This window comes from Misgurnus anguillicaudatus, chromosome 1 (genome assembly GCF_027580225.2).
Source record: "Misgurnus anguillicaudatus chromosome 1, ASM2758022v2, whole genome shotgun sequence".
NCBI classification, from domain to species: Eukaryota; Metazoa; Chordata; class Actinopteri; order Cypriniformes; family Cobitidae; genus Misgurnus; species Misgurnus anguillicaudatus.
In genome coordinates this window covers 18528725-18817082 of record NC_073337.2, presented here as the reverse complement: position 1 = coordinate 18817082, position 288358 = coordinate 18528725, and the positions used below count along the sequence as shown (strand labels likewise).

The 288358-nt window shown below is 38.7% G+C and overlaps 7 protein-coding genes, 2 long non-coding RNA genes and 1 pseudogene across 10 annotated transcripts; 9 read left to right on the top strand and 1 right to left on the bottom strand.

Annotated features, from left to right (window-relative positions):
- Positions 1–30220: 30220 nt before the first annotated feature.
- LOC129432814 (uncharacterized) lies at positions 30221–106898 on the top strand. The gene is made up of 8 exons (XM_073874546.1): positions 30221–30530; positions 30630–31213; positions 31928–32393; positions 32587–32925; positions 33005–33271; positions 36880–36976; positions 106275–106293; positions 106369–106898. Exons 1-8 carry the CDS (start codon positions 30221–30223, stop codon positions 106453–106455), a joined length of 2169 nt encoding a protein of 722 aa, XP_073730647.1. The 3' UTR covers positions 106456–106898.
- On the top strand, positions 57345–88661 carry LOC129432809 (sialic acid-binding Ig-like lectin 14). Its single transcript, XM_073867510.1, has 7 exons — positions 57345–57513; positions 58126–58491; positions 58681–59019; positions 83354–83644; positions 86318–86420; positions 88038–88104; positions 88246–88661. Exons 1-7 carry the CDS (start codon positions 57468–57470, stop codon positions 88633–88635), a joined length of 1602 nt encoding a protein of 533 aa, XP_073723611.1. The 5' UTR covers positions 57345–57467; the 3' UTR covers positions 88636–88661.
- On the bottom strand, positions 64872–67521 carry LOC141363917 (uncharacterized). The gene is made up of 5 exons (XR_012369575.1): positions 66804–67521; positions 66397–66489; positions 66136–66256; positions 65941–66055; positions 64872–65801 (listed from the first exon to the last, which is right to left on the bottom strand). It is a non-coding gene; the product is annotated as an uncharacterized lncRNA (long non-coding RNA).
- Positions 93809–103530, top strand: LOC129432101 (uncharacterized). The gene is made up of 3 exons (XR_012369574.1): positions 93809–93962; positions 102738–102825; positions 103177–103530. It is a non-coding gene; the product is annotated as an uncharacterized lncRNA (long non-coding RNA).
- A 32103-nt stretch (positions 106899–139001) lies between the features above and the next one.
- Positions 139002–168680, top strand: LOC129432400 (myelin-associated glycoprotein-like). Its single transcript, XM_073874089.1, has 8 exons — positions 139002–139041; positions 139344–139700; positions 139887–140225; positions 149917–150183; positions 166362–166652; positions 166870–166972; positions 167472–167538; positions 167635–168680. The coding sequence occupies exons 1-8, from the start codon at positions 139002–139004 to the stop codon at positions 168016–168018; spliced, it is 1848 nt and encodes a 615-aa protein (XP_073730190.1). The 3' UTR covers positions 168019–168680.
- Positions 168681–174656: 5976 nt separating this feature from the next.
- LOC129432401 (sialic acid-binding Ig-like lectin 14) lies at positions 174657–267030 on the top strand. Its single transcript, XM_073873606.1, has 8 exons — positions 174657–174663; positions 174788–175150; positions 175348–175686; positions 190264–190530; positions 190673–190960; positions 261983–262073; positions 265509–265560; positions 265717–267030. The coding sequence occupies exons 1-8, from the start codon at positions 174657–174659 to the stop codon at positions 266092–266094; spliced, it is 1785 nt and encodes a 594-aa protein (XP_073729707.1). The 3' UTR covers positions 266095–267030.
- On the top strand, positions 206312–223349 carry LOC129432100 (sialic acid-binding Ig-like lectin 10). Its single transcript, XM_073867519.1, has 6 exons — positions 206312–207186; positions 220294–220564; positions 220718–220977; positions 221223–221310; positions 222591–222657; positions 222811–223349. Exons 1-6 carry the CDS (start codon positions 206874–206876, stop codon positions 223162–223164), a joined length of 1353 nt encoding a protein of 450 aa, XP_073723620.1. The 5' UTR covers positions 206312–206873; the 3' UTR covers positions 223165–223349.
- LOC129432099 (sialic acid-binding Ig-like lectin 13) lies at positions 235792–246074 on the top strand (annotated as a pseudogene).
- On the top strand, positions 251550–256647 carry LOC129432098 (sialoadhesin-like). 2 transcript variants are annotated; one of them, XM_073867530.1, is made up of 4 exons: positions 251550–251778; positions 254818–254890; positions 255304–255660; positions 256274–256647. In XM_073867530.1, the coding sequence occupies exons 2-4, from the start codon at positions 254845–254847 to the stop codon at positions 256630–256632; spliced, it is 762 nt and encodes a 253-aa protein (XP_073723631.1). In that variant the 5' UTR covers positions 251550–251778; positions 254818–254844; the 3' UTR covers positions 256633–256647. The 2 variants fall into 2 exon arrangements, with proteins under 2 accessions (XP_073723631.1, XP_073723635.1); XM_073867534.1 differs by having other exon boundaries at positions 254802–254890.
- On the top strand, positions 256777–261966 carry LOC129432097 (B-cell receptor CD22). The gene is made up of 6 exons (XM_073870063.1): positions 256777–256807; positions 259383–259649; positions 260005–260271; positions 260523–260789; positions 261044–261310; positions 261422–261966. The coding sequence occupies exons 1-6, from the start codon at positions 256777–256779 to the stop codon at positions 261742–261744; spliced, it is 1422 nt and encodes a 473-aa protein (XP_073726164.1). The 3' UTR covers positions 261745–261966.
- Positions 267031–288358: the final 21328 nt, after the last annotated feature.

Below are 288358 nucleotides of genomic sequence, written 5' to 3'. Positions count from 1 at the left end.
GTATGGTAACCCATACTTGGAATGTGACCTCTGCATTTAACCCATCCAATGAATACTGAACACACACACTGCAAGTCATGAACACACAAACACCCAGAGCAGTGGTCAGCTATCCCTGCAGCATCCGGGGAGCAATTGGGGTCAAGGTGCCTTGCTTAAAAGAGGATACTGCATATACGTTCCAAGTCTTTAATAAGAAATTACATTAATTGCCTTTTTCCTGGGTGCATTCTGCAGCACTCTATCTTCCAAAAGAAGAAGGGGGACAAGACCTGCTGGTGTTTGTAGCACACTAAATCTATGCCAAAGTATACACTGTAAAAAATAAATTGTTGGCTCAATTAATTATTTTTTAGTAACTAGTTCCACAGAAATTTTACGTTCACTCAATTTCTGACTCCAAAGTGTTACCTGGATTGATGTTTTTTAGTTGGCCCAATCTTGACTCAAATATAAAAAAGTATGTTTGCTCAACTAGCTTTATAGTTCATTCAACTAAAATGTTTTAATCAGTTGAATCTTTAAAAACTTACAGCAAAGACTCTGTCAATTAAAATGTAAGTATTTACTCAATGTTTTATGTGTTACTTCAATTAATATTTATTATTTGGGAATTTTAAATAAACTTTTTAAAATTATTTATCAAATAATTTGTGCTGGTGTTGTTAATGTGACGGATGCAAAACTGAACACACTCACACGTGGGGGTTGGTTTTTCTTGTTTTTATCCTTTGATAGAAAAATGAAATATAAATCAAAACCGGCTGGTGACCTGAGTACTGCAGACATTATAAAAGCTACCCGCAGCAAAGATTCTCAAATCTGCTACATGTAATAAAACTTGTCTTTTTCACATAAAATACATGGTAACATCGTATAACATGAAATTGTAACTCAATATTACTTTTGCACATAACACAATATGTGATCAATCATAACCAGTAACAAGGAAAATGTCAAGGATTGCTAAATATCACTATTTAACATTCATATTGAAATAAACATGAAGGTAACATACCTTTGATAGAAAAATGAAATATAAATCAAAACCGGCTGGTGACCTGAGTACTGCAGACATTATAAAAACTAGAAGATAGAGAGTTCACATTCACTCAACTCATATTATAATTGTTCAATATATCTTTAAACACAGATGAGGCCTACACATGTGACACACAATGAGGTTCAATACATTTCCACCCTAATAACTATTTTAACTAAATAAATCTATTAAGTATATGTTCATATACATGTGTATGATCAATCACATCGAGGATGTTCACAAAAACCACATTATTTCCACAATTATTTCATTATGAGATGGAGCCCTGAAAATCATACCTACCCGCAGCAAAGATTCTCAAATCTGCTACGGTAAGGGAAGCAAAGAGGGACAAAATACAATATATGCAGTACCGTCACTGGCCACAGGAGGGGAGCCTCTGAGCACACAAACCATTATAATGCCTTATTTTATGGAATTCACACATCTAAAGTCTTTAACTTAAATGTTCTTTTTCACCATGTTACATCCACCCCCACTGAATTACATAAAATAATGGTATGGCAGGTGGGGTATCACCAACAGATCATAAACTTGCGGGGGGGGGGGGGGAATTCAAAATGGGAACAATATCCTGTTAAAGGAGCGTCAAAAATACTATTATCCCATAAGGATGAAGTGATGAGAGAGTAGCGCTAAGCTCTCCCAACAGCTACTGACAGTAGAACATCTACATACATTCCACAATATTTCCCATACACATTTGTTCATTACCTTACTCAAACAAAAAGACAAAGGCATATAATTCCATCAGAGTTTGTAAGGCCACCTATTCATCAGGTATGTTCCTTCAGTACTATTGTTTAACACCAACAAGTAAAAACATTTCAACATACCATTGCACATTACAAATGGCGTCTTAACCAGAGAAAACTTTACGTACTGATTTACAAACAGCTTGAACATTGTGTTTTGTATCTTGAGCCATAACCTGTACTGACATAATATGTATTAATCTGTCAACAGGTCTAATGATACGGCCAAAACGTGATCTGACCTGCGTGATCGAACTAGAATGCTGTGGTTCATTCTCAGTGTTATTCACAATTGTGTCGGTAAAAGTCTGTGAACGAGGTAGGGTAGACAGGACTGTCTCACTGTTCATTGTATGTGAATCTGAACTGCTGCTTGCATTGTCACCAGAAACAAGCTCCCTTGTAGCACTTGACCCTTCAGGTGTGTGACATTCTGGTACAGCAGGAGTGACATTAGCTGGAGGGTCTACCTGAACTTCAGCTGGGATTTGGTCAGACTCATCTGGGACAGATCTTACAGGTAACTCAGAGACCCAACTTATGGTCCTGGTCCTACAATCAGATTCCTGAACTGATACAAAGTCATCCACATTGCCAATATTAGCACTCTCACATGTGGGTAATGACTTGCCCCTCGTCCTCATAGAACCGTCAACTGCAACACTACTGCAACTGTCCTCTTTGTGTTTAGACACGTCCGTATCTCCTTTTAAGGGCTCAACCTCTACTTCACTCAGTGACTGAATGGAATGCGATCTCGAACAAGAGTTGGATATGTCTGAAAACTGATCAGACAGGGAAGTCTCCATGTTCACTGGTAAGAAGTTTACTAACATCAACAGGTTCCGATGAACAACTTTTTCCTGACCTGTGGCTGGGTTACAGATCTTGTAAGTGTGAGTATCTGGCTTACAATCAACCACAGTGTAGACTGTCGACTCCCATCTGTCAGCGACTTTCTTTTTACCTCTTTCAGTTTTATTTGCAAGGAGCACCTGATCACCTATCTCAATGACCAGTCCTTTCACTCTTCGGTTATACAACTCTGCATGTCTTTTCTGCTCCTTTGTTGCATGTTCTTGTGCGATCTGCAATGCTTCCTTCAGATCTTTGGTCAAATTAGACACAAACCTGTCACAGCAGGTTATGTCTGAATCGCTCAGAACGGAGCGAAAAAGAACGTCAATGGGCAGGCGGGGCACGCGCCCAAACATCAAGTAAAATGGGGCATAACCTGTCGTCTCATGGGTTGTGCAATTGTACAGAAAAGTAAGTGTCTGTAACCGTCTAGGCCAGTCCCTCTTTATATCTGGAGACAGAGCTCGTATCATATTTCCGAGAGTTCTGTTAAAGCGTTCCACACTTCCATTACCCATCGGGTGATACGGCGTTGTGCGTGACTTTTTCACTCCAGAGACCCTTAGAAGCTCCCGTATTAGTCTGCTTTCAAAGCTCGGACCCTGATCACTATGAATTCGTTCTGGGAGACCATAAATGCAGAAATACTTGTCCCACAGAACTCTGGCGACCTGTTTAGCAGACTGATCCCTACACACGAAGGCTTGTGCTAACCTCGTAAAATGATCAGTCATCACCAAGACGTCAACAGACTTATTTGTGGAGTCCTCTGCAGACCAAAAGTCTATGCACACAAGCCCCAGTGGTCTACTTGTTGAAATACTCTCTAGGGGAGCTCTACCAGAAGGATCTGTTGTCTTGCTTACGGTGCAGCGATGACATTTGCGCACATAATCTCTCACATCATGATCCATGTTCAGCCAAAAGAAGCGGTTTCTTGTAAGATTAACACTCCGTGACTGACCCTGATGACCACAACTGTCATGAATTCCTCTCAAGATCTCAGTCACCAAGGACTCTGGGACTATGAACTGATGTTGTTTTATTCTTGATAGCTTGTCACGAGACACTCTGTACAAGATGCCATTTCTGATGACAAGTTTCTCCCAGTGTTTTAGATACCGCATGACAACTGCTGATTCTTGTGCTCTTTCTCTCCTCGAAGGTCTACGTCGACGTTCAACATAATACATGACTCGAGACAGAATCCTATCATTGAACTGTTTCTCTCGTAGGTCCTGTTCTGAGTAAGCTGGTAATGTATCCTGTCCTACAGACATCATCTGAGGTAAGTGGTCAATGACGGACATAGCTCGCATCCTGGCACCGACGTTCCACTCAACATGTGAGTTCAATACAGCAGAGACGTCTACTTCTGGGATAGTCAGAAGATTTTGCTGACTTTTGTACTCGCATGGCAAGTCCGAAATAAGGACTCTCTGTCTCCTATCCGAATCACATGAACGTTTAAAGGCCTCCTGCACTGACCCAGTAGACATCCCTTTTGAATCGGTCAGAAGAGCTCCGTATGGCTCCATGAGTAATCTCTGTGTGACATCTGTTTTGACAAAAGGAACCCGGCTTAAGGCATCAGCGACTGTGTTTTGGGGACCAGCCACATACTTTATACTGAAGTTGTAGCTAGCCAATTTTGCCACCCAACGTTGTTCACAGCAATCCAGCTTGGGTTTGGTAAGTATGTGGGCCAAAGGATTATTGTCGGTCAAGACAGTGAATTCATGTCCTTTGAGCCAATGACTAAATTTATCACATATTGACCATTTCAAGGCCAAGAACTCCAATCGATGTGCTGGGTAACTTAGCTGTGAACGGCTAAGGGACTTACTGGCGAAGGCTACAGGCCTGGCTTTTGTTTCCCCTTCCGGGACTTGTGAGAACACAGCCCCAATACCATCTAGAGACGCATCCGTTGCCAGTATGAATGGACGGTTAAAATCTGGGTGGGCAAGGACAGCACTCTCGACCAATGATGTTTTTAACCTCTCAACCGCCTGATCTTGGATTTGTGTCCAATCACTGGGCTTCAACTTCCGGTTTTGACAAATTTGATTCGGCTTCTTCAGGCGCTTTGTCTTAGTTTTCTGACCCTTCAGAAGACTGAAAAGTGGCTTGGCTGTTGCAGAATAGTTTGGAATGAAGTGCTGGTAGTAATTCACCATTCCCAAGAACGATCTTATTTTTTTCTGAGAAGGGGTTAAGCCATCTGGCTCCATTAAGTCCACACTGCTCAGTTTAGTAATACTTTCGACTTTACTTGGATCTGTGGAGATCCCTGTTTGGTCGATAACATGCCCAAGGAACTTCACTGACTTCCTCAGCAGGTAACATTTTTTTGGAGCCAGCTTGAGATTGTATTTGCGGAGTCTGCCGAACACCATTTCCAAGCGATCTAGTGCGGTTTTCTCATCAGGCCCAAAGACGATCAGGTCATCCAGATAACACAGGAGACTGAGAAAATTTTCATCCCCGAAAATGCTGGTCATCATCCGCATGAAGCTACCCGGGCTGTTGCAAAGGCCTTGTGGTAACCTGTTATACTCAAAGAGGCCCATAGGTGTCGTAAAGGCAGTGAATTTGCGGTCCTCCTCGTGCAGTGTCATGTTATAGAACCCGGACGTCAAGTCCATTGTACTAAACAAGGTGTTCCCGCCAAGTGCTGCCAGACAATCAGCCTGGTGTGGTAGGGGGTGCGCATCTTTCAGTGTTCGCCTGTTCAACCAGCGAAAATCAGTGCATACGCGCAGGTCTCCGTTTTTTTTCCAGACCAAAACGAGAGGAGATGCATACTCGCTAGCAGATCGCCTAATTATCTCCTTCTCCTCCATTTCAGTCAGCACCTGCCGTAGTTTCTGATATTGACTGGGTGCCACTCTTCTGTATGGCAGCCTGAATGGCCAGGTGTCTGAGAGATGTATCCTGTGTATGAAGCCTTTAGCTTGACCACAATCAAGATGGTTATGCGAAAAGATGTCTTCGTAGCTCACAATCAGGTTTAACAATCTTTTTCTACAAGCACCTGAGACATCACAAGAGTCAACATCAAGACTGTCCAGACCGACCGATTTGAGTTGCTCGCTTGCGGATGGCACTTGGCCCACATCTTCAGACAATCTTGTGTGGTAGGTTGCTAGGTAAGAACTGTCAGAATTAGTCTGCTTGAAATCTTCAAGCGCTACACATGGATAGAGGTCTGCGATTTTTGCATTCCGTTTTAGTACCACTGGTCTACCTGAAGTATTGATAAGCTTCAATGGGACCCATCCATCTCCCCACAGAGATGTGATAAGTCTAGCAACCATGACGCCTCTGGGAGCAGAGTGAGAAGATGTAGGCTCGGTCATAACTGCGCTTCCTGGGGACACAACAGCAGATTTGGGTAGCTTACCCCATACTAAGTATTCACGGCCCGACTCGAGATAGACAGCTGAGTTGCATCTTACTGTCCCGATTTTCTCTGGTATCTCTTGCCCTCTCCAGCGGTTCAATCCAGCTAGCATTGATAAGAAGCTTTCACATTCAGGGTCTATTGAAGTTGGACTAGACACAGCTTGCCAAAATCCATTGCACATTTTGAGGTATCTGAGAATGTGTTTTATAACATTAGTCCCAAGTATCAGCTCATCATGTTGTCCTGAAACTACTAAAGTAGGTACAATCATCTTAACACCATACACTTCCATGGTAAGATTGAATGATGATTTGGGTTTTACGCGCAACCCTCCACAGCCTACAAGGACAACATTTGTGTCAAACTCTCCGCATTCATTCAATACACCAGCTGACTTCAGTTTCATCTCAGCAGACTCATTCATAGTGCACGCCATCGAGCCACTGTCCAGCATTGCACTCAATGTCACTGACTCCCCAATCTTTACTGGTGTGTAGAAGAGACTATCTTGTCCACCAACAACGTTTGTGTTCTGATAAATGACCTCCGTTTGATCACATTGTCCTTTGGCTGAGAGGTAAGCGTTTTGAGACTCACAATCATCAATAGCTTGGGAGTTACAATAATGATGACCCGCACTGCCTCCCGCCGAATACGGGTCCACTAGTTTCCCTCATGTTGCAACTGGGCGGAAGACTGCTTGGGGCATTCCTTTTTAGTGTGTCCTGGTAAGTAGCATGCAAAACACAGTTTATTTGTCATGCAGTGTGTCACTGTAGTGTGTTTGTTGTCATTACAGACTCGGCAGACACTTCTGATGAAACCACGCTGCTGTCTAGGTCCGCGCCTTGAATGTGAATCATCACGGGATTGCACCCTGTCCATGAGCTGCTCCATCATTTCCATCATACGAGTCAGCAACTGACTCTCAGCCTGTTGCGCATGTTGAGACGATACTGTCGGAGGGGAAGTGCAGGGGCGAGATTGTTGTACCAGACTCTGTGTCAGTGTAGGTTCTAGCTGGTGGCATACTTCAGCATCTGGCAAAGCACGGAAAGGCTGAATCTGGGGAGCAGGTGACACTGCCACGGGGCAATCATACATATTATGTTCACCTGTGAATACTGTACTTGTGTGGCTCCGTAAATTCACACTAACATTCTCACGGCTCCTGAATTCCCTTTGGTAATCGTCAATCCTACCCTGTATTTCTTTTGCACTCCATTCACGAATAGGCTTGCAACGGAATATGTTAGCTAAACTGGGGTCAGGACAGAATTTAATGAACATCCGTGTTACTTCTTCTCCCATATCATTCAGATGTTTACCTTGTCTGTGCAACTCTTTATCTGCCAGATCAGCCGCTTTGTTAAGACGAATCCAGTAGTCCACAGGATTTTCTTTAGCCCTAGGAACAGTGGCATAAAAGTCTGCAAGAGGCAGGGCCGTGCACAGACATTTTTAGGGGCAGTGGCCCAAACCAAAAAGGGGGCAAGGGGGGCACAATTTATATGGTTTTAACAATATAATGTGTTAAAGATTAGTATCAAATAATATAAGTGATTATAATGGAAAATAGACTTTATAACAAGATTTAGAGTGTGACAAAACTTCTTAATATTCTATATGATTTACATGCTGCAGCTTTGAATCCATGTTTGCAATTTTGAACAGCTTTTGCAGCCTCCCTTCCAACTCTGTCTTTTTATTAAAAACATTGTTTTTTATTTTTTGTCGACAAAGTGTGCCAACAACAGCAAATTTGGTGTTATTTATATTAGATCTCATCGGATACTCATTAGACAATCACTGTAATTCTAAAAATGTTTGCTAAGTTGTTAGCACTTTAAGAAGACAGAGAGCAAATCATCCACAAAAAATACAAAAATATAGGAAAGCCGAGAGAGGTCATCCATATTTTTATTTTTGCTGCTTGTTTTTTCATGATCTAGAGATAACAAAAGTTGTTTTCTAGCTATCCAGACATAATAATCCAAATGCCATAATGTAATTTCCTGTCCATAATATTTCATTTATTTTGAAGTGGACTGCTGATGCATGGAGTCTTCCCCGTTACCACACGTAGCTAATTGTCGAAAGACTTAATAAATAAATAAAGTTTGATGTTCGTGAATTTAGGGACCATCTCTAAAGTGCACTGTACACGTTTCTATCTTCTATAGTATTTAGCAGTTTACTTCAATAAATATAAAACATCTAAAAAAAGTGTGCATTATAGTTGACAACCACGAACACTTTACAGTTGGTTTTGTGACTGTTTGTTGACTTTAAGTTATTCCATTTTAATGCTGTTTAAAGTAGAAACGTAAGTGGAGTACTTTGAAGACGGTCCCTAAATTCACCGCGCTATCAAATGGTCAATTATTGGTAAATCTGTTTCATCTTGAGCGAATCCCTGAAGTAAAATCTAATTTGTTCATCCATGCTAATTTGCTAAATATGCTTTTGCTGTCTAAAAATTATGTTCTATTGAGTACACGTAAGCTTTGGTCACATCACAAGAATACAACTTTTGTTGTGTCGAGATCACGAGAAAACAGCAGCTTGTTTTCTCGTGATCTCGACATAACAGGGGTTGTGTTCTTGTGATGTGATTAAAGCTAAAAATTAACGAGAAAATTAAGTAGTGAACACAAGCAAGCAAAAATAAATATAGAACACGACCTCTCTCGGCTTCAAACTACCAAATTACTAATTGAGCAGCTCAACAACTGAGGTAATGTAATGAATCTACCTGTTAATACAACAAACTGTCGTCTTCGCCCTTCAAAGAGTGGACACAGAATGTGAAAGATGCTGCGGAGCGGGCGGGAAATCACGAAGTGGATTACCAGAAACAGTGGATCTTTAGACGAGCGGTAACAGAACACTTTGACTGGGGTTGGTAAGAGGGGCACCTCAGCCGATTAGGGCAGAAGGGCAGTTGCTCTAGCCACCGGGCCACCCCCCTGTGCACGGCCCTGGCAAGAGGTAAGCAGGAGGGTGCATCACTGAAGTACTGCATAAGAATGCCATAGATTATCTCAGGGTTCTGCCTGATGTTAAGCGCACCATCACCTCAGCTTGATCTTGAATAGGGCACATCTGCTTCCTTAAGCAAGCTTTTGTCCTGTCTACCCATTCCTCAATGCCGTATTTATCAGAGCTATCGCCCCTAAAGGTATCATGCTCTGACTTCATGTGCACTGTTACTTGTGGAGTCATTACTGGAGTATGTGAGCACTGTTCTGTGTGTGTCGGCATTTGAGCATAACTGGGTGTATTGGTTTGGCAATCAGCACTTACATTAACTAGGCCGGCTGACATTAGCTTTGCGACTATTGATTCGCCGATTTGTGTACCCAGCTGACCTACCATGTCTGTGAGATGCTCAAAAGCGGCTCTATCTGCGGCTGGTGTTGAAGTGTACGGGCCTCCGGAATTAACTCTTCCAACTGGAGTAGCCCCTAAAGACTGACTTAACCCTATACCTCTGCCATTGCTAGCATATGAGTGTGATCTTTCAACACCATGGTTGAAATTGCCGCTAAGAGTACCACCCTCAGGGCTACTGTATAGCCATGTACCTCTACCTCTAGAAAAACCTGTGTTACCATAACATGTTGCATCCAAATCATTATCATACTCATATTTTTCAGCCATATTACTGTTGAGATATGTCCATGAGAAGAGCAAAATAAATGTAAAGTGTGTGTATATACTATATAAACAATATTAATCAAAGTCAAAAAGGCAGTTCACTATATGCAATCAAATCTTGATCACGACGATTGTCAAGGCCAAAAAACTATGTTCCTTGCATTCATGCATTGTGTATGTATACTGAACTAAAGTACTGTCCCCATCATGACGTGTGAGCATGAGTATACTGTCCTTATCCGTAGTATTAAAGAGTTGATTCAATGGCAAACCGAATCTGTCCACAGAATAGAAGATTCGTTCCTCCAATAAGCTTAACAGTGAGCAGCAACCACGGCCGATCTGCGTTGAGCTGATCGAATGATCCAAAAGGTCGGTCACGGCACCAGTGTGACGGATGCAAAACTGAACACACTCACACGTGGGGGTTGGTTTTTCTTGTTTTTATCCTTTGATAGAAAAATGAAATATAAATCAAAACCGGCTGGTGACCTGAGTACTGCAGACATTATAAAAGCTACCCGCAGCAAAGATTCTCAAATCTGCTATATGTAATAAAACTTGTCTTTTTCACATAAAATACATGGTAACATCGTATAACATGAAACTATAACTCAATATTACTTTTGCACATAACACAATATGTGATCAATCATAACCAGTAACAAGGAAAATGTCAAGGATTGCTAAATATCACTATTTAACATTCATATTGAAATAAACATGAAGGTAACATACCTTTGATAGAAAAATGAAATATAAATCAAAACCGGCTGGTGACCTAGAGAGTTCACATTCACTCAACTCATATTATAATTGTTCAATATATCTTTAAACACAGATGAGGCCTACACATGTGACACACAATGAGGTTCAATACATTTCCACCCTAATAACTATTTTAACTAAATAAATCTATTAAGTATATGTTCATATACATGTGTATGATCAATCACATCGAGGATGTTCACAAAAACCACATTATTTCCACAATTATTTCATTATGAGATGGAGCCCTGAAAATCATACCTACCCGCAGCAAAGATTTTCAAATCTGCTACGGTAAGGGAAGCAAAGAGGGACAAAATACAATATATGCAGTACCGTCACTGGCCACAGGAGGGGAGCCTCTGAGCACACAAACCATTATAATGCCTTATTTTATGGAATTCACACATCTAAACTCTTTAACTTAAATGTTCTTTTTCACCATGTTACATCAACAAATAATTAAACTTCAGTCACATAAAAACAAAAGCTTTATTCACTTATCATACAGACTGAACATACAGAATTAAGTCTTTTCTAAATAGAAGGCATAAAACAGTCCAAAAAGCATTCCAAAGTCAGTCAGAACATCTCCAGGGCCATTTAGAAGAACTTCTTTCACCATGTATCCCTCTGGTCTGCCTTTCCATCATCACTGCTCTGGTTTGATAAACAGAGGAATATAAATACACACACACATACATAAATAACATGTTTAATATAATAAAGCTTGACGGTGAAAGACTTTATTCCCTAAAACTGCCAAATTTCCCTCAGACATCACACCTAATTGAATTAAACACTATTGGGCAGTTTTCTCGGACAGGGCTTATCACTGACTAAAATACTGAAATCTCTTAACATATGAGTGCTATTGTTTTTTCTCAAAATGCACGCCAGTATTGTATTTTATAAGGTTTGTTTGTAAAAATGTCCCAATTATAATTAAGACGGAGTCCTAAACCCTGTCCGGTAATCTTAACTATTCGGACACATAACATAACACACCTTTATATAACTAATATCTTTACAAAAATGTCGAGTATTTGCGTCTTTGCCAATTAATATAGTCTAAAATGAACATTTATTTACAAACACTTACCTGACGTGAACTTGAGGAAACGGCTATGACTTGTGTCGTTGTGGGAAACAGTGAGTGATGCCGGCTGTTTGCGTGCGGATTGATCTCAGATGAAATGACCTGTGATCCAGATCCTTCCGAGTTAAGACATTTTAAATTAAAAACTCACGCACATACTACACACGTGCACGAGCGGGTCGCGCGCACACGGGTACACACCTTTGGTACACACATGGGTATATTTAGAAGTTTTATTTAAGATTGTTATGACATTGGGTACTATTTCTCCACCCGCTCCTTCAGCTCTGAAGTTCAAATTCGCATGCAGTCCGGTTATAACAAATGTAAAAGTAGGTATGATGACAAAATTTTCAAAAAACCCAAAACTCTAAATTTATCACATGACCAGACAGAGCAGACATTCCCATTTGCAAAGAAACAAGGATTGTAAAAATCTGTTGAGTATTGAGAAAGTTATGATATTTTTAATATTAGAAATCAGGGGAAAAAGTTATATATGGATGTCTATGGAACACTCTAAAAAAACAAACGGTGCTATATAGCACCAAAACTGTTGATTTGAATCGTAACCATAGAAGAACCGTTTTTAGTGCCATATAGCACCGGTGAAGCACCGGTGAAGAACCAGTGAAGCACCTGTGTAGAACCATACAGGTGCCACATAGCACCACTATAGCACCACATGGTTCTACATAGCACTACATGGTTCCACACAGGTGCTTCACCGGTGCTTCACTGGTGCTATATGGCACTAAAAACGGTTCTTCTATGATTACGAGCAAAGAACCACTTTTGGTGCTATATAGCACCATTTGTTTTTAGAGTGAATGTGTGTGACCGAAATGCTGTTTATTCACAAGTTTTTGCTTGTAACTTTCTCATTTTATCAGATATTTGCATGAAATTTTAACAGAATGTAGAATTTTGTTAGTACTTTCAAAATAAATTATAAACATTTACTGTTTTAGTTGGAATGGGCATCAAACTTTAGTTGGAATGTGCATCAGACCCATGGTAACCATGGTTTTTAGAACGATTCCTGCAGTGGACGTTCTGACAGAGCGTTCACTGTAGTCTATTAATAGATACGTGACTACCAAATTTTCGCGGTTTATTTAAATACCTTCTCCACCATAGACTCACATTAGAGACCAGGGCTGCGTTTCCCGACAACGTTCTCTCTTAGCGCGCTACAAAGACTCTTAAGTTAAACCTTAACTACAGGTTTACCTTTTCTAGGCGTGTTTCCCGAACTGTACCTTAGCGGGTTTCTTAAGGTATACTTTCTTACGTACGACGTTACCAGGTGCTGTCCATGGCGATGGTGCTGAATAGGTTGATATCGATTGCTCGACAATCAATTGTTCACTTTATGTAATAGGTACTTCGCTGCATTATCAGAATCGGTGTTATTTATTAAAGAAACATTTCAGAAATAGTTCAAGTTACATTTATTAGGAATATCTGGTAAAAATATTTCAAATTGCAAACAACTAAATATAAACCTTGTATATTTTATTTTATATCAAACCCGTGCAAAACTCGCAACTTCATGTCCAAAAGTATAATGCATAAACTGCTCCAATGCATCCATTATTCCTTCACTTTGAAGGATAATTTATATTAGGGGTTCCCAATAAATGCATTGCACAGGGAAATAAGGTGGGTCGTGCAAGTCACCTGGCTTGGCATTACACTTAAAATATAAAAAAACAAATTGTTGTTCATTAGTTCACGCGTTTATGTGTTTGGACACTGCGCAAGCAGCGCGTTTACAATGCGGATAACGCTTAATGGACGCATTTCTGGAGCCGCGCCTGTCTGTTTACCTTAAATATAACATAAAATATATATTATATGATATATAAATATATAGTATGATTGTTTTAGGTTTAAGCTTTGATTAGTTTTAATGTGGAAAATTTGTTGACCATATACAAGCAATTATCAAGTGGAGCATTTTCTTTTTAATGTTTATAAAGAATATGGCATGCAGTTGCCTCAAAGTTATAAAACATTAAAAAAACTTCGATGCAAAGTCGAATTAACATCAATAATAATATTTAGGAAAATCAACAATTATGATTTCGTGATGAATGTGCTCCCGTGGCATGCAATTTTTTAACTTGATTTGTTTTATTTGCAGCTAAAATAGCCGGTAAACTAAAGATTTAACGGATATGAAATGCACAAATAAAATAGTAAGTTTCGCTGTATAGCTGCCTGCCATAGTTTCACCAACTCCTCCACCCAAAATCTTTTTTTAATAGTTTCTTTAGCCTGTAATAATAGTTCACAGCCGATGTTCCTTTGGAAAAAAAATATAAAAAATCTAACAACCATCAGTGTAATAATGTCTAATTGTGTGAATGTTTTATTCTTTAAATAAATAAAAAATGCCTAATTTAACACGGAGTGTACTTCAACTTTTTTTAAAACAGATATTTAGTTATATAGACTGCAATCTACACAAGCTTTTATCACAGTCATGGCCCCTAGCGGAGTCAAGTGGGATAAGGTATAGCTAAGATTGCTCCAGACCAACCTTCCGAACGAACGACTTACAGAAGTGATACGTAACTAAGAACGTTTCGGGAAACACGCATTAACGATAAGGTACAGCTTAAGGTACAACTCAAGAACGACGTAGAGCTAAGAAGGTTTCGGGGAACGCAGCCCTGAGCTTAGTGGAAGCACACCGCCCGGTTGAAACTGACACAAATGTTTAAACAGTTGCTGTGAATTAAAAACACCTCCGAGTTGAAAGTTAAAAATATCAAACGCTTCCGGTGGTCGGACTTGACCTATTTATTGTCGTATTTAGTAAAAACATACTACAACCTTGCGGCGAAAAGTGGATATTGCATGACACACATTTAAAAGTACTGCGTGGGCTGAAACAGATTCTTCGACCCAGAAATTCGACGCGCGTGCCCGCGATGTCAGCATTGCTAGTAAAAGATATGAAACATCACTCAACATCGATATCAATTAAGTGCAATTCTAAAATATGATTTAAAACATAACCCTTTCATTATTTAGTATGAGAAATTAAAATGAATTAAATCACGTTTAAACGCCACAGAGATATCAGAGCCAGCAGTCGATTTCTGATGGGCTTGGCGAGGAGAGGCTGCGCTGGGCGGGGTGTGAGTGCTTGAGTGAAGGTGATTTTCTGGAGCTCATCTGGAGCTCATCTCCGTTCGAAAGTGTCCGAGCACATTTTTAAATAGACGCTATCTTTATTAACCGACCGCATTTAAACTTAAAGCACATACATTCACGCCTGCACAACTCTTACAATTACATTTTGTGACCAAATAACAGTAATATTATGAGCATTTTGTTGTCAGGAAACATAGCTGTCATAAGTCCACATATTTACCTGATTTGTCTTAATTAGTTCAGTCAACATAGCCATTCTGAATGTTGACTGGATTTGAAAATAACCATTCATTTAATATTTTAAACACAGATTTATCTAGACTTAAAATAATGTCTTCTCAACTAGCTCAAACAAAAAAATTGGTTAAACTTATATATTTTTGCCCGTCCAACATTTCATTAATTAGATTTTTTACAGTGTAGATGCCACCAGATTATTTGTAACCAAGACCTTTCCCCTGTAGGATATCTTGGGTAGCAAACAATTCCACTTAGACAATTAGGTGCAAACTTTCTCCTCTAAGCCCTCCCAATTTAGTTTTTGAAAATCCTTAGTATCCAAACAGATCCCTAAAATTTTAGACCCTCTGAACCCCAGCTTAGGTTACTAGCAGAGGTTAGTAGAGTACCCAAAATCTGTACTCAAGTAAAACTACAAGTTCTTATACACAAAATGTACTCAATTAAAAGTAACAATCTAACTATTTACTTGAGTAAGAGTATTAGATGAAAAAACTACTCGAGTAGTTAGTTACTCGTTACTTCCGATCTGATTAAAAAAATGCGTAAAAACACTGAATTTCAGACTACTTCGAGGGCTTTCACAAACCTCTCCTTAAAAGTCTCATTGTTCTGCTTATATACTGCTTATAAACCTAGGTTAAAGTAAAGCAGCCTATCTCAGTCCTGCAACATCACATAACGTGTCATTAAAAAAATCTTAAACACACACTGACTGGTGAAATGTTACTTTTTTAACACAACAAAAAAGGGTAGATTTTTGTGTTACACTTGTTTTTACAACCAACAGTGCAAACTTAAATTTAACAGTTTAAAGAATATGAAAATGAAATTAAATAAAATTAGAATAATTTCTCCTCACATTTATACCCGATTTACTTTTATTTTGAAAAACTCTGAGAGGTCAAAATTCAGGATGTGTTAGAGCACTAAATAACCTGAAGATTCATGAAACGAGAAACACAATGCGAAATATAAGAAAACAATGACCGCTTTAGGAATTTACTTATGATTTCTGGATCTACACGGAAAACGGTGAGTAAATAAAGCGATATTTGTCAGCTCGTTCATGGGTTGTAAAGATGCTGTCATAGTTTGGGATACAAGTGTTATCAGTCCTCCAGGAGAGAATGAGATATTTAGAAAACTTAATTCACCAAATTGCATTTTATTTGTGATTTCATTAAAACTAATAAATACACTCTAAAAAATGCTGGGTTGTTTTTAACCCAGGGCTGGGTCACTATTGGATAGGAACACATTACTGGGTTAAAATGACCTAACTGTTGGGTTGTTTTAACCCAACTGCTGGGTTATTGTCAATCAACCATGTTGAAACAACCCAGCATTTTTTAGAGTCTACATATTATTAATAGAATGGGGTCCAGTATTTTATAACTTCTGGATTTTGTGGGGCCCTCTGGGCAGTGGAGGACCCTATAATTGTCATCACCTTTCACCCCATCAGCAACAGCCCTGATAATAAATGTTATTGTGCAGTTGTACTGTAGTTTAACCCTCTGGGGTCGGACCCTTTTTGGACACAGTCAGAGGTTCTGACATGCTCTCACATTTGGTCTTTTTTCAGTTGCTTTAAAACACATTAATGGCTAATATCACATAACACTGTATTCAGCACAAACTGTGCTATAATAATATGTAAGATAAATGTATGTACATGTTTGTATTTTTAAGTACATGATGTTTATGCGTGGTTAGTAAAAAAAGAAAACATCAAGTTGCTGAAATAAGGCCAAGAAACACATCCTAAACATTTGTTAACAAGCACAAAAGTTATCTACTCTTGTAGAGTAGAGAATTTGCTACAAAAAGATGTAAAAACCATTTAACCCAATCATTCACATGAAAAAATACATTGATTTAACTTTTGTAAGACACTTTTTGTTGTGTAAAGGCAATATGCAAGGGAGGGTCAATGGTCATGAATATTGATGTGTTTCACACCTGAGGAGACCCAACCCCCTAATGGCTCAGTGAGGAATGTTGGGACAAAAGAACTGTGACTGTGGGGAGACTTAAAGAGAAAATCTTTTGCTTGTAGTTTAAAAAAAAGGTTAAAATAAAGTACAAAATACTTTTTTAGTAAAATAAAAGTCTTATAGGGTTGCAAAAAATGCTAAAAACATGAACAATACAATAGATTTAAGAAGCTTTATTGTAATTATAAATGAAGAAGCTTCATTGTAATTATAAATAATAAAGTAACAATATGTATACATGTAACAATATTCTATATGACCTGGGCTGCGTTCCCCGAAACCTTCTTAGCTCTACATCGTTCTTAAGTTGTACCTTAAGCTGTACCTTATTGTTAATACGTGTTTCCCGAAACGTTCTTAGTTGCGTATCACTTCTGTAAGTCGTTTGTTCGGAAGGTTGGTCTGGAGCACTCTACCTTATCCCACTTGACTCCGCTAGGGGCCATGACTGTGATAAAAGCTTGTGTAGATTGCAATTTATAAATATCTGTAAAAAAAAAGTTGAAGTACACTCCGTGTTAAATTAGGCATTTTTTATTTAAAGAATAAAATATTCACATAATTAGACATTATTACACTGATGGTTGTTAGATTTTTAATTTTTTTTTCCAAAGGAACATCAGCTTCGAACTATTATTACAGGCTTAAGAAACTATTAAAAAAGAGTTTGGAGGAGTTGGTGAAACTATGGCAGGCAGCTACACATCGAATCTTACTAGTTCATTTGTGCATTTCATATCCGTTAAATCTTTAGTTTACCGGCTATTTTAGCTGCAATAAAACAAATCAAGTAAAATCGCAGACCACGGGAGCACATTCATCACGAAATCATAATTGTTGATTTTCCTAAATATTATTATTGATGTTAAGTCGACTTTGCATCGAAGTTTTTTAATGTTTTCTAACTTTGAGGCAGCTGCATGCCATATTCGTTATAAACACTCAAAAGAAAATTGATTATTGCTTGTATAAGGTCAACAAATTTTTCCACATTAAAATTAATCAAAGCTAAAATCTAAAACAATCATAATATATATTTATATATCATATAATATATATTTTTATTTTATATTTAAGGTAAGACTCCAGAAATGCGTCCATTAAGCGTTATCCGCATTGTAAACGCGCTGCTTGCGCAGTGTTCAAGCACATAAACGCGTGAACTAATGAACAACAATTTGTTTTTCTATATTTTAAGTGTAATGCCAAGCCAGGTGACTTGCAAGACCCACCTTATTCCCCCGTGCAATGCATTTATTTGGAACCCCTAATATGAATTATCCTTTAAAGTGAATGAATAATGGATGCATTGGAGCAGTTTATGCATTATACTTTTGGACATGAAGTTGCGAGTTTTTCATTGGTTTGATATAAAATAAAATATACAAGGTTTATATTTAGTTGTTTGCAATTTGAAATATTTTTTACCAGATATTCCTAATAAATGTAACTTGAACTATTTCTGAAATGTTTCTTTAATAAATAAAACCGCTATCTCATAACGCAGCGAAGTACCTATTACATAAAGTGAACAATTGATTGTCGAGCAATCGATATCAACTTATTCAGCACCATCGCCATGGACAGCACCCGGTAACGTCGTACGTAAGAAAGTATACCTTAAGAAACCCGCTAAGGTACAGTTCGGGAAACACGCCTAGAAAAGGTAAACCTGTTGTTAAGGTTTAACTTAAGAGTCTTCGTAGCGCGCTAAGAGAGAACGTTATCGGGAAACGCAGCCCAGTACAATATGGCTCTATTTAAAAGAAAAGGATTCTAAATGTCAGCTGTGAAAGTTTGGTGTGCATCTAAAAATACTTCCAAATATAAAAAAATAAGGTATACATTTGTAAACCATCACACACTGTAACTCTTTGGGAACGGAGTTAAATGTTGTCGTCCCATTGTTCAAAACGTGCGAGTACCAGACGAAGTTGGTGTTGTAGTCACATTCCTGAAAACATATCTTAATTAATATCATGTATTTTCAAAGTACAAAGCAACACATCAGTAATACTAATATTGAGAACTTTTTTTAATAATTAATAGGGGTGACCCCGAATAGTTGAAGATTCGATGCATCGGAGAAGCCGGATTCGACTACCAATCTCACAGTCGAATCGTTGCAGATGTGTTATGAAATGAGGATCATTCAATTTTGGCCGTATATGGGTGCACACATTATCTGATTCCACATATAGCAGCTTTCTCCCAATATATTAATATACAGTATATTATTATAATGCTGCAAATAATGTGTGATGTAGCAGCTTTCAATAAATATTTTTAAAATGCGTTAAATCCAACTAACAAAGCCTGTGATGGGGCTACACGTCCATAAGAGGTTTCTATGTTAATAAACCATTGCATCTTTGTTTTCTACATTTAAAAGACAAAGCTGGCAATTCTGGCAATACTTTCGTTTTTTATTAATTTCTTTATTTTATTTATAAATCACTCTGGGTTATCTGATTTAAGGGGTGGGAAAAAATAAGCTTTTGCTTCATCCCGCTCCTTTTCGAACACATGAAAGTAAAATAATATTTTGTTTTTTTATGTGGTAATGCAATTACTGTATGTTCAATTATTGTATTTTCATTTTTTATTTTATTTTTGTTATTTTTATTTTATATATTTTTTTTTGTTGTTCGAAATAAAAATAAATAAATAAAGAAAGAAAGATTTATCTATTTGGCTTGTGTTTTGTTTCCTTGAACTTGAGGCATTTTGCACATTTGTTCTGCACTTTGTTACTTCTGAACTTATTTTATTAAAAAAAGTATTTATTATAAACGTAAATTCTGATATAATTTAAGTCTGTACATTTTGGATTGTTTTTTGTTCTATCGACGTTGCGCTATTGCGTTCTGGCAATGTTTGCGCATGCAATTTAGCCGAAAGTGCTAGGTGCTCTGCGTCTCATATTTAGAAGTTCATCGAACTAAACATTACAAAACGGATGTTTTTCGACGGGTATAAGTTTTAAAATGTATTTAAAACCGAGTGGTTATCTATTATGGTCGGTGTTCACTTTCAAATGATAGCAAAGAGATTCCTGAAATAAATAATATCATCAGGTCTTTCTGTATCTAAAGTGAATACAGAGATGATCAAAGTCAAAGCAAGCAAGCATTTCTGTGCTAAACAATAACGCGTAGTGTCTATAAAATCATTAATTTCAGTGTTTTTCTTGTTATAAATTAACGTTTAATGAATTGTATACAAAGCTTAGTTTTTATCATTTACAGTAACAATCACAAATTATTTGTCATTTGTCTTTTTTTTGGTCATGGCTTTGACGCGCTTAATCTCAAAATTAAATAAAAATACTAAATTGTAGCTGGGGTTTCCAAGGCCGGATCACCTTTGTTATTTTTTAGGTTTAGTTCTCAAAATGTTTTTGTGTGATGTTCTGTAGATCGTGGCATTAAAATGTTATGAGGAATAATTAAAGAAATGTTGCCTTACATTTTACCTTAAAAAAAAAAAAAATATATATATATATATAAATGCATCCACAGTCAAATATATACTGTTATATAAATCAGGCAGTAAAGCAGAAAATAATTGGGTACAGAGATGCGCTGTATATGTTTGTTCACGGGCCATTACCGGACATATTTATAGCTAAAAATTAACACATGACATATCTCCGGGCACATTTACAGCACATCAATAATAGGCTACATCGAAACATTTACACCCGAACAGATACATGCATATTTGCGCATTATGACAATCTCCGGGCACATTTTACTGTTATCATGTAAGCAACATGTCAGTAATACAAATATTGTGAATGCATAAGTTCTATGTTTATGCATAGTTTTATGCAACTTAAATGTAACTTACACTTTATGAATTTCGGGTTCGTTTCTGCATGCCCCCGTGCGAGTAAATGACGATGAAGCCACGTTACTAAAAAAAAAAAAAAACATTATTTGTATCATGTATTTTCGGAAAATACATATATGTTTATTTATATACATTTTGTATTTTCCAAATTACTACGCAAAACATCAGTAAAAGTCTACTAATAAAACAGAAAAGCCCGCAAATGTGACTTACCCTGTATGAATGTCCGTCGCATTTCTGCAAATGCCCGCTGAAGAGGAGAGTAATGCTGCCACATTCCTACAAAAGTTTTTAATAATTAACTTCTTCCACCCTGAAGCTATTTTGGGGATTTTCGCCTGGATTTGGCCTACCCAATTTCAAAAGCTTCCCATACCCACATGCAGAGGTTTACATACAAGTGTTTGGTATCATTTTACAGGAAACCCTTTGAAATTACATAAAACACTGTTGAACGTGCTAAACATGGTTGTATGTGATGTCAGTCCTCTAATAAACACAAAAATAAATAGGCGCTTTTTGATGTTTTTTTTCTAAAGTTTTTATTTAAAAGTGTATAACTCTGGCCCTGAGTGCCTCAGCTCCCTGCAGACAGTTTTGTTTGATTCCAGCAATTGCCAGCTCACAGAGGAAAAAAGATTTTTTTCTCTATCATAATCTGTGCAAAAGTTATTTTACTCCAACTGATGGGAGGAATAATACCCTTTTTGTATACAATTTCTGCCTAAAAACATTTGAAGTGCTCCCATAACCACATACAGTGGAATAAATGCAATTTCTTTATATCATTTTAAAGAAAACCCTTTGAAGTTACATAAAAAGCTGCTGTTTGTGACAAATAGTGTTATTTATGTTGTTTTTCATATGATGAAACACCAAATTTTCTTTTTTTATGGTGTAAATACTGTCTTTGATAGTGTATAACTCTGGATCTAGGTGCTCTAGCAGACTGCAAACAGTTCTGGTTGTTACCAGCAGCAGACAGTAAACACCCAAAAAAAGAATGATCTCTTTAGCATGTCGCATTCAAAAGTTATTTTCATTTTACTGAAGTGTCCGAAAATACATTTTTCATATAAATATTAATTTTTTGTTTAGCACATATAATAAATAGCAAGGGATTATTCATGCACCCAACCTAAGAAAATGCTGTGAATGGACTCATTTTTTAGAGTAGGACCTAAGAGAAAAGATGGTGTATTATTTGTGGCTATCTGTGCTATCTGAGGCAGTCCACACTCAGTTTTCCCATATGTTTACAAAAGACGATTTTTTACATCATTATTCATTCAACTATTGTTGGATATGTGTTAATAATAGAACAAAAATAACGCTGTAGCCTTATTCCTGAGAATGAGAGCTTTCATTTGATATAAGACTTGCCCATGTTTGTCATACTTGAAAAATATGAAATATGTGAATATTAAATCATATACAAAATTATGGGGGGGGTGATAGTGTAAATTAAGTGTAAATAACTTTCTTACAGTAAAAGATTTCTAAAAGTGATGCATATCTGGAGAAAGTAGAGAGTCTAAGCTTTCAAACAGTATCTCATATGTGTTACTGGGGTCCATGATGGACCATTAAAGATTAAAAGAATATTTTATTTGAGTCAAAATACGAAATTTTGTCCCCGGGACTGGGTCCTCAGGGTTTAAGAGGTTCTCCACAGTAACAAACTTATAAAGCAATACTAAGGCGGTAAAGCATAGTTGAGATAAGATAATTGGGTACATAGATGCGGTATATCTTTGTTAACGGGCCATTACCGGACATATTTATGGCTAATGTATCATGTTCGTGTGACAAGTATTGGCGGAGTTATCAGTTCATGTTTGAAACGTGTTTGAGGAAAATGGTCAAGGAGACAGAGATGTCGAAATGCACTCCCTGTTTATTTTCTTTATTTGCCAAAAGCACACAGTTTTGTTGTTATTATGAAGGCACTCACATTAAAGTAGAGACTTCACAGTTTCGAATGATGTATTACATGTATGTGTATGATTATGAATGACGGAGTATTTTAAGTGGATGTCACACGAAACAGGAAAAAATGCGTCAAAACGCGGCCCCGCGTTTTTGGACCCCAGGGGGTTAAAGTCATAAGATAAAATTGTGTAGTGTGTGGTGTCTATAGATTCCAGTATTAGAATTTAAGAGCCAGTTGTTTGCCAGTCATTTATACATTTATTTGTTATTTCATTATTATTTAAATGTATTATTTTATTTGATAGTTATTTAATAGTTTATAGTAATAGTTATTAGGGTGCACATAATATATAAATCTATTTTACCACCTGTGTCATACACCACATGTATGTTATTAAGCACAAAGCAGATTTATATAACAGACAGAATTTTAATTAAATACACAGTTAAGAATTGTGATTTTTCCAAAAGTGTCATAAAAATACAGTTAAGAATTGTGAAATATACAAAACTTTGCCACCAAACATTTTTTAATTTACATGTTTCCTGTATTTTTATGAAGGTTTTCTGGCAACCACAGCTTCCATTTTTATCATAGAAAATAGTTTTCTTTGCAGTGCAGGACTGTTTTGATATTGTCATTTTTAACTGCTTCAGATGTATTTTCATTGAATATTGAAGGGTTTCTTAATTACAGAGTTTATTCTTAAACAGTTCTTAAAAGACTTAACTTCTCTCTTTGAACAGAATGTTTGATGATGTTGATACAGGAAGTAATTGAATAGTCCATCTGATATCAGTCAGTATATTGTCTTCCTACAGCACAGTTTCACTTAAGTCTCAAATCATCAGCAGTTGCTTCAGTACAGAATCTACAGGATCCATGAATGAGACATTTTAACAAATCTGCTTTCAGCACAATTACACTGGTTACACCATTATCTCATTTCTGGTAACATAATCTTAAACTCTTCTCTTTCTTAAAAAGAAGAAAATGTAAAAGTGCTGTTGATCTTTAACATTCTTGACCTGTTTGATGAGATGAAGACCGAAATGCAAATGATTATTTTCATTTGTTTTTTACAAGGTTAGTTTTTCTTAATTTTTCTTTAGCAAAAGAAAAAATGTGTTTGGTTTTAGTAACAAAGGTATGAAGTTTAGTGTTGTGTGCCAACTGTAAAAACATGGTTGTCAAGAATGAAAGCGTGAATTAAGGTGTTAAATGTATGTTTGGTGTTTAAATAAAACTGTATTGCAATTTTATTGTAACTGTGATATCGTTCAGAAAAAAAAACAATGTTACAAAAATATTTATTACAACACTTCAAATCAAAATGCACTTTAAAATGCTATTTTATGTGATGTAGACTTTTTGTTGCTGCTGTGTTTAATGTAAAAATTATCCTGTACTGCAGTTAAATGTTCAGTAAATTTAGTAACCAATAATATGGGGTGGTTTCCTGGACAGGGATTAGCTTAAACTAGGACTAGGTCTTAGTTTAATTGGAAAATTAAACTAGTTTTAACAAACATGCCTTACTAAAAACATTACGTGTGTGCATTTGCAAAACAAAGGACACTGATGTATTTAAAGATATGTCGTTGTTTTCAGCTCTTACATTTATTTTAGTTTAGGACTAATCTAAGCCCTGTCTGGGAAACCACTCCATTGTGTTGTAACATTGTGTTTGTGTTTATAAATAAATCCTTAAAAATAAACATAATCATCATGTTTGTATTTTAGGTGTTTGGTGTGGTGATTGGCCCATCAGTCTCCCAGAGAAGATTGAAGCTCTGAGTGGATCCTGTGTGACCATAAACTGCACATTTACTATTAATAACATATATGACAACTATCTCACTGACAGTGCTGCAGGAGTGTGGCTTAAAGATGGGACTGAATTTCAAACAAATATAGTGTTTTACTCCAATAAGCCTGAAAACCTATTTAAGGGGAAAATAACTGGACAATTAAAAGACAGGAACTGTACTACCATTTTTAATGACATTACTTCAAATCACAAAGGCACATTTTACTTCAAGATTGAGGGTAATGGTCCACTGAAATGGACCTATACACAAAAATCTGTTTCAATAGATGTGATCGGTGAGTGAGTGATCATGAGTACAGTGCAATAAAATCTGTTGTTGCCTGTGAAATAAAACACAAAATGATTTGCTCGAGTAATAAATGAAAATCTATGAACAACAAAAACAAAAATAAATAAATAAATCTTTGTGACCTTCTGGTGACACTTCAAATATATCTGTGTGCATTTCAGACTCTCCCTCCAAACCCACAGTGCAGATGTTTAAGGATCAGATGAAGGTTGAGGTTCATGAGGAGGTGTTAGAGGGGAGCTCTATGTGTCTGCGCTGCTCTGCTAAGACTCTCTGCTCCTCTTCTCCACCAACTCTCACATGGAGCTCCACTGACAGACTCCACCTCAATGAGAACAGCAGACTACAGCTGGATCAACAGAAACAAACTGAGATCATCTCTGATCTGAACTTCACTGCTACTCACCTTCAACATGGAGTCACTTTCATCTGCACTATAACCTACAAGCTACAGCAGAGAAACACAACAGCACAGAACAACATCACATTACGTGTTCAGTGTAAGAATAAATTACTTTAAACTTGTTACACATATCATTGTGGATTACATAGTGATGCCCTGATTCTTTTCTCCTCAGATTCTCCTAAAAACACATCAGTGTCTGTGTTTCCATCTAACTCTGTACTGGAGGGCAGTTCAGTGACTTTGATCTGCAGCAGTGATGGAAATCCAGCAGTGTTCAACTACACCTGGTACAGAGAGAATGGAGGACAGCTGGAGGAGCTGCAGACTGGATCTAATCTCACATTTTATGTGTCTAATCGTGGACACACAGGACGCTACTACTGTCAAGCCAAAAACCAACATGGCACCCAAGACACTTCAGTATTGCTGGACATTCAGTGTAAGTATTAACTGTCTATTTAACTTCTATTACCCAGCATGACTAAATTATGCATCTACATTACTTGCTGGTTTACATTTGGTGTTGGGGAGACATAGCAAAAAAATATTGCAGGTTGTATATGATAATGTTGTGATTTCTTTAAAACAAATTGTTATGATGCCCTTTATTAAGACCTCAATTTTGTTTATGTTTACATATATGGAAAAGAAGGATATATTTAACCAGTAATATTGTATATATATCAATACACTTTCCAATGAAACACAACATCAGTCCCAAATCAGTTCAGACAATTTAAATATGCATTTTAGTCTGGTACTACCTTTAAGCTTTGTCAAAGAAACAGCTGAAGTTTTGCTGTCTTTTTTACAAGATGGTTTGGTTAGACATATTCACACATCTAACATCGATAATCTTGCAGATCTATCACACATTTCAATGTGTGAGAATGACTGATCTAGCTGTGCAGTGTATTACAAGTGTTGACTAAAGCAGTCATTTTAAATGCATATGATGCTATTTGCTCTGTGAAACACAAAAGTAAATTAATTGGAAATATTCGAAGAATTGTAACATAGCTTCATTCACACATAAAGATATATCATTGTGAACATGGCCATAAAATCCAAACTCTTGCTGTATGTCAAAATATAAATATATAATATATAACATAAATATGTAATATAATTCTATGCTAAGACAACAATTCTATAAAGTAAAACAATTATTTCAATTTGCCTACATTTTACAGTAGTTTTACAGATAAAGTTACAGTAAACCGATTTTGAATGACATGAGAGTGAATAAAATCTGAATATTAATTTGTGATCAGAACTGATCCTTTAAATCTGACTGCTTTCTAAAGTCTGTAGTATTTTTTTATTTCTACAAATCATTTTGTACGTGCCCATGTCACTGTCATTCTTGAGTTCATGTAAAACACAATAAATAAAAGTAAACACATTTTGCTCGCTGGGGTTGAGGGGATTGTCAAACCAAAAACCAACATGGTACCCAAAACACATCAGTGTTGCTGGACATTCACTATGAGTATTAACTCTCTATTTTACTTGTTTCCCAGCATGCACTGTGGCATGAATAAATTATGCAGTTGCATTTCTTGCTGGTTTACATTTGGGTTTGGGGAGGTGCAGTTCAGATGCAGGTTCGATTGTTGAAGCTTCTCATGGTCATATCATTACCAAGGGGCAATTTTCTGGTCATTGTTGTGAAGCCAACGTGAAAGTGACTTAAACTGCAATTCATCGACTGGCAGCTAGAGGCTGGCTCCAAAAGGGAGTCAATCCCACAGACCTCCATGTTAAAATGCCCAATTTTACAGGAGAAATAAATATGGTTACAGCCTGGTGGAAAAAGTGTTTTTGGTCTGTATATCTAGTTTTGTCCTTCATGGCAACTGAGAGGGGGATAACTTTTGTAACTTATATGTTTAAATTATATTAAGCCCTAAAGTTCTGCAAATGTATGACCATGGTCACTTTAGTTATATGAGAACTGCAACTATTGTCACTACCGTCAAGCTAGACATGCATGGTTTTAGAAACCAGGCACCTCACCTCCACCCACATCCCACCTTTACGGTTATCCATGAGTGTTGCACGGCAACACGTTGCCAAGATGGCAGGCACAACCTACTTTCATCTTCAAAAAAGCTCTTCACAAACCTACAGGTGACGTCAGGCACTACGTCCATACATTTTACAGTCTATGATCATTATCTATGTCAAATCCTGCCTATAGGATGCCAGAAAAGACCCAGTGGTTGTGTTGTTTTTAAATAAAAGAAGTCTGTAGTTTAAGTCACTTTCACATTGATTTCTCAACAGAGACCAGAAATATGCCCTGTGGTAATGATTTGACAATGAAAAGCTTCAGCAATCGAGTTTTTCCCCAAAATGTAATTTTTTGGTTAAAATTTGTGGATTAAGTGGCGAACGCAGTGAAAACTGTAACCTCTGTCCCCAGCCCAGTCTCCTGAAAATGCGTATAAATAGCACGAAGTGTAAAACTCGTGCAATACATACGCCAAATTCCACTTTGGCGTGCATATGATACGCAAGTCCTTCCCATTCACTTAAACGGGGCATCTTTTTTTGTCGTTTTTTTTTATTGGTTTCCCAATTTTTTTGCTATTTTTTACCATTTTCGCTTGGGTTTAGGGTTAGAACAACTTTTTGTTATATAAAAATGACATCCTAACCCAAACCCCAACTCTAACCCCAAGCGACCATGGCTTAAATATGGACAAAAACATGGAGAAACCTGTATATTAAATAACCTCATTAAGCAAATCTAAAATCTAACCCTAAACCCAAGTGAAAATGGTTTAAAAAACAGAAAAAAATTGAGAAACCAATAAATAAAACGACAAAAAAAGATGCCCGTTTAAGTGAATGGGAAGGACTTGCGTATCATATGCACGCCAAAGTGGAATTTGGCGTATGTATTGCACGAGTTTTACACTTCGTGCTATTTATACGCAACCTCAGGAGACTGGGTAGCTGTCCCACATGCTTTAAAGTGCATGCAGTGCATTGAGCCATTTTTATAGCTGATCCACTTAAAGTCTCTCTGAAAACTTTAAGCCTTCTTTTACGTTAATGGATGGACATTCACCATCTCCAACTCCAAGAGTCATATTAGCTGTTATTTTTCATCTTCTCCCATCAGCTCTTTACATTTTGTGCATACAGACTAAATTTCAGGAGCATATCTGACCAGAATAGTTGCAATGTTAAGCTTTATAAATGTTTTAGATTCTTACAGACTCTTTCAGCAATGCTTCATAAATATTTGTGTAAAATAATTAAAGCTGAATCTAATCGTGTTTGCTGGATGCATTCAAATGGATGACAGCTGGAGCAAATGACTCAACCACTGTTAAGCTTTTAACCAACATGATACTGTATCTAAAAACACATAGAGTAAGTGTTGCTATACATTAAGTGTGAGAATTCACAGTTTATTTTACTTAGTTCCTCTTGCATTGTGGCATGAATTCGTTTTGTTCAGTTCCCTTTCAGTCGGTCACTACGACTTCACGTCGTGACCGACGAACTGGAAACTCGCTTAGAGAGACCAATCTACTTCGAGTAACTACTAAAACGCCAATGAACTTGGCATGCAGGTATTTGCATAATGCTGGTGCCGCCCCGCCATGTGCGTATATAAGCAGGGGCAGAATACCAAATTGGCTTTTTTGCTTCGAAAGCCGGCTGTATCTGCTACTGAGAAGCTACTTACTCTGCTCTTCTGGGAACGGTTGCTGAAGTTGGTTGGACAAGCAGTACCACAGCAGACGCTTGCAGTTTCCACTGCTCTTCTTTATTATTTTGAGTTCCAGTGTTTGTGGTGCCTTTCCCTGTGTGCATCATCAACTGAGCACCTATAAGAGTGATTTTCCCTGAAAGAGTGATACAGAGAGCTTTGTGTCTTGTTAAAGACAGCCACTCTCTCGTATATCCAGAGATCAGCGTCCTTTTCAGGATGGCTTTTCGTCCGTGTAGACTTGGATGTGGGAAGTACATGGGTCCTAAGGACGGTCACGAGCACTGTCTTTCATGTTTGGGCATCGAGCACGCGTAGGCAGTGTTCGTGGGGGGTTCTTGTTCTCACTGCGAGAGCATGACCCTCTTGGATTTGCGGAGATGGTTGTCGTTTCTACGAGAACGACGCCCGCGCCCTGACAGTGCTGAACGGCACCACAGTGCGGTTGAGAAGCTCTCTATGTCAGGATCCTGTCAAGGTCTTGTCTTGTATTCCATCTAATTCATTGTGACCGGGTTCTGACAGTACCATGTTTTGTGTGGGAACACGTGGCTAGGGATTATTTATTGTCAGGCCACGTGTTTTCCTTGTCTCGTCACTTTTTACCCGCTCCCTTACTTGTTATTATTTTCACCTGTTCCCCTCATTAGTTCTCCTATTTAATGTCAGTGTGTTTGGTGTTCGTTGCTCGTCCATTGTCAATTTTCCTGTGAGTACGTTGTCCCTTGAAATACCTAGTCTTGTTTTTTACGTAGTGTTTTTGAGTCTAGTCTAGTTTAATCAGTGTATTGTTTATCTTGCTTGTGTTTCATTTTGCCCCCTTGTGGGTTTTGTTTTTCTGTTTTGTTAAATAAAGTCTAGTATTTTTCTATCATTGTCTGCATTTGGGTTTGTGTTCTGCAAAACCTGACAGATGGACAAGCCAAAGCAGAACCCAGCAGACAGAGCCCGTCGAGTTCAATTATTGCACAGTTGTCATCAGTGGGGAAGAAGGAGCAGCGTCTTTGTGGATGAGTTTTTGCAGGCTATGGAGAATACCGGGTTAGACTGGGTGGAACTCAAGACAATTTTTAATAGTGGCCTCAATTAACCCCTCAGACCCAACGAGCTTTGCATGCTGAGACCCCATGGCTTAATTGAAATGATCAACTATGTCATGAATCGACCTCAGCCCAGGGTCTCAGCCGAGGCCGCTCCCCCAATCCCTTTGCCATCTATCCCGGAGGGTCAAGTCGTTGGAGTGATGACGCGGGAGAGCTCGGTGCTCCCTGTTTCAGCCCCCGAAGACTCGTCTCCAGTCGTTAGCCTGCGGGGAAAACGCGACCGGAAGGTCTCGTGGGATTCGGCGTCTGAGAGGTCCTCCACTGAGCATGTCACGCCCACCGCAGTGCCCACCTCTCTTGCCACAGTTTTGTCACTCTCTGCCCCGCGACCTAGGAGAAAGAAGAGGAAGAAGGGAGCTTCCTGTCCTTTGTCTTCTCCTGGGTCTGTGTTGAAACCCCCAGCTAGCTTCTGAGATCCCTACCTCTGCACCACAGTCACAGCCCTTGTTGCCTTTGCCACAGCCCTTGTTGCCTCCGCCACAGCCGGAGCACCCTCCGCCACAGCCGGCGCAGCCACAGTCGGCGCAGCCAGCGCAGCCACAGTCGGCGCAGCCAGCACAGCCAGCGCAGCCACAGCCGCCACAGTTGTCAGTGCAGTCAGCTGCAGCCTCCCCTGTCTCGGCTCTCCAGCCAGTCACCTTTGGCCTCCCACCATTGTTCCTGTCTCACTGACTCAATCAGCTGCTTCCTCCCCTGCACCATCGTCTTGTTCGTCTGTCTGGTCCCCTGCCACTGTCTCCATGTCGTCCCTGAACTTTCTTCCCTTACCTACCAGCCCTGGTTCGCCTCATCCTGCTTCTTTGCCTGCCCCATGGAACTCTGCCCCGACCCTGTCTGTTTCCCCTATCACTTCTGTTGCTGCCCTGTCTCAGTTTGTCCTCCCTGGAACTGTCCCTTGTGTGTCTACACCCAAGCCTGTTCTAAAGACCCCTACCAAGGCTACCCGTTCTCCTCGTCCACAGCCCTCGCCAATACCACCTGGACCTAGGACTCCTTCCCCGCCCAGTCCCACCCCATCCCATTTATTGTTATTCATTTTTGCCATTGTTGTTATTTGTCTTGTTTCATTGGGTTTTGTCTTGTATGCAATCTGTTATGTCCCTTGTCTAGTGTTCCCCTGAGGAACGTCTGGTAGCCGCTCCTAAGGGGAGGGGTACTGTCAGGATCCTGTCAAGATCTTGTCTTGTATAACATCTAGTTCATTGTGACAGGGTTCTGACAGTACCATGTTTTGTGTGGGAACACGTGGCTAGGGATTATTCATTATCAGGCCACGTGTTTCTTTGTCCCGTCACTTTTTACCCGCTCCCTTACCTGTTATTATTTTCACCTGTTCCCCTCATTAGTTCTCCTATTTAATGTCAGTGTGTTTGGTGTTCGTTGGTTGTCCATTGTCAATTTTCCTGTGAGTACGTTGTCCCTCAAAATACCTAGTCTAGTCTTGTACATTTGTAGTTAGTGTTCTGTGTAGTGTTTTTAAGTCTAGTCTAGTTTATTCAGTGTATTGTTTATCTTGCTAGTGTTTCATTTTGCCCCCTTGTGGGTTTTGTTTTTCTGTTTTGTTAAATAAAGTCTAATATTTTTCTATCATTGTCTGCATTTGGGTTTGTGTTCTGCAAAACCTGACACTCTAAGGACGATCTTCGCATCACTGTGCTGAACCGGTCGGGGGATTCTTCCTTCAGCTCTCAGCCTCCTCGTCCTTTGATGTATTTAAAGATATGTCGTTGTTTTCAGCTCTTACATTTATTTTAGTTTAGGACTTATCTAAGCCCTGTCTGGGAAACCACCCCATTGTGTTGAAACATTGTGTTTGTGTTTATAAATACATCCTTAATAATAAACATAATCATCATGTTTGTATTGTAGGTGTTCGGTGTGGAGATTGGAGCATTAGTCTGCCAGAGAAGATTGAAGCTCTGAGAGGATCCTGTGTGACCATAAACTGCACATTTACTATTAATAACACATATAACAAATATCTCACTGACAGTGCTGCAGGAGTGTGGTTTAAAGATGGTTGTGAACCAAACAGAGTGCTTGACTCCAATAGGCCTGAAAACCTATATAAGGGGAACATAACTGGAAAATTAAAAGACAAGGACTGCACTACCATTTTTTATGACGTTACTTTAAATCACAAGGGCAGATTTAACTTTAGGATTGAGGGAAATGGACCACTGATATATACCTATAGACAAAAAACTGTTTCAATAGATGTGATCGGTGAGTGACATGACTGAAAATTAGTGTTCATTACAACTGCAAACACGTACAGTGCAACAAAATCTGTTTTTGCCAATGAAATAAAAATACAGAATGATTAATTTGAGTAATAAATAAAAATCTATGAACACAACAAAAAAAAAATCTTTGTGACCTTCTGTTGACACTGCAAATATATCTATGTGCATTTCAGACTCTCCCCCCAAACCAACAGTTCAGATGTTTAAGGATCAGATGGAGGTTGAGGTTCATGAGGAGGTGTTAGAGGGGAGCTCTATGTGTTTGCGCTGCTCTGCTAAGACTCTCTGCTCCTCTTCTCCACCAACTCTCACATGGAGCTCCACTAACAGACTCCATCTCAATGAGAACAGCAGACTACAGCTGGATCAACAGAATCAAACTGAGATCATCTCTGATCTGAACTTCACTGCTACTCACCTTCGACATGGAGTCACTTTCATCTGCACTATAACCTACCAGCTACAGCAGAGGAACACAACAGCAAAGAGCAAAATCACATTACGTGTTCAGTGTAAGAGTAAATCACTTTGAAGTTGTTGATCATATCATTGTATATTACATAGTGATGCTCTGACTTTTTTTCTCCTCAGATGCTCCTAAAGACACATCAGTGTCTGTGTTTCCATCTAACTCTGTACTGGAGAGTAGTTCAGTAACTTTGAGATGCAGCAGTAATGGAAATCCAGCAGTGCTCAACTACACCTGGTACAGAGAGAATGAAGGACAGCTGGAGGAGCTGCAGACTGGATATAATCTAACCTTCAATGTGACTGATCGTACATACACAGGACGCTACTACTGTCAAACCAAAAACCAACATGGTACCCAAAACACATCAGTGTTGTTGGACATTCAGTGTGAGTATTAACTGTCTATTTTCTTTGTGTTATACCAGCTAGAGCACAAGAACACAACAGCACATTACATGTTTATATTGATAACTTATTAAAACTTTATTTTTTTAAAAGCTCTATTTTGTGTATGTTTACACTAGGTGGTTGTTAGAGAAACTAAGGGCTTATCTAAACAACTTGCTGCTGTTGTAACAGTTTTCAGACATTATACTTATACATACATATACGGTATGTATTTAAATTTATAAGGACTCTGAATAAGCAAAGTGAAAGTTGCTCTGATAAGTGAACAGACAAATGTGCTGAAACAGAGACAGTAAACATTCTTTAAAAGTGTCTCGCCCACATTTGGGGCGGCAGTGGTTGAGTGGTTCATGTAGGTTGTCTACAAATCGAAAGGTTGGTGGTTCAATCCCCGGCTCCACCTGACCAAGTGTCGTGGTGTCCTTGAGCAAGACACCTAACCCCAGCTGCTCCCGACGAGCTGGATGGCACCTTGCATGGCTGACACCGCCGTTGGTGTATGAATGTGTGAGTGAATGGGTGAATGTGAGGCAAAAATTGTAAAGCGCTTTGGATGGCCATTGGTCTATGCAAGCGCTATATAAATGCAGTCCATTTACCAGTCCATAAAATGGTTCCCTTTCAGTCGGTCACTGCTCAGTGACTACTCAGTCGGTGTACATCCTCCTACTCAGCATTGAACTGCAATAAGCAGCAGTTCCGATGGAGATGGTTGGCTTGTGTTCTACGACACCTCTGGTATCTGTTGGTCCCCCCATGCCTGCCGCTGCATCAGAGGCCCTTCGGGCCAGGTAGCGCAGCCCGAGTTAGACCCTGAGATGACCGCCATGCTCCCTCGGGCGGACTCAACCTCCCCCACCCGAACCGCCCTGCCCTTACGATTGGTACTCGGAGCTGCTTGTGCATCTTAACACTTACCTCCAGTACCTTTCTTCCCCAAGGTCATGGATAACTCTGTTCTCTTCTCAGACCTTTTCCAGCCCCATCCCTTACCTCTCTCGATTCGCAGGGCTGCTGAAGGTGTGGTGATGTCCGACACTGGAGGGGTTGGTTGAGATGCAGCTGCATCCAGCCACCCCAGCCACCTGGACAGATAAAACTTCCCTTGCCTCGCTGACCAGTAACAGTCTTCTGAACTAACAACGTATGTGTATTAGGTTCACGGGGAGGCGGCCTCTGCACTGCATGCCATGGCGTTGCTGCAGGTACGTCAGGTTAAGGATCTGATGGATTTGCACAAGGAAGGTCACAACTCTTTTCAGACCTACATGCAGCTACTGACCTGACCCTCCAAGCATCCAAGGTCACCCCCAGGCTGTTGGTCGTGCTATGTCCACACTACTGGTCAAGGACCGCATTTGAGGGCTGTGTCTCGCGGACATGAAGGAGGTTGATAAGAATCACCTCCTGAATGTGCAGACTGTCCTTTTCAGTGACGCGGTCGAGTGCTTTTCAGTTCTCGACCACCAAGCAGACCAAGCACCAGGCTGTCATGCCGCCTAGGTCCATCTACGCTGCCGCCTCAGCCTGCCCCCACTGATGGCTTCCTTTTACGGCTACTATAGTTCCTCCAGGTGGCGCTGAGGAACCTGCCGTAGCAAGCTTGCCCTGCCCACCACCTGTGTAGGTGAACAAATATCCAAGCGGCCCTGAGAGGGGCAACCTGGAGATGCAGGGGATCACTCTCAAAAGGTCAGTTTGTTTCTGTTATGGCGCTTTTCAAGAAAACTGGTAAGTTACGTCCAATCTTGGATTTGCGTGTACTGAATCGTGCACTTCTAAAAATGCCATTCTAGGTTATAATGCAAAAGAGTATTTTCCAATCCATTCGCCCCAAGATTGGTTTGCAGCCGTAGACCTATAAGATGCATACTTTCTTGTGTCCATTCTCCCTCGATACAGGCCGTTTCTCCCCTTTGGGTTTGAGGGGATGGCATATCAGTTCAAGTTTTACCATTCGGGCTGTCTCTCTCCCCTTGTCTTCATGAAAGTAGTGGAGACAGTGTTCGCATTCTGGCTTATCTTGACGATTGGCTTGTAACAGCTTATTCTCGGCAGACGCTGTGCGAACACAGAGACTTAATGCTTCAGCATCTCGCTTGTTTGCGTCTTTGGGTCAAAGGGAGGAGAGCAAACTTTGCACTGTGCAGAGGATTTCTTTTCATGGTATGGAACTAAATTTGATTGAACTAACAGCTGGCAACAGAAGCGTGTGTACAATTAACTCTGATGTGTTTCAAGTCTCTCAAAGGCAAACAATTTCAGAGGCTCCTGGGACATATGGCAGCAGCAGCAGCGGCTGTGACACCACTCCGGCTGCTCCATATGAGACCGCTGCAGGGTTGGCTTCACGACCGAGTCCCAAGGAGAGCGTGGCACACCGGCATGCACTGTGTAACCATTACACCTGCGTAATGGATTTGCGCAAATATGCGTTTTTCCTCCAGTGAGCCTTCTCGCACAGACTCTGTGCAAAGTCAGGGAGGACGAGGAGAACATCTTAATGGTTGCTCCTATTGGCCCACCAGGAACTGGTTTCCTGAACTCATGCTCCTAGCGACAGCCCCTCCCTGGTGGATTCCCCTGAGGAAGGATCTTTTTTTCTTAAGGAGGGGGCACGTTTATGGCACCCACGCCCCGACCTCCACATATGGTCCCTTTCGACGTGGTGGTTCTGAGAGATTAACCACAAGCAGTATCTAACGCCATTGCTGCAGTGCGAGCGTCATCCATGAGACACGCTTACTCGCTAAAATGGAACCTGTTTGTTGTTAGGTGTTCTCAGCGAGAAGTCCCCCGAGAATTTCCCATCAGTGTTGTGCTTTTATATCTCCAGCATCGCTTAGACGGTAGCCTGTCACCCTCCACTATTAAGGTAGATGTTGCCACGACATCCACTCACCATACCCCGATAAATGGCAGGTCAGTAGGCCAGCACAACCTTGTTAGGCTACACCCTTTGTGCCCTCCCTCTATCCCTTGGGACCTGTCCATGGTGCTGGAAGGCCCCCCATTCGATCCTCTGCGGTCAGCGAGTCTGAAGTTTCTCTCTATGAAAACTTTGACGCTACTCACATTGGCCTCCATTAAGAGGGTAGGAGACCTCAATGCATTTTCAGTCAATGATCCGTGCCTTCAGTTTGGATCTGCTGTCTCTAGTGTAATGCAAAGACCCAGGCCAGGCTACGTGCCCAAAGTTCCCAACACTCATTTCAGAGACCAGGTGGTGAACTTGCAAGTGTTGTCGCCGGAGGAGGCAGACCCAACCATGGCTTTGTTATGTTCCGTATGCCCACTGCACCTCTATGTGGACCAGACGCAAAGCTTTAGGACCTCAGACCAGCTCTTTGTCTGTTACGGTGGTCAGCAGAGAGAGAAAGCTGTCACCAAGCAGTGGATGTCCCATTGGATAGTAGACACTATCACCCTTGCTTATAATATGCAGGGCACCCCTTTGAACCCAGGGAATTCGTTCCTGTTAATAGAGTCACTTGTCAATGGCATCCATATTCTATATTATTACTTTTTGAATATGCTGCCATATGAACCAATAGGTGTGTTTGACTTTATATGTTGTTTGATTTTAGATTGTCAACAGACATTGACTCCACTTCTGATCATCTTAACACTGATTCTTATCCTGTATGCTCTGACTGTTGGATTTGCACTTTACAGAATTAGACAGTAAGTTATTGACTTATCAATCCATTTATATAGATAAAGATTAACAGGAGTTAGTGATACTGTGTTCTGCAGGATATTAATAACTTGATTTACTTTCTTCCAGATTGAGCAGAATGCTGAAGGTGAGTTTGTGATGTTTTACTATAGTAGATGATAACGAAAGTGATGATGATGTTTGAGATTGTTTTTGTTTTCAGGTTTACAATGATGCAGGCACATATGCTTCTCTTCAGCTCTCTGCTCCAGTGTCTGAATATGAGACTTTGAATATTAAGAAAGATGACACACAATAAACAACATCTAAGCATTGGGTAATTACATCAGATGTGTCCCTCTGTATATAAATTAATTTATTTAAATTAGTAATGAATACAACTTACTATCAATTCCACTTTCATGCAACAATGCAGCTTTGACGTTAGTATTTGTCTACATCGCAGAAGTGAAAAACTGTGACGTTCACATCTTTGGAAATACCAGCACTCTCAACATGCAAGACCACATCTATGATCTCATAAGAATATGTGTGGTGTTTTACGTAAATTGTGATTGTACCACACATGCATTTACTTATGTTTTCATACACACTGAAACGTATAATATCGACGTGTTGACAGGACTAATATGTATATTACTTACAGTGGTGTCAAAAGTATTCATATTCATTACTCAGGTAGAAGTATAGATACTAGGATTTAAAAATACTCTGTAGAACTTGAAGTATCAACTCAAGCTTGTTTAAAGTTTAAAAGTACTGGTTTCAAAACTACTTAAAGTATAAAAGTAAAAATTTATGTATGGGAAAATCCCATTTAGGAAAAAAGCCTAGGCCGAGCCACAGGTGCCTATTGTGCACTACCCTATCTCATAAAAAAAAGTTTCTAAAGGCCATAATAACTATAGTGTTATATTAAAATGTTAATATTAAAATATTTGGGATGCACTAGGCCAGGGGTAGGCAACGTCAGTCCTGGAGTATCGATGTCCTGCAGATTTTGACACAAACCCTGATCATTTTTTTTTTAGTTGTTCAGGTCTGCTTGATTAGAGCTGGAGCTAAACTTTGAACTAGGCTATCTGTTTCAGCATCATTTATGCCCATTAAAAATTAACGCATATTACAATGCAAATACATTAAAGCAGTGGTTATCAAACTAGGGGCCGCAACCCTGCTGAAAAAAAACAGCATACTAGCAAGACCAGCATATGTTGTGTTTTGGTGCTGGTTTGCTAGTGAACACCAGCTAAACCAGCATCAAACCAGCAACAGCACCAGCATTAGCACCAGCTAAACCAGCACCAAACCAGCATTAGCACCAGCATCCCATGCTGGTCATACCAGCATATGTTGTGTTTTGGTGCTGGGATGCTGGTGACCACCAGCTAAACCAGCATAGACCAGCGTAATTCCCATGCTGGTCCATGCTGGTGTGATGCTGTTTTTTTCAGCAGGGAAGATGGTGCATGGGGCCCGATTTTATAATATTTTATAAAATACACTACCTTATCATAAATTCTGTGTAATTAAAACTCAGAAAAATAAGTCTACTAAACAACATCAATGTATTGTATAATTTAATATGTTTTGTCTAATTCAAATTTTAAGTTTTAGAATGTTTTATGTCACACATTTTCTAAAAAACACCAAAATCACACAACTATAGTATGTGTGAGAATGGAAATATGCTATTTTTATCATTTATAATTGTATTTTGACAGCAGCACAAACTAGAATTTTACAAATATGCAATTATATATTATTGCCTATATTTCTGCATCTGTACTTGTGTAGCTAATAGACTTTAGCTTAATCTAATATGACAACGCTGATCTTACATCTCAGTATAAATCCAAGCAATTTTGGAGAATTACTAATGTCTTTCTTGTAAGTAAATTAAAAGTCAGCTTTAAGAAAACAGCGGATGTCTATTAACAAAAGCAGATGTTGGTATGTATGGTTATGTTGTCAGTAATACAGGTGTTTGATTGATTTAACACTGATTAAACAGAACAGGTTTTGTTAATTCAAATAATAAATACAGTAAGAGTAGTCATTAGCATATACAAAAAAAAAACGAATGTCTTTAGCATATATATCTTTACCATGCTTCAAAAAGCAACGCAGCACAATATCATTTAAACAACTAAAGTTACATGGGTAACACTTATAAGGTTCATTAGTTAACATTAGTTAACTACATTAATTAACATGAACTAATAATGAACTGCACTTATACAGCATTCATTCATCTTTGTTAATGTTAATTTCAACAATTACTAATACTTTTATTAAAATTTTGTTATTTAAATTAACTAACGTTAACAAAGATTAATACATACTGTAACAAATGTATTGCTCATAGTTTGTTCATGTTAGTTAATACATTAACTAATATTAACTAATGAACCTTATTGTAAAGTGTTACCGTTACATGATATAAATTGGCACATCTAAAAAAGTTAAATATATACTACAAATTAATACAAAATAAAAATATTTAGTTGTACTATTTCACTGTTAGTGTCAGTGTTGTTTTCGTCAACGATGACGATAACGAAATTATTTCGTTGACGCACATATTTTTTATGACGCTAACGCGACGATGACTAGCTAAAAATGTCTCTAAGGTGACGAAACATGACGAGACGCTTTCGAGTTTTCGTTGACGAAATGAGACGGAACGAAAATGATTATAAGTCTGACGTTCATAATGCATGTCATTTCTGCCTATTTTGCGTGAAATATGTCTGTTTTTAGCTCAAAAGTATCAGCAATGCTGCCACTTTCTATCCTTGTTTTGGGTCAACAAAGTCTCACTCACGCTCACGCCCACCACCCGGCTGCCGCCATGCCGCGCACGCGCACCCGATTTCAAACAACACCACACCTGCGGCTGTGGGGCGTTCGAAGGACCGTAGTGGTGACGCCAATAAACGGAAACGACGAGATGATTTATGGACATACTTTCAGTATAATCCATCAGACAGAAAAACGGAATGCATATTGGGAGACAACGGTAAATGTGGCCACAAACTAGGTGGGAAGAATACCACCAATCTCAGGCGGCACCTAAAGGCTCATCACGCTAATATTTTTTTAAGGTAACTAACAAGTCACGCTGTTAACATATCATATAAATTCAATTTTACTCGACAATCGTTTTGTGACACATTTCATGGTAAGCTTAAGGTTTTACATGTTCACTTGTCAAACCTAAGCCCTTTTCCAATACTTTTTGTGGTGTATTTAAATAAGGCAAGGCACGCGTTTCTCAACTTTAGAGGCGAAGTCTCAGCGTAACACACAAACTCAACATGAGGGTATATTAGGCTCAACTTTTTTATTCATAACTTTTTCTTATGACATGTGCAGAAGGCACACCGACTAAAACAACGGCAAGCCCTCAGGAACAACCTTAATGCACATTTTAATTGTATTAAATACACCACACTTTTTAACCTAAATTCATTGGTTAAAAAATACTTTTTTTACTAAAATTGACTTAAACTTGACTAAAACCTTTTTGCGTTTTCGTCGACTAAAACTTGACTAAAACCTTTTTGCGTTTTCGTCGACTAAAACTTGACTAAAACTATAAATTTTACAAGTGACTAAAATGTGACTAAAACTAAAAGCATTTTCGTCCAAAAGACTAAGACTAAAACGAAAACTAAAAGGGCTGCCAAAAACAACACGGGTTAGTGTGTTGTCATTTATTTTTGTAGCTGTAAAAACTTAAAAATGCCATGATTAAATGTTGCAAATGTCTACATTCAGGCTGAAAAATGTTATGTACTGTACTATGCCCTACAGCTGTTATCACACTGGGATCTGGCATCAACAAATAGATGTTAGTAAACTGTAAATGTCAGTGACAATGCATTCATGCACATAATTATTAGTATTTGTGATACATACAGTTCTTTATGTTCAATGTAAAAAAAATCAATACTCTTGTTTAAATGCTTTCTGATTTTGAATGTTGTAGGCTACTTACAAGTTGTACTTAAAAAAAATGTAATGTGACATTTTTATATGAACAATATTTTTATTGTTTTGTCATTAAAGAGTCCACCTTCTGATTTCTTTATTGATCTTAGCCAATACTTGAATAAAGAGACTTCTGTGAACTTCTGTGAATTTTGTTGTTGTTGTTTATATAAACTGCATTAGCATTATGTCAAAGTGATCAGTCACATGACAGTTATGATTGTTATTTGTATGTCAGAAAAACATCTGTTTTGAGTTTTTTTTTCAAATGACACGTTATGTGATGTTAATGTTCCCATTGCAGGACTGAGATAGGCTGCTTTACTTTAGTTCTAGGTTACACAAAACACGCAGGAGACAGGGTTGTTTCTCACTATACGTTCTTCAGCGATCTTGCATCCTTGTGTTCTCGCTCTATGTCATCATTAACCGTCAAAGTTCAATTCCAATTCTCAAGAACGCAAGTACAGAGGACGCATGAAAATACCCGGATGTGTTCTTGATATCGAGGATGCATCGAGTGCAGACTTGCATGCTGAAGTCGCTTACACCACAAAAGTCATTGCGGCAAAACAATGGCAGAGGTCAGGTGACCAACAGGAAGATCGTACACATCTCAATTCTCACAAGTGCATTCTGTGTTCTCGGGACCTTCTGAGTTCATTCTTCCAAGGTCGCCTGGCAAGTCCGTCCTTTGCGTTCTTGAATTGAGAAACAGCCAGTGAGTGACTGCAGTCTCTGGTTGATCCAAGCAACTGTAAATGGCCCGCCTCTCCCCTCATTCAATTGGACAATGGAAAAACACGAATGACGGCAGGCATATTTCTGCTCTGAGCACTCCTTCAAAAACGCGTGGTGCGTTAGGTGGCAAAAAACGACATGCATGCATAAACAGCATAACGCTCACTGCCCATAAAAAAATACTTCAAAAAGGCAACTGCCATAAACGCGTTTGGTGTGATCGGCCCCTTAATTTACACCTAAATCTTATGGCTTCAGTGCACAAGGTTTGCAACACAGGTTGTTTGTAATACTGTTGTTTTTCCTCAATCTAAGCAAACAAATACGCATGACTTTTCTTTTTACTTGTGTTGTGTTTTATATGGTTGTGGTACTAGGTTTAGAGTAGGGGTGTTACATACATAATAAAGTATAAAAAAAATTATGTTTATGAAACTATCTTCTCTTACATGCAGACAATTAAATGCATCTTCATCTGACATACTGCAAAGCAAACAAACTTAAAAGCTAACCACAGATCATGCTGCTGGCAGCCATAGAGGGCACTTTTCTAGAAAAGTAAGTTAAGCTGTTGGCACAAACGACTTCTGAGATTGTTTTTTTGGAGGGCAGCCGCTGTGGAGAAATTAAACTTCACTAATTATTCATTTGAAAATCTTTAGTAATCTAGTTTATTTGGATTTCTTGTAGGTAAGAGAAAGAAATGATCAATGCACGTGAATAAGCTTTGAATATAAACGCTTTCTTGTTCCTCACTTCACACATTTTGGTGTTATCTTCTCTCTTTAAAGTGTGAAGCTGTCAGACGTTGCATTTTAGCTTTTAGCACAAACCAACATATAGTACCCTGGAAAAAGATGTGTCTGCAAAACACAGAAAGTAGTAGCAACGAGGAAGTATCATCACTAGCTTTGCTAAAAAACAATTTTCTGTTTATAATAACAGAAAGTGTTCTCTTTATATTTATATTAATGTAATAACACACAAAAAAACATTACTCGCATTAAACGGTAAGCAGATGACAATCTGGCTGTAACACCTCACTATTCGTCCTCAAATATAGCGAAACATTGATTTTGTTTTGTTACTAATATTCTGTTAATACATTTTTTGGCTGTGCTACAGAATTCCCTTAAGGCGGGGTGCACAATTTCTGAAAACGCTTTGAAAAAGGGAGTTGGGCCGACTACCAAAACACACTTGTATCCAATCAGCAGTAAAATGTGTGAAGTCTTCTAACCGACATTGTTGCGTGTGGGGTGGGTCTATCAAAAGGTGGTCCAGATTCTATTGGGGTAGGGGCGTGTTTGGTTAGGTAATTTCAAATATCAACATTGGCTTTCAAACGTTGTGCACTCCGCCTTTAACTCTACAGTGAATTTATATTTTGACCTGTAGAGGGAAGCATTTTGAATTTACTTAGAACTACTGCTGTTGTTGCAGTAAATACACAGCACCAGTGGTTCACAATTTGTTTTAAGTTACCCCACGACCAATCAATTGATCATATGCATACAATTCAAAGCATGCGCAGGATAAGACAAATGGATGAATGCAGGGCCGGCCCTGGCCAATTTGCTGCCCTAGGCAAGATTTCACCTGGTGCCCTTTAGAATCACAGAATCACAGAATCACAATTCCAATCATTTTGTTCATAAACTTACGCAGAAACAAACTGCACAGCTTTGTCTTGTTTTTCTTTGTTTTGAAAATATTTTGGAAACACAGGCACGCATGCATACTGTGGCTATACTGCACTGAAGCGGCAGTTTAAAATATAAACCCAGAATTTAGCGGACGTCAAGAACAAGAAAACGGAAACAACAATCAGACCGAGACGCGGGATTTAAATTATGTTACACGGACCATGTTTAAATTTCAATGTTTCTGGACAGAAATAGTAACTTGTTCACTTTGTCTGGTATTAATAAGCTGCACATTGGAGGGCTGGCTGCTCCCCGCGGTGCTGAAGACGCGCTCAGACAGAGTACTGGGGGCACATATGAACAGATGCTGCTGTAAAGGGGAGGAGTCATTAGTTGGGTTAGTAAAATATCAAAACTATAGCTTTTAAATAGAAGAAAAAAAAATTTTGTAAAGAGATTTTTTTTTTTAAAGTTTAAAAGTGCACAACTCTTCTCAAGTGGAAGAAAGCTATACTTTTCCCCTTACGTGCAACCTATCGGAAATGAGTTCGTTGGGTTAGTAAAATAACGAAATAATAAATTTAAGTACAAAATAATATTTATATAAAGAGAAATATTGAAATAAAAAGTGCAGAACTCTTCTGTCACGGTGTGTATACACCGAAAAAGGAAAACTAAAGGAGAATCCAAACGCAGACACGATATACAACAATAAACTATGATTTTATTAATACAAAACAGAAACACCCACGTGGGGGTAAAACAGATGATGAAACTAAAGACTGTGGTAAAACACAAACCAAAACACGGGAACAACAGGAACAGCTCTTCAACACGAAATACATGAACACAGAGCTAAACAACTTTGACAACGCACGCGCACACGACAGAGAACGAGAGGGCATAATAAAGACACCACATCAATGGGGAACAGGTGAACATAATTAATTACGTAAGACACGAGTACATAAGGGAGTAGGGTAAAAGTGACGAGACACTGGGAACACGTGACACAAAAACATAATGTGAAAACACGTGTTCCCACACAGACCACAATGCTGCCATGACCTTGCCCTCAGAACATAGACCTGAACCTATACTAAGGTCTGGCAAGATCCCGACAGGGTCAAGACACTGGGAACATGTGGAAGCCACACACACAATATGACTCCACATGTTCCCCACACAGAACATAATACTGTCATGGTCCTGTCAGATGCACTCAGACCTTACTCTAGCACAGATGTCTGACAAGACCATGACATCTTCTTAAGTGGAAGTAATAAAGTAAAATAACGAATAATAATTATATAATAACGAATAATAGTTTCCAATAGGTTGCACGTAAATATCTGTGCTGCCACCAGTACTCCGTCCGAGCGCGTCTTCAGCACATTGAAATTTAAACATGGTCTGTGTAACATTATGTAAATTCTGTGTCTCGGTCTGATTGTTTTTTCCGTTTTCTTGTTCTTGACGTTCGCTGAATTCTGGGTTTATATTTTAAACTGCCGCTTCAGTGGAGTATAGCCACAGACCTATTTAACAAGCATGATCTTCCGAGATACTATGCTACTAATAATTCATTAATAACTGATGTTTTCTTGTGCAAAATGTAATATTTATAGTTAAATGTTTATACATATATTTAAAAAAATTATTTGGGCGCACGGACACCCCAAGGGGTCGGTGGCGCCCTTAGCATTTGCCTATTCCGCCTATGCCCAGGGCCGGCCATGGATGAATGTCTGGTGAACTGTCACTCAATGGTGTGTCGGTATATTAAATATACTGATGTAGCTTTATATTATTCTTAACTTTACTCAAAATTACTTGTTGTGTTGTTCATTAATTTAAGTAAACATAAAATGTAATATATTTTGTAATAAGCATAGCAATAAATTAAGTAAACTGTACTCACTTTACTCATAAATTTATGAGTAAAATCTGTAATTTTTTTAGCTACATTTGCTGAGGACAGGAATATGTTTTTACAGTGCACTCTAAGAAATGCTTCTCAGCCTCACCAAATACAGCTTAATACAGCTGATACACCCTCTAGTGTCAAAAAAAAACTGTTAAAGTTTTTCTGAATTGCTTAAACACTAAATTCTCTGAACCAGATTCTTAATAGCCTAAGCTAATTTATCAAATAAATGACTATTTCTGCAAAACCTTAAACAAGTTAAGGCAGTTATACACTGTGCGCAAATCTGAAACACTCTTTTTGCGAAACTCTGAACACATTCTCACTTATTAAAACACAATTTGGACTGTGATTACTTGTAGATTCTACGTTGCCACCATAATCAAAACATCCTGAGAAAATAATTTATAGTATTTCTTTTTACCTTGTATTTTGGATTGGTAAAATACAGTAAAGTAAAACTTTCCTAAAAATAAGTATAGAAGTAACTTCTATTACTATTTTTACTACATGTATACGCTTTATTTTTGTAGAATAGCAAGACTACCCGTCTGGGTAGAACTACTATAAAGATAATGTACATTTTGATGAAATCAACAATCTTAGCCTTTCTACCAATGTGTCCCCCAACGCAACCATATTAGGATAAAACAAGTATACAGATCACCTTTGAGGGCAATTATTAGCATTATTGGCCAACGTGCAATAGCGGAAGTCTCTTGTCAGCGTGCTGGCAATGTTACCATTTGTGTAGCCAGTGGCACTTATTGGGTTCTCCATGCACATGCATGCCCAGAGGCATGTTGGGGATGTTTTCGTCCACTATGGGGTGCTGTTGAGTCTTAATTTGGCCACAACTTTGTCTGGGTTTCAGAAAATGAAATGATTTTTTGTGAAAAATCTTATTTTGAGACATATTTTGGGAAAATGCTTTGAAATTATTTTAAAAACTCAACAATACGCTGTGGGCAAATTCACAACCCTTTCGTTATGTTCGTGAAGAAAACATCCACTAAATTAAACTGCTGTAAAAATCAGATAAATATTTGGTTTCAAATGTTTTTGCATAATCTGTTAATCAACCTCAGTCCTGATTAAAACTTCTTAATGTTTAATAAAAAGTCCAGGATATTTACTCTTTAATTGTCAATGATTTTTTCAAAAACTGATTTGGGGAAACACACCTACAATTACTTATTTTCAATATTAAAAGTGATAGTAGACTGGATTTTTTTCTTGGGCATGTGAAATATTAGTAGTAACATTGGCTTTGATGCATTGCTCTTTTTCTTTTAAATGACATTTTTATATCAATATCAATGTCAACTTTGTCATCAAAACAACTTTGACAGCTTACATCCCAATGAGAATGTGTTTTGTATATTTTTCAGAACATACTGCACCTTGTCCAGATTCTGCTGGTCCTCCATGTTTCATCTGCAGTTTGTGAGAGAGGATTCTCTTCACAGAAGCTAGAGCATCGCTTCACACAGGCACAGTGAAAGATCTGATAAGAACTAGTGTTGAGGGGCCCAGTTTGGAGGATTTTGATGCTAGGGAGAGTGTGGCAAGCTGGTCAGCCAAGGCCAAAGTGCAAGAAGGCCAAATTACAGGTGTTGGCCATCTGAGGGGTATGAAACAGCAAGGGGAGACCTGCTATGAGAGTTTGGGACATGATGTTAGGTCTCAGTTCAGTGAAGCTCTTTAAAAATTAAAACTTTTTATTTTTAAAATGTTTTATTTTACTTGAAATGTTCAATTTCAGTGGATTGAAGCAATTTAAGCACAAGCATTTTTATTTGGAAGTGTTTTATTTTGCTTAGTGTTTTAGTTTAAAATGTTCAATTTCAGTTCTGTGAATCACTTTAACCACTTTATTTTTCTGTTTTATGTATAATTGTGCTTCAAATACCTTATTCTTGTTTAAAAATCATAAGTTATGGACCGCGATAAAAAAGTGACCATATGGCGTTATTGCAATGAAAAACTTAGGTGCGCCTAAATTTTGCGCTGGTGCACCTAAAAAAAGTTAGGCGCACCAGTGCAACCAATGCAACATGTAAGTCTCCAGCCCTGAAAGAGAATCTAAACATGACGTTAGTGTAGAACTATAAAGTGTTAGTTGCAGCGTCAGTATCTAAGACAGAAAGTGAGATGGAAGAGAGAATGCCACCTCACTGAAAAGGGTACAGGGGGATAGAGAGCGAAGGTTAAGCCTGAAATGTACTAAAGACGGTATGGGTGTGTAGGATGCAGACAGGTTCATGTCAGAGGTAATGAAAAAATGGTCAGAACCTTAAAATTGTCCATAAAACAGCTGCAGGTGAAGATGAGATCAAGCTGGTTACCTGACCTGTGAGTGGCAGTGGTGGAGAGGCGATTAAGATCAAATTGGGAGGTGAGTGTGTGGAAGTCCACAGCGTAGGGCTTCTCCAGGTACAGTAGATGTTAAAGTCACTGAGTACTACGAGAGGGCTGCCATCCTCAGGTAAAGCATATTAAGTTCCTCTACAAAGTCCTGGGGGACGGTAAACCCCAACAACATGAATCGGAGTAGGATAGGTGATGTTAACAGCATGATATTCAAAAGTGCTATTTGTGCATAGTGAAGTAAGTGGAGTGTACTTCCAGCTATTGTTAACAAGCAATCCTGTGCCTCCAGAGTGAGAGAATGAGTAGTTTGAGGAGAGAGCAGCAGGGGCTGTGTCCTCTGGGCGAATCCATGTCTCTGTAAGAGCTATGATGTTGAGGGCGACTGTGTTACAAAGGGATGGATGAAGTCGGATTTGTTGACAGCTGACTGGCAGTTCCAGAGCCCCACAGAGAAACACAGAGGTGTAGAAGGTGAGGTGTGGATGGAGCGCAAAGTGGAATGACAGGAATCTACTGGAAACACATAGTTATTTGAAAGGAAAAATGTAAACAGAATTAGAAACAAATAGATTGAGTTGAGTTGAGTTGATGGTCTTTACACTTGAAGGTCTTGAGTCACACAGGTTGAGTTAATTTGTCTTTACACTTGAAGGTCTTGAGTCACACAGGTTGAGTTAATTTATTTTTACAATTGAAGGTCTTGAGTCACAGGTTGAGTCGATGGTCTTTACACTTGAAGGTCTTGAGTCGCACAGGTTGAGTCGATGGTCTTTACACTTGAAGGTCTTGAGTCACACAGGTTGAGTCGATGGTCTTTACACTTGAAGGTCTTGAGTCGCACAGGTTGAGTCAGTGGTCTTTACACTTAAAGGTCTTGAGTCGCATTGGTTGACTTGATGGTCCTTACACTTGAAGGTCTTCACACGAGGAGGGCTGCACACGAGGGCTGATGCTACCGCTGATGTGCCAGCGCTGGGGCCCTGCTTAAATGTGTGTGTTAACAACAGCTGATTGAAAACAGCTGGGCAAGGCTTTACAATTGGCACAACAAAAGGCTAAATGATGTCACAGACACCCGTAATGAAACATCGCTTTAAGTGAAACACAAATGAGCAGTCAAAGCAAGCTGTTAGCCTACAGCAGCTAGCAAACACGCTTACATATGCTAATAAACACTACACAAGCAAATGCAACTACTTAGCAGTAAGTCAACCATATTAAAAAACAAGTAAAAGTTTAAATAATTAAACACCAGGTAAAGAGTCAAGAAAGCAGAAAAACAAAGTAACTTGAATAGAGAGCACACTTACTAGTACTGCACTGGATGACTAATCGTTTGTCCCAATTTGTATTACCATAGTTTTACTACAAATGCATGGTTATTGTATTAAGACTGTAGTAAATTTGTGTTACTGTTGTTTTACTACAAATAAAAGCTCTAGTAAAGACTAGTACAATGAAACAATGGTTAAATTAAAAGAATTGTTAAAAGTTGACTTAATCTGTCTAATCCCAGGTTTAAAGAAACAAAATGAAAGTAAAATGTGTAGTACATTTTTTATATGCATTTTCTGGTAAAGTTGCTGAATTTTTTGTCAATCTGTGAAATTTTTACCACTAAACATGCGCTATCACTTTATTTCAGTTTGTGCATGCGTGCATCACAGCAAAAATAGACCCTGGCATGTAAAGGATTGCTGCACGGCTGCAGAAGCACTGATGGAAAATTGTAAACCACAGGGTCACAGTCTTAATTTAAATATATAGCTTGTACAATTTAAAATACAGGCTACTTCTTGGGCACGTTGCCACATCTGTCCCCAATACCTCAATACACATGGGTGATTGTGGCATATGTATGTACACAATGAACACAATGTAAAAATTGCTTTCCTGTTGTTACGGTATAACAATTCTCTGTCATCTCCGTCATTATATAAATAATAAAAAAAATTAAATACAGGCTACTTAAATAACCAAAATGTCCTATACACTATGCAACTCGGATACTTTTTGCACATTTGCACGCTTTAAGCTTTATTTTATTTTTTTTAAAATAAAGCTTTAAGTTGTTTCAAAAGTGTTTTATATTTCCCATTTTTCCAGTTATTTATTTATGCATCCAAATCTTGATCAATATTTTAGACTTTTACATGATGATCTCACAGTGAACATGGCCATAAAATTAATCTGAACTCTTGTTGCATGGCAAAATATTGATTCTTTGGTAAGATAATGATTCTATAACGATTCATGGACGTCCTGTCAGTAAGTCTACAAACATATTCATCATTGAGGAGCGATTGAGCAGCACAGACTTGAGGAGCTTCATTTCTCTTCATCAGTCACTTACACACACAGACACTCTGCAGTGTGTCACCAACAACACTCACGGCAATGCCAGTCAACAGATTCAAATGGTTTTCAGTCCTCAGAAGACAAGTAAGTCATCTGTATAAACATGTAGAAATATTAAACTTCTCTAATGATTTATTTTAAAAACTTTAGTAGTCAGTAATTTGAATTTAGTTTTTGAAGTTTAGAAAAAGAACTGGTCAGAGGCGCATGAATGTCCTTAAAATATAAACCCTACCACAAACTTCTCTCTTTAAAGCATGATGACCTATTTTTGCTTACAGCACAAAACTATGTGCTAACCACAGAAATGCTCGGAAAACATTTATATGCAAAACTAAGTTTCACACAGGACAGATGAGTCATCATTAGCTTTGTCGAAAGCTGGCAGCACCCTCAGCAACGTCAACATTGTTCACAGTCAGTCAGGGACTATTTTATTTCAGTGTAATATTTTTACATAATTATTTGCTTTAATATTTGTATTGTGTAGTTAAAGCTTTAAGGTAATACATGTTATCATATTACTCAGCAGGTATCAGTGTTTTCTCTGTGCTGATTGGAGCTGCTATTGGAGCTTCAATAATGATAATCTTGTTTGTCATTACCCATCTATGTAAACAGTGAGTACATGACAATATCACAGCAAAATCCGTCTATAGGGCTCCACCCTACTGAGTCTTAAAAAGTTAAACCTATAAGCAGAGTTGAAAGCTGCAATCTAACATTTGCATTTCTATCACCATCTCTGTTTAAAACATACAATTGCAACTTGCTTGCAGTTATTTTTTTAACATGGATGACAAGTTTTTTGTATGATAATTTTTTTTTTTGCACACAATAGGGTAGCATAAAAAAATTCCAAAGTGTTGTTTACTGTAAAATTATAAAATTAATTTACAGTCACCATTATGGTTTCCTTTCCTGTTTCATTTTTCAACTTCATTGCTTGAAGTAAAAGGAAACACAAGCAGACTATCTGAGGTTGTCTATTTATATGTGATGATTACTTCTGTATTGGATATATCTGCTTTTTGAACTCTTAAAGTGGTGGAAACATTTGACTAGTATTCTATAAATCAGAGAGGACAAAATATCTTCTTTATTGTTCTTCTGAAGAAAAAATGTCACCTACATATCATATGGCCTGAGGGTGAGTAAATAAACAGTGTGTATGGATGTTTAAAAATATTGTTTGATCTCACTGGAGCATCACACAGTTGGTAGAACATGAATTCAGTGATTAGACTTTGTGTTGAGATTATTGAAAACATTTATGATTTTGTCACCAATAACAAGCAACCCTTGTTATCTCATTTTGTTCCAACCGAAGTGCTTTAAAACCACACTGCAATCTTAAAATGGATATCTTAAAAACAACACAATCAGTGTTAGTTTTTGGACATCACACTAAATGCATTGTCCCAAACTAAACACATCTTTGTGTTATTTCTTACTTTTAACACAACTTGTGTTGTTGCTTATATGCACAAAATCAACACAAATTACACTTTTTGTAACAATAGAAACAATATAGCTTTTAACGGAAAGCTTTACCCATTGGAAATTAATCTTTTTTGAAAGTGGGTCATATTTGTAGTCAAAATGAAACATAAATATAGAATTTGGTGCCTAATTGACAGAGAAAAGGCAGAACGTGCCATTAGGGTGCATTTGTATGGAAAACTACAACTCTCACAATGCACAGCCCTGCAAGCCACTTCCACTAATCTAGAACACTGCTCAGCTGTATTGTGAAACCACCCCTTATACTCCAGAGAGGACCACAGCTGCAGCAGATCCTCGTTTTAACTTGAATTAACAAATTTTCCTTATTATAAAATTAAATAATTTTGAATAATTATTTAATTTTATAATAATAAAAAATATAATTTAATTAAATTAAATTATTGTGATTACACTTGTCTGTAATGCTTTTTATTTATAACAGTACATAATTTGTGTAGGACTGTATTAGCGCCTTCAAATATCTTTTAAATTTAAATATATTTTAAAGGGACACTATGAGTCGGACCCACTCACGCTACAGACCTATTACAGATTAGTGGGTGGGACTTTTTTAAGTTACCAGCCAAGCAGAATTTCCACTAGCCAATTTTTTTCTGGTGAAAATGGGAGAAATTATGAGTGCCACTGAATGCATAATTTTATTAACATTGTTGGCATGAACAACAAACATGAAGTGAGGCTTCTCCCAGCAAGGCTCTCTTCAATACGACCTGTCTTGGCAGTTTTAATTAACATTAGGCTCTCTAAATTGTTTTGTTAGTTTTTTCTTTTGTGTAGCCTAAATGCGACAATCCTGACAAAACATGATGACATTTTCATGATCATACACAAGCTTTTTGATATCCTCATCCCTTGCCTCATTCCTCTTCTTGACCTCAGATGTCTGTCCCAACCACAGCCGCATTTAGTTTAGTCCTCTTTCAGCAGGGGCGTTGCTAGACATAAAGCTCTACTGGGGCACACGCCCCCCATTTTTTTGCCTTTTTTAGAAAGCCTGCTGTGTGCAAGAAATGTGCAACACTTCTACACAATATCCTTTGCTTAACCCACTATTCTACAGTGTAACAGGTAATGCGAAAGATAAATATGTATTTAAAAATATTCTAACATCATACCTAACATTATTAACAAGTTTAGAGGCAAAAATGGCATAAAATGTTTGGAAATAATGACAGCAGAGAAATATTTTCTACATTGTGCAATGATAGCAATGATTAATAACTTATTTTTACAAGAATATTTTTACAATATTTTAAGAAATCAGCCATTTTATGACTGCTATACTAAAATGGTCTCAGTCACTGCTAACTGTTTATGTAGTGTCCTAGTAAACTAAATATTAATTTCATATCTGAAAATACAGAACAGTGTCACACATACATCTGTTGATTTTCTCAGCAACAATGCAATCCTATAGACTTGACAAGATGTTTTCCTGAGATTTTTCATCTAATGTTTGAGACCTAACAGGGTGAGGATGTAATTTGTCCTCCCTTAAACTCATCATCTCTCCTTTCTGCTTCCCTTTCCCTGCTTTGCACAAAACATTTCTGATGTCCATCACATAAGCCAATATGATCGAGTCAAAATAAGATTATCATTTTTATTTAGAAACTTACTTTAGTTTCGTCATCTTTTTTCATAAGCTAACTCAATCGCGTGGCGTCACCTGGACTTTTGAATGCGGTTTTGCATGAATGAACCCAAAGACGCGCATGGACATGGATTTGTGCGATAAACACGTCAGTTCGACTGCTCCGTCTCTTTAACAAATGTAAATTGGATAACTACATTGCATAGATCTGTTTTTGCCGCTATTATCTTTGTAAAGGATTTCACAAGTTAACTGCTAAAACTGCTCCGTTCGTTCTCCTTCTTCCTTGTGTTTCTGGTGGACGCACTCCGTTTGTACCATGATTTCTTGCGCTGGTTTCACTGCAAACTGGGTGCAGCCAATGGGTAAATAAAACATCATGACGTAGCATTATGGCACAGTGTTCATGATGGGAAATGTAGGAAGTACTGCCAATGACCGAGAACAGAGCTTTATGTATCATGCATGCAATGCCTCATGCATCACCGGCCAAACTGGCTCGTAAGTTCTTATTAACACCCGCCAAAATAAATTTTAAACCGCATTTGGGTTGATGGGTGACCACGGTGACTTTGAAATATCAATATGGACGTTGGCGTACGGCACGCTCAAATCCTACACCAGCTCAGGAGGTGGTGTACGCACGTTTTGAGTTAGGAAATGCACAGAAAATGAAAATTCCTAACACAACCAAACGCACTGACAAACTAAAATAGTATATGTATAGACCCCTTCAAGGTTTGTAAACATTGAATGACTATCGGGTGCGTGCGCAGCATGGGGTCAAACTGTTCATACCATCCAGGCTTTATAATTTAATCTAACAGGGCTGAAAAAGGATGACTAACCTCAAATGAAGTGAGCACTACAAACACAAGCCTCTTTGATATTTGCATTGTTCCAGTCTGCACATTAATTGCTTGCAGCCGCAGATGTTGTATTTTTTTGTTTTTGAGATTCTGCATGAATCACGAAAACTTAACGGAAGACCTGGTGCGATTTCCACAGCCCACGACGTAAGTAGGCATTTTTGACAATACCGAATAATACGCGACTCAATCTGTAATGACTTTTCTGACCCCGACATGCGCAGTGGGAACCGCCTGTGATGGGAACCGTGAAGGGGTCTATATGATATATTATGACCAGGGGCGGAGTGGGACCAAAATATCTACCGGGACATTTCGTAGACCACCAGCCCTTCATGGTAGAAAAAAAAGAAGGAAATGACTGCACAACATGAAATACCAAATGTTATAATAATTATTATTTTTAAAAGATCTTTAAGTCAACAACAGTCCCTAGTTTTACGTAAGCTAAAGTTTAATTTGGTTGCCAAGCAGTTGCTTATAAAATGATTAAGCCTATTAGGAGAGAGGGATGTTTAATGTAACAAAATGTCAGTCATCGTGTGATAACGAAAATATAACGAGGCCTAGACTACTTGTTCTGAGCATGTTGTCAGTGAACAGGCTGTATGTTGGCTAAGTTGCAGACACTCTGTAACAAAAACGTTTTCACGAAAACCTAGGTTATGGCAAAAATTCTTCGTACAAGAAGGCCATTCTCAAATAACAAATCTATGAAACCACATTATATGTGTACTCCATCAACCTGTACAAAATCATACTGACTGCACGGATGTACACTTACTGACAACAATACGGAAGCAATACAAATGAAAAACAAAAATAGAAATCATGGTTGTTTAAAATGCTTTTCAAATGTTGTAATTCTTAACTAAGTGCAACTCCAGCTACAGATAAACTAAAACAAGATAATATCAAAACAAAACATACTGTGACATCTCTTCACAAATCTTGTCATTGCAACCGCCAATAAACACTTATAAACACACAATAAAGACTTTAAAATGATGTGATAAAGCACACGTAGTTAACCAACTAAGACTATAACACTAGTAAGTAAAACAGGGCTAAATGCAAAAACAAGTCTTACCTTTTGTAGTCGTGCAGTTTTCATTCCACAAGTGGCCATATTCAAAAATGCGCGCAAATAATACAATTCACTTCGACTTCGCTACAATTTCCCGGTGAAAGAGAACATGTATATTTATTCACAGAGAACAAATCATATTACTTCTGGAATAATGTATGCAATATGCATGGCGCGAGTGTGGGGGAGAACCGAGTCTGTTTGAATTTTAAAACAAAAAAGGAATTTACTTGCGAAAATAAAGATTACAACAGCAGCGGTCATCATGAGACCTCCTGCAGGGAAAGGTTTGGGAACCCCACTGTTCAACTTCAAGCTGCGCTGCAGGAACAACAGGCTGATGACATCAAAGTACCGCGAGGGTGAGTCGAGAGATCATCGGAAGAGTTTGCTTTCGAACCGCTCTCGCGGCACGTTGATGTCATCTGCTTGTTGGTTCCTATGTTATAGCATAAAGTCGAACACACGTGTAAATTATCCCTATTAGTGATGTACCAATGTTCAGATATGTTCTACTAAAAATATTTAAAATTATATTTAATGAGCATCATTATAGCCTGTTGATTTCTGGAGTTTTGTCTTCTCTGTGGGTGAACGAGGATAAGCTTTTTTATTGGTTGTTGCGTTAAAATGTACCCAGATACAACAGTGCTATTTTCTGATTGGCTATCGTGTAGCCTCTTTCTTTCTTTTTGATTGGCTGTTAAGCTGCACTCTCGACTGGAACTCCGCTCAGGGGAGACGGCTTCTTGATAGAGCGATGCGGCCAGATAAATTTTGGGCGCTGCGGCATATTAAATATGATTAATAGTTTTTCTGCGTGAGACCGGCCCTCAAAACACTACCGGCCCACCGGGAAAAGTCCCGACTCTCCCGATTGCCACTCCGCTACTGATTATGACCCACTGTAAAAAAAACAACAACAACATAATTCTAAACTTAAGTGTTTTTTTGCAACATGAACTTCAATGTTTAATTTGTGTGACTTTACCAAAGCATTTGATTTGTATGCATATGTATTCCTTAAGTTGCAAGCCGTTTCAGGGCAATGTGTCTTTAATCCCACTCTTTAAACTCCCAAATAAAACAATTTTGTTTCTTTTCACTTCCCCGGTTTTTCTTCTTTGCCGTCTTCTGTGTGTCAATGGCGTAAAATGAGGGCGTGGGGGAGGTGGAGACTTGAATTTATATGCTTGTTATTCTAATGACGATCGTTTTCAACCGCAGCATTTATAAAGGGCAGGTATTGCGTACACCCGAATATCAAAGGTACGCACAGTTTCATAAATCAGGCGGTGAGAGGAGTGTAAGCAGCATAATCTTACGCCAATATATACGGCTGTTTCTACGCAAGAATGATAAATGAGGGCCATTATGTTTGTCAATACCCTTGACTTATTTAAAGATCAGATCACTTTTTTGCCGAATTTATTGAGAAAACCATGAAATTCCAAAAGGTTTACATACTTTTTCTTGTCACTGTACCTAAATGGTGCATATCGTTACCTTAAAGGTACACATTGATACCTTGGTACTGAAATATAAATATCTGTACCAAAAATTATAAATCAATGATTAAACAATTAGACTAATCTGGATGAATGTAATTTTGCTGTAATGACTGCTCATGCCCAGTCTATTCCAGTTGTGCAGTTGTACTGTAGTTTACAGTTGTAAGATAAAGTTTTATGTGTGGTGTCTATAGATTATTAGAATTAATGAGCTAGTTGTTTGCCAGTCAATTATATACCTCTTACATTTATTTGTTATTTCATTGTTATTTAAATGTATCATTTTATTTGATAGTTACATACATTAGGGTGTTTCTTTGCAACACAGTCTCACACCCTATTCGTCACATACTGCCGTTTGGTCATGACCCCCTCACGTTCATAGCCGACGTTGAGGGTACCCCCTATTCGTCGCTTGAAAACGTAGAGGGTTCTTTGCAGTGCAGCAATGTTTTGATGTTGTAATTTTTAACTGCTTCATAGTTTCTTAGTTTATTCTTAAAAAGTTGCTTACAAACTCAACTTTGCTCTTTCAACAGAAAGTGTGATGATGTTGATACAGGAAGTACTTGAATAGTCCATCTGATATCATTCAGTATATTGTCTTCATACAGCACAGTTTCACTTAAGTCTCAAATCATCAGCAGTTGTTTCAGTACAGAATCCACGGGATCCATGAATGAGACATTTTAACAAATCTGCTTTCAGCAAAGATTTTACACTGGTTACACCATTATCTCATTTCTGGTAAGATACTCTCTAACTCTTCTATTTCTTAAAAAGAAGAAAATTAAAAAGTGCTGTTGATCTTTAACATTCTAGACCTGTTTGATGCTTGCAGATGACTGATCTTATTTGAATGAAGAAATGAAGACCAAAAAGCAAATCATTCTTTTAATTTGTTTGTTACAAGGTTTGTTTTTCTTAATTTTCCTTAAGCAAAAAAGTATGACAGTTTTGTGTTGTGTGCCAACTGTAATAATGAAAGTTTGAATTCAAGTGCTAAATGTGTGTTTGGTGTTTACATAAAACTGTATTAAAATGTTATTGTAACTGGAATATCAGTCTGAATAAACAATATTACAAAAGTATTTTTAAAACAGTTCAAATAAAAATGCACTTTAAAATGCTATTTTTGTGATGTAGACTTTTTGTTGCTGCTGTGTTTAATGTAAAAATGATCCTGTACTGCAGTTGAATGTTCAGTAAATTTAACAACAAATGATAAGGGGTGGTTTCCCGGACAAGGAGCATCTTAAGCCAGGACGGCCTTAGTTTAATTGGGAAATATAACTAGTTTAAATAAACATGCCTTACTAAAAACATCATGTGTGTGCATTTACAAACGGCACTTGTGTATTTAAAGATATGTCACTGCAAGTTGCTTTCAATTTGGAAAGTTCTTATATTTAACTTAGTTTAGGACTAATCTAATCCCTGTCTTTATTTATAACTCACATTGTGTGTGTCTGTGTTTATAAAGAAATCCTTAATAATAAACATAATCATCATGTTTGTATTGTAGGTGTTTGGTGTGAAGATTGGCCCATCAGTCTGCCAGAGAAGATTGAAGCTCTGAGTGGATCCTGTGTGACCATAAACTGCACATTTACTATTGATAACAAATATAACACATATCTCACTAACACTCCTGTAGTAGGAGTGTGGCTTAAACACGGGACTGAATTTCCAAAAAATGCAGTGTTTTACTCCAATAAGCAAGAAAACCAATTTAAGGGGAACATAACTGGACAATTAAAAGACAGGAACTGTACTACCATTTTTCACAACGTTACTTCAAATCACACAGGCATATATAAGTTCAGGATTGAGGGTGATGGTGGACTGAAATATACCTATACACAAAAATCTGTTTCAATAAATGTGATCGGTGAGTGACATGACTGAAAATTATTGTTAATAACAAATTGCAAACACATACAATGCAACAAAATCTGTTTTGTTTATGAAATAAAAAATACAGAATGCTTATCTCAAGTAATAAATGAAAATCTATGAACAGAACAAAAAGGTTTCTGACCTTCTGGTGACACTGCAAATATATCTGTGTGCATTTCAGACTCTCCCTCCAAACCCACAGTGCAGATGTTTAAGGATCAGATGGAGGTTGAGGTTCATGAGGAGGTGTTAGAGGGGAGCTCTGTGTGTCTGCGCTGCTCTGCTAAGACTCTCTGCTCCTCTTCTCCACCAACTCTCACATGGAGCTTCACTGACAGACTCCACCTCAATGAAAACAGCAGACTACAGCTGAATCAACAGAATCAAACTGAGATCATCTCTGATCTGAACTTCACTGCTACTCACCTTCAACATGGAGTCACTTTCATCTGCACTATAACCTACAAGCTACAGCAGAGAAACACAACAGCACAGAGAAACATCACATTACGTGTTCAGTGTAAGAGTAAATAACTTTGAACTTGATCATATCATTATAGATTACATAGTGATGCCTGGAATTTGTTTTCCCCTCAGATGCTCCTAAAAACACCTCAGTGTCTGTGTTTCCATCTAACTCTGTACTGGAGGGCAGTTCAGTGACTTTGATCTGCAGCAGTGATGGAAATCCAGCAGTCAACTACACCTGGTACAGAGAGAATGGAGGACAGCTGAAGGAACTGCAGACTGGATCTAATCTCACATTCAATGTGACTGATCGTACACACACAGGACGCTACTACTGTAAGGCCAGAAACCATCATGGCACCCAAGACACATCAGTGTTGCTGGACATTCAGTGTGAGTATTAACTGTTTATTTGACTTCTATTTCCCAGCATGAATACGTTTCAGCTGCATTTCTTGCTGGTTTACATTTAAGGTTGGGAGACATGGCACAATAATTATTCCAGGTTGAATATGCTAATGTTGTGATTGGCCAAAATAAATGGCCATCAATTTTGTTTAGATTAACATATAGGGTGAAAAAAGAAATATTTAATCAGTAAAAATTTTAATATATCAATACACTTACCAATCAAATCTAACATCAGTCCCAATTCAGTTCAGACAATTTAAACATGCATTTTAGTCTGGCACTAGCTTTAAGCACTGTCAAAGAAACCGCCCCTGAAGTAAGTCTCTTTTTACAAGATAGTTTGGTTAGACAATATTCACACATTTTACAACAATAATCTTGCAGATCTATCACACAACCCATGTGAGAATGAATTAACTAGTTGTGCAGTGTTGGAGCCAGAGTTGGGCTGCCCATGACCCTGTCACAGATTAATTGCTTTTTCTTCCTTGACCACTGCAGACCAGGAACAACCCACAAGAGCTGCAGTTTTGGAGATGCTCTGACCAAGTCGTCTAGCCATCACAAATTGCCCATGTCAAAGTCACTTAGATCCTTATGCTTGCCCAGTTTTCCTGCTTCAAACACATGAACTTTGGGAATAAACACTTTGGGCAAGCAGGAAATATAGGTAAGCATAAAGGTCTAAGCCAGTGTTTCTTAAAATTTTTCAGAATGTGTACGGCGCATGCCTTTGTGGCCCACCCCCTAAGAAAATTTATGATAAAAGACAGTTAACTACACTTAACATTTTACTTAAAAACACAAAGTAGTGCTTTTGTTTAGTAGCCTTATTTTTTTATGTTTAATAACACAGAATTCATGATAAATGAATGTATTTTTAAAAATGTCATAATGTGCCCCCCTGGCACCATCTCGTGGGCCCCCAGTTTGAGAACCACTGGTCTAAGCAACTTTGACAAGAGCCAAATTGTGATGGCTTGACGACCGGGTCAGAGCATCTCCAAAACTTCAGCTCTTATGGGGTGGTCCAATTCAACAGATGAGTGTAAATAAAAGTATTCTGTAGTCCAAAGCATGAGAAGGCGGTGCAGAGTCTATATGCAGAAACATTATGTCATTATAAAGAAAAAAAAATAATATAAACAAGAATCTGTAGCATGAAATGACAAGAAACTAGACATGGCAACTACATGACTATCCAGATGCATTCAAAAACGACAAGAGACAATGGAGGCAAGAGGGCTTTTAAAGGGGCATGGGAACATGACACATACAAGGGAACCAATGGAAATCTAACACACGAAAACAAGAGACAAACATGGCTGTGAGTGATATCAAAATAAAAGGCATTAAACTGAAAACGTCTAAATTAAAAGACATGAACATAACAATACAAGAACACACGACAAAAACCCGATAATGAGCTACTGTAGCTGAAATTGATGAAAATAAATTTTCCTGATTCTGGTAGAAAGGTCTAGTGCCTCGATGGATCAGGACTATCAGTGACGGCCTAAGGGGGACCTACACAATATTAGGGAGATGGTCATAATGTTATGCCTGATTGTTGGATATCCAATGTTGTGATTGGTCAGATTAAAGAAATGGGCTGCTTTTAAAACTTTATTTATAAGTCATTTTGTGTAAATTAACATATAGACGGGGCTGGAAATGGGATGGGGGAAACGTGGGGAGAGTCCGGAGTACGGAGAGTCAATTTTAAAGGGAGAACTGAGTTACACCTGAAACTGGTTAGAATTTTTTGAATTATGGAATTGAAAAGGAATTAATAGCATTTTTAAATGCTACCCATTATGAGTTTTTAATTGCAACTATTATTTAATAATGCATCATCAAGCTTGTCACAACACGTCACAGTCACAGTGCACTCTATGACTGAGGTTTGCTTTGATTTCAGAATTGTCCTCTTATTTAAAATATCCATTAACTCCATATCCAAATTTTCGCTATCTACAAAATTTTTCTTTAACCTGGTGACAAATTTGTTGTTAATTTTTAAAGATTGTGTGACTTAAATACTCAAGAAAACATATTTAGGAGGAAAAATAGTAATGTTGTAAGGGATAATGTAGAGGCAGCCGGTAGTTATCGGGAAATAAGCCCCGACAGTGAGATCAGGACCCGACGCAAAGCGGAGGGTCTTGTATCACACTGAAGGGGCTTATTTTGCGATAACTACAGGCTGCCTGTACATTATCCCGCTTATTACACAGCTACTTGCCACATAAGAAAAAAACTGGACATGAATATGAATTTGAAACATTTTATTGGCATATTTGTTTTAAATTAACATTTTTATCCTTCCGCAAAACTTTGCACAGATGAAAATGATCGTAATACCTTATTAAGATCCTCTGCTTCATACTTGTCTGTCTCCATTTTTTTCTCTTTTAGCCAGTCTTTGAGAAGTTTTAATGCCCATTCTGTATTTTTTGTGTGTTGGCTTCGTAGCTGTCATGCTCTATTTTGTCAAGTTCAGTCTCAGTAAGCTCTCTGTGTCTTGTCGTTGTTCGTTCTTCTATCCACTGTTTAAATGTTTTGTTTTTTCCGTACATGTTAAAATTAATGTCAAAATTTTCCATTCTTAATTGTGGTTGTCCAGTGTTTGTCACAAGATGGCGCCAAACAGTAATCTTTATTGGCGCGGAGCGATTTTACTTGTACAAGTACCGGCTATGCGTTATTACTTTGTAGCGGTTATTATTTGAAAAGAACAAACCTGCAAATGTCTCAACTGACCAATCAGAATCAAGCATTCCAGAGAGCCGTGTAATAAGTTATTTTAAACCCATCTATTAAGTCCCCCCTTCTAAACTAGAATCCCCCAGGTGAATTTCTGCAATTTCCAGCCTTGCATATAGAATAGATGGGAAGTCACACTGTAAGTCATTCAGGTAAACTTATAAGAGTATTACACTGGATTGGATTTAATCAGGAGTAAAAAAAAGGTTAAGTTCCAACCAAATGTACCATTAGGCCAAAAATTTTGTATTTTCATTGAGCAGAAAAGATTAAGCCCAAGGTCCGATCCGACTCATTTGCTTATATTTTTGACCCGACCCGTCGAGACCTCTACAAAGCACACCTAGAGCAGCTTGCTACACCATACCAGCTAAAACTAAACTGGGAGACCAGCTAAAACCAGCTCACCAGCTTATGCTGGTCTTAGCTGGATTTTTCAGTAGGGAAGAGTCACATAAGCTGTTGTTTTTCATCTTCCCCCATCAGATCTTTACATTTTGTGCATACAGACTAAATTGGATCAAATCAAGGAGCATATGCGACCAGAATAGTTGCAATGCTGAGCTTTATAAATGTTTTAGATTCTTCAAGACTGTTTCAGCAATACTTCAGGAATATTCATGTAAAATTATTACAGCTGCATCTAATCATATTTGCTGGATGCATTCATGACAGCTGGAGAAAATGACTCAACTACTGTCAAGCTGTTAACTAACATGATACTGTATCTAAAAACACATATAGTAAGTGTTGCTGTACATTAAGTGTGAGAATTCACAGTTTATTTTACTTAGTTCCTCATGCATTGTGACATGAATAAGACAGTTTTGCTGCATTTTTTATTTTGGTGATGCTTTTGTTGAACTAAATTATTTTTAATTGCTAACCTCATTTAGTATTATGCATCAGACTTCTGAAATTGTTTATGAAAAACCTGTCATTCTTGTGTTCATGTAAACCTTTAATAAAAGTGAAAGCAAACAGATTTGGCTGGCTGGGGTTGGGGAGAGTATATTTAAAAGAGAATTGCACTGGCTTGGATTTTATGAAAAGTAAAATAGGTTTCCGTCCAAGTTTCGTTTTTACATTTCAGCTTACGTCAACTAGCATTAAATACATTTTCTTAATTTATTTCCCCCCAGATGCTCCTAAAAACACATCAGTGTCTGTGTTTCCATCTAACTCTGTACTGGAGGGCAGTTCAGTGACTTTGATCTGCAGCAGTGATGGAAATCCAGCAGTGTTCAACTACACCTGGTACAGAGAGAATGGAGGACAGCTGAAGGAGCTGCAGACTGGATCGAATCTCACCTTTAATGTGACTGATCATACACACAAAGCACGCTACTATTGTAAAGCCAGAAACCAACATGGCACCCAAAATACATCAGTGTTGCTGGACATTCAGTGTGAGTATTAACTGTTTATTTGACTTCTATTTCCCAGCATGAATACGTTTCAGCTGCATTTCTTGCTCGTTTACATTTTAGGTTGGGAGACATGGCACAATAATTATTCCAGGTTGAATATGCTAATGTTGTGATTGGCCAAAATAAATGGCCATCAATTTTGTTTAGATTAACATATAGGGTGAAGAAGGAAATATTATATATATATAATTATTATATAATAATATATCAATACACTTACCAATCAAATCTAACATCAGTCCCAATTCAGTTCAGACAATTCAAACATGCATTTTAGTCTGGCGCTAGTGTCACAGGGTGACTATGGTAGGGCGGAACCAAAAGCGGCGGAGATTGGTTCCGCCTGAAGATGGTTTCCGCCCAGGCCGCATTTTACAAACACTCTCTTTACTTCCTGGTTGTCTGGGGCAACACAATCAGGGCTTACAAGAAACAGGTGTGCGGATTTAAAAGTGGCAGTTGTGATTGGAGAAAGAATGAAGAGGAGACAGATAAATAGGCCCATAGAAACACAGTATGAGGGCGGTTGTCTGGAGAGTTGATTTCGGGGTAAGCTCCGCTCGCCAAGGGCGGATTAAACACCCCCTCCTTAGAAGGCACCGTTGATCCGGGGATCGCTAAAGTGAGCGGAAAGAAGACGGCTGAAGGAGCCGAAAGAAAGGAGTGGAGGTCGTTTTATTAAAGGAGCACCACAGAAGAGGACACGAGAACCGGTGTGTACACTGAATGTGTACACTTGATGTCGTGCAGTGTTGTGCTGTGTATTTGTTGTCAGGAGCCATTATAGCGAGTCGGCCGCGAGAGAAGACGTCGTGCGGTGGGCGAAGTGCTATTAAAGCATCTTCTGCGCAGTGATTCAATGTGGAGACGGGCGTGGCATCCAGAGCCCCCGTTGTGGAGTTAGTGCAGTTGGTGGTGGATTACACTGGAGACCCAGACCCTTGCGTGAGTAGAGATTCGAGTGCTGATGCATATGTGAAGAAAAGCAAAGTGTGCGTGTAGAAGTGTAGCGTGTAGTAACCTGTCTGTCCCGGAGCCTCTTCAAAGGTGCGCCCCTGTCCAGATCTCTGGAGCTACACGTACAGAGAGGAGAGGGCAGCGTTCGGCTCGTCGGTGACAGTACTCTATCCCCCCTCGTTTGTGATAGAGGCCTTGGAGGTAAAGGCCATAAGTGACCATCTCACCACGGAGGGTCTGTGAGTAAATCCATCCACTGCACACCCACCGTAGGCTACTAAAAGTCCCATACAAGTACGAGTTAGATGCCTAGGAAAATACATACCGTATCCATTGCTACTACACAGCAAAATCACTGGTGTTAAAATAACACCCACGGTGTCAAATTTAACACCGGCAAAGTGTGTATATGTGTCCACACTACACTGTGTTAATTTAGTCAAAAGTGTAGTGTTAATTTAACAACACTCATTATATGTTAATTCAACACTCAATATTGTTAAATTTTACACTTTGTTCAACACTTTTCATTGTTGTTTCCACACTACACTGGTGTTGGCACACAAATACAGTGTTAAAAATTAACACTCCTAATTTAAGGTCAACACCAGTGTAATGTGAATTCAACATTGTTAAGTGTTAAAATACTGATTAATAGCCACTTTTGTTGCTAATGGGTTGTTTCTATAAAAGACAAATGACAAGAAATATTGCAAAACCTCTTTTTATTAAAGTACATCACATTTAATATTTACATTGATACACACAACACTTTGCATTTAACACTGCTTATTTAAATACCTCAGCTACAATTAGAAACAGAATACAATATGGAATAATGAAAGTTATCTTATACCACAGTGCAGTGACATGAAAACCACTTATTATAAAGTCTTTAATAAATCAAATGAGAGTTTTAAAAAATTAGCCGCCCTACTCAAAACTTGAATATTAAAATACATGCAATTACCTTATCGGCAAGCAGAAATGCTTATCCTTCACAATACTAAAGATTTTTCCATAACAAAACAGACATTTCAATTCAAAAGACGTTTCATTTTTCTTAAATACGTTCCAACCTGGTATTAAGTTCTGTAGTTGTTTTACTCATGATGTAGTGGAAGGCTGCATCAGTGGTCTTCATCATGCAGGGAATGGCTTTTTGGTCCAGAATGATGCAAAAACTCTGGAAGCAACTTCTGTTCCCAACGCAGAGCAGGCAGGGCTGTGCTGATTCATCCCCTTTAAAGCATGGATTGATGCTCATCACCTAAAAGTGTTTTAAAAGAGTGTATTTGATGAATGTATTTGATGTGTATTTATGAACTTGTATGCATTTACATGGGGTGAACAATGCAAGCAAACTAACTGCTGAATAAACAACTAGAACAAAATACCAAAAAACTTACACAGCACAATCAGAAGCTTCAGTTGCACATTGACCCTCTCCAGTCTTTCCTCCTTTCACAAATGAAGGCAAGAGGTGAATGAGTCAGGGAAGAGCTGCCACATCACTGTCCTATCCTAGCAAAACAGAATTTAAACACCATGAGTATACAGTTAAACTTTAAAACCGTAAAAGTAGCAAACCCATGTACACTTACCATATTTAAACTATTGTTGACCAGACAGAGGGTCATCCATATCTTCATCAGGACGTAGTCTGCAATTATCCTTTAATTGTTGTATGTTGGCTATTTTGCAATACATCACCTCAGCATATTTCTGCAGATTTTCAAAGACAAAAAGAGTCAAGAAAATACCAAAAAGGGTGCAGTTTTAACCGTTATTTGAATCAAAATCATCTCAGTATAACAAATCATGTTAGAGACAGTGTACAGTACTAATGTACTCTGTGTACTCACATAGTTGGTAAGCTCTTATCCTCCAAACTGGGTTAAGGAATAACAGTTCAGAATTCACGGGTATGCCGTATTCAAATATAGTCTGGTAGGGTCCTATCACAAAAAAATGACAATAAAGACTCTGAAAACTCAACATTCTTTTTATGTTAAAAACAGCACTCAAGACAATATGAATCTTCATTTATAAATTTCCAAATTATTAATCAATTTGATTGCTATTTAATATGATATCAATAGCAAAACGATGTATGAGAAGATAATATATTTTTATTAAAGTTGGCAGCAGGTCATGTGACTTTCTTGCCAGATTAATAACCATAATATGTACAAAACTACACTAAAAAGATTGGTTAACTGTTCAGTTATGTCAAATAAAATGATTTACATGTATAAATATATAAACTTACCTTCTGTAATGAATTTATATAAGTATTAGCAGTCGTTTCTCATTGGAAGTCATCCATGTCAGGTCTTCTTTATAAACTGCCCTAAAAACAGCATCTCTTCTGAATGATTTGAAGCACTCAGTGTGTACTTTTACCAAACTAGCATCTATAATGACAGAAAAACAAATGTTCGCCATACACGTTTTACACTTTCGTATGTATTTGCCATTTGCATCTGTCTGACATCTAGTGCCACGAAAAGCTTACAACACACAATGCATCCAATCCAGCAATCTGTGCATACAAATGATGATATAGTGAGTTTTTGGTAAAATTAATTGTTGGTTTGGTGATATTTCCCCTGTTTGCAAACATCTTGGAAAAACACATGGCAATGCGGTTGCGGTTTTCGCCGTGTTTCTCAGTAATTTGAATAATTAACCGATATCCGTGCACTCGCGTGCATGTAAACGACCTCGTTAACTCACGGTATCTAGCCTAACTTATATGATTACCTCATAACGAGCATCATATGGTGAATAAACAAGCTTTCATTTAACTTAATTTCATACCTTCAATTTGTAGTGCATGTCGCGTTTTATCATGGTTCAATTCTTTCATTCATATCTCCTATTAATATTATCCTTCTTGGTTCAAACTTTTAGCTAGCAGTTTAACTTTATACTAAACTAACAAGGGAACAACGTAACACAAGGTAGCTCTGATTAAACTGAACCAAATAACGAACAAACGGGAAATAAAATGGGAAAAATATCTTATATTATTGGCATATGGCTGCGTAGAGTCAGACAGAGAAATAACAGATTAATTTAGCTAAACCAAGTGAATATGAGATTTACCTGCTCTCTTCAGTCCTCCTTTGAAAGAAAATGGCGGTAAAATCCCTGACAGGAAATGTTTAGTGGAGGCGTGGCTTGATTTACACCGCTCAGTGTGAAATCTGGTAACACCCTTGTTTTACACCGACACTGTCGTGGATATAACACTGGCCTAGCAATGGCAGTGTTATTTCATTACCAGATAGTGTTAAAACAGCATCAACACTGTGTATTTAACACCATCCCTGAAAATTTAACACTGGTGATTTTGCTGTGTAGCCACCTGCAAGTAAGAGAGAAAGTCACAGTTAAAGGTGCCGTGTGATCTTGTGTTACAGCCCCGAGCCCTCCAAAGGAGGAAGACTATGAACCAGTTACCCGAAGAGTACTTACCGTATCCACTGTTACCAGTTACTTGCAATTCTGCCTCCAGGATAACGGAGGGCGCCACTGATAGGAGAAAACCTCAAAAGGCCCATCCCCTCCCCTTTCTTTTAAACTTGCCTGGAGGCCAAAAGAGGCCTTTATTTTAAGTCCCCTTTCCCCCTTCCCTGACGATTTCATTTTAAATAAGTTAATAAAGTTTCATTTTAATTTCACTCGTACCTTGTGTGTCTGGTCATTGGGGTGGCTTTGGGAACCTCCTCGAGGTGGAAATTAGAAAGGGGCGTGACTTCATAGTATCTGGGTCCGCCCCGACCTGTGACACTAGCTTTAAGCCCTGTTAAGGAAACAGACCCTGAAGTAAGTTTCTTTTTACAAGATAGTTTGGTTAGACAATATTCACACATTTAACAACAATAATCTTGCAGATCTATCACACAACCCATTTGAGAATGAATGATCTAGTTGTGCAGTGTTGGAGCCAGAGTTGGGCTGCCCATGACCCTGTCACAGATTAATTGCTTTTTCTTCCTTGTACCACTCTTGATATTGTAGGTACTGACCACTGCAGACCAGGAACAACCCACAAGAGCTGCAGTTTTGGAGATGCTCTGACCAAGTCGTCTAGCCATCACGATTTGCCCATGTCAAAGTCACTTAGATCTTTACACTTGCCCAGTTTTCCTGCTTCTAACACATGAACTTTGGGGACAAACACTTTGGGCAAGCAGGAAATATAGGCAAGCATAAAGGTCTAAGCCAGTGTTTCTCAAAATTTTTCAGCGTGCGGCCCCACTTGTGTACGGCGCATGCCTTCGCGGCCCACCCCCTAAGAAAATGTATGATAAAAGACAGTTAACTACACTTAACATTTTACTTAAAAACACAAAGTAGTGCTTTTGTTTAGTAGCCTTATTTTTTTAGGTTTAATAACACAGAATTCATGATAAATGAATGTATTTTTTAAAATGTCATAATGTGCCCCCCTGGCACCATCTCGTGGGCCCCCAGTTTGAGAACCACTGGTCTAAGCAACTTTGACAAGAGCCAAATTGTGATGACTAGACGACCGGGTCAGAGCATCTCCAAAACTTCAGCTCTTATGGGGTGTTCCCGGCCCGTGTGGTCCAATTCAACAGACGAGTGTAAATAAAAGTATTCTGTAGTCCAAAGCATGAGAAGGCGGTGCAGGGTCTACATGCAGAAAGATTATGTCATTATATAAAGAAAAAAATAATATAAACAAGAATCTGTAGCATGAAATGACAGGACAAGAAACTAGACATGGCAACAACATGACTATCCAGATGCATTCAAAAACGACAAGAGACAATGGAGGCAAGAGGGCTTTTAAAGGGGCATGGGACATGACGCATACAAGGGAACCAATGGAAATCTAACACACGAAAACAAGAGACAAACATGGCTGTGAGTGATATCAAAATAAAAGGCATTAAACTGAAAACTTCTAAATTAAAAGACATGAACATAACAATACAAGAACACATGACAAAAACCCTGATAATGAGCTACTGTAGCTGAAATTGATGAAAATAAATTTTCCTGATTTTGGTAGAAAGGTCTAGTGCCTCGATGGATCAGGACTATCAGTGACGGCCTAAGGGGGACCTACACAATATTAGGGAGATGGTCATAATGTTATGCCTGATTGTTGGATATCCAATGTTGTGATTGGTCAGATTAAAGAATGGGCTGCTTTTAAAACTTTATTTATAACTCATTTTGTGTAAATTAACATATAGACGGGGCTGGAAATGGGATGGGGGAAACGTGGGGAGAGTCCGGAGTACGGAGAGTCAATTTTAAAGGGAGAACTGAGTTACACCTGAAACTGGTTAGAATTTTTTAAATTATGGAATTGAAAAGGAATTAAAAGCATTTTAAATGCTACCCATTATTAGTTTTTTATTGCAACTATTATTTAATAATGCATCATCAAGCTTGTCACGACACGTCACAGTCACAGTGCACTCTATGACTGAGGTTTGCTTTGATTTCAGAATTGTCCTCTTATTTAAAATATCCATTAACTCCATATCCAAATTTTCGCAATCTGCAAAATTTTTCTTTAACCTGGTGACAAATTTGTTGTTAATTTTTAAAGAATGTGTGACTTAAATACTCAAGAAAACATATTTAGGAGGAAAAACAGTAATGTTATGTTATTTTAAACCCATCTATTAAGTCCCCCCTTCTAAACTAGAATCCCCCAGGTGAATTTCTGCAATTTCCAGCCTTGCATATAGAATAGATGGGAAGTCACACTGTAAGTCATTCAGGTAAACTTATAAGAGTATTACACTGGATTGGATTTAATCAGGAGTAAAAAAAAGGTTAAGTTCCAACCAAATGTACCATTAGGCCAAAAATTTTGTATTTTCATTGAGCAGAAAAGATTAAGCCCAAGGTCCGATCCGACTCATTTGCTTATATTTTTGACCTGACCCGTTGAGAACTCAACAAAGCACACATAGAGCAGCTTGCTACACCAGCATACCAGCTAAAACTAAACTGGGAGACCAGCTAAAACCAGCTCACCAGCTTATGCTAGTCTTAGCTGGATTTTTCAGGGAAGAGTCACATAAGCTGTTGTTTTTCATCTTCCCCCATCAGATCTTTACATTTTGTGCATAAAGACTAAATTGGATCAAATCAAGGAGCATATGTTACCAGAATAGTTGCAATGCTGAGCTTTATAAATGTTTTAGATTCTTCAAGACTGTTTCAGCAATACTTCAGGAATATTCATGTAAAATTATTACAGCTGCATCTAATCATATTTGCTGGATGCATTCATGACATGAAGCTGGAGAAAATGACTCAACTACTGTCAAGCTGTTAACTAACATGATACTGTATCTAAAAACACATACAGTAAGTGTTGCTGTACATTAAGTGTGAGAATTCACAGTTTATTTTACTTAGTTCCTCATGCATTGTGACATGAATAAGACAGTTTTGCTGCATTTTTTTGTGATGCTTTTGTTGAACTAAAGTATTTTTAATTGCTAACCTCATTTAGTATTATGCATCAGAATTCTGAAATTGTTTATGAAAAACCTATCGTTCTTAAGTTATGTAAAACTCGAATAAAAGTAAACAGATTTGGCTGGCTGGGGTTGGGGAGAGTAGCCTATACTTAAAAGATTATTGTACTAGCTTGGATTTTATGAAAAGTAAAATAGGTTTCCGTCCCATATTCGTTTTTACATTTTTGTTTTACTAGCATTAGATACATTTTCCTAATTTTTTCCCCCCAGATGCTCCTAAAAACACATCAGTGTCTGTGTTTCCATCTAACTCTGTACTGGAGGGCAGTTCAGTGACTTTGATCTGCAGCAGTGATGGAAATCCAGCAGTGTTCAACTACACCTGGTACAGAGAGAATGAAGGACAACTGCAGACTGGATCTAATCTCAACTTCAATGTGACTGATCGTACACACACAGGACACTACTACTGTCAAACCAAAAACCAACATGGTACCCAAAACACATCTGTAATGCTGAACCTTCAGTGTGAGTATTAACTGTCTATTTTACTTTTATTCCACGCATGGTTTAAATTCGGAAGTGAAGTAAACTGTAGGTTGTTTCATGAGATACGAGTTTGCCTGCCCATTTAGTCTTAAAGGTGCCATAGACTAAAAAACTTTATTTAACTAGGCAGGGGCAGAGTGGGACCAATAGAATCTACCGGGAAATTTTGTAGACTGCCAGCCCTTGGTGGTAAAAAAACAAAAACATCCAAAAAACCTGCCAATCAGCTATTACATCCATTCACTTGCATAGTAGTGAAAATTAATGGATGGGTACTTAGTATACTTAAAAATTAGTAGAAATTACAATGTTATTGCAGCTGGGTTGCCGGTAATTTACAGTAGATTTAAATTTATGTTATTTACTGGCAAGAGTTTGTTCAAAGTTAAATAAATTAAAAATATTAACAAGTCTTTATCTTTACAGAATAAAACTATACAATAACAGCCTCATGCAAAGCATTCTGCAAACCAGAAATCATTATCAACCTTTTTCTATTTTTTGCTTCAGATTTTGTTTCCCAGAATGTTTTGCTTGATGCTGTTTTTTTAGTTTTACTCTGTAAAGACAAAGACTTGTAAATGTTTAATATTCATTTAACTTTGAACAAAATGTTGCCAGTAAATAACATAAATTTAGGTTACCGGCAACCCAGATGCAATTTCTACGGATTTTTTTTACAGAGCACTGCAAAAAAATGTAAGTGAATTTGTGCTTAAAACAAGCACAAACAAAAATCTTAAAATAAGATTACTTATTTTCTTCTTGTTTTAAGCACAAATTTGCTTACATTTGATATTTTTGGTCTAAAACTAGACTTGTTTTCTTTTCATTTTGGTCATCAAGAAAATGCATCTTGATTTAAGAATTTATAAATATTCGTACGGAAAACAAGACAAAAATACTTAGTAAGAAAGTCATTTTCTACTTTGTATCATTGTTTGTATGGCTCTCTTGCATCTGCAAGTGACTTATACACATAGGTCGCAGACGTTGCATTCCTTAACACCTTCTGAGTTAAGCTGTAAAGCAAAAAAACGTCTCGGTTACATATGAAGGAAGGGAACGGAGACGTCACGTCGTGACCGACGAATTGGGAACCGCTTCGCTGGTGACCTATCTGCTTCGAGAAACCTTTAAAACGCCAATGAACTTGGCATGCAGATAATTGCATCTGCCGGCGCCGCCCCGCCGCACAGGTATTTAATAAACGGCAGGTGCAGTTATCAAATCAGCTATTTTTTGCTGAGAAAGCTGGACAGAACGAAAAATGTCCGGCCGATATCAGCAGTGGAACAACAAACTGTGGCGACGGGACGTGACGTCTCCGTTCCCTTCCTTCAGGGAACGAGGGTTACATATGTAACCGAGACGTTCCCTTTCAGTCGGTCACTACGACGTGACCGACGAATTGGGAATCCCTACCAAAGCGCCACTGAAGCTGACCCTTCCAGTGCCTGCGTAGACCCTCCGACTCTCCTCTTTTAGGGAGACGGAAAAAGGGGTGGAAGCAGAGGCCGGTCACTACTTGTTCCTTAACCCACGATAGTGACTAGGCGAATTGGGAAGCGAACTCGTCAGGCGGGACTAAGATCGCTGCGGAAAGAAAACCCTCTAGGGGTCTACCACTAAGGTGATGGATAAAAAGACACGAGGTCTATAAAAAATACACTCTCTTAGCAACACCAGAGAGGCGCGGAACGAACTTTGCTAAGGAAAAAGTGGTAAATCAGAAACTTTCCACGGAAATACTCAAAAAGAAACCACTAGGGGGCGCAATGTGGGTGTTAGCCTCACCCAGATTGTCAAGGATACATCTAGTGAGAGGCTGGCAGCCGATGCTCCACAACATCTGCCACCAAGCGGTGGAGGAGACAAAAAACAGTTTTTTGTATCGTTTTTGCCTTAACTGCCTTCCATACTGGTGCGGTTGTGCAGCACCGAAAAGAGAGGCTCCAAGCCGACACAGGAGCCGTTCCTCGATGTTCTCACTGATCTGACGAGAAAACTCGAGAGGATACCGGCTCAACACGAACACTGTAGAATCTAATGAATGTATTAGGTGTTGCCCAGCCAGCAGCTCTGTAGATGTCTGTTAGTGAGGAACCACGAGCCAAATGCCCAAGATGATGCTACACTTCCCGTAGAATGTGCACGCAGATTAAACGGGCAGAAAATACCCTGCTTTTCATACGCAAGGGTAATAGTGTCCACAATCCAATGGGACATCCTCTGCTTGGTGACAGCATTCCCCTTCTGCTGATCACCGTAACAAACAAAGAGCTGTTCTGAGGTTCTAAAGCTTTGCGTCCGAGTTACATACACATGTAGCGCACGCACCGGACATAATAAAGCCACGGCTGGGTCTGCCTCCTCCAGGGGCAGCGCTTGCAAGTTCACCACTTGGTCTCTGAATGGAGTAGTGGGAATTTTGGGCATGCAGCCGGGCCAGGGTCTCAATATTAAAATGGAGAAAAACAATGTCCAGGGTGCTCGGGGAGTTCAAAAAACAAATATTTAAAGGTGCTCTTTGGGATAGGGAATTCCAAATAAATATATCAAAAAGATGAATCCAAGGAACTCTTCTTCAATGAAAAATTTAAAAAGCCTTTATTAAACTGGCTACTTCATATTAGAAAGTTAAAAATACATGGGGTATGGAAAACAACCCATGCGTAGCGGCACAAAACAGCCTTCTTCAGGGTTAAAATGAAATTAAAATGGAGACAGCGGGCCCGAACTGTAGGCACGAATCGTTGACCGAAAATGCATGAAGATCCCCTAACCTTTTTATCGAAGCCAAAGCAAGGAGTGTTAAAGTTTTGAAAGTTAGAAACTTTACACTCACAGAATGCAGAGGCTCAAAGTGGATGTCCTGTATAAGCTTTCAGCACCACGGACAGGTCCCAAGGAGAAATAGTGGACGAGAAGGATGCAGCCTTTGTGCGCCTCTCAAAAACTTAAAGGAACAGTATGTAGGATTGTGGCCAAAACTGGTATTGCAATCACAAAACTTGTGGCTAAAACTGGTACTGCAATCACACAACTGGTGGCCAATACACAAAATGACCACATAAACATCAGTTGAGAGCTGCAACTCCACTTTTTAAATGACAATATTCTGGTCAAACCACTATTGTCAGTGATATAAGTATTTGAAATGAACATGATTTCTTAATGGCTACTGACATAACAGGGCCATTTTATGATTAATAGATATAAATTTCTTACATACTGTTCCTTTAACAACCAGGTCGTGCTGACCCACTGTCCTACTGTTTATCGGAGCGTGGTGCGCGGATATCGCAGTGATATCTATTTTAATGATATAGGGAGACAGCCTTCTGTCCAAGCAAAGGAGATAAATAAGCACAAGTCTGATCGAGCATTCTCGGATGTCTTCTCGTAAGAAGCACACCAATCAACGAACAGATTCCATTTTAGCGAGTACGCCTGTCTCATAGACGGCGCTCGCGCTGCAGAGATGGTGTTAGATACAGAGTGTGGTAAATCACCTAAAACCTCCGCGCCCCGTCCAGAGACCACACATGGGGTTCCACAGATCGGGGCGCGAGTGCCATAATGTGCCAGGGAATTAGCCAGGGAGGGACTGACGTGAGGAGAGTGAACTCTGTAAAACCAATTTCTAGTTGTCCGATACGGCGCAACTAATAGAATGCGCTCCTCGTTCTCCTTGACTTGCACAGTGTCTGCGCAATAAAGCTTACTGGGGGGGAAACCCCGCGGCCAGCTGTGTGCCAGTGCATTCACGCCGAGTGTTCCCTCGGATAATGAATAAAACAGGCGACAATGGGTTGTCTCTGAAACAGCAAACAGATCTAACTGCGCTCTGCCGAAACATTTCCAAATCAGCTGAACCGCTGGGGGGGAGTCGCCAGTGCGCAAGATATACAGTGCACAGCTCGAGGCAATTTATGCTAATGTCGCTGGAATGTCGACCAGACCCCCGAAGCGACGAGCCCGCCGTACGTGGCTCCCCACCCCGTGGTAGAGGCATCTTTGCCAACAATAGCATGCCTGGAGACCTATCTCAGTGGCATCCGCACCCTGAGAAACGCTGGGTCTGACAACGGGGTGAAAGTGTGACGGCATCTCGATGTAATTATAATACTGTGAAAGCCGGTGAGCCACGCTCTCCTTGGGACTCGGTCATAAAGCCAACACTGAAGCGGTCTCATATGGAGCAGCTCGAGCGGTGTCACGGCCGCAGCTGCTGCCATATGCCCCAGAAGTTTCTAAAATTATTTCAGTGAACCGCAACCCTGCCTTTAAATATTGAGGCAAGCCAGAATTGACTGAACACGGGCTTCTATGAGACGTGTTGTTAAATCGACCAAATCCCGTTACATTCCGAGAAAAGAGATCCTCTGCACGGGGCAAAGTTTACTCTTTCCCCAGTTGACCTGAAGACTGAGACGAGCGAGGTGTTTAAGTACATGATCTATGTGTGTGCACAGCATCTGACGAAACTGAGCTATTATGAGCCAATACGCCAAAACGCAAACACCGCTCTCTCTCTCAGGGGCTGCAGTGGGCCATCCGCAACTTTCATGAAGACACAGGGAGAGAGAGAGAAAGCCCAAACGGTGAGACTTTGTACTGATATGCCCTCCCCTCGAACACAAAGCGGAGAAACTGCCTGTGTCGGGGGAATATGGAGACATGAAAGTATGCGTCCTTCAGGTTGAATGCTGCGAACCAATCCTATGGGTGGATGCATTAAAATATGCTCCTCTGCGTAAACATTTTGAACAGCATTCTGTGAATGTGAATTCTGTGAATTCTCGATTCAGTATGCGCAGATCTAGGATCGGACGCAACCCGCCACTCTTCTTGGGTACAATGAAGTAAGGGCTGTGAAGCCCCGACTTTATCTCGGCTGGAGGGACCGGCTCGATCGCGTCCTTCGCCAATAGGACAGCAATCTCTGCACGCAGTACGTGCGCATCGACAGCCTTCACCGTGGTGAAGCGAATGCCTGAATATTTGGAAGGTAGCCGGGCAAATTGAATGCGTAACCGAGACGGATCGTGCGTAAAAGCCAACGCGACGGGCTGGGAAGCTCTTCCCAGGCCCCCAGATACCGAGCGAGAGGAAATTAACGGGACGATATGCGTACCCGTGGTGAGCAGAGACGGGGAACTCAACGACGCGTGCTCTTCGGCCACATTGTGAGATGATGTGTGTAATGAAACACTCACCCGAAACCGCTGATGGATGCTGAGCAAAGGCTCCTTTGTAGATGTCCCGCTCGATACATCCGCTGGCGAATAAGGAAGAGTAGAACGTAGGGTTTTGAGCCCGTACAAAACTCCTATATGCCTCCGGGGATCTGGAGAAAGAAGAGGAATTCGCTCTTGAGGTTAGTGGGTGCCGATTGAAGTCGATGGAACGCAAAACAAAACCAAGGATTCCCCACCCGGCCCTCCTCCGGGGTGGGGGGTAGAATGATGTTTTCACCATCTCCTGAAGAGCGATCCTCTCCATCTTCAGATCGCCTGACTCAGAGCCGCTAAGTTTCGTTTTCCACCTCTGTAGCGGGCTGAGTGGGCGGGTGTACTGCTTACGACAGGTTCCTCAGAGCTGCCGGGATGAAGGAACAAAAAAGCCGTAGCAGGATGCCCTCGGCGAAAAGCAGACCAATATACTGACGTAACGGAAGGGGCAGCTAGGCTCCGACGTGGCATGATGCCTCAGTCTGCTCTAAAGCGGCCGATCATTGTTGGACACTCTCAGCCGCGTCGCCGAAATGGCTGGTCTAAAATGGAACATTAGAACGATTACTAACGACCTACTTAATGCCCGCAAGACGCAACCAGCAGTGCCGGTCTTTCCTATACGCAAACTACGCAATTTGCATAGGGCCCCGCACCACTAGAGGGCCCCCTTGATTTCAGAATTATTTAAAACCATTATATCAAAGAAAAATTATTATTATGTTTAATGAAAACAAGATGCTATATTTTAAATAATTTGCAAACTTTCGAATTTATGCGGGTTTTTAAAAATACTTGATGATTTCTTAAATCAGTGATATACTCGGACAACATGCAGGCAGTTTCTCAATCCCAAGGCTGCAGCCTTTAGAGGTCACATCTGTAGGCTGCATATGCGTCATAAAAACGTATTTCAGAATATTAACAATTATAATGTTGACTATTATTCTTAGTTAATGGTTAATTGTTATATTATGATTATGACTTGCAAATGAAATGCTTATTTAACTTAAATAAATCAGGCTTGATGACGTATGCAGCGCGCATATGCGACATCCGGAGGCTGCAGCCTTGAAATTTAGAAACGGCTGCGTGCATGACGCAGAAGGGTGATTTGGTAACGATGCGCATATTATATGCCCAAATTGATTTAAAACAAAGCTATCCGTCTGGGGCAGAATAAACGGGAAAAAACGTGAAGCAAGGGAACAAGATAAAGGATTTGCGCGAGCAGATTACATACAAAGTCAATGCAAAGACGCATCCATACGCGTCCTAGCATGGGGCAATGCAAATGACGCGAATTGGGTGACGCAATTGCCGCGAAAACACGCGCTTTTCCCTTTGAACTTCAAGAACGCGCTCTCGCGCAGGATAATTTGACATCATGAGAGAGAGGGAGAGGGGGAGGGAGAGAGAGAGAGAGAGAGAGAGAGAGAGAGAGAGAGAGAGAGAGAGAGGTAAGAATGTTGCCCACGTTGAGAAAAATTATTAGAAGACTGGAAATTTGTAAAGGATTAAAGACATATCTCACTCTTTTAATTAAAGTATGTTAACTGTATAACACTCTATATAACTCATTGTATAGTTTAATAAAATAATGTATTTTGATTACACAAATCAAACCTAACTATATGATTGTTTTAGCTGCTGACCAGCATAGGGAATCTCTATAAGACATGTTGCTGATACAGTACTGTGTGTTGTACCTTATCTTGTTAATTGAGTCTTTTTGGGCATCTTATGCCTAGAATTATTTAAGGAGATTGATTCTTTTAACTTCCTTTAAAGTTTGATCAACTGTGCATAACGACATGTGCAACAAATGGATATAGAGTGTCAAACTCATAGATTTGCAATATTTAAAATCAGACACTATTTTAAAAATATTTGGAGTCAACCTCTGTGACAGCTTTAAAGGGACACTTCACCCATTTGTATTAAGCTGTGTATAGTTAGAACTCCAGTCATGTTTTTGAATGGTCATGCATCATTTCCTCAGTTGCCGCTGATACAGGAGAAATACAGATTTCAGTGTTGCACTTCCTTCTTTCAATGATGCAAAAAATCATCATTTTGCATCATTGTAAGCAGGAAGTGCAATGTCTTTGTTGAGGGAGTGAGACTACACACACTCATTTTCTCTGTAAAATAGGCACCAAACTCTAAATGTATGTTACATTTCGACTACAAACATGACACACTTTCAATAAAGATTAATGTTTCTACGGGTGAAATGCTCTAAAGCTGAAACTTATCAAATCCTATCAGAGGTCCAGAATGTCATTGAAACACACCAGTGGCTTTGCTGTCATCAGTATTGAACATGTTACCCCTCGAAGTACCCCTCCCCACAGAGCCCCCCCCCCACATAACAAATCCCAATTTAACCCCTGTGTATTAACAGTATGTATTTATATTTAATTTAATTTGATTCATTACATTCATTTAGATCAGGTTAATTTTTTAGTGCTTCTCACAACACATTTTAAATCAAAACAACTTATCAGCAAATACATGTTTCATGTTATAATCAGCAAGTTTATCAGTCAGGGTTTCAAAGTAATGTGCATATGGGAATAATATACAGCTATAAGATAATACACTATGTGGTTAGTTAACAACTAACTAACAGCAACATTGACTGGGTTTTACCTAGATAGCACAGGTACGTCTGTAAGATGTCTGGTAAAGATCTGGAGATCTGGAATACATCTTGTGTGTAAAAACATCTTATAAAGGAAAAGAGCTGCTTTACATACATTCTAAATCAAAAACGTCTTGCAGACATCTTCAATATGTCTATATGACATCTTTTAGGAGACGTCTCACAGACGTATTGCAGATGAGAAAACAATCTAAATAAGACATCTTGCAGATGTAAACGCAGACATCAAATAGACGTCTCCGAGATGTATGTGTGCTATCAGGGTCTGAATGCACTGACAGAGGGCCCCTCACAAAGCTTTGCTTAGGGCCCCCCAGCATCTAGGACCGGCACTGGCAACCAGAGATGGCGTTCCTGGACCACCGGGGGTGGGCATAGCACGTCCGGCGGCCTTTGGGGTGAACCCAGTCGCTCGTAGCGCCAGGTCAGAGCCACACAGGATTCTTTAGTTGCCGGACCGTGACCTCGCCTGTGCACATCCTTCAGTGCCTTAGATTGGCGGACCTGCATCACGCCATGGCGCGCACGGCAGAGGCCACCTCTCACAAGCCCATGGGTCTGTGAGGGGAGGCTGGTCTCTTGGAGCAGCATAACCCTTAGCGGCCACGCCGTCAGGAGAGGTGAGAGCTGATGGCTGAACGGTCGGTTCCTGGAGGAAAACGAGTTTTCCACGACCGTGTCAACCAACATGCACCCCGGGAACAAAGGCACAGAAGGTTGGGGCTGTCTTTGCAGTCCTGAAGTGCCAATCATCTAGGCGGGACGGTGCGGTGGGGGAGGAGCTCTCCGCTCCACACAGACCATCTCCGCGCTCACGAGCGTACATGGCCGCCACTCGGGGTCGAGCACGGGAGCCCCTACCCAACCTGAAGGCGGGAGTGGGTCCGAGTCGGCGACCGAATAGACGACCCCCTCTCCGATGCTGTGACAGACATAGAATCCTCGTGAGGACTGAAAGAGGACGAGAGCGCGTAGAACACCCGTCTCTTACGGCACCTCTGGCTGTGGATGGGGGTGCTGAGAGTCACTGGACAAACCAGCTAACCGATTCAGCACCGTTTATACGGAGATAAGATTTCCGGAGTTTTGCCACCGCACCTTTAACGAGGCTCCGCAACGGAAAAAAGGGGGTGACGTTCCCGGAGGTACGAAACCCGTCTCCGCCATCCAAGAGGTTCATGCTCTCTTAGGAGTATGAACCCTCCACGAACACAGCCTCAGCATGCACTCTTGCGCACGAGAGAAAACGATCGTGGCCACCCGGGGACCCATACATTTGAGAGCAGAGAGTAGCTTCTCGTGAGCAGTCAGTCTGCCAGCTTTCGAAGCTAAAAAGCTGATTTGATAACTGCACCTGCCGCTCATTAAATACCTGTGCGGCGGGGCGGCGCCGGCAGATGCAATTATCTGCATGCCAAGTTCATTGGCGTTTTAAAGGTTTCTCGAAGCAGATAGGTCACCCGCGAAGCGGTTCCCAATTCATCGGTCACGACGTGACGTCGTAGTGACCGACTGAAAGGGAACAGCAGTTACAAAAAAAGGCCCATCGAAATGTGCAAGTTTGTGTATGCCGGCGAGCAGACGCTAATGGCATGACGGTTGTAACTTTGCACACAGCTCGTCATCCTCCACCCATCCACAGGAAGCTTTTCTTCTTCTTGTTTCATTGGCGGGTGTCGTTTGAGTGACGTTACAGATATACATACCGGAAGTTAGGGCTGTGCAAAAAAATATTGATACAGCTAACTATCATGATACATTTCCCCTCGATAGTGTATCTATATTTTAATCTCTACTATCAATATTTTTTTAAAAACATCAAATTCCTCTGTGTGCTTCAAACGACCTCTTCCACCCCTGCTGTAGCTGTCACTGTCCAGTTGTTTGTCATATAAGGCCATTCGGCCAATGAAGTTAGGGGGAGTGCAAACATGGCAGAAAATGTTAAAACACCTGCAGCTTTCAAAGCCGATGCGTGGAAGCACTTTGGCTTTAAAAAAAGTTTTTTTTAAATTCAGCTCTTTTTTTACATTTTGATTAAAAAGAAAAAGTATTGCAATGTACCGCAACATGCAATTTATTGTATCGTGAGACCCTTGCCAAAACCCAGCCCTACCGAAGGTGAATGTAGCAAAGATCAAATACGATCTTGGCTAGGCTAAGTCAAAATATTAAAATCATTCAAATATTCTTATTCTTCCGAAATGCATATACATTTTTTTCTACTTATAGTGAGGTGAGATACATTGCTTGTAAATGGTTTTAAATTTTATAAATATTTTTAAAACATAGTTATGTAATTCATTGCAATAGATTTGTGAACTAGCTTCTGTTCAGCACTTTGATGCATTATAATTGTAAATAGTATGCAGAAAGTATGTAGTGTTATGGGTTTAAATATATTTGTAAAGAATGTTTACATCATCTTTAACCAGAATATAAAAATATTACATTTTATAGTTCTCGTAATTCACATGAGATTCATAAAAACTAATTAAGAAATGTTATCAAATTTTGGGCAAATAGACAATTTGCTTTATTAAACATATGTAAGATACAAATTGGGAGGGTGCGGTGTCATGGAGCTTTTGCTATATTTTGGGTGGCGTGACCACTCTGAAGTTTGGGAAGCTTTGATCTAGACTCTTTCAGCAATGGTTCATGAATATTCATGTAAAATTATTACAGCTGCATCCAATCATGTTTGCTGGATGCATTTAAATGTACGACAGAAGCAAATGACTCAACTACCGTCAAGCTGTTAACCAACATGATACTGTATCTAAAAACACATACAGTAAGTGTTGCTGTACATTAAGTGTGAAAATTCACAGGTTATTTTACTTAGTTCCTCGTGCATTGTGACATGACTAAGTTGCGGCATTTTTTTCTGTTTTATTTTGCTGATGCTTTTGTTGAATTGAATTACATTTCTATTACTAACCTCATTTATAATTATGCATCAGACCTATGAAATTGTTTATAAAAAACCTGTCATTCATGAGTTGATGTAAAACTCGAAAGTTTAAAATAAAAAGATTTGGCTTGCTGGGTTAAGGAGAGTATATTTAAAAGAGTATTGCACTGGCTTCGATTAGATCCAATTTCTTAATTAGCTTTTTCTCAGATGCTCCTAAAAACACACCAGTGTATGTGTTTTCATCTATAGTACTGGAAGGCAGTTCAGTGTCTTTGATCTGCAGCAGTGATGGAAATCCAGCAGTGTTAAACTACACCTGGTACAGAGAGAATGAAGGACAGCTGGAGGAGCTGCAGACTGGATCTAATCTCACCTTCAATGTGACTGATCGTACACACACAGGACGCTACTACTGTCAAACCAAAAACCAACATGGTACCCAAAACACATCAGTGTTGCTGGACATTCAGTGTGAGTATTAACTCTCTATTTTACTTGTGTTTTACCAGCTAGAGCACAAGAACATAACAGCACAACACGTGTTTAGTGAGTACATCACTTTGAACTTGTAGATTACTGTACATAGTGATGCCCTGAGCTTTTTCACTCAGATGCTCCTAAAAACACATCAGTGTCTGTGTTTCCATCAAACTCTGTACTGGAGGGCAGTTCAGTGACTTTGATCTGCAGCAGTGATGGAAATCCAGTAGTGTTCACCTGGTACAGAGAGAATGGAGGACAGCTGGAGGACCAGACTGGATATAATCTCACCTTCAATGTGACTGATCGTACACACACAGGACGCTACTACTGTCAAGCCAAAAACCAACATGGTGCCCAAAACACATCAGTGTTGCTGGACATTCAGTGTGAGTGTTAACTGTGTTTTACTTGTGTTTTAACAGCTAAAGCACAAGAACACAACATAATTTATATTTATTTATATTTCTTCTTTACTTTCAGATGCAGCCAAAATCTCTCTCTTCAGCTGTAACAGAACTGATGTAACTGTGTGTTTGTGTGAGGCTCATGGGAATCCCTCTCCTAAAGTGGAGTGGCATCTATCTGGACGTCCTGTCAGTAACTCTACAAACACATCCATCAGTGAGGAGCAATTGAGCAGCACAGACTTGAGGAGCTTCATTTTTCTCCATCAGTCACTTACACACACAGACACTCTGCAGTGTGTCTCCATCAACACTCAAGGCACTGCCAGTCATCGGATTCAACAGCTTCACTGTTCTCATGAGACAAGTAAGTTCTCTGTTTCAACCTCTAGATAAATTAAACTTCTTTGGTTCGTTATAAAAACTTTTTTAATGTATCTTTTATTTTTTTGTAGAGAGTGAAATATCCCAGGCACATGAATGATCTTAAAATATACAGGTGCTGGTCATTGACCAGTGGTCACATAAATAGAACATCATCAAAAAGTTGATTCATTTCACCAATTCCATTCAAAAAGTGAAATGTGTATATTATATTTATTCATTACACACAGACTGATATATTTCAAATGTATATTTATTTTAATTTTGATGATTACAACTGACGACAAAAAAAATCAAATACAAATATATTGTGAAAAGGTTCAATATTGAAGACACCTGGTGCCACAATCTAATCAGCTAATTAACTCTAAACACCTGCAAAGGCATTTAAATGGTCTCTCAGTCTAGTTCTGTAGTAGTGATGCAAAGTCCGATTCATTTCTGCGAACCGGCTCTTTTCGGACAGTTCGGCTCATTGAACCAGTTCAAAAAGAAGATTCACCGGTTCCTGACATCATCAAGAAATGACATCACTACGCATTTACTGTATCAATGAAACATTCAAATAAAGTCGTTTGTGTCAACACATTAAAATTTTTTTTAAAAAGTTGTTTTTGTGAAGGCATAGCTGATTTATTGCCTTTCATTCACACGAAGTTAGTAATGTTTGTTGTCACAGTTTCGATCGCGGATAATAAATAATAAATGCCAGATACAACTGACCAGTTTTGACAAGCCTACAACTTGAATAAGATTCCTAAAAGACACTGATGCACAATTGCGGATGTGTAAGTAAATATATATACACTTGTGTGTTAAACTCATTGGTCTTCCTTAAACAACTACAATATGATTTGCATGCACAATAAATCGTAACAAAACTAAAGCTTTTTAATAAAACAAGCATATCAAGAAACTAATAAAAAAAGAAACTTCGCGCATCAGGCTTATTCAAATCCTCGGTGATTCACACGCAGTGTCAGCAACTCATTCGTCAGAATCGTCGGCAATCCTCACCTCGGCAATCATCGACAAACTTCGTTCGGTTCTTTTCGAGTCCGACGTGCTATTTCGGCTGTGCGTCTGCCGTCATCAACCCGGAACCTATGCCCAAAACTAAAGTTTGATTCAGTTCAATTTGTGATCCGGATCGACCGGTTACTTCCTGAGAACCGGCTCAAAAGAACAATTTGTTCAAGAACCTAACATCACTATTCTGTAGGCTACACAATCAGACTGCTGACTTGACAGTTGTCCAAAAGACGACCATTGACACCTTGCACAAGGAGGGCATGACACAAAAGGTCATTGCAAAAGAGGCTGGCTGTTCACAGAGCTCTGTGTAAGCACATTAATAGAGAGGCGAAGGGAAGGAAAAGATGTGGTAGAAAAAAGTGTACAAGCAATAGGGATAACTGCACCCTGGAGAGAATTGTGTAGCAAAAAACATAAAAAAATGTGGGGGAGGTTCACAAAGAGTGGGTTGCAGCTGGAGTCAGTGCATCAAGAACCACTACGGACAGACATATGCAAGACCTGGGTTTCAGCTGCTGCATTCCTTGTGTCAAGCCACTCTTGAACATCAGACAGTGTCAGAAGCATTTTGCCTTAAAAAAGGACTGAACTGCTGCAAAGTTATGATCTCTGATGAAAGTACATTTTGCATTTCCTTTGGAAATCAGGGTCCCAGCGTCTAGAGAAAGAGAGGAGAAGCACACAATCCACGTTGCTTGAGGTCCAGTGTAAAGTTTCCACAGTCAGTGATGGTTTGGGGTGCCATGTCATCTGCTGGGGTTGGTCCACTGTGTTTTCTGAGGTCCAAGGTCACAAAGCCGAATACCAGGAAGTTTAACAGCACTTCATGCTTCCTGCTGCTGACCAACTTCATTGAGATGCAGATTTCATTTTCCAACAGGACTTGGCACCTGCACACCGTGCCAAAGCTACCAGTAGCTGGTTTAAGGATCATGGTATGCCTTAATTGGCCAGAAAACTCGCCTGACCTTAACCCCAAAGAAAATCTATGGGTTATTGTGAAGAGAAAATTTGATATGTCAGACCCAACAATGTAGAAGAGCTGGATGCCACTATCAGAGCAACCTGAGCTCTTATAACACCCAAGCAGTACCAAAGACTGATCGAATCCATGCCACGCCACATTGCTGCAGTAATTCAGGCAAAAGGAACCCCAACTAAGTAATGAGTGCCGTACATGCTCATACTTTTCATGTTCATACTTTTCAGTCGGCCCAGATTTCTAAAAATCCTCTCTTTTTGTAGGTCTTAATTAATATACTAACTTTCTGAGATACTGAATTTGGGATTTTCCTTAAATGTCATTTATAAACATCAAAAAAAAAAAAAAACTTTGAAATATATCAGTCTGTGTGTAATGAATGAATATAATATACAAGTTTCACTGTTTGAATGGATTTAGTGAAATACATTTTTGATGATATTCTAATTATATGACCAGCACCTGTAAAAGTTTTCTTGTTCCTCACTTCACACACTTTTTTGTGATATTAATAACTACAGGAACCTTGGGAAAAATGTGAATCTGCTAAACTATATCATTTAAAAAGATTGTGGAAACAGCATCACTAGCTTTGCTAAATGAAATGCCTTCAGTTTAAAATAACTTCTTTTATTTTAGTTGATTCCTCATCAGGTTTCAGTGTTTTCTCTGTGCTGATTGGAGCTGCTATTGGAGCTTCAGTTGTGATGATCTTGTGTGTCATTCAACATCTCTGTAAACGGTGAGCACATGACACACGGGGTATAACAATACAGACACTTTATTAAAAAACAAAACATCGCAAGTGACCAGACGTCTGTTTTAGATAAAATTTATTTAAGTTTAACTATTAAGTTTTATCATAACAAATGTATTTTCACTTTTTCAAGTGCTGCTATTAAAATGTAGCTCCAAATTTCCTCTCTCCAAACTATTCTGATTCTGTCAATGGTATTCAAACAGAAATCTGTATAATGTTCACAATATTAGTATAAATATTAAAAGATTTTGTGTCCTAAAATGTAGTTTTAAGAGCTGTTTAAACAATAATGTACTGTAGATAGTAACTTCAAAACTTTGGTCAGTTATATTAAATATTTACACCATTTCTACACATTGATAAACAGACCTTTTACTGAAGCCAAGTTTTAAAAATAGCTTGTTCTGAAATTGCTGGATTTCTAATGTCAGTAACCCAAAACATATCCAAACTGACGAGACTGTCTTCCAAAAAATAAGTCATTTGTGCAAGCACCTTATTACGACGTAAAGTGACATATTAAGGCATCAGTGTCCTCTAGCGGCAGTAGCTTGTAAATACAACCTGTTGTTACATTTTAATTTTTTTGCCTAAATACATCAGATTAGATATTTCATTTTACGAATTTGTAAATGTAGAAACGGTTTCATAAACATTTATGTTTTAAATATATTTTGGAGCATCTAACCCCACCCTAAACCCACACACAACACACAAGTAAAAGTACAGTCACAGGTATTTATTGCATAAAACAGTATAAAAGTATTACAAACCATTCGCGTTGCAAACCTTGCGAACTGAAGCCATACGATAACTTTAAATGAAGAACTCTGTGATCAAAACGCAGTCAGATCTCATTCAAACATAAACCAGCATGATGTAGCAAAGATGTAGTCAGTCACAAGAGCCAATAGCGCTTCACTTTCTTAGCTGACGTACAGTAATGTTGCGATTGGTCACAAGACACACAATGCCTTTTCACAATCATAGATGACCTAGCATCGCAGCAGTTTTTGAATCAGTGTACGTCCGGATCTGATATTTACAGCAAATTGTCATCACTTTTGCATCTTTTCTTCAAATAAATCGATCGTTTGATCTTGTTGCACTTGGTATATATTTTTTAAAAAGTTGTAACTGTTTTGTGTGCTATGTTTATATCATATAATAAATAAATGGGTACGTCATTTGCCCTAAATGCCTGAATAGTGTAATGTGTAATAAAATACAATTAGTCCTGGTGGTTTAAATTGAAAATCTTATCCCAGTACATGTCATCATAGCAAAATTATATCCCAAAATATAATTTTATACCCTAATATTAAGTTTTACCTGCTGCCGGTAGAGGCACTAATTTAGTAAATGCATCTATTGGTCGTATTTAGTGAAATGGACAAATTACCATATCAATCGTATGGGCTGGAGGATATGTTGAACTGACAACTATTACATATTATTTCTTGTTCATTGTTCAGTAACTTTGCTTATCCATTTATTGTGATGTAATGATGAGAAAATAAGAAAGATATTATTTTTTATTGAAGTTAATTGTAAAATATTTTTCTTTATTTTTTATAATGCGGACATAAATAATTCTAGAAATAAAAACAGCAGATCCTCAAATACAAGACGAGAAGATACCACTGGACTTATTCTGACTGACAGGGTGAGTTTAACATCTGCGTTGGAAAACAAATGTGCAACTTTTTAACACACACTTAATCCAACATTTAGTACAGAATAGTGTCTGTATCTGTTATATATCATTAATTCTGCATTGTTGTTCATCCATTATGTTGTTTCAAAGGAGAATGAAGAACCTGTTTATGCCAATAAAGAAGAAACTTCACTGAGCTACCCACAATCTCTTCATTATTCCTCCATTGACTTCACAAACACCCAAATAGAGTCAGAAGAGATCAGGGGCGTCTCCTCACTTACTGCTGTCTATGCTGATGTCCGACATTATTCAGGACAAGAGGAAGCACAGAGCTTTGTGAGAAACGTTGAACCAATGACCAATAGCAACATCTCAACAGTTGAGATAGCAGACAGGAAAGCAAGAGATCCAGAATTTGACATCAGTACAGACACTAAGCAAACTCAGTCAAAGAAAACTTACCCAGATTTGTTTACACAGCCAGAGGAAATTTCTGAACTTTATGCTCAAGTAAAATATTGCCATCCAAAGAACTAAAAAATAGGCCACTTTCTAAAATGTTACATTTTTCTCCCGCCGGGTAAATAGCAACAGCGCCCAAGATCCGCCCACAAAGTCACTTGCGCTTTGCGCTTCGGACTTGCGTTTCAGATCGTTAAAATAGGGCCCATAATGTCTTTTTGAACAGTCAATATTTTTTTAAATATTCCTACAGAGACTTTTAAATATAAAATAAGGCATCAGAGCCAATGTAATGTTTGATGCTTGAGTGCAGCAATTGTAAACAATGTGTAACAAAACAAACATCAATTGTTTATTGTTGTGGTATTAACATATAGTATTAATCATAGATTTTTTCTGCTTTAAATGTATTTGTGTGTGTACAATATTTTTCGTAATTGAATTTTATTCTTTAATCTATAATTGTAGAGATTCTCAAGCATGTTAACATTAAAATAATGTAAATCACAAACATTTGTAAAAATATATTACCACAGGAATATGCTGATGTATCTATTTTTAAAGTGTACATTAGTAGATATAGGGAAAACAACAATAGCAAGATTCAAAGAAACTGCAATGTTTATTTATTGTTAACCGTAACCTCTAACACCTTGCTTGTTTTGAGTTATTTAATTTTTTTATTGTTTTTTTGTGTGCTCTATGATAGAGACCTGAAAACCACGCCCACCGGGGGGAAAACAATCCAACCGTCTCCATTGACTTTGTATTGCGAGAGGCCGCCTTCTTGTCATTTCTTGCTTATAACAAAAACAGAATAATGTCTAAAAGCTGCTGTGTGATAATATGTACAGCTAACAAGCCAAAAAACCCAGAAATAAGTTTTTATAAGCTGCCGAGTCGTAAAACCCAGCCTCCAAGGAGAAAAAAGTGGATCGCCGACTACGTTTCTCCCTAGTGGACGCAGTTCTACTAATAGAAGTACTATGAAAAGTTGCCTGTTTCCACTTTTGTGTCTTTATACGCTCGTTTTTTGGGGTTGACAGCCTATAGAAACTTATTTCTGGGTTATTTATTTTTTTTTGCTTGTTTGGCTGTGCACCTGGTCGCCCAGCGGCTTTTGGGCATTATTATGTTTTTAAGTTTTATCTGCAAATACGTTTTTATAAGCTGTCGACCCCAAAAGACGAGCGTTTAAAGACACAAAATTGGAAACAGGTAATTTTTCATAGTACTCCTATTAGTAGAACTGCGTCCACTAGGGGAAAACGTAGTCGGCAATCCACTTTATTCTCCTTGAAGGCTGGGTTTTACATCTCGACAGCTTATAAAAACTTTTTTTTTTTTGCCTGTTAGCTGTACATATTGTCACACAGCAGCTTTTAGGCATTATTCTGTTTTTTTGTTATGAGCCAGAGATGACAAGGAGGCGGCCTCTCACAATACAAAGTCAATGGAGACGGTTGGATTGTTCCCCCCCGGTGGGCGTGGTTTTAAAATTTGCATAACTGCACTCTGTCTCTATTATGTGTGTTCATAATATGCATCAAAAATAAAAGTTAAGAAGTTTATTTCCTCATACTGTACCTTTAATAATGACGTTTGACCAGTAGAGGGCAGCTTTATGCATTTAGTGACGAGTCACTTGCTTTCTCAGTCAACTAAAGTAAACAGTCACTGGGGAAAAGTCTAATAAATGTTTTCAAAATGAACCTTACAACTAAACTGATCAAAGTTATTATTGTGTCGTGTTATTCCATATAGTTAAGAATGCAGGTAACTTGACTTGCATGCAATGTAAAATGATTCGTTTTGGATTTGTTTTATTGTATTATTTAGTTTATTTTATGTGCATATGCCAGAGGAGGCTAAAACTCATTTTAGTAAAAATTAATATAAATCAATAATTATTTAGATAAATTATTATTAAGGTGAATTGAAACAATGTCTGTTTTTCACATTTAAATATTTCTGGACGACTCTGAATGTAATTTTGTTGTAATGACTCATGCCCAGTCTCAGTTTGCTTCAATTTAAGAGCCATTTGTTGCAAGTCATCATCACAATGATTTTACTGAAAGTGTTTAATATTTGTGACCCTGAAATCCAGACTAAAGATTCATAATCTAATTTTGAGATTAAGAGCATCAGCGTTTCATTCAAATCATTGATTTCACATTAATTTTAATTTATGACATGCCCTAAGGTCAATATTAAAGATGTCAAGGTTACATTGTATGTTTTCTACAGAAAAGTATAACAGTAAAAAGACATTCCCACAATTCCGTTTGACTTTGTACGAAGCTCATTGTTCTGAAAAGCGCAGTGTCCTCTGATTGGCCAGCTAACCAGAACTTTGTGATTGGCCTGAATACCTCTAACGTCACCTGGAAATGTGACGCTCCTTACCATGTTTGAAAGATTCGCCCACAATGCAATACTGACAGGAGTTAATTAATATTATAGGCTGTGAGTCAGAAGTGGGCGGGATTATGATAATGATCGCCATCTCCACACCAACTGGCCAAGGAAATAAACTGTTGTCTACAATCCTTGTGTTCATTATAGTTAGGGTGACCATAAGTGCCATTTTTCAGATTTCGGGTGCGTTTTTCGGAAGTCGTAATTTATTGAACGCATACATAATTGAGGTTTATTTCTTCAGTTTCTATTTCAAAATAAAAGCAACCATGACATATGACTTCTGGAAGACACACCCGAAATCCTGGCCAGGATGCATCCCAGAAAAATGCCACCTGTGGTTCACAATAGTTGTAGTCCAATAAAAGAGATTTAAGTTGGAAACGATATTCCACTTTATAGTTTAATTTGGGATTTGTATTTTTTTGCATATCATTAACGTTTGCTAACACACACTTACCAAAGGCAACGTAAAATGATGAATCGGATAATAGGTGCTCTTTAAGTAATTATGTTTCCTCATTTATTTTTATACTATTTACATAAATTATGGTGTTTTACTTTATACTTGGTGTTGTTAAATTAATGTTTATAGCATTTTTTTTCATGTCACAAGGCCACTTAAACACTTAAAATAAACTTTGAAACTGTGATTATATGAGCAATTCCATGCAAAAGTGAAAAGTAAAGTTTTTACCCAAAGTTTTTAACCCTAATGATAACACAGAATATTTGGTGGTTAAAATACCCTTGCAAATTCTCTTTTAAAGTTTTTAAAAGCCTTTTTTATAAGTTCCATAGTTACGTAAGTGCAAATGTCACATTCATAACGTTGTTTCTTCTTCATAAATGTGTATACATTTTTTTAAAATATTAAATGTTCTTTAACTCTTTTCCAGGGACGTGCACAGGAATTTTTAGGGGCAGTTGCTCTGTCCTAAAAAAGGGCACCCCCCTGAAAAAAAACTTATGGCCTATATGAAGGAGAGTAACAGGGTCTTTATTAAAATCAGCAAACATGTTTGCCTAATGCCTACAAAAAAATAGTAGCCTAGGCTGCTTGTCTGCAAGCTATGATAGCTAGCTGCTATCTGTCTGATTATTTAGGCTAACGTGGCAAACTCAGCCTGGATTTATGAAAATTTTAACAGAGGTAGAAAGAGTAGCCAAAAACTTTACTTAAGTAAAAGTACAAGTAAGTAAAGAAATAATTATTCAAGTAGAAGTAAAAAGTATGCAAAGAAAATAATACTCAAGTAGCGAGTTACTAGTTACTCATGAAAAAATAAATCTAGGTATACATACATGCACCAGCACACACACCCACAATACAGTGCCCTCCACAAGTATCAGAACAGTAAAGACAACATTTTTCTTTTTGCTGTGGAGACCTGATATTGGTAAGATAAATATCAGTATGTCAGAAGTTTAGAATGTCACATTTTATTAATCTTTGAGTTTCAACACATACATGCTTTAAAAACAAAGAACAACAGCATTAAATGCTGATTTATGTGTGTTGTACCCAAATGCACATACGTGAATCAAACTGATCCTACACATTTTATGCTTTTCATGTGTAAACAATCAGGACACAGCTCAGTGCCCATTAAAAAAAATAATGTGACAGATTCTGTACTTTTGTATAATGTTCATCTTTTAATGTTTAGACATTTCTTGACTCCACAGCAAAGAGAGCAATATGAAGGGCACTTATACAGTAGGCCTATGTGTAAAACTGCAACATACACAAACAGTACAGAAAAAAAGAATACAAACACAGAATAGACAAGCATTACAAATTAACTCTAGTCTCAATGATGATGTAGCTTATAGCTGAAATATCAGACAAGTAAACTGACAAAGAGTTTTGCATTCATTATGTATAAAGTTAGAATCTCCTAAGATGGTCTGAGGACATTGACAGTTTACACTTACACAAACTGATTTTAGACAAAACTCATGTTTTATGTTGACATGTCACGTGTGTTTTGTGAGAATCACTTACATCATACAGTACAGTATACAGCGAATCAGACGTCAATCATCGATGGATTTTCTTCAGTCTGTGCTACAATGCTTCTGGAGGCTGCGCGCGTTTACTGTGTTTGACGACAAACAGGTCGCGGGTATGTAATGGCGGGTACATGTGTGAAGTTTTGCTTTTAGTTAAAAGATTGGTAAATTCATATCCACGTAACCCAAAACTGTTTATATTCTGCGTGTTTCTACATAGGCTACGAGTAAAACAGCATCAAACGATTCCGTTTTAGCAGCGATCTGAACAATTCATTCAGACTGATTCGTGAACCAATTCAAAACTTTTGCCCATTTGCTTTGTAAAGAATCGATTCAAAAGACTCATTTATTTGCAACACTTTGTAAGGAATCGACTCAAACAAGTCATCAATTTGCGAATGCCTCAGAAACACGAGACAGCAATTTAAAAATAAAATATAAATTTCGTAATTAATTAAAATACAGTAACAAAGGAACGCTGCGCAATGTAAACTAAGTAAAAGTAAAAAAATTTCCACCTCGGAAGGGCAACTTGAGTCGAGAAGGGCATATGGGCAGTTGCCCGGGCAACCTGAGCAACCCCCCTGTGCACGTCCCTGCTCTTTTCCATTTGTTTGGTATTATTACTTCTGGCTTGTGCCTTTTAATTCACAGAATTCCTACAAAGTATGTTGTCTATTTTTGCCACATCCAGAATGGTTTCTTAATTTAATAGAAAACATGAGTATAGTATATTAACGTGCTGGGTTGTTTTAGTATTGGACTATGGTGGTGAATATGGGGTGTGGTGTTGGGAAGAGGGAGCCAAGGGTGAGAGGGGAAAACACAATATAAACTACACAGTACAAAAATCTAGACTACACCACTGAGAAGTGAGCAAGAATCTTTCATGCACGCGTGTCTGTTTGAGCTTCATATTGAGTGAACCGGGAACAGCGCAGAACTGTCACTTGCCTCATCAGGTCAGTCATGCTTTTAGGCATTACCAATTTAAACATTTAGCACAAGAAAACACGAAACAGATGTACTAACATGCTGTTTGAAAATGTTGCGTGCGCCAACTGGAAGCGCTTGATTACTTTTCTACAGACCAACCTGAAAAACATAAGCACTAATTATTGAATGCTTGTTATATTATAATAATGTCGGCTATTGCTCATAATTTTATATTATTTTGTCTACTATTTGTTTTCTATCACTGGCCAATTACTTGTCTTTAAGAACAAATTCATCTCGAATAAAAAAAAAACACTTGGTAACACTTTATTTTAATGTGTCCTTAATACAGAGTAATTACCTCATTAAGTACTTAGTAGTAGACTGTGTAATTACATGCAACTAAATGTACTTAATATGTAACTAAGTTATGGAACAGCATGTACTTAAAGATTGTAATTATGCACATGTAATAAGCTGCAACTGTTACACATATGTAACAGGTCGAGTCTGTTACAAAGCTAACTACTGGTGTAATAAAAGGTCTTGTTACATATGTGTTACAATGTAATTATATTGAAAGTACTTTGTGTAGTACTATGTAATAACAAGCACCTACATATTACATTTAAATTACATAATATTACACAGGGATAAGCTACGTAAAATAAAGTGTATCAAGAGTGTATTTAAGTGTACTTCATGTGTATCTACATACCTTATTCTGTAACGTAGTTTGAATCAACTCACTAGTTCACAGTTTAATTACATGAATTAGCTTCTTAATTACATTTAAATTACATAATATTACACGGGGATAAGCTACGTAAAATAAAGTGTATCAAGAGTGTACTTAAGTGTACTTCATGTGTATCTACACACCTTATTCATCTGTAACGTAGTTTGAATCAACTCACTAGTTCACAGTTTAATTACATGAATTAGCTTCTTAATTACATTTAAATTACATAATATTACACAGGGATACGCTACGCAAAATAAAGTGTATCAAGAGTGTACTTAAGTGTACTTCATGTGTTTCTACATACCTTATCCATCTGTAACAAAGTGTGAATCGACTCACTAGTTCACAGTTTAAATACATGAATTAGCTTCTTAATTACATTAAAATTACATACTATTACACGGGGATAAGCTACGTAAAATAAAGTGTATCTAGAGTGTAGCAGAGCGACGTGATCTCATTAATTTCAATGGAAACCGGGTGACTTCCAGCGGCATGAGCGAAAGTGACTGTTGGCGACCGCATGGGCGTGTCCAGCGACGCGAGAAAGTTAAGAAAAGTTTAACTTTATGCAAATGTCGAGCGAATTTTGGGAGCGACAACCAATAAGAATAAAGCAGTGGAGTTCACGTCATCCTTCTCTCGTCAGTTACTGCATGGATGGTACTCATTTGTTTATGACAAGCAGATTTAGAAATGGTTCATTGAAAGAGACGGGTGACACACAGCGATAACATCGCTGGCTGTCTGAATGTGGCTTTAGCTTATAGCTAACGGTACTGTTAGCCTGTTATATCGACAAATTAATGCGCGATTGTTTTGTCAAATATGAAGAGTTTCGTTGCAAAATGAGCAGTGTTGGAAAAAGTTACTTCCAAAGTGTAATACATTATATATAACAAATTACTGACATTTGAAAGTAATTAGTTACATTACAATATTACTGTCTCTGAACTGTAATGAGTTACACTACTTTTGCGTTACTTTTGAGTTATTTTCATCAAAAATTGCAGCTGGGTTGCCAGTAATTTACCGTAGATTTAAATGTATGTTATTTACTGGCAACATTTTGGTTCAAAGTTAAATGGACATTTAACATTTACAAGTCTTTGTCTTTACAGAGTAAAAAAAAAAAAAACAGCATCAAGCAAAACATTCTGGGAAACAAAATCTGAAGCAAAACCAAGAAAAAGGTTGATCATGATTGAGGCTGTTATTTTATAGTTTTATTCTGTCAAGACAAAGACCCGTCAATATTCAAAATCCATCCAACTTTAACAAACTCTTGCCAGTAAATTACACAAATTAAAATATACGGCAAATCACCGGCAACCCAGCTGCAATTACATTGTAATTTCTACGGATTTTTTTTACTGTGTATATTTTGTAATACTCCCAACACTGAAAACGAGATAAATCCTTTTTTTTTTTTGTCAAAACATGTTTATTATTATGTTATCATGTTATTATTTTGTTTTATGGTGCTACTTAGCTGTATTTTTTAGTTATGAAGGTTTAAATCGAAACAAACCAACTGCAGTTGAATTGATGTAAATTGGAATGCACAACCAAAAAACGAGATTTCTGAACAATTAAAAAAAGTTATCTCATTTTGCAACGAAACTCTTCATATATTGATGTTTTTATATGTGGTACTAGTTAAATAAAAGATATGGAAACGGAAGACCCCCCATTTAAATTTTGAGTGTTATATATTTTTTTTTTCAGAAGAATAAGAACATGATAAAAAGGTAAATTGCCTGAACTGAATTTCTTAAAGTACTTCAGGGACACACTTTTCATTGTAAAAGAGTTCTGCAGTAGCAATATATTTGTATGTGTGTGCATAGGCGGTCTACATCATACAGACAGCTAGGGGGAGCTCTCGCATAGGTCTGCTTAGTAGTAGTAGCACTTATATACACAAGTTAATGCAGAGAGCAGATAACAGTGATTCGAGATGCTTCGGGAGAATTTAATCTATCTTGTTTAATATTCTTTGCAGGTAAGATTAATTCGAGTATATAACAAGTTAAAGGTGTCTTTGAATGGTTGTCATTAGTGTTTAACGTTTTGAGTGAGTTTTGAACAACAAAACTATATTTTAAGTACTCGTGAATGTAATACGAACTGAAGTAACTATCTTGAAAGTTCCTTTTAAAAACAAAGATTGCTATTTCACAGAGAGAAAAAAAATGCAATTATGTTGTTACTTGAATTTTGATGGTAAACAACTATTCGACAGTACCGTGAGTTCAGAAATGCACACGGAGTTCGCGGGTGTCCGCCATTTTGTTTCAAGTGAATGTTGCCATGGTGATAGTGTTAATAATTGAATTGTAAATGAGATCATATGTTTGCGTATGAAACAAGAGTAAAGAAATATGACAGAAAATAACTCATATGATGTTGAGGTTCTTTTGAGCATATAATTAATGCTTAAATAGACAATTTATGGTTTCTAAAAGAATCTTTAAAAGACAAAAGATAATCTAATGTGAAATGATAATCTAATGTGTGTCATATTAATGGTCATTTTACAATGTGAATACTGTGAGTCTAAAGAAATGTTAATGTTACTTTTAGGGGTAATTGAGTATGTTCATATGCCTACTTTGGGAAGTTATTTTAATGAAGAGTTCTTTATATATGAGGACATTCTAGTCAAGCTCAAGTTACGTAAAAATATACTTTCTGCTCAGTTGCCATTGTTCTCTTTAGCCAGTAAACTATAGATTTAAAACAGTAAGTCTTAAATAAATGCAATGTCTAAAAATTAACCACTTGTTAATTGAGCTTATTGTCTCTCTTTTTCAGACTACTATTAGGCTGAATCAAAACCTGCCATACTAAAGTTGATTTTGCGTGAGAAAGATGTTGAAAACTCTGAATCATCTTGACATTCTTCAATGAGTAATTGTTCCATTTTTACGCAAATAGTGTACACTATGAATGCTGTGAATAAACATATATTTAAATATATTTATGAAACATTTTTTGACTGTTTTAATCAGCTTTTATTTAATTGGAAACATTTATTAAAAAAAAAAAAATGTTGGATATGTTATCAGCTGAAGTCATCTATTCCCAAAATAGCACTCTTTAAGTTAACTAATTATAAACAAAACTTGAAGTATACTGGTCACTGGTCTAGCTGCAGGTATGTTAAAGTATACAAAACGTAATACACTTACCATATTCATTTTTACCAGGGTAGTTTTAAGAATTTTGGATTAGCCAAAAAATATATCTATAAAATGTGTGCAAACAATCTATTCAAGGTATACTGAGTGTATGTTTGCAAGACACTCATAATACATTTGTATTGTACGTTTAACAAAAATTAAACACAAAAATAAACTCTAAATTCACTTATCAAGCATGCATTTAGCACAAACAGCCATATGCTTAAATTGTACTAAGTACACTTGAAGTTGTTCCACTTTAGCACACAAAAGTACACCAAATACACTTAAAGTAAAATATATGAAGTAAAAAATTTGTTGTTCCGAAATAGCACTAACTAATCAATAGCACACTTTAAATATACTGGTCATTAGTGTAAGCGCAAGTATACTGAAGTATATCAAAATTAAATATTTTTAGCATTCAATTTTTTATGAAGTACACTTAAGTACACTCTTGATACACTTTATTTTACGTAGCTTATCCCCGTGTAATATTATGTAATTTAAATGTAATTAAGAAGCTAATGCATGTAATTAACAGTGAACTAGTAAGTCGTTTCAAACTTAAGTACAAACTAGATACACTTTATTTTACGTAGCTTATCCCTGTGTAATATTATGTAATTTAAATGTAATTCAGTAGCTAATTCATGTATTTAAACCCTGAACTAGTAAGTCGATTCAAACTACGTTACAGATGAATAAGGTATGTAGATACACATGAAGTACACTTAAGTACACTCTAGATACACTTTATTTTACGTAGCTTATCCCCGTGTAATAGTATGTAGTTTAAATGCAATTAAGAAGCTAATTCGTGTAATTAAACTTTGAACTGGTGAGTCGATTCAAACTTTGTTACAGATGGATAAGGTATGTAGATACACATGAAGTACACTTAAGTACACTCTTGATACACTTTATTTTACGTAGCTTATCCCTGTGTAATAGTATGTAATTTAAATGTAATTAAGAAGCTAATGCATGTAATTAGCAGTGAACTGGTGAGTCGTTTTAAACTTAAGTACACTTAAGTACACTTTTGATGCACTTTATTTTACGTAGCTTATCCCCGTGTAATATTATGTAATTTAAATGTAATTAAGAAGCTAATTCATGTAATTAACAGTGAACTAGTAAGTTGTTTCAAACTTAAGCACAAACTAGATACACTTTATTTTACGTAGCTTATCCCCGTGTAATAGTATGTAATTTAAATGTAATTAAGAAGCTAATGCATGTAATTAACAGTGAACTAGTAAGTCGTTTCAAACTTAAGTACAAACTAGATACACTTTATTTTAAGTAGCTTATCCTCGTGTAAAATTATGTAATTTAAATGTAATTAAGAAGCTAATTTGTGTAATTAAACTGTGAACTAGTGAGTCGATTCAAACTTTGTTACAGATGGATAAGGTATGTAGATACACATGAAGTATACTTAAGTACACTCTTGATACACTTTATTTTACGTAGCTTATCCCTGTGTAATATTATGTAATTTAAATGTAATTAACAAGCTAATGCATGTATTTAAACTGTGAACTATGTAACTAGTAACATATGTAGGTACTTGTTATTACATAGTACTACACAAAGTACTTTCAATATGATTACATTGTAACACATATGTAACAAGACCTTTTATTACACCAGTAGTTAGCTTTGTAACAGACTCGACCTGTTACATATGTGTAACAGTTGCAGCTTATTACATGTGCATAATTACAATCTGTAAGTACATGCTGTTCCATAACTTAGTTACATATTAAGTACATTTAGTTGCATGTAATTACACCGTCTACTACTAAGTACTTAATGAGGTAATTACTCTGTATTAAGGACACCTTAAAATAAAGTGTTACCAAACACTTAAATAAAATATGGCCAGGTCAAGGTGTCAAAATAATTATTTTTAAACAATTTTATAGAGGGTATGCACGTGATGTCACCTTCGGCGAAAGTGACTGCGGTTACGCCCACTGAGTGGCAAAAGACAGAGCGGCAGAATTTGTGTACAGTGTGAAATCAGCGAAAATGCGTCTAAATGGGAAAACGTTGTTGTGCGATAGACTGCTGCACTAACAGATTAACAAGAATTTGGAGCTATCGTTTTACAGACTGTCAAAAAGCACCGAAAGGAAAAGTAAATGATTGTTCATGGCAACGTCCACAGACCACAGGTGGGTTGACAATTGCTAGTTTTTACTTTCTACTTAAAGTATTTTTTCAAGTATTTGTATTTTATCCGTGTTTTTCTTTGGAAAACATACATTCCAAAGCATATTATCATAATTTTTACTCTAATACATTTCATAAATACAAGTTTTTGTTTTACATTTAATATTTAAGTACTTAAGTAAAAGTACACAATTTTAATGTAATTAGGTATTAAATAAATTTTAATATGCAATATAAAATAATACACAGTATGATTATATGCTTTACAATGTAGTGAAATAATTTTTTCCCAATACAAACACCCTAATAAAGCACAGATGCTTGGAAAATGTAACTAACAAAGTATTGTCCACTTCTGCTATCAAGTCCAACTAAATTTAATTTAAGCTAATAGTAGTTAGTTTTACTGGCATTTTCGCAGAAGCCGCTATGAAAACCAGCCATTTTGTTGAACGTTTGCCACTCAACAGGTCGTGCTCCGGCGTGGTCACGTGGAAAAGTGACTTCAATGCATACCCTCTATTCGTATGCCTCGGTATGAAGAATTTTTTGTGCCACAGTTTACTTTATTTTGCTTTTCTGTAAAAAAAAATATGCAGCATTTTTGCAAATAAACAAATATTTTTATGTTACTTTTCACATTGTTACAATTTATGTTACAATTTTAACTTTCATTTTCAACTTTTTTAAGCCAAAACTTAAAATAATAGGTGGAACTGACTTGCAAATCCAAGTTGTTTTAACTTCGTGCTGCATTTTTTACAGTGTAAATTGTTGAACTAAATTTTTTAAGGTAAAGTTACATAAAGAATTGTTGATTTGACAAAGATGCTGCATGATTTTTCTTAATAAGAAGAAAATTTTAAAGTGCTGTTGATTTTTAACCTACTTGACCTGGTGTGCGTTTCCCTAACTAAGTTAGCAACTTTGCTGGTTACAATTCAATTTCCCATTGCCAACCAACTAAGTTGCTAACAGGTTAGCAACAATGCTTTTGGGAAACGCACCCCTGTTTGATGCTTGCATGATATCATACATGTCATACACGATTAGTACACGTTAGTTACATTGTGAAGTTGAATACCGTGAGTACACTGTTAGACCTAACTGTAATTTCTACAGTTACTTACCACAAAATGCCCAGTGAAATACAATAATTTTATTTTCCAGTTCATTACTGTAATATGCATTGCATTATGGTTATTAACATTTCATTTACAGTGATTTACTGTATTTTTTTAATTTGAGGTAGACTGCTGTAAAACAACAGCAGTAGTGCTACTGTAGTTGATTAAAACAGTGTTATAGAAGCATATAAAATGGAAAATAAAATATCTCTATGAAATGAAATACATTTTATTTGTTATGCTTTCAACTAAGAAAAACAAACCCAATGTTTTGTCGGAGGAGACCAGAAAGAGAAACGGGACAATGACAGAATAAAAGGAAGGATGAGGATCGATATTGGGCCAGTGTTTGCTCGCTGGCGTTAACTAGAGGAGGGTGTAATATTTTTTTAACATGAATTTAGCTGGAGGCTACTTGGGGAGTGTAGCGCGTAACTTATCAAGTGACTCTGTGGCATTGTGGTAGTGTTACAGACCTATGACACGGGTGACCTGGGTTTGATTCCCCTTCAAGGCAATTTTTTTTAAACTAGGTTACAGTAAGGGTAAATGGAACTGCGGTAAGGGCATCATACTGTAAAAAACATGTACAGTTATGTTACTGTAATGGGACAGTTACCGCATATATACAATAAAAAGTCTAACAGTGTACAGTATAGAAACAAATCACCCCCTTAAAAATAATCACTTTTTGTTGTGAAAGATATAACATTGAATTGGAAAACGGATCACCCCTCTCCACAAATTACTTGTAAACTCAATAAATTGAATGACTATGGGTAGCAAGGCACTCTCAAAAATTCTTCGATATAAATTTGTGGACATGGCACAAGTCAGGAGATAAAAAAGGCTTTATTAATGACTAGAAGCACAGTGAAATCCTATTCAGCTCACTATCCAAATAACACAATTCCTACAGTAAAACATGGATGTGGTTATATCCTGTTATGGGTGTGTTTCTCTGCAGCAGGAACTGGAGCGCTTGTCAGGATAGAAGGAAATGCATGGAGCAAAATCAAATTCTTGAGGAAATTCTGCTGGTCTCTGCCAGAAAGATCTAACAATGACCTGAATCACACAATAAAACTGACCACACAGTTGTTAAATGAGAAAAGGTGAATGTCCTTGAATGGCCTAGTCAGACTTAATCCCCACTGAAAATCTGTGGAATGACTTGAACACTGCAGTTCATAAATGGACACCATCAAACTTAAGTGAACTTAAGCATTTCTGAAATGAAGAGTGGGCTAATATTGCAAAGTGTAGTGCAAAGTTAGAGACCTATCCCAGGGGTGTAATTAAAGCAAAAGGTGGTTTAACAAAATACTGATAAAGGGGGTGATCCTTTTTCCAACTCAATGATTGTGTTTTTTATTTATTTATTTTTTTTTTTTTGACATGTTGGTGTTATAAATTTATATTTTAGGTTATAAGTTGTAAATACAGCTAGGTAAAACAAAAACTGTGTCTGCAGGCTGCAAAGCAACAAAATGTGATTATTATACTCATTGTATATGATTTAATAATGAGTTAATTGAATCATTTATTGCATATTAACAGGTGTGTGTTTGCTCAGAGGACTGATCTTATTTTAATGAAGAGATGGAGAGGAAACAGCAAATCATTCTTTTCATTTGTTTGTTACAAGGTTTGCTTTTCTTAAATTTCCTTTAGTTTGGTTTTACTAACAAAGGTATGACATGTTTAGTGTCGTGTTACAACTGTGAAAACATGGGTGTCAAGAAGGAAAGCATTAATTAAAGTGCTAAATTTGGCATTTACAAAAACTATATTGAAACTTTAATGTATGCAAGATATCAATCAGAATAAACAATATTACAACAATATTTTTTACAACAGCATTACAAAAGCATTAAGAATGCTATTTTATGTGATGTAAACTTTACTGTTCCTGCTGTGATTAATCTTTAAAAATGATCCAATGCAGTTGAATGATCAGTAAATTAAACAACAAATATATTGTGTTGTAACATTGTAGGTGTTTGGTGTGGAGATTGGAACATCAGTCTGCCAGAGAAGATTGAAGCTCTGAGTGGATCCTGTGTGACCATAAACTGCAGATTTGATATTAATAACATATATGACAATGATCTCACTGACAGTGCTGCAGGAGTGTGGTATAAAGATAGGGGTCAAAACAGCAATATTGTGTTTAACTCCAGCAACTCCAATCTTCCTTTGGAAGGGGAAATAACTGGAAAATTAAAAGACAAGAACTGTACTACCATTTTTTATAATGTTACTTCAAATCACACAGGCAGATATAACTTCAGAATTGAGGGTATTGGTGGACTGAAATATACCTACACACAAAAATCTGCTTCAATAAATGTGATCGGTGAGTAACATTACTAAAAATTATTTTTTTATTACAAACTGCAAACACGTACAGTGCAATAAAATCTGTTTTAGACTGTGAAATAATAAATAAAGAATGATTAGCTCGAGTAATCAATGAAAATCTAAGAGAACAAAAAAGTTTCGTTGTGATCTTTTGGTGACACTGCAAATATATCTGTGTGCATTTTAGACTCTCCTCCCAAACCCACAGTGCAGATGTTTAAAGATCAGATGAAGGTTGAGGTTCATGAGGAGGTGTTAGAGGGGAGCTCTATGTGTCTGCGCTGCTCTGCTAAGACTCTCTGCTCCTCTTCTACACCAACTCTCACATGGAGCTCCACTGACAGACTCCACCTCAATGAGAACAGCAGACTACAGCTGGATCAACAGAAACAAACTGAGATCATCTCTGATCTGAACTTCACTGCTACTCACCTTCAACATGGAGTCACTTTCATCTGCACTATAACCTACAAGCTACAGCAGAGAAACACAACAGCACAGAGAAACATCACATTACGTGTTCAGTGTAAGAGTAACACAGTATGAACTTGTTGAACACATCATTGAAGATTACATAGTGATGCCCTTAATTTGTTTCCCCCTCAGATGCTCCTAGAAACACATTAGTGTCTGTGTTTCCATCTAACTCTGTACTGGAGGGCAGTTCAGTGTCTTTGATCTGCAGCAGTGATGGAAATCCAGCAGTGTTCAACTACACCTGGTACAGAGAGAATGAAGGACAGCTGGAGGAGCTGCAGACTGGATATAATCTCACCTTCAATGTGACTGATCGTACACACACAGGACCCTACTACTGTCAAGCCAAAAACCAACATGGTACCCAAAACACATCAGTGTTGCTGGACAAGAGAGTGAAATCTGGAGCTACAAAAATGTACGGTATGTGGAAAATAATGTTTTTGAACAATAAACCACGCAAACACATTGGGCCCTATTTTAACGATCTGAAACGCAAGTCCGAAGCGCAAAGCGCAAGTGAGTTTGTGGGCGGATCTTGGGCGCTGTTGCTATTTTCCCGGCGGGAGAAATAAGTCTTGCGCCGGGCGCAAATCAATAAGGGGTTGGTCTGAAGTAGGTTCATTATTCATAGGTGTGGTTTGGGCGTAACGTCAAATAAACCAATCAGAACGCTCTCCAACATTCCCTTTAAACGCAAGGGCGCAAGTTCCATGGCGGGTTGCTATTATTATGACGGATTTGACAGGCGCACGCCAGGAGCGGTTTACAGCCGAGGAGACCCACGTTCTTGTAAGAGCAGTCAAAGACAGAGAAGTTGTTTTGTATGCGGATGGGAGAAACCCGCCCAAATCAGCGTCGGTTAAACAGGCGTGAGAGGAAATAGCCGCTATAGTCTCATCAGCTGCGCCAAGCACTACAATGATGTCAGGAGACGGGGTGATCCCAAGCTTGCCAGCATAAATCGGGCACGCCGGGCACACAGGAGGACATCGCTGCGTCCACCCTCACCGCTGAAAGGGTTTTGGGGGCTTTGAAATCGGACACAAGAAACGCAAGCAAGGTTCAACCCCAAAGTACACTTACAAATCAAGTTCACATACATGAAGGTTTCTTATGAAAACATTTGAATTATTATTTAGATAAAATAAACGTAATACAGCCACACAACAAACTTATGAAAATATTTTAATCGTTATTTGCATGATAATTGTTTAACGCTGCCACACAAAATAAATAAAAACTATCACCACAATGCTCACCACAATGATTTCCCTTATCTCATGTATTAATATTTTTTATTGTAACAATTTATGATTTGATTTCCCTTATCTTATATTTTTTATTGTAACAATTTATGATTTGCAAAAATAACTGTTGCATCTGTGTAGATTAGATAACCAATGCGCGTTGTGCACGCTATACATTATGGTCAAGCATGCGCCCTTAAAATAGCATAATGAACCACGCGCAACGCGCCACTGACTTTAGACTAGTTTTTTTTGGTTAGTAGCGCAATTGTTTTTTGAAACTGCAAAATAGCATAAGAGATGGTTTGCGCCGGAGCACGCCTCCTTTTTTGCACTTAACCGCCCAGGGAGCGCAAGTTTATTCCCTAGTTTGCCGACGTGCGTCTGTGGAGGGAAAAAACCGCTGTGCGCCAGTGCAAAATACGAAATGATACATACGTCACTGACAAAGTCAATTGCGCTGGGTGCAAGATAGGGCCCCTTGTATCATACCAAATACACAAAACAACGCTGTTTTTTTAGCAATGAAATAGGTGCGCTTTAAAATTGAGGGGTGAGCTGTTGTGTGCATTTCGCAATCTCACCACTAGATGCCGCTAAATTTTACACACACTACCTTTAAATCTGCTGACATTCCCTGAGAAGTAAACCAATCCCCTTCACAAGCTCTACCACAAACAGGAAATTTATACAATAAAACAATGTCATAGTACTTTGGCACAATGTAGTGATTTATTTTTACTCTTGTATTACTTTGACATTTATTTATGTTTTTCTTTCATGTGCATGTTGTGTGATTTCAGATTGTCAGCAGATTTTATTTCCACTCCTGATCATCTTAACACTGATTCTTGTCCTGTATCCTGACTTCTGCATTTGGACTTAGACTTACTGAATTAGACAGTAAGTTATTGACATAATAATCCATTTATATAGATAAAGATTTACAGTAGTTAGTGATACTGTATTCTGCTGGGTTTTAATAACTTGATTTACTTTCTTCCAGATTGAGCAACAAGCTGAAGGTGAGTTTGTAATGTTTTAATATAGTAGATGATAATGAAAGTGATGATGATGTTTGAGATTGTTTTTGTTTTCAGGTTCACAATGATGCAGGCATATATGCTTCTCTTCAACTCTCTGCTCCAGTGTCTGAATATGAGACTTTAATTATTAAAAAAAGATGATACACAATAAACAACAAATAAACATTTTGCTATTTCATTAGATTTGTCCCTCTGCCAAGAAATATGGGTAACAATGGGGCCTCTATTTTTAACAAATAACTTATTTAAATTAATAATGAATAAAACGTACTTTCTATTCCACTTTCATGCAACAGTGCAGCTTTGACATTAGTATGTTTATACATGTAATGCAGAAGTGATTATTCATATTATTTTATTTGTATATATTTTTTGTCATTAAAGTGAGTCAAACTTCTGATTTCTTTATTGATCTTAACCAATTCTTCAATAAAGAGACTTTTAACTTTTGTGAATTCTGTTTTAGTTTTTTAAATGAACTGCATTACCATTTTTTCATATCAGTCACATGACATTTATGATTGTTTTTGTATACAAATAGATTCTTTTTTGGTATAGCACTCATCTAGGAGAGCATTTTAACATTGAAAATGCGCTAGCCTTTAAAGAGAAACAAGTTAGTCAGTAGATAAAAGGTGTGAAGATCTTTTTAGCTGTAAAGACTTGTTTTAAAATTGTGACTGGTGAACAGACTGACACATTTATTTTTTCAAAAGTATAAATAAAAAGGACATAATGTGTTTCTCAGTTCATTAAACGTCATTTAATATCTTATTGATGAAATTAATTTACTAATATAGATTTTATTTATACAATAGATCTCACATGTAAGTATGATTTCATTTGTCTGTATTACTTTCTTTTCCTATCTTTTTGACAGTTATAGGTGACGTTACTTTAATCATCTATTAATTGTTGGTGTATACTGTACTAATTTCTAGGAGGAGACAATAATGATCCACAATAACATTATATTTTAAGACAAAAAACATTTGGTTACAGCCTCAGGTTCAATTACTTTGTGTTTAAACATAGTTTTGCTCTATCAGCCTGTGAATGGGTGTTTAAGCTGATGTAGGAAGTACTGGATTAGTCCATCTGATAAAAGTCACTTTATGTGTGAATATACTGTTTCACTTAATCTCATATCATCAGCAGGAACTTCATTAAAGCAGCATTCATGAATCTCATTATACAGCTGTGATGTTATCTGCTAGAAACACGAATTACAAAGAATCCTTCCAATATTCTTCATTTGACTTCAATCAAAGACAACACTCAACTGAGATGTTTCAACATCTGAAATAGCAAACAGTGTAGCAAGACCATAATTTGTGAAGTTTCTGACCATTATGCTCATCAAATCAAACATTGTCAATCAATTTTAAGGTATTTGTAGTGTAATACATTTTCAGATGGACAATTTACCTGAACCTGAGCTTTCAGTTTATGAAGATGAATGATCATGAATGGCACATTCTGTTGTCAGGCAGGTCTTTTTATCCACCTGTTTCTTGACGCAAATATGCAAATGCGAACTTTCCTGTTTATGACTTATGACGGTGAGCCCCTAAAGCTAATGGTAGTCTATTGTGAAGGACACAAGTGTGCTGTTTTGACTGGCTGTTTAATGTTTATTATGAAATCCAGGAAGACAGACATAATTTGTGCAGTTAGGTGTTGCCATAATAGCTAATGCAAACGCAGTAAATCTCTACAAAACATTTGTTTTAACCCCATGCACAAGAGCTGAATGTGTATGTGGCGCATGTGCACTCATGATCTGTATTTACAAATCTATCTAGTAAAACCTTTCATAGAAACTGCCAGTAAACAATAAAAAAAAATAACTATTTAAAAACAACTAATATTATGCTGATAAAAATATGCTGTTTATTTATTCTGCTACTATATATTATTACAAAAATGTGATTACAGTACAGAATATATATGACATAATCTGATTAGTTATGCTTATAAAATGTGTTTGCGCGTACTTTCGTTATGTTTTAAATGAAAAAGCAAATACTTTAAAAAGTAAGCAAATCCTTTCATAAGCTCATATCTTCACCTAGTGCGTAAAAAGCGATGTAATCATATTTTCATAAAACAAAAACAATACTCAATACATGTAATAGTTTAATATGTTTATTATGGTTTGTTCCCTTTCAGTCGGTCACTACGACGTCACGGCGTGACCGACGAATTGGGAACCGCTTCGCGGGTGACCTATCTACTTCGAGAACTATCAAAAAATGCCAATGAACTTGGCATGCAGGTATTTGCATAATGCCGGCGCCGCCCCGCCAGGTGCGTATATAAGGCGCAGGTGCATAATACCAAATCAGCTTTATTGCTTCGAAGCCGGCAGACATCTGCTCACGAGAAGCTATTCTGAAAACTGATCTTCGTAGATCCTGTTCTGTGGGAAGAAAAAAAATCTCAGCTTGCTGAAGTTGGTTGGGCAAAGACACCTCAGCGGAGGCTCGCAGTGTTTTCTCCACCCTTTCTCTCTCTCTCTGTCTCTTTTTTTAGGACTTGAGTTCGAGTGAGTGCGTTTGCCTCTCCCTGTGTGTTTCACCAGCTCGCACAAAAGAGTGATTTCCCTAAAAGAGCAGCACGTTTGAGCTTTGTGTCTTTTTAAAGACAGCCACTCATTCGTGTCACGGTCGGGGTCGTCTTTTTAAAGATGGATTTCCGTCCGTGCTCCGTTTCTGGATGCGGTGTGTTCATCGCCCCCCAGGATGGCCACAAGCGTTGTCTTTCGTGTCTGGGGCTCCAGCATGCAGAGGCAGCGTTGCGTGATAGCTCATGCCCCATCTGTGAGGGCATGACTATGGCGGATTTGCGGAGACGGGTGTCGTTCCTCCGGCAACGGCCCCCGCCTTCCCAGTTTGGTGCTGCTAAGGGCGCAGCTACCAAACTTGCGAAGGATGACCTCCGTATAACGGTGCTGGGTCGGTCTGCTGGTTCGTCCAGTAGCTCCCAGCGCCCTGATCCGTTGCCAGCGGAGGTCCCGATGGAGACGAGCGGCCCGTGTTCTACGGTGTCCTCGCGCTCTGTCGAGCCTCCACCTGACGCGATGTCCACCGTAACGTCGGAGGGGGGGTTGTCAGCCTCGGACGTCGATCCGGATCCGCTCCCGCCTTCGGGCCAGGTTGCGGCTTCTGCGTTCGACCCTGAGATGGCAGCCATGCTCGCTCGGGCGGTGGAGGCGGTCGGCTTGGAGTGGACTAAACCTCCCCCACCTGAACCGTCCCGCCTCGATGATTGGTTCTTCGGGGGTGCCAGGGCTTCTCAGTCCTCGCCCCCGGTGCCTTTCTTCCCCGAGGTGCATGAAGAGCTGACGCGGTCGTGGAAAACCCCGTTTTCCGCCCGGAACCGGCCGTATCAGCCTTCACCTCTCACCTCTCTCGAGGGTGGAGATGCCAAGGGGTACACTGGTATCCCGTCAGTGGAGCGCCCGGTCGCGATGCAGTTGTGTCCGGCCGGTGTCGCTTCCTCCTGGCGGGACCAGCCTACTCTCCCCTCACGGGCCTGTAAGCAGTCTTCGGCGCTGTCCGGTGCTGCTTACAAGGCTTGTGGGGAGGCAGCCTCTGCCCTGCATGCCATGGCATTGCTGCAGGTTCATCAGGCTAAGGCTCTGAGGGATCTGCACGCGGGAGGTCACGACTCGGCGGAGTTCTCTGAACTACGTGCGGCTACAGATCTGGCGCTTTGTGCGACCAAGGTCACCGCACGCGCTGTCGGGCGTGCGATGTCTACCCTGGTATTCCAGGAACGCCATCTCTGGCTGTGTCTGGCGGACATGAAGGACGCTGATAAATCCCGGCTCCTCAATGCTCCGATCTCCCAGACCGACCTGTTCGGCAAGACAGTTGAGGAGTTTGCCCAGCAGTTCTCCTCGGCCCAGAAGCAGACTGAGGCCATCGCTCAGATCATGCCATGTCGGAAGCGTCCTGCGCCTGCCCCATCCACGTCGGCGCCTCAGTCTGCCCCTCGCCGAGGGGGTCCTGCAGCGGCCCCCTCCGTTCCTCCCAAGGGCTCTTCAAAGAAGCGAGGAACCGGTCGTCAGCAGCCCGCCCCGCCCGCTCAGCCCGCTTCAAAGGGTGGTAAAAGAAGATCTAAGCGGCCCTGAGACGGGCGACCTAGAGATGGAAGGGATCGCTCTTCGGGAGATGGTGAAGGCACCACTCCCCCCACCGGAGGAGGGCCGGTTGGGGAATCTTTTGTTTCATTTTTCTGTTCCGCCGACTTTTCAGTCGGCACCCACAAATTCACAAAAAGAGCGAATTCCACTTCCATCTCTAGGTCTTCAGATGAGCGCCGGAGACATGAGCGGGCTCATAACCCCCCCTCGTTCTCCGACTCATCAGAGGAGAACGAGAGCGACGCACGGGCTCATAACCCCACCGCGCTCTCCGACTTCTCAGGCGGTAGGAGACAGCTACGGGCTCATAACCCATCGTCTCCCTCCTCCTTCGCCAGAGGGTGCATCGAGTGGTGTGAGGTGTCTTCAGCAGAGCCTCCCTTACTCAACCACCCAGCAACGGACTCAGGTGAGTGTTATCACGCACAACACTGCTGTCGGTGCGGCCGTTACGCACACACTGGCGATCACCTCCGTTGCGCCCGCCGCGGGTACACCGATCGTGCCTTTAGTCTCCCTCGCACGGTATCTGGGGGCGTGGGAACAGCTTCCCAGCCCGTCGCGTTGGCTTTTACGCACGATTCGTCTCGGCTATGCGATCCAATTTACCCGGCGTCCCCCCAAATTCTCCGGCGTTCGTTTCACTACGGTGAGAGCTGCCGATGCGCACGTCCTCCGTGCGGAGATCGCTGTCTTATTGGCGAAAGACGCGATCCAGCCGGTCCCTCCAGCCGAGATGAGGTCGGGGTTTTACAGCCCTTACTTTATTGTACCCAAGAAAAGCGGCGGCTTGCGACCGATCCTGGACCTGCGTTCGCTGAACCATGCACTTCACAGAATGCCGTTCAAAATGCTGACGCCCAAACGCATATTTCCATGCATTCGTCCAAACGATTGGTTCGCATCTATCGACCTGAAGGACGCGTACTTTCACGTATCGATTCTCCCCCGACACAGGCCGTTTCTCCGCTTTGCGTTCGAGGGGCGAGCATACCAGTACAAAGTCCTCCCATTCGGGCTTTCTCTGTCGCCCCGTGTATTCACCAAAGTAGTGGAGGGGGCTTTGAAACCCCTGAGAGAGAGAGGTGTGCGCATTCTCGCGTATCTGGACGATTGGCTAATAATAGCTCAAACACCTCAGACGCTGTGAGATCACAGAGATTTAACTTTAAAACACATCGCTCGTTTGGGTCTTCGGGTCAACTGGGAAAAGAGCAAGCTTTGCCCCGTGCAGAGAATCTCTTTTCTCGGTATGGAACTGGACTCGATCGATTTGACAGCTCGTCTAACAGAGGTGCGTGTACAGTCGATTCTGACTTGCCTGGATACATTCAAGAGCAAGAGCGCGGTCCCGCTGAAACAGTTTCAGAAGCTTTTGGGGCATATGGCAGCAGCCACAGCTGTAACTCCGCTCGGACTGCTTCATATGCGACCGCTTCAGCATTGGCTTCACGATCGAGTCCCGAGGAGAGCGTGGCTGCGCGGCATTCACCGTGTTATCATTACACCTGCGTGTCGTCGCACTTTCACTCCGTGGTTAGACCGTGCGTTTCTCCGAGCCGGTGTGCCTTTGAGACAGGTCTCCAGGCATGCGATAGTATGCACAGATGCGTCAGACACGGGGTGGGGGGCCACGTACAATGGGCTTGCGGCTTCGGGGGTCTGGACGACACCCCAGCTGCATTGGCACATAAACTGCCGGGAAATGTGGGCTGTATATCTTGCGCTCGTCCGTTTCAGCAACGAGTTACGGGGCAAAGATGTATTAGTTCGAACAGACAACACTGCGACCGTGGCGTACATCAATCGTCAAGGCGGTTTACGCTCGCGTCACCTGTCGCATCTCGCCCGTCACCTCCTCACTTGGAGTCAGAAGAATTTGAGGTCTCTTCATGCCATTTACATCCCGGGCACGCTCAATGTAGAGGCGGATGCGCTCTCTCGGGCTGCGCGTCCCGGCGAATGGCGACTCCACCCCATTGCGGTTCAGCAAATTTGGAGACGTTTCGGCAAAGCGCAGATAGATCTGTTTGCTTCCCCAGAGACGACCCATTGTCGCCTGTTCTATTCACTAGCCGACGACTCGCTCGGCGTGGATGCATTGGCACACAGCTGGCCGCGAAACATGCGCAAATACGCGTTCCCTCCGGTGAGCCTCATTGCGCAAACCTTATGCAAAATCCGGGAGGACGAGGAGAGCGTGCTGTTGGTGGCACCGTATTGGACAACCAGGAGTTGGTTTCCAGAACTCTCTGTCCTCGCGACAGCCCCTCCGTGGAATTTCCCTGAGGAAGGACCTTCTTTCTCAACAAGAGGGCACATTATGGCACCCGCGCCCCGACCTGTGGAACCTCCATGTGTGGTCTCTGGACGGGGCACGGAAGATATGAGTGATTTACCGCAAGAGGTATCTAACACTATTGCTGCTGCGCGAGCGCCGTCTACGAGACGAGCTTAAATGGAACCTGTTTGTCGACTGGTGTTCTTCCCAAAGTGAAAACCCCCGAGAATGCCCGATTAGTGTTGTGCTTTTATATCTCCAGCGTCGTTTGGAGAATGGGCTGTCACCATCCACTATTAAGGTCGATATCGCTGCGATATCAGCTCACCATTTACCCGTAAACGGTAGATCAGTGGGTCAGCACGACCTAGTCATTAGATTTCTCAGAGGCGCTCGAAGACTGAATCCTTCGCGTCCCCCCTCTATTCCTCCTTGGGACCTGTCCTTGGTGCTGAAATCACTCCGGGAAGCCCCATTTGAGCCTCTGCATAGTGTGAGTGTTAAATTTCTTACAATGAAAACATTAACTCTCCTTGCTTTGGCTTCTGTTAAGAGGATAGGGGATATTCATGCATTTTCGGTCGATGAATCGTGCCTTCAGTTCGGGCCGGCTGCATCCAGCGTAACATTGAGACCCCGGCCCGGCTTTGTGCCCAAAGTTCCCACCACTCCTTTTAGAGATCAAGTGGTGAATCTCCAAGCACTGCCTTTGGAGGAGGCAGAACCAGCCATGGCTTTGTTATGCCCTGTTCAGGCACTACGTGTGTATATAGACAGGACGCAAAGTTTTAGGACCTCAGATCAGCTCTTTGTTTGTTACGGTGGTCAGCAGAAAGGAAAAGCTGTCACCAAGCAGAGGATGTCCCATTGGATTGTGGATACTATAGCCCTTGCATATCAAAAGCAGAATGTGCCTTGTCCATTTAATTTACGTGCCCACTCTACACGCAGTGTGGCATCATCTTGGGCACTGGCTCGCGGTTCCTCGCTAACAGATATTTGTAGAGCTGCAGGCTGGGCGACACCTAATACGTTCACAAGATTCTATAGTGTTCGTGTCGAACCGGTTTCCACTCGGGTTCTTCCTACTAACTAGTCAAGAATGCCGAGGGTCGGCTCGTGTGTCGGCTTGGAGCCTCTATTTTGGTGCTGTACAGTTGCACCAATATGGAAGGCCATCGGGGCAAAAACGTCACAAAAACTGTTTTTGCCTCTCCTCCACCGCCCTGATAGCTGGTGTTGCGGAGCATCCGCTGTCAACCTATCACTGATGTATTCTCTGTAAACCTGTGTAGGCTAGGCGTCCACATTTGTCCCCTACGTGGGGTTCATTTGTGTGTATAGTCCGTGGGGTTCTAATCCTCCACGTTTTTCCTTAGCAGAGTCTGCTCTGCATCTCTCAACATACCATGTATTGTTCAGAGACTTTATTTTGAGCAACCTGTCGGTTGTTTCATATAATTTTATGTCATCCATTTAACCTTCTTAGGGGATGGCTTCCGCAGTGCTCTAGCTCCGCTCAGTTTAGACGCTTCTCCCAGTTCGCTGCTTCACTATCGTGGGTTAAGGAACAGGCAGTGACCGGCCTTCTGCATTTTGCCTTAGGTTCCGCCCCTTATGTGGAGGGCGGAGGGCTTTTGCAGGCACTGGAAGGGTTCAGCTGCAGTGGCGTTTTGGTAGGGATTCCCAATTCGTTGGTCACGACGTGACGTCGTAGTGACCGACTGAAAGGGAACGTCTCGGTTACGTATGTAACCCTCGTTCCCTGAAGGAAGGGAACGGAGACGTCACGTCCCGTCGCCACAGTTTGCTGTTCCATTGCTGTTCAGGCCGGGCACTGTTGCTCGGCTTCTCAGCAATAATATAGCTGATTTGGTATTATGCACCTGCGCCTTATATACGCACCTGGCGGGGCGGCGCCGGCATTATGCAAATACCTGCATGCCAAGTTCATTGGCATTTTTTGATAGTTCTCGAAGTAGATAGGTCACCCGCGAAGCGGTTCCCAATTCGTCGGTCACGACGTGACGTCTCCGTTCCCTTCCTTCAGGGAACGAGGGTTACATACGTAACCGAGACGTTCAAATAACTTACAATGTGTTGAATGATACTGCTGACTGTGAAATCAGACCGCGTGAAGCTGAAGCTCGACGTGTCGCCATAAACAAGTCCATTAAAAAAAACTCACACCAGACGGACAGTTGTGAGATTTTAAACCAGCCCATGAAAAGTTAAAAACACGAAGTCTTGGTAAAATATATGTACAAACACTTGACTGACTTTCCCATCGTAAAGATACTGGTATGTCTCTGCTTTTATATTTGCGCATCGAAGACTCGTCACCACCGATCAACAACACGAAATGATTGAATATATCTTCATATATCAAGCCACTTGTTAATTTCATCCTCACACTGGTTCATACATGGCAGATGTAGTAAATATTAACTATTTAAATCATGTTATATGCGTGCTCCCACTACGCCACTCTACCGGCTGGCTATTAAAACGGAAGTCTTGGACAGGAAATGAAATACGTCACATCACATACTTGCGCATTCGAGAACCAGGTGAATTAAGTGGAGTGCTTTTCAAAGGTGTCTTTTTGCTGCTTTGTGTGTTGCTGTGGTTGAAGAACACACACACTGCTACTTTATAATTTTAAGTTTAAGTTTCCCTATATTATGCTCTGCAGAACAGCATGCAATGAGTCTTTGGGGCAACTTGTTTGACAAGCGCTAATAGTCCGGCTTAAAATCTGACTATGAATCTTGCACCATCAGTACCATTGCGAGCATTTCATTGATTATAAATGTGAACAATAGTTTGGCATTAGAGTAGACAGTTTATAATGCAAAGGCGTGGTGTCATTTGACTGTCGAATTAGTGCTTTGGAGCATTAACAAATCTGAACAGCTTTAAAGGGCCACTAACGTAGGTGTTTTCAGCAATATAAAAATAGTCTGCTATCCTCGGAATGTGTCTGTAAAGTTTCAGCTCAAAATATACCACAGATCTTTCATTATATGATGTTGGACATGGTCATTTGTGGCTGCAATGAAAAACGCCCTGTTTTTGTGTGTGTTTCTTTAATTGCAAAGAAAGCTTCTGTTCCCCTCCCTGTATACAAATTAAGGGGTAGAACGCTGATCAAAACATGTGTCTCTGACAGAAGGTCGAATTACGCACTAATAAGGCGAAGTCTGTGAGCGGTTATGGTTGGGGCGTAATCAATGTGACAAAACATTGCTAGGGGATCCCAAACAGCCTGTTTGTGTGACTGTTGTGATTTAAATGAGATTACACAAAGAAGAAAATGGATTTGTATAATTGCAAGATGTTTTTGCACACACACTGGTGACTCATTTACTGCTAAAAACACATTTAAAAGTTCATTTTCTACGATAGGGGGCTTTCAGCTCAGAAATATAGTTGAGAACACAGACTGCACTGATCCTAAAATAAAATTTTGTTGGCAGCTGTAAAATATATACTAACAACCAGTGTTGGGCAAAGTTACTTTTAAAAGTAATGCATTACAATATTAAAGCAACACTGAAGAGTTTTTGCTCTTTGCTCCCCTACAGGTTGGAAGCGGAATTGTCCATTACCACTGTCGTAAATAATTTAGCCTACTGCAGCAAAGCTGGCAAAGCTGGCTCTGGTTGGATTGTAGGTCTGCCGTAAAGCAAGTTTTTGTAGTTTTCACTCGAACTACCCGAAAGTTGGAAACTTCTTTAGTGCAGTTTTGGCCGATAGAGGGCTGCAACGCAAATATGAAAGTGCCGTTCACACTGTTTCGAGTGGATGAACGACTGAAACTTTTTTGGAAACGTTATTTTAAGGTAAAAAAAACTCTTTGGTGTTGCTATAGATTACGCCCAAAAAAACTAACTAATTATGTTACTTAGTTACTTTTCATGGAAATTAATGCTTACGTTACTTTTTAGTTACTTTTGCGTTACTTTTTCTTGGCTGATGCTTGATCTCTTTCAGGCCTTGCATGTGTTTTTTATGACTGAAAAGTTCTGCATTCAGAAATTGCATATTTTTATGGCCTGCCATCTCAGTTTCTGACTCAAGCTGTTCCCACACAGGCATGTATGCATAGAGTGCATAATGTGACTACGGTTAGACCCTTTCAGTTTTTTTCCAGAGAAAGACGAACACTTGAAGGCGTACGGTGGGTGGAGCTAAAGAGTTATGAGTACATGCAGCCTTTGGATACTAATCCAACAGCTGTGACATTGATGGTAATTAAACTTAAATAAAAAAAATCTTAAATAACTATGGCTTACAGTCAGATACAGCCTTACATATACATGATCCAGAATCGGATACTGAGTCAGTAATTGATCAACAGGAACAACAGTAGCAACAATTACAGCAGGATGTCTCTATCTGGTAATTAATCCGTGTTTGTTTTCCACTATTTTAATTTTAAAAAAATGCGACGTACATCTTGATTAGTTTTTTCTGAACTTTCCCATTTAAAAGGTGTAAGTTAAATGTCATGAGTGTAGTACAATGCCAACTGAGGAGGAAACTGTTTGCTGCTGTTGGTGTTTACATGCACATATGCGGCGATTGCTAACAAAACACGTTATATTTTGATTAACATACCGACTTGCGAATCCTAAAGGGGGTCTTTTAAAGTAGGACCGCTACATCAGTTGTAAACAAGTGGCAAAAAGAAATAATTTGTATTACGGACGTGTCGAACACGGCCATCTGTGGGTAGCCACGGTGAAACTCAAGTGAATAATCTTTGAAAGCTGCGTGGACTCATCATGTTTTTATACACACACAGACTGTGCGGGAGCTTCTTGCTAAAAATTGTCTCCCAGAGTCTTTTGCCAAGCCACCTTATATACACAGAGGAGACAAAGAATCATAAAGGTACCAAATCATGATTTGGTTGATCAGATTCTTGCGATCAGGGGCCCAAATGGGATCGTTAACCATCTTGTAAACTAGATCTCCTTAGGAGGACAAACCTCTAGCAGGAGTGCAGATTATGCTCTAAGTTCTTAACTTTTATGGGTTAAGTACAAAACTTTGCCACCATATTTTTTTATTACAGTTTTTAACTGCAGTTTGTTTTGATGTTTTCTGGGTTATTAAAGGTTTTCTGGCAACCACAGATGCCAGAAAAGTGTTTCTTAATTACACGTTTTTTTTCTTAAACAGTTGCTTACAGACTCAACTTTGCTCTTTGAACAGAATGTGTGATGTTGATACAGGAAGTAGGCTACTTAAATAGTTCATCTGATATCATTCAATATATTGTCTTCATACAGCACAGTTTCACTTAAGTCTCAAATCATTAGCAGTTGTTTCAGTACAGAATCTACAGGATCCATGAATGAGACATTTTAACAAATCTGCTTTCAGCAAAAAAATTACACTGGTTTCACAATTTTTCTAATTTTTTGGTAAGATAATCTAAAACTCTTATTTAAAAGAATAAAATGTAAAAGTGCTGTTGATCTTTAACATTTTGGATTTGTTTGATGCTTGCCTGATGTCATAATTAAATATATGTTTGATTAGTACACATGAGTTACATTGTGAGGTTTATTATATGATTTCATGAGTTAATTTAGTCATTAATTGCATATTAACAGGTGTGTGCGTTTCCTCAGAGGACTGATCTTATTTTAATGAAGAGATGAAGGCAGAACAGCAAATCATTATTTTCATTTGTTTGTTACAAGGTTTGTTTTTCTTAATTTCCCTTTAATTTTCTTTTGTTTGGTGTTGTAACTCTCTCTCTCTCTCTGTGTAATAAACATAATCATTGTGTTTGTATTGTAGGTGTTTGGTGTGGAGATTGGAAAATCCGTCTACCAGAGAAGATTGAAGCTCTGAATGGATCCTGTGTGACCATAAACTGCACATTTACTATTAATAACACATATGACAAAGATCTCACTGACAGTGCTGCAGGAGTGTGGAGTAAAGATGGCCATAAAAAAAACTATACTGTGTTTAACTCCAGCAAGTCCAATCTCTCTTTTAAAGGGAAAATAACTGGAAAATTAAAAAGCAATGACTGTACTACCATTTTTTATAATGTTACTTCAAATCACACAGGCAAATTTTACTTCAGGATTGAGGGTAATGGTCCACTGAAATATACCTATGAACGAAAATTTGTTTCAATAGATGTGATCGGTGAGTGACATGACTGAAAGTTATTGTTATTGACAAACTGTAAAAGTACTGTCAAATAAAATTGTTTTTTGACTATGAAATTATAAATAAAGAAAGATTAGCTCAAATAATAAATGGAAATCCAAGAGAACAATAACATTTCATTGTGACCTTCTGCAAATATATCTGTGTGCATTTCAGACTCTCCCCCCAAACCCACAGTGCAGATGTTTAAGGATCAGATGGAGGTTGAGGTTCATGAGGAGGTGTTAGAGGGGAGCTCTATGTGTCTGCGCTGCTCTGCTAAGACTCTCTGCTCCTCTTCTCCACCAACTCTCACATGGAGCTCCACTGACAGACTCCACCTCAATGAAAACAGCAGACTACAGCTGAATCAACAGAATCAAACTGAGATCATCTCTGATCTGAACTTTACTGCTACTCACCTTCAACATGGAGTCACTTTCATCTGCACTATAACCTACCAGCTACAGCAGAGAAACACAACAGCACAGAACTACATCACATTACGTGTTCAGTGTAAGAGTAAATCACTTTGAACTTGTTAAACATATCATTGTACAGTACACAGTGATTTATTGAATTTGTTTTCCCCTCAGATGCTCCTAAAAACACATCAGTGTCTGTGTTTCCATCTAACTCTGTACTGGAGGGCAGTTCAGTAACTTTGATCTGCAGGAGTGTTGGAAATCCAGCAGTGTTCAACTACATCTGGTACAGAGAGAATGGAGGACAGCTGAAGGAGCTGCAGACTGGAAATAATCTCACTTTCAATGTGACTGATCGTACACACACAGGAAGCTACTACTGTCATGCCGAAAACAAACATGGTGCCCAAAACACATCAGTGTTGCTGGACATTCAATGTGAGTATTAACTGTCTGCTACTTTTTCCCAGCATGCACTGTGGCATAAATAAATTATATGCAGCTGATAAATTATGCAACATTGTTAAAAAATATTAAATTAAATATTAAAATGTTACATTTTACATAATAATTTCATTGTAGGCTGGAAGCGGGTGCATAGTATTTGTCTTTCTGTGGACTGAAAGTCTATGCTTATAGATTGGGCTTTCTTTTTCTCTTTGTACTGTTTTACAACAGAACTTGATGTCATGTTTTTATTCTTGAAGTGATCTTTTTACTATGTTGATGAGATTAACTGTGTTGGACTGGCCTTCAGCCTTGAACTTGATAATGCGGCACAACGCTTCCTACCCAAAAATAGCGCATGTGCAATGAGCTGAATGAGTTCATGTTTGCGTCTTTTAAGGTTTACGGACAAATACAAATTAACATGTCTCAAAACAGATGTCTTAGTGAGTATCATATAGTAAACAATTAATTATTTTAAACATTTTATTGCACTCGGTCTAATAGGCCTACATGTTGAAGTCTCTGTCATTAAAGTTAACTAAAAAAGAAAAGAAGAGAAAATCTAACCATAGATAAATCCAAATTCAATATCTTAAAAAGGCTGAATTACTTTTTCCAAAAGTGTTAAGTTTAAGGTGTATCGTGGAGTTAGAAAAGTTACTGCAGTTAACATGAAATCTTTTGTTTCATTAACAGAGCGTAAATCAGATGTTAGAAATAGAAACGTTTAAAATGTAGCCTTACATAATGTTTACATGCTAGTAATCCATGCAGTCAGTGCGGTAGCCTATAGGAATATTTATCTAATGTGGAGTAATATGAAGTAATCAGCAGTCATGAGATTCTAGAATCGTCCAGGGCTGGGTTTCCCGATAACGATTGAACTTAAGAGCGCTTTCTACGAGCTACTTAACAAACATTCATTGTTCATTGACAAGCGTTTCCCAAAGATGCACGTGAAACGATCGCTCGCAGCTGGGTTTTAAGTGCTACTTACGAGTCGCTATCCGTTTGTCAAGTGCTGAAATGTCACCTATGGAATGACTTGAATTTGTAGCAGAAGCTTGTTTAGGCTAATGATCTTTAGCCGATGTGCACTAATATTTTTTATAATATTTTTGTTCAATTACTTTTTAAATGTTTTAAAATTGTTCATAATGAAATATTCTTTTCCGTATTTAGTTAGGACTTGTCCCACTGCAAAATGCTTTCTGCATTTTATATTTTAGTTTAGATTAATATTATTATTTGTTCTTTATTATCTATGTTTATTTATTATTATGGAGCATGGCATTGTACCGTAAATATTTATGTGGTTTCTTTAATCAGATGCCAACCCTTCACAAAAATGTTTTTTTTTTACTGTAGCCAGATGAATTATAGCAGAAATTGGTAGGAACAATTATCAATTTGCTAGTAACAACTTTTACCAAAATTGTACCAAATACGTTTTCCTTCTTTGTTCATTTATGTTTAGTCATTTAAATTTTATTTTTCATTTAAATTTTAAATATATTAGACTATATTTTAATATATTAAAGTAATTTAAACAAATAAGCAAAGAAAACCCCAATAAATAAATATAGCCTACATTTAAAACATTACATTATCATCATTGCAGGAGTCTCATTTGTTGGTTGTCCTGCAGGTGACCTTGTAACACTGTTGTCTTACGATGCATTTATGAATTAACGATTACTCCAGACCACTTGTAGATCTACGATGATTTTTAAGTGCAACTTAAGCTACGAAGCTTTTGGGAAACGGCCCGTAATTCTAAGATGATTCGTACGATCGTTTTTACGATCTACTTAGCCTTACGATGCTTTTGGGAAACCCGGCCCAGACTCTTTGCCTAATGTGTTGAATATATATAAATTATGACAAAATTCTGTGTAAAATTATTACATTAGTGAAGATGTATCTTATCATTTGCTTGATGCATTCTGAAGGACAGCACGAGGAAATGACTCAACTACTGTCTAGCTTTTAACCTACACAATACTGTATCTAAAAACACATTAGTGTTGCTAAACATGCAGTGTGAGATAGGCATTGTGGCATAAAAAGTTTTGCAGAATTTTTTTTTATTTTTCGGGTAGTGCTCTTGGTAAACTGAGTTACTTTTGTACTGCTAACCTCATTTATAATTAAGCATCAGATTTATGAAATTGTTTTTAAAAACCTGTCATTCTTGAGTTCATGGGACGCACGCACATTGTACAAACGTAGCTTTCGGTCTCTGTTTAATGGTCTAACTAGTGACTAAACTGAACTCTGCAACAAATACTTCATCAAAAATGTTTTGGTTTCCTAAAGATGAGGGGAGACGGCAATCACAGATCAGTGCTATGTGAAGGGGCGATCTGTAGTTAACATTGAACTAATGTTACTAACGCCTTAGCTATGATTTGAACAAATAAACTACTCTAAAAGGACTGTGTTGTAATTGATTCTTTGCAAAGTTTACCGGAAGTTGTTTGTTCCACGAAAGCAGTTTGTTTATGTTTTTACTGCTGAAACTATTGTCACGGGGTGACTTTTCAAGGGCGGAAGTAAAGATGATGGAGATTAGTTCCGCCCGGACCGTAAACCCCAAACACCTTTACTTCCGGGAACTCCGGGGGGAGAAAATTAAGGCTTTATCAGTCACAGGTGTATTGACGAGCGGGGCGATCATGGATTGGACATTGAAGAGAAGAGGAGGAGTATAAAGGTAGCATCAGAAACATCGGAAGAGTGCAGTTTATTCAAGCCGATCCGGCCAGTGAGTGGAGTGTTTGGGCGAGTACAGCGGAAAGAAGGCGGAGGATATTGTTGGCTAGCGAAGAGGGAAAGATAGAGTTGGAAAGGACAGCGACTGGGCTGAGTATAGTAGACAACATCTATCTGTGAAATGATTTGTGGAAATGTGTAACGCTCTTGAGTGATTTAAACCAGGAAGACTCACCAGAAGCGTTGTTGGAAGAGGACATCGGGGACAGTCATACGGTAACAGGAGCCCATTTGATCGCTGGAGGAGAAAGAGAAAGAGAGGTTGGGTTAGCAACAGTGTGAGTACCCCCAAGTTATTGTCTGAAGGCTATTGTCTTGAAATATAATCACCAGTGTGTCCTGTGTGAGCCATAGCCTAGCCTGTGAGCGGCCCCCACTGTGTAACAGAGTTGTGTGCGAGCCGGGGAGCTAGTGAGCGAAGGAAGACGCCGGGGTGTCGTGGCGGCGATGTTTACAACTGCCCATCCGCTGAACTTGTGTCCATCGAATTCTAGGACGAGTCCCAAATCAGTCGTGGTTGTGACCTTAATTCACCAAGAGTGTGTGAAGTGCAGTGGGTGAGCCCTTTTGTCCTTTGCTGTGAGTGTATTCACTGAAAGCTGCAGTGTTGTGCTGTGTCCGTGTAGTCACTGATCATCTGCAGGCCAGACGAACCCCTGGGAGAGAAGTGGACATTGAGGCTGGCGACGCAACCATCATCCTTTATAGGCCGTTGGCGACATCCTGAGTTTTCCTTCACGTGGAGGCAGTGGTGAACAAGCTACACAAGGTAAGGACTGTGTATGTAAAGTGGGGAGTATTTAGAGCAAGGAGTGTGGGCTGCTGTGGGAGAAATACAGCTGTATGCATAACATTACCAGCTGTGGAGTCTCTTCGAAGGTTCGCCCCTGTCTAGATCTCTTGCCCTGTCGGTTGGAAGAGAGGAGAGGGAAGCGTTTGACTCACTCAGTGTAGTATACTTAAAGTGGAGCATCTTACCTGGACGTACTCGTGTGGTGACGCCCGGGGAGGCCGTGTTTGGCCCAACGTAGCAGTCCTCATCCCTAACGACCTTTTGGTTGAAACCTCAAAGCAGGCCCACACCTGACGCCCATCACCTCCTAAGGTCTGTGAGTCTCATTTACTTCCTGCTCCCCTGTATACTCACCGTAAGTCCACCGCCCAGTAGAGTTCTGTTGTGTGAAGCTCCTACCTGATGCTAAAAGTTGCCCAAGTAAAGCCCCGGCCACCTGCATTGAACTTACCTTATGCCAAACAGCAAAAGCCAGCATATTGTGTTGTACGCCTGCCTGTAAGCCCAAGTAAAGCCCCGGCCACCTGCATTGTACTTGTCTTATGCCGACAGCTAAAGCCAACATATTGTGTTGTACGCCTGCCTGTAAGCCCAAGTAAAGCCCCGGCCACCTGCATTGTACTTACCTTATGCCAATAGCGGAGCCAGTATATTGTGTTGTACGCCTGCCTGTAAGCCCAAGTAAAGCCCCAGCCACCTGCATTGTACTTACCTTATGCCAAACAGCTAAAGCCTGCATATTGTGTTGTACGCCTGCCTGTAAGCCCAAGTGAAGCCACAGCCACCTGAATTGTACTTACCTTATGCCAACAGCGGAGCCAGTATATTGTTTTGTACGCCTGCCTGTAAGCCCAAGTAAAGCCCCAGCCACCTGCATTGTACTTACCTTATGCCAAACAGCTAAAGCCTGCATATTGTGTTGTACGCCTGCCTTTAAGCCCAAGTAAAGCCCCAGCCACCTGAATTGTACTTACCTTATGCCAACAGCGGAGCCAGTATATTGTATTGTACGCCTACCTGAAGTTCAAGCAAAGCCCTAGTCACCTGCATTGTACCTACCATATGCCATAGAGGTAAAATCCTCCTTTTGTGTTGTGTGTTTGCTTGTATGCCAAGGGAGTCCTGTTGAATATACCTGCTGTATTGCACACTTACCTGTGACACTAGGGAAGCTTCCGTGGCCACATCGCCAACCGAGTATATGGTATACTAACTTGTCTGTTCCATTGTAGATCCGACAGCTTCTCCTGAAACGCCTACCTGCACCACCCCCTCCAGCTGCCACTTTCCACATATTCTAGTTAGACCCCGCTGTCTGGGAGCGTGCCCCGTGCGGACACAGGTATCGCCCTTGACTTTGCAAACTGAATACTTACCATCTGTACTCCTCACGCCTAGGAAAGGGGAGGTTCCCTGCAGGCCGGAAAGAAGAAGAAACTGGTGAATAAGCTGATTGTCATCGCATTAGCTGGAAATTGTGAAAGGAGAAAGGACCCACCTGAGATTTCCCGCGACGGAGTCCGAGAGACTCAAGATTGTGCCTCTCCAACTGGAGAGTGGATTTTAGCTTTCCTTTTCCCTTTCTCCTTATTTTTTAAATAATTTAAAGTTTGTTTTAAACTATACTTACGCTCTCTATGTGTCTGGTCATAGGGTGTTTTTGGGACCTCCTCGAGGTGGAAAACCAGGAAGGGGCGTGACTCACAACATCTGTGGTCCGCTCAGACCTGTGACACTATCTATAGAAGTGAAAGTAAACAAATTTGGTTGGGTTGGGGAGACATGGCAAAAAAAATTTTTGCAGGACTGAAGTAAACTGTATATATATATGCTGATGTCGTAATTGGTCAGATTAATGAAACAACCTGTTATAAAGTGATTTAATGTAGTGTTCCTTTAAGAGTTCCTGTGAGTTAATGTGAACACTTTCCCTTTAAGAGAAAAAGCCTGTACTGTGTGTGACGTCAGTGCATTGCAAAGTACAAGTAAAGTTGTGTGTTGTTTACGCTGCTCAGTTTGAGTTTATTACATATTTGGCGACGAGGATGCAAAGTAAAACCCTCACTTTATTGTTTCAACTGCCGAATTGACGAGGGCTGCATCTGTGATAGTATATTGCTGGAAAATGGCGACGTTCGGAACAGTCGGAGAGTTTGTGGAGGAAAATGGTGACTGGCTGGAATATACGGAGCGCTTGGAGCATTTCTTCGACGCAAATGAGATTGCGGACGCAGATAAGAAGCGCTCTATCTTGTTAAGTGTTTGTGGAGCAAAGACTTACAAACTTATGAGGAATTTGGCGACGCCGCGGAAGCCGGGTGAGCTGCCATAGAAAGATTTAATTACACTCGTCCAGAATCACCACAACCCCAAACCTTCAGTGATAGTGCAACGTTTTAAGTTCCACAGTCATTTTCGTAAGCCTGGTGATTCCATTTCTAAGTTTGTGGCTGAACTCCGCCAGCTGTCGGAGCATTGTGAGTTCGGGTTGACACTCGAGGATATGCTACGTGATCGCTTGGTGTGTGGAGTTAATAATGACGTAATTCAACGTAGATTGCTCAGCGAAGCAACGCTTTCGTTTGGGAAAGCTCTGGAAATTGCGCAAGGAATGGAGTCTGCAGCAAACAATGCAAAAGACATTCAGAAAGCGAATGGCAGTGCAGGTGCTGGTGTAAGTGATGTGTTTCATGTCAGTAAGCCTGTAAAGGAAAAGACAGTAGAATGTTACAGGTGCGGAGGAGCACATTATGCAAATGTGTGCAAATTTAAAGAGACAGTCTGCCATAATTGTGGCAAGAAAGGGCACTTAGCGAAGAAGTGTAGAGGGAATAAAGTTAAAACAAATCCATCAAAGGCTGCGAGAAAATTTAAGCCAGCTGCACATCACCTGATAGATACGGAACAGGAGGAGTCCTGTACTTATTCGATGTTTAATCTGCAAGACGCCCGTACAGAACCCCTTTTTGCTACTATTCAAATAAACGGAGCAAGTCTTAGAATGGAAATAGACACTGGGGCTTCAGCATCACTTATCAGTGAGGAGACCTATGAAAAGCTTTGGCCTACAGCTCAGTCCCCGGCATTATCCAAATCTTCCATAAAACTGAGAACATACACTGGTGAGATTATTCCAGTAGTGGGGGCTATGGCAGTAAATATTGCATATGGCAGTCAAGAGGCTGGGGCTCGGTTGCTTGTAGTAAAGGGGGCGGGTCCGAGTTTACTTGGGCGGGATTGGCTGAGTAAACTTCAGTTAAATTGGGGTGAAATCAAGCTAATACGTCAGAGAAGTGCAGATGAGGTGATTGCAAAGTACTCAGACGTTTTTAAGGACGAACTGGGAACCTTGAAGGGCACCAGAGTAAAACTTTCTGTGGATCCAAATGCTACTCCTCGGTTTTTCAAACCCCGAACTGTCCCATACGCAATGAGGCATAAAGTGGAGAAAGAACTAGAGAGACTACAACAACTTGGAGTCATTGAACCAATTCAGTTTTCTGATTGGGCGGCCCCAATCGTGCCTGTATTGAAGGAGGATGGCACAGGCCTTCGTCTGAAACAGAGTAAATGCACATTTCAGGCAGAAAGTGTAACCTACTTGGGACATCAAATATCAGCCCAAGGCCTTTGTCCAGTGCCAGAGAAAGTCAGGGCAATCAGAGATGCCCCCAAGCCAACAAATGTATCCGAGCTCAAATCATTCCTGGGCATGGTTACTTACTATGGCAAGTTTTTGCCTGTTCTTTCTACCGTTCTGGCTCCTTTGTACCAGTTGCTTCATCATGACTGCAGGTGGAAGTGGGGAGCTGAGCAGACGGCAGCATTTAATAAAGTTAAAGACCTGCTGCAGTCAGCCAGAGTTTTAGTACACTTTGATCCAGAGAAAGAGCTCGCTGTGTCCTGTGATGCCTCGCCGTATTGCATAGGAGCGGTGCTATCACACATTATGGAGGATGGTTCAGAGAAGCCCATTGCATTTGCATCGAGGACGCTGACAAAGGCAGAAAAGGGTTACTCCCAACTGGACAAGGAGGGTCTGGCCATAGTATTAGCAGTGAAACGATTTCACCAGTACCTTTATGGTCGTCGGTTCTCCATTTATACAGATCATAAGCCATTGATGAGTTTGTTCAGTGAGAATAAGAGCATTCCTTCCATGGCATCTGCTCGCATCCAGAGGTGGGCGTTGACTTTATCTGCTTACCAGTACCACATTATATACAGGGCAGGAAAAGAAAATGCCAATGCTGACGCACTGAGTCGTTTGCCTCTCCCAGACACTCCGTCGTCCACCCCTCTGCCTCCTGAGACAGTTTTTTTGTTTAAAACGCTAGCTGATTCACCAGTAAGCTCAAGACAGATAAAAGCTTGGACCGAGCAAGACAAAACCTTGTCTAAAGTTAAAAGATTTGTAATGCAGGGCTGGTCAGCCGCAACTCAAGATGGGGACATGGCACCGTATGAGAAAAGAAAAGAGGAACTGTCTGTACAGGATGGTTGCATTCTGTGGGGTTCGAGAGTGGTAGTACCGCCTCAGGGCCGGGCTAGAGTACTAGAAGAGGTCCACTTAGCCCATCCAGGTATTTCACGCATGAAAAGCTTGGCTAGGTCATTCGTCTGGTGGCCGAATATGGATCAGGATCTTGAGGAAAAAGTAAAGAACTGTATTGAATGCCAAAGTAATCAGAAAATGCCCTCACCAGTCTTGCTTCAACCATGGGAATGGCCTGACAAACCATGGTCCAGGGTCCATGTGGATTTTGCAGGTCCCTTCATGGGACGGATGTTTCTTGTTTTGGTGGACGCCCACTCAAAGTGGATTGAAGCACATGTGCTTAAGAACATTACAGCAGTAGTGACGATTGACGTTTTGCGTCAGGTGTTTTCAGTGCACGGACTGCCAGATATGCTGGTCACGGATAATGGGCCAACATTTACTGGAGAGCTGTTTCAAACATTTATGAAGCGGAATGGCATTCGCCACGTACGCACAGCGCCTTTCCATCCTGCTTCGAATGGATTGGCAGAGAGAGCCGTACAAACACTGAAACAGGGCCTAAAAAGAATGTCAGGTGACAGTGTCGAAACTAACCTTTGTCGTTTCCTTTTTCAGTATCGGATTACGCCACAAACGACAACGGGGCAGACACCGGCCGAAATGCTGTTGGGTCGAAAACCAAAATCTCTCTTGGACTTGCTGCACCCTGATGTTTGGGGAAGAGTAAGAGCTCAGCAGGAAAAGCAGAAATTTCGGCATGACCAGCATGCAAAAGACCGGAGTTTTCAGGAAGGTGAAGCTGTCTTCATCAAGAACTTTGGTCGTGGTCAGAAATGGCTATCAGGAGTTGTTTTGAAGAACAGTGGGCCGCAGTCTGTGATCGTGAAAGTGTCCGATGGTCGTTGTATGCGTCGACATAAGGACCATGTAAGGTTACGTCAAACTACTGAGACGGGGCCACGAGCACCATTTCAAGTGACAAGTTCAGAGGAAAGCTCTGTGCTGGGGGAAGTTGAGTTTCCTCAACAGCAGACAAGCACGCAGAATGCTGAGGGTGCAAGTGTTTCCGCACAATCAGAAGCTGCTCTGCCTAAGGACAGTGTACCAGAGTGTTCAGGACAAACATTAGAGACATTTAGGAGATCTGAACGCCAAAGAAAAGCACCTAGTAGACTAAATTTATAGGTCTTAAGCAAAGAACATTCAAGTTCCTGGTGTAAAAAAAAAAAAATGATGGAAATTGAGTAACATGTTAATGTGAGTTTGGAATTTAAGAGGGAAGAGATGTTATAAAGTGATTTAATGTAGTGTTCCTTTAAGAGTTCCTGTGAGTTAATGTGAACACTTTCCCTTTAAGAGAAAAAGCCTGTACTGTGTGTGACGTCAGTGCATTGCAAAGTACAAGTAAAGTTGTGTGTTGTTTACGCTGCTCAGTTTGAGTTTATTACACAACCCTTTATTTATATCTCTGTATTTGTGTACATTAACATATAAAGTTGACGAAAAGTCACATTTTAAGTAATTCAGGTAAACTTGTAAGACTATTACACTGGCTTGGATTTAATTAAGAGTTAAAGATTAAGTTTCAATCAAATGGAACATTAGACCATAAATATTATTTATTTTCTCGTAACCCTGGAGAACCCACAAGTCTTTTTGGCCACTGAGAAGGGTTATTGGGTTCTCCAGGCTTAATTTACTTTACTGTATTATTTTGTCCCATTTTTTTTTTTTACAATTTTACCTTTTAAAGATACATTTTAAATACATTTTCTCAATTTGTTTCCCCCCTCAGATGCTCCTAAAAACACATCAGTGTCTGTGTTTCCATCTAAATCTGTATTGGAGGGCAGTTCGGTGACTTTGAACTGCAGCAGTGATGGAAATCCAGCAGTGTTCATCTACACCTGGTACAGAGAGAATGGAGGACAGCTGAAGAATCAGACTGGATCTAATCTCACCTTCAATGTGACTGATCGTACACACACAGGACGCTACTACTGTCAAGCCCAAAACCAACATGGTACCGTAAACACATCAGTGTTGCTGGACATTCAGTGTGAGTATTAACTGTATATTTTACTTGTGTTTTACCAGCTAGAGCACAAGAACACAACAGCACAAAGAAACAATACATGTCCTCTGTATAGGAACACGAACTGTATGTATTTATTATTGATTTTCTTCTTCACTTTCTCTCAGACGCAACCAAAATCTCTCTCTTCAGCTGTAACAGAACTGATGTAACTGTGTGTTTGTGTGAGGCTCATGGGAATCCCTCTCCTAAAGTGGAGTGGTTTCTATCTGGATGTCCTTTCAGTAACTCTAACAACACATTCATCAGTGAGGAGCGATTGAACAGCACAGACTTGAGGAGCTTCATTTCTCTCCATCAGTCACTTACACACACAGACACTCTGCAGTGTGTCACCAATAACTCTTACGGCACTGCCAGTCAACAGATTCAACTGCTTCACTGTTCTCAGACAAGTAAGTTCAACCTCTAGATAAATTAACTTCTTTGATTAATTAAAAAAAAATGTAATCTAGTCTGTTTTTTTCGTAGAGAGTGAAATATCACAGGCACACGAATGAGCTTAAAATATACAGTATATGTTTTCTTGTTCCTCACTTCACACAATTAGTTGTGGTAATAACACTAGGAACTCTGGGAAGAGGCATCAAAAGCTTTGCTAAATGAAATGCCCGCAGTTAAAATAACTATTTTTATTTTAATATATTTCTCATCAGGTTTCAATCTTTTCTCTGTGCTGATGGGAGCTGCTATTGGAGCTTCAGTAATGATGATCTTGTGTGTCATTCAACATCTCTGTAAACGGTGAGCACATGACGCATGTGAACAAAAAGTTTAGTTGCGCTAATTAACAGATTAAATAAAATGATGCACAACTAAATCAATAATTTAAACTGCACAGTAGAATTACATGACAAATAATGACTGAAGAAATGTTCAAAGATTCAAAGATGAGCTTTTTTATAATCTGTGTTTCTTAAGGATCGCAGCATTGTTCATTGTTCATAGACTTATAGTAATGTAATGATGAGGAAGTAGGAAAGATATTATAATTTATAAAAGTTAATGTACAATATTTTACTTTATTTTATAATGGGGTCATGAAATCTTTTCTAGAAATAAAAACAGCAGATCATCAATGACAAGACAAGAAGATACCGCTGGACTTATTCTGACTAACAGGGTGAGTTTAACAAAAACACCTCATCCTCAAAAACATCTGTGTTGGAAAATAAACTTGTAATTAAAAAAAAAAAAAAAAAAAAAACACTAAATCCATCATGTAATAAAGAATATTGTCTGTCTCTGCTATATATCATTGATTCTGCATTGTTGTACAATCATTAAGTTGTTTTCACAGAAAAATTAAGAACCTGTTTATGCCAATAAAGCTGTGTTGTCACCTGCTAAAAATACTTCATTGAATTACCCACAATCCCTTCATTATTCATCCATTGACTTCACAAACACCCAAATAGAGTCAGAAGAGATCAGGGGCGTCTCTTCACTTACTGCTGTCTATGCTGATGTCCGACATTCAGGACAAGAAGAAGAAAAGAGCTCTGTGGGAAGCGTTGAACCCAACAGCAACATCTCAACAGTTGAGATAGCAGACAGTAAAGCAGGAGATCCAGAATTTACAATCAGTGCAGACACTGAGCAAGATCAGGCAAAGAAAACAGATTTGCAGTCAGATGAAGTTTCTGATCTTTATGCACAAGTAAAACATTGCCATCCAAAGAATAAAAAATAGGTCACTTGGCATTTTATGCCATGATAAATTTTAAAGAGTCTCCATTTAAAAGATTTTTAAAGATATTTCTACAGAGACTTAGGATTGTTGTGTCATAAAAAAGTACATATAAAGTACAGTATTAATTATAGATTAAAATGAATGCAGAATGATTTTATGTTTTTGCTTTAAATGTATATTTGTATGTATAATATTTTTTCTGTATTTTTGTATTTGAATTTGATGAATTTTAAGTTTTAATCTATGATACTTAACATTTGTTAGGTTTAAAATATATACCATAGGAATATGCTGATGTGTCTAATTTTGAAGTGTACATTAATAAGATATAAAACACCCTTAGGGAAAATAACAATAGCAAGATTCACGGAAACTGCAATGTTTATTTATTGTTTACCATACCCTCTAACAGCTTGATTGTTTTTTTGTTTTTGTTTTTTTTTATTATTATTTTGTGTGCTCTATGATTGTGTGTGTTTATAATATCAATCTAAAATTAAAGTTAAGGGGTTATATCATACACCCAGCGCAATGCAGCGCAATTCACAACACAAGTCTCTTTTGCTAGTTTCAACCTGGCGCAATTATCATTTTAATGTTTAGCGCCACGTTGTTTAAATAGCAAATGCATTTGCGGCCAATGTTGCACTCATGGGCGTTCTGGTCTGAAAACGAGGTGTGTTCAGGCACATTGTTGGCGTGCTGCTATTTTGAGGCAACTAAAATAGACTACGCCATTGACCAACTAAAACCTGGTCTAAGGGCGCAACATTGTTTTTGTTATTTAATGAGCACATTAGTAATATGCGCATATAAACGAGACGACAGCACAATAACGCTTTAAAATATGAAAAATCAAAAGATTAAAATATAAAATATTATTATTAAGTCTCTTGGACATAAATGAGCACCGATTATGAGACATTAGAGGGCATAAAGAGTAGCTTCACTTGTAACCGGGTAAGTAATTAAACATTTTGCTTTAAACAAATGAAAATATTGCAAATATTTTAAATGGGTTTTTTTATGTTACCCCATGGATTTATTGTATATGATGACTCTGTACCTTTTTGGAAGAATCTCTTGACAGAAATGCAAAATAATATTCAAAACAATATTATCAGGGGTGTAAGACCTTTTATAATGAACCATTATGTTTTTATTACCTTAGAATGAGACATTTTTATCTACATACCGAGGGTCCCCTTACATGGAAGTGGCCATTTTGTGCCACCATGTTTCTACAGAAGCCCTTAACGGACAAACTTTTTTTACTAAGTTGTCTACAAAGATGACATGTTTTTCCGATGGTGGCTATCGTAGCTTCTCTATGCGTTTCAAAAGCGAGGGGTGAGCAGTGAACTGAGCCATTGGTTGCAATTCTCAACCTCACCACTAGATGCCTCTAAATTTTACACACTGCACCTTTAAAAGCCTGCTATTTTTACTTCCATGACTGAAAGAAAATGACTTTTAAAGGTTTTAATACCAAAAATAACAGTTTCAATACAAATGAAAACAACACAATTTTTTAATATCAATCTTAAACTGATGGTCTTCTTCCTCCACTTAGTTTTTCAGATGACCAATTCTGCCATCTTTATAGGAAATTTCATGGTGCCAGCGCAACTGGCTTTTAAAGGGGGTGAGAGATAAGACTCTCATTGGTTTATTGCACGTTACGCCCAAAACACACCCATTACTCATTATGAGCATATGAACAACCCTTTTGGGCTGTGCATTTGGCGCACAAACCATTTTTCCTGTTGTTAAATTAGCAAAAGTGGCATTGGACACGCCTGTTTAGACCACGCGCTGTGCGCTTTAGACAATGCGCTTAGATTGTTAAAATAGGGCCCACGAAGTTTATATAATATAATAGACATATTAATAAAATACACTGTTAAAGGAATATTCCATTTTCTTAAAAGAAAAATCCAGATAATTTACTCACAACCATGTCATCCAAAATATTGATGTCTTTCTTTGTTCGGTCCAGAGGAAATTATGTTTTTTGAGGAAAACATTGCAGACTTTTTCTAGTTTTAATGGACTTTGGTGGAGCCCAACGTTTGATACTTGACTCAACACGTGGCGGTTTTTTTCAACGGAGTTTCAAAGGACTATAAACAATCCCGGGCGAGGCATAGGGGTCTTGTCTAGCGAAACGATTGTCATTTTTGACAAGAAAAAAAAAAATATACACTTTTAAACCACAATTTTTCGTCAAGGTCCGGTCCAGCCCGATCTAACGTAAATGCGTAGTGACGTAGGGAGGTCACGTGTTACATATATAAAACGCACATTTGCGGACCATTTTAAACAATAAACTGCCACAAAGATATTAATTAGTATCAGTTGACATACAACAACGTAGGAACGGTCCTCTTTCTCAACACATGTAAACACTGGGGCGGAGTTTCGCGTTCGTCCTCTGTGACCTCGTGACGTGATGACGTATTGCGGTGACGTAGTGGGGTCAGCTGGCGCATCACGACCGGATCTGCACGACGAGAAGTTGTGCTTTAAAAGTGTATATTTGTTATTTTTCTTGTCAAAAATGACAATCGTTTCGCTAGATAAGACCCTTATGCCTCGTTTGGGATTGTTTATAGTCCTTTGAAACTCCGTTGAAAAAAACTGTTAAGTATTGAATTAAGTATTAAATGTTGCTCTATTAAAGTCCATTAAAATTAGAAAAATTCTGCAATGTTTTCTTCAAAAAACATAATTTCTTCTCGACTGAACAAAGAAAGACATCAACATTTTGGATGACATGGTGGTGAGTAAATTATCTGGATTTTTCTTTTAAGAAAATGGACTAATCCTTTAAGAATTGTGAAGTTTCTATAAAATTGTCATAAATAATACAGTGAAGTATTGAGAAATTTACAAATCTTTTACAGATTTTTCACAGTTTTTAACTGCAAACAAGGGCATAGATGCATTTGAACATGGGGGGGGGGGTTGGTATTCTGCCTGTTATTGTTTTTTTGCTTTAATGTCTGTCTACATGCACTTATAATTAATATATTGTTTGACTAAAATGCGTTGGAATGAACATGCTTTAACTGATTACAAATTCAACATATACAAGTCAAGAGATTTTTTTAGGGGCCAAGGCCGCAGGGCGGCAGGCCACTATTGCGTTTGATGGTTTTCTTATTATTATTATTATTATTATTATTATTATATTTCTTCTTCCCCAATGGGAGTCTATGGCAGCCCTATGAACCGTACATAGGAAAATGAAACAAATTTGGCACACTTGTAGTGGTGGTCCTAAATAGTCATGTGACCAACTATGGGGTCTCTAGCATTAACTCTATAGCGCCACCAACACTTCAAAAATTCAATATTCAAATGGTTATAACTGTAGACTCATTTGATCAACAAAAACTCTACCTACTACATCTGATTCCTCTCCTCACGCTCTTTACAATGACCACCTTACATTAAGACTCCACCCATTACAGTAGCGGCCATTTTGAAAAGTACAGTATTTTGCTTTTTCGCTACTACTTTTGCAGTGTTCATTGCATTGTTACGCAATTTGGCACAGAGAATCTTTGGACCGAGCCGCAGAGAAATGACTGAACAGAATTTTGATTTTTATCTTTGTTCAAAAGTAATAATTGCATACATTTATCGATGTCGACCCAAAATTCGTTCTGAGTCATTATCTCGGTCATTCTTCTATCAATTGAAATTAAACTTGGTACCCTTCATGTGGACCATGAACTGGGGTTCCATGCCAAATTTGAGGACAGCGCCACCTATGGGTCATGAGATATGAAAAATGGCTATTTTTGCCCATAACTCTTGAAATGTTTGATAGAAAATTATGATCTTAGTGTCTATGGATTCCTTGGCTCATGACCAATCTGTCGATATATATTATGCCGGAAATGACCAAACCGCCTTTCCACTATTTCGAATTTGGTTTTAAATTGGGATAACTATTATTCTATATAATGTATCGGCACAAAAATCGGTAGGAAGCATCGGTATGATGTCCTGAAGGTACCTGGAAAATCTGAAGACAGCGCCACCTAGGGTTCATAAACTATATAAAACAGCCCATAACTTCTGAAAACTTTGTCTGATATTCATTTTCTTTGTGAATTTTTATTCACTGGTTTATGTCGATTGCAACGATATCTCATTTGTCAGTTTTCAACATTCTGTTCATATCTTATTTCATAGCATATGTGCAGTAGTTTTTTCGCTACTACTTTTGCAAATTTAGTCTTTTTTATGCCAGGCTCTGCTCACATAAACTTTGGAGCAATCCGCACAGAAATGACCAAACACATTTTTGATATTCTCTGCCATTCCCGAGAAATACCTGTCCAAAGTTGACTGTCCCTGTGACATTGTCTCTTCGTCATATTAAATTATTATGACTGTATTGTAACATGTTGTGCATTCCTATACAAACATGTTTTTCTTGAATTAAACTTTAACTCTTCTCACTTAAACTATCTGATTCTCATATAAATTGTAATTTTGTTATTTCTGCTCTGCAATGTCATGTCTGCACCTTCCTTCCTCCATTTGAATGCTTGCAGCTCTGAAAACCTTGGCTAGCTACACTGCCTGTGTAGCTCAGTCTATTAAATCGCATGCATCAAAACTCAGAGGTTAAGGGTTCGAATCCCATCTGATGCATGTGTTATGTTTTTCTATTAATATTTGTTTTGAGTTTATTCTCACCTATTATTCTCAACCAGTCTGTTTTCCATGTTCTGCACGGCTTGCAATTTGGTGGCCAAGCATCATCACCGGTTCAAAAATGCAGTAGCGGCCATTTTGAAAAGTACAGTATTCAGTTTTTTTGCTACTACTTTTGCAGTGTTTGTTTAATTGTTACACAATTTGGCTCAGATTATCTTTGGACCGAGCCACATAGAAATGACCAAACAGAATTTTGATATTTATCTTTGTTCAAAAGCAATACATTTGTCAACAGGAATAACTTTTAAACCATTTAATCAACTAAACTTCTATGGAGAATATTTGATGGGGTAATCTATGCCTTTCCAGTAGCTCAACCAAATGCGTGATGGGCATGAAATCCAGAGGTTGCGGGTTCAAATCCAGCGTAGGGCAACAATTAAAATGGTTGACAAATTTCTGTCATGTTGAGTCAAATGTTCGAACAGGTTTGACTATCTACAGGGGATTTAAAAAAATATTCTGTTCTTGAGAAAAATCTCTCCAAACTTGAACATACACATTGTCACTACAGCAATCTAGCTTAAGCAGCTGTCTGTATGTATGTGGTCTCCCCTGTAGCTCAACCAGATGAGTGACAGGCATGAAACCTGGAGATCATGGGTTCAAATCCTGGCTAGGGCAGCAATTGAAGTCTCTTACTTTAGAGTCAAAAGCTTTAATTCATGATTTGTATTTTACTTTATTAGTTTTACAGGTTTTATTTCGTTTGTGCTCTTTTGGTTTAAGTCTCATGTGTAACATGTATGATGCTTTGGTGGTTCAATTGTTTTCTAGGTCAGCATTGGACTAATCGGTCCTTATTTCAGCATGCAAATAAATATTATACTTCAAAATTTTTATTTTTTCATTATGTTCATTCTCATCTGAGTCCTGTGTGCTGATAGTTCCCAAACATATCTGCTACATTGCATTCTTCAATTGCATGTCCTTTCAGCTTCGTTGCGTGTTGCAGGACCATTGTTGCTTGGCCCCGTATCGCTGTCTACAGCTATATTTTAGATTTATTTTACATTCCACAATCTCTTTGAAAGGGAAACACATCAGCTCTTTAACAACTGTAAACATGGAATTTAAAGTGGACTTTGTTATGATATGCACGCCCAAACTCAATTTTGATGTATATATTCTACGAGATTACACACACGTATTATTGATATGCATTCTCATATCCTGTTGGAACTGATTTGAACACTTCTGTTGTGCGTCATTCAGCACACTTAGTCTGAACCCGCCTTCACTCACTGCAAGTTAATCGATAACGAATTGTGATCGGATTGTAAATTTGTTATACAACAAGCTTGGCTACCTTTTATTTGGCTGTACGCTGAAATTATAATCGACCCGCCAAAGTGGCTGGTGGTAGTGGATGTCTTACCCCCCAGTGCTAAAATCTACTCGCATTTTACGGTTTGGTGGGTGTTAATGTCAAGCCCTGTACACAATATTCTCATACCTCCTTCTCAGCTTTGTATTTTTTAACATCCCTTTTTGACCAGCAGTTAAAATTTGTCTGCTGTGCAGAGCTTCTCTTCATTTTTAGTGCTAACACTACCTGTACTCTTCTATTCAATTACCACATTATAAAGTGTGACTCATTTGTTGGGCGTCACCAATTGGTTCAATGGAGGGGAAGTATTTTTTGTCTGATTTATTATGACTAACTCATATTTGATTAGGAACAAAATTATTGTTACAAAATAAATAAATTCTACATATTTTTATTTGATCTACTGTGATTTTCATGTTTAAATATTGGGAGGGGGGGTGTAACTGATGGATTTGAATATTGGTGGGTTACGTCCCCCCATATTCTCCCACAAACTACACCCCTGACAAAGTTAGTTTACATGTTTTCTGGCAACCACAGCTGGAATTTTTTTTACATTGTAGGACTGTTTTGAAATTGTAATTTTTAACTGCTTCAGATGTATTTTCATTGTCCATTGAAGTGTTTCTTAACTACAGAGTTTATTCTTAAACAGTTGCTTACAGACTCAACTTCTCTTTTTGAACAGAATGTGTGATGATGTTGATACAGGAAGTACTTGAATAGTTCATCTGATATCAGTCAGTATATTGTCTTCATACAGCACAGTTTCACTTAAGTCTCAAATCATCAGCAGTTGTTTTAGTACAGAATCCACAGGGTCCATGAATGAGACATTTTGACAAATCTGCTTTTAGCAAATATTTTACACTGATTACACCATTATCTCATTTCTGGTAAGATAATCTCAAACTTCTGTTTTTCTTAAAAGAAGAAAATGTAAAAGTGCTGTTGATCTTTAACATTCTAGATCTGTTTAATGTTTGCATGATGTCATAATTAAATATATGTTTGATTAGTACACATAAGTTACATTGTGGGGTTTAATATATGATTTCATGAGTTCATTTAGTCATTTATTGCATATTAACAGGTGTGTGTTTTTTTCTCAGAGGACTGAACTTATTTTAATGAAGAGATGAAGACAAAAGAGCAAATTGTTATTTTCATTTGTTTGTTACAAGGTTTGTTCTTCTTAATTTTCCTTTAGCAAAATATTTGTTTGGCTTTACTAAAAAAGTATGACATGTTTAGTGTTGTGTGCCAACTGTGAAAACATGGTTGTCAAGAATGAAAGCATGAATTTAAGTGCTAAATGTATGTTTGGTGTTTACACAAAACTATATTGAAACTTTATTGTAACTGTGATATCAATCAGAATAAACAATATTACAACAATATTTATTACAACCGTTCAAATAAAAATGCACTTGTCTATTTTATGTAATGTAGACTTCCCTGCTGTGTTTAATCTTTAAAAATGATCTTGTACTGCAGTTAAATGTTCAGTTGTAACATTGTAACATTGTGTGTTTGTTTGTGTATGTGTGCGTAGTGCGCAAATGTGTGTTTATAAAAAAGCCAAAATAATAAACATAATCATCATGTTTGTAATGCAGGTGCTTGTTGTGGAGATTGGAGCATCAGTCTGCCAGAGAAGATTAAAGCTCTGAGAGGATCCTGTGTGACCATAAACTGCAGATTTGATATTGATAACACATATGACAAAGATCTCACTGACAGTGCTGCAGGAGTGTGGTATAAAGATGGAACAAAAGACAACAATATTGTGTTTAACTCCAGCAACTCCAATCTCTCTTTTAAAGGGGAAATAACTGGAAAATTAAAAGACAAGGACTGTACTACCATTTTTTATAACGTTACTTCAAAAGACAAAGGCAGATATAAGTTCAGGATTGAGGGCAATGGTAAACTGAAATATACCTATAAACAATCAGTTTCAATAGATGTGATCGGTAAGTGACATGACTGAAAATTATTGTTAATTACAAACTGCAAACACGTACAGTGCAATAAAATCGGCCTATGAAATAATAAATAAAGAATGATTAGCTTGTGTTATTAAAATTAAAATCTAAGAAAACAAAAAGTTTCTTTGTGACCTTTTGGTGACACTGCAAATATATCTGTGTGTATTTCAGACTCTCCCCCTAATCCCACAGTGCAGATGTTTAAGGATCAGATGAAGGTTAAGGTTCATGAGGAGGTGTTAGAGGGGAGCTCTATGTGTCTGCGCTGCTCTGCTAAGACTCTCTGCTCCTCTTCTCCACCAACTCTCACATGGAGCTCCACTGACAGACTCCACCTCAATGAGAACAGCAGACTACAGCTGGATCAACAGAAACAAACTAAGATCATCTCTGATCTGAAATTCACTGCTACTCACCTTCAACATGGAGTCACTTTCAATTGCACTATAACCTACCAGCTACAGCAGAGGAACACAACAGCACAGAACTACACCACATTACGTGTTCAGTGTAAGAGTAAATCACTTTGAACTTGTTGATCATATCATTGTAGATTACATAGTGATTTCCTGAATTTGTTTCCCCCCTCAGATGCACCTAAAAACACATCAGTGTCTGTGTTTCCATCTAACTCTGTATTGGAGGGCAGTTCAGTGACTTTGATCTGCAGCAGTGATGGAAATCCAGCAGTGTTCAACTACACCTGGTACAGAGAGAATGGAGGAAAGCTGGAGGAGCTGCAGACTGGATATAATCTCACCTTCAATGTGACTGATCGTACACACACAGGTCGCTACTACTGTCAAGCCAAAAACCAACATGGCACCAAAAACACATCGGTGTTGCTTGACATTCAGTGTGAGTATTAACTGCACTTTGAAAAATCTTGCCTTAAATTGTTTGGTTGAATCAACTCAGATTTCCAAGTCATGTCAACTATTATATATCTTTAAAAATACACTCAACTTCATTTTGTAACTCAACTTTAGTTATAACAACTCATCTCTAGTCAAGACAAATAACCGTAAGTTGAATAGACTTGGAAATCGGAGTTGATTCAACAAAAACATTTAAGGCAGCAAATCATTTTTTACATTGAATCTATTTTACTTCTATTACCCAGCATGCACTGTGACATGAATAAATTATGCAGATGCATTTCTTGCTGGTTTACATTTGAGGTCGGTGAGAAATGACAGAAGAATTCCCGCAGGAGTAGAGTAAACTGTATGTTGTATATGATACAGTGGTGTGAAAAAGTGTTTGCCCCTTTCAGATTTCTTATGTTATTGCACATTTGTCACACATTAATGTTTCAGACCATCAAACAAATGTAAATATTAGTCAAAGATAACACAAGGGAACACAACATGCAGTTTGGAAAATTAAGGTTTTATTCTGAAGAGAAAACAAAAACTACATAGCCCTGTGTGAAAAAGTATTTGCCCCCTGTTAAAACATACATTAACTATAATTTATAACACCTGAGTTCAGTTTCTCCAACCACACCCAGGCCTGATTACTGCCACACATATTCGCAATCAAGAAATCACTTAAATAGGATCTGCCTGACAAAGTGTAGTAGACAAAAAGATCCTCAAAAGCTACACATCATGTTGAGATCCAAAGAAATTCAGGAACAAATGAAAAAGAAAGTAATTGAAATCTATTAGTCTTGAAAAGGTTATAAAGCCATTTCTAATGCTTTGGAGTTCAGCGAACCACAGTGAGCACCATTATACACAAATGGTGAAAACATGGAATAGTGTAGAACGAGTGGACGGCTAACCAAAATGACCCCAGGAGCATAGCAACGACACATCCAAGACCCCACAACAACATCTAAAGAACTGCAGGCCTCACTTGCCTCAGTTAAAGTCGGTGTTCATGACTCCATTATAAGAAAGAGACTGGGCAAAAATGTCCTGCATGGCAGAGTTCCAAGATGAAAACCGCTGCTGAGCAAAAAGAACATAAAGGCTTGTCTCAGTTTTGCCAGAAAACATTCTGATGACCCCCAAAAGGGAAATACTCTTTGGACAGACAAGACTAAAGTTTAGCTTATTTAAATTTGTTTTGTGATATGAAACATTAGAGTGTGACAAATATGCAAAAACATAAGAAATCTGGAGGGGGGCAACGCTTTTTCAAACCCCTGTAAATGTGCTGATTTATCATGTTAAATGTGCTGGTTAACATTTAACATCAATTATAACATGTTTTTGCAGATCTATCACACATTACAACCCATGTGAGAAGACTGATCTAGTTGTGCAGTGTATAATAAGTGTTAACTAAAGCAGTTATTTCAAATGCATATGGTGTTATTTGCTCAGTGGAACCCAAAAGTAAAAGTTATTTGAAAATAATAGGAGAATTGTAGCTTCTGTCATTCTCACACAAACATATATCTTTGCAAGCATGGCTGGCAATCTAGACTCTTGCTGTAACAACAATTCTATAAAATACAATTCTATGAAATATAACAATTCTTTAAATTTGTTTACTTTTTACTGTAGTTTTACAGATAAAGTTACAGTAAACCGATTTGGAACGACGTGAGTGAATAAAATCTGAATTTTAATTTGTGGATGAACTGATCCTTTAAATGTGACTGCTTTCTAAAGCCTGTGTATTTCGTATCTTTATACAAATAATTTTGAAAGTGCTGACCATGCGATTTTAAATTACTGTACATAGTGATGCCCTGAATTTAAGAGAATGAATCAGAGAGAATGGAGGACAGCTGGAGCACAGCACTCAGCCACTGTCAAGATAGCAAACAACACAACCAACATGATACCAAAACACATCAGTGTTGCTAAACATTCAGTGTGATAATTCACAGTTTCTTTCTTAAGTTTTGCATCGTTTTTGCTCTAAGTGTATTAAGTTACTTTTGTATTACCAACCTCACTTAAAATGAAGGGTTACACTTATAGTAAGGGTCCATGAATCAAATGAACTAAGACATAAATGTATTTTTACTTAATGCATGTACTAATCATAAACTAATGAAGAATCATCACTAAGAACAACATTACATGTTTTTAAGTTTTTAGGAAAAGAACATCATACCAACAGTAAAATATGGGGGTGGTAGTGTGATGGTCTGGGGCTGTTTTTCTTTCTGCTTCAGAACTTGGAAGACTTGCTGTGATAAATGGAACCATGAATTTTTTTTACACATTAATTAACAATGAATTAGTCATGTAGTCATTGAGTCATGTAGTTGTAGTTAATAATGACTCCTCAGATTTGTACATCTCTAACTCAGCATTACTTCCTATTTAAGTAAAAATTAATTTAGGTATTAGTTTGTTATGATTCATGGATTCTTATTATAAAGTATGTCAAGAACTATGCACGAACCCAAGTGCAGACTTTGATGAACACAAAACAGACTTTATTAAACAAACACAAAAACAAAAGACCTACGAGGGGGCAAAACAAGGTGAACACGATAAACACAATACTTAACAGACTAACGTAGACTAACTGTGTTCTGTACACTTTCGTGCTTTTTCGAAAGCTTTCGGCTACTCCTCGAAACAACTTGCTCAAAATAAGTTTGTGTGCGCATTCTCTGGGGGAAGGCCTATTGTATGAGTCAAACTTTGATTGATGTCTTTTGGACCAATAGTTTTTGAGAAAAGTGAGGAAAAGTATCTCCTCCGCCTGTGTATGAAAGATGATGAGGGAAAACGATGTTCCATACATGCTAACAATGATGTTCCGTACAGAGCGCAAAACTTGATTTAAACTGCGAAAATGGACATTAAATATAAAATAATGTCTTATTTTACTTGATTGTGATGTTCTTTAATTTGTTAAAGCATAATGAAAGTTAAGTTAAACATAATCACTGCATACAAGACGTGCTATCCATCCGACTGGCTTTAAACAGTCATCGGACGCAACCGACTTTAAACATTAAATGTTCCAATTTCAAATATTTTTTTCAACAAAAGGTAATATATTGAACAGTTTGTGATAAATATCATTCATTTTATAAAGACGTAAATACAGTGTGAAGCATAAATTAAACCGAAATCCAAATTTTTGCTGCCCCACTTGTCTCCCCCCAAAGCTGCAGTTTGTTAGCGTAAGCCTGCCCACCGGCCGTTTTTAAACACAAGAGGCGCACAAAACTTCACTTTTCCAATCTTCTCTGGACAAGACTTGACACAGGCATGTAACAAAACGAATCATGTGGGCAAACACAAGGGCATTAAGTAAGGGAGCAACAGGTGACATGAATCAACAAAATAAAAGGATGATTAACAAGGAAACGAAGGGGCGGGGTCAGGAGACGAGAGAAGAAAGCACACAGCCCAAACAAAAGGCCATGTGCTACCACACAAAACATAGGCCTGTCATGATCCTGCCTCAAGAGTAAAACAAGGACAGAGGGCAGAATCATGTCAAAGTGTTACCAAAATAAGCAAAAGATCTTATAAAATTGTCTCTGTTGTGTCATGTAAACCTTCACTAAAATTGAAAGTAAACACATTTGGCTGTTTGGAATTTTGAGGGGGAACCGAGTTCTCATGTTAATTTTTTTAAATGCTGGAATTGAAAAGGAATTATATTTATTTGCATTTAAAATGACTCCCTGTTATTAGTTTTTTTATTGCAACTATTATTTTATAATGCATCATCAAGCTTGTCATGACACTTCATAGTCACAGTAGCACTGTGTGACTGATGTATCCATTTCATTTCAGATTATTCTGCTTATTTTTTAGGATTAAATACATTTTCTCCATTTGTTTTTCCTTCAGATGCTCCTAAAAACACCTCAGTGTCTGTGTTATCTAACTTTGTACTGGAGGGCAGTTCAGTGACTTTGATCTGCAGAAGTTATGGAAATCCAGCAGTGTTCAACTACACCTGGTACAGAGAGAATGAAGGACAGATGGAGGAGCTGCAGACTGGATCTAATCTCACCTTCAATGTGACTGATCGTACACACACAGGACCCTACTACTGTCAATCCAAAAACAAATATGGTGCCCAAAACACATCAGTGTTGCTGGACATTCAGTGTGAGTATTAACTGACTATTTTACTTGTGTTTTACCAGCTAGAGCACAAGAACACAACCACACAAAGCAACAACACAATACATGTTTAGTGAGTACATCACTTTGAACTTGTAGATTACTGTACATAGTGATGCTCTGAGTTTTTTTCACTCAGATGCTCCTAAAAACACATCAGTGTCTGTGTTTCCATCTAACTCTGTACTGGAGGGCAGTTCAGTGACTTTGATCTGCAGCAGTGATGGAAATCCAGCAGTGTTCAACTACACCTGGTACAGAGAGTATGGAGGACAGCTGGAGAATCAGACTGGATCTAATCTCATCTTCAATGTGACTGATCGTACACACACTGGACGCTACTACTGTCAAACCCAAAACCAACATGGCACCCAAAACACATCTGTAAGGCTGGACATTCAGTGTGAGTATTATTTTACTTTTATTTCCCAGCATGAATAAATTATGCAGCTCCATTTCTCGCAGGTTTACATTTGGGGTTAGGAAGACACAGCAGAAAAATTTTTAGGTATGTTGTATATGATAATATTGTCATTGCTCAGAATAAATGTATATGAAGCTCTTAAACCTTTATTTAGACTTCCATTTTGTTTAGATGAATAAATAGGGTAAAGACGGAAAAATTTAGGGTCAGATTTACTAAAAGCTTATGCCCTGCAAACCATCATTTTGGCATTAAATAATGACTGTCGGGATTTACTAAAGACGTGCATGAATCATTAGGGATGAAAAGGTGTAGTCTAGTTATTTTATTTTTTGGGACTGAGCCTATTGCATATGCATTTCTAGAAATTTCTCTTTCATATGCAACATTTATGAGAGGAGAGTATTTAAATTATTTATGCAACACAATTTACTAATGTTTGAGCGTGCAATATTAGTAGTATTTGCACCATTATTTAACGCAGAAAAAGCATGTTTTAAATAATTTTGCGCTTGAAATGGCTGCAATTGTTGCTGATAGAAGAGGCATCACAGAGATCAAAGAGCGTATGGTTCGAGACAAAGGATTTTTTAACACGTAACCATTTATTTGGAATGCCAGAGGAACACAAATATTATAAGAAAAAAAATTGTTTGCCAAGCCATTTTATTTTATTTTTGTTGCTGGAGGAAATAAAAGAGAGGTCACTAGGAGAAGTCACACAAAACCAGGTCTTTCAAAACTTCTTGTAAACATTCATTTTTGTCCTCTAGTTCTTTTAAAGAGCCACACAGATCCAAAATCGAAACTAACCTTTATTGCAGTGTGTCGTGTAGCTGTCCATCAATGTAAACAACGTGTAAAGTAGTTGAACCAAAAAGTGCACGATTAATAAAGTTATTGGCTTCTAAAGCAGGGGGTCGACTCTGAATCGCTGAAACGAGTCGTTATATGGATTGAATCTCCTGCCTGTCTTTATCCACGTCACACGAACGCATCCATGTCACACGAGATACTAATCTCCGCCTACAGTCTTGCCTGCGGGAGAAACGAAAACTATGACCTGCCCACAGCTAGTTAGTGTGTGAGTATAAACATCAGCTCACGCTGTGTTTTTAGCTTGTGTTGTTTTCACTACCAAAGGAGACTTTTTCAAGGAGGGATATTCTAAACGTGTCTGGCTGTGAAGAATCAGTGGTTAAAATTATTTTGTTAAATTTAATTAAAATTTTGACGAAGGGATTTAGACGTTTGGCAATGAAAGATGGTTCAGTACCCACTTTATTTGGAACAACATGCGTCTACTAAACACAACCTGTAAGTATGATTATAGCTACATACTTACTTCAATGAGTGTAAAATGTCTATAGTCGTTTTTATTGCTTGGATTAATGATGAATGATATCGTTGTTTAAACTCTAACTTATATACTGTCAGAGTCACGATAGCAAGCAGTTTTGCTATGACCCGGTTAGTTTAGATAAATGCTTAAATGAGTGTAAAATTGTTAGTTTCAATCGTCGTTTGTATTGTTTGGATTAATGATGAATGATGTTGTGTGTTTAAACTGTTAATTTACTGTCAGAGAGTCATGTTAGCAAACGGCTAACACATGCTTATTTACGGTTTTGCTATGACCCGGTTAGTTTACATAAATGCTTAAATGAGTGTAAAATGTTAGTTTCAATCGTCGTTTTTATTGCTTGGATTAATGATGAATGATGTGTATTGATGTTGACAATGTCTTCTCAGTAAATCATGTTAGCACGAGGTCAATACATGTTGCACTGTTGTTGGTCTGTGCCACCGATCTGTGGTCTGTCAAGACACTCTGTCAGTTGACCAATCAGAGCAGAGTAGGCTACTGAAAGGTGGGGTTTAGGCAGGCTGAGTCGTTGAACGGCTTCACACGAATCGTTTGTGGATCTCTGAGAAATGAGTAATTTTAAATTTATATTTTGAGAAAATTACAGTTTTTTGACCTTGCATGCATTTAAACCTGTTGTCCGGGACTTATAAATAGTGATAGGATGCTTAATATTGTCATCTTACTGGCTCTTTAAGTGTCTTATGGCTTCATTAGCTGGGATTTCAGAAGTCTGTGGTGCTGCACTCATGCGCATCAGGCATGAGTAGATTACCTGCACCTCATCAGCGATGTTTATTTGCGACCATGAACTAATTTGCGCTGCTCTTAGTAGATTGCGTTGGTCATTATAAGAATCAGCTGATGTGCCTGTTATATTTATTTTGCGCCTTTTAATAAATAACCCGCAGATATACGTGTTTTTTTTTTTTTTTTTAATTGCACTCTCGTGCTAATTTGCCCTGGTTAGTAAATCTTAATCAATAGTATTCTAAATATATCAATAAAGTTTCCAGTTTTCAATTTTCATAAAAACATACTACTGTTACTTTTGTTTATTACATGGCACTCTAAAATGCCTGAATCTTATTTGGCCAGTTGTGACATTCCAAAGTATGTTATTCGGAGATAACAACCGCCTACAAAAATTTTTAACACACAGTTTATAAAAAATAATTTTGACAGGTAATTACTTTAATGTTGCACAAAAATGAATTATAAATACGGTTTTAATAGTTTACAAATAGTGTGTTTGTAATGTCTGAACGTATGTCTTATCTTAAAACCAAATGTAAACAGGTTTCCCTCTGTCTGCATTCCTTAAAAATTAGAAAATATAATATTTCAAATCGATATTTATGTTCCTCACCTTACTTATGAGGTAAATGGTTGAGTAATAAGCAGGATAATGTACAGGCAGCAGGTTGTTATCGTGAATACTGCTATAACAACCTGCTGCCTATACATTATTCCTTACTTATAGTGCTTTGTATTAGGGTCCTGATCACCTGTCACAATTTATTCTGTGGTAACAACTGGTTGGATGTATATTAACCCTTACTTAAATTAGTGTATTTTTACAGTTCAAAGTTTTTTGGACTGCAGCTAGAGCTTCAAAAGGTTTGGAGCACCAGCAAATATTTAGAAGCACCACAACTGTATTAGCAGACTTTTTTAATTTAAAAACACCACCACCACTGGGTCTTATCTGGCATGTGGTTAATTTAAAAAGTTAATGATTTGACGATTTAAAGCTCTAACAATCAAACCTTTTTCTAATTTTTTTTTTTTTTTTTTTGCTTAAAATTAGGGATGCACCGAATCCAGGATTCGGATTCGGCCGAATACTGGGCTTTTTGACGGGGTTCAGGTTTGGCCGAATCTTAGATTTTTTTTCCACCGAACCGAATCCTAGTCTTGCGCTACGCTGGTCGACGTCACGCGGCCGTTGATTACACACATCGGGTGCTGACGGAGATAAAAAAAATTCGGTGAGTCAGGGGCAGTTCACATTTTGTGGACGCACCTGGAAAAAACTAGCGCATCACACCGCATCGCTTTCATTATGCATAGGCTTATGGTAATTGTCAAAATAGTTTTTCCCACTTGTCATCCTGGCATAATGTTGCCTATCCTTTTTTAACAATAAAATAAAAAATACACTGCCGTGGTCATTGTGTACTTCATTAATGTGTTTTACTGTGTTAATGGAATAAGGATGCGGGTAGAATTCGGTATTCTCGTTTTCGGAAAAAATCCCCAAAAATCTCGATTCGGTGCATCCCTACTTAAAATGTGTGGATTCAGTGGCAAACACAGTGGTTACTGCAATATTTGTCTCACAGTGAATGTAGTGCATTGAGACATTTTTTTTATAGCAAAACCACTCAAAGTCTCTCAAAAAAATAAAGCCTTCTTTTCTGTTTGTGGATCCACATTCACCATTTGATCACCATCAGCAATTCCAACTCTTTCAGACAGTAATATGGTATTGCAAATCCACATTGAGGGATGGTTTCCTGGACAGGATTTAGTTTAAGCCAGTACTAATTAAGACATTTAAGTTGTGTTTTTACAAAATTTACTGCTGTGCATCTTGTGACAAAATAATGGCACTGGTATCTTTGAAGATATGTCAGTGCAAGCTGTTTTCAGTTGAGCAATTTGAGAGAATGAATCAGAGAGAATGAAGGACAGCTGGAGCACAAGACTTTGCCACTATCAAGATAGCAACCAACACAACACCAAAACACATCAGTGTTGCTATACAATCAGTGTGAGAATTCACAGTTTATTTTACTTGTAGTTTCCAGCATGCATTGTGCCATGAAGAAGTTTCGCATTATGTTTTTTGGTGGTGCTCTTGGTGAAGTAAGTTACTTTTGTATTGCTATCCTCATTTAAGCATCAGACCTATGAGAGAGGTCAATGGAAAACCTGTCGTTCTGGAGTTCTTGAGGGGGAACGCATGGGGACAGAGTCCGGGGAGTGAATTTCAAGGGGGAATTGAGGTCTCACCTCAAATTTTTGAAATGCTGGAATTGAAAAATAATTAGCACTTAAAATGTACTCCCCATTATGAGTTTTTTTTTTATTGCAACTATTATTTATAATGCATCATCAAGCTTGTCACATGAAACATCACACTGCATTGTATGCCTAATGTATTGTTTTTTTATTTCAAAATTTTCTCTTATTTAAAATATCCATTAACTCAATAACCAAATGTAAAAACTTTTTCTTTAACCTAAGAACTACTCAAATCTAACATTAGACAAACATATTATTTATTTTCTTTAATTAACCTGACTGTATTGTTTTTGCCCCCGTTTTTTTTTTTCACTTCAGATGCTCCTAAAAACTCATCAGTGTCTGTTTTTCCATCTAACTCTGTACTGGAGGGCAGTTCAGTGACTTTGATGTGCAGCAGTGATGGAAATCCAGCAGTGTTCAACTACACCTGGTACAGAGAGAATGGAGGACAACTGGAGGAGCTGCAGACTGGATATAATCTCACCTTCAATGTGACTGATCGTACACACACAGGACGGTACTACTGTCAAGCCAAAAACCAACATGGCACCCAAAACACATCAGTTTCGCTGGACATTCAGTGTGAGTATTAACTGTCTATTTTACTTGTGTTTCAATAGCATGAATAAATTATGCAGTTCCATTTCTTTCTGGTTGATTTGGGGTTGGGAAGACATAGCAGAAAAATTATTGTAGGTATAGGTTGTATATGATAATATTGTAATTGCTTAGAATAAATGGATACGAAGCTATTAAACCTTTATTCAGAGCTCCATTTTGTTTAGATGAATAAATATGGTAAAGACGGAAAGATTTAGGGCCAGATTTACTAAAAGCTTACGCCAGCGCAAACCATCATTTTGGTGTTAAATAACGACTGTCGGGATTTACTAAAGACACGCATGAATCATTAGCGCTAAAAAGGTGTGGTGTAGTTATTTTTTGCGAATGACCCTATTGCATATGCATTTTTAGAACTTTCTCTTTACGCAACATTTATGAGAGGAGAGTATTAAAATTATTCATGCAGCACGATTTACTAGCGTTTGAGCATGCAATATTACTAGTATTTGCATTATTATTTAACGCAGAAAAAGCATGTTTTAAATCATTTTGCGCTTGAAATGGCTGCAATTGTTGCTGATAGAAGAGGCATCAGAGAGATAAGAGAGCATATGGTTCAAGGCAGAGGATTTTTTAACACATAACCATTTATTTTGAATGCCAGATAAACATTATTATTATAAGAAACAAAAATATTGTTTGCCAAGCCATGTTTTTTTTTTTTTTTGCTGGAGGAAATAAAAGAGAGGTCACTAAAAAAGTCACACAAAACAAAGTCTTTCAAAACCTCTTGTAAACATTCATTTTTGTCCTCCAGTTCTTTTAAGTGTCTTATGTACGGTGGCTCTGAACCGCAAGTAATGAAAAAAAATACCTATCTCGTTATTTCAAGATAGTAATTCATTATAACGAATTACTAATTCATCATAACCAATTACTAATTCATCAGAACGAATTACTAATTCGTTTTAACAAATTACTAATTCGTTTTAACGAATTACTAATTCATCATAACGAATTACTAACTCATTCTAACGAATTACTAAGTCGTTCTAGCGAATTAAATTATTAATTCGTTCTAACGAATTAAATTACTAATTCATCATTACGAATTACAAATTCGTTCTAACAAATTACTAATTCGTTCTAACGAATTAAATTACTATTTCATCATAACGAATTACTAATTCGTTCTAACGAATTACTAATTCGTTCTAACGAATTAAGTATCATATTATTTCGTGATTGCATCTCATTATGTAAAGCTAATACTTTATATCAGACACTAAAGGGCAGATCACGGCCATTGTGCTTTATCTGTTGCTCTTGGGATTACATGAAAGGTGAGGGTTCACTGCTGATGGTGATTGACGACACAATGCTGTAGTTTTATATCAGTTTCTTTGAAAGTTATTCTATTTAATAGGGAATAAGAACCCTATATACATTTTTCAGTCATTTAATGTTGGATGCGTTTGCGCCTCAGGTTCGGGAATAACCGATGGATTTGGGTAAGAAAAGATGAATAAAAATGCCATCTAAATTTAGGGCAAGTGGGCAAACATGACCCTTTACAATTAAGGTAGATGTATTATAACTGTCATGATCTGCATATGTCGGTTTGTGGATCTGGTTTAATTGTGTGTGTTCGCGCGCATGAATGCAGCGACAGTGACAGATGTTATAGTATCCTTCCACTTAAAATTCAGGGTGCTCCTTCGGAGTTTAATCAATAACAAAAATGTATTAAATGACTATGAACATTATAAACATTAAACTCTCTGCTCTCAGCACCACGTAGTTTGCTTCAAACCCGGTTAATCCCGGAGTAAAGCCATTCACAAATATCGCGTTGTTGGCAAAATCGGTTAAACGTCAGGATGCTTTAGCAGCAAAGTCCTCTTAGTGCACGGAAGATGAATTGGGTGAATGACTGCGCAAGCACGTTGAGGTGTGGCTTTTTACCGAAGGTTTGCAGAATATAGGCCTTTTATGATATTGACCCAATTTTTGTGCCTTTTACTTTGATTCAAAAAGGTCGGTGAAGAGAAAACGTAAGGTTCTTTTAGAGATCTTTGCGTTTCATAAAACCTATGCCTGGCATAGTTTTCTCAAATCATACTACATGAACATTTCCATAGAATGGAACCATAAAACCACATTATACAGGTTTTCACACTCCATCAAATATACACGGACATGCACGTATAGATACGTAAGCAATACAAACTGCAACAGAAATGCAATAGATCTACTGAAACATTCTTTTATCAAGCAAATATCAACACAAAACATCCCATTATTTTTATTGTGACAATTAGCCACCAATGAACAGACTTTTAAAATGGTTTTATAGCGCATTGCATTAGTCGCCCAGTCTCCTGAAGATGCGTATAAATAGCACGAAGTGTAAAACTCGTGCAATACATACGCCAAATTCCACTTTGGCGTGCATATGATACGCAAGGCCTTCCCATTCACTTAAACGGTGCATCTTTTTTGTCGTTTTATTTATTGGTTTCTCAATTTTTTTTGCTATTTTTCACCATTTTCGCTTGGGTTCAGGGCCAGAACAACTTTTTGTTATATAAAAATGACATCCTAACCCAAACCCCAACTCTAACCTGCAACTCCAATCGATCATGGCTTAAATATGGACAAAAACATGGAGAAACCTGTATATTAAATAACCTCATTAAGCAAATCTAAAATCTAACCCTAAACCCAAGCGAAAATGGTTTAAAAAACAAAAAAAAATTGAGAAACCAATAAATAAAACGCCAAAAAAGATGCCCCGTTTAAGTGAATGGGAAGGACTTGCGTATCATATGCACGCCAAAGTGGAATTTGGCGTATGCATTGCACGAGTTTTACACTTCGTGCTATTTATACGCATCCTCAGGAGACTGGGTAGGCGCATCATTTTATATATATATATATATATATATATATATATATATATATATATATATGCAGATGCAATGATACTTCATACGGCTTCATACGACTTCAATAGTAAAAAAGAACCCTATACCTTTTGCAGTCATTTAATGCTGGATGCGAGCGCTTTGGGTAGAGAAGATGAATAAAATGTCACTTAAATTTAAGTGGATAAACATAATCCTATACAATTAAACTAGATGTATGATTTTCATGATCAAAAAGAAATGTTAAAACATACATTATGTTATGAACAGCGCTGCATAGGTTATGTCTCTTCGTGGTTTGTGGATGGTTTAATTGTGTGTGTCTGCGGTATGAAAAAGCGGGGACTGTGACAGATGTTTTGCCAAAACCAAACACTCAAATGCACTTGACTGCGTTTCCAGACATCAAGGATATTTAAAGACGCAACATAATTTAAATTAAGTAACCATTTATTCAAAGTAACCTTAACGTTATACCGTATTCCACTTTAAATTCAGAATGCTGCTTTGGACTTTAATTAATAATATATATATATTATTAATATATATAGACTATAAACATTAAACATGTTTTTGCCATATGTTGTGTATTGTATGTGCGCCTTTTATGATATTCATATAGACTATGGAACCAAAGATTTTACTAAAAGAGCATTCAATTGTTTACAAGTATGGCAAATTCCTCATATATCTAGTCGCGCAGTTTTACTCTCAAAATGCACAATTATGTATTCATTGTATTGCTCTCTGTGCCACGTATTACTTCTCTTCAAACCCAGTTACTCCCGGCGTAAAGCCATTCGGATATATCGCTTTGTTGTCAGAATAGGATCCTTTGGCAACACAGTCTTAGAGGAATGCAATGACTTGGCCAAAATGCGTCCTCGACAGGATTTCGGGTTCGTCTTCCGGAAGTCTTATTTTGTCGACCGTTACATTTTAAGGTAAAATTAAACTATGATTGTATGTCTTATATTTTTGACTGAACGGCGATCAACAATACGACTTCTGGAAGATGCACCGAAATCCTGGCCAGGACCCCAAAAAACCCAAATATTTTAGTAAAACGTTGCAATCTGAACATTGCAACGTTCCTAACAGCGATTGTTAATACTAGCGGGATCCCTCGGGTGGGAAGGAGGGCTCATGATGAGCGCTGCTGATATTGGGTGTGTTGCGACTTTATGGTGACGCAAAAATCAACAGGCGGATGACATCAAAATAGCTCTTGGCACTGTGATGTTATTCGCCTGTCTTTTCTTGCAGCGCTGCATTATTGCAGATGTAATATGATTGATAATGCTATCTGTAGTTCTTACAGTTTCACCAGGAACATCATTGTAGTAAAGCAATCTTGAATTGCATTAATTATTTGCGCACCTTTTTTATATTCTGATGACAAAATGTAAGACTTGTTTTTATAGTTAGTTCCTTTAATTTTATGTAATTATTTAGTGTGTATTTTAGGCTGATAATTTGTTACCTCGTGCCATGTATGCGCTATAAAGCCATTTTAAAAGTCTGTTTATTGGTGGCAAATTGTCACAGTATAAATAATGGGATATTTTGTGTTGATATTAGCTTGATAAAAGACAGGTTTAGTAGATCTCTAGCATTTCTTTTGCAGATTGTATTGCTTACAAGTCCGTGCATGTCCATACTTAATGGAGTGTGTAAACTAATGTGGTTTTATGTTTTCATTATTTGGAAATGTCGATGTTGTATGATGTGAGAAAACTATGCCAGCCATATAGGGTTCGTGAAACGCCGTCAATGCTCCAAATACATGCAAAGATCTTTAAAATATCTCTTAAATCGTATCTAAACCCCTGGTCAGAGCCTGACTCCATCCACTGGCAATATTTGAAAAATGCAAGAAAAGTGGGCAGATCCCAACGGAGATAGAGGGGACGAAATAAGCTCCTACCAAGTGTGTGGTGAGCATGGTGGTGAGATCGTAACAACGGCGTGGTGAGCTTGAACCTGCTTACGTCACGAGTCATTTTTTGGACCCAACATCCAATAGGAAGATTCAACTGCAGTAGCCACCGTTCAACCTGAAGAGGGCAGCACCCAGACGTTTTTACACCATATATTGCAGTATTGAAACACTTTATATCCAAATTTAAAAAAAGTTACTAAAATCAATGAACATTACTAATAAAGCATCATTCTTACAGATTATTAACTAAAAACAAATTTGGTTTAGGGTTTAGTTACTCTTTAATAACAGTAAAAGGCACAATAATTCGTCAAACGTCCTTTAACCAGGTAAAAAGCTACACCTCAACGTGCTTGCACCATCATTCACCCAATTCATCTTTCGTGTACTAAGAGGACTTTGCTGCTAAAGCATCCTGACGTTTAACCGATTTTGCCAACAACGCGATATTTCTGAAAGGCTTAAATTTACTCCGAGAATAACCGCGTTTGAAGCAAACTAATACGTGGCGCAGAGAGCAATACATAAATGTGGTGCATGTGGTGCGTAACTAGATATTTGAGGATTTTGACATACTTGTAAACAACTGAATACTCTTTTAGTAAAATCGTTTGTTCCATTGTCTTTATGAATATCATATGAAGGCACACATACAATACACAACGTATGGCAAAAACATGTTTAATGTTTATAATGTTCATAGTCATTTAATACATTTTTGTTATTGATTAAACTCCGAAGGAGCGCTCTGAATTCCAAGTGGAAGGATACTGTAACATCTGTCACTGTCGCTGCGTTTCATGCGCGCAAACACAGAATTAAACCAGATCCACAAACCATATAGAGACATATGCAGCGCTGTTCATAACGTATATTTTCACATTTCTTTTAGATCATGACAGTTATGATACATCTATCTTAATTGTAAAGAGTCATGTTTGCCCACTTGCCCTAAATTTAAGTGGCATTTTTATTCACCTTTTCTTAACCAAAGTCCTCGGTTATTTCCGAACCTGAAGCGCGAACGCATCCAACATTCAATGACTGCAAAGGGTTCTTATTCCCTATTGAATAGAATACTATTAACTTTCAAAGAAACTGATAAAAAAACAACCGCATTGTGTCGTCGATCACCTTCACGAGTGAACCCTCACCTTTCATGTAATCCCAAGAGCAAGAGATAAAGCACATTGGCCGTGATTTGCCCTTTAGTGTCTGATATCAATATTACCTTTACATAATGAGATGCAATCACGAAATAATGTAATACTTAATTCGTTAGAACGAATTAGTAATTCGTTAGAACGAATTAGTAGTTCGTTAGAACGAATTACTAATTCGTTATGATGAATTAGTAATTTAATTCCTTAAAATGATTTAATAATTTAATTCGTTAGAACGAATTAGTAATTTGTTAGAACGAATTAGTAATTTGTTAGAACAAATTACTAATTCGTAATGATGAATTAGTAATTTAATTCGTTAGAACGAATTAATAATTTAATTCGCTAGAACGACTTAGTAATTCGTTAGAATGAGTTAGTAATTCGTTAGAAAGAATTAGTTATTTAATTCGTTAGAACGACTTAGCAATTCATTATAACAAATTACTAATTCGTTATGATGAATTAGTAATTCGTTAAAACGAATTAGTAATTTGTTAAAACGAATTAGTAATTTGTTAAAACGAATTAGTAATTCGTTCTGATGAATTAGTAATTGGTTATGATGAATTAGTAATTCGTTATAATGAATTACTATCTTGAAATAACGAGATAGGTATTTTTTTTCATTACTTGCGGTTCAGAGCCACCGTACTTATGGCTTCATTAGCTGGGATTTCAGAAGTCTGTGGTGCTGAACTCAAGCGCATCAGGCATTAGTAGATCACCTGCACCTCATCAGCTCAGCTTATTTGCGACCATGAACTCACTTGCGTTGCTCTTAGTAGATTGCATTGGTCATTATTGTCAGGATCTTTCCGGAACCTTGTCTTTTTTAGTATTTAGTCCTGTATGGCAGAGTTCTGACAGTACAATGTTTTGTGTGGGAAATACGTGGTCTGTATTGACTATACCAGACCACGTATTTCCTGGTGTTTTTTACCCGCTCTCTTATCTGTAATCATTGTCACCTGTTCCCCTCATTATTTTGTCCCTATTTAAAGTCTCTTTGTTCTACGTTCTGTCTGTTATCGTACTGTTTGATTCAGACCTGTATCTGGAGTTCTTGAGGGGGGAACGCATGGGGACAGAGTCCGGGGAGTGAATTTCAAGGGGGAATTGAGTTCTCACCTCAAATTTTTTAAATGCTGGAATTGAAAAAGAATTAGCATTTAAAATTGACTCCCCATTATGAGTTTTTCTTTATTGCAACTATTATTTAATAATGGATCATCAAGTTTGTCACATGAAACATCACAGTGCATTGTATGACTGATGTATTGCTTTTTTCATCTTATTTAAAATATCCATTAACTCAATATCCAAATTTACAACATTTTCTTTAACCTAAAAACTACTTTTTGGCATCAGTTAATATCAAATCTGACATTAGGCAAAAATATTGTTTATTTTCTTTTAATTAACCTGACTATTATTTTTGTCCCTGTTTTTTTTTTTTTTTGACAATTTCAACTTTATTAGGATTAAATCGATTTTAAATACATTTTCTTCTCCCAATTTGTTTTCCCTTCAGATGCTCCTATAAACACATCAGTGTCTGTGTTTCCATCTAACTCTGTACTGGAGGGCAGTTCAGTGACTTTGATCTGCAGCAGTGATGGAAATCCAGCAGTGTTCAACTACACCTGGTACAGAGAGAATGGAGGACAGCTAAAGGAGCTGCTGACTGGATATAATCTCACCTTCAATGTGACTGATCGTACACACACAGGACGCTACTACTGTCAAGTCAAAAACCATCATGGTACCCAAAACACCTCAGAGTTGCTTGACATTCAGTGTGAGTATTAACTGTCTATTTTACTTATATTCCCCAGCATGCACTGTGGCAGGAATTAAATATGCAGCTGCATTTCTTCCTGATTTATTTGGGTTTGGGGAGACATGACAGAAGAATTATTGAACAAGTTACTAAACTGTAGGCTGTATATGATAATATTGTGATTGCTCAAAATAAATGGATAAGATGCTCTCAAACCTTTATTCAGACTCCATTTTCTTTATATATATATATATATATATATATATATATATATATATATATATATATATATATATATATATATATATATATATATATATATAAAGATTTAATCAGTAATATTGTAAATATATCGATACAGCTTCCAGTTTTACATTTTTGTAACAAATTACTGTTACTGGCTGTTTCTCAATATGCGTTCTTCAGCGATCTTGCGTCCTCGTGTTCTCGCTCTACGTCATCATTAACAGTCGAAGTTCATTCCGATTCTCAAGAACGCAAGTACAGAGGACGCATGAAAATACCTAGATGTGTTCTTGATATCGAGGATGCATTGAATGCAGACTTGCACGCTGAAATCGCTTCACGTCCCAGAAGTCATTGCGGCAAAACAATGTCGGAGGTCAGGTGACCAACAGGAAGATCGCACACATCTCAATTCTCATAAGTGCGTTCTGTGTTCTCGCGACCTCCTGAGTTCGTTCTTTCGAGGTCGCCTGGCAAGTTCGATCTCCACGAGGATGCAAGTCCGCTCTTTGCATTCTTGGAATTGAGAAACAGCCACTGTTTATTATACGGCACTCTAAAATGCTTGATTCTGATTGGCCAGTCGCGACATTCCAAGGTATGTTATTCCGAGATAACAACCGCCTGAAACACGGCTGTAAATCATTTTGACAGATAGAGTTTAATATTACACAAAAATTTTATATAAATAAGTCACATATATGACATTAGATTTACCAAATAGTGTTTTTATGACATTTGAGCATCTTGTCTTATGTTAAAAACAAAAGGATAAAGGTTTCCCTTGCAGAAGGTCTACATGAGCAAAAAAAAATAAAACATTTCAAATCAGTATGTAATTTTCCTACTTATGAGGCAAATAATAAAAGGCAAACTTATAAGACCATGTAATGTACAGGCAGCAGGTTGTCATTGCGAAATTTCAAAAGGTTTGAAGCACAAGCAAAAATTTAGAAGCGCAACAACTTTATTAGCAGACTTCCTTTATTTAAAAACAACTCCACCACTGGCATCCTGTGGCTGAACCTGTGGGTAATGATTAGCCAAAATGTCATTTTTTGATTATAATGTGTAGATTCAGTGGCAAACTGTCACCTTTGAGACATTTTTGTAGCAGAGCCACTAGGGGTGTAATGATTAACCGTGCAAATGTGCGTTTTCTCAATGAACGAATTTTAATGAATTCCCAAAGCCAGGGGGCACTCTTATGCAGAAACACCCTTTGTGCCACAGAAGAAGTAGCATTACAAACGCTATTCCAGGAAATGTCTACAGGAATATTTATATCACTGTTCTTCAAATTGTTTCAGGTATTTTCATGATGAATGATTTTGTTTAACGAGTGTAAACAAAGTTTAAATGCATGTTATAAATGACTCATAGTGATTTTAGATTAATAAGGACTTCCTACTGACCAAATGCCATAGTACACGCACAAGCTGTGCATAAAACACAGAATCGCAGCCTTGTGATTTAGAATCGATTTCAGATTTTTTTTTTTTTTTAATGGGACACACGATTAATTGTTACAGCCTATGAGCCACTCAAAGTCTCTCTGAAAACCATAAGCCTACTTTCCGGATTAAGATTCACCATACAATCCCCATCACCAACTCCAAGAGTCACATTACCTGTTATTTTTCATCTTTCTCATCAGCTATTTACATTTTTTTAAATGAAATTTTAGTAGCATATGTGAGCAGAATGTTTTGAGTCTTGTGTTTATTTAAATGTTTTAGATTCGTCCAGTCCAGACTCTTTCAGCAATGCTTCAAGAGTTTAATGTATTTGAATTAAATTCAAATTTCTGTGTAAAATTATTACTTAATTATAAATAAATAATCATGTTTGCTGGATGCATTCAAATGGAGGACAGCTGGAGCAAACGACTCTAGTACTGTTAAGCTTTTAGCCAACATCATATCTAAAAATGCATCAGTGTTGCTATACTGTACAGTACATTGTGTGAAAATTCACAGTTTACTTTACTTAGTTCCTCATGCATTGTGACATAAATACGTTTTGCGCCGTGTGATGCTCTTGGTGAACTTTTGTATTACTATCTTATTTATAATTAAGCATCAGACCTATGACATTCTTTGTTTCTTTCTTTTATTTATAAGAACAATACACATGCTCACAATAAATAAGAAACCCAAAGGAAACAAGTTCAAGTTCAACAGCCCCAGTTAAAGGTTAGTTGGCACTCAGCAAATGTCTTTTAAGCGAGGATTTGAAGACTGAGAGTGAGGGCCCGTAACAGCGAAGGCGTCTGTGTATCAGTCTTGATCTGGGTACTGACAGAAGGCTGAGCTTACTGGACCTGAGGGCCTTAGCTGCCAGATTAGGAATAGCTTTAAAAGCAAATGTTAATACCTTATTTTAAACACAATTCTGAAATTGATGGGTAGCCAGTATAACATAGAGTGGTAAAAATGTGTTCAATGACAGTGGTCGTTCCAGGTGATGTCATGTAAGATTTAAAGTTTTGTTGACCAAGGAACCAGTGTTAATCAGTTCCATTTTAGTCTTTAGTAGTTCAGAAGGTAAAACCTGACAGGAGCGAGCAAAGTACACTGCGTTTAATTCCTCTGCTGCGGATTTGAGGAGAGTTGGAGCAGGAGGGGGATCAAAGTTGTAGGTTGGGAGTAACCACCAGTGAGGCCTTTCCAACGAGCGTTTGTCCATACGGCAACAGGCATTAGTCCATCTAGTCCACATGGGAAGGTCTAATGGTCCAAGCGAACCATGAACTTGGCCATTCTTGATCCTGATAGCAATCCCAGCTCACTTCCCTCGCTTCCTACAACGCCTTTTTCAAGTTAAAACAAAAGGTTGTCGACAGAGGAACACAGGAATGAACGAGATAGGAGATGGTGGGGCTGAAAAGATCTACCCAGTGCCTCCCCAAATGGCAAAAGCATGTTTTTTCCAATATCCAGTAGTGTTTTGCGAACATATATTAATATTGAAGATAAAATAGACCGTAAAACAGTCAACAAAAACATATAAAACACATATGATGGATCCAGCCGACAGCACACAATACACACTGGTGTCATCTTGAAATTCTCTATTAAAAATCTGTTGTTTTTGAGTTCATGTTGACTTTGAATAGAAGTGAAAGTAAACAAATTTGGCTCACTGGGGTTTGCAGAAAAATTATTGCAGAAGTGTAGGTTATATATGTTGATGTTGTGATTGGTCAGATTAAAGAAACATGCTGCTTTCAAACCTTTAAACTCATTTTGTGTACATTAACATATAGAGAAGATGGGAAGTAAAACTTTAAGTTATTTTACTTCTATTTCCCAGCATGCACTGTGGCATGAATAAATTATGAAGCTGCATTTCGTGCTGGTTTACATTTGGTGTTGGGGAGACATGACAGAAGAATTACTGCAGGAGTGAAGTAAACTGTAGGTTGTTACACGAGCTACACGTTTGTCTGCCTATTCAGTCTTAATAAGTAATGGTAAACAAACTTGCTTTTATTGCAAAGATAAAGAAGCATCACAGAGAGTAGAGAACGTGTACACAATGCAGAGGATTGTTTTAACATGTAACAGTTTATTTGGAATCCTATTGCACACTGGTGTCAAAAGTATTCATATTCATTACTCGGGTAGATGTATAGAAAAGACTTAAGTACTTACTACTTAAAGCTGTAGTGTACGATGTTGAAAATCGGTCGAGAAAGCCTGAGACGGTTGGGAAATTTAAAACCTGATCCCTCCCACCGGGGAACGACCTGAACAACGTCACTCAGTCAAGCTGTGATCACCGGTAATAAACATCGGAACAGAGATTTACCGAGCAGTAAACTAAACACATAAATCCTTGAAGAAATGAACACTTACAATTATGACTGATTGACGTCATTTACTTTCACAACAACGTTTGGTATACGTTTCCCCTCCTGAGCCTCGTTTCCTCTGGTCAAAAGCTACCTAGCACACATTAATTGCACAATAATTATTAGTTAGTATTGCTAAGGTTTTGAGTAATTGTTATAGCAGCACACAGCGCATCTTGTTCAAATTCCAATCGGCTCGAACAGAAACCTATTGAAATATATTCAAGCACTTCAAGAAATATAATTTCTTTGACCCGTGATAGGCGATGCTAAACGACTAACATTCCAATGCTGACCGGCAGCATGAGCATGTTGTCAGACTGATATAAAGATATTTACGTAACACCTCACACCATAAAAGTATAAATAAATGCGCACCTGCTCAACAAAAAGTCCACCGTGTCAGCGTCGGTTTTCAGTCCCATATCTCCCTGAAGCTTCCTCAACGGTCAGTGGCGGACCCTAAAGTTATTTTAATTCGACTTTGAGTCCGGCGTTTGAGTCTCCGTTTTTATCTCTGCTCTTTCCTCTACAGACTTTCTCTTTCTTCCAACCTTGACTGTAGGGACCGCTTGCTGCTGTCGGTTTGTTTTTTCTTCATTTGTGAGCTGTTGCTACTTCGCTAGCTACCATGCATAGTCAGAAATGTCATGTCGCAGGCGGAGGGCGGGGTGGGGGGCGATGGGGTGGAGACGCGAGCGCAAGGTGGAGTTTCAAGTGGAGCGGGGATTGGATGAGAGCAGTCGACCATTGTAAGCTGGCCGGCCGGACAGCTTACATTGTTCAACTTCTCTGTCGCTGTACACCTAATAGAGTGAATGGATTATTTTCATTATTTTTTCTCTTCATATTGTTAGGATTTTACTGTCGAACCATAACCAGCATCCAAACAAGGTTATTAATAATGAACAATCTTTGAAATCGTAGACCATAGCTTTAAGTAAAAGTGTAAAAGTACTGGTTTCAAAAGTATTAAAGCAAAAGTAATGTAAGGAGAAACTGCCATTAAGGACAAAAGCTTAGGCCGCATCCCACTATTGTGCACTATCCCACCTCCTCAAAAAAAAAAAAAACACACATTTCTTAAAGGCCATAATCATTATAATGTTTATTAAATTGTTAATAATTTGGGATGCACTAGGCCACTGTTTCCCAATCCTGGTCCCCCCTCCGAGAAAGTTTTAGATGTCTCCTTATTTAACACACCTGATTTAACTCATCAACTTGTTAGAGAGACATGTTTACCATTTTGAAAAGAGGCTGATAAGTTGAATCGGGTGTTTTAAATAAGGAGACATCTAAAACTTTCTATCAGGGGGGCCTTGAGGACCAGGATTGGGTAATATAGTAGTAATATAAGATCAGATAACATTTGGTTCATGTCGAATTTCAAACCTTACACAAAGCCCACCAAACAAGTTTGCAAGTTTGAATCATATGCTAGCAAGCAATCCATGGCATGTCTTGGCATGACTTGGCTACTTATGTCTGCTATGTCCAGTATTGGGGGTAACGCGTTATAAAGATAGTATAACCTACTTATCACAACATTGTCAATCAACTTTTTTAGAACTAGATACACTTTCTTCATTCTTTTCCCTTCAGATGCTCCTAACACTTCATCAGTGTCTGTGTTTCCATTTAACTCTGTACTGGAGGGCAGATCAGTGACTTTGATCTGCAGCAGTGATGGAAATCCAGCAGTGTTCAACTACACCTGGTACAGAGAGAATGGAGGACAGCTGAAGGAGCTGCAGACTGGATCTAATCTCACCTTCAATGTGACTGATCGTACACACAAAGCACGCTACTACTGTCAAGCCAAAAACCAACATGGTACCGTTAATGTATCAGTGTTGCTGGACATTCAGTGTGAGTATTAACTGTCTATTTTACTCAGTGCCGGTCCTTCCTATACGCAAATTACGCAATTTGCATAGGGCCCCGCACCACTAGGGGGCCCCCTTGATCTCAGAATTATTTAAAATTATTATACCAAATAAAATTATTATTATGTTTAATGAAAACAAGTCGCTATAATTTAAATAATTTGCAAACTTCCCAATTTATGCGGGTTTTTAAAAAAACTTAATGATTTCTTAAATCACTGATATACTCGGACAACATGCAGGCAGTTTCTCAATCCGAAGGCTGCAGCCTTCAGAGGTCACATTTGTAGGCTGCATATGCGACATAAAAACGTATTTCAGAATATTAACAATTATAATGTTGACTATTATTCTTAGTTAATGGTTAATTGTTATATTATGCTTATGACTTGCAAATGAAATGCTTATTTAACTTAAATAAATCAGGCTTGATGACGTGTGCAGCGCGCATATGCGACATCCGTAGGTTGCAGCCTTCAAATTTAGAAACGGCCGCGTGCATGACGCAGAAGAGTGATGTGGTAACGATGTGAATATTATATGCCCACCATTGCTTTAAAACGAAGCTATCCGTCTGGGGCAGAATAAAGGGGAAAACGTGAAGCAAGGGAACAAGATAAAGGATTTGCGCGAGCAGATTACAGTCAATGCAAAGACGCATCCACACGCACCCTAGCATGGGGCGATGCAAATAACGTGAATTGGGCGACGCAATTGCCGCGGAAACACGCGCTTTTCCCTTTGAACTTCAAGAACGCGCTCTCGCGCAGGATAATTTCGAGAGAGAGAGAGAGAGAGAGAGAGAGAGAGAGAGAGAGAGAGAGAGAGAGAGAGAGAGAGAGAGGTAAGAATAGTGCCCACGTCGAGAAAACTTAATAGAAGACTTGAAATTTGTAAAGGATTAAAGTATATGTCCCTCGTTTAATTACAGTACAATAATGTATTTTGATTACACAAATCAAACCTTACTATATGATTGTTTTAGCTGCTGACCAGCATAGGGAATCTATATGGCTAATTTCTAAGACATGTTGCTGATACAGTACTGTGTGTTGTACCTTTTCTTGTTAATTGAGTCTTTTTGGGCATCTTATGCCTAGAATTATTCAAGGAGGTTGATTCTTTTAACTTCCTTTAAAGTTTGGTCAATTGTGCATAATGGCATGTGCAACAAATGGATATAGGGTGTCAAACTCATAGATTTGCAATATTTAAAATCAGACACTCTTTTAAAAATATTTGGGGTCAACCTCTGGGACAGCTTTAAAGGGACACTTCACCCATTTGCATTAAGCTTTGTATCTAGCTAGAACCCCAGTCATGTTTTTTGAATGGTCATGCATAATTTTCTCAGTTGCCGCTGAAACAGGAGAAATACAGATTTCAGTGTTGCACTTCCTTCTTTCAATGATGTAAAAATCATAATTTTGTCTTTGTTGAGGGAGTAAGACTACAAACACCCCTTTTCTCGGTCAAATATGACACACTTTCAATAAAGATTAATGTTTCTATGGGTGAAATGCTCTTTTAAAGCTGAAACTTATTAAATCCTATCAGAGGTCCAGAATGTCATTGAAACACACCAGTGGCTTTGCTGTCATCAGTATTAAACATGTTACCCCTCAAAGTACCCCTCCCCACAGAGCCCTCCACCCACATAACAAATCCCAATTTAACCCCTGTGTATTAACAGTATGTATTTATATTTAATTTAATTTGATTCATTACATTCATTTAGATCAGGTAAATTTTTTAGTGCTTCTCACAACACATTTTAAATCAAAACAACTTTACAGCAAATACATGTTTCATGTTATAATCAGCAAGTTTATCAGTCAGGGTTTCAAATTAATGTGCATATGGGAAAAATATACAGCTATAAGATAATACACTATGTGGTTAGTTAACAACTACTAAAAGCAAGATTGACTGGGTTTTACCCAGATAGCACAGGTACGTCTGTAAGATGTCTGGTAAAGATCTGGAGATCTGGAATACATCTGGTGTGTAAAAACATCTTATAAAGGAAAAGAGCTGCTTTACATACATTCTAAATCAAAAACGTCTTGCAAACATCTTCAATATGTCTATATGACATCTTTTGGGAGACGTCTCACAGACGTATTGCAGATAAGAAAACAATCTAAATAAGACATCTTGCAGATGTAAACGCAGACATCAAATAGACGTCTCCGAGATGTATGTGTGCTATCAGGGACTGAATGCACACTAACAGAGGGCCCCCCACAAAGCTTTGCTTAGGGCCCCCCAGCATCTAGGACCGGCACTGATTTTACTTGTGTTTTACCAGAAACAGAATACATGTTTAGTGTTTAGGAAGATGTACAGTATGTATTTATTATTGATATTTCTTCTTCACTTTCTCTTAGATGCACCCAAAATCTCTTTCTTCAGGTGTAACAGAACTGATTTAACTGTGTGTTTGTGTGAGGCTCATGGGAATCCCTCTCCTAAAGTGAAGTGGTTTCTATCAGGACGTCCTGTCAGTAACACTACAAATACATCTATCAGTGAGGAGCGATTGAGCAGCACAGACTTGAGGAGCTTCATTTCTCTCCATCAGTCACTTACACACACAGACACTCTGCAGTGTGTCACCATCAACACTCACAGCACTGCCAGTCATCAGATTCAACTGCTTTGCAGTCCTCATGAGATAAGTAAGTTCTCTGTTTCAACCTCTAGATAAATTAAACTTCTTTGATTCATTTAAAAATAATTTGTAATGTAGTCTCTTTTTTTTGCTAGAGAGTGAAATATTACGGCACACAAATGTGCTTAAAATACAAACTTTCTCTTTTACACAGATTGTGGAAAAGCATCACTAGCTTTGCTAAATGAAATGCCTTCAGTTAAAAATAACTATTTTTATTTTAGCTGATTTCTTCTCAGGTTTCAATATTTTCTCTGTGCTGATTGGAGCTGCTATTGGAGCTTCAGTAATGATGATCTTGTGTGTCATTCAACATCTCTGTAAACGGTGAGCACATGGCACATGTAAACAAAGAGTTAGTTGTGCTACACAAATTTAACAGATTAAATAAATTATGCACAACTGAATCAATAATTTAAACTATACAGGAAACATTGCATGACAAATAATGAATGAAAAAAATGCCCAAATTAAAAGATTAGCTGTATTTTCGTCACTGCTGTTTTGCATTAGTATGCCCTGCGTCCAGTATCAGACTTTCCTACTATATAGCAGGTGAAAAGCATTAGGCAAGGCGAGTAGTATATTCGAATTCATAGTTTTTAAAAAAACATTTAAATAGCACACACTTTTGTCAAAACAATAGGCAAAAAGTACCCGGATGACCTACTACTTCCCGCAAGATCTTGGAGTTGTTCAGTAACTTTGCTTAACTACTTTTTGTAATGTAACGATTAGAAAGTAGGACAGATATTATCATTTATAAAAGTTATTGTACAATATTCTACTTCATTTTTTTATAATGGGGACATTCAATTTTTTCTAGAAATAAAAACAGCAGATCCTCAAAGACAAGACGAGAAGATACCGCTGGACTTATTCTGACTGACAGGGTGAGTTTACCAAACACTTAATCCATCATTTAATACAGAATAGTGTCCGCCTATATCATTGATTCTGCATTGTTGTTCATCCATTATGTTTCACAGGAGAATGAAGAACCTGTTTATGCCAATAAAGCTGTGTTGTCACCTGCTAAAAATACTTCAATGAATTACCCACAATCCCTTTATTATTCCTCCATTGACTTCACAAACACCCAAATAGAGTCAGAAGAGATCAGGGGCGTCTCCCCACTTACTGCTGTCTATGCTGATGTCCGACATTCAGGACAAGAAGAAGCAAAGGGCTTTGTGGGAAGCGTTGAACCAAACAGCAACATATCAACAGCAGACAGTGAAACAAGAGATCCACAATTTAACATCAGTACAGACACTGAGCAAGATCAGGCAAAGAAAAAAGATTTGCAGTCAGATGACGTTTCTGATGTTTATGCACAAGTAAAACATTGCCATCCAAAGAATAAAAAATAGGTCACTTGGCATTTTATGCCATGAGTCTCCATTTAAAAGATTTTTAAAGATATTTCTACAGAGATTTAAGATTGTTGGATCATAAAAAAGTACATATAAAGTACAGTTTTAATTATAGATTAAAATGAATGCAGAATGATTATGTTTTTGCTTTAAATGCATATTTGTTTGTATAATATTTTTTCTGTATTTTTCATAGTTGAATTTGATTAATTCTACCTTTGAATCTATGATTATTAACATTTGTTAGGGTTAAAAAGTCCCCACATGAATATGCTGATGTGTCTAATTAAAGTGTACATTAATAGATATAAAACACCCTTAGGGAAAATAACAATAGCAAGATTCACGGAAACTGCAATGTTTAATTATTGTTTACCATAACCTCTAACAGCTTGATTGTTTTGATTTACTTCATTGTTTAATTGTTATTTTGTGTGCTCAATGATTGTGTGTGTTCATAATATCAATCTAAAATTAAAGTGAAGTGAAGTTTACCTCCTCATGCTGTACCTTTATTAACTGTACTGTGACTTGATCTTTTGCCCAGTAGAGGGCAGTTTTATGCATTCAGTGACGAGTTTTCATTAACCAGTGATTCTCAAATGTTTTGGTGTGCGGCCCCCTCTTGTGTACAGTCCTCCCCTTGTGCCCTTCATGGCCCCTTCAAAAAAAAAAAAAAAAAAAAATTGTATGACATAAACACTCCAAAACATTAAATTTGATGTAGTATATTATACAATAGTGCTTAGTTAATGGTTAGTAGTCTTATGTTTCTGTGCATAAAATCCCAGAAACATAAGTTTGAGAACCACTGTATAATAAATGTTATCAACCTTCATTATGCATACAACATCTCTTAAAACGAATCAAATTAACTATATTAAAGATGCATTGAGTAACTTCTAGAAGGATCTCTTGACAGAAATATCTATCATAATAACTATTATCAGTGGTGCCTATAGGCCTTACATAATTAACTGTATTGTTTTTTTTTACATTAGAATGAGTCGTTTTTATTTCCATACACCGCAGGTTCCCTAACATTGAAGTCGCCGTCATGTCTCTACAGTAGCCCTAAACGGTCAATCTGTTTTACAGAGCGTTTATCTTCCCTACGTTGTCTCAGATGACAACATGTTTGTCCTGTGGTGGCTACCATGTGCGTTTTGAAAATAAGTGGCTAGCTTTTGGTTTCAATTTCACCACTAGATGCTGCTAAAATGTACACACACCACCTTTAAACCGTATAGTTTAGAATGTGGATAACTCACATGCATGTAATGATAAAGATGACGTAATTTTATTGTGATCTTGACATAAAAACAAAACAAACAAACAAACAAAAAAACAGTAAAAAAAGATGTTTCCACAATTCCCCGCGTGTCTTTTCAAATTTGTTGATAGTTCATTATGTTTCCTCTCAGGCCCGGTACTAGGCTTGCTGGACTGGGGGGGCAGTCAGGAGTTTTGGGTGGGCAGCCATTTCTCGACTAAAATGATTCATACACTAAAATTATGGATGTTTCAATCCAATATTACTTTGCATGTCTTATAATGAAAGGCAATTTATATGTCATTTTACATGTTCAAAATTTAAAAGTAGATGCAATTAGATTAATGATTTATAATGTTATAATGATTACACTAGTTTGACACATTTACCGTAGTCACAGTTAATGAAATCAGGCAAGCAGGTGATATAAATATAAAGCTGTACATATAGCTATATTTTATTAATGTTTAGACTGCATTTAATCTATTATTTCACTTATAGATAAATTAAAGCCATTCTTATACCTACCCTACCCAACATATGCCTTTATTCTAAATAAACACTTGTTAGGAACTTTATTTCCACTTCTCAAACATTTTCTTCATTTAAAATAATGTATTTTCAATGTGATATATGTGATAAGCTGTGTTGTCATTAATTCCTGACCCTATCATACATGCTGCTGCAGCAACCTCAAATATCACAACAAAGCACAATGCTTTAAATAATATATTTTGAAACATCATGTAAGCAATTTGACATGCATGACAAATTTGTCAAAGGTTATCCTGTTTGCCTATAACAGCACCAGACAAAAGCACAAGCCCTAAAATACTGTAAGTGTGATTTGCGACGAGACCAAAGATAAATCACACTGCTTTGTTCACAGACATCCCAAGTCTCCCGGAAGTTCCGGGAGTCTCCCGCATTTTGATAGCGGCTCCCTGATGCCCGCAAATTAGTTAAAATCTCCCGGAATCTAGAGCGAGCAAGAAAGAGTAGCACGCGCACGGCAGAGAGGGAGGGGGAGACATTGCGTGTGTGTGCTAGTGTGCCTCATTACGCATGTAAGATAGAGAGAGCATCCTGATTGGCATGCTCCGGTAAATCAACCAATCAATTGTCAGTGTGGGCGGGCTTTTATCTCTTCTCCCGAACTGACATTGAGGTGAGTTCAACAAGTTTAATATCATGTGCATATTTTTCAGGCTGGCTACTTGTTGCCAAGGCTACATGAAAACAACAAACTCCTTAGACCTGTTTAAAGTTGCAATAGAATATAAATAAAACAGTTTATATAAATATTATAAGCAGCTTATATAAATAGTAAAAGTAATCTACATATTGTAAAATAATTAACAAATAATTGGGTAACACTTTAAAATAAGGTTCATAGCTAACATTAGTTTACTACATTAGTTAACATATAATAATGAACTGCATTTATAAAGCATTTTTTATCTTTGTTAATGTTAATTTTAAACATTTACTAATACATTATTCAAATCTTGTTAACATTAGTTAATGCACTGTGAACTAACACGAACAAACCATGAACAGCTGTATTTTTATTAACTAACGTTAACAAAGATTAGCAACTACAGTAACAAATGTACTGCTCATGGTTAGTTCATGTTAGTTAATACATTAATTAATGTTAACAAATGAGACCTAGTAAAGTGTTACCAATAATTGCATAGGCCTCTAGAAATTAATATTATGCTTTTATATCTTGAAATGTCATATCCTTGTCCTCCTTTATTTTTTTATTTTTTTGAGGGGGGGGGTGTGGGGGGCTTCGGGATACCTCCCTGAAATGACTTTTTGCAGGTTGGGATGTCTGTGTTCATAACACAGCAAATTACATATTATAATACAACACAATATTATAAAATACAACGTTTTACCTTACGATGACCTTGCGGAGTGAAAGCTCCTCCTGAACCTAAAAGTATGTAGATTTTTGCATGTGAAGTATTTCTCAAACGCGAGCTGAATGAGCTGATGAATGACGAAGACAAAACCGCTAAAATTTGATTTTAAAACTGCACGCGATGCTCAGCTGTTACAATACTGTATATTTACTGTATAACCATCTTATATCATTTATATCTACTATATAGTATGCCACAACCTAACTGCATATTCTAATTTTACTAAACAGAACTATGTATAAAACAAACACATTAAATGCTTCTGGAGACTTGCCATTGGCTGTTGTATTTGAATGAATAAATAATGAGGTGAATCTAAGAAAGGATAAGGGGCTATTTTGGGCATGTTTTACTATAAAAAAAAGTTTTAATTTAATATGTGTTGGGTTATTACGTTTATGTAATACTAAATTGCATTGTTTTTGATATATATTTTAAAGATGCGTTTTTTTTAGTTACCATCATAGAGAACAGTAGTACTTTTCCTGTGACTTAAATACTGCTGAAAAGACCCCAAAGCTTGAATAAGTTAATCAGACGATAGTGGGCGGGAGCTCTAAACGCTAGCGCTTACCCAAAGGAGACGTTTTTTGTTTAAAGAGACTCCGTTATTTTAAGGTTGGCTGGACATTTTTGGGGGGGCAGAAGGAAAATCTGGGGGGGCAATGCCCCTCCCAGCCCCCCTGTAGACCCGGCCCTGATTTGACAGTTATGTACATTAGAGTGTTTTGTTACACTTGGTGTTGTTTAATTAATGTTTACAGCATTATTTTCATGTCACAAGATCACTTGTGATAAACTTTTGCCATTTCTGTTATAAGTGTGCGTTGTACTTAATAACATACAGGTGGTATGACAGTTGGTAAAATAACCTGTCATACCACCTGTATGTTATTAAGTACAACGCATATTTATATAACAGAAAATGTTATTAATTACACGGTTAAGAATTGTGAGGCTTCTAAAACATTGTCATGAAAAATACAGTTAACAAATATACAAAACTTTGCTGTAATGATAAAGAAAATAGCACTATATTTTTTTTTAAACTGCAAAGTAAATCCGTTGTTATGAATAAATATATAACAGATATATTAATTAAATATGTCTCATTTCACCCAGACAATCCCACCATACAGCCAGTTTAGCTGAAATCTCGCTGAACCTAGCGAAGATGGAGCTGCTTGTATTTCCAGCACAAACGATACAGTATGTCCAATCCATTCTACTGGGCAACGCACAACTATTACTCCTTCCAAAACTTTTGCAAAGACAGCACGATCATGTTGATTTGGATTATACAATATCAGGAAGATACACCCATTAAAATTAAAAATTTAATTTTAACTGCTTTCGATTTTTATTGTCTATTGAAGAGTTCCTTAATTACACAGTTGGTATCTAGATGGTAATTCTTTCTTATGAGGATGTCTGTAAAAATATATTTGCATGCATCCTCTGTGATAAAACTCATGCGTTTGGATGGAGATAAATTTGCAATGGATATGTACGTTTATAATTCGAAACGCCTGGAAATGCAGTGCTTATGTGGTTAATTACATCATTCACATGACCCAGATACTTGGTTTATAGGTTTATGTTGTATGTATAATTGAATATATTTTAAAATTGTATTTAGCACTTATTGCTGCTTATAGACATTTCAAACATTTTCATGATTTTCTTCTCATTATTTATATCAGCTCCCACTCGCTGTAGTGGAGCTATGATAAAACGTTATTCCCATATTCTGATCATTTCAGCTGAAGGTATCAATGTTTAAACTGCACGCAAAGAAAGCGATTTTCAATGAGGCAGAATGAACGCGAAGTGCGTGACCATACAGTGCTTTTAAGTGGTCTAAAGGGATGTGCAGAATCAGTTTTGCATTGATCTCCTTTTACAAACTCAGCTATGTGGATTCAGACAATTACCAAATGACCTTGGTGTTGGTCAAAAAACTTTTTTATGCGGGTGGTCAGAGAAAAACACTGACATTCTGGATTCGGACAGAAATAAAATTACTCACTACCCCCTGTAAATGATGAAAATACATTACATCCTCACGAGGAACAATTACTGACCGAATATGGCTTAAGGGTGTTTTCACACTTGAGTCCTCTTTAAGGGCGTTTTCACACTGCCAATTTAGTGCAAAACTGAGCAGGTTCGCATAAAAATCTAGTATTGTTAAAGCTGTCATGCAGAGCCGGACGTGCACTGGAGTACCAAACCCAAACTATCTGAAGGAGATGGTCTGAGCACGGTTGCAATGGAACTGTAGTGCAGTACTGCAACGCCTGCAACTGCCATAAACACGTTTGGTGTGATTGGCCAATAAGTGGGCATGTACACCAAGGCGTTTTCCCCTGCGGCTGGATATGTATTCAATTTTTACAATGGAAAAGCTACGATAAAATACCAGCAGCTTGAGGGTTTTGTCTGTACTGAGCACCATCAGTTGTTTAACTTTGTGTGAAATGCTCAGCTCGTCAATATCAGTTTTCACTCAGCTGATCAATCATGGAGGAGGGACAAATATCACAACAAACAACCGACGAATCGTTCAATGACTGATTAACAAACCAGAAGTATCATAGCAACAAAAGCACTAAGCCAAATAGAGTTGTTTTAGTTTAAAAGCTTTGGTGACACACCCCTAACGGTTGCTTATAGTCTGAGCATTACTCTTCCTTTAAACAGAATGTGTGATGATGTTGATACAGGAAGTACTTGAATAGTTCATCTGATATCAGTCAGTATTGTCTTCATACAGCACAGTTTCACTTAAGTCTCAAATCATCAGCAGTTGTTTCAGACATTGTAACAAATCTGCCTTCAGCAAAGATTTTACACTGATTACACCATTATCTAATTTCTGGTAAGATAACCTAAAACTCTTTTATTTCTTATAAGAAGAAAATGTAAAAGTGCTGTTGATCTTTAACATTTTTGATGCTTGCATGATGCTATAATTAAATATTATGTTTGGTCAGTTGTATTATGGGATTTAATATATGATTACATGAGTTCATTTATTGCATATTAACAGGTGTGTGATTCCCCCGAGGACTGATCTTATTTTAATGAAGAGATGAAGATAAAACAACAAATTATTATTTTCATTTATTGTTTACAAGGTTTGTTTTTCTAAAACTTTTCAAATAATGTGTTTGGTTTTACCAACAAAAGTATAAAAGTTTAGTGTGTTGCCAACTGTAAAAACATGCAAGTGACAAGAATGAAAGCGTGAATTCAAGTGCTAAATGGTTAGGTGTTTATTAAAAATTTTACAATAAACAATATTACAACTATATTTATTACAAAAGATCAAATAAAAATGCACTTTGTTATTTTATGTGATGTAGACCTCACTTTTGCTGCTTTGTTTCATCTTTAAAAATGAAATGATCCTGTACTGCAGCTGAATGTTCAGTAAATGTATATATTATATATTTATTGTAAAAATATATTGTGTTGTAATATTGTGTGTGTATAAAGAAATAATAAATGCCTTAAAAAGCTCAAATAATAAAGAATCATCATGTTTGTATTGTAGGTGTTTGGTGTGGAGATTGGAACATCAGGCTGCCAGATAAGATTGAAGCTCTGAGTGGATCCTGTGTGACCATAAACTGCAGATTTGATATTAAAAGTGAATATGACAAATATCTCACTGACAGTGCTGCAGGAGTGTGGAGTAAAGTTGGACATCAAAACAACAACAATATAGTGTTTAACTCCAAATCCAACTCCGATCTACATTTAAAAGGGAACATAACTGGAAAATTAAAAGACAAGGACTGCACTACCATTTTTCATAAAATTACTTCAAATTACAAAGGCACATTTAACTTCAGGATTGAGACTGATGGACTGAAATATACCTTTGGACAAAAATCTGTTTCAATAGATGTGATCGGTGAGTGACATGAATGAAAGTTATTGTTAATTACAAACTGCAAACTGCAAAAACACATACAGTGTAATAAAATCTGTTGTTGCCTGTGAAATAATAAATACAGAATGATTAACTCAAGTATAAATGAAAATATAAGAGAGCAAAAGTTTCTTTGTGATCTTCTGGTGACACTGTAAATATATCTGTGTGCATTTCAGACTCTCCCCCCAAACCCACAGTGCAGATGTTTAAGGATCAGATGGAGGTTGAGGTTCATGAGGAGGTGTTAGAGGGGAGCTCTATGTGTCTGCGCTGCTCTGCTAAGACTCTCTGCTCCTCTTCTCCACCAACTCTCACATGGAGCTCCACTGACAGACTCCACCTCAATGAGAACAGCAGACTACAGCTGGATCAACAGAAACAAACTGAGATCATCTCTGATCTGAACTTCACTGCTACTCACCTTCAACATGGAGTCACTTTCATCTGCACTATAACCTACCAGCTACAGCAGAGAAACACAACAGCACAGAACAACATCACATTACGTGTTCAGTGTAAGAGTAAATCAATTTTATGATATTGACCATATGATTGTAAATTACAGTAGGTTATACATAACGATGCATGAATTTGTTTTCTCTTCAGTATGCTCCTAAAAACACATCAGTGTCTGTGTTTCCATCTAACTCTGTACTGGAGGGCAGTTCAGTGACTTTGATCTGCAGCAGTGATGGAAATCCAGCAGTGTTCAACTACACCTGGTACAGAGAGAATGGAGGACAGCTGGAGGAGCTGCAGACTGGATATAATCTCACCTTCAATGTGACTGATCGTACACACACAGGACGCTACTACTGTCAAACCAAAAACCAACATGGCGCCCATAACACATCAGTGTTGCTGGACATTCAATGTGAGTATCAACTGTATATTTTACTTCTATTTTCCAGCATGAATAAATTATGCAGCTGTGTTGATTTATATTTGGGGAGACTTTGCAAAAGTGAACTGAATCAGTGGCAAATAAAGCCTGACATTGTCATACTCAGAATTCTAGTCAGAATTTGAGTATGATACCACTCCATTGGGCTGTGATTATGGGACGTGTTTCAACCGAACCAGGACAAAAAATGCCTCTGCACTCAATTGTATAAACCTACAACCAATCAGAGCAACCGAGAGTGTGACGTATGTTGAAATGGCATCTGTCCTTTTCCAGCCTGACCTGAACTGCTAGTTATTTCGCTACAATGACACTAACATTATGATTGTACTAAGTCTGAATTAGCAAACGTACTTTGACACCTACTATGTTTACAGCATTTCATTGTTATCACGAGATTGTAAGTTATTTACTAAGTCATATAGTCTGACTCTTGAAACATTTGTACGTAAGATGAACATCATTAAAAGGAGATGGCAACGACCGCTAGTTATACACGTTATCGTGCACGCCGCGTTGCTTCGCCGTGATGCCCATTTTAGTTGCTTCTTTTACTTGGTCCTCCATGGGTGCGATCAAAGGTGAAACAACAATGATCACTGGGTTTTCATTGTGTCACATCTTCTTAGCGACCATCGAAGCCAGCTGATAAATTAAACGTTTGCCGAATCCCGGCAGAAAAAACATCTTTCCGTTCAACAAATTCCTTGATTGTGTTTCCCTGTTCCTCTTTTAAAATCAATGCCCTGTCGATATCTTCTAAAACAGACTCGATGGCAGAATCTTCACATCTCAATTCTCAAGTGGAAGCCGCCTTGGTTGTAAACGGATTCAACAAGCGCTTTTTGGTGACGTGGTTGATTACGTTACTGTTGATCATCTGTCCATCATCGTATAAAGCCCTCCCGGACAATTTGATTGGTTCGACCAGCTTTGGGTCGAGCATAGTTGCGCCATAACGAAGCGTCACCAGACCAAACTTCCCGACCTGAAATGTTGTGAGCGGGGCTAAGTTTGGCTGGCACCCAGGCTATGGGCCATGGCAAATGGTGTGTTAACTTCAACCTCTGTCCCACATGCTTACAGTGAATGCAGTGCATTGAGCCATATTTTATAGCAGAGCCAAACAAAGTTTCTCAAAAAATGTAGGCCTTCTTTTTGGTTGGTGAATCCACATTCACTATATGATCACCATCACCAACTCCAAGAGTCACATTATTTGTAATTTTTCATCTTCTCTCACACAGACTAAATTTTAGGAGCATATGTAACCAAAAGAGCTGCAATTTTGAGCCTTGTGTTTATTTAAATATTTTAGATTCTTTTCGACTCTTTCAGCAAATCCTAAAAAGTCTAGAGGAGACAATATAAGATATTGCAAATCCACACGGATTCCCGGACAGGGTTTAGATTAAGCCAGGACAAGGCTTCGGTTATATTAGGACATATAAATTGCTTTTATTAATAAATTTACAAAAAAATAAAAAATAAAACATCACTGCTGTGCATCTTGTGACAAAAACAGTGGAACTGATATTTTTAAAGATGTCAGTGCAAACTGTTTTCAGTTCAGACAATTCAAGCATGCATTTTAGTCTGGGACTAGCCTTAAGACCTGTCCGGGAAACAGCCCCTGACGTTTTGCTATGTCTTTTACATTATAGTTTGGTTAGACATTATTCACACATCAATATCATCATCATCAATAATGTAAGGAATAATTGACAAGGGGCTTTTGAATTATTCGGAAATAATGCACACCCAAGGTGGTAATGCGGCAGGAGTTTATCAGCATTATTTTCAAATAATTCAAAGGACCACAGTCAGTTATTCTGCTTATACCATGGGCACCACAAACAGGTGTACATTTTACTGAAAAATAATCAACACCTGTTTCAACATCAATCAACATTTCTCAACCAATCAGAATAAAGCATTCAGCATCCCAGTGGTATAAAACATAATATCATATTTATAATATCAATAATGATCTAGCTGTGCAGTGTATAACAAGTGTTGACTATGATGTTATTTACTCTGTGAAAAACAAAACGTAGAAATTGAAAATATAAGTGAGAATTGTAACCTAGCTTCTGTCATTCTTACATAAAGTTTTAAAATTGTGAACATGGCCATGAAATCTTAATTCCAGCTATATGAAAAAATATAAATTCTGTGCCAAGACAGCAGTTCTATGAAATCAAACATTTCATTCAATTTGTTTACTTGTTACAGTAGTTACATTAAACAGATTTTGAACAACAAACGAGTGAGTAAATATCTGAATTTTAATTTGTGGATGAACTGATCCTTTAAATAGGACTGCTTTCTTAAGTCTGTAGTATTTCATATCTCTACAAATCACTTTGAACGTGCAGCTGACCATAAAATACTGTACATAGTGATGCACTAAATTTGAGAGAATGAATCAGAGAGAATGGAGGACAGCTGGAGCACAAGACTCAGTTACTGTCAAGACAGCGATTAAGACAAGGCAAGGCAAGTTTATTTGTATAGCACATTTATTTTTACATATTTTCTCTCATATATCGTTTTCTCATTTCTATGTACAGTAAAGCACTTTGAATGACCTCTGTGTAAGAAGAGACACACAATAAAATCACAATAAAACAAATTTATTTAAATTTTAAATTTAGAATTTAAAATAGCAATTAAAAGAAAATAAATGTGATTTAATAAAAAAAGTTAAATATGTAAAAAAAAAGAATAAAACAGGAATTAAAATCACTGTAGTTACATTTTTTTTCGATTGCTAAACGACAGTGATCACAACTGGAGCTACATGTCCAAAACTCTAACTACAGTCTGCAATACCAACAGTCACGTGAGCTAAACAGTTCACATCAAAACTCACTCCAAGCAACACAACTCTTAACACGTTGTTCAAAACAGCTCAGTGCAGCCAAACACTAAACACAACCCTCACTGAGATAACACACACTGTCACTCACAACACATGAGAGGAAAAACACTAGCATCAAACACCAATACACAAAATACAAAATTTTCATCTTTACAGTTTGAACAATTTCAGTGACTTCATACAAAGTTATATTTTCTTCACAGAATTATTTATTTATTGATTGATTGATTTATTTACATTTTTAGAACATAACAAATCTTTAAGGTAAATGAAAATTAGCAGTTTGCTTCAATAGTCTGTAGTAATTTATGCATTTATAGTAATGAGAAAAAAAGGTAGAAACTAAAAGTACATACTGTAATTCAAACAAATACAGTTTTTCTCAATTGCTAAAACACTAAACCCTATTGTCTGAACCAAATGCTCAGTTGCCTGAAACCATAACTCTTTTGGCAAAACCATAAGCACTTTTCACCTGTTTAGACACAACTTGCCAACACATTTTCATTGTGATGCACCCGTGCTGCAAAATGGTGAGCACAAGTGACAAAAGTCAAACACAATGAAAGCACAAGTGTCACCACTTGAACACCAAAACTCAAAATTTATCACACTTGTGTCTAATAATATGAGGGAACATATACAGTAAGCCAGTTTAGAGAGCACTGGTTTGTAAGGCCCTACAATGGATAGAAATCTGTGTGTGAGAGCTGTTTAGAGAAAAGGAGAGCAGCATTCAAGAAATGTGTCTTCGCAATCGAGGAAAACCTGTAATTGAGGGGCTAATCCTGCCTCTATCTAGCATCAGGCCACTCCCTGCCACACTTCTTCCTCCACGAACCCGTCTTCCTTGTTCCATTTCCAAAATTATTCTTTCTGAGCTCTACCTATCATGTTTATATAAAAAGTAATATTATATATAAAGGAAATATATATATGAAATTGGAATTTATATTTATATGAAATTGCAATCAGCAGTGTTTGAAAGGCACAAGGCTGAAATCAATTCTGTTTTGAACGTGTGGTTCACAGTTTTGACAGCAGTGTCTTAGCATATGAACAAAGTGCTGTAAATCCACAGTGTTGTGCAGGTTGTGGTTAAAGTCATGGGTTAAGTGTGTAGAGTTTTGAAAACTGTGTTTAACCAATGAATAAAGAACTAGAGTTTGGTCCACATGAACTGCTGCTGTGCAGACTGTAGTTAGAGTTTTGCACATGTGACTCCAGTTGTGCCCACTGGCGTTTAGCAATCGAAAAAAACTGTAAAAGTGCAGCAAATGTGAAGCAGAACAGTGCTCATTCAGTAAATGCAGAGTTAAACAGATGTGTTTTAATCTAGATTTAAAAGTGTCTACTGCACATCTGATCTCTTCTGGAAGCTGATTCAGGTGGCATATTAGATAAATGCTGACACACCTTGTTTTGAATGAACCCTTGGTATTTCTAACTGACCTGATCTTAATGATCGAAGTAATCTGTTAGGTTTATATTCAATTAGCATATCTGTCATGTAGTTGGGTCCTAAGCCATACATCTATTCTAAATGTAACAAGAAGGCAGTGAAAGGACCTGAAGAGTGAAGTGATTTGCTCAGATTTTTTGGTTCTGGTCAGAATTTTAGTTAATCTCATTTAGTTATTATTTGCATAATTTGATGAAGTTTTGATGCATCCAACTGTTAATTTCATCAATGCATTTACATAAAAAAGTCAATGGGGCTGTCATTGAGTGACAGTGCTAAGTATATTTGGGTTTCATATCCGCATAGCTGATGCATAGCTGCTCAGCAAATAGTACATTCTGACTGCAGAAATGGATGATCTGAAAACATTAGCATAGCTTTTCTACTTTTACCAACCGTTTGGTTAAGCACGTTTTTGAAAAATTATTTAAAGTGCCCTTCCACACAAAAACGTTTTTTACTTGTATTTTTTTTTATATGTGTTAGGTCCATGTGTGTTTGTGTTGTGTCGTGAATGTAAAAAGGAACTTCTAAATCCTCTGTCAGCTTTAGCCACTGAAAAGAAATAAGCAGAGAATCATGTCAATTAGAAAAGCTGCTCAGTGTGACGTGAAATTGATCGAGCTCATTACTAGTCATGAGCTCTCCAAATTGAGACTGCGCCCACAGAATACGTGTAGCTCAGTGAGTTTTCCTATAACAAGTTAGAGCAAAGATGGCTGAACGTCAACCGTACCGTACTCATGCCATTGTTTTTCGTCGAGAGACATCATTCCTATCAAACAAGGGAAGCATAACATTTGCCGTTGAATCTCTTGCAAACGCGTCAAAACAGTTTATGATAAAAGACACACTCTTGTGTGTGTGTGTGTGTGTGTGCCTCCTGCACTGCACCTCCTACAGCAATGAGTATTGTTCCTTGCCATGAGTATCTGCCTAGAGATGTGATAAGCTATGATAAATGTGATGGCACCAAACCTGGAGATCAGTTGAATGGATTCAAAACGTTATACTACGCATAGTTAACGACCTTCTTCTGTCTGTGGACTCTGGCTCACTTTACATTCTCATCCTTCTTGATCTTAGTTCTGCTTTTGATACAATAAATCACAATGTCTTAATCTCCCGTTTGTCTGCTATTGGTGTTTCTGGCACACCCCGGTTGTCAAAAACCTTGGCATTATATTTGACTCCACTCTTAGTTTTGATCATCATATCAAATCACTTACTAAAACTGCCTTCTCTCACCTCCGTAACACTGCCCGCCTTCGACCCTTCCTTTCTATTACTGATGCACAGACTTTGTATTCACTTATAAATGTATTGGGAATTGTCTTAATCAACTATTTCTAGTCTCATCATGGATTATGTTCTTGGTGTTTATGTTATATCAGTATATTAACCCAAACTAGTTTAAATGAATGTTTAGTATTACTTACTTAATCCAAATCATATCTAGACCTTGTTTGGTATCTATGTAATCCATTTTTGATTTCCTGAATGATAATGTCACCGGGTGACTATGATGGGGCGGAACCAAAAGTGGCGGAGAAAGGTTCCACCTGAAGATGGTTTCCGCCCGGGCCCGATTTTTAACTACACTATTTTACTTCCTGGTCTCCCTGACAACACAGATTACGAGGGAATGAGCAACAGGTGTGGGGCATCAACGTGACGACCCGTGATTGGAGGAGGAGGAGAGACAAGACACATTAAATAGGTCCAAAGAAGCACAGAGGGGGAGAGTTGTTTTCGGGCACGAGCTCCTTTCATTGCCTAGGGCAGACCTGTTCACACGCTCCGTCCTTAGAGAAGCCGGAGGGCGCCGTTGATCCACGGAAGCGCTTATAGCGCGAGGAAAGAGTGCGGCAGCCCAGAAAAGCGAGAAGGACGGAGCGGCGGAAAACGAAGGAGCACTACACCGGAGCGTGTTGTTGATGGCACTTTGTGCATACGTTGCTTGTGCTCGTTGCTACGGTGGAGATCGGCTGGATTGACCCACACTTATCCCTCAGGGAAGACGAGAGGTTGGAGACGTTGGAGTACGGAAGTTACCGAGTGATTTGGATGTGGAGAAGCAAACACGACGCTGTTGGATGTATATTGGGAAAGCGGTTGGACAACCAAGCGTGAGTAAACAATCACAACGAAACGCTCTGTGTTATCCAGAAGAGGAGTTACTATTGTCGTTTTGGGGGTGTTGAAGGTTACCGGCCCTGCGGAGGTTGAATGCGTAGGCGAGCCGAAGAAGTAACCGGAAGACATAGAGGGGCGTTGTGAATATATTTACCTGTGAAATCTTTTCTCTTTCTCTGGCGTGTACAACGCCCAACCCGCCTCTCGAGCAGCCAAGACCTAGGCGGCCAAGCCTTAAACTTCACGTGGAGTGCGTGTGCAGAGTGCTGTGGTGAGTGTGACTTTTACCGTGTGTTTCACTAAGCTTGCTGTGTGTGTGCTGTATTGACAGTAACTGAAGCCGCCCGGGCCCCGTGCAGATTGTGCGAAGAAATAGCACGTTGAGGCCCGAGCCAGAGGAGAGAAACTAACCATTACCTGTGTTTGCAGTAACGCCTCGAAGAGGATTAAACAGTGTCAGTATAATGCCTCGAAGAGGATTAAACAGTGTCAGTATAACGCCTCGAAGAGGATTAAACAGTGTCAGTAGTGAGAATCCATTACCTCTGTCTCCACGAATGCTTGGAAGGAACCAAAGGCCCCAGTGTTGTGAGTAACATTACCTGAGCAGTGTATCACTTACCTGTGTTTGCAGCAACGCCTCGAAGAGGATCAAACAGTGTCAGTAGTGAGAACCCATTACCTCTGTCTCCACGAATGCTTGGAAGGAACCAAAGGCCCCAGTGTTGTGAGTAACATTACCTGTGCAGTGTATCACTTACCTGTGTTTGCAGCAATGCCTCGAAGAGGACCGAACAGTGTCAGTAGTAAGAACCTCCTACCCCTGCCCCAACGTATGCCCTGGAGGCGAGAAGAGGAAGATTGTTTTAAACTGCCCTTCCCCTTTCCCCTTATGTTTTAATTATTTAATAAAAACTCAGTTTTGTGGTAATTCACGTGTCTGTCTGGTCATTGGGGTGGTCTTGGGAACCTCCTCGAGGTGGGAACTAGAGAGGGGCGTGACCCTTTAGTCATCTTGGGTCCGCCCCGGCCGTGACAATAATATTCTTTATGTTTAAGAAACTCTTCTTCATAATAATATTATGAAACTCTTTAACATTTCCACCTTAACATCGAATCCAATTCCATATGCAAAACAGCATGTTGGAAGACAAAGTTAACTTTCCCTCTAAAAGGATGACCTCTGAGTGGGTCAGACACATCTTAAAGGTGTGACCTCTTCACAGCTTAAAAACCCCTGCCTAAGAACACGTCCAGAGTTTTGAGTTCTGAGTTCATTTGAGTTCTGCCGAGTTCTGAGTCTTGGGTTGAGTTGCGAGATGGAGTTCTGAAGTGGGAGTTGTTATCTGAGTTCTTATCTGAGTTGCGTGTGTGGAGCACATCTCTTTCTGGATACATTTGAGTCCTTTCAGGACTCTCATCAGGATTAGGATGCGAATCTAGACGTTTCCAGCGTACCTCTAAGTTTGTGCCAGGCCTAAGGCCTTGTCTTTTTCATTTACCAAGGATCACCTGCATCAAGCTGGTTTTTCTATCATCAATCCTTTCAGCCAAGATCAACTGAAGCCTCACCAAACTACATCAGGACACTTTCTTTTAATGGGCAAGACATGCAAGTATCATACTTAGTCTTATTCACTGATGCATCACGCATCATTATCCCCTTTTAACTAAGGTGCATTCGCATTAAGTAACTGATGGTTCGTTTTAGGCTTTGATCTGCTGAATTACACATACTACCATAACTTCATGCTTTACTCTCTTCTCTACTTAAACCTTTACTTTCTTCCAATGCTGAACTGTATGTATGTGTGTGTGTTTGTATGTTTAGATTAGTATGTGTTTAGTTAGTCAATAAAATCTGATTTTGTATCACACATGATGTTGTTTGTAGTTCATGCTCATAATCTGGAGTCACTAATCATTAAAGGTATCGCTACCTGCTCTTAAAGCTGTTGGATCAATTTTAGGATATTCATCTCCTTAGCCAAGAGAGCTATATCCTAATTTAGTCTTTAGTGTCTTACTAAACATTCGCTGGACGAGTGTTGGCCAGACACCCAAGACCTTTATTTGATCCACATACTTATAATAGATTACAACCCATTTTAAATACTTTACATTTGAGCTTATGTTTGTTTCCCTTAATTGGGATGGTGGAGAATGTTTTTAAAATATTAATAATTAATATTATTAATTATTATTTATCATTAAGCCCCTCCTTTAAAATCGCTACAAAGCTGTTCACTACACAGATGCTAACCTCATTTATAATTAAGCATCATACCCATGAAAAAAAAAATCTATAGTATAAAAAATCTATTGTGCTTGAGTTCATGTAAACCGAATGTAAACAGATTTGGTCCACAAGGGTTGGGAAGACATGGCACGAAAATAAGTGAACTGTTTTAGCCGAGGAAATAAAAAAAGTCCTAGGAGGGAAAAAATATATATATACACACTTATAAACGGATAAGGAGATTAAGCGGAGATTAAGCGGAGATTAAGGGGGATCTGCCAGTGATCGTTGGTCAGGCATCAGCTGGGCATCACGTTGAAGGACGGCCAGTAGATCAGAGGTGTGCCGACTTTCACATTTACCGGAACTGGGTCTGTTTGTCTCATTGTCCTGGGGGTCGAGGTCGAGACAGGGAGAGAAAAACAAAATCATATTAGCATAGGGGCCTTTCAGATGTAATGCAAGTGTCACACAGTGATGTGGTTTAAATCAGCTTAGTTCCAGACAGACTAACTGTTGCGGCATAATTATGTTATCCACAGTTGAGGATTTTGCAAATTGGGTGCCCAATGCGAAGGTATATATGGTAACTATTATATATGTATAGGTATATATGGTACTATTTACAAGACCACGAGAAAACGCCAACATCGCTACCTGACCATACGTGTCAACCCGTTTGACTAAGGCCTGAAGCCCCACTGTCGTCATTAATGCAGGTTCAGTGGCAAACGGGTCTGTATGGCATACTATTCACAAGACACACGAAAGCGCCAAAATCCCAACCCAACCATACGTGCCAACCCGTTTGACTAAGGCCAGAAGCCCCACTGTCGTCGTTAATGCAGGTTCAGTGGCAAACGGGTCTGTAAGGCATCCTATTCACAAGACACATGAAAGTGCCAAAATCGCAACCCGACCATACGTGCCAACCCATTTGACTAAGGCCAGAGGCCCCACTGTCGTCGTTAATGCAGGTTCAGTGGCAAATGGTGGCAAACTATTTAATGCAATTCATTTTGAAGTGTTCATGCAGATAAGGTTTTTATTTATTTATTTGGTTGGTCTGTGTTATGACCGTGAGTGCTTTGTTCCGTAAAAATAACTATTGCGAGTTAAGTACCTTTACTAGACAAAGTTTGCGAATGCTTTGTTGAAGAGAAAAGTTTTAAGTCTAGATTTAAAATTATTGACTGTGTCTGATTCTCGGACATCTGTTGGTAAATCATTCCAGAGCTTAGGGGCTAAGTAGGAAAAGGATCTTCCACTTTTAGACACTTTTGATATTCTAGGGATAATCAAGAGACCAGAATTTTGTGACCGTAGTGTGCGTGATGGATTGTATTCTGATAGTAATTCTCTAAGATATGAGGGTGCTAGGCCATTTAAAGCTTTGTAGGTGATTAGTGATATTTTAAATTGTATGCGATATTTAACTGGTAGCCGGTGTAAAGATGCCAGAATTGGGCTTATGTGGTCATACTTCTTAGAACGAGTAAGTACCCTTGCAGAAGCGTTTTGAACTAGCTGAAGCTTGTTTACCTGATTTGCATGGCATCCCCCGAGTAGCGAGTTACAATAGTCTATTCTGGAGGTCATAAAAGCATGGATAAGCATCTCTGTGTCAGATGTAGACAGTATATGGCGTATTTTTTAGATATTTCTAAGACGGAAGAATGCTGTGCGGCAGACGTTGGCGATATGACTATCGAAGGATAAGTTGCTGTCGAGCATCACACCTAAGTTCCTAACCGTGGAAGATGGCACCACAGTGCAGCCATCTATGTGCAACTTGTAATAAGACATATTATGTTTGTAGCGATTCGGTTCAATAATAAGTATCTCTGTCTTATTGGAGTTGAGCTTAAGAAAGTTATTTGCCATCCAGTGCAATCCACTAACATCGCTAATGCAGTCTGTTACCTTAGAAAACATGTGTGTTTCGCTGGGATGTGAGGAGATGTAAAGCTGGGTATCATCCGCATAGCAGTGAAAACTTATGTTATGTTTCCTGATAATGTCTCCTAGGGGTAACATATATAACAAGAACAGGATAGGACCTAAAACTGATCCATGCGGTACACCGTATTTAACCAGGGAGTGATATGACTCTTCTTCATTTACATAAACAAAGTGATAGCGATTGGTTAGATATGACCTAAACCAGACTAGCGCCTGACCACTGATACCAACATAGTTTTCTAGCCTATTGAGTAAGATTGTGTGATCTATTGTGTCAAAGGCTGCACTAAGGTCTAATAATGTAAGGAGTGAGATTTCACCACGATCGGATGTTAATAGGAGGTCATTTGTAACTCTAAGCAGCGCTGTCTCTGTGCTATGGTGGGGCCTGAATCCTGATTGGAACTTTTCATATGTACTATTAGTTGTCAAGAATGTGCGTAACTGGCTTGCCACTGCCTTTTCTAATATTTTCTTCTTTGCTTCTATGATTTTTTTCAATTTTTCTGGCTGCCTTTTTAAGGGCTGCGGTGTGATGGTCATACCATGGAGCTGGCGTTTTTTCTTTGATTCTCTTTTTTCGAATGGGAGCAATCCAATGTGTTAGAACAGACATTGTTCAGGTTTTCTATTACAATATCTAGATCGTCACAGTTATCTGCTACATGTTTTATTTGGGACAGGTCTGGAAGAGTGCTAATAAAGCTATCTTTAGTGGTGGAAATTATTGTTCTGGCTAGTCGGTAGCATGTTGTGGATTGAGTGATCCTATCTAGGAGTACAGTGTATGACACAAGGTAATGGTCAGAAACTGCATCACTCTGAGGTGATATTTCGATGTCATTAATATTGAGTCCGAGTGACAGAATTAAGTCTAATGTGTGCTTACGAGTATGCGTGGGCCCTGAAACGTTTTGTTTAATACCGAGAGAATTTAGAACATTCATAAACGCACGTCCTAATGCATATCCACATGGATATTAAAATCACCAACGATAAGAGCTTTATCTACAGTGACTACAAGCTCAAACAAGAAATCTGCAATTTTTTAAGGAAATCTGCATGGTGGCCCAGAGGTCTATAGATTGTAGCTAAGGCAAAAAAAGCTGTTTGTTGTTACGATCAGTTATTTCCATATTTAACAACATTAGTTCAAATTATTTAAATTTTAGTTCAGATTTTTGGTTTACTTTAAAAGTTTTGTTGTATATTGTAGCTACACCACCCCCTCTCCCCTTTAATCGAGGTTCGTGTTTATAATAATAGTCTTGTGGGGTGGATTCATTTAAACTAATGTAGTCGTCTGCTTTAAGCCAGGTTTCTGTTAAACAGAGTGCATCTAAATTCTGGTCATTAATTATTTCATTAACAATAGGTTCTTTATTGGTGAGCGATCTAATGTTAAGAAGACCGAATTTTAACATTCGAGGTTCATCTGTTAATGTATTGTTTTCTAATTTTATATTAATCAGATTTGTACCAGATGTGGCAAGCGGTGCTCTGGTGGGGAAGGGACCAGAGCATATTACATTGTCTGACATTGTTTTTGCAATTTCACACATCTCCTTAATAGTATCTTTGGTGATTTCCGACTGGCGGAGCCTGGTGTCATTCGTGCCAGCGTGTCATTCGTAGCCAGCACTTTAAGTTTGGATCTAATGTCAGACGTTCTGGCTCCCGGTATACAGTCGACTATGGTGTTTGGTGCCTCAATGTTAGTGTTCTTGAGTATAGAATCTCCAATGACCAGGGCACTTTTAACAGGCGTTTCAGCTGGTGTACTGCTTAGGGGATCGAATCTGTTAGAAATTACTGTAAGGGTCTTAGAAGGACGCCGTATATGACTATGCCGCCTGACAGTCACCCAGTTAGTCTGCCGACTTGACTCTGATGTCGGAACCGAGCCATGTGTATATTTTGATAAACACTATGCGTGCTCGATGCAGTATTTGTAATATTTACATGAGCATCTGATGTCGGAACCGAGCCATTAGTCTTTTCGCTCGATACAGTATTTGCAACAATAATATTAGCGTTTTTGCTATCCTCAACTAGTGTTCGGATGCGTGATTCTAGTTCAGCAACTTTCTCAGTCAACCTTACTACTTCAATACACTTAGTGCATGTAAACCCATCTATGCTAACGGCAGAAGCTAAACTATACATGTGGCAAGTAGTACATGTTACAATAACAAGCGGAGTCTTAACGCTTTCATGTTGGGCGATGGTGTCTTCGTTTACCCGAACGCGGTCCGCGGAGCTGCATCACGTGGGGTGTACGCTTGTTGCACGCCTCGGTCGCCTGCGAACGTCTGGGGCCAGGGTGATGTGGGGCAAGCTGAATCTGCGATGGCTGGGCAGCGGCTCCTCCACATCTTCCCGATCGCTTTCATGCTGGGCGATGGCGTCTCTGTTCACCGGTTCACGGTCCGTGAAGCTGCATCGCGTGGGGTGCTCGCTTTTTGCACACCTCGGTCGCTGGTGGGCGTCCGGAGTCAGGGTGAAGTGGGCGCTGTACCTCGCGTTGGATCTGCTAAAATCGGGTATCAACTCCTCCACAGCTTCCCGCTCAGGTGAGGACAGGTCAGAAAAGCATATATCAGATGAATCCGCCATTAGATCGGAAAATGCTAGCTTCAGCCGTCACCATTTGTTGATGCTAGCGGGCTATATGCTAACACTGGGTGTTTATTAATAATAATAATAATATAATAATGCATTTTATTTGAGGCGCCTTTCAAACCACTCAAGGTCACCGTACAACAAGAAGCAACAGTAACAATAATATCAAAAGTAACAACAAACAAAAGTATCAATAAAAAACAAAATAAAAACTACTAAACTTGAGTGTACAAAGTAATCAAGAAAGATAAGCAATTCTAAATAAATGAGTTTTAAGTTTGACTTTGAATTGGTCTAATGAATCTGATATACAGATGCTAGCTGGGAGAGAATTCCAAAGACGAGGAGAAACACGGCTAAAGGCCCTATGGCCCATGGTGGTTAGGCGAGCAGAAGGAGTATGAAGGAGACCCAATGAAGAGGAGCGAAGAGTTCGGGAGGGGGTGTGGGGCTGTAAAAGGTCAGAAAGGTAAGGTGGAGCGAGGCTATGAAGAGATTTGTATGTGATGAGGAGAATTTTAAATTCAATTCAGGATTTGATTGGAAGCCAGTGCATAAATATTTGATTGGAAGCCAGTGCATAAATAAATTAGTGATAAATAGTTTCACGTGGTAGTACTGCTCAATAAATGTCACGGTAAAGTATTCCTAGGATAAACTAATACGTTATATTATATAAATAGGAATAAGTTAGTAAGAAAAAAGGATTTAGGCGATGAACTCGACGGAGCTCCGATGCACGATCTGTTCAGCACCCTCATAAAAGATTTAATAAAAGATTAAGCCAGTTAAATCATTATAATGTCTCAGGTTTGTTACAATTTCAACTATTTTAGGATCAAATGGATTTAAAATACATTTTCTCTATTTGTTATCTAATTAGATGCTCCTGAAAACACATCAGTGTCTGTGTTTCCATCTAACTCTGTACTGGAGGGCAGTTCAGTGACTTTGATCTGCAGCAGTGATGGAAATCCAGCAGTGTTCAACTACACCTGGTACAGAGAGAATGGAGGACAGCTGAAGGAGCTGCAGACTGGATATAATCTCACCTTCAATGTGACTGATCGTACACACACAGGACGCTACTACTGTCAAGCCAAAAACAAACATGGTACCCAAAACACATCAGTGTTGCTGGACATTCACTGTAAGTATTAACTGTCTATTTTACTTCTATTTTACCAGCTAGAGCACAAGAACACAACACCACAAAACAACATAAATGATATTAGGATAATAGTAACATAAACTGTATGTATTTATTATTGATATTTCTTTTTCACTTTCAGATGCAACAAGAATCTCCCTCAGCTGTAACATAACTGATGTAACTGTGTGTTTGTGTGAGGCTCATGGGAATCCCTCTCCTAAAGTGAAGTGGTTTCTATCTGGACGTCCTGTCAGTAACTCTACAAACACATTCATCAGTGAGGAGCGATTGAACAGCACAGACTTGAGGAGCTTCATTTCTCTCCATCAGTCACTTACACACACAGACACTCTGCAGTGTGTCACCATCAACACTCACAGCACTGCCAGTCATCAGATTCAACTGCTTCACTGTTCTCATGAGACAAGTAAGTTTTCTGTTTCAATCCCTAGATAAATAAATATGTTTAATATATTTCTCATCAGGTTTCAGTCTTTTCTCTGTGCTGATTGGAGCTTCAGTAATGATGATCTTGTGTGTTTATAAAACTTTATTTTATTACGTTATCCATGATTTCTGAGACCCCTTAGATCGATTCCTATCGACAGTAAAGGTGAAGACTACAACTCCTGACTCTTTAAAGTCCCTGTTAAGCCAATCTTGAAGAATGTTTCTAAGCACATTAAATGATAGTAATGTATTGCTGAAACACACCACAAAGACTGTAAACTATGTAGTAGTTAGATCGTAAGACAGTATTTTACTGTTTCTAAACAGTGGTTCAATGACACACTTGAGCCACAGCACATGACTCGTTCCCCTAAACAATTGCAAACATCCATTAATGTTTAAGCAGTATTTAAAAGTTGAGAGAGATGGCAAGCTTGCATGTGTGTGGGCTTGTGTGTGGCAGCTGTTGTTGTTGTTGTTTAGTGGCCTCTATTGGCGAAAATGTCATTGTGCTTTTAAATCGTGTAAGTACTTTGATACTGTTGTAAAAGTTGTTAAGTAAATAGTGTCAAGCTTTAATTTTACTAACATTTACAATTTTGCATTTGGCAGGTATTTTTACTACTGACTACTGACATTCATGAGAACTGAACCAATGCCCTTTACAAGCATTACCATTAACAGCACCACTATACAATAAAAACAATGTCATATAGTACTTTGGCACTGCAGTGTAGTGATTTATTTTTCTCTCGTATTACTTTGACGTTTATTTATGCTTCTCTTACATGTGCATGTTGTGTGATTTTAGGTATTTACATAATTATTTTCCTGATCATCTTAACACTGATTCTTATCCTGTATGCTCTGACTGTTGGATTTGGACTTTACAAAATTAGACGGTAAGTTATTGACTTATCAATACATTTATATAGATAAAGATTTACAGTAGTTAGTGATGCTGTATTCTGCTGGGTTTTAATAACTTCATTTACTTTCTTCCAGATTGAGCAGAATGCTGAAGGTGAGTTTGTGATGTTTTACTATAGTAGATGATAATGAAAGTGATGATGATGTTTGAGATTGTTTTTGTTTTCAGGTTCACAATGATGCAGGCACATATGCTTCTCTTCAGCTCTCTGATCCAGTGTCTGAATATGAGACTTTAAATATTAAGAAAGATAACACACAGTAAACAACATATAAACATTTGGTAATTTCATCAGATTTGTCCCTCTGTATATTAAAAGGAATTTTAATTTTAACTAATAATAAATAAATCCTACTATTTACTCAACTTTAATGCAAGTGCTGCTTTGATGTTAGTATTTTTTACATTTATTGCAGAAGTGATTAATTTGTGACGTTCACATCTTTGGCAAAAGACAAAAATACCAGCACTCTTAACATGCTTAAAAGGACCACACCTAAAAAATAACTATACCCTTCATCTGTTATCACACTGGGATCTTGCAGCAACAAATAGATGTTAATGAACTGTAAATGTCAGTGGCCATGAATTTATGCACACAATTTTAGTATTTGTGATACAGTTTCTTTAAATGTAGAACATCATGTTTGTTTAAATGCTTTCTGATTTTGAATGCTGTACTAATTAGTAGCAATAAAAACATTTTAATTTGATATTCTGTACATTTATTCTGTAATTATTCTGTACAGAATATGTATTTGGTTGATTTTTTTTACAATGTTGTATATAATGCAACATTATATACTGTTGTACAAATTCCACTTTCTTTGTCAAAATAACAATAAAAACACCTTAAAAAGGTGCTACCTTTCTTTTCTGTTTTTTTCTTACTTTTTAATCTCCTTATAGGTGTCAAAATCACTGTTTGCTCCTTGTCGCACACCCAGACTTTTACATTTCAACATTGAAAATACAGTTTAAAACTTAAAAAATAATAGCTAGTAATGTACCTGAATTAAGTTCTAGTAAAATAATTGAAATTCATTTCAATATTTAATGTGAGACCACTATCAATATTATGTTTTATACAAAATAGCTGTCGCACAGCATTGGTGTCATTTCCATCACAACACTGTAATGTGCCTTTAAAAAGTTTGTGTAAACGATTGCTTGGGTGGTTTCTATGGAACTGTTCAGTGACATCAGAGCACATCCTGGACATGGAGGAATTTTTAATTCATTAAATATAATCATTAAATATATTTATTATACGTCATTTCCAAACATGCTGTACCTTCAAGGGTGCTTTTAAAAAGCCAAACATTTTAAGTTAAATAAGAGTATTTTGCATACATGCAAGTATTAAGTGCAGCTATTTCACAAAAACCACAGACATGTCATCTCCACCAGTCATTTCCACCACACTGCCCTCTGTGGTGGAAAAGACAGCATGTGGTGGAAATTACATTTATGGTAACAATGTACAATTGATATGGATTGGGGGAGTATATTTGTGTAATACTTTTTATTATATAATACTGTATATATATCAATACTTTTTACATTTTATGTTTATATTATGATATTATTTTTTATTTCTAAATTATATTACTTCTGTATCTATTTTTAAGATGTCACCTAAGACAACACACAGCACATTTGCTGAACGTAACTTTCTGGATGGGGTGTAGCAATGAAAGTGTGAAAGTATGTTTGTAAGTAAGCAGAAGTGACTGATGTCGTTACATTTCTGGAAGATTCTGGAAGATGAGCCGAGCTGCTGCGTGAACTAACTGGAGTGGTATGATTGACCATACAGGAAGGCCAGCAAGGAAAGCATTGCAGTCCAGCCTAGAGGTTACCAGGGCCTGAAGTTGTGCAGCATGCTCCATAAAGAGTGGCTGTATCTTCCTGATATTGTATAACGCAAATCAGCATGAACGTGTTGTCTTTGTAATGTAGTTAGTAAAGGACTGTTTGTCATCAAAAACTACACAGAGGTTTCTGGCAGTTTTGGAAGGAGTAATGGTTGTGTTGCCCAGTTGAATGGATAGGTTGTGACATATCTCGGGTTGTGCCGAAAATAGAAGCAGTTCATTCTTGGCTAGGTTCAACCGGAGGTGGTGTTTCTTCATCCTAGCCTAGATGTGTTCTAAGCAGGCTGAAATGCGTGCTACTATGGTGGGATCATCTGGGTAAAATAAGAAGAAGATCTGGGTGTCATCAGCAAGCCATGTGCCTGTATGATAGGTTCTGAGGATGTTGTGTAGATGGAGAAAAGGGGTGGACCAAGCACTGATCCTTGGGGGATCTCAGTGACCATTTGGTGAGCTGTGGACAGAGTGCCCCTCCACGACACCCTGAAGGATTTATCAGAGAGATATGATTTGAACCATTGTAGAGGCTTACGTGTAATCCCTAGCAACAATAGGGCGTCTAGTAGTATCTGATGGTTGAATGTGACAAAGTCTGCCGACAGGTCTAGCAGAATCAGAACCAAGGACTTGTTAGGAATCAGGTAGTCAGACAAGAAATCTGATGCAAGTAAAAAGTTTATTTGAAGACAGACAGACAGCGGTAGCAGCACTCAAATAAATAATCTCCCGAAGGCCAGGCGGGTATTAAAAGGCTATAGTCCAAAGTTCTTAAAAGGGCAACCCTGTAAATCTCCTGATGACCAGCCAGGTATGAAGGCGATAGTCCACAGTCACAAAGATTACTCGGTTCTATTCTGAAGGCGAGAAACCCCGAGCACTCGCTTGGAGAGGGAGAGGATAATTCACAGTCACACGAAAGCCGGCAGATGTGAAGGAGATAAACACTGCATGTACTGCAGAGAGACAAAAAAGGGTAAATCCACTTGTGATGAAACGGGAACTTTAAACCGGGAGCTGACGTTAAGCAGCGAATCCTGGAAGCAACCACTGAATTTGGAAAACACAGATTAGAAAATAAAACAGAGCAGCAAAAAGCACAGGATACCAGTTTTGCTTTCTCCATACAGTAAAATTAAACCGTCCATAACACACGCTGTTTCTGTGTTTCTGATGGTAATCTGGAGTACAGTATTGTTCAAAATAATAGCAGTACAATGTGACTAACCAGAATAATCAAGGTTTTTAGTATATTTTTTATTGCTACGTGGCAAACAAGTTACCAGTAGGTTCAGTAGATTCTCAGAAAACAAACAAGACCCAGCATTCATGATATGCACGCTCTTAAGGCTGGGCAATTGGGCAATTAGTTGAAAGGGGTGTGTTAAAAAAAATAGCAGTGTCTACCTTTGACTCTACAAACTCAAAACTATTTTTTACAAACATTTTTTTTTCTGGGATTTAGCAATCCTGTGAATCACTAAACTAATATTTAGTTGTATGACCACAGTTTTTTAAAACTGCTTGACATCTGTGTGGTGTAGGACAGGTGGACAAGTTTTGGTTTTGGAGCTGGACCATAAAACAATAAAAAACACATTCTGTGTCTATTTTTGAGAGACGTGTTGTCTCTCTCCACAGGGGTCACGGATACACAGGAACTGATCTGTATTTCACCCCCTCTCTCTTCTCCTTTAAGGTTTTGGTTACTGGAAATATACTAAACACGTGTAACATTGGGTATATCATATGTTGTGATGCTACAAAGGTTTCATCTTCATGTTTGGTGTTGTTTTAAAGGTCATGGTGCGATGGTTAAAAAGGTCTAATTTCTATAATGCTAAGAGAAAGTATATCAAAGTTTAAAACTTAAGACATAATCTGTACTCCTGTGATGGGTGTCAACTCATGAGGAGATCTAGATCACAGATGGTTAACAGTCCCATTTGGTGCTCCTTCAGGTCACGAGAACCGACCAACCAAATCCTGTTTTGAGATTTTATTATTCTTTGTCTCATTCTGTGTATATAAGGTGGCTTGGCAAGAGACTCTGGGAAGTATTCTTTAGCAAGAATCTTCCCCACACTTTGGGTGTGTGTATTCAGACATTATGGAAGTATTCCTTAACAAGAATCTTTCTAAACCATTTTGGGTATATTATATTCACGATGGAAGTACTCTGTAGCCAGAGTGTCTATTGCCAGGTATGACTTTGTAACTTTTACAACTGTTGATCATTTTAATTAATTGGAATTGAATCAAATTCTGTATGATATTGTTTAATTTATGTTTGAAGCTGAAACCTGCCTGGTATAATAAATTGTTACATTTGATTCATCTGAATTCTTCAGAAATTGTATTGATTTATTTTAATTCTTTCAGAAATTGTTATGACCAGTAGATTAGAAGGAGTCTGCTATTACCGCAAGATTATCCTGTCAGGATATTATCACACTGAGGTTTTGATGGTCGAATGGAGCATGGGGCACATTCATTAAAACTCTCAGATTTATGTTTATCACCTGCCTTAGCAAGTTGCATGAGCGCTAAACTAAAGTAACTATTTTTATGATCGGAGCAAGCATGGAGCGGCCAGACATAAAAATATTAGTTTACCCGGTAACCTCTGACTAAGATCAGACTGACAATTTTGTGTCCGTGAGATGTACGCAAACGGCCGGCATATGCTCTGTGCGATACCGGGTCCCTAATGAACGAATAACTAAGACTATGGGAATTAATAAATAATCAAACATCTAAATTATGATCAACAGATAATTGGAATAATGCACTAAATTCTTAGTATATTAAATTGTAGTCAGATTATAATTTAAACACAGAGATAAAAGAAATTAATTTAATCATGATATGGAATTATTCTTCTAGAAGCGCTGAGGAAGGAACGAACACGAGTCCCCTTCACCCACTCCACTTGTATCTGTCGTTGGGCTTGTGGGTGGTACCTTACAGCTTGGTGATCCCGACGTGATGACGTATACCACAGGACGTGATGACGTAGTACACCCGAACAAGTGACGTGGTACTCCAGGAAGCTTTCCAGCGCGACATTTCAACCATAACAGAGTATTCCATTCATCGCAAAATAGGAGGTTTAAACGTCTACTTTTCTGTCTGCAGCTGTGTTGGTAAGTTGATTTTATTTGCCTATTAGAAATGTTGAGGGTGAACATAAACGCACCCGTATGCTGTAGAATGGGACGGTAAACTCCCATTGAAAGTCCGGAGAAATCCGGTTAGGCATGAAAATTAGAATAACAACACAGCTGTCAGAGAAATAATAACATTGCGGATAAGGAAATAATATATTTCCTCGCGCTTCGATTCAAACATCATCTCCTGTGTTTACACTCAGTAGGAGTGAATATTACATGGACTAATGACAAATGTTATCGTGGTACATTACGCAAAGTCGTAAATTTGAGTCTAAATGTGGAAACATCGCCGTGGCGATTATCTATTTGCTTCGTGGAACGATCTCGCAATTATATCGGAAAACCATAAAGTATTAGAATATCCGTGAATAATAAAAATCCAGTCGGATGACAAAACTCCGTACCCAAGTCAATGCGTCCATGTATGTAAACACACCTGCGCAAAACAGGCGATAATAACTCTGTTAATGGAAATACACAGCATGACAACAGCAGTGTAGATGAGAATAAATTCCATTTGTTAGCAAATTAAAGATCTTTTGTTGGTTAAAGCACAAAAGATAAATTTAAAATGGATTAACATCTTCCAAATTTTATTCTGGTTCTCAAATAAGGGTAAACATTGAATTAATACAGTAATAACTACATTTGAACTCCCTGGATGAGATTTTATGTTGTTCACAGTACATGTGCAACATTTAAAGAAACAAACTCATTTCTAAGCAAGAATTAACTTAATTAAAGGGATGTTGTATACATTTAAACTACAGTGTACGTTAAAGTGTTTGCATTATGAGAAGTGAATTTCGGGCTTACATGATTGATATGACAAGAGCAAATGTTCGTATTAATCTTTATAGGATCATTTAAATGCAGTAAACTATCGTTTACATACTATACATGATGAGTTAAGGAGATAATTGTAATTATGTTGAATGACGGAGAGATGGAAGTGTAAATGATTGAAGGCAGCATTGTTGGGGTTAGAGGTACAGTGCATGCAGAGTGGAACTAAATGTTGGATTAAGCAAATAGGGAGATAAGTGTAGATAAAATGGAACTAGGAAGTTTTGTTACAATTCCTTAATTAATGCAGAATTTCTCATGGTGTAAATAAGGTAAATTGAGCTAAAGCTTTGACTGATGCACAGCAAGATAATGATGAAACTGCTAAAATGGTCAATAAAACACATGTGATCTTATCTTACTGAGAAAGTTTCACCACTGAGACCCTCTCAGAAAAGATCTGCTGTTTCTCCTTGTTTCAAGGGAAATATTTTAGCTTGGTTGTAACAAATGAAATACATCATTATTTTCTGTGAATCAATCAAAGTGATTTAAGGCAATGATTAACAACATGATATACAGTACAGCGGTGTTAAAAGTTCTAGGCTTAGTCCTTTCTTTATGAGGTTATGGGAATTGTAAAATAAACAATTTAGTCCAGTTGTCTAGAGATTGTTGAAGCTGAGTCTTTGTTTCTCTATGAGATTGTGGTAATTGTTAAAGAGCAATTTGTTGTCTAATTGTCTAAAGATTGTGAAAGTCATAAAAATAGAGCTTATAGCTGAGTCCTGACATCACAGCAGGAATATAGAATTCCTGTTTAAAGTGAATCAGTGGGAGCTAGTAAAAGTGTTTTTAGACTTCTGTATGTCTTCAGGCTAAAAGTTTATGACTTTAAAACCTATAAAAAAAATTGTGCCTTACGTCCTATTCATTGATTACTTTTAATATTCAAATAGAATAACATCTAAATAAGACTTAATGAGACCTCAGCTAAAAACATGAGATAATTGTGCCCAATTCCAGAGGGTCACAAAAAACCCCAGCTGAGCAATGAGTTAAGCTCTGTACCCAGTATGTGCTGCGGTGCATTGCATCCTAAAAACAACAGAGAACTGTTGCTGTTAGTGGACATGTTAATGCAGCTGCTACTGCAGGGTCAATTCACAGAAATGTGTTCTCAATTTTGCAAAAGTACCATCATTCTAGAAGCCCTTGAGACCAGTTATAACATTTATTTTAATTAATATTATTTTTAATATAATGTAATTTATATTATAATTACATTATAATATATATTATATTATAAAGGCCAGACAGGCCTAATATGGTGAAAAATGATGCATTACATGCATTTCAAACTTACATGATTAAGACCCACAAAAGGCCCAGGGAATATTTAGATTCAGATTTATTTGGTCCACTATCTCGTGCCAAAACGGGGGTATGTGTATGTTTTTGCTTGTTCGTTTTGTTGTTTATTGTTGTTTGTTTGTTGTTGTTTATTGTTGTTTGTTTGTTGTTGTTTGGCTTAGTTTTTTGCTTTGCAGGAACACTGATAATATTATGGCACAAGATAGCAAACCAAACAACTCTTTTATAAATTTGAAACATCAATTTAAACTGAATCTGATCAGTCAATGTACTTTTATAGTTGATTGAAACTGTGGGAAATGTTAAATAATCAGAAATTACAGTCCTACAGGTCACAGAGATTGAAAAGTTAAATAGTGTGTACCATAAACAGACATCACAGCAGTTAAACATATGAGCTGACGGTACTGAGGACAACTCAGAGTAAAGCCATTTAAATTTAAGATTAAAATTAAAGTTAATCCAAAAATTTCCCCAGCAAAACTGGGACTTCTTATGCTCACAGTTTAAATGCAAGTGCAGTTTATGGTGCTATACACACTCAGACTGAAACAACATAGTCAAACATAACAGAAAATTCCCAACTTAATCTGGCCTCTGAAATTAATTTGCAGAAAGTAATGATACAAATCTTCTTATCAGGAAGAATTTACACCCTAATGCATTGCTGTCATTGACAGCTGTGTGATAGTGACATCATTTTAAACTAAAGATGATGCCATATCTTAATGCAAATTGCCCAAAATTTTAGAAATTAATGTTTCTTTTCTGCTATCTTAACTTTTTTCCTTTCAGGTGGATTACTATGACTCCTTAAGAGTCCTGACACTAGAGACGTGTCTGAGCCCAAATACAGGCACAAACCAAAAATGCAGGAGGTGGGTGTGATAATGCTTTGAGGGGTCATACACATCTCACAGTAATTAACTACTATATTCATTATATGACCTCCCGATGTAGCATCGGAACTAAAATTTTGCAACACAGATTACTTTAGGTTAGAATCCACCCACTTCCAGGCATGAACATATAATGCACGTATTTTCACCATTACAACAACATAACACTGTGACCTGGTATAAGTTTTAAAACTATCCAGGCTTAAACCATCACACATATGTATGATAAATGACTTAGAATCCAAACTCTAGAGTTTGTCATACATGCAAACCCATTTAGCATCTCACACATAGGAGAGAAAATTAAAGGTCAACTTATGATTTTAATTTCATGGTAATATAAACTATTGGGTCAATTTTCTCTTGAACTACATGAAACATTTCAGTGTGCATGGAACATATGTATGGTTATAGTCACACATCAATTGTTTTGTCTCTGATTGTACAAAAAACAGGTAAAATAAGAACTATTAATTGATTACATAAGACTTTCAGATTAAAATAAGTAAGTGAAGAATGAAATGGCTAGCATGGCTGCAGACATGTCTAAACATTTCAAACTTTACAAAATGGTTATATTTGAAGTGCTGGCACTTCTAATGATCAATCAAATAAATCAGACACCTTACCATTGAATGTGACTAAACCAACATATATGTAAAGAATTATTTGACAACATGCAAAGAATTATTGACAATGGATAAATAAGAAATTCAGAAATTATTTGATTTAAGTTTAAGTTGTCTGGGTATGTTTTAAGTTACTTCATTGAAATCTTGATTTAAGTTTAAGTTGTCTAGGTATGTTTTAAGTAATTAATTGAATTCTTAGATATACATGGTTAACTGCATTTCAAGGTTTTGAATAATTCTATTATTATTAAAATTATAAATATATCATATTATATATACTTTAGTATAAATATCTGTATTTTATATACATATAATTTACATTTATTTGTATTATATTTGAATGGTATTGTTATTATATGCTTTAATAATGTATACCACTGGTAAATATGCTAGTTAAAATAACTTTTGCTACTCTCCCTTTAAAATACACAGATTATATCAAAATTCCACTCTATGTTCAATATGCATAGTAGTGAAGAGTTTGGTAATGGGATCACCTTTTGGGACAAATTATTTTGAAAAAGGAAAGGAGACCTTATTTACCATTCGCACCAATATTATGAAACATCTAATAATGTCACGTGTTATTGTAATCATTCACAACTATTTCCTTCCAAGGAAAGTCACGTTCATCAGTGTTCAGTCATTTCATGGTCATGTGTATTATATTCTAATTCCCTCTCATACAGTGGTGCATTCTCAGTGTGAGGAATTCCTTCACCTACGGAGGTCTGACTTTTCTATTAAAAAACACCTTCTGCCAATAGGTAACAGAGGACTGTTCAAAAGGTCAGGAAAATATCCAGGGGAGGACCCCATTAGAGACAAATGCTTCTAAATGGTGAGAGGAGACAGCTTCCATGAACACAGCACATGCGTTTGGTTGACACAATGGACTTTGTACAACAAATTTCAGCCAGATCCAGTTGAGAGAAATCTAACTACGAGAACCACAGAGATTCTGTGCATCACAGACACCTGTTCAGCACAGTTAAGTTCCTGCTTTGATATCTGCAGGCATTGTTTAACATTACAGGTGTTCATCTTAAAAAAAAGACTGTTACAATTACAAGGACGTATGGAGACCAAAGATGTCCACCCAAAATGACCCCTTAGGGTACTCTGACAGTTCCCCAATAGTCAGGGGAGGAGATGTAGGACAGGTGGACAAGTTTTGGTTTTGGAGCTGGACCATAAAACAATAAAAAAACACATTCTGTGTCTATTTTTGAGAGACGTGTTGTCTCTCTCCACAGGGGTCACGGATACACAGGAACTGATCTGTATTTCACCCCCTCTCTCTTCTCCTTTAAGGTTTTGGTTACTGGAAATATACTAAACACATGTAACATTGGGTATATCATATGTTGTGATGCTACAAAGGTTTCATCTTCATGTTTGGTGTTGTTTTAAAGATCATGGTGCGATGGTTAAAAAGGTCTAATTTCTATAATGTTAAGAGAAAGTATATCAAAGTTTAAAACTTAAGACATAATCTGTACTCCTGTGATGGGTGTCAACTCATGAGGAGATCTAGATTACAGATGGTTAACAGTCCCATTTGGTGCTCCTCTTCAGGTCACGAGAACCGACCAACCAAATCCTGATTTGAGATGTTACTATTCTTTGTCTCGTTCTGTGTATATAAGGTGGCTTGGCAAGAGACTCTGGGAAGTATTCTTTAGCAAGAATCTTCCCCACACTTTGGGTGTGTGTATTCAGACATTATGGAAGTATTCTTTAGCAAGAAACTTCCCCACACTTTGGGTGTGTGTATTCAAACATCATGTAAGAAATCTTTAACAAGAATCTTTCTGAACCATTTTGGGTATATTATATTCATAATGGAAGCACTCTGTAGCCAGAGTGTCTATTGCCAGGTATGACTTTGTAACTTTTGCAACTGTTGATCATTTTAATTAATTGGAATTGAATCAAATTCTGTATGATATTGTTTAATTTATGTTTGAAGCTGAAACCTGCCTGGTATAATAAATTGTTACATTTGGCATATTCTAAATGGGTCAGTAATTCTTAATTCAAACATTATATGTATAACTGAAATTAGATGTTGATGCTTACACTTAAGTTGTCTCAGTTAAAGTTAGACTGGAGAATGCCTTGGTTTAAGTTAGACTGGAACTACCTCAACTTAGACTTGAATGGAGAAACCTCAACTTTATATAACTGAAATGGAGAAACCTTAGTTAAAGTTAGACTGAAGAATGCCTTAGTTTAAGTTAGACTGGACCTTCCTCAACTTAGACTTGAATGGAGAAACCTCAACTTTTAACTAAATTGGAGAAACCTCTTCTTAAAGGAACAGTATGTAGGATTGTGGCCAAAACTGGTATTGCAATAACAAAACTAGTGGCTAAAACTGGTACTGCAATCATACAACTGGTGGCCAATACACAAAATGACAACATAAACATCAGTTGAGGGCTGCAACTCCACTTTTTAAATAACAATATCCTGGCCAAACCACTGTTGTCAGTGATATAAGTATTTGAAATGAAAATTATTTCTTAATGTCTAGTGACATATCAGGGACATTTTATGATTAATTGATATACATTTCTTACATACTGTTCCTTTAAGGCTGAGTAAGTATAAACTTAAATTAGACTGGATATCCTCAATTTAAGTTTATAGTAATGTATCCGCCCTCTATATTTATATTATAACCATGATAAAATAACTATTGTTAAACTATGATCAGCAATACTAATATAATATTATTTAATATTTGAGTCAGATTACAAAACAGAGACAATTCTGTCAAAAGCGCCGAGAAAGGACAAGACACGCTGATAACTACGCACACGCCATTGGATACCGTCGTTGGGCTGATGGGTGGTACCTTACAGCTGTTTCATGTATTGTTCCATGCCGTGTTCCATTGCCTCATTGTATCCATGTGCATACTTTGTTAGTTTAGTTATTTCCCAGTGTATGTTATTTTGCCCCCTCGTGGGTTGTTTATTTTTGTGTGTTTGTGTTACAATAAATTCCCAGTTTTTGTACACCCGTGTCTGCACTTGGGTTCTGTCTAAACTTATCGTGACATCTAGTGATGGCCAAACGAGGCTTTCCAGCCCATTGGTTCGCCAAAAGGTTCATTTACCCGAAGCCTCATGAAACAATGTGCTCTAAAGTGACACCTGCTGTGCAAAGCAATGAATCGCACACAAATCTATTCATTTTGAGCAACCAAATTGTCATGGTGTGGGCTTTTGAATAAAGTATATTAAATAAATTATTTTACTCTGCTTGTGTTAACCTATGTACACACAATTCACACATACACAACTTTGTGTTCAACTATTCAGTAGTTCTTTGGGTAAGTGATAACAGTGAATGCACCAAATGAGTGTAAAGAAATTATTGTGAGTGCACTGCAGTGCTGACTGGGAATGTAGAGTGCGTATGGGACTGGGAGTGCAATAATGTAGTGCTTATGGGACTGGAAATGTGGAACAGCAAACTGCAACACGGAAAAGTGTTTACTGGTTTTTATTTAGAAACAAAAGTTTTTTAACAGTATTTGGATTGAGGCGGTGTCTGTTTTTAGAAAACACCCTTTCACAGGGCACCAATGAGGCTGGACAAGAGGCTGGACTTGGAGCTTCTGTTTGTTCCAATATCCCAATGGATCCTCAGTCCTTCTAGGCTATCCCTAATACAGTCTAGTCTTATAATAATAATAACAGCAATAATATATATATATATATATATATATATATATATATATATATATATATATATATATATATATATATATATATATATATATATATATATATATATATAATAAAACTACTACTAATATAGGCTATATATATGTATAATCATAAACATAATAATATAATTACATATTAGAACTATATGCTAATTTACTCTAATGATTTACTGAACTAGGCTATGTATAATTTACTCTAATAATCTACTAAACTAAGTGTAATATAATATATAATACAGGCTATGATAATGATAACTATACTACAAACTCACTACAACCTCGCCACTACTCGCTACTACCAACACTTCAACATCAATGCAAACGTACTGCAAAACCCCACAAGAGGCGCGAGTTTCGAACCAGTTTTATCCGTAAGCGATACTCAGAATGAATCAATGACGTATTCAACAGAAAACGAGGCCTCGTTTGTCATCGTCACGTGATTTTCACGGAAACGATACAAGCCTCGAATCGGGGCTTCATCTGGAACGCCCCTTTTTGCTCGACACAAGCTCCGGAGCCTTGCTTCAGATGTCCCATCACTAGTGACAACCCCCTGTAAATTATGAATACATTACACCCTCACAAGGAACAATTACCGTCCGAATATGGGGTTTTAAGGGTGAATTAAGGGTGTTTTCACACTTGAGTAGTCTTTAAGGGCGTTTTCACACTGCCAATGAACACGTTTGGTGTGATTGGCCCCTAAGGGGGCGTGTACACCAAGGCATTTCCCTCTGCGGCTGGCATATGTATTCAATTATTTCCAATAGAAAAGAGGCGTTTTTTCAAAAATGCCAGCAGCTTGCGGGTTTTGCCTGCACTGAGCACCAGAAATGATTTAACTTTGGGTGAAACCCTCAGCTCATCAATGTCAGTTTTCACTTGGCTGATCAATCACAGTGGAGGAGGGACAAATATCACAACAAACAACCGGCGCATCGTTCAACGACTGATGAACAAAACAGAAGTATCATCACAACTTTGGTGTACACACCCCTAACAGTTGCTTACAGTCTTAGTTTTGCTCTGTCTTTGAACAGAATGTGTGATGATGATACAGGAAGTACTTGAATAGTTCATCTGATATCAGTCAGTATATTGTCTTCGTACATTTCACTTAAGTCTCAAATCATCTGCAGTTGTTTCAGTACAGAATCCACATCCATGAGAAATTTGAACAAATCTGCTTTCAGCAAAGATTTTACACTCGTTACACAATTTTCTCATTTCTGGTAAGATAATCTAAAACTCTTTGATCTTTATCATTTTTGACCTGTTTGATGCTTGCATTATGTTATAATTAAATATATGTTTGATTAGTACACATGAGTTACATTGTGGGGTTTAATATATGATTTCATGAGTTTATTTAGTCATTTATTACATATTAACAAGTGTGGGTTTCCTCAGGAGGACTGATCTTATTTTTATGAAGAGATGAAAACAGAACAGCAAATCATTCTTTTCATTTGTTTGTTACAAGGTTTGTTTTTCTTAAGTTTCCTTTAGCAAAAAAAAAAATTATGAAACAAAAGTATGAAAATTAAGTGTACTGCCAACTGTAAGGACATGGGTGTAACAAGAATTAAAGTGTGAATTAAGGTGCTAAATGTATGTTGGGTGTTTACACAAAATTTACTTTATTGAAACTATTGTAACTGGGATATCAGAATAAACAATATTACAACAATATTTATAACAAAAGATCAAATAAAAATGCACTTTTATTTTATGTGAGGTAGAGTTTACTGTTGCTGCTGAGTTTAATCTTTAAAAATGATCCTGTAATGCAATTGAATGTTCAGTAAAATTAACAACAATATATACTGTGTTTGTAACTGTGTGTGTTTATAATGAAATAATCAGCAACCTGAATAATAAACAATCATCATGTTTGTATTGTAGGTGTTTGGTGTGAAGATAATTGGCCCATCAATCTGCCAGAGAAGATTGAAGCTCTGAGTGGATCCTGTGTGACCATAAACTGCACATTTACTATTGAAAACACATTTAACACACATCTCACTGACAGTGCTGTAGGAGTGTGGTTTAAAGAAGAGACTAAAGACAACAATGTTGTGTTTTACTCCAGCAACTCCAAACTACCTTTAAAAGGGAACATAACTGGAAACTTAAAAAACAAGGACTGTACCACCATTTTTTATGACGTTACTTTAAATCATAAAGGCAGATTTAAGTTCAGGATTGAGGGTACACTGAGATATACCTATAAACAATATGTTTCAATAGATGTGAGTGGTAAGTGACATGACTGAACATTTTTTTTAATTACAAATTGCAAACACATACAGTGCAATAAAATCTGTTGTTGCCTGTGAAATAATACATGCAGAATGATTAACTCGAGTAATAAATGAAAATCTAAGAGAACAAAAGTTTCTTTGTGACCTTCTGGTGAAATACTGCAAATCTATTTGTGTGCATTTCAGACTCTCCCCCCAAACCCACAGTGCAGATGTTTAAGGATCAGATGAAGGTTGAGGTTCATGATGAGGTGAAAGAGGGGAGCTCTATGTGTCTGCGCTGCTCTGCTAAGACTCTCTGCTCCTCTTCTCCACCAACTCTCACATGGAGCTCCACTGACAGACTCCACCTCAATGAGAACAGCAGACTACAGCTGGATCAACAGAATCAAACTGAGATCATCTCTGATCTGAACTTCACTGCTACTCACCTTCAACATGGAGTCACTTTCATCTGCACTATAACCTACCAGCTACAACAGAGGATCACAACAGCACAGAACAAAACCACATTACATGTTAAGTGTAAGAGTAAATCAATTTAAACTTGTTGATCATATCATTGTAGCATTGTGATGCCCTAAATTTGTTTTCCCTTCAGATTCTCCTAAAAACACATCAGTGTCTGTGTTTCCATCTAACTCTGTACTGGAGGGCACTTCAGTGACTTTGATCTGCAGGAGTGTTGGAAATCCAGCAGTGTTCAACTACACCTGGTACAGAGAGAATGGAGGACAGCTGAAGGAGCTGCAGACTGGATATAATCTTACCTTCAATGTGACTGATCGTACACACACAGGACGCTACTACTGTCAAACCAAAAACCAACATGGTACCCATAACACATCAGTGTTGCTGAATATTCAGTGTGAGTATTAAAAGTCTATTTTTCTTCTATTTCCCAGCATGAATAAATTATGCAGCTGTGTTGGTTTATATTTGGGGTTGAGGAGACATGACAGAAGGATTATTGCAAAAGTGAAGTAAACTGAATCAGTGGCAAATGTAGCCTGACATTGTCATACTTAGAAATCTAGTCAGGATTTGAGTCTGACACCACTCCATTGGGCTGTGATTATGAGGCGTGTTTCAACCGAACCAGGACAAAAATGCCTCCGCATTCAATTTTATAAACCTACAACCAATCAGACCAACCGAGTGTGTGACGTATGTTGAAATGGTGTCTGTCCTTTTGCAGCCTGACCTGAACTGCTAGTTACTTCCCTACAATAACACTAACATTATGATTGTACTAAGTCTGGATTTGCAAACATTTCATTCATATCTTGACATTGTGTGTTATTTACTAAGTCATACAGTCTCTTACCATTTGTAAGTTAGATGAACATCATTCACGGGCTTCCAAAAAGAAGCTGGCAATGACCGCTACTTATCCAAGTTGTCGTGCAAGCCGAGTTGCTTCGCCGTGATGCCCATTTCAGTTGCTTCTTTCAATTGGTCCTCCATTAGTGCGATCAAAGGTGAAACAACAATGACCACTGGGTTTTCATTGTGTCCCATCTTTTTAGCGACCATCGGAGCCAGCTGATAAATTAAACATTTGCCTAATCCCATAGGAGGGACGGCAAAAATATCTTTCCGATCAACAAATGCCTTGGTCACAATTTGATTGGTTTGACCAGCTTTGGGTCGAGCATAGTTGCGCCATAACGAAGCAACACCAGACCGAATTTCCCAACCTGAAATGTTGTGGGCGGGGATAAGTTCAGCTGGCACCCAGGCTATGGCAAATGTTGTGTTAACTTCAACCTCTGTCCCACATGCTTACAGTGAATGCAGTGTATTGAGCCATGTTTTATAGCAGAGGCACACAAAGTCTCTCTAAAAAATCTAGGCCTTCTTTTTGGTTGGTGAATCCACATTCACTATATGATGATCATAAACTCCAAGAGTCACATTATTTGTAATTTTTCATCTTCTCTTACACAGACTAAATTTCAGGAGCATATATGACCAAAATGGCTGCAATTTTGAGCCTTTGGTTTATTTAAATGTTTTAGATTCTTCCGGACTCTTTCAGCAAATCCTAAACAGTTTAGAGGAGACAATATACTGTAAGATATTGCAAATCCACACGGATTCCCGGACAGGGTTTAGATTAAGCCAGGACTAGGCTTCGGTTATATTAGGACATTTAAATTGTTTTTATTAATAAATGTACAAAAAATAAAACATCACTGCTGTGCATCTTGTGACAAAACAGTGGAACTGATATTTTTAAAGATGTCAGTGCAAGCTGTTTTCAGATAGCAAGCATTTTAGTCTGGGACTAGCCTTAAGCCCTGTCCGGGAAACCACCCCTGAAGTTTTACTATAGCTCTTTTTACATCATAATTTGGTTAAGGCGGGCATACACGGTGCGATTTTTGCTGTCGTAGGGGCTCGCATGCGATTTTTTTTTTCTTGGGAGCAAATCGTTCATGCTCGTATGGTCGCGGCTCGCACCGTGTGAGAGGAATTACGAGCCGAGCAGGTTACGAGCACCTTACGACCTCCCGATAATTTTTAAACATGTCAAAAAAGTTCGGGAGCTGTCGGTATAAATTCGTAGTGTTGGTGCGGGTGAACGAGACGATCTGGCAAAACACTTGAAGTTGACCAACCAGAATGTGGCAAAACCAGAATGTGAGGCAGCCTTCTTGGGCTTAACTTAGCTTCCTCTTCTAGACGTTACATTAGTAATACGCTCGCTTATAATGTCGAGTCATAGCCGCAGCATATTTGACTGCTTATGCTAATCGTGTATTATGTTGTGCTATCTGTCGTTTTTCTGTGCTTTTACTGCTTCTATTAATGTAAAGCTGCTTTGAAACATTTAAGTATTGTGAAAAGCGCTATATAAATAAAATTGAATTGAAAAACACAGAAGAGGAAAGACAAATCTGGCACTGCTACCTCAAATCTGAACGACAACTCCATAGCTGGCTGTTTCGCGCACACACACACTCCGGTGACCGGACATCATGACAGGTCCTTTCAGTGACGACCTCTTGATCAGCTTATTTGCCTGAAAAACCTGTCATATGTGTTTTTGTGATGTCGGGTCACAGCTTTGGATGTGTGTGGAAACAGGCGTGAGTGCAGCTGTTTTAGGCTATACTGCTGTGCTGATCATAGGCTACCACAATGCATAAAAGAGGGCTACTTTTTAATATTAAAACTTTTTTGTTTTACTTGTAGATTTTTCTTTACTTAGAATATGTTTTATCATTATTTACAATGTAAACATAAAATAAGCTAACTAAAATATGTAATAATAAATATAAAAATTATTAGACTCCGTGCAGAGACCACTGGTTTAAACAGTACAGGATGGACAAAGAATGTCGCAATTTTTTGTGTAATCCAAGCTGTGCCAAAGTTGCTGTAGTACAGTTTCATAAATAAATTGATATTAAAAGGGCTGTCGCGACAGAGAATAAAAAGCAACGGAATGTCCATGTTTAATAGGCTATGTATGCATTTATTGAGAGAGTACATAAACATGATGATCATATGCGGAGAGGACGTTTTCCACCTTATTATGGAGCTTCTGCTTTAACAAGTGAGCTTGTTCGGTATTTTTTACCATCATATATATCTTTTTGACATATTTTCGACCAAAGGAACAAATTATATAGCCCATTGCTTCTTTAGTTCTGAAATGATGAGAACATTTAAATGACAAAAAAATGTCTAATGTAGGCTATCTCTGAAACTTTATTTATATAATGATTCATTTGTTTTCATACTATATTTGTATTGCTATGTATTAATTTACATAGGCCTACTGTGAAAATGCCATATATTAATATGCAATGCCTTCTGTATGGCATTTATTTTGTGCAGTTACACCCAGTCTCAAGTCCCTTTTTCGTCCTTCCCAGCACGAATTTCTATCAATGGCTGTTGGTGTCTGTGGCACGACTTTCTTTATCGCGTCATTTTATATTTTGTTTTCTCATCGTTCTTTTCTATTTTTAAATCATTGTCGCTTGGGGTTAGGGTTAGAATCACTTTCTGCGACTTCCTTACCCAAACCCCAATTCTAACCCGAACTCCAGGCAAGAATAGTTTTAAAACCAGACGAAAAACCCTTAGGTTACTCACGTAACTCCGGTTCCCTGAAATAACGGGAACGAAGCATTGCCTCAGTTAGCTGACGCTATGGGGGAAACTCCTGTTTACTCCGCGATTGAAGCCTATTGGTTAACGTCTGTAGAAAATACAGACCAATGATGTTTGAGCCCGCACGGGGCGTGGCACACGTCCTTATATAAGCCCCGGGAAATACGTCAAGAGCTCATTATTATTCGACTGAAGCACGAAGCCGAATAACACTCGCGTAGACGGCCAGTGACGCAATGCTTCGTTCCCGTTATTTCAGGGAACCGGGGTTACGTGAGTAACCTAAGTGTTCCCTTTCAATATGGTTCACTTCGCATTGTGTCAGTTAGCTGACGCTATGAGGGAACGTAATCCCATCCTGCCGTGCATACACAACGGGCTGAGGTGCCCTTACCGGAGAGACACTGCATGTGGCCCTATATCCAGCGTGTACATAGCTCTAGCGAGCGTAAGTGAAAGCTCCATATATGAGACAGTTAATACGCATACAGTGAAGTTTCTAAACGCACCATGATGCATATATAACAGAGCACGATACGGCGGGTTCCCTGAGCGCGCCGCGAGCTTGTGACTGATTTATTAATAGGTAGCCATGACGGTGAGCTCGCAGCGCACCGTGAAGGCATACAGAAACGCAGTCGCATGAACATTAAGCCGATAAGACCTGTGCTTGTAAGGCAGGGACATCCAGGCTATAAAATCTTACAAACGTAGACGACGAGGACCAGCCGGCCGACATTACAAATGTCCAAAATAGAAATCCCCGTAGACCAAGTCCACGATGAAGCTATACCACGTGTGGAGTGAGTAAACCGACTGGACAATGTTCATTCAGGGAGGCGTAAGCTAAAGCAATGGCTTCGACGATCCATTTAGATACGAACAGCTGATCTGACTTGCGGTATGAGGCAGAATGGTCCGTGTATATTCTTAGCGCTCTGACGGGGCAAAGCGTGTTCGGGGGGTTTGTTCGCCGTCCGCCGGTGGGAGGGCGAGAAGTGAAACCACCTTAACTCTATATGGCGTGGTCAAAACTTCAGGAATGTATCCAGCTCTCAGTCTAAGGATCACTTTGCTATCGTTAGGACTGAATTCCAGACACGACGGGTCAATTGAAAACGCGTGTAAATCGCCCACTCGTTTAACCTATGCCAACGCCAGGAGGAAAGCCGTTTTAAATGAGAGAGCGCGCAGGTCAGCCTGCTCGAGGGGCTCGAAAGGGGGACCACGCAGCGCTTTCAGAACCGTGGACAGATCACAAGACGGGACCGTGTTAGGTCGTGGTGGGTTTAGTCTGCGAGCGCCTCTGAAAAATGTATGACAAGGTCATGTTTTCCCACGGTGTGACCGGCGATAAGGGCGTGATTCACTGTTATTGCCACCACATATACTTTAAGCGTCGAGGGCGCACGACCGCTGTCCAGCATTTCCTGTAGAAAGGAGAGAATATGCTCCACTTCACAGGTGTTTGGGTTTAAGTTTTTCGTCGTGCACCAGTCAGAAAAAATAGACCACTTTTGAGCGTAAAGGCACCTGGTAGATGGGGCCCTAGCTTCTGATAGAGTATTTAACACTCGTCCTGAAAGGCGTGACGGTTGCCGTTCAGAAACCAAACGTGTAGATTCCATAGCTCTGGCTGTGGATGCTATATCGTCCCTCTCGCCTGAGATAGGAGGTCTTTCCTCAGTGGTATTGGCCATGGTGCTGATGTTATCAGCTGCCATAGGTCGGGGAGCCACGGTTGATTGAGCCAAAATGGGGCGATCAGAATTATCGCGCATTTCGTCTATCTTATTCTCCGAAGGACCTGTGGTAACAAAGCCACCAGAGGGGAAAGGATACAGAAGACATGCTGGCCATGCTTGAGACAGGCATCGTGGTGTCTCGAGAAGATGATCGTGCAATGCGCGTTCTCATCGGATGCAAACAGATCGATCTCCGCTCGGCCGAAGACGGTCCATATTTTCTCGACCGTCTGAGGATGCAGTCTCCATTCTCCCGGCGGCGGACGGCTGTGTGAGAGAATGTCTGCACCCGTATTGGATACACCCGGTACGTGAGTCGCCTTTAACGAGCGTACATTCCCGTGAGCCCATAATAAAAGCCGTTTCGCCAGCCTGGATAGGGAGCGAGATTTCAGCCCTCCTTGGTGGTTTATGAATGAGACCACTGTCATACTGTTCGACCGCACTAGAACGGGTTGATGTTGGAGTTTCGGGCGAAGTGTCGTAGCACTAAGATAACCGCCCACAGCTCGAGGTGGTTGATATGTAGCTGAGACAACTGGTTGTTCCACGTACCAAAGGCGGGTTCGCCGTCGCAGTGCGCGCCCCAACCCGTTGCAGACGCATCCGTAGTCACCACTTTTCTTCTGCTCACGGAGCCGAGCTCCATGCCTGAGAGGAAAAGGTGAGAGGATGTCCATATCGAAAGCACTTTCACGCAGCTGTACGTGATTTTGATTAATAAGCGGCCCGACAACCAAGCACGGGGCGGGACTTTCGCTTTCAACAAAACTGAAGCGGTCTCATGAACAGCATTCCCAACGGTATTAGTGAAGATGCTGCTGCCATCAGACCCAGCATTTTTTGGAATCGTTTGAGAGGGAAATGTGAACCCGCTTTGAACGATGTCGCCTTGCATCTGACTGTGAGCGCGCATTCCTGTGTAAGCCATGCCCGCATCTTTAACGAGTCAAGCGTCATGCCTAAGAACGCGATTCGCTGCGTTGGGGTGAGCAAACTCTTCTGAAGGTTGATTTTGAACCCCAAATTCTCCAAATGCTGGAGTACAACGGTCTTGTGCGCAATAATTTCCCTCTCTGACTGGGCTAGAACAAGTCAATCGCCGAGGTAATTCAATATGCTGATGCCGCTCTGTCTGAGAGGGGCGAGAGCCACATCCGCACATTTGGTAAATGTGCGTGGTGCCAGAGATAATCCGAAGGGCAGAACTTTGTACTGGTATGCTGTCCCGTCGAACGCGAATCTTAGAAATGGCCTGTGACGTGGTGCTATCGGAATGTGAAAGTAAGCGTCTTTCAGATCCACTGATATGAACCAATCGCCTGGTCGAATCAACCCCATGATTCGTCTGGCTGTAAGCATTTTGAATGGCCGTTTGGCAAGAGCGAGATTCAAAATGCGTAGATCCAATATCGGTCTGAGGCCGCCGTCTTTCTTTGGAACGAGAAAATAACGACTGTAAAAGCCTGATTCGCTTTGATCTGCCAGGACCGTCTCTATTGCGTCTTTTAGTAATAAAGAACACACCTCTTCCCTGAGGATCTGCATGCGATCGTGTCGATATGCTTATGGATGGTAAGTCGTGTGTGTGTGTGTAAAGAGGAGGAAATTTGCTCTTTTTGTGAAAAGGTAAAAAAAATTTGCTGTTACAACGAGGGTGTGTCCAGCGCCAGAGGGGACTGAAACGCGCAGAACTTTTGAGGGCGGGCCGGCCGAAGCGGGACCAGAGCCTCTTTTCCTCCTCAGACTCTCTTCAGGGAGGCAGCGGCGGCAGCGGCGGCAGGTCCAGCGTGATCCGAGGACGGGGACCGCGGCGTCGAGGCGAGCCAGCCGATCGTGCAGGACGCTGGAGCTTGACCTCCGGTTCAGCTCTCTGCTGGGGTTGAGCTGGCGCTGGCTTAGGGCGCTGAGCTTGCGGCGGTTTTGGGCACTGAGCTGGCGGGGGTTTTGGGCGGCCGGTCTCAGATGCTGAGGCGGATCGTTTTGGAAGGAAATGAGCTCGGGTGGAGTGAGGAGCACGCCAGGCTTTCGTGAGCTCCTGAACAGCGGGATGATTGACGGCGCCCAGGCTGCAGATACCACTCATCCAGTCGGCTGAGTTGAGGCTCTGACGGCGGCGACCACTGAATGTCGAGCTCCGCTGTAGCTTTCGTTAGAATGCGAATGAGCTCAGAGTCGTGAGGACGTGACTCGGTTGGTTCTTCAGCGGCGGCGGCGTGGGCGTCGTCATCTGAAGCCCCCCAATCCTCCAACTCCTCAGAGGATGACATCATCTCCACATTGTCACCGACCCAAAGGAAACCATGCCGCTAGCACTCGGCAGGGGGCATTGGTCCTGATGGACGAAAGTGACAGGAGGATGGCAGGGAGACAGAGCACGTGGGGGAAGAGCCTGTGTAGACTCTGGCTCCACTGCTGTTTACGCGGGAGAGCACGGGAAGCCTTCGTTTTGAAGATATCGAGGCGGGAGCGCAGCACCGCGATGGGAAGGCATTCGCAGTGGGCGCAGCCCGCCTCGGTGAGTACGGCCTCGGCGTGGGCAGGACCCAGACAGATGACGCACTCTTTGTGGAAATCCTCCACAGGCAAAGGGGCTCGGCATGAGCTGCAATGCCGAAGCGACATTATCTCAACACGCTTCGGCTCTTTTAGATGAAATTCGCTCTTTTATGCTCAACCGGAAAGTGGCAGGGGAACACGCTGGTGTGTAGCAGTCCGCTGCAGTGCTCAGATCGACGGTGAGTAAGGGCTTCTAGATCTTAGGATCGAACCCGGGAAATGCATATGCGCTACGTCATCATAATAAAATGCTTTTCGTTGTTGTTTTAACATCTGTTTGACAACTACATGAGCTTTTAGGCTCACAATTGTCGATAACTATAGGCTATTCGGGTCTATTTAATAAAAAAAAAATGGAATAGCGATATACCAAATAAATAATAAGAGATTCATAAAATATATCAAGCCATAATATGCCACATTGTTTACATATAAAGATCTTTATTCAAATATATAAATTGTTCTGTGTTGATAAACTCAACCAGCTTCTTTTTTACATATAATTTCTCCAGCCTTTGAAAACATTCTCACACAAGGGACACTTGTTGCTGACATGCATTTTTTGTAAGTAGCCTAAGTGTTACATACCTATGAGGAAAAAATTACTTCTTTTCAGTAATTTATAGTATTTGATCTTGCCAAAAACGCATCTATGAGGTATTGTCAGATTTGTTTCCTACCCTGTCAGTTTAAGATTCGACGCAGATTCGACAGGTACGCCACTTTTCGAAATACTTGTGAAATGCACCGCTTGGTGTTTCGAATCACTTCATCGCGTGACATGGGTGTGTCGAATCACATTTCGGAGCAGTGTTTCGAAACATTTACGCTTCGGGATCTCGACACAGTGTCGAAACGTCAGTTTCGCGGGAGCCATCCCTAGGGAATATCGGCTGGGTTGAGACTTTGAGCACAGGAAGGCAGCATTGAGCGAACGCTCTGGGATCTGTGGAAGAGAAACACAGTTTAAAGTCAAATAAGGGTGAGCACCGGAGTTGTATGAACGTCTTAATATTCCTGCTACTGTTGTGTTTTCACAAAGGCCTGGGCGAGTCGTATCAACGGGGCTGTCTGCATTAGAGGACGTCTGGAGGAGGAGGAAGCAGAATGAGAGACCGATTAGAGACATCCCAGTAGTGAGTAACAGAAATCACTGATGTATGAGAGAGACTTACATTGTTAAAGGAGAGTGTACTCTGTTTATGAGTGGCCCCACCAGGTGTGTGATAGGTGGGTGAGCCGGAAGACGTGTGTTTTGACATTGGACAGCGAGGCCCCCAAGCCCGGTTGGGACACCGCTTGGCATAGCGATCTAGACCTTTCTCCCTTACCCAGAGCTGGTCCCGTCAAGAGAGGAGTACGGACCTTAACTATTCACTGGAGTGTGTGCTGTGCAGCGTGAGAGTGATCTATTTGACGTGAGTACACTAAGCTTTGTAGTGTTGTGCCGTGTCCTTGTCGTTTGTACTCACCTCAGGAAGGATTAGACCTCTGTGGAGACCATCGGGAGCCGCCCCGCCGGTGCATGCCCAGCCAAATCAAGCACGCCAGGTGACTGTGTCCAATGGGAGTCAGCCGGAGCCACAAAGTGAGGTACTGTGAGGAATACAGTAGTTTTACGCGACCACCTAGCGGCAGAGGGTCCGGGCGCCGTATATACGCTGTATGTGGCAAGTGCATGTTAAAGACTGCTTTCTCGTCTAGATCTTCGCCTGCCCTAGGAGAAAAGGAAGAGGACGTGTGGTCTCTGCCATTCTGAACTTCCATTCATCGAGGCGCCGCCGCGTCGGCCACAGCCTAGCGCCAGGAAGGACCCCCCCGCTTCCTGTTACGTCGGATGGTGGTGGTGATGTATGGCCTCAGTTCTGTATTACTCCAGTGCCTAGTTGATGACACACTCGCTTTGTAATCTCTGGAAAAACCTGTAAAGAGGAAGATACTTACTGTGTCTTGAGCTAAAGCTAAACTTACCCAGCGACGACTCGTAAGCCCAGGAAACCTGTAAAGAGGAAGATACCTACTGTGTCTCGAGCTAAAGTTAAACTTACCCAGCAACGATACGTAAGCCCCGAAAACCTGTAAAGAAGATGCTCACTTTGTCTCGAGTTAAAGTTAAACTTACCCAGCAACGATTCGTAAGCCCAGGGAACCTGTGGAGGAAGAGATACTTACCTCGTCTGGAGCCCACGTCCAATCCACTCCGCACGACCTAGGAACCTAGGAAGGAGGTACTGATCTGATCTAAGCCCAACGCAATACTTACTTTGTGTTTACTTTACCCTCAGGAGAACAAGGAGCACCGAGGAGTGCTTCCACGCAGGAGGTGTGCGGGGACGAAGGAGCTCCGCCCGGCTCTTGCCCTGCTGTCCCCTGGCCCCACGGCACAGACTTCTCCCCTCCAATGTCCCCTGCCCCGTAGTTCCCCCTGAGGGCGAGAAGGAATATTTTAGACTCCCTTTCCCCATTCCCCTCTTATTTTTAATTAATTTAAATAAAGTTACAGTTTTATATTCTACTTATCTCTCGTTGTTTGGTCATTGGGGTGCTTTTCGGACCTCCTCAAGGTGGAACTTTGGGAGGAGCGTGACGCACACAGCTTGTGGTCCACTCCGGCCTGTGACAGATGCATAGCTGCTCAGCAAATATATTCTGACTGCAGGAAGGGATGATTTGAAAACATTAGCATAGCTTTTCTACTTTTACCATAAAGTGAGAAAGCAACCATTTGTTGAGCACGTTTTTTTAAAAATTATTAAAGGTGCCCTTCCACACAAAACCGTTTTTACATATAAAAAATATGTTTTAAGTCCATCTGTGTTTGTGTTGTGTCGTGAATGTGAAAATTTAACTTCTACCTCCTCTGTCAGCTCTAGCCACTGAAAAGAAATAAGCGGAGAATTAGAAATCAGGTCAATAAGAAAAGCTGCTCAGTGTTTAATTATACTGTAAGTTATACATTCTTGGTCAAATTAAAGAATCATGCTGCTTTCAAACTTTCATTTATAACTCATTTTGTGTACATTCACGTATTGAGTAGATGGAAAGTCACACTTTAAGGGCGGGACTGGGACTAAAAAGTGGCCCTGGACTTTCTCACCCAGAGTAGCCCACACCCTGCTCACAACATAGCATACTGGCTCATTGATGCACAGACTATTTTTTTACACTTAACAGTTAAAAAAAATGCTACACTTTTAAAAATGATGTGTTCATTTTTTACACATTTGTTGTGCTATGCTATTTAACACATGTGTTTTTTAAGAAACATTAAGAAAACTAATTGTGTAGTTTTTAACACATCCGTTTTAGCGTGTACTTAAACGTCTAAGGAAGACAAATTTATTATAAAATTATTAATTTGAACTATTTACGAATAATTATCACAACACCTGAGGCATTAGTTTATGAGTCAAGTTTGAGATTGATGAGCTCTCATTTTCCTACATTTTTGGACTAAAATGGCAAAACTCACCCAAATGTAAGTAGTTGCAGCCCTATTTTATCATTCAACTGTTTATCATAAAACAGCTTCTGTTAACAGACGGCTTGAACTTCATGAAGTGATGCAATAACCGACAGGTGGATGACATCAAGGTAACGTGAGAGCAATTTGAGAAATCATAGACTAGAAACTCCCTCCTTCTTTAAATTGATTGGTTGAATCACAGCTCAGCTTTGTAATTTGATTGGGTGACATTCGTGCTCGGCTTTGGTCAGGGGTGTCCACTCCTGCTCCTGGAGGGCCGGTGTATCTGCAGAGTTTTATTCCAACCCTAATCAAGCACACCTGATCCAGCTAATCAAGGTCTTACTAGACTAGATACTTTGAGGCAGGTGTGTTGAGGGAAGTTTTAGCTAAACTCTGCAGGACACAGGACCGACTTTGGACACCCCTGGCTTTGGTGAACAGAAACCTCCGCCTTCTTTTATTTGATTGGTCAACAATTTGACATTGACCTGCACCAAGGGCCTTTAAGGGAAGCCTGCAAGCTTAGCATAAAATCGCATAATGGGCATTTCACCTGGTACGTCACGAGTGCCCAGTTTATTTTCAGTAGGAGACATGCAGAAAGCTACAAAATGCGGACAAGGACTGTGCATGCAGCCAAAATCCTGCAAAATCCCCATGGCTCTTCATGACAGGTGCCGCTAAAGATAAAATGATTTGCACTAAATGCTGTGAACAATGTTTCCACTACACGAGCCCTGCAACAATTCTGCCACTTGCCACACACCATGTGAAACACCCAATTGAAACAGCTGCTATACACAGGGAAGGAGAACAGAGGCAGTTTTTTTAAAGAACAGATTAAAATGTAACATAAATTCTGACAAGAAATTGTAAAAAGTAAACTGTACCTGATTGTGGTACTGGCGATGTCTGTCCGCTGTGACTCAGGACACTGCTCAAATCCCGCCACTCACCTAGTTTAAAGCAACACTATGTAGTTTTCATGTAAAAATGACTTCCAGCTCCCCCATGTGGTTGAAAAGTGCAACAGTGCCTGGTATCAGACACTCTTCTGCAGGCAGGGGGCGGGGCGGGGCTGTGTTTCCTACCCTCCACCGCCACTTAGAGTGTGCTTGTAGCAGCTAGGAGGCTGTTCCGGTTGCAGCAACAGTACAATTTGTCCAGTTAAAAGTTGTTCTATCACTGAAATAATTTTAGAGACATTATTTAAAGGTGTTGCTTTAACATTAAATAACATCATATTTGTCCCAAATCGTTAGCCATTAACATTGGCCTCCGGTGTGTGACCCCCTTTAGACTGCAACAGATGTCACTGTTTATTATTGTGGTTATTATTGTAGCCAAGTGGACTGATACGGGTTTTCCAATAGCAGAATACCGAAGGTTAACATCTCCCTAATTAAAGTATCTCTGGCTGCACTAATAACAGCAACTTTATATGTGCATACTGTAGCTAATGTGGGCCAGCCGACATCGCCCGGTGGTCCACCGGGAAAACTTCCAGTCTGCCCCGGCTTTAAGTCCTTCAGGTAAACTTGTAAGACTATTACACTGGCTTGGATTTAATCAGAAATAACCAACCAAATGTAACATTAGGCCAAAAATATTATTTATTTGATATCTGAATTAACCTGACTGTATTATATTGTCCCAGTGTTTACACAGTTTCAACTTTTTTAGGATTAAACACATTTTAACTATATTTTCAAAATTGGATTTTCCATTCAGATGCTCCTGAAAACACATCAGTTTCTGTGTTTCCATCTAACTCTGTACTGGAGGGCAGTTCAGTGACTTTGATCTGCAGCAGTGATGGAAATCCAGCAGTGTTCAACTACACCTGGTACAGAGAGAATGGAGGACAGCTAAAGGAGCTGCAGACTGGATATAATCTCACCTTCAATGTGACTGATCATACACACACAGGACGCTACTACTGTCAAGCCCAAAACCAACATGGTACCCAAAACACATCAGTGTTGCTGGACATTCAGTATGAGTATTAACTGTCTATTTTACTTCTATTTTACCAGCTAGAGCGCAAGAACACAACACCACAAAACAACATAAAATGATAATAGGACCATTAACTGTATGTATTTATTATTGATATTTCTTTTTCACTTTCAGATGCAACCAAAATCTTTCTCAGCTGTAATATAACTGATGTAACTGTGTGTTTGTGTGAGGCTCATGGGAATCCCTCTCCTAAAGTGAAGTGGTTTCTATCTGGACTTCCTGTCAGTAACTCTACAAACACATTCATCAGTGAGGAGCGATTGAACAGCACAAACTTGAAGAGTTTCATTTCTCTCCATCAATCACTTACACACACAGACACTCTGCAGTGTGTCAATATCAACACTCACAGCACTGCCAGTCAACAGATTCAACTGTTTTACTCATCTTCAAGTAAGTTATCTGTTTATTTGTTTGTAGAGAGTGAAATATCCCAGGCACATGAATGAGCTTAAAATATAAAGTTTTCTTGTTTCTCACTTCACACACTTTGTTTTTGTAATAACACCTGGAACCCTAAAGTATCTGCTAAACTACATCTTTGTCACAGATTGTGGAAGAAGCATCACTAGCTTTGCTAAATGAAATGCTTTCAGTTTAAAATAACTATTTTTATTTTTTAATATATTTCTCATCAGGTTTCAGTGTTTCCTCTATGCTGACTGGAGCTTTTATTGGAGCTTCAGTAATGATGATCTTGTGTGTCATTAAGTATCTCTATAAACGGTGAGCACATGACAAAAATTAATTATTAATAAAACACACACTTTATTAAAAAACATCACAAGTAAAGAGAACATGACCAGACGCCTGCTTTACGTCTGATTTTTAAAACTTAAAGGAATACTCCACTTTCAGAATCGTCTTATCCGTCTCATCTAGCGAAACGATAGAAAAATAATGCACTTTTAAATCACAACTTCTCGTCTTGCACTAGTCATGTGAAATATTGCGTAATCAATTAGAAAGGTATAACTAAATCAATAAATTAAACTATACAGTAAACATTACATGACAAATAATGAAGGAAATGCTTAAATTTAAAGATGAGCTGTATTTTGATATTTGTGTTTCTTAAGGATCACAGCATCGTCCAGGCAACAGTTGTCACTTTTGATTCGCGTTAGTATGACCCAGGGTACATCCCAAATCAGGGGCTTTAGCCTTCTAAGGCCATATTCGAAGGCCAGTGACATCACAGGGCCACGACAAATGCTGTCTCAATTCAAAGGCTCCTTCACATGCAGCCTCCAAATGTAGCCTTTCTTTCCCCTGACATCTAGGATCCAGATGGATCTTTTACAGCCTTGGCTATCCCATGATTCAATGCACACCTGTGTTGTCTGGGTATTTTGAAATAAACATTTAGAACTGTAGTTAAATAAAAGTCTATATTTAAGGTCCACTGTTTTACTGTTATATATGACATTTTGATATTGAATTGATATTATTGCTGCAATATTCTGCATGTTGCATTGTACTTTTGTATATTTCTAAGGTTGGTCAATTTTATATAATCTTGGTTGGGTAGTTTAATCTGCATCAATGCCATATTTTTATTAAATAAAATAAAATATCTGGCTACATATTTATTTTTAAAGTCTGATGACCAGCATTGTGTCCCACTGTAGGCTAGACTGTCTCATTTCAGTTCACTTTGTGGACTTCAGAGTCAAATGCAGAGTCTTGCCTTCAAAGTATGCGGCCTTAGAAGGATCCAGACCCTGAATTGGGATGCACCCCCAGCAGGGTCGGCTCTAGCCCTTTGGTTGCCCTAGGCGAGATTAAGTTTTGAGCCCCCTTTTAGTATTAAAAGTGGGTGTACGTGTGGATTCTCTCTCTGCCTTAACACATTCATAAACAGACCTTTTATTGAAGCCGAGTTTCAAGCTAATTGTTGGATAACCCAAACATATTTACCAACAAAAATGTCAATATTATTGTTGTTGATTGTGTTGAACAAAAAGTTATTTTTTTTAGTAATGGGGACATAACTTTTTTTTTAGAAATAGAAACAGCAGATCCACAAAGACAAGACAAGAAGATATCGCTGAACTTAAATTGACTAACGGAGTGAGTTTAACAAAACACTTCATCCAAAATAAACTTACACACATTTAATCTAACATTTAATACAGAAAAGTTTCTTTCTTTGATATATATATAAAACTTGATATATATATCATTGATTCTGGATTGTTGCTCATCCATTATGTTGTTTAACAGGAGAATGAAGAACCTATTTATTCCAATAAAACTGATGAAGATATTTCACTGAATTACCCACAATCCCTTCATTATTCCTCCATTGACTTCACAAACACCCAAATAGAGTCAGAGGAGATCAGGGGCATCTCCTCACTTACTGCTGTCTATGCTTCTGTCCAACAAGACCCTGACCCGCCGCCAAACAGCAACATCTCAACAGTGGAGATGGCGGACAGTAAAGAAAGTGATCCAGAATTGACCATCAGTGCAGACACTGAGCAAGATCAGACAAAGAAAACAGATTTGCAGTCAGAAGAAGTTTCTGATATATATGCTCAAGTAAAACGTGCCACCCAAAAAATAAAAAAATAAGCCACTTTTTAAAAAAATATAAAAGAGTCTTAATTCAAAGGATTTTTAGAAATATTCTTACAGATACTTTTAAATCTAAATAAGGCATCAGCCAGTGTCATGTTTTATTATTTTTGGTCCTTAAGGGATGGTTCCGGTGTTTGGCACCTTGAGTCTCGTTTCTGGTTTGTTTTGGATGGGCTACAGTGGTGGACACAGAAATTTTGACAATGGGTCGTGTTTTTGACTCGTTTAGAAGCGTCTCTTGACTGCTTCAGAATGGAAGTCAATGACCATGCACAAACATGTCATTAAAAAAAAACACTTAACGTTCATTTTCAAAACTGTGCTACTTACCGAGTAGTTCGGGGTGTTCGTTGATGATTAAAAACAAGTTGTGTAGCGAAATACAGTTTCTGTCGTGTTTTATTTGGCATTTTGTAAAATTCCATTGACTTCTCTTGGAAGACTCTTGCTCGCTGATATATCACTCCGCCGCCAGTAAACAGAAAAGGGTCTATTTACATGTGGTTGTAGTTTTTTCGCTCAGTTTCTCTCAGAAGAAATTTTTCCCATATTTGTAGGGCTGGACCAGAATATTCGAATATTCGTTCTGTGGGTTGACATTCGATTTTCAGTTTTGAGATTTGAATATATAAATATTTTACAGCGTTAATGCAGAGCTTTTGCCAAGCAGGAAGTGCGCTTCACGCTCCCGCTCTATAGATGGCGCAGAGAGACCAACATCCATAGCCAACAGCCACCAAACGGCACCAGTGGAAGAGATCTCCTCGACGGAAAGCGCGCTTCCTGCTTTGGCATTCACGCTAATAGTGTTGTAAATAACGTTCAGTTTCTTGCAAAAACTGATTGATTTGCTTCATAAGACGTCAATATATCACACGGAGTTATGGGGGATTACTGTTGTATTGCTTTAGCTCTTAAAGTGTGCGGATCTGTTGACTTGCATGACGGAGCACTGGGGTTTCTGCAAAATATCTTCTTTATTGTTCTGCTAATGAAAAAAAGATATTGGATGGTGTAAGTGTTATAAATAAACTTGATTTTGAAAGTATGCTACCATTTTATTACAGTTTGTTGGACTACGTTCATTCATGCTTCAGACTCAAATATAGAGCGGAAGTATATACGCGGTTGTGAGGTATCAGAAAAAATAGTTCCACTATAGCAAATAACACGGATTGAAATCATACATTGCGCCAATATATTTGTTTTTGATCATCAACGAACACCACGAACCACTCGGTGAGTGGTAAAGTTTTGAAAATAAACGTTAAGTGTTGTTTTAATGACATGTTTGTGCATGGTCATTGACTTCCATTCTGAAGCAGTCAAGAGACGCTTCTAAATGAGTCGAAATGTCAAGACACGACCAAGTGTCAAAATCTCTGTGTCCATCACTGTGGTTCATCCGGGGCAGACCAGAGGTGAGAACTCGGGGTGTTAAATACCGGAATTATCATTAAGTGCAGCAATTGTGAACAATATTACACAAAGCAAACATCAACTGTGTAGGATTGTTGTGTACTTAACTTATAAAGTACAGTATTACTCACATATTAAAATGAATGTAGAATTATTTTATGTTTTTGCTTTACATGTACCTTGTGTGTATACTATTTTTTTGTGGTTGAATTTAATTATTTACTTTAATCTGTGATTGTAGGGATCCTCAAGCATGTTATAGCATAAAATAATGTAATCATAAACATTTGTTAGGTTTAAAAATATATATATTGTAATGTTTATTTATTGTTAACCATGTTTTCTAACACCTTGCTTGTTTTGCGTTATTTTATTATTATTATTTAGAATTGTTATTTTGTGTGCTCTATTATTGTGTGTGTTCATAATATGCATATAATATTAAAGTTAAGATCTTTATTTCCTCATTATTTAAACTTTAATAACTATACTGTGATTTTATATTTTGACCAGTAAAGGGGAGCTTTATGCATTTAGTGATGTTTGCTTTCTTGATGCACTAAACCAGGGGTGCCTAAGCTTGGTCCTGGAGTGCCAGTGTCCTGCAGAGTTTAGCTTCAACCCTAATCAACACACTTGAAGCACCTAATTAAGGTCTCACTAAGCATACTCGAAACTTCCAGGCAGGTGTGCCGATGCAATTTGGAGCTAAACTCTGCAGGACATCGACCCTCCAGGACTGAGGTTGTGGACCCCTGAACTCAACAGTCACCACCGTCAGAGGGAAATAGTAGGCTTATAATATATTTTTTTAAATGAACATTACAAGACTCATAAATAACTAGTGTGTTAATGTTAGTCCATATTGAAATGTGAATCACTCACATTCATTTAATTTAAAAATGATTAGTTTTGAATTTGTATTATTGTATTATTTAGTTTATTTTATGCACAAATGCCAGAGGAGGCCGAAGACTAGAGGTCTACACGGGTCCAAAAATTCCTACCCGAACCCGATCAGACCCGTAAATGTGCTACACTGAACTGACCCGGACCCGTCTGTTGTTTTGAAAGCTGCACCCGGAACCGACCCGGACCCGTCTATTATTTAAAAGCTGGACCCGGATCCGACGTGGACCCGTCTATTATTTAAAATCTGGACCCGAACCCGACCGGCAAATATTCTTTAGCTAAATGTTATTAATAAGTCAATAAACAAGTAGCGAAAATTAAACTTTTTGTCTCACCCATAGAAGCCTTCTCCCTCGTCAACCCAGTCTCACCCCATGGCGTCAATATTTGACGACACTTGACCATGCGTCAATATGTTGACGCGGAGGGTATACCTTTTGCGTCATTTTTTGACGAACTGGGGACTTCAATACTATTAAGTCCGTTGCATTCTCTTTCCTATTTTCTTACCATTTTCTACCATTTTTGCGTCGGTTTAGGGTTAGATTTACATAATGACATCCCTACCCAAACCTAACCCTACATCCCTACCCAAACCTAACCCTAACCCCAATGCCAGGTGACAACTGTTTAATTTCGCGTACCTTATAGTATTGAAGTCCCCAGTTCGTCAAAAAATGACGCGAAAGATATACCCTCCGCGTCAACATATTGACGCATGGTCAAGTGTCGTCAAATATTGACGCCATGGGTGTGAGACTGGGTTACCCTCGTTGTACCTGACTGTGATGCACAATCCTTATTTCCAAGAAAGTTCCATCCATGTTATTCCTCACTTGACGATTGAAATGTTTAATGCTTATTTCAGCTTTAAAAGTCCACTTTACAGTCATGGTGATAAATAACGCAGTTTTACATTTGTTGTGTATCGGGTCAACTTGTTATGGGAATGAAGGACTCAAATGCAGGGATAGCAAAAAATGTCACAGTTTAATAAAGCTGGCCACAGGCAGAAATAACGGCACCAACAAAAACATAGATGAACAGAAAAATATCCAGATGGCTGGTAAATGACAACTCGATAGTCCTCTGTGGCAGAGCAGAACAAAAGGGCAGCGGGATTCACTAAGCACCCGGAGAGAGCGAGAGGAGGCCGATGCCAGCCAGCAGCACCACACAGGTATAGTACAAGTCTCTCTTGAGCCACAGTTCTGTGTATGAAAAATAAACGCAGGGGGTAATTCCAACAGCAACAATGTAATCTTCACACACGAGACAGGACAGGACAGGACAGGGAATAGTAGATATTAATCCAGTACAGAAACAGACACGTCTGCATAGCTTAACAATCTGACAAAAGACAATGACAGGGCACGATAGATAAAGCCTAGGTTAATGAGGGAAGATGAGGAACAGGTGGAGAGAGAGAGAGTGGAAACAGCTGCGGCAGAGAGTAATGAGAGCGGGCGATGTGTGTGTATGTGTGTATGATAGAGTGTGTGTGTGTGTAGAGAAAGAGAGAAAGAAACTGGGTCATGACAGTGCCCCCCCACTAAGAGCGCCTCCTGGCGCTCCCAAGGGGGAAGCCTGACGAGACCGGAGGAAATCATCAATGAGCGAAGGATCCAAGACGTCCCGGGGAGAAACCCAACTCCTCTCCTCAGGACCATAACCCTCCCAATCGACCAAGTACTGATGTCCACGCCCCCGACGACGCATGTCCAAAATCTTGCGGACCTTGTAAACGGGCGACCCCTCGATACGAATGGCAGAGAGCGCAGAGCGAGGGGACGAGCGGGGGGCAGGCTTTATGCAAGAGACATGAAAAACGGGGTGTACCCGGCGAAGATTAGACGGGAGACGGAGTTTGACAGCGACAGGATTAATAATCTTAGTGATAGGGAAAGGTCCGATAAATCGAGGAGCTAATTTGCGAGATTCAGACTGGAGAGGTAAATTTGCTGTGGATAACCACACCCTTTGACCCGGCAAATAGCGGGGGCTCTTAATCCGACGTTTATTGGCTGTAATGCACATGCGTCTACGAGAGCGACAAAGAGCGGATCTCACCCTTCTCCAGGTTCGTTTACAGCGAGAAATAAATTTCTGCACGCTCGGGCATCTAGAATCAACCTCTTGTGAAGAGAATAAAGGAGGCTGGTACCCGAGGCAGCACTGAAACGGAGACAGTCCCGTGGCAGAGGATGGGAGCGAATTATGGGCATACTCTGCCCACGGGAGCTGCTCAGACCAAGATGATGGGTTACGAAATGCGAGACTACGTAAGAGCCGACCTATGATCTGGTTGGCTCGTTCAGCTTGGCCACAAGTCTGGGGGTGAAAGCCCGACGAGAGATTGGCAGTGGCACCAATGAGGCGACAAAACTCTCTCCAGAATAGAGAGGAAAATTGAGGTCCTCTGTCAGAAATTACTTCAGAGGGTAAACCATGTAATTTAAATACATGGTCTACAGCGATCTGGGCGGTCTCCTTGGCAGAGGGGAGTTTAGTGAGCGGGATAAAGTGGGCAGACTTAGAAAACCGATCTACCACCGTCAAAATGACCGTGTTACCATTAGACGGGGGACGACCGGTGATAAAGTCGAGCGCGATGTGAGACCACGGGCGAGTAGGAACAGGTAGCGGACGAAGCAGACCGGCTGGCGGGGCATTGCCAGCCTTAGTTTGAGCGCAAACCGCACATGAAGCAATAAAGCGACGAGCGTCACGTTCTAAGGTGGGCCACCAAAAACGCTGACGGATAGCCGCAAGTGTACCCCGGACACCAGGATGGGCAGTTAATTTAGATGCATGTCCCCACTGGAGGACAGCCAAGCGTGTGGGCACCGGAACAAAGAGTAAGCCCCTTGGGCATTGTCGAGGGATGGCAACGCGAGATAAAGAGCGCTTAACCTGTCTTTCGATTCCCCACCCTGCGGCCCCTACCACGAGACCGGGAGAAATAATCTCCTCTCTTGACGTGGAGGGGGTAGAGGAATCAAAGAGCCGAGACAATGCATCCGGTTTAACGTTCTTAGAACCGGGGCGGTAAGAGATAGAAAAATCAAAGCGCGTGAAAAATAATGCCCAACGAGCCTGACGCGCATTTAATCTCTTGGCGGAGCGGATATATTCTAAATTACGATGGTCGGTCCAGACAATAAAGGGAATAGAAGAACCCTCCAACCAATGTCGCCACTCGCCGAGCGCTAAGCGTATGGCAAGCAGCTCCCGGTTGCCGACATCGTAATTACGTTCCGCAGGCGAAAGACGATGGGAATAATAGGCGCACGGGTGGATCTTTCCATCAGCTGCAGATCGCTGTGATAGAACAGCACCCACCCCTACTTCAGACGCATCAACCTCGACGATGAACTGTCTAGTGACATCAGGCGTGATAAGAATGGGTGCGGTAGTGAAAAGAGACTTTAAATGATCAAAAGCCCTTTGAGCGGATTCTGACCATTCAAAGCGTGACTTGACAGATGTTAGAGCGGTGAGAGGGGCGGCCACCTGACTAAAGTTTCGGATAAAGCGGCGATAAAAATTTGCAAACCCAATGAAGCGTTGTAACGAGACACGAGAATCGGGAGCCGGCCAATCTACCACCGCTTGAACCTTAGAAGGATCCATACTAATCCCCTCTGCCGAGATTACAGAACCCAGAAACGTGACCGAAGATACGTGAAACGAACACTTCTCTGCTTTGACGAATAGCCGGTTCTCACGTAAGCGTTGAAGAACCCGACGTACATGCTGGACATGAACCTGGAGAGACGGGGAGAAAATTAGTATGTCGTCTATATAGACAAACACAAAAATGTTAAGCATGTCACGGAGAACATCATTGACAAGAGCCTGAAACACGGAGGGGGCGTTGACTAGACCGAAAGGGAGGACCCGATATTCAAAATGACCGAGGGGCGTGTTAAAGGCGGTCTTCCACTCGTCTCCTTCTTTAATACGCACTAAATGATATGCGTTGCGGAGATCGAGCTTGGTAAAAATCTTAGCTCCCTGCAGGATCTCGAAGGCTGAAGACATCAATGGCAAAGGATAGCGATTCTTAACAGTGATGTCATTCAGCCCTCGATAATCAATGCAGGGACGGAGCGACCCGTCCTTCTTCTTTACGAAGAAAAACCCCGCACCAGCGGGAGATGACGACGGAACAATGGTACCCGCACTAAGTGAATCAGAAAGATAATTCTCTAGCGCCTCCCGTTCAGGAGCCGACAGAGAATAGAGTCTACCCCTAGGAGGCGTGGTCCCCGGTAAGAGATCGATAGCGCAGTCATATGAACGATGAGGAGGGAGAGAGGTGGCCCGTGAACGACTGAAGACCTCCCGCAGATCGTGATACTCCTCCGGAACTCCAGACAAATCACCAGCTTCTTCCTGAAACACAGAAACAGAAGAGACAGGAGGGACAGCAGATACTAAACACTCAACATGACAAGACAACCCCCACGAAACAATAGATCCCTTAGACCAATCAATATGTGGACTATGGCGTTTAAGCCAAGGATGACCCAGGACAATAGGGGTAAAAGGAGAGCGAAAAATCAAAAAAGAAATTGTCTCTCTATGGTTACCAGAAACGGTAAGTGTCAATGGAACAGTCTCCTTCTGTACCTTGGGTAATGAACTGCCATCTAAGGCAAATAAAGGAGTACTGTCACTTAAATGCATGAGAGGAATACCTTGTTGTAGAGCCCAACCTTCATCAATAAAATTTCCCTCTGCCCCAGAGTCGATTAAGGCAGAACTGGCAATTGATGAAGCGGACCAGTGAAGCATGACCGGAAGTGACGTACAAGCCCTGGAAGGGGTTTTCTGTGTGATGGCGCTCGCCAGTAACCCTCCATCTACCGACGAGCGTTGGCCCTTTTACCGGACATGCAGACACAAAATGGTCAGCGGCTGCACAGTACATGCATAGACGGTTAAAAATCCTTCTCTCCCGTTCCTTGGGAGAGATACGAAGACCACCTAACTGCATGGGCTCCGGCACAGCTTCGGCAAAAACAGGTGCAGCCTTGACAGAAGAGGAAGAGGGAGCCGCTGTCTCCGTGCGACGGGCTTTACGGCGAAGCTCAAACCGCTTCTCAACCCGGATGGCGAGAGCAATGAGGTCGTCGAGGGAGAGAGGAACCTCCCGAATGAAGATCTCCTCCCTGATCTCCGAATTAAGTCCCTCCAAAAACCGGGCAATGAGAGAAGGCTCGTTCCAGCCACTGGTGGTAGCGAGGGTGCGGAACTCAATAGAAAAATCAGACACCGAGCCTCTACCCTGTCGAAGGACGGACAGCTGTCGAGAAGCCTCAGCGCCATGAGCAGAGCGGTCGAAGACCTGGATCATCTCATTCTTGAATTGAGCGAAGCGGAGGACACAATCCGACTCCGCCTGCCAGTTAACCGTGGCCCACTCCCGGGCGCGACCAGAGAGAAGGGAGATGACATAAGCGACCCTCGAGCGCTCCCTGGCATACGTCACTGGCTGAAGGGAGAAAACCACCTCACACTGGGTCAGAAAGGCACGGCACTGAGTAGGCTCACCCGAATAGACAGGAGGATTGTTAATCCGTGGCTCCGGTGGAACATGAACGACCGGTGAAGAGGCCCGCGGCTGGCGGATCTGATGTACCTGCTGCGAGAGATCAGACATCTGGGCAGCAAGTGTCTCAACCGCATGTCTGGCAGCGGTGATGTCCTCCTCGTGCCGTCCTAGAAGGGCACCCTGATGCTCGACGGCTACCTGAAAGGGATCGGCTGCTTGGAAGGGACTGCTACCCGCTGAGTCCATGTTTGGTCAGATTGTTCTGTTATGGGAATGAAGGACTCAAATGCAGGGATAGCAAAAAATGTCACAGTTTAATAAAGCTGGCCACAGGCAGAAATAACGGCACCAACAAAAACATAGATGAACAGAAAAATATCCAGATGGCTGGTAAATGACAACTCGATAGTCCTCTGTGGCAGAGCAGAACAAAAGGGCAGCGGGATTCACTAAGCACCCGGAGAGAGCGAGAGGAGGCCGATGCCAGCCAGCAGCACCACACAGGTATAGTACAAGTCTCTCTTGAGCCACAGTTCTGTGTATGAAAAATAAACGCAGGGGGTAATTCCAACAGCAACAATGTAATCATCACACACGAGACAGGACAGGACAGGACAGGGAATAATAGATATTAATCCAGTACAGAAACAGACACGTCTGCATAGCTTAACAATCTGACAAAAGACAATGACAGGGCACGATAGATAAAGCCTAGGTTAATGAGGGAAGATGAGGAACAGGTGGAGAGAGAGAGAGTGGAAACAGCTGCGGCAGAGAGTAATGAGAGCGGGCGATGTGTGTGTATGTGTGTATGATAGAGTGTGTGTGTGTGTGTGTGTGTGTGTGTGTGTGTGTGTGTGTGTGTAGAGAAAGAGAGAAAGAAACTGGGTCATGACACAACTTGCTTAATAATGTTTGCCCATTTGGATTATAATAACGATTGCTCGGTCAGTGCCATGGCCGCTTTAGCTTTACTTCTTTGCTATCATCTCTGTGCTGTTTGAGCAGAGTCACGAAAACTTTAGATATAACAGCAAGACGGTCAATTTATAATATTATTATAAAAATTAGAGAAGTCAATGCAAAATGCGCGGTACGTCAGAATAGGTCCCGCCTTCTAAATAAAACAGCCAATTGTCAAAGGTAAAGTCATTGCGTCTCACTGCAAAAGCTCCTGACTGGTAGCCAGAGAAACAGTGGCGGCTCGTGACTTCTCATCCGAGGGGCGCGAATTCAAAATAAGTGTTCGGAGTATCATGTGTGTGGTTCCCTTTTCCAAAATATGTGTCATGGGTGTGGAGAGATCATGTGTGCATCATGTGTTTTGTCAAAATAAGTGCCTGCTGCACTAGCGTCAAAACCGTTTATGATAAAAGAGACGCTCATGTTCCAAAAGGCACTCCCTTAACATTAAACTCTGATTAGGCATGAGATTATGCGAGTATCTGGCAAACATGATCGTCTCTTTTATTTTAAACCCTTTGACGCGTCTGCAGCAGGCACTTATTTTGGCATGACACGTGATGCACATACGATCTCTCGAAGCGCAGAACACATATTTTGAAATTACGTACCAGACACATGACGGGCTACATACATGTTGTGACGAACTTCGCATTGTGCGCCCTCAGAAAAAGAAGTCACCATCCGCCACTGCAGAGAAACATTAAAAGAGCACATGCGCGTTAGCTGCCTGGTTGGAGCAACCAAATATTAACTTTTTAACGCAATTTTAGCATCATAGAAAAAATTTATGCGACAGTTCATCTGAGTTTTTGTTGCTGTTTTTGAAATTTTATTTAAATGTGAGTGTGTGTTCTCCGAGTCCGATCGACCTTGGGTATTACCCACAATGTTAAACAGACCCAGGACCCGAAGTAATAGATTGAGAACCGACCCGGACCTGGCTGATCATTTGAAATATAGACCTAAAATATAGTCTTCGGGTCTCGAGTCTTCCGTGTAGACCTCTAATGAGCACATCAATTATAAATCAATTATTAAGCAACTAGACTAATAGATGAATGTTCATTTTGTCTATCAGGGTAGGTAAATATACAGCGACTTTTGTTGCAGTTTGAGTTAAATCACTCCTCAAACTGGCCCATCTTTGTTCTTTTACATTTGGACACGACTGTCGGAGATTGCCCCCTAGTGGCAGTCGTAATGAAGTTTCAGTTTAATCATAAATTCATGGCAACATGGGAGAGAAGCTCATTCCTGCACAAGCGGCTTTATTTCTAATATTCACCATAGTAAAATAAATAAATGAAGGAATTAAACAATAAACAGCTACAGCATATATGACAAAGACTGACAATATATTTGGAGAGAACATAGGGAGACAATGTATTAGTAATGTAATACTTATCAGTAATCAGTTTTTTTAAGGATTCAAATGCAGTGCTGGGCAGTAGCTTCACTACAAGTAGCGAAGCTAGTAGTTTAACTACATTTTTCAGTAGCTTGGCGGTAGCTTAGCTGCTTTCTAAATCAAATAGCTTTTCAGTAGCTAAGCTCTTTTTTTGACCAAGTAGTGAGGTAGCTTCCACACAAGCTACAATTTTCCAAACATTTCTAAAGTCGTCCTGAATTTGAGAATAAGCGCGTCATTTGAATCGACACAGGATGTCGATTGTTCCGTATTTTCGAGTTGTGCAGCCTTCATTCATACAAAACATTACCACTCGCATTCTGTGAAGACTCGTGCTCTACCTCTGATTGGGTTATGTCATCAAGCCAAGCTAATATAAAAACTTGTAATAAATATTACAATTGAAATTATTAATAGAATGTGCTTTGGCGGGCTTCTCACAGACTCTGTGCAGGCTACCTGCTGCCTGCGGGCCCACGTTGGAGACCCTTGTGTTAAGATATGTCAGGGCCAGGTGTTTTTAAATAAAGGCAGCTCAAACATGCATTTTATTCTGGGAGTAAGATAAGTCCAGCAAACAGCCCCAAAATGTGAAGTATAGGCCTACATTATGCTTGTATTGCTTATAATTACCAAAATGATAAATTGAAACTGAATAAATAATTACATAATAAAACTGGTTAAAAATGAAAAAGTAGCTTGGATGTAGCAAGCTACTATTGATGTAGCTTAGCTTGCTACATTTCCCAGGGGGGTAGCTTCAGTGTAGTGAAGCTTCATTTAATGTGAAGTAACTGGTAGCTTAGCTCACTACATTTTCCAAGTAGCTTGCCCAGCACTGTTCAAATGTTATTGATAAAGTTAAACAAAAAGGGATTAATAATCTTCACCTTGAAAAGTGTTTTGATTGGAATACACTGAAATACATCATGTTGGAGTATTGCATGGGGTTTAGTTGCACAAGTTACATTTTTTTAACGGATTTAACGCTCTAAACAAATTGAAAATTATGCATCCAAAGATGGTCATCACCTCACGCCGGCCCTTTCATATCTATAGTAGTGAATAAATGACTTCCGTTTTTTGGCCGTCGTTTGTCGTGTACAGTGAAAAGGTGGCTTTAGGCCATTTCTCACACTGAAGGGCTGCATCCTCCGGAGGTCGCATTTGTTGGCTGCATGCGTCATAAAGATGGTGTAATTTCAGAATATTACCAATTATAATGTTTACTATTATACATACTGTAGTTCATTGTAAATTGTTGTAATATGCTTATGACTTGTGAATGTAATGCTCAGTTTACTGAAATAAACCAGGCTTGATGACATATGCAGCCTGCATATGTGACCTCCGGAGTATGCAGCCTTCTGTTTGAGAAACGGTCTTCATGTGTAGTACAGATTAAATGTGACCCAGTCCGTGTAAGCCCAGCTTAAGTCATTTTAATTGTGATTTATTGTTTTCTACACAAAATCAACTCAAAAAACAGTAAAAGGATGTTCCTAAAATTCCACGCATGACTCTTCAAATTTTATGATATTTTATTTAACTATGTTTCCTCTTATATTTTTACCATATACATACATTAGGGTGGTTTATATTACAATTGGTGTTCTTTTGTTTAATAAATGTTTATAGCATTTTTTTCATGTCATGAAGCCACATGTGAAACTAATTCAGCGTGTGGCCGTCCATTTTACTAACTGTGCTATGGCAGTGTTATTAAGTACAAAGCAGATGTATACAAATTAATTAATTAAATACTCTTTTTTTAATTAAATACAGTTTTTAACTGCAAAGTAGTTTAGATGTGTCCTGTATTTTTCAGCTGCCTGTTTTTACATTATTATTTATATGGTTTGAGATGGTCATTTCTAACTGCTTTAGATGTAATTTCATTGTCCGTTGAAGTGTTTCTTAATTTACAGAGTTTATTCTTTGACTCTAAACGGTTGCTTACAGACTCAACTTTGCTCTTTGAACAGAATGTGTGATCATGTTGATACTGGAAGTCATTTTCACTTCTCAAATCATCTGCAATTGCTTTAGTATAAAATCCTCAGGATCCATAAATGAGACATTTTAACAAATCTGCTTTCAGCAAAGACTTCTCATTTCTGGTAAGATAATCTAAAACTTATATTTCTTAAAAAGAAGAGATTGTAAAACTGCTGTTGATCTTAAACGTTTTTGACCTGCTCAATGCTTGCATGATGTCATAATTAAATATAAGTTTGATTAGTACACGTGAGTTACATTGTGGGGTTGTAATATATAATTGCATGAGTTCATTTATTCATTTATTGCATATTTACAGGTGTTTGTTTCAACGGACTGATCTTATTTTAATGAAGAGATGAAGACGGAAATGCAAATCATTATTCTTATTTATTTGTTACAAGGTTTGCTTTTCATCATTTTCATTTAGCAAAAAATGTGTTTGGTTTTTCTAACAAAAGTATGACATGTCTACTGTTTTGCTAACTGTGAAAATATGGGTGTTAAAAGTGTGAATGAAAGTGCTAAATGTATGTTTGGTGTTTACACAAAGGAAATGTACCCATAAACTGAACAGTTTAACACAGTGGTTCTCAAACTGGGGGCCGGGGCCCCCAGGGGGGCCGCGAGATGGTGCTAGGGGGGCCCCAGTTTTATGACATTTTATAAAATACATTCATTTATCATGAATTCTGTATAATTAAACCTAAAAAAATAAGGCTACTAACCAACAGCACTACTTTGTATAACTTAATATGTTTTGTTTAATTAAAATGTTATATTTTAGATACGTTTTTTGTCATACATTTCTTTGGGGGGCCGCGAAGGAATGCACTGTACACAAGGGGGGCCGCACGCAGAAAAAGTTTGAGAACCACTGGTTTAACATACACAGTAAAAACATACTAAATAGTACTTTTTAAATAGCTTAAACACTGCCAGGTTTTGTGATAGTTGGGGATAGGGACTGGGGTAGGATAAGGGAATAGCATATACAGTTTGTACAGTATAAAATGCATTGGGTCTATGGAATTAAACGATGTACAGTATGCCTGACTGGTTGTGTGTGTGAGTTAATAAAGAAATCCTTATTAATAAACAATCATTATGTTTGTATTGTAGGTGTTTGGTGTGGAGATTGGAACATCAGTCTGCCAGAGAAGATTGAAGCTCTGAGTGGATCCTGTGTGACCATAAACTGCACATTTACTATTAATAACACATATGACAAAGATCTCACTGACAGTGCTGCAGGAATGTGGTTTAAAGATGGGCATCTAGACAACAATATTGTGTTTAACTCCAGCAACTCCAAACTCTCTTTTAAAGGGGCCATAACTGGAAAATTACAAAACACGGACTGTACTACCATCTTTTATAATGTTACTTCAAATCACAAAGGCACATTTTACTTCAAGATTGAGGGTAATGGGGGACTGAAATGGAAGTGTAAAGAAAAATCTGTTTCAATAGATGTGATCGGTGAGTGATCATGAGTACAGTGCAATAAAATCTGTTTTTGTTTATGAAATAAAAACATTTAGAATGATTAGCTCGAGTAATAAATAAAAATCTAAGAGAACAACAAAAAAAGTTACTTTGTGACCTTCTGGTGACACTGCAAATATATCTGTGTGCATTTCAGACTCTCCCCCCAATCCCACAGTGCAGATGTTTAAGGATCAGATGGAGGTTGAGGTTCATGAGGAGGTGTTAGAGGGGAGCTCTATGTGTCTGCGCTGCTCTGCTAAGACTCTCTGCTCCTCTTCTCCACCAACTCTCACATGGAGCTCCACTGACAGACTCCACCTCAATAGTCCCTTTCACACATACAGTCTTTACTGGTAATTTACTGGTAAATTGCAGTTAACATGTCATGTGTGAACAGAACCTTTCCGGTGCTCCCAATTTACCAGTAAGACAGGTTGTAAGATTAACGGTAATTTACCGGTAAGCGCTGTGTGTGAACGAAAAATATAGCATTACCGGCATTTAGATGACGTCAGACCGCGCTGACAGATCGGGCGGGCCAATCAGGAAGTTTTTTATACAGGTGACGCGGTTTCCCCCAGACTGTTTACGGACGTTTCCACACACATGTTGCTTAAAAGTCAAGCACACCTGAAGTTAACATCCACATTTCTTCACCAAAGTTGTTTAAAACGGCTTACCATCTAATTGCCAAATTGCTGACGTCCTTAGCACACCATCTGTGAAGCCTAATGTGCAAATGCGCAGGTTCCGTTTGACGCCGCCTAACGCAATGTTGTTTGGTCACGAGCAACTTCGCGACCGTTTGCCACAGATGTGAAAACAACAAAATACGGACCGTGGATATTAAGTCATAACCCGCCGTTTACACATACGACACGGACGGAGCTCGCCGGCCGCGCGCCACAGGTAACTTCCGCTTTCTCTCCGAATTTACCGGTATTTTGATACTGATGTGTGAATGATGTCTTACTGGTAAAAAGACGGAACGTCACTGCATGTGTGAACAGCACATTTTTGTATTTACTGGTAAATTCATTCTGGTAAATTCATGGTAATTTACCAGAATTACTGTGTGAAAGAGGCTAATGAGAACAGCAGACTACAGCTGGATCAACAGAATCAAACTGAGATCTGAACTTCACTGCTACTCACCTTCAACATGGAGTCACTTTCATGTGCACTATAACCTACCAGCTACAGCAGAGAAACACAACAGCACAGAGATACATCACATTACGTGTTCAGTGTAAGCGTAACAATATATACTTGTTTACCATATTGTATATTACATAGTGATTTTCTGAATTTGTTTCTCCTTCAGATGGTCCTAAAAACACATCAGTGTCTGTGTTTCCATCTAACTCTGTACTGGAGGGCAGTTCAGTGACTTTGATCTGCAGCAGTGATGGAAATCCAGCAGTGTTCAACTACACCTGGTACAGAGAGAATGGAGGACAGCTGGAGGAGCTGCAGACTGGATATAATCTCACCTTCAATGTGACTGATCGTACACACACCGGACGCTACTACTGTCAAGCCAAAAACCAACATGGTACCCAAAACACATCAGTGTTGCTGAACATTCAGTGTGAGTATTAACTGTATTCACGTCACATTACATGTTTTAGTGTAGGATTTTTTTTTCTGTATTTATTAATAATATTTCTTCTTCACTTCAGACGCAGCCAAAATGTTTTTTTTTTCAGCTGTAACAGAACTGATGTAACTGTGTGTTTGTGTGAGGCTCATGGGAATCCCTCTCCTAAAGTGGAGTGGCATCTATCTGGACGTCCTGTCAGTAACTCTACAAACACATTCATCAGTGAGGAGCGATTGAACAGCACAGACTTGAGGAGCTTCATTTCTCTCCATCAGTCACTTACACACACAGACACTCTGCAGTGTGTCACCATCAACACTCACGGCAGTGAAGTGATTCAACTGGTTTCCAGACCTCAGGAGATGACACGTAAGAAAACTAACTCTAATTCACACACAATACTGTGTTTACAATTTGCTCACACATCTCAAAGATGCACAACTGCATTTCACAGATCATTTTTGCTCATACAACCAATATTTACAAAACGTTTGGAAATATTGCTTATTTTCTATCCAATAATACCATAACATTGAACAAACCCAATATTTGAAAAACAAAAACAGATTAAATAGAAAATTGTGAAAAATAATTTTTTGTCTCTATTTTCTGGTGGTTTATCACACTGTAAAAGAAACTTAGTGCTTAAGGGACACTTTTTTTGAAAATATGCTCATTTTCCAGCTCCCCTAACTTTTTTGGAATCCATTCAGCTGATCTCCAGGTCTGGCGCCAGCACTTCCAGCATAGCTCAGCACAATCCACTGAATCTGATCAGACCACCAGCATTGTGCTAAAAAATAATATTTATAATATATATAATATTTCTACTTGTTTTAAAATGTACAGGTAGTGGCAAAATACCACAGTACTTGTGTGGTACATGTTTATTAGAGGCATAATATACTAATTTTGCACTTAAATGGGGCAGTTGTAGCTTAGTGAAAAGAGTGCCAGCCTTAACATGAGAGCTGCCGGTTCAAGGCTCACGACTGGCGTGTTGCAACTGTGGTGCCCTTGAGCAAGGCACCTTAGCCCCAATTTACCTATAGCTAAGCCACGCCCCCTCCACTCATTGGACAAATAATCAACATTCGGTGACAGGCGCAGGTATGGCAGCTGGCACAGTAGGAGACATTTCACAGGAGTCAATTTATGATTTTTGGAGACAGAAAGTCTATATATCATCTCGAAGTTACCAAAAGGGTCTTAACTATGCATTGGAGGGTTATATTAATAATTTTATTGTTGAGAAGTTCGATGAAAAGCTTCAGCATACATTTTCAGGACAAGCATTTTTACCATCTTTACCAAGAGTAAGTTACCTCTCTGTTAGTTGGCTGCTACAGTATTTACATGAATCATTCAGCACAACATGCTATTACAAATAACAAATAACATTTGTTATCTCGGTTATTTGCAGATACGTTAATGAAGTTATGTGACATGATGTACAACGCAGCTAGAAGTTAACGTTAACATTTACCAGGCTAACGTTACATTAGAGATGTTAAAGATAACCTTCAAATACTTTGTTGACTTAGCTTAGAACAGATGTAGACATCCTTGTTTAATTCATCCACGTTTAGTTGGTGTTGTGGTCTACCGCGCATTACTTAATCTGGATTAAGCAGACACTTATCTCAATTGAGATGTGGTTAGGGAAAGGGTTAAAAATCGTCTAGTGTTTCGGGACACCTAGTGTTGGAGTTGTATGCACATCCATGCACATCGTTTGATTAAACTTAAAATGACAAAAAAAATAAAAAAATGAATGAAACTAACTAACTGCACTGACTAACTGCAATGCATTTCAATTGACGTGGAAGGAAAGAATGTCCAAGTGTATTGGGTTGCTATGCGCACAGTGATTGGCTCATCGCGTGTGGGGGCGTGGTTTAGCCATAGGTCAATTGCTCCCCACTGCAGTGATAGCTGCCCACTGCTCCTACTAGTGTGTTCACGACTTGCAGTGCGCGTGTTCATTATATACTGGATGGGTGAAATGCAGGGGTTATATTCCAAGTATGGGTTTCCATACATTGGCAAATATGTCACTTTCCAAAATATCCTAAATTCACTAGCCCAATGTTATAAATTTTTTAATAACTTCATTTACTTTCTTCCAGATTGAGCAACAAGTTGAAGGTGAGTTTGTGATGTTTTACTATAGTAGATGATAATGAAAGTGATGATGATGTTTGAGATTGTTTTTGTTTTCAGGTTCACAATGATGCAGGCATATATGCTTCTCTTCAACTCTCTGCTCCAGTGTCTGAATATGAGACTTTAATTATTAAAAAAACGTTAAAAGATCTGTCCCTTTGTATATAAATAAATAATTTAATTAATAATGAATAAAACTTACTGGGGAGGTTTCCCGGACAGGGACTAGACTTGTCTTAGACTAAAATAAATGTAAGAGCTGTCCAAACTGCAAACAACCTGCACAGACATATCTTAAAATACACCAGTTCCTCTTTATTGCCTCAAAATGCACACAAGTAATGTTTTTAGTAAGGTATGTTTGTTAAAACTAGTTATATTTCCTAATTAAACTAAGGTCTAGTCCTGGTTTAAGCTAATCCCTGTCCAGGAAACCACCCCACTATCTACTCCATTTTCATGCATCAGTGCAGCTTTGACGTTAGTATTTTTTTACATGTAGTGATTAATCTGTGACGTTCAGATCTTTGGCAAAAGACAGAAATACCAACACTCTTAACATGCGTAAAGGGACCATGCTTAAAAATTAACTGTACCCTTCATCTGTTATCACACTGAGATCTGGCAGCAACAAATAGATGTTATTGAACTGTAAATGTCAGTGGCCATGAATTTATGCAGACAATTCTTAGTTTTTGTGATACAGTTTCTTTAAACTAAATATAGAAAATCATATGTTTGTTTAAATGCTTTCTGATTTTGAATGTTGTACTACACTGTAAAAATTATTTCCTTCCTTGTTTTTTTTTATTTATCTTGACAAGGGATAAGTTGCAACTTATAAAATATAGTTGAAAAAGGTAAACTTAATTGTATAAGTTATAACAACTCATCTCTAGTCAAAATAAATAATAATAAGTTAAAATGACTTGTAAATCTGAGAAAAACATTTAAGGCAGAAAATGTTTTTTACAGTGAAACAATTTGTATTTAACAATGGTTTTCATTTGATATATTATTTACATTTACAATATATATATATATATATTTAAAAAAAAATTTATATTAATATTTTGTCATTAAAGAGTCAACCTTCTGATTTCTGTACAGCTAGCGGTTTTCTTCCGTGCTGAAAACCGGCGCTCAGCGGTTTTCCCATGCTCGACGCTGAGCGTCGAGAGTTGAAAGAGATTCAACTTTGGGTGAAAAGCTCCACTCATCAATGTCAGTTCTCACACAGCCGTCCAATCACAGTGGAGGAGGGGCGGGACTTTACCACAGCAACCAACCGGCTCGCAGCTGAAGTATCAGAGCTACCAAAGCGCTCAGCTGAAGAAAGCTGGCACTCAGCTGGCACTCAGTTGAAAAACAGCTGGCATTCGGCACCCTCCAGGTGTTTTCAGCCACGTTTAAAAGTGTTGGTGTGCACAACCCATAATGGAAGCGTGGCATTTTTCACAAAAGCCAGTACTGTAGCTTGCGTTTTTTTGTGCTAAAGCCGAGAGTTGAAAAATATTCTGGCGTCCAGCGGGCGTTTCAAAGCTTTGGTATGCACAACCTCTTATGGTGGTTATTTTTATGTGACTGGGTCCTTTTTCTTGGTATAGCACTCACCTAGGAGAAAAAAAAAATTTCTCAGTCCTCTCAGAAATGGTTTATATAATAAGCACATTGTATTTCTGAAAGATCTGATGTGAGTTTCAGATCATTTTAGCCTGAATATTTTAGACATAAAAGTGTGAAGATCTTTTTTCATAAAGAGGATGTAAAGAATTTTCTCTCAACTTGTGACTGTTTAACAGGACCTGGTCAGTCTGTCACATTTATTTTTAAAAAAATTTGCAAATTAAACATAATGTGTAATATCTGAAATAACGTGAGCCTCATGCAGTTTATTGCTCATTTGATGTCATCTTTTTCTCCCTGCACTCCAGTGTCAGATCAGGCTTTCATTTCACATCCTTTGAATTTCTTATTTTACTACTTCATGATTATTAATTAAATTAATTTACGGATATAGTTTTTTATTTATATATTTCACATGTTAGTGTTATTTAATTTCGTGACTTTCTTTTTCTACAGTTTTGAGTCTTTGTGAACAGACAGTTATACATGATGTTACTTAATCATAGGTGTATACTGTACTGTGATATTTAAGGAGACACAGTAGCCATTCACAATAACATTGTAACATTATTTGAAAAACACAAAATAAAAACATTTGCTAACAGGCTCAGTTTTAATTGGACTTTGTGTTTAAACATAGTTTTGATCAGCCTGTGAACAGAATGGGCGTTCAAGCTGATATAGGAAGTACTGGATTAGTTCACTGATATTAGTCATGATTTGTGTGAATGACTCACAGCACAGTTTTAATGTCAGATCATCAGCAGGATCTTCAGTAAAGAATCCACAGCATCCATGAATCTCACATTTTAACAATCTGTAAAGATATTACACTGTTTACATTCTTTTACTATTTTCTGGTACTTTTTTTACTTATAACTTACGTAGAATTACTGGTTAACTTGTTCATCAGTTTGTTGACCTATTGGGTAGTGTATATTACATTGTACATTCATGCATTTGGCAGACACATTTATCAAAAGTGACTTATAGTGGATTACAATGTATACACTCTAAAAAATTTGCTGTAATTTTGCAGCTGGTTGCCAGTAACTTACTGTAGAAGATAAAGTCAAAAAATTTTTCATGTTCATTTAACTTTGAACAAAATGTTGCCAGTTAATAACATAAATGTAAAATCTACAGTAAGTTACTGGCAGCTAGTTGCCAGTAATACCCATTAATACTGTAATTTCTACAGACATTTTTTACAGTGTACATATTTTATCAGCATGTTTGTTTCCTGTGTTCAAATTCATGACCTTTAATGCTGCTAATGCAATGCAATAATTTGTCACTGAGCTATACAGGATAGTTGCTTTAAAGTCAATCTTGAAAAATGTTTCTAAACATTATAAAATGTTAGTAATGTATTGCTGGAACACACCACTATAAACTATGTAGTAGTTAGATTGTTAAACAGTTTCACTATTTATGAGTTTTGGGTTTTTTAGGTGGCCCTTAAACGGTGGCTCGATGACACACTTGAGCCACCACACATGGCCCCGCCCCTAAAACAATCCCAAGCATCCATTCAGGTTGAAGCAGTATTTGAAAGTTAAGAAAGAAGGTATCTTGCGTATGTGTGGACGTGGTTTAAGGGCGACAGGACACGCCCCCGTTGCATGGGAGCAGAGAATGCAGTTTTTACCCTTGAATTGAACTTATTTACTTATTTTTTATTTTTTGCATAATTCAAATTTCATTGGGTGGTTAATAACATTTGTCTGTGATGTGACAAACTCAGAGCACATTAAATATCTTTAAGAGATTCATCAAGTGGCAGCTGTTTTTATTTAGTGACCTCTACTGACAAAAATGACATTAAACCATGCTACTACTTTGGTACTGTTGTAAGTGTTAAGTAAATAGTGTGCAGATAGACTTGTCCTTTGGTTTAGCCAATACTTTGCATGTTACCTATCACCCTGGCTTCGGATGAGAGTAAAGGATGATAAGGAGAAATGTAGTGGACCAATCAAAACGTCCTCTTCTTCTCGGCTTTGGACAGCCATAAAAGATATCTGCCAGTTGTCCAAGCAGCCTTATCTGATGGAACTGGGCCTTTGTTTGTGTTAACCCACCAATATCCAGTCCTGTAGCTGTTGTAGAGGGGTCCAGAATGTTTTGTTATATACGTTGTATATGTTCACTACATATTTTTATTATTATTTTGTCATTAGAGTCAATCTTCTGATATCTGTATTGATCTTAACCAATACTTCAATAAAGAGACTTTTTAACCTCTGTCATTTTTTGTTGTTGTTGATATAACTGTCACGGAGTGACTTTTGAAGGGCGGAAACTAAAGTGGTGGAAATTAGTTCCGCCCGGACGATGATCCCCGAAACACCAGTCATTTCTGGGAACTCCGGGCAACCCAAATTTGGGTTTTATTGGCAGCAGGTGTGCAGAGGAGTGTGGCGATTGATGGTTGGGCGATTCAATTAAGAGGAGGCACATAAATAGGGCATTGGAAAAAGAGGAAGAGAAGTTTTTATTCCAGCTGATGTTGTGGGTGAGACGGAGCGGTTGAAGCGATTGGAGAGATGGATGTATTGTGGATATTGAGGATTGGGCATGAACACACACACAGGTTTGAGTATAAAGATTACCTTTATTGAAGTGTCATGTTGACATGTGTTATTTCCTTGGAGAAGATCGTATGTATTGAAGAGCTGCCGGAACTACAGTACGAGGAGGCAGGAACGAGGAGATTGTACCGCCGGCTGTGTTTACGCAAAGTATCTGGAAGGAAAAGGGGAAGAACTAATGTCAACGGAACTGTGAGTACGCTGAATTGTCGTCGTGTCAGTGTTTTACTTACAAGTGTGGAGTATCAGTGTGGCCCTTGTGAGTTGTGCTTAGTGTGTAAGCTGCCCCACTGTGGAAAGGATTGGTGGGCGAGCCGGAACCAGCAAAGGAGGGAGTACGTTGCATTGTCGTGGCTTTGACGTTTACATCTGCCCATCCGCTGCATCAGTGACTTCAATTATCCAGGACGAATCCCCGGTCCAACGTGATGTGCTGAATCTATTTCACTGTGAGTGTGCAGAGTCTTTTTTTGACGTGTGTACACCTGGAAATTGCAGTGTTGTGCCGTGTCCCTGTTGTCAGAATTCACTCCCTAGGCCGGCAAGGAAACCCTGTTTTGAGAGAACGTGTACTGGTGCTGGTGGACAACCACTTTTATATATACACCGCTTGTGACTTCTGATCCCTTTTTCCCCCACCGGGTGGTGGCGAGGCAATGATAACCAGTAAGGAACTGTGTGAATATTGTGGGGAATGTCAACGGAGGGAAGTATTGGCTGCTGCCTGAAAAACTAGCTGTTTTGTCTCTGCGTGTGATTACCTGTCTGTGGAGTGATTTCAGAGGCCCGCCCCTGTCTAGATCTCGTGTCCTGTCAGTTGGAAGAGAGGAAAGGGAAGCGTTTGACCTGTTTCCTGTGGGACATACTTGATGCGACTACCTACCTGAATGCACCCATCGTAGTGACACCGGCTGAGGCCGTGTTAGGTCCAACAAGCAGCAGCTTCGACCTGTACCTCCATCTGCCCTTGTTCAAAGCCAAGAGGTGCTGTATCTTTCCCCATACATTCAATAAAGCCAAGTAAATTTGTGAAGGAATTCTGTGTGTCTGTTTGCTACCAGTTCTGCAGGTCCGAGCCTAAGGTCTGAGTCATCACAGGAGTGTTTTCTACGGTTGGAAGTGACCGTGTTGAGTGTTTGTCTGGGAAGTTTGTCCCGGTGAAGAAGGCTACAAGTGTCGTGGCAAATACATCCTCTCCAGTCTCCCAAGCTTCAAAGAGCTAAAGCCTGTCATCCACCTCTTCGAGGGTCTGTGAGTTGTACCCATTATCAGCCATTCTGTATACTCACCTGTATGCCCAAAGCTAAGAGCCAGCGTATTATCCCTGTATACTCACCGGTGTGCCCAAAGTAAGGAATCAGTGTGTCGTCCTGTATATCCACCTGTACCCCAAGAGCCAAGATCCAGTGGATCACTCTTGTATACTCACCTGAACGACCCGAGTCAAGATCCCGTGCATACATTTTGCATACTTACCAACACACTCAAGGCCAAGAATCAAGAACGCCTGTCTGCATACTTACTGGCACGCCCATCAGACTAGGCCCAGTCGCTCTTCCAATACTTACCCATGTACCTTCTAGGTGCTTCCAGTGTTGAGCCCAGGAACTCGCCGCTATCAGCACCAGGTACCCACTTCATTAATTCGTCAGTGTCACTTACCATCCTCATTTCTTCACGTCCAGGAAAAGGAAAGGCTCCACGGGCAGTTCTCCTGCAATACAGAACAAAGACAAAGCTGTGAATATTCGGGTTGAGGTCAAGTGAGGGAAAAACACGAAGAGTCTGAAGACCTGCCTGAGAGCCCTCGTGACGGAATCAGAGCGACTCAGGATTGACACTCTCTGGCCCCGAGAGTTTGCTTTTAGATTCCCTTTCCCCTCCCCTACTTACCTTTTAAATAATTTAAATAAAGTTTGTTTTAATTTACTTGCGCTCCTTGTGTGTCTGGTCATTGGGGTGCTCTTGGGACCTCCTCGAGGTGAAAACTAGGGAGGGGCGAGACTCACGACATCTGTTGTCTGCTCCGACCTGTGACATAACTGCATTACCATTGCTTCAAAGTGATCAGTCACATGACATTCATGGTTATTAAGGGTGACCCCAAATAGTCAAAGATTTGATGCTTCGATAGAAGAAGCCTGATTCGACTACCAATCTCACACTGTTAACTGTGCGTTGTCAGTTGTTTTAGCTACAGATAGGGATAAATCAATGTCCTCTTTTCTTCAAAATCCTCCACCATTTTTTGTAATCATTGGTTTAGATGACTTCTTTGTGACTGGCCTTGTTTTGGTCTCTCCTCTGTGCCTCCACGTTCGTCACTACGTATGTCCTACACTGAAACTCTCTGGTGAATGTGCTTTGGCCGCTAACAGAAGCTAGAAGCAATTATTATTGAATATTTTTCTTAAAAAATCACATCAATTACCCCCAGAAGGCATTTATTAACATCCTAAAGCTGTGTGGATTACTTCTGTGAAGGATGGGTGCACTTTTTTTGGGCTTGAAAGTCTTGAACCCTGTGTTCTACTGTTATAAAGCGTAGAAGAGTCACACAGGCCATTTTCTAAAATAACAAATTGTGCTCGTCTGAATGATGGACATTTGTAACTCGGATGACTTGAGGATAAGTAATTCATGAGGTTATTTTCATTTTTAGCTTATCTCTTTAATCTACACAAACTGTTCTTAGTCCTCTCAAACATGGTTTATAAAATAAGCACTTGGTATATTTCAGACCCAGTAGATATGGAGAAGTGTGAAAATCTTTTTTCATGAAGAGGATGTAAAAAGTTAAAGTTTTCAAAAGTATAAATAAAGATGACATAATGTGTTTCTCAGTTCATTAAACGTCATTTAATATCTGAAATAGCATGAGCCTCAGGCAGCGTATTGCTTATTTAAAGGAATGTTTTTATCATTACACTCCAGATCAGGCGTTCATGTCACACCCTTAAAATTTCTTATCTGATTACTTTGTTTAGAAAATTACTTTACTGATATAGTTTTTTATTTATAGATCTCACATGATAGTATGATTTCATGTCTTCGTCTGCATTACTTTTCCTATATTTTTGAGTCTTTGTAAAAAGACATATGCATGATGTTACTTCAATCATTCATTAAAGGAGCTCTACGTAGGTTCTGAAATTTCTAACCGTTACTGACACCAGTGGCTGTTACAGAAACTGCACCCAGTCTCATGCTCGTTCTAGGTGGGCACACTCGTACGACAACAACCAGAGTTGCCATAGCACCCACAGACAGCTCATTGTTTAGAGATGTAAGAAAAGTTAAAGTACTGTAAGGTTATTGTTTGACAGACCATATTTTAGTAAAACGTTGCAGTGCTACTTTATATTTTCAACTGAAGTCTACTTCTAAAAGTTTTGTAACACTATACTGTAAAACACACTCCCGACACTCACAATCATAATGCACTCATGCTCGAATAAGATAATTCAGTAACGCTTTAGATTACAGCCCGGATAGTACTGCGTAAGTACAGCAAATTTACAGCGTATGCTTCTGTAATTATAGTATACTTATGAAATACGTACACGGAATTATAAGGGAACAATTTATAATATTTGGGGAACAAAGGGGTAACAACCAGGAAAAATACAAATAATATATGCAGTAAGTATTTTATAACTAAGGGCTAACTATTTTAATATTACATGGTATGTATATTTAAATGCTAAAAACGTGGGAGATTACAAATTATTAATACAGCAAGTAATTCATAACTTAGGACTAACTATGCAAATATTAGGCCTACGTGATATGGCGTAGGCTACATGCAAAACAATCTTATGTTGGAGAGTAATTTAGCGAGAACACACACATTCACTGAATTGGCTCGATCACACTCCTCTCCACATATAGCTTGTGCGTGGTGATCACACTGGCGTCATACCATGGCTGCATTCAGCAAACTGTGGGTCTTCATTCAATCATAGTCATACACCACATATATTTTTGGAATAATATAGGTAGGCTATTAAAATATATTTAGGCATAGGCTAAGTATTTTTTTAACCACGGGTGGTACATATTTTATAATTTCATGATGCATGATGATGGAGATTACTAAACAACAAAACTTGAAATTCAGTTTTCAATTGTGTTTATGCTATTTATTAGTATGATACAATTTATTTCGAATTTTCAATAAAGGTTACCTTACCTTAAGAAAGAAAAAGAGTACAGGAATTTGTTGGGTCATCAAGCAAAATTAAAAATATGCAAGGCAACTATGGTGAAAACAAAGCAAGCAAAACTAGAACTATTTTCTGTAGTTACTGTGTAAATATAAAATTGTTTTGTGTTGTTACAGTCTAAGTCAAAATTTTTGACCCCCTTGTTTCACGTTGTTACAGAGTAAGTATAGCATCTGCGGGCTGTAAACTAAAGTGGCACTTGTTACCCCCTTGTTTCACGTAGTTACAGAGTAAATACAACATCTACGGGCTGTAAATTAAAGTGGCACTTGTTACCTTGTTTCATGTAGTTAAAGAGTAAATACAACATCTGCGGGCTGTAAATTAAAGTGGCACTTGTTACCCTTTGTTCCCAAAATATAATAAATTGTTTCCTTAAAATTACACGTATGTACTTCATAAGTACACTATAATAACAGAAATGTATGCTGTAAATTCGCTGTACTTACGTAGTACTTTACTGCATATATTATTTGTATTTTTCCTGGCTGTTACCCCTTTATTCCCCAAATATGATAAATTGTTCCCTTATAATTACACGTACGTATTTCATAAGTAAACTATAACTACAGAAACATACGCTGTAAATTCGCTGTACTTACGCAGTACTTTCCAGGGTGTCATCTAAAGCGTTACCCTTTTTGCATTGCAAAATAGCAATTGTTTGGTAAGACAATGATTCTATAAACAAAAACATACGCTTAAATGTCACTGCTTTTTAAAGCCCATAATGTTTAACGTGCTGAGCATTGTTAATGTCATATGCTCTGGATTTGTTTTCCCTTCAGATGCTCCTGAAAACACAGCTATTACTGTCAAACCAAAAACAAACATGGTACCCAAAACACATCAGTGTTGCTGAATAGTCAGTGTTAGTATAAGTGTTTATTTTACCAGCAAAGCACAAAAACACAAAAGCACAAAGCAGCATCACATGTGTAATGTAAATTTGTTTATTTTTTATCTTTCTTCTTTACTTTCTCTCAGATGCTTCCAAAATCTCTCTCTCTTCAGCTGTAACAAAACTGTGTGTCTGTGTAAGGTTCATGGGAACAACATTACTCTTTAGGATAGGGATTCCCGTGAGCTTCACACAAAGAGACAGTTACATCAGTTCTGTTTAACCAGCAACCATATCACCCTGTAGCCCAAGACTGGTTGCCCACAAAAGCTAAGTAAGGTTGAGCCTGGTTAGTACTTGGATGGGAGACCTCCTTGAAAACCAGGTTGTTGCTGGTAGAGGTGTTAGTGAGACCAGAAGGGGGTGCTCACCCTGTGTCACATTTGTGTGAGTCCTAACACGGCAGTATAGTGATGGGGACACTATACTGTCAAAAAGCACCATCCTTCAGATGAGATGTTAAACCGAGGTCCTGACTCTCTGTGGTCATTAAAATTCCCAGGAAGTATTTTGAAAAAGAGTAGGGGTGTGCCCTGGCCAAACTTACCCATTGGTGTAATAATCATCCCCTCATGTAATTGGTGACATTACTCTGTCTTCTCTCCGCTAATAAACTGGTGTGTGGTGGGCGTTCTGGTGCAATATGACTGCTGTTACATCATCCAGGTGGTGCACACTGGTGGTTGTTGAGAAGGATCCACCTGTCACGTAAAGTGCTTTAAGTGCTGCAGAAAAGCGCTATATAAATATAACAAATTATTATATTATAATTATAATCATCAGAGCCACATGAATGAGCTTAAATATAAACACTTCCTTGCTCCTCATGCACACACATTTTTTTTGTGTACCAACTTCTCTTTTTATGAGGACATTAGACACATTTTTTGCTTACAGCACAAAACTATGTCCTGCTGTAATAACCACAGAAATGCTAGGGAAACTTTTAGTGTACCAAAAACTTCAGACATCAGGCATATTTTTGCTTACAGCACAAACCTATAAAAATTTCAGGAAAACTTTCTCTGCAAAACTATCTTTTACACAGAGCAGAAGTAGCATCAATAGCTTTGCTGAATGAAATGCTTTCAAAAACTGTGAAAAAATAAACAAACCTACATTTTACATCTTATGTCAAACTTTTGAAACATTATGTTGCTGACAGTCAGTCAAGGACTTTTTTCAGCGGAAAAACGCTTTTAGTGATTTTCTCTTTATTAAAGTTGCACTGATATTTATTTGAGTTAATATTTGTATTGCGTTGTAAGAGCATTAAAGGGGGGGGGGCATGATTTTTGAAAAACAGTTTGCTGCTGTCAGAAAAAAATACAAGTGCACACCTATTCCAGCATCACCAACTTCACATATTAGACTTTATTTTATACATGTACAGGTTTAGCTCCAGTTTTTGCTTGTTCTATTAAATATGGTTCATTTCAAGTCACGATTATAGTGATTAATCCTGTATTTCCTTTAAACAGTTTCCTTTCCTGTTTCATTTCTTCAAGTTTGTTCATTGCTTGAAGTAGACGTATAGACAAGCAGACTAGCTGAGGTTATCTGTTTATACAATGTGAAGATTAGTTTTGTATTGGATATATCTGCTTTTTAACTTTCAAAGTGAATGAAACGTTGACTTGGACTATATGAATCACAGAGGACTGGGGTTTTGCAAAATGTCTTCTTTGTTGTTCTACTAAAGAAAAAATGTCACCAACATATATCGCAAAACTTAAGGGTGAGTAAATGAACAGCAATTTTGTTTTTGGAGGGGGTCATATATCCCTTTAATAAGTCTGTATGGATTTGTAACAATATTGTTTAATCTCACTGAACCATCACACACAGGGGCGTGGTCTATCAGTAAAATGTATAAAAATTCAGGACCAAAAGTTATTCAGACACTTCTGACCATGTTTTTTTAATTTAAGATAAATTTGTTCTGCAAATAAACTGTAAAAATGTGTGAAATGTTGAAGGCGTCAATACATATATTCTTTTGCATACTGTCTGAAGCATTTAAGATGTGGGTTTCACATCTTGTTTTTGTGCTTAAATGTTTAAATGGGCAATGTCTAAAATCATGTAACATAGTCATTCTGTAATAATAATAGTTCTGCACTTACTGTTCCTGTTTCACTCTTTTAAACCTCAAACAGATGCACGTGCATAAAAAATGCTTTGCTCACTTGTGATTGGGTTAATGCTACGTTACTCAAATCTAAGCAACATACAAAAATATTTATTTGCGGGAATGGTGTTGGCAAGTTAAAAGTGTGATCTATGTCCACAGTTGGTAAAACTGTAAATAAATTATCCACTTACATTCAGTGATTAGACTTTATAGTTAGACCATTGGAAATATTTATGATTTTGTCACCAATAACAAGCAACACATATTATCTCATACTATCTTGATTTCATTTGTTCCAACAGATGTTTTTTTTTACAAACACACTGTTATAATAAACAGAAAAAGACTAACACTAATCTTCCATAGCAATTAAGTGCCCAACACAAAACAGTAATCGTCACAATGGTGACTTACCTTAGTTGTTTAGATTTAAGCATGTCATCGATGTAAAGAAAATAACTGCAATTGTATATTTCAAACAGAGATGGTGATAGAGAGGGAGAAGTTACAGATAACCTTGGGGATACAGACACTTTATTGAAAACATCACAACAAGTGAAGAGATCGTGATCACAGGCCTGCTTTACAATTGATTCTTAACTTTACATTTACTCTGTTACATTTACTTGTGTAGCTATAAGAGGCAGATCACGCGTGGTCTCAAGTTTCAATCCAAGAGGTCAAAAATAATATTTTCATAATGTGATGCATGCTTTGTGCACCAAAAAGAACCGATTTCTCAGCGTACAGAAATTCTAGCTTCAACCTGAAAAAACACATAGCGGTAAATGTCACATTGATGCCTATTTGAACTCTATTAATGGTAATTTGGTAACTATGGGCACTTTAACCTTATTGTAAAACTATTTAACACACTGTCCGAGTGTTTTTGTCTTATACTCTCTTGTGCAAGCAATGACAATCCTATAAACCTTACAAACAACATGGGCTCTATCATACACCCGGTGCAATGCAACGCAAAGAGTGACACAAGTGTATTTTGCTAGTTTCGACCCGACACAATTATAATTTTCACGTTTAGCGCCATGTTGTTTTAATAGCAAATGCATTTGCACCCATGTTTGCGCCCATGGGCATTCTGATCTAAAAACGAGGTGTGTTCAGGCACATTGTTGGAGCGTTGCTATTTTGAGGCAACTTAAATAGACTACGCCATTGACCAACAAAAACCTAAAGTCAATGGCGCAATATGTTTTTGTTATTTAAAGAGCGCGTTAAAAATATGCGCCTACAAACAGGACGACAACGCAGGTTTGCTTATCACATATGAATGCTCAGCAGCACAATACACTTTTAAATATAAAAAGATTAAAGGATTGAAATGTAAAAGATTATTATTGAGTCTCTTGGAAATAAATGAGGAAGAGCTGCTTTCACCTATAGTCTGGTAAGTAAATAAATGGTTTGCTTTAAACAAATGCATCTATTTTTAAATGATTTTAAATGCTACCTTAAGGATTTATTGTACATGATGACTCTGTACCTGTGGATATGATGAGATGAGAAACATTTTAAGTAATGCTTTTAAAAAATCCCATATGGCGCTGTCAGAGTGCTGAAACGCTTCAGCTCTCTGCACGTTTGTAAATTCTTAATCTCTTGTTTGTATTTTTAGAGTACAAACCTTTAAATTGAAAGCCTGCTATTTGTACTTCTATGACTGAAGAAAATGGCTTTGAAGGTTTTAATTAAAAAAAATAAAATTTCAAAAAGAAAAATGAAAACAACACAATTTTTTAATTATTCTTAAACGGGGGGTTTTCTTCCTCCGCTTAGTTTTTCAGTTTACAAAGGCCGTCATCTAAATAGGGATTAGACATAGCACCAGCGCAACTGGCTTTTAAAGGGGATGAGAGATAAGACTCTTATTTGGTTTATTACAAGTTACGCCCAAAACACACCCCTTTTTCCCATCGTTAAATTAGCAAAAGTGGCATCGGACACGCCCATTTAGACCGTGCGCTGTGCGCTTTAGACAATGCGCTTAGATCGTTAAAATAGGGCCCCATAAGTTCACATCTGCACATTTCCATATCCTTTCTCCACAAAACTAAACAGATTGAACAGCATATTGTCACATCTTGGATTTATACACAAAATCCGGACACCTCACTAAAGTGTAGAAAATACATACAAATAAAAACTTACAATTTGATCCGCATCCATCGAGGTGACGAGTGAAAGACGGTGTTTGGGGTGTTTGGCATATCTGCATTAAAAGAAACTAAATAATATAAATCCAAAACATATCCTTATTGGTATACCATTAACCCAATGTTTAATTTGATAAGTTTTAATGTTTATTTTGAGAACATTTATTATACATTTTGCCTCTGATGGTGGTAAATGTTTCAGAGCATCAAGAAAGCAAAAGATTTGTCACTGAATGCATAAAGCTGCCTTCTACTGGTCAAAACATCAAGGGCTCTATCTACACCTGGCACAATGCGCAACGCAAGTGTCTTTTGTTAGTTTCAACTTCCCACAATTATCATTATACCCATTGGTGTTCTGGTCTGTAAAGGAGGTTTGATTAGTACACATGAGTTGTGCGGTTTAATATATGATTTCAGGAGTTAATTTAGTCTTTTATTGCATATTTACAGGTGTGTGTTTCCTCAGGAGGACTGATCTTATTTAAATGAAGAGATGAAAACGGAAAAGCAAATCATTCTTTTCATTTGTTTGCTACAAGGTTTGTTTTTCTTAATTTTCTTTTAGCAAAAAAAATTTGTACAAAAGTATGAAAGTTTAGTGTTGTACCAACTGTGAAAACATGGGTGTGTCAAGATTGAAAGCGTTAATTCAAGCGCTAAATGTATGTTTGGTGTTTACACAAATATTGAAACTTTAATGTAACTGTGATATCAGTCAGAATAAACAATATTACAAAAATATTTATAACAACAGTTCAAATAAAAATGCACTTGCCCATTTTATTTAGACTGTACTGTTGCTGCTGTGTTATCTTAAAAAAATGATCTCGGACTGCAGTTGAAGGATCAGTAAATAAAAACAAATATATTGTGTTGCGTTGTGTGTGTGCTTGTGTGTGTGTTTATAAAGAAATCCTGAATAATAAACATAATCATCATGTTTGTATTGTAGGTGTTTGGTGTAAATATTGGCCCATCAGTCTGCCAGAGAAGATTGAAGCTCTGAATGGATCCTGTGTGACCATAAACTGCACATTTACTATTGATACCAAATATGACAAAGATCTCACTGACAGTGCTGCAGGAGTTTGGATTAAAGACGGGGATGAAGCAAACAGAGTGTTTGACTCCAGCAGGCCTGAACTCTCCTTTAAAGGGGAATTAACTGGAAAATTAAAAGACATGGACTGTACTACCATTTTTTATGGCATTACTTCAAATGACAAAGGCAAATATAAGTTCAGGATTGAGGGTAATGGTGGACTGAAATATACATATGAACTAAAATCTGTTTCAATAGTTGTTCTCGGTGAGTGACATGATTGAAGATTATTGTTCATTACAAACTGCAAACACGTACAGAGCAATAAAATCTTTTTATTTCAAGTTAACTCAACGCTGCTTCATGAAACAACACTTTGGGGAAAGAAAACCACTGGGTTTGCGCATCTGAATAATTAGTACAACTAAGATAGGAGGCGAGTGAGTGAGTCATTCCCCTCGCACATTAACAAAATGTATGGACTGAGCCATTGCTCCACTGAGACTTCAGGGGATCTGCTTAGATGACTGGCTGGTGTTAGCTCAGTCTCACAAATGGCAGTTCGGCAACCATGTTATACCTTCCGGTTCTTTAGCAGTCGTGACTTCATCACTCGCCACCTACAGTATAGGTTAGTTTTACAAATTATTCAGATGCGCAAACGCTGTGGCGTTCTTCCCCCAAAGTATCATTTCATGATGCAGCATCTTGTTCCCTATCTCAGAGAACCGAGGTTACAGTTGTAACTGAGACGTTTTTTTTAAAATAAAAAATACAGAATGATTAGCTCGAGTAATTAATGAAAATCTATGAACAGAACAAAAAGGTTTCTTTTTGACCTTCTGGCGACACATTGCAAATATATTTGTGTGCATTTTAGCCTCTCCCCCCAAACCCACAGTGCAGATGTTTAAGGATCAGATGGACGGTAAGGTTCAGAAGAAGGTGTTAGAGGGGAGCTCTATGTGTCTGCGCTGCTCTGCTAAGACTCTCTGCTCCTCTTCTCCACCAACTCTCACATGGAGCTTCACTGACAGACTCCACCTCAATGAGAACAGCAGACTACAGCTGGATCAACAGAAACAAACTGAGATCATCTCTGATCTGAACTTCACTGCTACTCACCTTCAACATGGAGTCACTTTCATCTGCACAATAACCTACCAGCTACAGCAGAGGATCACAACAGCACAGAGAAACATCACATTACATGTTCAGTGTAAGAATAAATCAATTTGAACTTGTCGATCATATCATTGTAGATTTCATAGTGATGCCCTGAATGTGTTTTCTCTTCAGATGCTCCTAAAAACACATCAGTGTCTGTGTTTCCATCTAACTCTGTACTGGAGGGCAGTTCAGTGACTTTGATCTGCAGCAGTGATGGAAATCCAGCAGTGTTCAACTACACCTGGTACAGAGAGAATGGAGGACAGCTGCAGACTGGATCTAATCTCACCTTCAATGTGACTGATCGTACACACACAGGGCGCTACTACTGTCAAGCCAGAAACAAACATGGCAACCATAACACATCAGTGTTTCTGGACATTCAGTGTGAGTATTAACTGTCTATTTTCTATTTCCCAGCATGAATAAATTATGCAGCTGTATTCTCTAAGTGATTTAAGTGCACGGTCTTAACGGGCGTGTCCAATTCCACTTTTGCTAATTTATCATTGCTCCAGGTGTGTGATAGAGCCCCAAGACAGGGGAACATAAGGGCTGTTTCTCAATATGCGTTTTTGTCTGTTCTTGTGGACTTGTGAAACGTCATCAGTCTAGAGCTGTAATCGGGCCTTAAAAGTTAGACCCGAAATGACCGAAGCCCGACAGAATGCAGCCCGAACCTAAAAGTACATTTAGATTGACAGCTTTTTAAAAGCCCAAACCCGTTTACAGCCCGACATTATTTAAATGTGCACACACACACAGCTTTTGTCAAGAATGAGTAATTTACACAGGTAGTTATCATAATTTATTCATGACTAAGTAGGCTTCACACCACTTGGAAGTTGAACTAAAGAAATAAAATAAGTCATCTGTAACATCGTAACATCTCATTCTAAATGGGCCTATACTATACACTATAAATAGGCCAACATGCCAATAAAAACAATTATTTCTTAACAAATCAAATTAAGATAATACATTCTGAATTAAGATTGGTATTTGGCAATAACGAAATTAAGATAAAGGCTCCGCGGGATTTGCTTCAGCACTTCTCTCCATTAATACCAAAATTAGTCTATATCCTCCGTCTTAATTATGTACTTACGACTCAATTAATATTTAGTTATACATTGAAAAACCTTTTCTCACCATGATTAAGCTACATGTTTTTGTTGAGGAAAATTATGAAATCCAATGTAAATGACTCCAGCGCGGTCCTGCGCTTACTGATAGTGCATCCAGCAGCGTTGAACTTGACCACTCATTTACCGCGCAAAGCCGGAGCGCAAGCCCGAGCCCGACCCGAGCCCGTGTAAAATGTTTCGGGTCCCGTCGGGATGTGCCGATCTTCAGCTCTACATCATTCGCGCCCATGTACCGTTCCAATTCAAAGTTCACACAAGCCAAGTTCACATAACATCCCCGGATGTGTTCTTGATCCACCCATTTTATAGAGGATGCATCAGGAGGTGACTTGTAAGGACTTATGACAGCCAAGTTTCCCAGAATGCATTTCGCGTCAACAGCAATGAAGCTTTAAACTTGTACAATATTTGAAATATTACTCTTTGTGTGTCATAAAATAGTTTTAAGAGCTGTTTAGTCGAGAATATTGATGAATAAACTTAAATCGTGGTCAGTTAGTAAAGATAGCACCTAGCTCAAAATTTCCTTTCCGGGGAATCAGCGGGTGGTCAGCAGCATGGACACAGTCGAGGGCAGCCTCATCTCGGCAAGTCCTTCTGAAATTTGCTGCTGTCTCAATGCAGATGCTCTGTCCTCCGGTGTCTGATGGTCAAACATAAAATATTCTCTTTGGTTATATCTAACTAGCTTTTTTGTGCCAGTGAACATGGCCATAAAACCTAAACTCCTTCTACGTTGTATATGACAAAATATAAATTCTGTTATAAGAAAACAATTCTATAAATTTGTTTACTTTTTTGCTGTAGTTTTATAGACAAAGTAACAGTACACAGATTTTTAACAACATGAGAGGGAGTGAATGAAATCAGAATTTTAATTTGTGGATTAATTGATCATTTAAATGTGACTGCTATTAAAGCCTGTAGTACTTCATATCTCTAAAATTCATTTTGAATGTGCCGACCATGTGATTATAAAATACTGTACATTTGCCTTGAGAATTAATGAGAGAGAATGCAGGACAGCTGAGTACAGGAGTCTGTCACTGTCAACAACCAACACAACCAACATGGTACCCAAAACACACCAGTGTTGCTAAACATTCAGTGTGATAATTTACAGTTTATTTTACTTGTAGTTCCCACTTCCCAGCATTCATTGTGGCATGACGTTTTGCAACGTTTTTTTTTTTTTTTTTTGGTGCTCTTGGTGAATTCAGATATTTTTGTTTTGCTAACCTCATTTATAATTAAGCATCAGACCTATAAAATCGTTTATGAAAAACCTAACATTCTTGAGTTTATCTAAAACGTAAAAAAATGAAAGTAAACAGATTTGGCTCGCTGAAGTTAAGGAAACATAAAATTTGTGTACATTAACATATAATGTGGGGGGATGGAGTCTGGGGTCTGAATTTCAAGGGAGAGCTGAGTTCTACTTCAAACAAAAATTTTTAAATGATAAATGGATCTTTTTTATAATAAATATCAAAATTTCACACTCTATTTTTTCATTAACCTGATTACAAATTTATTGTTCATTGTTAAAGATTGAGTCACTTAATTCTTAATTACATGACAGTATATTATTTTGTCCCGGTTTTTTACAATTTCAACTTTTTAGGATTAGATACATTTTAAATACATTTTCTCTATTTGTTTTTTCCTCAGATGCTCCTAAAAACACATCAGTGTCTGTGTTTCCATCTAACTCTGTACTGGAGGGCAGTTCAGTGACTTTGATCTGCAGCAGTGATGGAAATCCAGCAGTGTTCAACTACACCTGGTACAGAGAGAATGGAGGACAGCTGGAGGAGCTGCAGACTGGATATAATCTCACCTTCAATGTGACTGATCGTACACACACAGGACGCTACTACTGTCAAGCCGAAAACCGACATAGTACCCAAAACACATCAGTGTTGCTGGACATTCAGTGTGAGTATTAACTGTCTATTTTACTTGTGTTTCACCAACTAGAGCACAAAAACACAACAGCACAAAACAACATCACATGATGTGTTTATGTAAAGAACATGTACAGTATGTATTTATTATTTATGTCTATATTATACTTGTGTTTCAAAAGCAGAAGAACAAAACAGCAAAACTCAATATCACAATTGTTTAAGAGTATATCACTTTAAACTTGTTGATCATATCATTGTAAATTGCAGCACAAACTGTAGTGATGTCCTATTTTTTCCCTAGATGCTCCTTGTCATTTTTTTATGTTTACTTTTTAGGATTGGATTCATTTTAAATACATTTTCTTAATTTGTTTCTCCCTCAGATGCTCCTGAAAACACATCAGTGTCTGTGTTTCCATCTAACTCTGTACTGGAGGGCAGTTCAGTGACTTTGATCTGCAGCAGTGATGGAAATCCAGCAGTGTTCATCTACACCTGGTACAGAGAGAATGGAGGACAGCTGGAGGAGCTGCAGACTGGATCTAATCTCACCTTCAATGTGACTGATCGTACACACACAGGACGCTACTACTGTCAAGCCAAAAACCAACATGGTACCCAAAACACATCAGTGTTGCTGGACATTCATTGTGAGTATTAACTCTCTATTTTACTTGTGTTTCAACAGCAAAAGCAGAAGAACAAAACAGCACAACGCAATATCACAATAGTGTACGAGTATATCACTTTAAACTTGTTGATCATATCATTGTAAATTGCAGCACAAACTGTAGTGATGTCCTATTTTTTCCCTAAGATGCTCCTTGTCATTTTTTAAAATGTTTACTTTTTAGGATTGGATTCATTTTAAATACATTTTCTTAATTTGTTTCTCCCTCAGATGCTCCTGAAAACACATCAGTGTCTGTGTTTCCATCTAACTCTGTACTGGAGGGCAGTTCAGTGACTTTGATCTGCAGCAGTGATGGAAATCCAGCAGTGTTCAACTACACCTGGTACAGAGAGAATGAAGGACAACTGGAGGAGCTGCAGACTGGATATAATCTCATCTTCAATGTGACTAATCGTACACACACAGGACGCTACTACTGTCAAGCCAAAAACAAACATGGTGCCCAAAACACATCAGTGTTTCTGGACATTCAGTGTGAGTATTAACTCTCTATTTTATTTGTGTTTCAACAGCAAAAGCAGAAGAACAAAACAGCACAACGCAATATCATAGTGTACGAGTATACCACTTTAAACTTGTTGATCATATCATTGTAAATTACAGCACATAGGCCTACTGTAGTGATCTCGTATTTTTTCCCTTAGATGCTCTTTGTCATTTTTTTAAATGTTCACTTTTTAGGATTAGTTACATTTTAAATATATTTTTTCAACTGATTTTCCCTTCAGATGCTCCGGAAAACACATCAGTGTCTGTGTTTCCATCTAACTCTGTACTGGAGGGCAGTTCAGTGACTTTGATCTGCAGCAGTGATGGAAATCCAGCAGTGTTCAACTACACCTGGTACAGAGAGAATGGAGGACAGCTGGAGGAGCTGCAGACTGGATATAATCTCACCTTCAATGTGACTGATCGTACACACAAAGAACGCTACTACTGTCAAGCCAAAAACCAACATGGCACCCAAAATATATCAGTGTTGCTGGACATTCAGTGTGAGAATGAACTTTACTTGTGTTTTACCAACTAGAGCACAAAAACACAACAGCACAAAACAACATCACATGATGTATTTATTATTGATTTTCTTCTTCACTTTCTCTCAGACGCACCAAAAATCTCTCTCTTCAGCTGTAACAGAACTGATGTAACTGTGTGTTTGTGTGAGGCTCATGGGAATCCCTCTCCTAAAGTGAAGTGGTTTCTATCTGGACGTCCTGTCAGTAACACTACAAATACATCCATCATTGAGGAGCGATTGACCAGCGCAGACTTCATCAGGAGCTTCATTTCTCTCCATCAGTCACTTACACACACAGACACTCTGCAGTGTGTCATCATCAACACTCACAGCACTGCCAGTCATCAGATTCAACTGCTTCGATTTTCTCATGAGACACGCAAGTTCTCTGTTTCAACCTCTAGATAAATTAAACTTCTTTGATTTATTTTTAAAACTTTTGTAATGTTGTCTATCTGTTATTTTTTGTAGAGAGTGAAACGTTTTCTTGTTCCTCACTTCACACACTTTGTTGTGATATTACTCGAGTAACCCTGAAAACATGCATCTGCTAAACTCTTTTATTAAGATTGTGGAAGAAGTGTAACTAGCTTTGCTAAATGCCTTCAGTTTGAAATAACTATTTTTATTTTAATATCTTTCTCAGCTGGTTTCAGTCTTTTCTCTGTGCTGATTGGAGCTGCTATTGGAGCTTCAGTAATGATGATCTTGTGGGTCATTCAACATCTCTGTAAACGGTGAGCCCATGACACATGGTATAACAATACAGACACTTTATAAAAAACATCACAAGTGAAGAGAACATGACCAGAGGCCTGCTTTAAGTTTTTTTTTTAAGTTTAATGGGTTGTTACGAACCACAACCAAAATAACAGCTTGATAAATTAAATAAATTAAATGATGGGCATGGACCGAACACATGAATGAGTCACAGACGCTTGTTGCACTTTTCAAGACACCAAACGCCTTCATTTACCTCCAATAATGAAAGTGTAATTTAAACAATTAATAATTGACAAATATTATTTACAAATACAATCTAACAAAAAAATAATAAAAAAGAAATATCAGTAAACAGGTAGGGCCAGCTAAGATAACAAAGAACACCTGTCTACAGTTGCTTTCACCAGCAGTTCTTACCTGACTCCCAACAAAATAAAACAGATGAGTCTTCTGGTCCTCTATGTCCTTTGCTACTAACTAAACAAACAGTGAACTAATAATTAAATCCACTACCTGTTTGATTCAATTAAATAAGAAAAAAATCCAGACAATCAGTGAGAGGGGTGGGTGTAAAAAAAACGGGAAATGAGGATAGAGCACCATTTTCGCCATCAATGCTTTTTATCTGAAATCCCAGATGACTTCACTGCTTCAACTGCCACAACGCCACCTAGAAACAAATATAACAACTATAAATAAACAACCATATATACAGTGATGCCACAGTTACTTAGAAAAAGTAATCTGATTACTGATTACTGATTACTCCTTTAAAAAGTAACTAAGTTACTTTACAGATTACTTGATTTTAAAAGTAACTAAGTTAGATTACAAGTTACTTTGTTAGTTACATTCCAGTAGCTGTCAACTCCCCCACTGCCTCAACATTAAAAATGATAACTAGTTTTGCCAACAATCACTTTATAGTCTTTCTGACTTCACTTAACATAAATAGGGGAGAGCAGGGGCCATTTTCAGAAAAACTTAATTTTAAAAGCTAATGTTTTAGACTGAGATATATTTTTGCTGTGGTCAATAACTCACAAGTGTGGTCTATCAAAACCAGCTGGAATTTTGAACAAATGTAAAACGACTTCTGTTTAATTTCACTTTAAAAAAGAGTAGTGAATTGTTACTTTTGACCTTGACAGCAGGGACGAAAGTAACACACAGGTGGGTCAAAAGTAACACAACAAAACATGAAAGATTTTTGTTTTACACTTGTTTTTATTAAATATATATGAATATGACCTCTTTAACATGTAACTGCAAACTTATTTTGTCATTTATCTTTGTAAAAAATAATTAAATTACATTTTTATTTTAAATTTCAGTTTTATCAAATGTTTCAAAAGCAACCAACAGTACAAACTTAAATTGCTGAGACTAAAAAAATTTCAATAGTTTGAACACTATGAAAATGAAATTAAATCAAATTAGAATAATATCAATTTTTTAACATATTATACACAGTATAGCAGCGGGACAAAACTAACAAGTGTGACTTTTGACCCGACAGGATCTACTCACAAAATACTTTTATTTTGAAAAACTGAGAAGTCTTCAGGATGTTATATACTAAATAGCTTGTAGATTTATCAGTATTGTAACACATGAAATGAGAAACACAACGCGTTGTAAGAAAAAAAGAACGCTTTTGGAATGTACTTATCATGGTTGAAAACACAGTTCTGGATCTACACGTGGAAATCGGTGAGTAAATAACGCGATATTTGTCAACTCTTTCAGAGGTTATGTGCTATATGCTGTCATAGTGAGATGCAGATGTTATCAGGACTCGGAGAAAATCGCTTTGTTACTTTTGTTCTTCAACTCTCCCACACTTACTGGTTTTGCACTGAAGTCCAGCTTTTGTTGTTCGGGTAGTGGATGCTGCTCACTGCTTTGAGTTTGCACCACCGGGTGGGACTTGCTCTTAGTTTGACTGTCTGTGCCGCGACTCCAAATGTGTGTTTTTTTTTTAATTGACGTAGTGTTTTTGTAGCTGCATCTCTCTTCTCTCTCCATTGTAGGCTACGTTGTTTACGTTTGTGTCGCTTACACGTGACCTGAATTGTCCTCGTGCTGAAAACGTGACTTGTCGCACACCTACTTCCCGAGACGCAAGAAGAAATATACAAGAAAATATATATTTTACTAAGGAAATTTTCAAAAATAGTAACGCACAGTGACTTGGATAAGTAACTTTAATCTGATTACTGGTTTGGAAATATTAACGCGTTAGATTACTCGTTACTAAAAAAAGTGGTCAGATTAGAGTAACGCGTTACTAAGTAACGCGTTACCGGCATCACTGCATATATATAACCCATTCTCACTCCCCAAGGGGTCAAAATCTGAAGCATGTTCAAACACCTTTAGCGTCAGTATGAAGACGCGAAGGGTGCCCCTATGCGTCACTATATCGACGAAATGGGAACTCCGTTGCTTTCATGCTAATCCCTCAGCGTCGGATATAGACGAAATGGAATCCCGGAAGGTGATGCCGTCGCGTTGTGCGGCGATCGGCAGGATCGTGCCGCTTCTGGACGGTAACTACTCAATTTTTGTTCCAAATTTTTTACCATTGTCGCTTGGGGATGGGGTTAGAACGACTTTCTGTTACATTAAATTACATCCTAACCCAAACCCAACTCTAACCCTAACCCCAAGCGACAAAAATTGGAAAAAAATTGAGTAGTTAACGTCCAGAAGCGGCATGATCCTGCCGATTGTCGCATAACGTGACGGCATCACCTTCCGGGATTCCCTTTCGTCTATATCCGACGCTGAGGGATTAGCATGAAAGCAACGGAGTTCCCATTTCGTCTATATAGTGACGCATAGGGGCACCCTTCGCGTCTTCATACTGACGCTGAAGGCGTTTGAACATGCTTCAGATTTTGACGCCTTGGGAGTGAGAATGTGTTGATATATAACATGGGTCTCATCAAACAAAGTTTTTTGCTATAAAAATGTAGCTCCAAATTTCCTCTCCTATACAAACTATTACAAAGCTGGTTTTGTCAACAGTAATGGAACAGAAAACCTGCATAATCTATTTTAAAGAATATAAAATATTTGTATAAACATATGTTTCTGTCCTAAAATAGTTTTAAGAGTTGTTTAGGCGAGAATACAGATTTATAAACTTTAAAAACTGTGGTCAGTTAGTAAAGATAACGTCTACTTAAAAATGTAATCTCTGCCTCATTTGTACACATTCATAAACAGACCTTTTATTGAAGCAAAGTTTCAAAAATAGTTTGTTCTAAAATTGTTGGATTTCGGATGTCAGTAACCCAAAAATTTACAAAAATATTGCATATTATTTCTTGTTCATTGTTCAGTAACTTTGCTTATCCACTTATTTTGACATAATGATGAGAAAGTACGAAAGATATTATTATTAAAGTTAATAGTAAAATATTCTTCTATAAAAACAACAGATCCTTAAAGTCAAGACGAGAAGATACCACTGGACTTATTCTGACTGACAGGGTGAGTTTAACAATAACAATTTTACTTAAAAAACATCTGTGTTGGAAAACTTGCAACTTTTTCACACACACTTAATCCAACATTTAATACAGAATAATGTATCTGTTATATATCATTGATTCTACACTGATGTTCATCCATTATGTTGTTTCAAAGGAGAACGAAGAACCTGTTTATGGCAATAAAACCGATGAAGAAACTTCAATGAATTGCCAAGAATCCCTTCATTATTCCTTCATTGACTTCACAAACACCCAAATAGAGTCAGAAGAGATCAGGGGCATCTCCTCACTTACTGCTGATTATGCTGTTCTCCGACATTATTCAGGACAAGAAGAAGAAAAGAGCTCTGTGGGAAGCGTTGAACCTCTGACCAACAGCAACATCTCAACAGTTGAGATAACATACAGTAAACCAGGAGATCTACAATTTAACATCAGTACAGACACTGAGCAAGATCAGTCAAAGAAAACAGATTTGCAGTCAGATGAAGATATTTATGCTGAAGTAAAACGCTGCCACCTAAAGAACTAAACGGTCACTTTCTAATATTTGAAATTTTGTGCCATAACATTTTAAATTTTAAACAGTCATTCCAAAGATTTAAAAAAAATAATTGTGATTATTCTGCAATTAACATGATTTTATGTTTTTCCTTTACATGTATTTTTGTGTGTGTATAATATTTTTCATAGTTGCATTTAATTATTTTCTTTAATCTATGATTTTAGGGATCCTCAAACATGTTAAAATAAAAATCATAAACTTTTGTTAGGTTTGAAAATATATCTAGAAGAATATGCTGATGTGAACATTAATACACCCTTGGGTAAAACAACAATAGCAATATTCAATGAAAACTTTGCAATGTTTATTCATTGTTAACCTTGCTTGTTTTGAGTTATTTTATTTAATTTTTAATTGTTGTTTTGTGTGCTCTGTGATTGTGTGTGTTCATAATATAAATATAAAATTGAAGTTAACATGTTTATTTCCTCATTATTTTAACTTTAACAATGGGACCAGTAGAGGGCAGCTTTATGCATTCAGTGAGTTGTTTGCTTCCTTGATGTCACCAAAGTCAGAGGGAAAAAGTAGGCCTATAATAAATGTTTTCAAAATGAAGATTACAACAACTAGACTCATCAAATTAACTATCATGTTAATGTTAATACATGTAGTTTGGAATGTGGATAACTCACATGCATGTAATGTACAATTATTAGTTTGGGATTTTATTATTGTACTATTATTCAGTTTATTTTATGCACATATGCCCGAGGAAGCGGAAGACTGATTGTTATGAGCAAAAATATATAATTCAATTATTAAACAAGTAAAGTAATAGATGAATGTTCATTTTGTAAGGGGTAATGTGTAGGACAAGCTGCATTTTAGATGAATTGAAATAGCAGGCCTTCCTGTTTCTTAAGCCGGGAACACACTCAGTGGCGTAGCAAGTAAGTCCTGGGCCCATATGCAAAAAAAATGTACGGGCCCCCTTAAGCCAAACCCCCCCCCACACACACACCTTGCCCGTTGGCACTGTTAACTGTGGCGCGCAGATCTGTTAACAACATATACTTTTAACAAGGTAGTCAAATATTTTGACTTTACATTTTTACTTTAAAGGGTAGATCTAAATAAAGAAAAACTAAATGTTTTTGGTAGTTTTTGACTCGTGACTAACTTCTCCGCCTTCTCTTTTCTCTTTGAGGCCCCACTTTTATGTTTATATTTGTCCATCCTTAATGTTCATGTAGATAGCCGCTATAGTAACCTCTCACACTGTGTTTTCTTTTCTTTTTTTTGGTGCGGCGATGCGTCATGTAAAAAAATGATGGCGTAGTAGTCTACGGCACCCGCGGAGTGCAAAAAAAGAATAAACGCAAACAAGAAATGACGGAGAAATTAGACATTACGGAGAAATAAGAAATCACTGCACATGATATGCATACAAAAATATATTTATTGCTGCCACAAATTAAAATTAAATTGAAAAAAAAATGTTATTAAAAGCTGGGGCGGCCGGATCCCCTATTGGCCCGGGCCCATTTGCACTAGTTGTGCAGTTGTACTGTAGTTCTCTTTCGGTCGGTCACTACCACGTCACATAGTGACCGACAAATTGGAAACACGTTTCCGTGGGACCAATCAACTTAAAGAAACTTGTAAAATACCAATGAACTTGGCATGCAGGTATTTGCATCTGCTGGCGCCGCACTACTTGCGAGTATAAAATGAGCAGCAGGTGCAATACCAAATCAGCTTTTTCTGCTTCGAAAGCCGGCAGATTAACGACTATTCAGAAGCTTTCCTTACCTGCTTAGAAGTACGCAGCTTGCTCGAGATGGTTGGAGTACAGCACCACAGCGAAAGCTTGCAGATTTCCACTTTATTTTTCTTAGTTTTGAACGTGACTCTTAGCACCCTGATCCACAGCCAGAAGAGGTGCCGATGGATACGGTGGAGTCGTGTTCTACGACGTCCCGGGCATCTGTCTGTCCTCCTGAGGAAGACTCTGTCTGTTATCTATTTCTGAGGCCGATTTGGATCCATTCCCACTTTCGAGCTGGGTAGCGCAGCTTGAGTTTGACTTGGAGATGACGGCCACGTTTAAAGTACTGAGGCAGAAAAGCATTTTTTAATGCATCCATCCAAGTGGCCACGCCCTTAATTATGCAGAACTCTTAGGGTTAATATAATTTAAACAGATCCGTTACAAAAAAATTCACGTCCTCACAGTTGTCATGAATGGCAAAATTAGCTATATAGACCAAAAACAGTTTTTGTACCAGACTGTAAACATATTATTTCTACTGTAAAGTTGGGCATTTTTTAACATGGGAGTCTATGGGAATTTACTTCCTTTTGGAGCCAGCCTCAAGCGGCCAGTCGATGAATTGCAGTATGTCACCTCTGTATGGCTTCATCAGAGAGATCAGAAGGTTGCCCCTCGACTAAACCCCTGGTCAGAGCCTGACTCCACTCACTGGCAATATTTGAAAAATGCAAGAAAAGCGGGCAGATCCCAACGGAGATACAGTAGAGGGAATTAAAGAACTAAGCTCGTACCAAATGTGTGGTGAGATCGTAACAAGGGCGTGGTGAGCTTGAACCTGGTTACATAGGATCATACCACTTTCATCACGTAGTACCGCAACATCCAACAGGAAAATTCAACTGCAGTAGCCACCGTTCAACCTGAAGAGGGCAGACGTTTTTACACCGTATATTGTAGCATTAAAACACTTTATACCCAAATGACAAAAAGTTACTCAAATCAATGAACAGCACTAATAAGGCCTCATTCTTACAGATCATTAACAAAAAAAAAATGGTTTAGGGCTTAGTTACTCGGCCACAAGGCCACTTGTGATAAACTTGACTCGGCATGTTGCCATCTATTTTACCACATGTGTCATACCACCTGTATGTTATTAAATACAAGGCAGATTTATATAATAGACATATTAAATGAAATACATAGTTAAGAATTGTGACGTTTCCAAAATTTGTCATGAATACAGTTTTTGCTGTAATGAGAAAAAAAATGTTAATGCAAAGTTAGTTTACAAGGTTTTCTGGAAACCACATTTGCCAGTTTCGTATCGTAAAACTATAGACTATTTAGCAGCATAGTAATGTTTTAAATTGTAATTTTAACTGCATCAGGGACGGACTGGGGCTAAAAAACAGCCCTGGACTTTCTCCCAAATAGGCCCATCATCCGGCCATTCACCCCTAGCCGTGCGCAACAGACACAAGGATGTCCTGATACTATGCCACAATACTGTCAGACTATCAGACAAGGTTATTTCATATTTTGTCAATGTCATATTACTCTTTGATGTATAATAAGGCTTTGAAATAATGAAAATGGGTAGTGATGGCGCAGTGGATAAGACACACGCCTTTAGTGTAAGAGACCCGGGTTCAAATCCACTGTGATACACCATGGTGTCCCTGAGCAAGATACTTAACTCCTAGTTGCTCCAGAGGTGGGCGACCTCTGACATATATAGCAATTGTAAGTCACTTTGAATAAAAGCATCAGCTAAGTGAATAAATAAATAAAAATGGCTAGGCCCTATTAATTTTTTTCTGTAAAGTTTCACAAACAACCACCAGGTCTTTGCTAATTCCACAATGCTAAACAAATATATGAAAGACAAGGAAAAACTGCACTCTGATGGAAGACAGACAGAAACTGCAAGCTAGGATTTTTTTGGTTAAACTAATATTTGGTTAATTATTTAGCCCCCTTTCTTGTATGTTAGCACGTTTAGAATGGTAGCAATGCATGCCTGATATTTTCCCATTTAATTCAATACCTTAGTCTTCATTCTAGCAGAAAATGTGAGCTCACTACAACTTCTCATATACATCAAAGTCAATGAAAGAAATGAAAACCAATGTGATGAATGTCCACCTACAGACTGTTTTTAAGGTTGGATTTTTTTTTTTTTTTTTTTTTTGCTTTGGTGTGTGTGTGTGTGATTTTGGTAAGATGACAGTTGTAGTTTACAGTTTGACAAAAGCACAATGTTTTGTTTTGTTTTATTGCTACTGTACACAAATATAAGCAAACACTTTGCAGTTTGAATGATGTCTCATTTGAACAAAATGACGGGAGTATGTATTGTTTTTACGTTTCCACTCTTCAATCGCGCCCGCACACACACGCACACACACACACACACACACAATCACATAATGTCTCTCTCTAACAGTAGTTGCCCATTACGTTCTTTTTGACGCAAGTTTTATTATTTTATTTTTTTATCGTGCATATGAAGAGTTTGGTTCCAAAACGCAATAAATCCATTTTGACAAATTTCGGTAAAAACGTGTTTTCTATACCAAGAAAGTGACAAGATGAAAACCACTATTTTCTGTTACAAACTTTCACATAGCATCTTTAGGTTATAAAAACATAAAAAATTCAAATCCATAACTTGATTTTCAAAGATTTATTATAAAAACTAATTCTTTTTTCCACAAAATGCAATAAATCCATGACAGTTTTTTATTTCAAAATGCTATAAATCTATTAAATCAATGTATACATGTGCATTCATCTTTACCATTTTATATTTATTTAGTTGACTAGTGGTATACAATGATTAAAAAATAAACATTAATGGCATTAACCAAAACACTTACTTTGTTATATGAAGAACACAATGTTTTAGCATGAGAAGCTTGATGCTGTCTGGAGAACAAGCAACCGAGTGCCTCTCGCGGAAATTATTAGATGTTGATGGCTTACGTTTCTTTCCCGTCACAGAAAACCATCACAGGTTTGGCAATGCTATTAAAGTATTATTTTGTTTTGTTTGTTGATCACGAAGTACAAAGTAGATGAGGAAAACTAGGACTCCGTGTACTCAGCGAGCCGCCATTGTTTGTTTACATTGCGTGAATGGTCCGCTGTAATATCAGAAATGGATTTATTGCGTTCTGTAAAAAAGGAGAAGTGGCGTTTGTCGCATTTTGGGAAAAAATGGAGAAAAGATGACAGAATATCACGGCGGGTATTGGATTTTGCGTAAAATTAATTATTTACTTTTAACTACTGACCTGATATAATACTGATTTTGGCAGTAACTCATTTTTTTCAAAAATGGCGTTTATCGCGTTTTGGAACCAAACTCTTCATATTATATTATAATGTCACGTGTCCTGCTACTACTAGCACTTGTCTTGCTGATGTGAAGTTAAATCTGTCTGTCCCTCATCATGACCAGGCTGTGGATGCTCAGGCTCGCGAATTCAGGCTTGCAAATTCCGGGAATCCATGGACCAATCATGGCTAGTAGGCCGACTCTTTTTTTTTTACACGTAGCAGCATATAAGTGATCGTATTAGTGGCCCTGCTGTTGGATGTGTCTATTGCGTTATTAGACTTTTTTGCAGACGGCCGGGCGAAGGCCATCTGTTGAACGGCAGTTCTGGACTTTTCCAGAACGCACAGATTGCCAATCCGTCCCTGAACGGCATGATGTATTTTTATTGTTCATTGAAGCCTTCTTAATTACACAGTTTATGCTTAGACTCTAATTCTCTAATTATGTTTTTACACTTGAGTCCTCTCTAAGGGCGTTTTCACACTGCCAATTTAGTGCGAAACTGGGCACGGTTTACATGAAAATCTTGTAATGTGAAAGCTGTCATTTATGAATGTGAAAGTACATCAGGGCCGTGCACAGGGGGGTGGCCCGGTGGCTAGAGCAACTGCCCTTCTGCCCTAATCAGCTGAGGTGCCCCTCTCGCCAACCCCAGTCAAAGTGTTCTGTTACCGCTCGTCTAAAGATCCACTGTTTCTGGTAATCCACTCCGTGATTTCCCGCCCGCCCCGCAGCATCTCTCACATTTTGTGTCCACTATTTGAAGGGCGGAGACGACAGTTTGTTGTATTAACAGGTAGATTCATTACATTACCTCAGATGTTAAGCTGCTCAATTAGTAATTTGGTAGTTTGAAGCCGAGAGAGGTCGTGTTCTATATTTATTTTTGCTTGCTTGTGTTCTAGTGATCACTACTTAATTTTCTCGTTATCTCGAGAAAACAGCAGCTTTGTTTTCTCGTGATCTCGACATGACACAAGTTGTATTCTTGTGATGTGATTAAAGCATACGTGTACTCAATAGAACATAATTTTTAGACAGCAAAAGCATATTTAGCAAATTAGCATGGATGAACAAATGAGATTTTACTTAGATCAGGGATTCGCTCAAGAAGATTTGCCAATAATTGACCATTTGATAGCGCGGTGAATTTAGGGACCGTCTTTAAAGTACTCCATATACGTTTCTACTTTAAACAGCATTAAAATGGAATAACTTAAAGTCAACGAACAGTCACTAAACCAACTGGAAAGTGTTCGTGGTTGTCAACTATAATGCACACTTTTTTAGATGTTTTATATTTATTCAAATAAACTGTTAAATACTATTGAAGATAGAAAACGTGTACAGTGCACTTTACAGGTCCCTAAATTCACGAACAATTAGCTACGTGTGGTAACGGCGAAGACTTATGCATCAGCAGTCCACTTCAAAATAAATGAAATATTATGGACAGGAAATTACATTATGGCATTTGGATTATTATGTCTGGATAGTGAGAAAACAAGCAGCAAAAATAAAAATATGGATGACCTCTCTCGGCTTTCCTATGTTTTTGTATTTCTGTGGATGATTTGCTCTTTGTCTTCTTAAAGTGCTAACAACTTAACAAACATTTTTAGAATTACAGTGATTGTCTAATGAGTAATGTACCCGATGAGATCTAATATAAATAACACCAAATTTGCTGTTGTTGGCACACCTTGTTGACAAAAAATAAAAAACAATGTTTTTAGAAAAAAGACAGGCTGCAAAAGCTGTTCAAAATTGCAAACATGGATTCAAAGCTTCAGCATGTAAATCATATAGAATATTAAGAAGTTTTGTCACACTCTAAATCTTGTTATAAAGTCTATTTTCCATTATAATCACTTATATTATTTGATACTCATCTATAACACATCATATTGTTAAAACTATATAAATTGTGCCCCCCGTGCCCCCTTTTTGGTTTGGGCCACTGCCCCTCAAAATGTCTGTGCACGGCCCTGAAGTACATCAGACTCGGGCAAGAGGGTGTGGTAGCAGCACTTGCATTCTCAGACTTTCACTCTCAGACACATGCGTTTCCTGGCAGTGACGTCACTTGCAGTCACGACCTGCATTCTCTGATGCACTTCTCTGAGATCGCAACATCAATGTTTTGTTTTAAATATTTGCGATTTGTTAAGAATTTTAATTTCTGATATTTAAAAATGTCAATTATACTGGTCTACAAATTGCAGATTTCATCTTTAAACACTAGGCTATTGAAAATGATTATGGTATTACAGTATAACTTGCCAACCATGAAAACATTTTGTCCATGTTTTTCCCTTTTTTGCAATGAAAGTGGAGATGGTAGTGCTGTTGATGTTTCATGTTAATGTATTGAGGTACTTAATTAAGTGAATTACAATTAAATTTAGTGTCTATATAGTGTCTATAAAATGCATATAATTCTTCTGTCCTGTTCTTACAGATACACAAATCAATTTTATTACTTTCTGAACTAATACATTTGTATTTCCTTTGAAAATTAGGGTCCCAAAGTCTGGAGGAAGAGAGGAGAGGAACACAAACCACATAGCTTGAGGTTCAGGTCCTTGAAGTTTCCACAGTCAGTGATGGTTTGGGGTGCCATGTCATCTGCTGGTGTTGGTCCACTGTGTTTTCTGAGGTCTAAAGGGGGTCGCACACCGGCGCGTCGAGTCTAGGACAACTCGGAGGTAACTTAAACTGGAAGTGCACATTAAATAGCGCGAGCTTCGTCAGCGTCTACTTCAAAATGCAAAATATACGTTAGCAGCCAATGTTAATCGTTAATGATTTGGAACAAATATGTTATTTAATGTTAAGCTATGTGAGTGGTGCTGTGTGGCGCAACAGGGATTTGAGCAACTTCCTGATTCAAAGCTGGGCGCGCGGACAGGCGCCACCTGGCGGCGCCGGTGTGCGTATACTCATAGAAAGCAATGTGTTCGATTTTTTTAGAACGGAGCGGCGCTGAGCTGCGGGGCCGGTGTGCGACTCCCTTAAGGTCAACACACCCCTGAAAAGACCAAGTGTATAAACACCTATCATACAGTACACAAGGTGCAATAGGACCCAAGGTGTGATGCAAGTGTTTTTTTGCTAGTTTCAGCCTGCCCCAGTTATCATTTTCATGCCCAGCGCCATGCTACACAGCAAATTTAGCAGAGTTAAAATTACGGTGTTAATGGAAATATAAAGAGTTTGGAGTTAATTTAACACTGGATTGAGTTAAAACGATTTTATTTAACTCTATAAAAATAAAGAGTTGGTGTCAAAACAGAGAGTTACCACTTTTTTTTTAAATCAACTCCTACAGTGTTTTGTTAGTGGAGTTTGTGAACTCCTAGGGTGTTAAATAGAGAAGACCTCCCCCTTTTTAAAGCACACACTGAACCGTGTTTTTGGATGATGCAGTTCAAGCAGAAGATCATCTCTTTTACTGTAAATGGTAAGTAAATGTTCAATAAATAACATTTTGATCAATAATATTTGTGAGTTGTGAGTTTTATATTGCTGTTAGTATCAAGTTTAACATTAAGAGTCATGTGTTATTGTCATTATATGAATGCAGCAGTTGAGTTTAGGTCTTAGCCTCAGATGGAGCAATTCATACTCTTATAATGTTTTTGGGAGTTTGGTTGTTGTTGTTTTTTTTTGCTTTATATGCTGTTTAAGTTTAATATATATATTTTTAAATCCATTAATGTGTGCAGGAGATTTGCTTTGGGGACTTTAGAGGAGCACAGAAATAGGCCTACATGAAAATGTCTTCAGATGAAGAGCAATTTTATAACAAAGTGAGTATTTTGTGCAAAACATAAATTGTTTTTTTTGCATTTTGTATTGTTTTTTAATACTGAAATTGTCCCTTTTATTTTTGTTTTATTAACAGAAAAGTTCAATATCCAGTCTGAAGGTCTGACCATCGAGGATCATATCACCTCCTTACAGCTACTGGTTCATCATATTCTGCTGTTATTATGTGAAGACCAACATGGATTTTGGATTGAAATGAAGTCAAACTTGTTTGTATGAACTGAAGCATCCCATAAACTGTGTTTACTGTTGTTATACATTGGGAATGTGCTTTTTAGTTGTCTCGGATGTTAATGTGTTAATTTAATGAACACTTAAATGCATGATACATTGAGGACATTTTTTCTGTCGTAAATAAATGTTGATCAGATGACATTAAACAAAATCCTTAACAGTTTTATAATGAGAATGATAGATTATACTGCTGGATTGTTACATTTAAAAAACTGTTTAAAATAAAGTTTTTTATCCCTAAAGTACCTTAATATGTTTCTGTCTTTACATTTACCATATTAACATCATATTAAAAAATATAACACTACATTGGAGTTAACAAATTACACAGAGGGAGTTAATTTTTAACAAATAAAAAATATTTAACACTGATTAGTGTCAATTTATAGTTAGATTTTTAACTCTGTATAGTGTAAATTGCTAACACTTTAAAAGAGTCAATGTGCCAACACTTTCAAAAGTGTTAAAATAACTCTATTGGGAGTGGACCCCATGAGACACTTTTAAAGTGTTGAAATTAACTCTTATAGAGTTATTCTGAGGTTCCAGATTTTGCTGTGTAGTATTATGTACATATAAACGAGACTACAACACGCGTACACAATACACATACTGCATGCAAACATTTTTAAATACGAAAACTTAAAGGACTAAAACGTAAAAGGTGATTACTGTGTTTCTTGGACATAAATGAAGACTTGGTGTGATGTGAATGAAGAAAGTGTAAAGCTGAGATCAGCTGGCAGAAGATCTGCTTCACATGTAGTCCGGTAAGCTGATTTTTTGCTTTTAAAAAATGCAAATATTGCATTTATTTTGAAATGTTTTTAAATGCTACCGCACGAATTTATTGTAAAAACTTTGTACATCTGGATATGGTGAGATGAGAACCATTTTTAAGAAATATTTTTAAAACACTCACAGCGCTGTTCCAGTGCTGAAACCGGTTCCAATTTTCAAACGTGTTTAAACACCTTGGTGTACACATCCACAAACAATTACTCACAGTCTGACATTTGCTCTGCCTTTGAACAGAATGTGTGATGGTGTTGAAACAGGAAGTACTTGAATAGTCCATCTAATATCAGTCAGTATATTGTCTTCATACAGCACAGTTTCACTTAGTCTCAAATCATCAGCAGTTGCTTCAGTACAGAATCCACAGGATCCATTAATGACACATTTTAACAAATCTGCTTTCAGCGAAGATTTTACACTGGTTACACCATTATCTCATTTCTGGTAAGATAATTTAGAACTATTTAATTTTTCTTAAAATAGAAGAAAATTTTAAATTGCTGTTGATCTTCAACATTCTTGATATTCTTTGATGCTTACATGATGTCGTAATTAAATAATATATGTTTGATTAGTACACATGAGTTATATTGTGTGGTTGAATATATGATTTCATGAGTTCATTTAGTAATTTATTACATATTTACAGGTGTGTTTCCTCAGAGGACTGAACTTATTTTAATGAAGAGATGAAGACAGAACAGCAATTCATTTTATTAATTTGTTTGTTACAAGGTTTGTTTATGTTCATTTTCCTTTAGCAAAACATATGTTTGGGTTTACCAACACTGTAACAAATGCAGCATTTTTGTCAAATCAACATATATGTTTATGCTACTTTAACTTAAAACAACTTTAACTAGTTTTTATAAGTTATGTCAACTATTTACAGGTCAAAACTTAAAGGACAAGTTCGGTATTTTAGACTTAAAGCCCTGTTTTCAGATTGTTTATGATGAAATAGAACGGTTTTGACTGAAATTTCGACATATGCGGCTGCCCCGAGAATTGTCTGGTATTTGTTGTTTCCCTTTCAAAAGCTACTCTCAATGCTGCGCTGCTAAGCGCTATGGGGAAACACCTTTATCGTTGACCCGCTGAATATAGTGTGCAAACACATCAATGAAATTGACCCGGAGGTATTATAGCCTCGGTTGATGACGACATCAAAGCGCACGTGAAGCGAGGCTATAAATAAATGAACACCAGCTGTGTCTCGTCAGGTCCTTTGTTTTCAGACCGCTACTGATGTGTGTGTGCATAACATTGAACAAATCTCTCTTACCTTTTGAACTTCACTCGAGATCTTTGTTAGGAGTTAGTTTCCAACGAGATAGAGAGAAAATCTGCACTCTTTCCGATATCAGAAGAGTTAAAGCTAAAAGATGAGTACGAAGAGCCACGAGCAGTCTAAGTTTTGTGTTTGTTCTCGCGCTATCGCTAAGGACGACACACACGCTTACTGCTTTGTGTGTTTGGGGGAGGAGCATGCGGTCACGGCTTTACAAACAAATGAGTGCGAGCATTGCGAGTCATTTTCCATCAAGATGCTTCGTGCTCGCCGTGATTACTTTATATCCGCACCTAAAAACTTAAAATCATGGGGCTCCCAGATGGATCTGGCTGACGAGCAAGAGACGGGCGAGTCCTCTTCTTTTGCTCTGTCACCAAATCCATTTATTCCTTCACATGATCCCGAAGCGCACTCCGGGGCATCTTCGGTTCATGTGGGGGGTGATGATGATGATAATGATGATTTCTCTCTTGGCTCTGCAGACTTTGATAAGCCAGCCTCCGAGCGTTCCTCGCGCGATCATAGGTCGGTCGAGGAGCTTCTCGAGGTGGTAACCCGTGCGGTGGCCAGATTACAGATTGACTGGCCTCGCGAGCCAGAGACACCCAAACAAAGCAAATTAGGCGATAGGTTTCTGTCTACTGATAAGGGGAAAGGACGAAACATGAGCCTCTCCCCTTCTTTGAAGATCTCCACGGTGAGCTAGATAAATCGTGGAAGAGACCATACACTTCGCGTGTTTTCGTGCCTTCGACATCACTTTATTCGACTATCGTGGGTGCGAAGACGCGCGGCTATACAGAGATGCCTCAGGTTGAAGAGACGCTTGCGAGTTATCTCTCGCCTGGCTCGGCATCGTCTTTTAAAAAACCTATCCTGCCCACGAAGCCGTGTAGAATAACTTCAACGTTAGTAGGCAAAGCTTATCAAGCTGGTCAGGCTGGTGCTGCGCTGCATACGATGGCAGTATTATAGGCATACCAGGCTGATTTATTAAAAGATTTGAGTGCGGGCGAGACCATTGATAAAGAGGCATTCGATGAATTACGCAGGGCTACAGATCTGTCTCTCCGCGCTACCAAGCAAACGGCTCGCGCTATCAGCCGTTCAATGTCTGCTTTGGTTAGCACGGAGAGGCACTTGTGGTTAAATCTCTCTGGAATAAAAGAGAAGATAGAGTGTTTCTCTTAGATGCCCCTGTTTCCCCATCGGGTCTGTTTGGCGATGCGGTTGATTCCGTGGTCACTTAATTTACAGAATTAAAAAGCATGAAGAGGCTTTTACGCAGTTTTTGCCTCGCCACACGCAAAGGGAGGGGCTATCTGTCACGGTCTCCCGACCTCTTCCCGGTCCCTCAAGACCCAGGGACGCGAAAAAAGAGAGCGTGGCGAATCGTGCTCCTCCGCGAAGAGCTTGGGGATCGACTCGCCACTCTCAGCAGCCACCCAGAGCAGACCTCAGGACTGTTATTAACAGGAAAATGCAGTCCTGACGGTTGCATTCACTTACCAGCGCTCACTCGCGGGTCGGGGCGTATCATATTACATCCGATCGCCCCGTCCCGCTGTCCTTACGAAACCTCTCCACCTCCGCCGCCTCTGGGCTTGCGGGGGGAGGCGGTTTCCAGCCAAATGTTAAAGGCCCCCTGTTCTCCCATTCCCAATCAGAAAGCAGGTCTTTTAACATCCCCCCAAGACAAAGTATTGAAACTAATACCATTATCAGAAAGTCTGGCAGCGTTGAAACTTCTGCCAGGTATTTCTGGTTGGGTAATAAGCACAGTACACTTAGGATACAGAATCCAGTTTATTCGTCTTCCTCCGCGCTTCAACGGCGTGATATTCACTTCCGTGAGACCGGAGCGACCACAAATACTGTTGCAAGAGATTCAATCTCTGTTGATGAAAGGGGCCATAGAACATGTTCCCTTCCCAGAGAGAGAGTCAGGTTATTACAGCAGATACTTCCTGGTTCCCAAAAAGGATGGGGGGTTGCGTCCAATCTTAGATCTTCGAGCTTTAAACAAAGCAGTGAGAGCTCTCAAGTTCAAGATGCTAACAGTCAAGACGGTTGTGGCACAAATTCAACATTATGATTGGTTTGTCACAATCGACTTAAAGGACGCATATTTTCACATAGAAATATTGCCACAACACAGGAAGTTCCTGAGGTTCGCTTTTGCAGGCGAAGCATACCAGTTTTGGGTTCTTTTATTCGGCCTAGCCTTATCACCCCGCACATACACAAAATGCATGGATGCAGCACTGGCTCCGTTAAGACTCCTGGAATCTGCATTTTAAATTACATAGACGATTGGCTGATACTAGCGAAATCACGAGAAGTGGCGCTCCAACACAGGGATGTTGTGTTAGCCACCTGCTCTCTCTAGGGTTGAGGCTCAACGCCAAGAAAAGCGTTCTTTCTCCTGCCCAGAGAATGACTTATCTGGGGATAGTTTGGGATTCGATTACGATGCGGGCACATCTGTCTCCCGCACGAATCGTGACCATTCAACATTCCCTGAGCAGACTCAGGCTAGGCCAGGACCTCACTGTAAAACAGTATCAACGGATCTTAGGACTCATGGCGTCAGCATCCACGGTGATTCCTTTGGGGCTGTTGCACATGAGGCCATTTCAGTTGTGGCTCAGAGCCAGAGGGTTTCATCCAAGGGCCAACCCTCAAAGGCTAATAAAAGTGATGTGCCATGGGCTTCGTACACTGACTATGTGGATAAGACCCCGGTTTCTTGCCTTGGGTCCCACACTAGGGGCGACTTGTCATCGCAGGCTGCTAACGACAGACGCCTCCCTGACAGGCTGGGGTGCGATCTTAGATGGTCGTCCAGCTCAAGGGGAATGGGAGGGTCATCAGCTCAGTTGGCACATCAATTGCCTGGAGCTGATGGCTGTATTTCTGGCCCTGAAACATTTTCTCCCTCAACTGAGAGGCTGTCATGTCCTAGTGCGGGTGGACAACACAGCAACAGTCTCGTACATAAATCACCAGGGAGGTCTGCACTCGCGCAACTTGAACAGGTTAGCGAGGCAGGTTTTTCTCTGGGCTCAGGACAAGATCCTGTCGCTCAGAGCAGTGTACATACCGGGGAACCTGAATGTGGAAGCGGATTTACTGTCCAGACAGACGTTATTGACTGGGGAATGGAGACTCCACCCAGACATAGTTTCTCAGATATGGACCAGATTTTACAGAGCGGAAGTGGACCTCTTCGCCTCTTTTCAGACAGCGCAATGTCCCCTCTACTTCTCTCTGAGTCCCCCAGCCCCCCTGGGTCTGGACACAATGGCGCACACATGGCCCAACAAGGGCCTCTATGCGTTCCCCCCAGTTGCACTGCTCCCACAGGTGCTAGCCAGAGTTCGCCAACAAGGCTCTTGCCTCTTACTGATAGCACCACGTTGGCCGAACAAAGTATGGTTCTCGGAGATGATATCTCTCCTCAACGGCTCGCCGTGGGCGATTCCGGAGAGGAGGGACCTTCTGTCTCAGGCGGGGGGCACGATATTTTATCCCAGGCCCGACCTGTGGAATCTTCATGTTTGGCCCCTGAAGGGTACCAACTGAGGGGCACAGGGCTGTCACCTGATGTTATTGAGACCATTTTAAGTGCTAGGGCCTCCGCCACTAGGAAGAGTTATGCCCTTAAATGGGGTGTCTTTGAAGCATGGTGCACGGCACATAATGCTGATCCTGTTAACTGCCAGATTGCTACAGTTATGAGTTTTCTGCAGGAAAAGTTGTCAGTGGGCTTATCCCCATCCACTCTTAGAGTATATGTGGCCGCTTTGTCGGCTTGCCACGCTTTAGTGGACGGGGCGCCGCTCTGGAGGCATCCTCTGCTCGCTCGCTTTATTCGAGGTGCTAAACGATTGAGGCCTCCAACAAGAACTAAGATTCCTTCTTGGGATCTGGCTATAGTCCTTGAGGGTCTGGTTCAGACCCCCTTTGAACCTCTAGAGTCAGCGTCTGATAGACTTCTGACACTAAAGATGGTTTTTCTAATGGCGATAACTTCTCTTAAGAGAATTGGGGATATGCAGGCTCTGGCGGTCTCGCCATCCTGCCTAGATTTTGCCCCAGGTATGGGGAAGGTCATTTTGCATCCTTATCCTGATTACTTGCCTAAGGTTCCCTTTTCGACTGCACATCCGGTCATCCTTGAGACTTTCTGCCCTCCGCCGTTTGCCACACCGGAGCAGGAGTTATACCATAAGTTGTGTCCAGTCCGTGCTCTTCAGGCCTATGTCCACCGCACTAGCCAGTGGCGTAAGTCAGAGCAATTGTTTGTCTGTTTTGGGGGCCGCAACAGAGGTGCCGCGGCCACCAAGCAGTCTATATCACATTGGGTCATGAATGCTATTACTCTTGCCTATGAGGCGCGCGGTCAAGTTTCGCCAGTAGGCCTGAGAGCCCACTCCACCAGAGGGGTAGCCTCCTCTACTGCTCTAGTAAGAGGTGCCCCATTACAGAGTGTTTGTGATGCGGCAGGCTGGTCCTCTCCGCATACATTCATAAAATTTTATAGTTTAGATGCTGATGCTACTCCAGGTTCTCACGTCCTCGAGTCAACATCACAAACTAATGCCTAGCTATTTCCTCTTATTATAGGTGTTTGTGAGGCGGCGGGATTTTTCTTTCCGCGCACATCCATTACTTAGTTTGGTTACTTATGTCTGAGATTTCCTTACGTTCTTTGTGCACACTTACACATCCGTAGGGGTCCAGACATCTCCAAGCATGGCAGCGTGGGTATTGTCGTTCCCCATAGCGCTTAGCAGCACAGCATTGAGAGTAGCTTTTGAAAGGGAACGTTGGGGTTACTTGACTGTAACCTTGTTCCCTGAAAAAGTGGAACAAAATGCTGCGCTGTCTTGCCGTACAGTAGATGTACCAGGACTGGTCTTCAAACAAAAGATCTGACGAGACACAGCTGGTGTTCATTTATTTATAGCCTCGCTTCACGTGTGCTTTGATGTCGTCATCAACCGAGGCTATAATACCTCCGGGTCAATTTCATTGACGTGTTTGCACACTATATTCAGCAGGTCAACGATAAAGGTGTTTCCCCCGCTTTTTCAGGGAACAAGGTTACAGTCAAGTAACCCCAACGTTCACCACCCACCCCTACAATGGCTGTACAGGTGCACTGGAACAATCCTTCCTAAAATGCATTAAACATTTACACAGACGTAAACTCAGCGAGTGGTCTGGGGTGTTCACTGATATGCTCACACAAAAATCGCTCCAAAAGATGCTTTCCAACAGGTGTTTTACCATTCGTTGTAAACTTGTGGACCTATTTTTCCAAACCCCTAACACCTGTACATTCTTCCGTTGAGAGCTTGAATAATAGACACTCCATCCCAGGTGGTGGCGATAATCCGCCTTTGCCAATTGCAAGAATACAAACGGGTTCCCGGTGCGGAGTAATATCGTACCTCACAGCACATCTAATACAAGTCAATGGAGTTGGCAAAAACTACTATAAAACCTGTTGGAATGCGTCTTTTGCAACTATTTTTGTGTCAGCATATCAGTGAACACCACTGACCACTCGGCGAGTTTCACGTCTTTGTAAATGAAAGTTTAATGCATTTTAGGAAGGATTGTTCCTGTGAACCTATAAACCCATTATAGAGGTGGGAGGTGATACAACAGAAACACCCAAAAATTCTCGGGCCAGCATGATATGTCAAAATTTCAGTCAAAACCGTTGTATTTCATCATTAACAATCTGAAATCAGGGCTTTAAGTGTAAAATACTGAACTTGTCCTTTAACTTTGTTTTAACTTCATGCTGCATTTTTTTAACAGTGAACAAATGTATGACATGTTAAGCGTTGTGTGCCATCTGTGAAAACATGGGTATCAAGAATGAAAGGGTGAAGTAAAGTGCTAAATGTATGTTTGTGGTTTACACAAAACTGTATTGAAATTTTATTGTAACTGGGATATCAAATAAACAATATTACAACAATATTTATTACAACAGTTCAAATAAAAATACACTTTTTTGTTGCTGCTGTGTTTAATGTAAACATTATCCTGTATTACAGTTGAATGTTCAGTAAATTTAACAGGAAATATATTGTTTTTGTAACATTGCAGAGGCCGTTTTTCCCTTTTGATAGTGTTTTGATCGTGTTATATTACTTTATTTTGGCGGCAGGCGCTGCAGTCTGCGCAGTCGCAGACATCATTAGCATGAACGCGCTCACGGGTCACTTCCAAACCCCAGTACGGTAATGTGCAGTTAACCTCTGTGTAGAAAATGTATTGTCTAAAATGTGACAGTCTCAAAGTTATATTAGTAGATTTCTAGATTCATCTTGGTACAACGCCAAACTTTGCCAGGGTTTCCGGGCGCAGAATCACACATGTTCACATATGAAGTAAAATTTGATGCAATAATGCGTTACGCTAATAATTTTATCTACATTTTTTTTTATTTCATTTTTGAACATTAACATCAATCACGTGGCTATACTGCCCTAGAAAGCCAAAGAGCAGTAACTACGCATTTGGTCAAAATTGAGTTAAGGAAATGGGCTTTGTGAGATCTGTTGTGTCTTGTGACAAAGTCTCTTGGTTCAATTTTGTCCCATTTCAGAGAAATGTGTGTGCAAAAACTGCAGTAACATGTTTGACTGGCTGGTGTAAAAAACTGTAAGGGTATTTTTCTCAGTTTCAGTGTTTGTGTAGTTACTGCACTAGGCTTTGTAGGGCAATATAGCTTATGTCATTTTCGTTGTTTATATACTTTATGGATTTAAAATTACATTAATTTCATGGGATAATGCAGTTGTTGTTCAAAATGCATTAATGACACAATTAAACAAGTCATTTATTAAAACTTAAATAAATAAATCATGCCGTTTCAGATGTAAATATGATACCAATTTTTCCTTATACCGATTGAAAAGTATTTCATATCAAATTTAGTCAACACTTTAATTTTGGAGGCTTTTGCATGAAATCAGTGATGTTCAGATTGTTAGAAATGTAAGTGCTATGGAAATGACTGAAAGCTCTATATCTATTTTGTTTGATGTCTGTGTATGCACAAATTTCTGTGAGCTGTGCACACTGTGCCCCCTTAAAAAAATTGGTTCATGATGCCCCTGAACATTGTGTTTGTCTATATAAAGAAATGCTTAATAAACATAATCATCATGTTTGTATTGTAGGTGTTTGGTGTGGAGATTGGAGCATCAATCTGCCAGAGAACATTGAAGCTCTGAGTGGATCCTGTATGATCATAAACTGCAGATTTGATATTGATAACACATATAACAAATATCTCACTGACAGTGCTGCAGGAATGTGGCATAAAGATGGACATGAAACCAACAATATTGTGTTTAACTCCACAAACCCCAATCTCCCTTTCAAAGGGGAAATAACTGGAAAATTAAAAGACAAGAACTGTACTACCATCTTTTATAATGTTACTTTAAATCACAAAGGTACATTTAAGTTCAGGATTGAGGGTAATGGAGGACTGAAATATGTCTTTCAACAAAAATCAGTTTCAATAAATGTGATCGGTGAGTGACATAACTGAAAATTTGTTTTTGTCTATGAAATAATAAATACAGAATGATGAACTATAGTTACACTCTAAAAACAAACGGTGCTATATAGCACCAAAAGTGGTTCTTTGCTCGTAATCATAGAAGAACCGTTTTTAGTGCCATATAGCACCGGTGAAGCACCAGTGAAGCACCTGTGTAGAACCATATAGTGCTATGTAGAACCAAATGTGGTGCTATAGTGGTGCTATATGGCCCCTATATGGTTCTACACAGGTGCTACTCCGGTGCTTCACCGGTGCTATATGGCACTAAAAATGGTTCTTCTATGATTACGAGCAAAGAACCACTTTTGGTGCTATATAGCACCGTTTGTTTTTTTAGAGTGTATAGTAATAAATGAAAATCTAAAAGAACAAAAAAGTTTCTTTATGATCTTCTGGTGACACTGCAAATATATATGTGTGCATTTCAGCCTCTCCCCCCAAACCCACAGTGCAGATGTTTAAGGATCAGATGGAGGTTGAGGTTCATGAGGAGGTGTTAGAGGGGAGCTCTATGTGTCTGCGCTGCTCTGCTAAGACTCTCTGCTCCTCTTCTCCACCAACTCTCACATGGAGCTCCACTGACAGACTCCACCTCAATGAGAACAGCAGACTACAGCTGGATCAACAGAATCAAACTGAGATCATCTCTGATCTGAACTTCACTGCTACTCACCTTCAACATGGAGTCACTTTCATCTGCACTATAACCTACCAGCTACAGCAGAGGAACACAACAGCACAGAAATACATCACATTACGTGTTCAGTGTAAGAATAAAACACTTTAAACTTGTTGATCATATCATTGTATATAACATAGTGATGCCCTGAATGTGCTTTCCTTTCAGATGCTCCTAAAAACACATCAGTGTCTGTGTTTCCATCTAACTCTGTACTGGAGGGCAGTTCAGTGACTTTGATCTGCACCAGTGATGGAAATCCAGTAGTGTTCAGCTGGTACAGAGAAAATGGAGGACAGCTGGAGGAGCTGCAGACTGAATATAATCTCACCTTCAATGTGACTAATCGTACACACACAGGACGCTACTACTGTAAAGCCAGAAACAAACATGGCAACCATAACACATCAGTGTTGCTGGACATTCAGTGTGAGTATTAACTGTCTATTTTCTATTTCTCAGCATGAATAAATTATGCAGCAGCTTATATTTCAGGTTAAAGGGGAATTCCAATCTAGACATTTTAGCCTGTTATCACGGGTAATTTATGTCCATTTTGCATTTTACATGAGAAAAAAAAAAGAAATTTTCACGATTTTAATTATAAAATTGATAGTGTGTTGAAGCGGAATTTTCGTAACGGTCTTTAATGGACTCAATTAACCAGAATGCACTGCGCGAAACTGAATCATTAGCTCCACCCACTAACCACTGTTCGATGGAGTCTTCAGGTTTGTTTGACTACATGCGGCGCCGCAGGAACCGACAGCCAGATGACGTCGAGGTTCCGCGAGAGCGATTTAAAAGCAAACTCCCCCATATGATTTCGCGAATCACTCTCGCGGTACTTTAACGTCATCCGGCTGTCGATTCTTGCAACGCCACATGAAGTTTAACAAGCCTAATAACAACTTTTACCGCTCAACTTGCTCTCAAATCAACTCAAGTCAACTTGAAGTTAGCCGGCAGACGAACCCATCCAAAGAGTAACTCTGCTTTAACTGTCTCTGAAGGGGAAATCACCAAAACCCTTGATAAAAGATTACTAGAACCTGTGCAGTAGGCTATGTGGATATAAGGACAACAAATTCAGGCCACCGGGAGTTTTTATTGTTGACATCAACGCGACCCTCAGCTGACAAACCACTCGAAATTTTTAATATGCAGCCAGCACTTTCGTCAGGAAGATTTTGAGTACTGTTTTTCAGCCCAGTTTTTCTGCGGACTCAGGTAATGTAAAATTGTAAAAATATCTAAAACATCATTTGGCTTAGTTGTTGCTTGTTTTGTGTAACTATGGTAAACATACTACGTAGAAAGTTATTATCATGTTGTTGTTATTATGAACACGAGCAAAGCAAGCTAACGTTAGCTCCTGTGCAGCTGTCAATCAAAGAACGTTATCATCTTCTGTCAATCATCTCGCCTCAAGACCCGCCCCCATTTAGAACGTTCAGAATTATGTAGTCGTGCATTTTTCTTCTTACTTTAGCAGTTAAAAGCTTTAATTTTTAAAATGGAGTTAGTACATTTGATGGCAGCACAATCAAGTACATGTATGTCATGAAATATAGTGTTGGAGCATATTGTTGTTTTAGGGTGGACTTCCGCTTTAAGGAGACATGACTCTATTGAGTGAAGCAGGGTTATTATAGTTTAAAAAATTTTTTTTTTTTTTTTTCGTTTTGTAATGCGTTATTTTATTTCAGTTTAGTTTCAGTTCTTTTTAGTGGTGCATAAATAGTTTTGATTTCGTTTTTATTTTTCAAAAATCATTACTTTTAGTTTTTATTTAGTTTTAGTATAGTTTTAGTCTTTAGCATAATATCATGGTTGTGTACATACACCTTGCCAAATCTGAAAATGTTGAAAATACGATGAGAATAAGAGGATTTAAAAAAATAAGTTTTGTTTATTTAGTCCTATCAATCAAAGGCCGGGACAAATACCACACCAACCAACACTCTAAATTCTGTGTTATTTGGGTAAATATAATATACATATATAAATATACATGTTTGGTTATAAATAATCATATACTGGGTTGTTGTTAACCCAAACATGAGTTAAAACAACCCAGCATTCCATTGAAACAACCCAGCATATGTTTATTTATAAACCAACATATGTGTTCTGTACAATATTTTCCCAGCATTGGGTTAAAAATAACCCGGATAATTTAGAGTAAATCAGCACATCCTACTTGTACAAACTGTTCACAACAACTGAAAATCAATGCAAAGTTAAATGTTCTGATTATGAGTGTCCATTTCTGTACCAGAAGAGATCGCTGTACTAACATAATATACCTATTTGTTGACTAAATAAATATTAATATATAATATTAATTGTTGATTATCCACAAAGGCATATAATAGTTTCAGATTAGTTAAGCGGACATTCTGTATCATATCACCCAAAAAGCGTCAGCTAACACTGCCAAGCAAGCGGTTGGGTCAGCGTTTTCAGCCATATTTAACGTTTAATGCTCAGTACACTGAGATAAATAAGCCTTCTTCAGTTATTGTAATGGTTTGCCAGCAGAAACAAATTGTCTTACTAAACTAGCCGCTAGCAACAAGATGATGTTTTCTGAAACCGAACTGTTGGCTCGGGGGCAGGGATCCAGTGCCCTGACAGCGTCATACACATCACGTGCCGCTGCTGTGCAGGTCAGGAGTTCTAATAGACTGCCACCTATTGGTCATTAATGATCCAGCAACATCTGCTCA

Excerpts from the sequence above, each read along its gene's own strand:
- LOC129432814 (XM_073874546.1), top strand. The coding sequence starts at position 30,221 with ATGAATCGACCTCAGCCCAGGGTCTCAGCCGAGGCCGCTCCCCCAATC. Across the intron at positions 32,926-33,004 it reads AATCACATTACGTGTTCAGT|ATGCTCCTAAAGACACATCA; the intron begins GTAAGAGTAAAT and ends TTTTCTCCTCAG. Across the intron at positions 33,272-36,879 it reads AGTGTTGTTGGACATTCAGT|ATTGTCAACAGACATTGACT; the intron begins GTGAGTATTAAC and ends GTTTGATTTTAG.
- LOC129432809 (XM_073867510.1), top strand. The coding sequence starts at position 57,468 with ATGAAGACCAAAAAGCAAATCATTCTTTTAATTTGTTTGTTACAAG. Across the intron at positions 57,514-58,125 it reads TTTAATTTGTTTGTTACAAG|GTGTTTGGTGTGAAGATTGG; the intron begins GTTTGTTTTTCT and ends TTTGTATTGTAG. Across the intron at positions 58,492-58,680 it reads TGTTTCAATAAATGTGATCG|ACTCTCCCTCCAAACCCACA; the intron begins GTGAGTGACATG and ends TGTGCATTTCAG.
- LOC129432400 (XM_073874089.1), top strand. The coding sequence starts at position 139,002 with ATGGTTGTCAAGAATGAAAGCATGAATTTAAGTGCTAAAT. Across the intron at positions 140,226-149,916 it reads CACCACATTACGTGTTCAGT|ATGCTCCTAAAAACTCATCA; the intron begins GTAAGAGTAAAT and ends TTTTCACTTCAG. Across the intron at positions 166,973-167,471 it reads ATTCAACATCTCTGTAAACG|AAATAAAAACAGCAGATCCT; the intron begins GTGAGCACATGG and ends AATTTTTTCTAG.
- LOC129432401 (XM_073873606.1), top strand. Across the intron at positions 190,531-190,672 it reads AGTGTTGCTGGACATTCACT|ATGCAACAAGAATCTCCCTC; the intron begins GTAAGTATTAAC and ends TTTCACTTTCAG. Across the intron at positions 265,561-265,716 it reads GACTTATTCTGACTGACAGG|GAGAACGAAGAACCTGTTTA; the intron begins GTGAGTTTAACA and ends GTTGTTTCAAAG.
- LOC129432100 (XM_073867519.1), top strand. The coding sequence starts at position 206,874 with ATGTTTAAGGATCAGATGAAGGTTGAGGTTCATGATGAGGTGAAAGAG. Across the intron at positions 207,187-220,293 it reads AACCACATTACATGTTAAGT|ATGCTCCTGAAAACACATCA; the intron begins GTAAGAGTAAAT and ends TTTTCCATTCAG. Across the intron at positions 221,311-222,590 it reads ATTAAGTATCTCTATAAACG|AAATAGAAACAGCAGATCCA; the intron begins GTGAGCACATGA and ends CTTTTTTTTTAG.
- LOC129432098 (XM_073867530.1), top strand. The coding sequence starts at position 254,845 with ATGAAAACGGAAAAGCAAATCATTCTTTTCATTTGTTTGCTACAAG. Across the intron at positions 254,891-255,303 it reads TTTCATTTGTTTGCTACAAG|GTGTTTGGTGTAAATATTGG; the intron begins GTTTGTTTTTCT and ends TTTGTATTGTAG. Across the intron at positions 255,661-256,273 it reads TGTTTCAATAGTTGTTCTCG|CCTCTCCCCCCAAACCCACA; the intron begins GTGAGTGACATG and ends TGTGCATTTTAG.
- LOC129432097 (XM_073870063.1), top strand. The coding sequence starts at position 256,777 with ATGGAAATCCAGCAGTGTTCAACTACACCTG. Across the intron at positions 260,790-261,043 it reads AGTGTTTCTGGACATTCAGT|ATGCTCCGGAAAACACATCA; the intron begins GTGAGTATTAAC and ends TTTTCCCTTCAG. Across the intron at positions 261,311-261,421 it reads AGTGTTGCTGGACATTCAGT|ACGCACCAAAAATCTCTCTC; the intron begins GTGAGAATGAAC and ends ACTTTCTCTCAG.